General features: G+C 48.7%; 3 protein-coding genes across 6 annotated transcripts; 1 reads left to right on the top strand and 2 right to left on the bottom strand.

The window, feature by feature from the left end:
* Positions 1-90304: 90304 nt before the first annotated feature.
* SNRNP40 (small nuclear ribonucleoprotein U5 subunit 40) lies at positions 90305-144378 on the bottom strand. The gene is made up of 10 exons (XM_075333951.1): positions 144181-144378; positions 141402-141531; positions 137185-137278; positions 120568-120733; positions 119868-119990; positions 111276-111396; positions 100510-100592; positions 100368-100429; positions 100163-100266; positions 90305-92827 (listed from the first exon to the last, which is right to left on the bottom strand). Exons 1-10 carry the CDS (start codon positions 144259-144261, stop codon positions 92778-92780), a joined length of 1014 nt encoding a protein of 337 aa, XP_075190066.1. The 5' UTR covers positions 144262-144378; the 3' UTR covers positions 90305-92777.
* Positions 144379-144472: 94 nt separating this feature from the next.
* On the top strand, positions 144473-192986 carry ZCCHC17 (zinc finger CCHC-type containing 17). 4 transcript variants are annotated; one of them, XM_075333948.1, is made up of 8 exons: positions 144473-144551; positions 156905-156997; positions 160783-160840; positions 160938-161038; positions 162498-162589; positions 162662-162762; positions 191588-191712; positions 192618-192986. In XM_075333948.1, exons 2-8 carry the CDS (start codon positions 156956-156958, stop codon positions 192801-192803), a joined length of 705 nt encoding a protein of 234 aa, XP_075190063.1. In that variant the 5' UTR covers positions 144473-144551; positions 156905-156955; the 3' UTR covers positions 192804-192986. The 4 variants fall into 4 exon arrangements, with proteins under 4 accessions (XP_075190063.1, XP_075190061.1, XP_075190062.1 ...); XM_075333946.1 differs by having other exon boundaries at positions 192598-192986; XM_075333947.1 differs by lacking the exon at positions 144473-144551 and adding an exon at positions 144882-145000 and having other exon boundaries at positions 192598-192986.
* Positions 192987-214416: 21430 nt separating this feature from the next.
* FABP3 (fatty acid binding protein 3) lies at positions 214417-228311 on the bottom strand. Its single transcript, XM_075335955.1, has 4 exons — positions 228164-228311; positions 223325-223497; positions 220647-220748; positions 214417-215615 (listed from the first exon to the last, which is right to left on the bottom strand). The coding sequence occupies exons 1-4, from the start codon at positions 228234-228236 to the stop codon at positions 215565-215567; spliced, it is 399 nt and encodes a 132-aa protein (XP_075192070.1). The 5' UTR covers positions 228237-228311; the 3' UTR covers positions 214417-215564.
* Between the last annotated feature and the right edge of the window lie 60047 nt (positions 228312-288358).

Raw genomic sequence — 288358 nt, 5'->3', positions numbered from 1 at the left:
GCTTGGTGCAGAGAGTGTGGTCCCTCTGCACTGAGAAGACGGGACGAAACAAGTCAGAAGGCCCCGTTACAGCCGATTGTCACCCACCAGCCGTTGGAGCTGGTCGCCTTGGACCATGTCAAGCTCACGCCTAGCCGGAGCAGCTACACGTACGCCCTGACCATCGTAGACCATTATTCCAAGTTCATGGTGGTGGTTCCTGTCAAAGATTTAACAGCCCACACTGCAGCAAGGGTCTTCCAGGCATACTTCTGCCGGCCGAATGGTTACCCGGAGAAGGTGCTTACAGATCGGGGCCCGGCCTTCGAAGCAGAGATTTTCGAAGAGTTCTGCAACTTGTATAGGTGCAAGAAGATCCGGACCACGCCCTATCATGCTCAGACTAACGGAATGTGCGAGAAAATGAATCACTTGGTCCTTAATCTCCTCAAAACTTTACCCCTGGAAGAAAGAAACTTGTGGCCCGAGAAGCTGCCCGACCTGGTGGACATGTACAATAATATCCCCTGTAACTCCACTAAGTGCATGCCTGCATACCTGATGAGGGCCCGGCCCGGAAAGTTGCCGGTGGAACTAGAATTGGACGTTGAAGTACCTGAAACCATTCCCCCCACTGCCAATTGGGAAACCAAGCGCCAGAAGCAGTACCAGAAGATCCAGGAATATGTAGAGAGGAACCTGCGCCAGAGCAGAGAGAAGCAGGAGCAGCGTTTTAACAGACGAGTCCGGGCTACCCCCTTTGGACCCGGAGATGTGGTACTGAAGAGAAAAAGAAGGACGCACAAGCTAGATGACCAGTGGGAGAGAACCCCTTATGTTATCCAACCCACTGGATGGGAAGACCAGAAAACATACCTTGTCAGTCATGATCAGGGAAAGACTACGGCCACTGTTTCCAGGGACTGCCTGAAGAATGCCCAGAGCCCCTGAAGATGGGGGAGGAGGTTACCATTCCTACGCCAAGCGTGGAAAAGAAGAAAGAGGTGATCCACACTGTAATGGGTGATCTTCCGGCTGATTGGCTTATGTAGAATGGAGCGGTGATTGTTCCCGTTATCATGTTCCCACAACCCGTGGAAGAGAGTGAGCCAGAAGGGTCTATCAGCAGTGCACCAACACAAGTGCCCAGGGACGCACCTACCCTACACCCCCGTAGGTCTCTGCCAGCCATACCTGATGTTAGGGAAGAGGGACCTGCCCTTCTCTCTCCCCCACCGGTCCCATGCAAACCTAGAGGGCCCAGAAGGTCCACACGCCCTAACTTAGGTCAGCCACCGCTTAGGTACAGGGAGACCGCAATCTAATGAGTAGAGTTGAGCGCGGTTCGTGGTTCGTGGTTCTCCAGCTCTAGGCTCGAGTGATTTTGGGGCATGTTCTAGATCGAACTAGAACTCGAGCTTTTTGCAAAAGCTCGATAGTTCTAGAAACGTTCGAGAACGGTTCTAGCAGCCAAAAAACAGCTAAATCATAGCTTGGTTTCTGCTGTAATAGTGTAAGTCACTCTGTGAATCAAACTATTATCACATTTCAGTGTATAGTGTGCGTGAACAGCGCCTTCAGATCACTGCTGTTTCTATAATGGCGATCGCCATTTTTTTTTTTTTTTTCTTGTCTTCCTTCCCTAAGCGCGCGCGTCTTGTGGGGCGGGCCAGCATGTCAGCCAATCACAGACACACACACAGCTAAGTGGACTTTGAGCCAGAGAAGCAACGGCATGTGTGATAGGATCTGCATGTCACATGTCCCTGCATTATAAAACCGGACATTTTCTTCACGAACGCCATTATCTGCCTTCTGCGTCTTTGGTGTCAGACATCAGTGTCGCAGCTCCGTCCTCCTGAGTCCTATAGCCGATACAGCTGTATGCGCTGCATACACAGCGTTAGACAGCTTAGGGAGAGCACTTTCTAGCAGTCCTTTTAAGGGCTCAAAGCGGCAGGGTCAGAGAGCCATAGGTGACAGGTCCTGCAAACAGCAACAGCGTCTGTGTAGCCCAGGTCAGGGATTTCCTCCCTGCATTTCACCATTAGGAGGGAATAGAAAGGCAGGCTTCCATTCCTCTACCCAGAGCACCACAATCCTGCCACTGTACCCTCTTGTCCTCTGCACACTCCAACTCATTCTAACTAAGCCATTATACTAGCAAACACTCAGTGTACCTAGTGGCATCCTATCTGTGGCTATTGGACTTTGCTATAGTCCCACTAGTGCAAAGACATTTGCAGAGCACGTCTGCCTGCATTGCACACTACAACTTTTTTAAACTAAGCAATTTTACTAGCAAACACTCAGTGTACCTAGTGGCATCCTATACGTGGCTATTGGACTTTGCTATAGTCCCACTAGTGCAAAGACATTTGCAGAGCACGTCTGCCTGCATTGCACACTACAACTCATTGTTACTAAGCCATTATACTAGCAAACACTCAGTGTACCTAGTGGCATCCTATACGTGGCTATTGGACTTTGCTATAGTCCCACTAGTGCAAAGACATTTGCAGAGCACATCTGCCTGCATTGCACACTCCAACTTTTTTAAACTAAGCAATTTTACTAGCAAACACTCAGTGTACCTAGTGGCATCCTAAAAGTGGCTATTGGACTTTGCTATAGTCCCACTAGTGCAAAGACATTAGCAGAGCACATCTGCCTGCATTGCACACTCCAACTTTTTTAAACTAAGCAATTTTACTAGCAAACACTCAGTGTACCTAGTGGCATCCTATACGTGGCTATTGGACTTTGCTATAGTCCCACTAGTGCAAAGACATTTGCAGAGCACGTCTGCCTGCATTGCACACTACAACTCATTGTTACTAAGCCATTATACTAGCAAACACTCAGTGTACCTAGTGGCATCCTAAACGTGGCTATTGGACTTTGCTATAGTCCCACTAGTGCAAAGACATTTGCAGAGCACGTCTGCCTGCATTGCACACTACAACTCATTGTTACTAAGCCATTATACTAGCAAACACTCAGTGTACCTAGTTGTATCCTAAACGTGGCTATTGGACTTTTGTCAATTCACAGTATTGGAACGTTATTTGCAGCACGTCTGCCTGCATTGCACACTCTAACTTTTTTAAACTCAGCCATTATACTAGCAAACACTCACTGTACCTAGTTGTATCCTAAACGTGGCTATTGGACTTTTGTCAATTCACAGTATTGGAACGTTATTTGCAGCACGTCTGCCTGCATTGCACACTCTAACTTTTTTAAACTCAGCCATTATACTAGCAAACACTCACTGTACCAAGTTGTATCCTAAACGTGGCTATTGTACTTTTGTCAATTCACACTATTGGAACGTTATTTGCAGCACGTCTGCCTGCATTGCACACTCTAACTTTTTTAAACTCAGCCATTATACTAGCAAACACTCACTGTACCTAGTTGTATCCTAAACGTGGCTATTGTACTTTTGTCTATTCACACTACTGCAAATCTATGTGCAGCACCTCTGCATGACAACCTCGTGCTCTGTTTTTAATAAGCTATAATGATAGCACAAAATACTGCCATTTTGTGGCATCATAGAACTGGCTGTTGTATTCCATTAGTGCCCCACTGGTGACAAGCTATTTCTAGCACCTCTACATCACACCCTCATGCACATTTTGCTACGCTAATGTTATAGCAAACTCATGGAATTCATTGCTGCATTTCATAATTCGGAGGGATAGAAAGTCAGGCTTCCTTTAGCTTTTCCTTCTGTTCATAGACAGCATCTCCAAGACAAATTTCCCCTCCACGTCTAAGTGTGGAGAGGCAGCAAGTGTGCATGCGTGTGCCGATGTACCCCAGCTGCAGCATAATTACAGTGTTTCGCCTAGTGAGTATGCTCAGCCTGACTGTGCCATTCCTGACGCTAAGTCTTCATTTCGGGATACAGCGCATGCTCCCACACTAAGTGTGAAAAGCCTCTTTGCACAGGTGCTTGCATTCCGTGCCGGGTCTAAGTCCTGTTTTGTGCCTAGACACCATGCTAAAGCTGATAGTCTTTTTTCAGAGACTGTATTTCATGCTACTGAGCATGCTCAGGCACTTCCTGCATCAGAGACTAGGTCCGGTAATGAACTCTTTGGCCCTGGCCCTGATGTGGGGGTCCCATATAGACCACAGGGCATCAGGTGTCCTCCCAAATGGCTTGCAGAGGCCCACACCTATGACTTGTCATCGCATTATTGATGGTCAGACGATGACTGGTGAGGTGTTTGGGTCATGGCAGCCATGAGGTCATCATTGAAGTTGCGTTTCCAAATAGGACGCTAGTTATGCCACTCATGACGTGTCACTCTACTTTTGTCTATAGGAGGTGCATTGTGGTTCACCATGGTTTGGGGCGGACCCAGGTTATCAAAGGGGCTGGAGCCAACAAGGAGGTGCACAGTCTTCTATTATGCTCCGAAAGAGCACACCTCCATGTGTTGAACCCATTGCGGCTTTAGGCCAGAGGTAGGCAGGGATAGGGTGGTGGATGCAGGCCACCACCACAGTTGGTAACGCAGAACGGTTAAGACCAGCTCCTGTCCTAACAGTCCTGCTTGTGCAGCCCAGTGGCATTAACAGGCCTGCTGCTGCTGATGCGCCTGCTGTCCACAGGTGTGGCCCCTACGCACACGGTCAGCGTACTCAATGGCCCCTGTGTTGTTAACAGGGAGTTCCTGGGCTGGGTGGGCATGTGGACCCTGTGACGCTAACAGGGCTCACAGTCTCCAGATCCGAATGGCGTCTAACTCGGTTCAGGCTACTATTAGTTTCATAGCCACACAGCTCTGTATCCTCCACCAAACCTTCCAGTTGCCAACCTCTCCTTTTCCAACTGGGAGCACGGTGGACACTGACTGCTGATGGGGATATATACCTTTCTCTTTCTTTTCTTATTAATTTTCGTTATATAGCGGTCACAGATTATATACCACTTTATCCAAATCTGCCAGTCCCACTGTAACAGATGTTGTTTCTTCAGCAAATGTTACAGTTGCTTAACCACCAAATCCACGGACCAAAATTTTTTTCCCCTTTCCAACACACCTGTTCCCCTTTCCAACAGCATCTGTCCTTTTCCAACTCATTTTGGGATATGACCAAAAGTGCAACTGTGCAGGGACACCGTACTCAACGCCATCTCAGCACAGCAGCCATCCCTCGGTCCCTCCAATGTGGACAAGTAAAAGACCATTTCCTCCTATCCATGACAAAGCGTTGAGATTCACTCTGTGCAGCACTGGTGTTTAGTGGAAAAGTAGATCTAAGATTGCGTACCACATTCTGCAGATACTCCTGTATACGTGCGTCTATTTCTATGGCAGGAATTAGTTCGGCAAATTTTGTCTTGTACCGGGGATCTAACAGTGTGGCAACCCAGTATTCTGGATTACTTTGAATTCGTACAATCCGAGGGTCATGTTGTAGGTAGTGCAGCAAGAATCCGCTCATGTGTCTTGTGCATCCAGGAGGACCAAGTCCTTGGTGTGTTGGTGGCAGAGAGGTGAGAATCGTGCATACTTCCTCTGTCCTCTACCCACAACCTCGCACAACCGAAATGTGAGCAAGCTCTCACTCATCTGCTGAGTCTTCCATGCTGATCGCCAGTTCGTCCTCCATTTCTTCATGGGCTCCTGCACTTTCATCAACACTTTTTGCTGATACTATGCGCCCTTGTTAATCCCTCTCCCTCACCATGACTGCCGCATAGGTGCCGCTGACCATCTGGACCTCGTAGATCTTGTTATCCCTTCCGCATATGACTCCTCCTGTACTTCCTCCCCTTCCTCTTGTCCCAACACCTGACTCTGAATAATAATTACAGTGTGCTCCATCATGTAGATGACCAGAATTGTCACCCTGATAATGACATTGCCAGTGCTAAACATCTTCGTCGACATTTCAAAACTGTGTAGCAGGGTGCATAGGTCCTTGATCTGACACCACTCCAGCAGCGTGATCTGCACCACCTCTGGATCAAGTTATCCCAGGCTATATGTCTTACCGTATTTCAGCAGGGCTCTGCGGTGCTGCCACACACGCTGCAACATGTGCAGATTCCAATTCCTGCGTGTCGGAACATCGCATTTCCGGCGTTTAACTGCCAGACCCTAAGACTTCCGGAGTGATGAAAGTTGTTGAGCTGCTGTGTGCGCACGATGGAAGTGAGCACATAGTGAGCGTGCCCGCTGCACAAGTCCATGTAGGCCGTGATGGTGTTTTAAAAATTGCTGGAGAATTCGGTTCAACACGTGAGCCATACAAGGCACGTGTGTCACATTGCCCTGACGATGGCCCACAGCCAGGTTTGCATCATTGCCGCACACGGCTGTTAAGTCACCAACGTAGTCCGCTCCGTCAATTTGTACTCCGGTTGCCAGGTGACAACGTGTTCCTTTCATGAATAGTGCTGATGATGGGAGAGTAGTCGATGCCAGCGGCGCAGGTGGACGCAGGTTATGCTCACCCACTGGGCTGCATTACCTTGACAGATGCAGAATCTCTGGCTGAATGTAGCTGGTGGGTATCTCACAGATGAAATACCATCATTCAGCTACAACCAATGGGAAGACACCACACCCTTTTTTATGCCCATCCTGTCTGCAGACCACTGCCAGACATAGCTATGAACCTCTGGTTAATTTTACCCCCAGTTCAGTTTTATGATTTTGTGTGCTTGTTACCTGACTACTTTTCCTGCTTGCTGTTTATGTACCTTGTTGGCCGATACGCATTTCACCTCTGCTTGTTTTCTGATTAAGTCCTGGCCGTCCCATTCTGTTCCTGTTCCTCAATTAATGTTTTGACCCTGCCTGACTACTATTCTCTGGAATAGCGGTGTGACTCACATTTCCCATACATTTCAAAGTAAAACTTTGACTGCCTGATGGCATTGAGCTCTGCTGCCAGCATAGTAAGGAGGTGTGTGGTAGTCCTTGTGCGCAGTTGCAAGGAAGGGTGGCCTGACCACACAGGGTTTGCGCCAAGGTAGAGGACCCACACGAGGTTGAAGAGGCAGAAGCAGTGTATTAACTTCTACATACAGAACAAGGATTGAAACAACTCGTGGGGACGGCAAGACTTGTACAGCAGACCCTTCTCCATCTCTCACCATAGTTTGCCAGTGCCCAGTCAGTGACATGTAATGACCCTGTCTATGCTTACTGGTCCAAGTATCTGTGTTGAAATGCACCCTGTCGCACACAGATTTTCTCAAGGAAGTGGTGATGATGTTGTGTGCGACATGCTGGTGTAGCGCGGGCATGCTTTTCTTGGAGAAGCAGTGGTGATTGGGCATCTGGTACTGGGGCACAGCGACAGACATAAGGTCTGTAAAATCCTGTGTGTCCACTACGCGTAAAGGCAGCATTTCGGTAGCCAACAGCTTACAGAGGGATAGAGTCAACCACTTAGCTTTGTCATGGGTCGCAGTAAGTGGCCTTTTATTTGACCACATCTGAGGGACAGAGATCTGGCTGCTGTCTGTAGACGGTGTTGAGTAGGGTGTCCCTGGAAAAATGCAGGTTTGTGAGAAAAGTGCAGGCGGAGACATGATGTTGCCTTCATCTTGCCTTCAGATCTGTTCATCTTGTATCATTTTTAAAAAACACAGCAAGCAAGGGTTACTCCAAGCGGAGTCTACCTTTTTTCCCAAAATTGGGCACACAGACACCCCATCAGTGGCAGCACTTGTGCCCTAGTTGCAAACAGGATGTTTTGATTTGCATCAAGCACATTCCAAATCCACAAGCATTTACTCTCCCCAGGATGACACAGGGGTAGTAAATTCCTTCTGGATCCATGACTTGTTCATTTTGATGAACGTCAGTCTGTCCACATTGTCACTGGACAGACGCGTGCGCTTATCTGTCAGCACACACCCAGCAGCACTGAAGACACGTTCAGAGACAACGCTGGCAGCTGGACACGACAAAATCTCCAAGGCGTAACTGGAGAGCTCTGTCAATTTTTCTAGATTTGAAGCCCAAAAGGAGCAAGGCTCCATTTGCAAAGTCATTGCATCGATGTTCATTTGGAGATACTCCTGTATCATCCTCTCCATCCGTTGACTATGTGTCAGACTTGTTGTCTCTGGTGGCCTTGCAAAGGAGGGTCTAAAAAAATTATGAAAAGATTCCATAAAATTGCTGTTACCAGCACCAGATACGGTCCTACTGGTACGGGTAGACTGTTGAAGATGACGAGGCCGTCCCATGTTTGTCAAGTTACAACTGGGAGAATCACTCCCTTCACCTGCACGGTTGTTTGGTGGAAAAGCCGAGCTAAGATCGAGTAACAGCTTATGCTGATACTCCTGCATACGTGCGTCCCTTTCTATGGGTGGAATTATGTCACAAAATTTGGACTTGTCCCGGGGATCTAATAGTGTGGCAAGCCAGTAGTCATCATCACTTCTAATTTTGACAATACGAGGGTCATGTTGGAGGTAGTGCAACAAGAAGGCACTCATGTGTCTTGCGCAGCCATGCGGACCAAGTCCACGCTGTGTTTGTGGCATAGAGGTGCTAACCGTTCTTTCTTCCTCTGTCATCTCCCCCCAACCTCTTTCAACTGAAATTTGACCAAGGTCCCCCTCATCTGCTGAGTCTTCCATGTCCATGGACAGTTCGTCCTCCATATCTTCATGTCCTCCTGCACCTTCCTCAACATGTCGCCTGCTACCATGCGCCCTTGTTGATCCCTGTCCCCCATGGTCCCATGCCTGCCGCGTTGGTGATGATGAACGTCTGGACCTTGGTGATGTTGTTGTGTCTTGCGCATATGAATCCTCCTGTAGTTCCTCCCCTTCCTGTTGTCCCACCCCCTGACTACGAATAGTGTTTAGCGTGTGCTCCAGCATGTAAATGACTGTAATCGTCATGCTGATAATGGCATTGTCAGCGCTAAACATATTCGTCGCCATGTCGAAACTGTGCAGAAGGGTGCATAGGTCCTTGATCTGAGATCACTCCATCAGGGTGATCTGCCCCACTTCTGCATCTCGTTGGCCCAGGCTATACATCATGACGTATTGCACCAGGGCTCGCCGGTGCTGCCACAGTCGCTGTAACATGTGGAGAGTTGAATTCCAGCGTGTCGCCACATCGCATTTCAGGCGATGAACCGGCAGGCCGAAAGACTTCTGGAGCGATGCAAGTCGCTCTGCTGCGGCGCTTGAACGGCGGAAGTGAGCTGACAGTTTTCGTGCCCTGTTCAGAAGGCCATCTAGGCCGGGATAGTGTGTTAAAAATTGCTGGACGACAAGGTTCAACACGTGAGCCATACAAGGTACGTGTGTCACCTTGCCCAGGCGAAGGGCCACACCCAGGTTTGCAGCATTGTCGCACACGGCCTTACCAGGCTGCAGGTTGAGTGGAGACAACCATTTATTAAACTCGGACCGCAGAGCTGACCACAACTCCTCAGCTGTGTGACTCTTATTCCCAAGACATGTCAAGCTAAAGACCGCCTGATGCCGTTGCGCTCTGCTGCCAGCATAGTAATGAGGGGTGCGTGATTCCTTCTGCGCAGTGAGAACGCTGGTGGCCTGAACAGGCAGGCTTGGGGCGGAGGTGGAGGACACAGATGAGGTGGAGGATGCAGAAGCTGTGGCGGAACTTGGACAGACATAGAATTGACACACAAGTCGTGGGGACGGCAAGACTTGTGCAGCAGACCCTTCACCATCTATCACCATAGTTACCCAGTGCCCAGTCAGCGACATGTAACGTCCCTGTCCATGCTTACTGGTCCAAGTATCGGTGGTGAAATGCACCCGTTCACACACAGAGTTTCTCAAGGAAGCGGTGATGTTGTGTGCGACATGCTGGTGTAGCGCGGGCACACCTTTCTTAGAGAAGTAGTGGCGACTAGGCATCTGGTACTGGGGCACAGTGACAGATATAAGGTCTCTAAAATCCTGTGTGTCCACTAGGCGGAAAGGCAGCATTTCTGTAGCCAACAGCTTACAGAGGGATAGAGTCAACCTCTTCGCTTTGTCATGGGTCGCAGGAAGTGGCCTTTTATTTGACCACATCTGAGGGACAGAGATCTGGCTGCTGTGTGTAGACGGTGTTGAGTAGGGTGTCCCTGGAAAAATGCAGCTTTGTGAGGAAAGTGCAGGCGGAGACATGATGTTGCCTTCATCCAAAGTTGGTGCTATCGATGTCTGAGAGAGCTGTACACACTCACTTGTTTCCCCTTCCAAACCAACTGACGACCTACCAAGCAAACTGCCTGTTGCGGTTACAGTGGTGGAAGTTGTGGGTGGAAAAACAGGTGTGACAGCTGTCCCCACAGTCCTAGAAGATGACGAGCGCGCGGATGCCCTGGAAGGGGCAGGCGGTGGATGGTTGGCTCCACTAGGCCGCATTGCAGCACGGTGAGCTTCCCACCAGGCCATATGATATTTATTCATGTGACGATTCATGGAAGAAGTTGTCAAACTGCTGAGGTTTTGACCTCTACTAAGATAACCATGCCAAATGTTACAGATCACATAATTTGGCCGATCTTTTTTTATGTCAAAAAAGGACCAGGCTAGGCAAGGCTTAGAGGCCATGCGACCTGTTGATCCACCCCGAATAATGCTCAGAGGCAGAGTGGTGGCTGAGGATGCAGTTGTAGACGTGCTACCAGTGCTCCGACTGTGTCCAGGAAGGCGCCAGGTTACTTCGACGTCGGTTGCATCCTCCTCCACCGCCTCTATTGACCTCCTCGAGTGTCTGACTGTGGGTTGACAGTAGGTGGGATCTAGAACTTCATCATCAATTGTTGTGTTTGCACTCCCCTCCCCCTCAGACCGAGTTTCTTCTTGCCCTGACCGAATATTTAAGTTGTCATCCCAATCGGGTATCTGCGTCTCATCTTCATCAGTATGTTCCTCATTGCCTATAACCACAGTTGTTGTAAAGGCAGCATTTTGGTAGCCAACAGTTTGCATATGATGAAAGTCAACCTCCAAGCCATGTCATGCCCTTCTAAAAGCATGTAAAACACAGCGAGGGGACTCCAACCACAGTCTCCCTCGTTGCCACTAACTGGGCCACACACACCCCACTTGACTGGCATCGGTTGAGCCCCCTTTTGAAAAAGAAAAAGATGCTTTGCATGAAGCACTCTCAAAAATACGCGTGCCTTTCCCGTCCCCTGGCTGACCCAGGGGAAGAAAAGTCCTCTGAGAGCCATGACTTGTTCATCTTGGTTCTTTTAGAAACACAGCGAGGGGACTCCAACCACAGTCTCCCTCGTTGCCACTAACTGGGCCACACACACCCCACTTGACTGGCATCGGTTGAGCCCCCTTTTGAAAAAGAAAAAGATGCTTTGCATGAAGCACTCTCAAAAATACGCGTGCCTTTCCCGTCCCCTGGCTGACCCAGGGGAAGAAAAGTCCTCTGAGAGCCATGACTTGTTCATCTTGGTTCTTTTAGAAACACAGCGAGGGGACTCCAACCACAGTCTCCCTCGTTGCCACTAACTGGGCCACACACACCCCACTTGACTGGCATCGGTTGAGCCCCCTTTTGAAAAAGAAAAAGATGCTTTGCATGAAGCACTCTCAAAAATACGCGTGCCTTTCCCGTCCCCTGGCTGACCCAGGGGAAGAAAAGTCCTCTGAGAGCCATGACTTGTTCATCTTGGTTCTTTTAGAAACACAGCGAGGGGACTCCAACCACAGTCTCCCTCGTTGCCACTAACTGGGCCACACACACCCCACTTGACTGGCATCGGTTGAGCCCCCTTTTGAAAAAGAAAAAGATGCTTTGCATGAAGCACTCTCAAAAATACGCGTGCCTTTCCCGTCCCCTGGCTGACCCAGGGGAAGAAAAGTCCTCTGAGAGCCATGACTTGTTCATCTTGGTTCTTTTAGAAACACAGCGAGGGGACTCCAACCACAGTCTCCCTCGTTGCCACTAACTGGGCCACACACACCCCACTTGACTGGCATCGGTTGAGCCCCCTTTTGAAAAAGAAAAAGATGCTTTGCATGAAGCACTCTCAAAAATACGCGTGCCTTTCCCGTCCCCTGGCTGACCCAGGGGAAGAAAAGTCCTCTGAGAGCCATGACTTGTTCATCTTGGTTCTTTTAGAAACACAGCGAGGGGACTCCAACCACAGTCTCCCTCGTTGCCACTAACTGGGCCACACACACCCCACTTGACTGGCATCGGTTGAGCCCCCTTTTGAAAAAGAAAAAGATGCTTTGCATGAAGCACTCTCAAAAATACGCGTGCCTTTCCCGTCCCCTGGCTGACCCAGGGGAAGAAAAGTCCTCTGAGAGCCATGACTTGTTCATCTTGGTTCTTTTAGAAACACAGCGAGGGGACTCCAACCACAGTCTCCCTCGTTGCCACTAACTGGGCCACACACACCCCACTTGACTGGCATCGGTTGAGCCCCCTTTTGAAAAAGAAAAAGATGCTTTGCATGAAGCACTCTCAAAAATACGCGTGTCTTTCCCGTCCCCTGGCTGACCCAGGGGAAGAAAAGTCCTCTGAGAGCCATGACTTGTTCATCTTGGTTCTTTTAGAAACACAGCGAGGGGACTCCAACCACAGTCTCCCTCGTTGCCACTAACTGGGCCACACACACCCCACTTGACTGGCATCGGTTGAGCCCCCTTTTGAAAAAGAAAAAGATGCTTTGCATGAAGCACTCTCAAAAATACGCGTGCCTTTCCCGTCCCCTGGCTGACCCAGGGGAAGAAAAGTCCTCTGAGAGCCATGACTTGTTCATCTTGGTTCTTTTAGAAACACAGCGAGGGGACTCCAACCACAGTCTCCCTCGTTGCCACTAACTGGGCCACACACACCCCACTTGACTGGCATCGGTTGAGCCCCCTTTTGAAAAAGAAAAAGATGCTTTGCATGAAGCACTCTCAAAAATACGCGTGCCTTTCCCGTCCCCTGGCTGACCCAGGGGAAGAAAAGTCCTCTGAGAGCCATGACTTGTTCATCTTGGTTCTTTTAGAAACACAGCGAGGGGACTCCAACCACAGTCTCCCTCGTTGCCACTAACTGGGCCACACACACCCCACTTGACTGGCATCGGTTGAGCCCCCTTTTGAAAAAGAAAAAGATGCTTTGCATGAAGCACTCTCAAAAATACGCGTGCCTTTCCCGTCCCCTGGCTGACCCAGGGGAAGAAAAGTCCTCTGAGAGCCATGACTTGTTCATCTTGGTTCTTTTAGAAACACAGCGAGGGGACTCCAACCACAGTCTCCCTCGTTGCCACTAACTGGGCCACACACACCCCACTTGACTGGCATCGGTTGAGCCCCCTTTTGAAAAAGAAAAAGATGCTTTGCATGAAGCACTCTCAAAAATACGCGTGCCTTTCCCGTCCCCTGGCTGACCCAGGGGAAGAAAAGTCCTCTGAGAGCCATGACTTGTTCATCTTGGTTCTTTTAGAAACACAGCGAGGGGACTCCAACCACAGTCTCCCTCGTTGCCACTAACTGGGCCACACACACCCCACTTGACTGGCATCGGTTGAGCCCCCTTTTGAAAAAGAAAAAGATGCTTTGCATGAAGCACTCTCAAAAATACGCGTGCCTTTCCCGTCCCCTGGCTGACCCAGGGGAAGAAAAGTCTTCTGAGAGCCATGACTTGTTCATCTTGGTTCTTTTAGAAACACAGCGAGGGGACTCCAACCACAGTCTCCCTCGTTGCCACTAACTGGGCCACACACACCCCACTTGACTGGCATCGGTTGAGCCCCCTTTTGAAAAAGAAAAAGATGCTTTGCATGAAGCACTCTCAAAAATACGCGTGCCTTTCCCGTCCCCTGGCTGACCCAGGGGAAGAAAAGTCCTCTGAGAGCCATGACTTGTTCATCTTGGTTCTTTTAGAAACACAGCGAGGGGACTCCAACCACAGTCTCCCTCGTTGCCACTAACTGGGCCACACACACCCCACTTGACTGGCATCGGTTGAGCCCCCTTTTGAAAAAGAAAAAGATGCTTTGCATGAAGCACTCTCAAAAATACGCGTGCCTTTCCCGTCCCCTGGCTGACCCAGGGGAAGAAAAGTCCTCTGAGAGCCATGTCCACATTGTCAGTGGACAGACACGTGTGCTTATCTGCCAGCAGACCCACAGCAGCACTGAAGACAGGTTCCGAGAGAACGCTGGCTGCAGGACACGACAAGATCCCCAAGACGTACGTGGCGAGCTCAGGCAATTTATCAACATTGGAAGCCTAAAATGAGCAGGGCTCAAGTTGCACAATAATGGAATCGATGTTTCCTTGCATATACTCATATATCTGTGTGTCCTACTCTTTTTCCTTGTCCAGCTCTTTTGTTTTCGCATGAGTATATGTCCTTGTCACTTTCCCATGTGTTGTGAGTTGTTTGTGACCTTTTGGACACCTTTGAGGGTGTTTTCTAGGTGTTTTTCTGTGTTTGTGATTGCCTGCCATTGTTTCCTATGCAGTTCGAGTTCGGTTCGTCGAACGTTCGACGAACCGAACTCGAACGGGAGGTCCGTTCGGCGAACCAACCTCGAGCCGAACCGCGACCGGTTCGCTCATCTCTACTAATGAGTGATGCCTGTTCATGGTGTAAATATATGTATGAATGAATACCAATTAACAGAGATCTTCACCAGATTAAAATGTTTAGGTAGCGGTTCCCAGTCTACCCAAGTTCTGCGGTCCCCATTGGGACCGTCTGCTGTTTAGAGTTCCCGTTTTACAGTTAAAATGTCCCGTCACAGTTCATGGACCATGGCTTTGGACTGGATAGCCAACCCAAAAACTATTGGGTCTTGTAAATAGCCCCTGACCAACCTTCTCACCGCGCAACAGTCTCTGGAGAGGCTGATTGGAGGAAGGGCCTGCGGTAGAGTCAGCCGAGGCCCAGTCACCATCAAAACAGGTGACTACCCTCCGGGTCAGGAGTCCCCTAGACGTGGGGCCCTTGAAAAAGGACTACCGGGTAAGGAACTTTTTACCCGGCCCGTACGGGCAACACCCGAACCTAACCTGAACTTGGGCAAGGGGTGCCAACCTGTGTTTTAGAGGTGGCATCAGGGCTAGGTTTTTTTGAGTGGGTTACGTGATAAGGAGCCGGTCCGTCCCGTCCCGGTTTTAAATGTGCAACGTTTAAGAAAAGTGCCTCCTGTAAGGGAAAAATAGTATGTAAATATGTTAGTATACTTGTAACCTGTTTTACCATTTTTCATTTTTAACAGTTCCTGTTCAATAAATGTTGGTGGTCGGACAGCCCGCGGATGGTCTGTATTAAACCAAGGGGGAATGTGACGCCCTGGAAAAACCAACTAGTCACAGATAGGCCCCCGCATAACACCATCCCTCACTTAGGTGACACACAGCCGACCTGAAACCCTAGTCATCCCCCCTTAGGGAAAGATAGGCATACCAGTGGGCGGGACCAGGTGGTTGGACACGCCCACCCCGGGGTCTAGACAACCCGGTGTGGGAAAACAAGCAGATAGTTTCTGTAGTTCAAGTTGAGAGGAGTGTGGGCTGGAGCTAGGTGTAGCTCCAGCAGAGGAAGTTCAAGTTGAACGGTGCCAGGGTCAGAGCCCTGGTGCCTTTGGCTAAGTGGCAGACGGTGGTCTCCGTCAACAGGAGACGGGAAGATGGCTCTGCAGATCCGAGGTGGAACGGGGCAGGGTTGTAGCCCGCCGGTACTGACACGGAGAACTGACCCGCAAACCGTAGCACAGAGGGGGTACTAGGACCCTGAAGCCAGGACCAAAACCAGCGGCCTAGCTAATTAACCGATTGAGGACAGGATTATAGGTCCTGTCCCACCCAAAGTCCCTAAGAGAAGACAACAGCCCACCGATAGGTATAAGGCCACCACCAGGGCCCATAGATCCCACGGGCCAGCGTCTGCGGGCAATGCTCCTTAGGCCACAGCCAGCCGGGAGCGGACTCCTGAGTTCCAGACAAGGCAGTCCACCATACACAAAAGAAGTGCAGAGGAAAAGGACAGTGACCACCAGCCTGGGTGGGGGACCTGAATTGCAACCGGCCGTGGCGGCCGGCCACCAGCACCTTGGTTTACCAAAAGACTCGTGGTATTCCTTTACTGTGAGTAACCAAACGTCCCCCTGCTTGCTCGGGCGCGCCTGCCCTTGCCGTCGCTATACCCTGCACAAAGACACTGGGTCCCGGGGCAACCATCCCTACCCACGGAGGGGTTAACATCCAGCTACCACTACATCTCCCCCGGGTGCCCCACAACAGCAGCGATGGTGTCCCACCTCACCACACACCGTGGGTGGCGTCACGAAACGAACTTAATACGGCCTAGCCCGTACAGAAACGTCCCCCCCTTTTTATTCGGCATGTCCGCGAGACCCCCCGGGTCTGGAGGATCCCTCGAGCCACAGACACACACAGTGGGTCCGGACCCGAGCAGCGCCGGCTGCTGGCACTCGGGCGGCACACTCAACTTGGGGTGCAGTTGTCTTTCTCTTCTGTATTCCATCCTCAGTTGAATGGGTAGAGAGAGGCCAGTACCTTCCTATCAGCCACCTAGTGTAATTTTGGGGGCTTCATATCTTACAGAACCTACATAGTGGCTTGCTGCAGCTAACACACAGTCTCAGTGTTACCCAATTTTTATTAATACTTGGTGTCAGGGGCACAACTTGTGCCTCAAGGCCAGTACCTTCCTAGCGACAACCTAGTGTAATTTTGGGGGCTTCATATTTTACAGAATCTACCTAGTGGCTTGCTCTTACTAGAACACAGTCTGAGTGCCAAAAACCAATACTAACATAAAAGTGTTGTCAAACCCTGTTTTCTTTTGGGGCTGAAAGACATTCACAACATCTTTGTCAACTCCTCCAAGTGGTAATTAGTCCAATAAAGTACCTTTTGGTTTTTAGGGGTACTTTGCACACTACGACATCGATGCTTGCGATGCCGAGCGCCATAGTCCCCGCCCCCGTCGCAGCTGCGATATCTTGTGATCGCTGCAATAGCGAACATTATCGCTACGGCAGCTTCACATGCACTTACCTGCCCTGTGACGTCGCTCTGGCCGGCGACCCGCCTCCTTCCTAAGGGGGCGGGTCGTGCGGCATCACAGCGATGTCACACGGCAGGTGGCCAATAGAAGCGGAGGGACGAAGATGAGCGGGACGTAAACATCCCGCCCACCTCCGTCCTTACACATAGCCGGCGTGAGCCGCTGTGACGCAGGTAAGCTTATGTTCCTCGCTCCTGCGGCTTCTCATACAGCGATGTGTGCTGCCGCAGGGGAACGAGGAACAACATCGTACCGTCGCTGCAGCGCAATTATGAAAATGTCGGACACTACACCGATGATACGATTACGACGCTTTTGCGCTCGTTAATCGTATCATAAACGATTTACACACTACGATATCGACTGCGACGCCGCATGTGTGTCACTTTCGATTTGACCCCACCGACATCGCAGCTGCGATGTCGTAGTGTGCAAAGTACCCCTTAGACTTACAGAAACAGCTATTATCTTGATAAACAAGTTTAACAATCCGGCATAAGTGTTGTTCCATTGCCCTAATCAGAATAGCTGGACCAATTTACGGAGCTAAAGAGAAAAACTCATAAACATAAAACATAACTTTTAATTCATCAGAAGAATAAAAGTGAATTGACCATTCACAGGTGAGAATATAAAACCAAGGTTGCCAATGGTCCAGTGATTCAGACCATATCAGGCTGGGGGTACACAAGGCCCCTAAGTACAAGTTATCTCAGCTCGGTTCAAAGGAAGGTGAGTTGAAAAACTCCTTCTAGCCCACCAACCCGCTGAGGCAACAGTCACACTGGTATACACACAGTTAATAACTACAATAAAGATCCCCTATAGATGCATGGGGAATTTCATCAGTGTGTCACAGGTAGTAAAATACTGGTACCTAAATAGGCCATATAAAGTCCCAAACCATATGGGAACGGTCTTACCAGGTCCAGGAAATTATCAGGCATATAATCAGGGTACCGGCTCCAGTGGGGGGCTGCCAATCAGCGCATCAAAATCCCAAACGTGCCAGGAAACCCATATCAGGCATTAAAGATGGACGTTCCCACTCCCAACGTTTCACCAATAGATCATCAGGGGAGTCCAAGTGGGATATCAAAAAGGGCTGTTGCTAAGTGCCATCATATCGCAACAGTCCAAGGATGCCCAGGTCACTAAAGGACAAAAGAAAGCAAGGGATAAGCCCTGGAAACTACCTGCCAGGCCACCGTCATGCCCCTTGATTCAGAAACTCACCGCTCTGTGGCGTATATCCAGACCTATTTCAAATTGCCGCGCTCGGCACCCAGACGGACGCTCCATATATAGCCCGGCGCATGCGCAATAAGGTCCGAGAGTTATGACGCGCACTCCCAGAATGCCGCTGGACCGGAAGCGCCGCGTCACACTCAGCCGCGTCACCAGAAGAGACACGGCAACCACTGCCTGGTGTCGTCATATCCAGGTGGGTGGAACGCAAGCTACCGTCCCACAGTAATGCATATGGCGTAACCATAGCAATGTGGGCGTCATTAGTGATAGCCGCAAAACATAGTAAATAACGGGCATGGAGGTACAAGACCTCAAACATGCCTGGTATCAATCAGTATAGTCATTGGTCAGGCGTTTATATCAAAAAGGTCATAGGCAAATGTAGCCACCAGGAAGTTTATCAGGACACAAAAAATGTATGCTGCTCATATCAAAATTGCTGGGGACACGATTATTAAAAAGGGGGACCACCCCAAAAAAATACCTACACAGCCCCATTGATGCTAGACCAAGCCAGCATCACAATACACTGAGGCATCATCCCAGGAGGTGATCAAAAAGGAGGGCGAAACCAGGGGGGGCCAGAAAACGTCGGCGGGAAAAAAGGTGGGGAATGGGGGGTTATGTTAACTAAGGTGCATTCTATAGACTGTCCCTACCAAAAGCAGTATGTCCCTACCTAACATGTGGGGGTCGGCACCCTAAAAGTCCTGCGCTTGTGGTGCCCCCACTCGGGCGTCGACTAGCCCTCCTAGTATGTGACCTACTTCTAAGGTGCTCCTAAAAAAGGGGTAAAAGAAAGGGATTCATTTAATCCCGCCGGAGCCACGGTATCCAGGCTAAAGATCCAGAAGCATTCCTTCTGGAGGATGGCCTTATCCCAGTTACCACCACGTAGGGGAGGAGGAATTAGATCAATGCCCATTATTTTAAGGCTTCCCAAGTCACCATTATGAAAGTTATTAAAATGTCTCGCCACCGGTGTGTCGTTTTTCTTAATGATGTCATTCTTGTGTTCCCCCACTCTGCGTCTCAATTCCCTAATGGTCTTACCCACGTACAATTTACCGCACCCACAGCTGACCCTGTAGACCACCCCTTTTGACTTACATGTTATGAGTGATCTCACGGAGAATGTTTTATTGCCCTTGGAGTTAGTGAATTCTTTCCCTTCCTCCACAAACCTGCAGTTTATACAGTCGTGGCATTTGAAACAACCCTTTGCACCACTCTTAGTCATTATTGGCCTATTTTCCTGAAAATGACTATGTACCAGTCTATCGCCTATAGACTTAGCCTTTCGATAAGTGATGGAAGGGTGGCTAGAAAGATGTTTGTCAACTGTGGGGTCCATGTGTAAAATAGGCCAATACTTGGACAGTATTCTCCGCAGGTCCATTGCACCATTGTTAAATGTTGTGATGAATCTAGAAACATCAGTGGTGGTCACATTACTAAGATTGGGATTTAATAGACTACCTCGGTCCAAATTGCGTGTTGATTTGTACGCCTCTTTAATCACCTCCTCCGGATATCCTCTCTCTCTCAGGCGTCCCTTCAGGTCCGCCGCTTGTGTCAAAAAAGTGGCATCATCAGAACAATTCCTCCGCATCCTTACAAATTGTCCCTTAGGGATCCCCCTCTTTAAAGGAACAGGATGAGCGCTCTCCCATTTTAGCAAGGAGTTAGATGAAGTAGCCTTCCTGTAGGTGGTTGTTTTTAGACGACCCTCCGGTCCCTTCTCCACCAAGACGTCAAGGAAGGCCAGTCTATCTCCACCCACTTCACTGGTGAAGTGCAGACCAATATTGTTGTTATTCAGTTTGGTCATAAAGGCGTGAAAGTCCATCTCCGATCCCTTCCAGATCACGAAGACGTCGTCAATGTATCTAACCCACAGGACGACGTCTTCGGTATCGATGGACCCGCCAAAGACCACCTTCTCCTCCCACCAGCCCAGGAGGAGGTTAGCATACGATGGGGCACAACAAGTCCCCATCGCAGTCCCCCTGAGCTGATGGAAGAACCTCCCACCAAAGGTAAACACATTCTTAGTGAGGCAGAAGGTAAGGGCCTTAATGACGAATTCGTTGTGTTGGGTATACTGGCTCCCTCTAGTACCGAGGAAGGATTTCACCGCCTCCACTCCAGCCTCATGGGGTATCGAGGAATACAAGGCCTCCACGTCAATGCTGCACAGCAGCATACCATCCTCCAAAAAGATGTCGTCGATTCTGCGTAGGAAATCAGTTGTATCCCTTAGATATGAGTTAAGGGAAAGCACGAAGGGTCTCAAGATCCTGTCCACGTAAATACTCAGTTTCTCTGTTATACTGCCTATACCAGACACGATCGGGCGGCCTCTTAAGGGGTTACAACCCTTGTGTATTTTAGGTAAAATGTAGAACGTCGCCATTACTGGAAAAGCAGGTAACAAGTAATCAAATTCATTTTTATCCAAGATGTTTAAATCCAAGGCTTCGGATAACATGTATTTTAGTTCATTCTTGAAGCCTACAATCGGACTAGAGTCTAATTTAGCATAACATGCCTCATCATTAAGAATGTCGAGGCAGATGTTCTTATAATCATTGGAGTCCAGTATCACCACGTTGCCCCCTTTGTCGGAGGGCTTTATGGTGATACTGGGATCCTTTTCCAGACTCTGTAAACTGAGCATTTCAGATCGTGACAGATTATATTGACCCCTTCGTGTTCCTGTGTGATTTTTAATATCCTCTGTAACCAGATTAACAAAGACATCTATGGCGTCAATCTCCGCCACTGTTGGAGGCATTTTCGTACTTTTGTTTTTAAGAGTGGTGAACGGTCCTACCCCTAGGTCATTAGGGTTCGTATCACTCAAATGGTACAGTAGTCTAACGTCCTGTATTAGATCTTCCGGGATCCCTAGTTCTGCTGATGTTCTCTCAGTTTGTCTCACAAAAAACTTTTTCCATTTAAGACCTCTGGCAAAGAGGTTCAAATCCTTAATTGCTGTGAATTTGTCAAAATCAGTGGTAGGAACGAATGATAAACCTTTATTCAAGACAAGTAGCTCCGTATTATTAAGGGGTCTAGAAGACAGATTTATCACCTGAGGTGCTCCAGCCTTCATAGAGGGTTTAGTTGACCCTTGCTCCTCAGGTGATACTGGTTGTCTAAAAAACCTCCTCGGCCAAAATTATGACCAGCTCCCCTAAAATTAGATCTGCCTCTCCCTCTCTGTCTCTTGTACTGTTGTTGGGGTCTAAATAAATTGCCCCTAGTGTCAGTATCAGAAAGTTCAGCGTCAGTTGATGAAAGGTCTGTCTCACTCTGTCTAATCGTTCGATTACCGGATGGAAGATAAACCCTATTGTCCTTAAAGTCCTGAAGATCCCTGATATAGAACTTATGTTTCCTTTCTTTTAATTTATACTGAAATTTTTCTATCACACCTTGCAAGACTAGTTCTTTATTTGTAAACTCGACCTCGCTAGAAAATTTGCGTGTTATATCAATATGTTCCTTCAGGGAATCTTCAAGGATGGACAAATTCTTCCTCTCTTCCTCTAACAGTAATCTCATGAGCCTAAGGGAACTCTCAGTGGCCTCTTTCTCCCACTTTGTGACAAATTCAGTGTTTTTGTGACGGTAACCAGGCTGTAAGGTTATCCTTAAATGTCTAGGGACAATTTTGTCCTTAAGATAGCATTCTAATGATTGGACTTCCCACCAGGATACCACCCGTTCCTTGTATACCCTGGTCAGGTCTTTAAAAGCACCACTCAGGGTAGGTGTATATCGTTTAAGTGTCAGATTTTTTTCGGAAAAAACATCCTTGGCCTCAGAGGCCCATTGCCTAGTATCAATCTCAGATGACAGAAAACCTGCCATAGACAACTGTAGTTAAGTAGTAATACAGCAAATACCAAAAAGCAGTCCACAGTAGTCACAATCAGAATAGCTGGACCAATTTACGGAGCTAAAGAGAAAAACTCATAAACATAAAACATAACTTTTAATTCATCAGAAGAATAAAAGTGAATTGACCATTCACAGGTGAGAATATAAAACCAAGGTTGCCAATGGTCCAGTGATTCAGACCATATCAGGCTGGGGGTACACAAGGCCCCTAAGTACAAGTTATCTCAGCTCGGTTCAAAGGAAGGTGAGTTGAAAAACTCCTTCTAGCCCACCAACCCGCTGAGGCAACAGTCACACTGGTATACACACAGTTAATAACTACAATAAAGATCCCCTATAGATGCATGGGGAATTTCATCAGTGTGTCACAGGTAGTAAAATACTGGTACCTAAATAGGCCATATAAAGTCCCAAACCATATGGGAACGGTCTTACCAGGTCCAGGAAATTATCAGGCATATAATCAGGGTACCGGCTCCAGTGGGGGGCTGCCAATCAGCGCATCAAAATCCCAAACGTGCCAGGAAACCCATATCAGGCATTAAAGATGGACGTTCCCACTCCCAACGTTTCACCAATAGATCATCAGGGGAGTCCAAGTGGGATATCAAAAAGGGCTGTTGCTAAGTGCCATCATATCGCAACAGTCCAAGGATGCCCAGGTCACTAAAGGACAAAAGAAAGCAAGGGATAAGCCCTGGAAACTACCTGCCAGGCCACCGTCATGCCCCTTGATTCAGAAACTCACCGCTCTGTGGCGTATATCCAGACCTATTTCAAATTGCCGCGCTCGGCACCCAGACGGACGCTCCATATATAGCCCGGCGCATGCGCAATAAGGTCCGAGAGTTATGACGCGCACTCCCAGAATGCCGCTGGACCGGAAGCGCCGCGTCACACTCAGCCGCGTCACCAGAAGAGACACGGCAACCACTGCCTGGTGTCGTCATATCCAGGTGGGTGGAACGCAAGCTACCGTCCCACAGTAATGCATATGGCGTAACCATAGCAATGTGGGCGTCATTAGTGATAGCCGCAAAACATAGTAAATAACGGGCATGGAGGTACAAGACCTCAAACATGCCTGGTATCAATCAGTATAGTCATTGGTCAGGCGTTTATATCAAAAAGGTCATAGGCAAATGTAGCCACCAGGAAGTTTATCAGGACACAAAAAATGTATGCTGCTCATATCAAAATTGCTGGGGACACGATTATTAAAAAGGGGGACCACCCCAAAAAAATACCTACACAGCCCCATTGATGCTAGACCAAGCCAGCATCACAATACACTGAGGCATCATCCCAGGAGGTGATCAAAAAGGAGGGCGAAACCAGGGGGGGCCAGAAAACGTCGGCGGGAAAAAAGGTGGGGAATGGGGGGTTATGTTAACTAAGGTGCATTCTATAGACTGTCCCTACCAAAAGCAGTATGTCCCTACCTAACATGTGGGGGTCGGCACCCTAAAAGTCCTGCGCTTGTGGTGCCCCCACTCGGGCGTCGACTAGCCCTCCTAGTATGTGACCTACTTCTAAGGTGCTCCTAAAAAAGGGGTAAAAGAAAGGGATTCATTTAATCCCGCCGGAGCCACGGTATCCAGGCCACCTTTTTTCCCGCCGACGTTTTCTGGCCCCCCCTGGTTTCGCCCTCCTTTTTGATCACCTCCTGGGATGATGCCTCAGTGTATTGTGATGCTGGCTTGGTCTAGCATCAATGGGGCTGTGTAGGTATTTTTTTGGGGTGGTCCCCCTTTTTAATAATCGTGTCCCCAGCAATTTTGATATGAGCAGCATACATTTTTTGTGTCCTGATAAACTTCCTGGTGGCTACATTTGCCTATGACCTTTTTGATATAAACGCCTGACCAATGACTATACTGATTGATACCAGGCATGTTTGAGGTCTTGTACCTCCATGCCCGTTATTTACTATGTTTTGCGGCTATCACTAATGACGCCCACATTGCTATGGTTACGCCATATGCATTACTGTGGGACGGTAGCTTGCGTTCCACCCACCTGGATATGACGACACCAGGCAGTGGTTGCCGTGTCTCTTCTGGTGACGCGGCTGAGTGTGACGCGGCGCTTCCGGTCCAGCGGCATTCTGGGAGTGCGCGTCATAACTCTCGGACCTTATTGCGCATGCGCCGGGCTATATATGGAGCGTCCGTCTGGGTGCCGAGCGCGGCAATTTGAAATAGGTCTGGATATACGCCACAGAGCGGTGAGTTTCTGAATCAAGGGGCATGACGGTGGCCTGGCAGGTAGTTTCCAGGGCTTATCCCTTGCTTTCTTTTGTCCTTTAGTGACCTGGGCATCCTTGGACTGTTGCGATATGATGGCACTTAGCAACAGCCCTTTTTGATATCCCACTTGGACTCCCCTGATGATCTATTGGTGAAACGTTGGGAGTGGGAACGTCCATCTTTAATGCCTGATATGGGTTTCCTGGCACGTTTGGGATTTTGATGCGCTGATTGGCAGCCCCCCACTGGAGCCGGTACCCTGATTATATGCCTGATAATTTCCTGGACCTGGTAAGACCGTTCCCATATGGTTTGGGACTTTATATGGCCTATTTAGGTACCAGTATTTTACTACCTGTGACACACTGATGAAATTCCCCATGCATCTATAGGGGATCTTTATTGTAGTTATTAACTGTGTGTATACCAGTGTGACTGTTGCCTCAGCGGGTTGGTGGGCTAGAAGGAGTTTTTCAACTCACCTTCCTTTGAACCGAGCTGAGATAACTTGTACTTAGGGGCCTTGTGTACCCCCAGCCTGATATGGTCTGAATCACTGGACCATTGGCAACCTTGGTTTTATATTCTCACCTGTGAATGGTCAATTCACTTTTATTCTTCTGATGAATTAAAAGTTATGTTTTATGTTTATGAGTTTTTCTCTTTAGCTCCGTAAATTGGTCCAGCTATTCTGATTGTGACTACTGTGGACTGCTTTTTGGTATTTGCTGTATTACTACTTAACTACAGTTGTCTATGGCAGGTTTTCTGTCATCTGAGATTGATACTAGGCAATGGGCCTCTGAGGCCAAGGATGTTTTTTCCGAAAAAAATCTGACACTTAAACGATATACACCTACCCTGAGTGGTGCTTTTAAAGACCTGACCAGGGTATACAAGGAACGGGTGGTATCCTGGTGGGAAGTCCAATCATTAGAATGCTATCTTAAGGACAAAATTGTCCCTAGACATTTAAGGATAACCTTACAGCCTGGTTACCGTCACAAAAACACTGAATTTGTCACAAAGTGGGAGAAAGAGGCCACTGAGAGTTCCCTTAGGCTCATGAGATTACTGTTAGAGGAAGAGAGGAAGAATTTGTCCATCCTTGAAGATTCCCTGAAGGAACATATTGATATAACACGCAAATTTTCTAGCGAGGTCGAGTTTACAAATAAAGAACTAGTCTTGCAAGGTGTGATAGAAAAATTTCAGTATAAATTAAAAGAAAGGAAACATAAGTTCTATATCAGGGATCTTCAGGACTTTAAGGACAATAGGGTTTATCTTCCATCCGGTAATCGAACGATTAGACAGAGTGAGACAGACCTTTCATCAACTGACGCTGAACTTTCTGATACTGACACTAGGGGCAATTTATTTAGACCCCAACAACAGTACAAGAGACAGAGAGGGAGAGGCAGATCTAATTTTAGGGGAGCTGGTCATAATTTTGGCCGAGGAGGTTTTTTAGACAACCAGTATCACCTGAGGAGCAAGGGTCAACTAAACCCTCTATGAAGGCTGGAGCACCTCAGGTGATAAATCTGTCTTCTAGACCCCTTAATAATACGGAGCTACTTGTCTTGAATAAAGGTTTATCATTCGTTCCTACCACTGATTTTGACAAATTCACAGCAATTAAGGATTTGAACCTCTTTGCCAGAGGTCTTAAATGGAAAAAGTTTTTTGTGAGACAAACTGAGAGAACATCAGCAGAACTAGGGATCCCGGAAGATCTAATACAGGACGTTAGACTACTGTACCATTTGAGTGATATGAACCCTAATGACCTAGGGGTAGGACCGTTCACCACTCTTAAAAACAAAAGTACGAAAATGCCTCCAACAGTGGCGGAGATTGACGCCATAGATGTCTTTGTTAATCTGGTTACAGAGGATATTAAAAATCACACAGGAACACGAAGGGGTCAATATAATCTGTCACGATCTGAAATGCTCAGTTTACAGAGTCTGGAAAAGGATCCCAGTATCACCATAAAGCCCTCCGACAAAGGGGGCAACGTGGTGATACTGGACTCCAATGATTATAAGAACATCTGCCTCGACATTCTTAATGATGAGGCATGTTATGCTAAATTAGACTCTAGTCCGATTGTAGGCTTCAAGAATGAACTAAAATACATGTTATCCGAAGCCTTGGATTTAAACATCTTGGATAAAAATGAATTTGATTACTTGTTACCTGCTTTTCCAGTAATGGCGACGTTCTACATTTTGCCTAAAATACACAAGGGTTGTAACCCCTTAAGAGGCCGCCCGATCGTGTCTGGTATAGGCAGTATAACAGAGAAACTGAGTATTTACGTGGACAGGATCTTGAGACCCTTCGTGCTTTCCCTTAACTCATATCTAAGGGATACAACTGATTTCCTACGCAGAATCGACGACATCTTTTTGGAGGATGGTATGCTGCTGTGCAGCATTGACGTGGAGGCCTTGTATTCCTCGATACCCCATGAGGCTGGAGTGGAGGCGGTGAAATCCTTCCTCGGTACTAGAGGGAGCCAGTATACCCAACACAACGAATTCGTCATTAAGGCCCTTACCTTCTGCCTCACTAAGAATGTGTTTACCTTTGGTGGGAGGTTCTTCCATCAGCTCAGGGGGACTGCGATGGGGACTTGTTGTGCCCCATCGTATGCTAACCTCCTCCTGGGCTGGTGGGAGGAGAAGGTGGTCTTTGGCGGGTCCATCGATACCGAAGACGTCGTCCTGTGGGTTAGATACATTGACGACGTCTTCGTGATCTGGAAGGGATCGGAGATGGACTTTCACGCCTTTATGACCAAACTGAATAACAACAATATTGGTCTGCACTTCACCAGTGAAGTGGGTGGAGATAGACTGGCCTTCCTTGACGTCTTGGTGGAGAAGGGACCGGAGGGTCGTCTAAAAACAACCACCTACAGGAAGGCTACTTCATCTAACTCCTTGCTAAAATGGGAGAGCGCTCATCCTGTTCCTTTAAAGAGGGGGATCCCTAAGGGACAATTTGTAAGGATGCGGAGGAATTGTTCTGATGATGCCACTTTTTTGACACAAGCGGCGGACCTGAAGGGACGCCTGAGAGAGAGAGGATATCCGGAGGAGGTGATTAAAGAGGCGTACAAATCAACACGCAATTTGGACCGAGGTAGTCTATTAAATCCCAATCTTAGTAATGTGACCACCACTGATGTTTCTAGATTCATCACAACATTTAACAATGGTGCAATGGACCTGCGGAGAATACTGTCCAAGTATTGGCCTATTTTACACATGGACCCCACAGTTGACAAACATCTTTCTAGCCACCCTTCCATCACTTATCGAAAGGCTAAGTCTATAGGCGATAGACTGGTACATAGTCATTTTCAGGAAAATAGGCCAATAATGACTAAGAGTGGTGCAAAGGGTTGTTTCAAATGCCACGACTGTATAAACTGCAGGTTTGTGGAGGAAGGGAAAGAATTCACTAACTCCAAGGGCAATAAAACATTCTCCGTGAGATCACTCATAACATGTAAGTCAAAAGGGGTGGTCTACAGGGTCAGCTGTGGGTGCGGTAAATTGTACGTGGGTAAGACCATTAGGGAATTGAGACGCAGAGTGGGGGAACACAAGAATGACATCATTAAGAAAAACGACACACCGGTGGCGAGACATTTTAATAACTTTCATAATGGTGACTTGGGAAGCCTTAAAATAATGGGCATTGATCTAATTCCTCCTCCCCTACGTGGTGGTAACTGGGATAAGGCCATCCTCCAGAAGGAATGCTTCTGGATCTTTAGCCTGGATACCGTGGCTCCGGCGGGATTAAATGAATCCCTTTCTTTTACCCCTTTTTTAGGAGCACCTTAGAAGTAGGTCACATACTAGGAGGGCTAGTCGACGCCCGAGTGGGGGCACCACAAGCGCAGGACTTTTAGGGTGCCGACCCCCACATGTTAGGTAGGGACATACTGCTTTTGGTAGGGACAGTCTATAGAATGCACCTTAGTTAACATAACCCCCCATTCCCCACCTTTTTTCCCGCCGACGTTTTCTGGCCCCCCCTGGTTTCGCCCTCCTTTTTGATCACCTCCTGGGATGATGCCTCAGTGTATTGTGATGCTGGCTTGGTCTAGCATCAATGGGGCTGTGTAGGTATTTTTTTGGGGTGGTCCCCCTTTTTAATAATCGTGTCCCCAGCAATTTTGATATGAGCAGCATACATTTTTTGTGTCCTGATAAACTTCCTGGTGGCTACATTTGCCTATGACCTTTTTGATATAAACGCCTGACCAATGACTATACTGATTGATACCAGGCATGTTTGAGGTCTTGTACCTCCATGCCCGTTATTTACTATGTTTTGCGGCTATCACTAATGACGCCCACATTGCTATGGTTACGCCATATGCATTACTGTGGGACGGTAGCTTGCGTTCCACCCACCTGGATATGACGACACCAGGCAGTGGTTGCCGTGTCTCTTCTGGTGACGCGGCTGAGTGTGACGCGGCGCTTCCGGTCCAGCGGCATTCTGGGAGTGCGCGTCATAACTCTCGGACCTTATTGCGCATGCGCCGGGCTATATATGGAGCGTCCGTCTGGGTGCCGAGCGCGGCAATTTGAAATAGGTCTGGATATACGCCACAGAGCGGTGAGTTTCTGAATCAAGGGGCATGACGGTGGCCTGGCAGGTAGTTTCCAGGGCTTATCCCTTGCTTTCTTTTGTCCTTTAGTGACCTGGGCATCCTTGGACTGTTGCGATATGATGGCACTTAGCAACAGCCCTTTTTGATATCCCACTTGGACTCCCCTGATGATCTATTGGTGAAACGTTGGGAGTGGGAACGTCCATCTTTAATGCCTGATATGGGTTTCCTGGCACGTTTGGGATTTTGATGCGCTGATTGGCAGCCCCCCACTGGAGCCGGTACCCTGATTATATGCCTGATAATTTCCTGGACCTGGTAAGACCGTTCCCATATGGTTTGGGACTTTATATGGCCTATTTAGGTACCAGTATTTTACTACCTGTGACACACTGATGAAATTCCCCATGCATCTATAGGGGATCTTTATTGTAGTTATTAACTGTGTGTATACCAGTGTGACTGTTGCCTCAGCGGGTTGGTGGGCTAGAAGGAGTTTTTCAACTCACCTTCCTTTGAACCGAGCTGAGATAACTTGTACTTAGGGGCCTTGTGTACCCCCAGCCTGATATGGTCTGAATCACTGGACCATTGGCAACCTTGGTTTTATATTCTCACCTGTGAATGGTCAATTCACTTTTATTCTTCTGATGAATTAAAAGTTATGTTTTATGTTTATGAGTTTTTCTCTTTAGCTCCGTAAATTGGTCCAGCTATTCTGATTGTGACTACTGTGGACTGCTTTTTGGTATTTGCTGTATTACTACTTGTTCCATTGCCCGTAGAAAAGGTCACATTAAAGTATTCACCTTCAATAATCAAACCAAAAAAATGGGAAAAAGAGGGGGTAAGGGCCATGGATGAGGTGGTAGTGACAGTGGTGGTCGCCCAAGCAGTGTGATCGAGCCAAAGAAAAAGGTTCCTGCTTTATCTACCTTTGCCTTCCTATCCCAATTTTCCTGTCCACATGGGAAAGCACTCTTGCGCTCTGAAAAATGCGAACAGGTAACGAGTTGGCTAGCAGAAAATGCCTCCAGTTACTTGTCGAATAGCAAATCCTAAGGGTCCACACAGACAGACTTGAGTAGCCCAGAGGCCAGCCCATCGAATCCTCAGCCTGGTCATCCTTCCTCACAACATCAGTATTCTAAGGAAACATATGACACCAAAGCAGGTTACTCTGATGAACTGTTTACAGGACCCTTTGACCTTTCTTGCCTCCCACCGCACAACACCACCAACACAGGTGAGGCCATGGTATGCAGTGATGCACAGATTTTTGAGCACCCAAGGCCAGAAGAAAGCCATGTTGTTGGCCGTGACTTGCTGGGCAATCAGGTGGAAGTGTTGGAGGATGATGAAACACAGTTGCCCTCAGGTCAGCCTGAAACCTCCATTCCCGAAGATATTGACCTTCAGGAATTTGAAGACGACCTGGTCGATGATGAGGTGACTGATCCAACATGGACGGGTGGCATGGATTGCGAGAGCAGTAGTGCAGAGGAGCATGTACCCATAGTTTGCAAAAAGGCTGTAAGATATAAGGTTTCGACCGCTGCCAGAGGTCAATCAACTGTGCACATGACACCACCACCTGTGCCATCTAAAAGTCCAAGGGTCCATGCACCACCTGTGCCATGTCAGAGTCCAAGGGTCCGTGCACCATCTCAGCTATCTCAGAGTCCAAGGGTCCGTGCACCACATCAGCCATCTCAGAGTCTAAGGGGTACTTTGCACACTACGACATCGCAGGTGCGATGTCGGTGGGGTCATGTCGAAAGTGACACACTTCCTGCGTCGCTCTCGACATCATAATGTGTAAATCCTAGGTGATACGATTAACGAGCGCAAAATCGTTGCAATCATATCATCGGTGTAGCGTCGGCGAATTCCATAATTACGCTGACGCGACGGTCCGGTCCGATGTTGATGTTGTTCCTCGCTCCTGCGGCAGCACACATCGCTGTGTGTGAAGTCGCAGGCGCGAGGAACATCTCCTTACCTGCGTCCCGGCTGCAATGCGGAAGGAAGGAGGTGGGCGGGATGTTTACATCCCGCTCATCTCCGCCCCTCCGCTCCTATTGGCCGCCTGCCGTGTGACGTCGGAGTGACGCCGCACGACCCGCCCCCTTAATAAGGAGGCGGTTTGCCGGGCAGAGCGACGTCGCACTACAGGTGAGTGCGTGTGAAGCAGCCGTAGCGATAATATTTGCTACGGCAGCTATCATAATGATATCGCAGCTGCAATGGGGGCGGGGACTATTGTGCTCGGCATCGCAGCATCGGCTTGCGATGTCGTAGTGTGCAAAGTACCCCTAAGGGTCCGTGGTGTGATTGTGTGGGAGGTTTTTTTCTAAGAGTCCTTCGGACCAAACGGTTGCCATTTGTCAAATCTATCAGACCAAGCTTAGCAGAGGCAAAAACACTTCCATCTTGGGCACCTCCAGCATGAGAAACCATATGTTAGCCAAGAACACCACTAGGTGGTTGACAGCTCTAGGTGAAAAACATCATTTCCAGACTCAAACTCTGCCACTTCCCCTGGGCTGCCTGCTTCCCAAACTGTTGTGCAAGAAGGTGGTGCTGATGATTCCTTCTCCCAACCTGATGTTGGCCAAACTCAATCATCAACGACATCAGCTTCGATGTCCCAGCGTTTCGTTCAGTTGTCCTTACCACAGATCTTCGAAAAGAAGAGAAAATACCCCGTTACGCACCCAAGGGCAGAAACCATAACTGCACACATTGTACGATTGATAGCCCTTGAGATGTTGCCGTATCGGCTTGTGGAAACAGAAGCTTTCCGCAACCTTTTGTCGGTGTTAGAACATCAGTACTCTGCCTAGCCGCCACTATTTTTCTCATTCTGCCGTCCCCGCGCTCCACAATTACGTGTCTGTAAACATTAAATGGGCTCTCACCAATGCCATAACAGGAAAGGTCTACTTAACCACAGACACATGGACAAGTGGAAGTGGACAGGGACGCTACATCTCACTGACTGCACACTGGGTGAACCTGGTGGCGGCTGGTACAGAGTCTGGACCGGCAACATCCCATATAGTTCCCACACCCAGAATAGCAGGGCCCACTTCAATCACAGTTTCAGTAGCCTCATACACAGCAACAACTCCCTCCTCCTCCTCCTACGCTTCATCTGGCTCCTGTGCATCCTCCTCAACATCCGCCGGTGTCTAACCGTCGACATCATTCCCCAGCTGGGATATCTTGAAATAGCAAATATTCAACACCAGTAGGTATCAGAATGGAACTCTTACATGTATGATTAATGTGAATGTAGCAACATGTGACATTTAAAACTTAACTTTTAATTGGGTTTTAAAAAATAATAATTAATAAATAAGTGCAAACAGTGATCCACACACCAATTTAAAAACCTGAAAATGATGAGGCCAAGCAAGGATTATAGCGCCATCACTTTCAATAAGACGGGAGAATATTCGCCCATACGATATAACATAGGTAGAAAAGAGGGTGGAGTGCCCTATACAGTTAAGTCCAGAAATATTTGGACAGTGACACAATTTTCGCGAGTTGGGCTCTGCATGCCACCACATTGGATTTGAAATGAAACCTCTACAACAGAATTCAAGTGCAGATTGTAACGTTTAATTTGAAGGTTTGAACAAAAATATCTGATAGAAATTGTAGGAATTGTACACATTTCTTTACAAACACTCCACATTTTAGGAGGTCAAAAGTAATTGGACAAATAAACCAAACCCAAACAAAATATTTTTATTTTCAATATTTTGTTGCGAATCCTTTGGAGGCAATCACTGCCTTAAGTCTGGAACCCATGGACATCACCAAACGCTGGGTTTCCTCCTTCTTAATGCTTTGCCAGGCCTTTACAGCCGCAGCCTTCAGGTCTTGCTTGTTTGTGGGTCTTTCCGTCTTAAGTCTGGATTTGAGCAAGTGAAATGCATGCTCAATTGGGTTAAGATCTGGTGATTGACTTGGCCATTGCAGAATGTTCCACTTTTTTGCACTCATGAACTCCTGGGTAGCTTTGGCTGTATGCTTGGGGTCATTGTCCATCTGTACTATGAAGCGCCGTCCGATCAACTTTGCGGCATTTGGCTGAATCTGGGCTGAAAGTATATCCCGGTACACTTCAGAATTCATCCGGCTACTCTTGTCTGCTGTTATGTCATCAATAAACACAAGTGACCCAGTGCCATTGAAAGCCATGCATGCCCATGCCATCACGTTGCCTCCACCATGTTTTACAGAGGATGTGGTGTGCCTTGGATCATGTGCCGTTCCCTTTCTTCTCCAAACTTTTTTCTTCCCATCATTCTGGTACAGGTTGATCTTTGTCTCATCTGTCCATAGAATACTTTTCCAGAACTGAGCTGGCTTCATGAGGTGTTTTTCAGCAAATTTAACTCTGCCCTGTCTATTTTTGGAATTGATGAATGGTTTGCATCTAGATGTGAACCCTTTGTATTTACTTTCATGGAGTCTTCTCTTTACTGTTGACTTAGAGACAGATACAGCTACTTCACTGAGAGTGTTCTGGACTTCAGTTGATGTTGTGAACGGGTTCTTCTTCACCAAAGAAAGTATGCGGCGATCATCCACCACTGTTGTCATCCGTGGACGCCCAGGCCTTTTTGAGTTCCCAAGCTCACCAGTCAATTCCTTTTTTCTCAGAATGTACCCGACTGTTGATTTTGCTACTCCAAGCATGTCTGCTATCTCTCTGATGGATTTTTTCTTTTTTTTCAGCCTCAGGATGTTCTGCTTCACCTCAATTGAGAGTTCCTTAGACCGCATGTTGTCTGGTCACAGCAACAGCTTCCAAATGCAAAACCACACACCTGTAATCAACCCCAGACCTTTTAACTACTTCATTGATTACAGGTTAACGAAGGAGACACCTTCAGAGTTAATTGCAGCCCTTAGAGTCCCTTGTCCAATTACTTTTGGTCCCTTGAAAAAGAGGAGGCTATGCATTACAGAGCTATGATTCCTAAACCCTTTCTCCGATTTGGATGTGAAAACTCTCATATTGCAGCTGGGAGTGTGCACTTTCAGCCCATATTATATATATAATTGTATTTCTGAACATGTTTTTGTAAACAGCTAAAATAACAAAACTTGTGTCACTGTCCAAATATTTCTGGCCCTGACTGTATATAAATATCCCATCCAATACCATTAGCTGTGGGAATACTGGGTATATGTAACCTACAATATTATGAAAGGTTTACGACAAACGCCCCAGAATTATTATTTAAACAGCAAAAATGATATTAAGCATAAATGAATAGATAGCTGCCTAGCTATAGAATCATAAAGTGTAAATTAACAGACCGAGGGACACCTCGATAGGCATATACAATGTAAAATAAAGTATCCAAAAGATGGTGGCTCTGGATAGATGTAGTATATTCAAAAAGACCTCTGTCTATCAATAGGCAATAGGCAATAAATATTATCCAGTGTTAAGGACACAAAAAAATGTAATGATCTCACCCAATTCCTATGTCCCGTTCAGGGGTCGAAATTCTCCTGTGTTGCTGAAAACCATAAGTCAGGGTAACAGGAGTAGTGATACCAGGCCACACAGGGTTGAGCTCTGCATTGAGCCATTACCGCCATTTTCAAGTGCCATATACCTCCCCTGATGAGCATATGATTTGAAACGCGTCGGAAGGCACTTGGTCTGGACATTAGGGCTAGCCACAACAGGGCCAGCTGTGGACTGCCCTTGTCAGGGCGGGAGGTTACTGTGGAAAAAGGGTCAGCTTTATCCCTGACAGGGTCAGTGACCAAACCACTACTCCAGTCACCCTGACTTATGGATTTCAGCAACACAGGAGAATTTTGACCCTTGAACGGGACATAGGAATTGGGTGAGATCATTCCATTTTTTTGTGTCCTTAACACTGGATAATATTTATTGCCTATTGCCTATTGATAGACAGAGGTCTTTTTGAATATACTACATCTATCCAGAGCCACCATCTTTTAGATACTTTATTTTACATTGTATATGCCTATCGAGGTGTCCCTCTGTCTGTTAATTTACACTTTATGATTCTATAGCTAGGCAGCTATCTATTCATTTATGCTTAATATCATTTTTGCTGTTTAAATAGTAATTCTGTGGCGTTTGTCATAAACCTTTCATAATATTGTAGGTTACATATACCGAGTATTCCCACAGATAATGGTATTGGATGGGATATTTATATATAGGGCACTCCACCCTCTTTTCTACCTATGTTATATCGTATGGGCGAATATTCTCCCGTCTGATTGAAAGTGATGGCGTTGATTGGCCTCATCATTTTCAGGTTTTTAAATTGGTGTGTGGATCACTGTTTGCACTTATTTATTAATTATTATTTTTTAAAACCCAATTAAAAGTTAAGTTTTAAATACCAGCTGGGATATCTGCAGCACTGCCTCGGCTAAGCGGCAACACACTCTCCTGAAGCTCATCTGTATCGGTGACAAATCTCACACGGCACCGGAGGTTTTGAAAGCAATAACTGAGCAGACAGATGAGTGGCTTGAGCCTTTGGACCTCCGTCCAGGGATGGTAGTGTGCGATAATGGTGGCTTTAAAGCTTGGAAAGCTTGCACACGTTCCTTGTATGGCCCACATTATAAATTTAGTAGTTCAGCACTTTCTGAAGAAATACCCTGGGATACCAGACCTACTTACCAAGGTACGACGTATTAGCACACTTTTCCGCAAGTCATCTCCCTCTTTTGCTGGCCTGGCAGTGCTGCAGCAGCGCTTACACTTGCCTCGTCACAGACTAATATGTGACCTCCCTATGAGATGAAATTCAACCTATCATATGTTGCTCAGGATCCATGAGCAGCAGAGGGCAGTATCCCAATTCCAGCTGGAACATGCCCATCAGATATGTCTTGCTAAATTCTCCTAAAAAGGGGGGGAAAGCCTGTACTTAGGAAGCGCTCACTGATATCCTAATCAGGCACGAATACTAAGATTCTGTCAGGTTTCCAGGTTTTCCAGTTCTCTTTTGAATGAGCTTGCCCTCGGTTAACATGGAGTTTACTGTTCTGTTGCCCTACTTCCTGTCCAGCTGCTTAAAAGGCCGACTCTAAGCCTAGTCCAGTGCCTGAGTATACTGCTTGCTGTGTGCTCCTGCTTTGCTGCTGCTAATCCTGTTTGCCTTTGGATCCTCCTAAAAGACTACCGACCGACCGACTCTGGACCTTACCCGGTTTCTCAAGCTGTGCCCGGATTCCGTCTGCCATCTTCGGTCAGCACTCTGCCCGGTTCTCTCTGGTTCGTAACCACTCTGGACATTCATCCCGTACGGACACTCCTGGACTTTTACCGCTTGCCCCTTGTGTCCCGGCTGCTGCGCATTTAGGCCTTCCGGGGTGGATTGCCGGACAGTCCCTGTATAGGGGTTCGCTCTGGTGGTCTCCCTGGGGGAGTCCGGTGCGTGGCCCCGGGAATTCCCTTCGCTCCGTTTCGGGAAGGTATTGTGTGTATTTGTACCGCTGTGTTTTCCGTTGTGTATCTACCGTGGTTACATATTATAAAATATCTTGTACCAAGAACTCGTCTCTGATTGTCATTGCCCTACGCTATCGAAATCCTCAGAACATATATAAGTATTACAGATTCTTTATAGCAAGATATTATTTATTTTAATAGCACATGAATAATCAATGGTACATAGGTATTAGCACTACTTTATAGTCATAGAATCTTATACAATAACAGAAATATGCATCAACATTACTGTATGTTGTAGCATTCCTTCCTCATCGGAGGGACTCGATTAGGGAGAAGGAAAACAACCCGGCCTCTGCATCACAGGCGCAGTGCGTCCACTTTGAGTGTCTTGGAAATGTCCCTGTCTCACTAAGCGAGCCCTGTATTTTTATACCAAACTTTGTACATTGTGGTGTTGTGTGCACAGAGTATTGCAATTGGTGACCAGCATATGATTGCTGAGTCATGGTCATGTAACCTGACCACATACTGCTGTGGGCACCAGTAGCTTCCTGCACATGTTGCTGGCTTGACCGCTGGTTTCCTGCATATGTTGCAAACTAACCACTGTTTTCCTGCATATGTTGAACTTTAAGTGTTCTTTCCTCATAATAGTGGTTTGTTCAAGACCTACTTAACACATACTCTTCATCATGGTGAAATTGGGTCAACCAGAGGACACCTCTCTGATACTGAGTTTGGATGGATCAAATAAGACCTGTGATCACTATCTTTTGATTAAGATTCCTATCTAATCACACTCATTCTTCAGTCATATCACATTGGTATCACAGATGCAGCTGCCAGACATAAGTACTGCCAAGTGGGTGTGGATTGCAGACATTTGTCAGGGCTTGGAGAATTTTGATTACTGTACCAACATTGTGAGCAGTGATGCTGTTATCAGCATTACCATTTCACTGATTTGTTTATTGAAACGCTCTCTGGATGGTCTGACTGACCAAAGTGTTCTTGCACCCGAGTTGTCTGTGGATCCAGACTTCCCAATAGTAGCTAGTAATCCCCACAACCTCGGCCAACAAGCTCAGGCCACCTTTGCTCAGCATCATGAGGATGAGGAGGATGATGAAGAACAGGAATGCTTTGAAGTTGGTAACCAAGGGATTGACAACCCAAGCTTCAGAGCTGTCCAGCATGGATCGCCTGAGGAGGAGCAGGAGAAGGAGAGAGAGACTGAGGAGGATAGGAGGTTTAGGGAGACAGAATGTATTCTTAGCAGTGACACACAAAGGTTTCCAGTTCAGAGTCTGGGACACATGGCACAGTTCATGTCACACTGCCTTTCTCATGACTGTCGGCTAGTCCACATTTTGGCAGACAACAAATACTGGTTATGTACCTTCCTTGACCCACACTACAAAGACAAATTTGCTTCGCTACTTGTGGAGGCAAATAAGGATTGTACTATGGAAACATTCAAGAGGGCTGTAGTGGAGCAGTTGATGAAACGATTACACTTAGATCATGCTGGTGTCAGAGGTAACGTGTCATCTCACGCAACAGGATTACAAGAGAGGGCTACGCATAGTAGGAGCAACATAGGTGGGGGACTAATGTGCCAAAACTGGTCCATATTCCACAAACCGTCAACTGCGAATCAGATACCGGTTGGGGGAACGATGACAAGGAGGGAACGGTTAAGTAAGATGGTGAGGGACTATGTAGGTGACCATATCATTGTGCTTTCAGAGTCTACTGTTCACTTTAACTATTGGGTTTCCAAGGTCAACACTTGGCCAGACCTCACGTTATACGCTTTGGAAGTGCTAGCTTTCCCTGCTGTGAGTGTGTTGTCTGAGCATGTTTTCAGCTCAGTGGGGTCAATAATAACAGATAGTCACACACGACTATCCACGGAAAGTGCAGACAGTTTGACGATGATCAAAATGAACCATAGATGGATTGCCCCAGAGTATCTCAGGCAGCCTGTTAACAATACCCAATAATAAGTGTAGCCCAAAAATTTGTATTTGTTAAGTTCAAATAAGTTCTATTGTTTCTCATTCAAGACTATTTTGTCTTCTATGACCTAATGACACCGCATGACTAATGTAACTTGTTATGCTGCTGCCATGTAATTGTTTGGCCCAATCACCCAGGGCAATATTTTTCAAGCCTTTGTACATTATGCACTGGCACAAGCACTGTCGAGGTTACACTGTCTAGAACAATTGGTCAGGCAGTCACTATTTCTGTTCTTTATTGATGCTGTGTTCCACAGTGTGTTACACATGGCCCCATGCAAAACCAGAATTGTTTTTAGCTTCTTGGCATGTTATGCCCTGTTGCATATCCTACCAATTTTTTTAAAAAAGCTGTTGGGAGCTGTTGGGAGTAGCTTGTGATGCTGTGCTACATGGTGTCTGAATCATCACACCCTAGGGAGCTGAATTTATTAAACTCCTTGGCATGTTATGCTGTGTTGCTTCTCCTACCAATTTTTTTTAAAAAAACGCTGTTGGGAGTAACTACTGATGCAGTGCTCCATGGTGTCTGAACCATTATCCCCTGGGGAAACTGAATGTATTAAACTCCTTGGCATGTTATGGTCTGATGCAAATCCTCCCAATTTTTTTTTAAAAAAAGCTGTTGGGAGTACCTACTGATGCAGTGCTCCATAGTGTCTGAACTATTATCCCCTGGGGAAACTGAATGTATTAAACTCCTTGGCATGTTATGCCCTGTTGCTTATCCTACCATTTTTTAAAAAAAAAAAAAAAAAAGCTGTTGGGAGTACCTACTGATGCTGTGCTCCATAGCTAGTGGAATAAAGTCTGAGTTCTAGGGTGAAACAACTGCCACTTCCCCTGGGCTGCCTGCTTTCCAAACTGTTGCAAGAAGGTGGCGCTGATGGCTCCTTCTCCCAACCTGATGTTGGCCAAACTCAATCATCAACGACCACATCCGCTTCAGTGTCCCAGCATTCCGTTCAGTTGTCCATACCACAGACCTTCAAAAAGAAGCGAAAATACCCGGTTACCCACCCAAGGGCAGAAACTATAACTGGACACATTGCACGATTGATAGCCCTTGAGATTTTGCCGTATCGGCTTGTGGGAACAGAGGCTTTCTGCGACCTTTTGGCGGTGTGAGAAAATGAATGTATTAAACTCCTTGGCATGTTATGCTCTGTTGCAAATCCTATCATTTTTTTTAAAAAAAAGCTGTTGGGAGCTGTTGGGAGTACCTACTGATGCAGTGCTCCATGGTATCTGAACCATTATCCCCTGGGGAAACTGAATGTATTAAGCTCCTTGGCATATTATGCCCTGTTGCTTATCTTACCATTTTTTTTTAAATAAGGTGTTGGGAGCTGTTGGTAGTACCTTGTGTTGCTCTGCTACATGGTGTCTGAACCACTACACCCTAAGGGAACTGAATGTATTAAACTTGTTGGCATGTTATGCCCTGTTGCTTATCCTACCAATTTTTTTTTTAAAATAAGCTGTTGGGAGCTGTTGGGAGTACCTTGTGATGCTTTGCTACATGGTGTCTGAACCACTACACCCTAGAGAAACAGAATGTATTGAACTCCTTGGCATGTTATGCCCTGTTGCTTATCCTACCATTTGTTAAAAAAAAAAAAAAAAAAGCTGTTGGGAGTACCTACTTATGCAGTGCTCCATGGTGTCTGAACCATTATCCCCTGGAAAAACTGAATTTTTTTTAAATCCTCGGTGTTAGCTAGTGGAATAAAGCCTGAGTTCAAGAGTGAAACAACTGCCACTTCCCCTGGGCTGCCTGCTTCCCAAACTGGTGTGCAAGAAGGTGGCGCTGATGCCTCCTTCTCCCAACCTGATGTTAGCCAAACTCAATCATCAACGACCACATCCGCATCTGTGTCCCAGCGTTCCGTTCAGTTGTCCATACCACAGACCATCAAAAAGAAGCGAAAATACCCCAGTATGCATGCAAGGGTAGAAACTATAACTGCACACATTGCATGATTGATAGCCCTTTAGATTTTGCCGTATTGGATTGTGGGAACAGAGCCTTTTTGTGACCTTTTGGCGGTGTGAGAAAATGAATGTATTAAACTCCTTGGCATGTTATGCACTGTTGAAAATCCTACCAAATTTTTTTAAAAAAGCTGTTGGGAGCAACTTCTGATCCTGTGCTACATGGTCTTTGAACCATTCCCTTGTGAGGAAACTGAATTTTTTTAAATCCTTGGTGTTAGCTGGTGGAATAAAGCCTGAGTTCCAGAGTGAAACAACTTCTACTTCCACGGTGCTGCATGCTTAACAAACTGCGGTCTAGGAAGCAAGTGATGATGCCTCCTGCTCCCAACCTGCTTTTGGTCAGATGCAATCATCATCAACGACATCAGCTTCGATGCCCCAGTGTGGCGCTCGTTTGTCCATAAAACATACATTTCTAAATCATTTGAATAGAATTTGAATAAAGGGCCGGTGGTGTTGGTGGAGGAGAAGGGCAAGGCCAACACTCAAATGGCCACATTGGCAATAACACTGTTAAGTGTTATGGAGTACGTGTTCCAGCTTTCACACTAATGATATAGTGGACGCAGAAAACTACAAATGACTGCCATCCCTCCCCAATGTATGTTACAGGGCCCACCTCACAGCTCTAAAGGCCGCTTTACACGCAACAATATCGCTAGCGATCTCGTTAGCGATGTGACACACCCAGATCATTGCTACGATTTGCCGAGATCGCTCATAGGTTGCTTTGTAGTGGTCACACGTACCCATCTCACAAACGACGCTACATCATTCAGCGATATATTGTCTGACCAAGGCGGTCGTGTGGAACAGCTTCCTCCCAACGATTCCGGCAACGACAGAGGCATATAATTGTCCATAGCATACACCCTGGCGTGACACCAATCAGAGCGGAGGAGGCGTGGAGCATTGCTCATAACGACACGCCCACGTCGCTAATGACGGACGCACTAACGATGTTGTTCATCGTTGGCAGGGTGTCAAACATGGCAATATGTCTGCTGCGTTCAAAACGACGAACAATATTTTGAAAATGAACGACGTGTCAACGATCAACGATTTTCGCTAGCTTTACGATCGTTCGGAGTCGCTTGTAGGTGTCACACACAACGACGTCGCTAACGACGACGGAAGTGCGTTACGAAAACCGTGACCGTGACGACATATCGTCAGATAAATCGTAGCATGTAATGGGGCCTTAAGAAGTCTGAGATTTGAGGACAGCCAGTGGCCCTTCCTACATTTGATTAGAGGGCCACTGGAGCTGGTGGTGCTGGTGGAGGAGGAGGAGGGCAAGGTCAATATCCCAACGGGCTCATTGTAGCTGACCTTTTAGTGTGCTGTCAAATATGTCCCAAAAAAGGAGGTGTGAGACAGACACCAATATAATGTATGTTACAGCCCTTTCTAATCGAAAAAGAAGGAAAAATGTAAAAAACGAAACGTGTGAACATGTGCTAAAGTGTTTTTTTGGAGGTTGGGGCTTGATTTGACGTTTTATTACAGTGATTAGGCACTAGAAACTGTTTCTTAGCAATTTCCCCTCTTTTACTTTGGTTTGAGAGCTGTTCTGGCGACTACGTAAACGCCGCGTGCTGCTCTGACCATGTTATTCAAAGACACCAGAAATGCAGTAAGACACCTTCTATAGGCTAAGTGCATACTGTTTCAGCCTTTTCCCATCCATTTCAACCTTTTCCTCAGTCACCACCGGTCACCGACAGGTCCGACGTAAAATTATTCTGGTTTCCCATAGACTTACATTGGGGGTCGAATATTCGGGAATACTCAAATAGCGGCGAGGTATTCGTCGGATATCTGTCGACGTGAATAATAGGGTATTAGATCATCCCTAATTATTAACCCTTTGGATGCTTCACAGAAACTAAAGCAATGAAGGAAAAAGTGGAAATTTTACTTACTTTTATTAATTTTAATTACTATTGCCATACAATTTTGCATTTTCACAAGGGTAACAAAAGGAAATGTACCATTCAATTTGTTGTGCAATTTCTCCTGAGTATACTGATACCTCAAATGTGGTGGAAATCTACAGTTTGGGTGCATGGCAGGGATCAGAAGGGAAGGAGCACTATTTGAATTTTTGAACACAAAATTAGCTGGAATCAGTAGCAGATGCCATGTCTCATTTGGAGAGCTCCTGAGGTGCCTAAAAAGTACAGCTTCCCCACAAGTGATCCCATTTTGGAAATTAGAGCCCTTATGGAATTTACCTAGATGTTTGGCGAGCACCTTGAACCCCCGGGGGCTTCACAGAATTTTATGACATTGATGTTACCCCACTCACACAGTGGAGTGAGATACTAGTCACTATGGGGTGTAGTATAGAGTTTACAACTAGATGGCACAGTAAGCATGAGTGTGCTGCGAGAGCAGAGGGGAAATCAGACAGACCAAGGTCAGTACCGAGAAGACGCAACAAAACACTGGGAGTAGACAGGAATGAGGTCAGGATTCAGGCCGGGGGTCAGGTAACCAGGAGAGTACGTATGGGACACAAGGGGCAGGCAAAGACATAGTCAAGAGGAGGTCGGAGGTCAGAAAGCCGGACGGCAACGACAAGGTTAGGAGGGCAGGCAGAGCAAAGTCAAAAGACAGTCCAGGGTCGAGTAGCCAAGATCAACTCACAAGACAAACCAAGAGTCAGGCACTGACTGCAACAAACCAGGAAATATGGCGGGTGCTGCTCTGGCCAAGAACGCTCCCTGATAAAGAAGAGTAATTATGGGGAGCATTTGGGCAAGCCCCTCCCATCACCGGCAAAAGACCCGGTACAGGGAAATAGCCTGTCACAGGAATACAGAACGGCACCGAGACACCAGCAGGATGTTCTGCATGGCACACAGGCAGATACTGGCTCCACAGGAAGGCGCAACAGAAGTCACAGTACAGAAGATGCACCGCATGTCAGGACCATGACAGTTGAGCTGTGAAGATTAAAAAAATACATTTTTACTAGTGATGAGCGAGCATGCTTGTAACTACTCGGTACTCGCACGAGTATCGCTGTACTCGGGCTGCTCGGCGGGGACCGAGTAATCTCGCGATACTCGTGCTGTACTCGTGGTCTTCATTTCTGCATGTTGGCGCTCTTTTGAGAGCCAGCCCTCATGCAGGGATTGGCTGGCAGACCACTGCAATGCCACAGCCCTGTTAGTTGTGGAATTGCAGTGATTGGCCGGCCTGCACAGCGTGACCGAGCCTTTATACCGGCCGGCGCGCTGTGCTCTGCTCACAGCTATCCAGACAGTCAGTGCAGGGAGAGTGTCGCTGATTCAGGGAAAGCTTTGCGGCCCTTTATAGCTTTTTCAGTTGCAGGGCTGCAAACAGTGTGACCAAAAGTCCTTCTCAGGACTATTCTAGTTGTATACAGGCAGGCAGGGTATAGCCAGGTCGGAGTACAGTAGCAGAGTCCTTCTCAGGACTATTGTTGCTATATACAGGCAGGGTATAGCCAGGTCGGAATACAGGCTAGTGACCAGAAGAGTCCTTGTCAGGACTATTGTAGCAGTATACAGGCAGGCAGGCAGGCAGGCAGGGTATATAGTCATTCCTAGTGGTGACCGTATACCAGCCTTCATCATATCTGGGGCTGGTGTACACAGTCTAAAACAGTCCAGATAGTGTCAGACTTCTCAGTAATTGTCGCTCCTAAAAACCAGTTAGGTTCTTATTGCGTCCGTGCTTGCATTTAAAAACAGCACGTGTGTGGCAGTCGGTGGCAGGGTACAGGTGCGCGTTTTGCACAAACTATTATATAACGCACAAGTCTAGTGTATAATACACGTCAGTCAGCAGTGTCTGATAGTGTCAGACTTCTCAGTAATTGTCGCTCCTAAAAACCAGTTAGGTTCTTATTGCGTCCGTGCTTGCATTTAAAAACAGCACGTGTGTGGCAGTCGGTGGCAGGGTACAGGTGCGCGTTTTGCACAAACTATTATATAACGCACAAGTCTAGTGTATAATACATGTCAGTCAGCAGTGTCTGATAGTGTCAGACTTTTCAGTAATTGTCGCTCCTAAAAACCAGTTAGGTTCTTATTGCGTCCGTGCTTGCATTTAAAAACAGCACGTGTGTGTCTGTCGGTGGCAGCGTACAGGTGCGCGTTTTGCACAAACTATTATATAACGCACAAGTCTAGTGTATAATACACGTCAGTCAGCAGTGTCTGATAGTGTCAGACTTTTCAGTAATTGTCGCTCCTAAAAAACAGTTAGGTTCTTATTGCGTCCGTGCTTGCATTTAAAAACAGCATGTGTGTGGCAGTCGGTGGCAGCGTCAGGCTCCATATTGTCCCTGGATAGAGACGTGCATGATGGCCTGTAAACATGAAGTGCCCATTGTAAGGAAGTGGGTCTATTGTAGTATAGCCCTTAGGCAGGGCAGCCAAAAATTTGGAGGCTCCACATTGTCCCTGGATAGAGATGTGCATGAGGGCCTCAAAACATTGTTCCCATTGCAAAGGAGCGGGTCTCCTGTCGTTGTAATGCCCATTCAGAAAGAATGGGCGAAAAAATTTACCACTGGGGGTATACCTGAAACAACGGCTTAACTATTGTAACGGTCACCATGATGGCGCATGAGGAGAAGGAGGAGCAGTTCAGCGATTAGCCAAAGTCCAGAAGTGTGTTACCATGGGTGAGTGGAGGTACATGGCAAATTCCCATTACAAACTTTAAATTCCGCTGTAATTTGCTGTTGGTGTGTGTGGTGAAGTCTGGCCAAATCCAACCCTTGTTCATCTTGATCAGAGTCAGCCTGTCAGCATTTTCAGTTGACAGGCGGGTGCGTTTATCTGTAATGATTCCACCTGCGGCACTAAAAACACGCTCTGACAAAACGCTAGCGGCAGGGCAGGCCAGGACTTCCAAGGCGTAGAGAGCCAATTCATGCCACGTGTCCAGCTTGGATACACATTAATTGTAAGGCACAGAGGAATGTCGGAGTACAGTTGTTTGATCTGCAAGGTACTCCTTGAGCATCTGGCCAAACTTAGGATTTCTTGTGGCACTACCCCTCACCTCAGGGGCTGTGGTATGTGAGGGGCTGAGAAAACTGTCCCACATCTTAAAGACTGTTCCCCTACCTCTGGCGGATTGGACTTGTGCCCCTCTCGGCTGTACGCCTTGGTTGTCCACTGATTCCTGACCTATGCCGCTAGCGTTTTGTGAGGGGAATGCTTTGCCTACTTCCGTGACTATGGCCTTCTGGAACTGCTGCATTTTGCCTGACCTCTCCGCCTCGGGAATAAGAGACATAAAGTTCTCCTTTTAGCGTGGGTCTAACAGTGTTACCAACCAGTAATGATTGTCGGCCAAGATGTTCTTAACGCGAGGGTCACGAGACAGGCAGCTTACCATAAAGTCAGCCATGTGTGCCAGACTCTTAACAGCCATCACTTCAGTATCCTGACCAACACGATGACTGAACATGCTGTCCTCCTCCTCCTCCTCCTCATCATCTACCCTGTCCTCTGGCCAGCCACGCTGAACCGAGGATATGACTGCATGTCATATCCTCAATTTGGCCAGAGAGTTGCTCCATGTCTTCATCCTCCTCCTCGTCATAGTCCTCCACTGCACGTTGTGATGAGACGAGGCTGGGCTGTGTGTTATCATCACCCACACCCACTACTGTTTCTTGCTCAAACTCATCGCGCTCCGCCTGCAATGCATCATGGTTGTTTTTTGAGCAGAGACCATTTTAGAAGGCAGAGAAGCGGTATGGTGACGCTAATAATGTCGTCATCGCCGCTCACCATCTTGGTGGAGTCCTCAAAGTTTTGGCGGATGGTGCATAGGTCGGACATCCATCTCCACTCCTCAGGTGTTATGTGTGGAGTTTGACCCATTTCCCGACGGCTTAGGTGATGCAGGTACTCAACAACTGCCCTCTTCTGCTCACATATCCTGACCAACTTTTGCAGAGTTGAATTCCAACGCGTGGGGACATCACACACCAGTCTGTGTGCCGGAAGATGCAAACGGCGTCTTAAGCCGGCAAGGCCGGCTGAAGCAGTAGGTGACTTTCGAAAATGTGCAGACAGGCGGCGAACTTTTCCCAGCAGATCAGACAGCTCTGAGTATGACTTTAGAAACCGCTGAACCACGAGGTTGAGCACATGGGCCACGCATGGAACATGTGTCAGCTGGTCTCGCCTCAAAGCCGCCACCAGGTTCCGGCCATTGTCACACACGACCTTTCCTGGCTTTAGGTTCAGAGTTGTGAGCCAGTGATCTGCCTGCTGTTTCAGAGCTGTCCACACCTCTTCTGCATTGTGGGGTTTGTCACCTATGCAGATTAGCTTCAGCACTGCCTGTTGCCGCTTCGCCGAGGCAGTGCTGCAGTGCTTCTGTGTCGCCCTGGACAAGCCAGGGGCCACAGAGCACAACACTTAAACACCCCACACTCCCTTCAGGCATATCATAGTCAAAACACAAAATCCTTGTTGCCTTCCCCAGGGGCTGTTGTCCACACCAGGGTGTGGAGCCAGGCGGTTGGTCTCCACCCACCGAGGAGGAGGGAAAACACAGGCAGTGAGAGTTAAGCTAAGGAAGTGGAAGGAGGAAAGTAGTAGAGAGGAGAAAAGTGACAGCAAAGAGCCTGAAGTTGGTCCGGGTGTGTGGCCCGGACAGGACAGCAAGGTTGGCAGGATGTGGTGACCGTCTGCAGTGGAGGCCGATTGGAGTCTGCCGTAAGGACCGTGGACGGGTGGTGACCCGGCCGTACCGGACCGGTATACAAAGAGAAGCCAGCACCATTGGCAGAGGACTTTCGGATCCCGGCAAGGCTTGGTGTCGCCGTGAATTTGCCAAATCCGTTAATGAAGGGAACCTCAGGGTTTCCAAACAGCCAAGTCCAGATAGAAGGCAACCGTACAACCGTGAAGGGGAGACACCGCCACCGCCAAGGGCAACCGTCTCCCAGGGCCAGCGCCTGTGGGCAAAAGGGGCTCCTCCGGCCCATATCCAGGTCGGGGAGCGGGTTACCGTTGGGAAACCATCACTACCAACACTTAACTTAGGTGCAGGGAGAGACAGTCATCACTAACCTGCAGGGAGGAACAACCGCAGCCGTCCGAGTGACCCGTCCATCCAGCCACTTGTTTTACCGTGAACTGTGTCATCATCATTGGGCTGAGTGAGTACCTCCGTGCCGTGCGGCACAGCGCTGGCCCTGCGACCCTGCACCTCATCAGGCCCCGCAACCCGCCTGTCATCCATCTCTACCCCATCACCAGGCCCCGGGACAACCAACCCCCCTACCCACGGAGGGGAGAAATAACAACAAAGCTGCTCCCTGTCACAGGCTCCCGGGATCCCCGTCCAGAGCAGCGGTGGTGTCCACACAATCACCACAACCGTGGGTGGCGTCACGGACAATATCCCCAAAACCCAAACCACCCCTTTTCACTCACGGGCGAGTAGCGCCACTCGAGTCCCCGGGATCCGGCCATCGCTCGAGCCAACGAGCAGCAGCAGCCGTAGAGCAGCGTCAGCCGGACCCGAGCAGTGGGAGAGCGCACCGTCCCCTCCTCCGCCCGCGACACTTCCAGCTTGGGACTGGTGTGGAGGGTAAAGTGGATCAGGATGCGCAGGAGGAGGAGGAGGCTGAGGAGCATGACATTCCAGAGCTGTAGAGTGTGTGTGAAACCCTGACTGAGGTAGGGCCTGCAAAACTTGGTGTGTGAAGGACGTGTTCCGTCCCTCGCTCAGACTGGGTCCCAGCTTGCACAATATTAACCCAGTGTGACGTCAACGAGATGTAGCGGCCTTGCCCACATGCACTTGTCCACGTGTCTGTGGTTAGGTGGACTTTGGCTGAAACAGCGTTGTTCAGGGCACGTGTGATGTTTTGTGACACGTGGTTATGCAATGCGGGGACGGCACACCGGGAGAAATAGTGGCGGCTGTGGACCGAGTAACGTGGGACAGCTGCCACCATCAGGTCGCGGAATGCTTCTGTCTCAACCAGCCTAAAAGGCAACATTTCCAGCGCAAGCAGTCGCGAAATGTTAGCATTTAGAACTGTGGCATGTGGGGTGTTGGCAGTGTATTTGCGCCTGCGTTCAAAGGTTTGCTGAATGGATAACTGAACGCTGCGCTGGGACAAGGACGTGCTTGATGATGGTGTTCTTTCTGCGTAGGCAACTGCAGGTGCAGGAGTGGAGGAGGCTTGTTCGCAGGCAGCATGGACAGGGGATTGGCTCGCATGCACAACCAGCGAAGACGTAGCAGTGACATCAGCAAGCACTGCTCCTCGACTCTGTTGTACTTCCCACAAAGTCGGATGCTTGGCTGACATGTGCCTGATCATGCTGGTGGTGGTCAGGCTGCTAGTTTTGGTACCCCTGCTGATGCTGGCATGGCAGGTGTTGCAAATGGCCTTTTTAGAATCATCTGGAGCCAACTTAAAAAACTGCCAGTGTCAGAGTTCCGGGTTTTCCAGTTTTCTTTTGAAAGAGCTTGCCCTTTGTTAACATGGAGTTTTCTGTTCTGTTGCCCTACTTCCTGTCCATCTGTTTAAAAGCCGCCCCTAAAGCTTAGTCCAGTGCCTGAGTATACTGCTTCCTGTGTGCTCCTGCCCTGCTGCTTTTGGTTCCTGATTGTTATTCGGATCCTCTTGGAAAACAACCGACACCGACTCTGGACTTCATCTGGTATCATCTAGCTGTGCCCGGACTCCGTTTGCCGTCTTTGGTCGGCACTTCTGCCCGGTTCCTTCCGTTTAATACCACTCTGGACTCACATCACGTACGGACATTTTTGGACTTACCTATTGCCCTTTTGTGTCCCGGCTGCTGCGCATTTAGGGCTTCTGGGGTGATTGCCAGACAGTCCCTGTATAGGGGTTCGCTCTTGGTGGTCTCCCTGGGGGAGTCCGGTGCGCGGTCCCGGGAATTCCCTTTCGCTCCGTCCCTGGAAGGAATTTCCTGTATTTATGTTCTACTGTGTTTTTGTTCCGTTTATGTACATATTTGCTGGTTGCATATTATAAACGTCTTGCACCAAGAACTCGTCTCTGGTTGTCATTGCCCTAACGCAATCGAAATCCTCAATACATACAATAGTATTACAGCCAGACTCGGGAAGACCTAACATTTGTACAGGCACCTTGTGTCGTGTTGTTCCGGGGAACAGTTGCCTGACGTCTGCCTGGGGCCACCACTCTGCTTCTTACTGCCTGTTGGGATGCTACGCCTCCCTCCCCCTGTGCACTGCTGTCCTCGCTCTGCATATCCTCCTGCCAGGTTGGGTCAGTTACTGGATCATCCACCACGTCGTCTTCCTCTTCCGCACCCTGCTCCTCCTCCTGACTTCCTGACAATTGTGTCTCATCATCGTCCACCCCTTGTTGAGACACGTTGCCAACTTCGTGAGAACGTGGCTGCTCAAATATTTGGGCATCTGTACATACAATCTTGTCATGGCCCACTTCAACAGGAGCTGGCGAGAGGCCAGAATTTGTGAATGGAAACGTGAACGAACAGCTCTTCCGAGTGTCCAAGTGTGGGATCAGTAATGTCCGTGGACGTGTACTCGGCCTGGTGGTAGGAAGGAGGATCAGGTTCTGAAATGTGCGGTGCAGTATCACGGCTACTGACACTTGACCGTGTGGAAGACAGAGTGTTTGTGGTGGTGCCAATCTGACTGGAAGCATTATCCGCTATCCAACTAACAACCTGTTGACACTGGTCTTGGTTCAAGAGCGGTGTACTGCTGCGGTCCCCAAGAATTTGGGACAGGACGTGCGAGCGACTAGATGTGGCCCTTTGTTGTGGCGAAATTAGAGCTTGCACACAACCTCGGTCTCTGCCTGCACCACCATCACGTCCACTTCCTTGTTCGTTGACAACGCCCTTGCGCATTTTGCAATGCTGTGCTGATGTGTATTCACTAGACTTGTGCGTTATATCCAAGTTTTTGCAAAACTCACACAAATGCAGCGGAAAGCTGCCACTAACAGGCACACACGTGCGGTTTTTAAATGCAAGCACGGAGGCACTAAGAACCTAACAGGTCTCTATCCAGGGACAACGTGGAGCCTCCCAATTTTTGGCTGCCCTGCCTAAGGGCTATACTACAATAGACCCACTTCCTTCCAATGGACACTTCAGGTTTAAAGGCCCTCATGCACGTCTCTATCCAGGGACAACGTGGAGCCTCCCAATTTTTGGCTGCCCTGCCTAAGGGCTATACTACAATAGACCCACTTCCTTACAATGGGCACTTCAGGTTTACAGGCCATCATGCACGTCTCTATCCAGGGACAATGTGGAGCCTCCCAATTTTTGGCTGCCCTGCCTAAGGGCTATACTATAATACACCCACTTCCTGACAATGGGCACTTCAGGTTTACAGGCCCTCATGCACGTCTCTATCCAGGGACAACGTGGAGCCTCCCAATTTTTGGCTGCCCTGCCTAAGGGCTATACTACAATAGACCCACTTCCTTCCAATGGGCACTTCAGGTTTACAGGCCCTCATGCACGTCTCTATCCAGGGACAACGTGGAGCCTCCCAATTTTTGGCTGCCCTGCCTAAGGGCTATACTACAATAGACCCACTTCCTTCCAATGGGCACTTCAGGTTTACAGGCCATCATGCACGTCTCTATCCAGGGACAATGTGGAGCCTCCCAATTTTTGGCTGCCCTGCCTAAGGGCTATACTATAATACACCCACTTCCTGACAATGGGCACTTCAGGTTTACAGGCCATCATGCACGTCTCTATCCAGGGACAATGTGGAGCCTCCCAATTTTTGGCTGCCCTGCCTAAGGGCTATACTACAATAGACCCACTTCCTTACAATGGGCACTTCAGGTTTACAGGCCCTCATGCACGTCTGTATGCAGGGGCATTGGTGAACCTCACAATTTTGGACTGCCCTGGCATAGGAAAATACTACAAAGACTCACTTCCTCAAAATGGGCACATTAGACTCAAGAGGCCTTCATGTACGTCTCTTCTCAGGGACATCGGAGTGCCACACAATGTTTTCACGTAAAATCTTTCATGTATTAATCTCAAAAAGTAACATACACCAGCTCTATCTCACTATTGGGTATGTGCCCTTAACATTTCTGCCATGAAAAATCATTTTGGGGTCATTTTGGAAGGTTTTCTGGTGAGTCCGTAAAAATGGCGTGAAACGCGGACAAAATTGTTCACAGCTGTGACTTTTGAGTGATAAATGCTTCAAGGGGTCTTCCCCATGCTGTTGCCATGTCATTTGAGCACTCTTCTGAGACTTTTGTGACATTTTTAGGGTTTCTACATGCTGCCGGGGGGTCATTTCACAAAAATACTCGGGTCTCCCATAGGATAACATTGGGCTCGTTGCTTGGGCCGAGTACACGAGTATCTTGGGAGGCTCGGCCCGAGCTTCGAGCACCCGAGCTTTTTAGTACTCGCTCATCCCTAATTTTTACCACATAATTGTTACTTCAACCAGATAGCTTTTTTTTTTTACAAGGGAAACAGGAAAAAAATGCACCATACAATTTGTTGTGCAATTTCTCCTGAGTACGCTGATACCTCATATGTGGTGAAAATCTACTGTTTGGACGCATGGCAGGACTCTAAAAGGGAGGAGCGCCATTTCATTTTTTTTAATACTAAAATAGTTGCAATCTTTAGGAGAGACCATGTCGCGTTTGGAGAGCCCTTAAGGTGTCTAAACAATGGAGCTCTCCCACAAGTGACCCCATTTTGGAAAAGAAACACCTCAAAGAATTTATCCAGATGTTTGTTGAGCATCTTGAATCCCTGGAGGCTTCACAGAAGTTTATAATGTTGAGCCGTGAAAATATATATTTTTTTTACCACAAAATTGTTACTTCAACTAGGTAGCTTTTTTTCCACAAGGGTATCAGGAAAAATGAACCATACAATTGATTGTGCAATTTCTCCTGAGTATTCTCATACCTCTTAAGCCCGCTTTACACGCTGCAATGTATCTTACAATGTGTCGGCGGGGTCACGTCGTAAGTGACGCACATCCGGCATCGTATGGTACATTGCAGTGTGTAACAGCTACGTGCAATTGCGATTGAACGGTAAAACATTCATCGCACGCACGTCGTTCATTCCTTATGAATTGAACGTCAGGTTGTTCATCGTACCCAGGGTAGCACACATCGCAGTGTGTGACACACCGGGAACGATGAACAGATCTTACCTGCGTCCTGCAGCTCCCGGCCAGTAATGCGGAAGGAAGGAGGTGGGCGGGATGTTTACGTCCCGCTCAGCTCCGCCCCTCCGCTTCTATTGGCCGGCTGCCGCGTGACGTCGCTGTGAGGCTGAACGTCCCTCCCACTCCAGGAAGTGGACGTTCGCCGCCCACATCGAGGTCGTATGGACGGGTAAGTACGTGTGACGGGGGGTTACTCGTGCCGCACATACGATGGGGGCGGTTACGATCGCATACGATATCGTATGCGAAATCGTAACATGTAAAGCAGGCTTTATGTGGTGGAAATCAACTGTTTGGGTGCAAGGCAGGGTTTGGAAGGGAATGAGCGCCATTTGACTGAAACATTTAATGGAATCATTAGCGGACTCCATGTCGCGCTTGGAGAGCTACTGATGTGTCTAAACAGTAGAGCTCCCCCACAAGTGACCCCAGTTTGGAAACTAGACCCCTCAACAAATTTATCTAGATCATTGGGGAGCACCTGGAACCCCCAGGTGCTTCATAGAATTTTATAACGTTGAGCCGCAAAAATAAAAATATGTAGTTGAAAAGTACTTTTGAGGCACAGTACAAAGTGAGGAAGGGAAGTGTCATGGGGTCCTTCTCCGATATCACACAATTAACAGAGCGAGAGATAGGTGAACAATCCAAAAAATATTTATTCCAAGCAAAACAGAATGTCCATAAAATAATCCACCACAGGGAGGGTAAAAATAGTTCAGATATGGCATAAATGTCCCGGAGTTCAGTCACAATCCTCCAGCAGTCCTTCTCCAGGGAAATCGGGGTTTCTCACAGTCACTCTGGGGTGCTGGCCGCAGCCTCAGCATCTCCCTCAGAGGTTCAATCTTGCTTCTTCTCTCTTGTCTAATCACTAATCCCCCAGGTAAACAAAGAGTTTAGGTGGATCCCAGGCCCCCTCCCCCAGACCTAGGGACAGAAGCACTTCAAGAGGATATAAGCTGACTTAACAGGACAAACAATATATCGAATCGAATAGACTGACCACCAAACCCAAAACATGAACCCACACAAAATGGTACACAACCCACAATATCACACCATCATAGGAAGGAGCGCCATATTGGAGTGCAGATTTAGTTGGAATGTTTTTTGGGTGCCATGTCACATTGGCACAGCACCAGAGGTGCTAGAACAGTAGAAAGACCCAAGAAGTGTCCCCATTTTACAAAATTCACACCTCCATGAATTCACCCAGGGGTGCATTGAGCATATTGACACTACAGGTGTGTCACAAACTTTTATACTATTGAGCGGTGAACAGAAAAAAATTACATTTTTATCACTAAAATGTTGTTTTAACCCCAGATTTCCAATTTTCACAAGAGGAATAGGTAAAAGAAAGGGGCCCCATAATGTGTTACACAATTTCTCCTGATCATGGCAATATCCCATATGTGACTGTACAGTACTGTTTGGCTGCACCACATTGCTTGGGAGGGAAGGAGCGCCATTTGATTTTTGGAGCACAGATTTTCCTAGAATAGTTTGCGGACTCCATTTGCAGAGCCCCCAAGTCCCCCTCAAGTGACCAAATTTTGGATATTACACCCCTCTGGGAATTCATCTATAGCTGTGATGACAATTTAGTCTCTGGAAAACACCCATGGTCTCAAATGAGTGAATGTTGCAGAATTAAAAATTGCAGATAAATCCTTGTTGTACCCAGTACATTGTAGTGCACATACACTGGGCCCAGCTTGTGCTTCTGGAAACCTGAGCCCCGGACATTTAAGCGGGCTCTCCTCACTACAACAATGCCAAACATGTGGATGCTAATTGTGGTTTAGGCACATTGTGGGGCTCAGAAAAGATAGGGCATTTGGATTTGGGAGCGCAGATTTTGATGGATTTCTTTTTTGAGGGGAGGGAGCCATAGTGTTTTTCAAGAGCCTTTGTGTTACCATTAATGTGGAAGCCTCCTATATTTCAGTTAATAGAAGAATACAAGGCACTCCCAAGATTGGCTGCAACATGTGATTTATTTAATGTGCATAACAACAACAAAACGTTTTCGTGGACACCGCGCTTATCACCCACGCTGAACTCCTCTTCACGAATGTGCTTACTGAGGAAAGTCTACGGACCGAAAACGTTTTGTTGTTGTTATGCACATTAAATAAATCACACGTTGCAGCCAATCTTGGGAGTGCGTTGTATTCTTCTATTGACAAAAGGCCATGGAACCTGAAGCGCACCCCTACATCTATTATCATCAGCACAGAGGAAGTGCCATTTACTTCTTGTTGTTCCTATATTTCAGTTAACCGATGGCGGACCTGAGTGGGGACTTGTGCTTCTGTGGATTGAATTGAATGCTATTTGGTGGTGATTTTGGTACAGAACATTTTGGATCAGTTAATATTTATCTCTTGCTCTATGCTGAGCACTTATAACTGGGTTTCCATCTACATCTCCGAAATACGTGATTCAGGTGAAACTCGCAACGGATCCATTCATTAATGACGCAGCAGAGTTACCAGGGGAGCTAGAGGATAAAGCATCTGTCTTCATGTTTTTAACCCCTATACGGTAAGTGACAGTGAAATTAAACCTGGTATAAAAAAGACCATCTAGCATGCGTAGGATTAAGATGTTTGGCATCCTCGAGATATGCCAGGGTTTTGTGATCTGTGATTATGGTAATGGAATGGACTGCCCCCTCCAACCAATGACGCCATTCCTCGAAAGCTAACTTAATCGCCAAGAGTTCTCTATTGCTAACATCATAGTTTCTCTCGACCAAAGACAATTTCTTTGAAAAGAAAGCGCTTGGATGCCATTTACCAGGAAACGGACCTTGTGACAACACAGTCCTAACGTCCACCTTAAACGCATCAACCTTAGGATAAAAGGCTGTGAAACATCAGGTTGAATTAGTATAGGTGCTGTGAAAAAAAAATCTCTTTATCAAGAAAAAAAGCCAGCTGGGCAGAGTCCGACCATTTAGAGAAATCAACCCCTTTTTTTTCATGTCAATGAGTGGTTTCACAATTACGGAATAATTCTGAGTACATTTCTGGTATTAATTAGTAAACCATAGAAAGTGTTGTAATGCTTTCAGGTTTTCTGGTTTATGCCAATCAAGTACAGCACGGACCTTCTCTAGATCCATCTGAAAACCCGAAGGAGACATCAGGTACTCCAAAAATTGTACCTCTTGGACAGTGAAAACACACTTCTTCTGTTTGGTATACCATTTCTTATTTCTTAAAATCTGTAATAAATGTTTAACAGGTACCTGATGTGTTTCCATATTGGTTAAGTATATCAAGATATCATCCAAATAAACCACCACAAATCTGTCCACCAAATGGTGAAAAATATAATTCATAAAATGCTGGAAAACGGCAGGGGCATTAGTGAGACCAAATGGCATGACCAGACTTTCTAAATACTCCTCAGGTGTATTGAAAGCCATTTTCCATTCACCCCCTTCTCTGATTTTAACCAGATTGTAAGCTAAATAGTAAGTCCAAATTGGAGAACCATTTAGCTCCCACAATCTGATTAACTACATCTGGAATCAGAGGAAGAGTATATGGGTCTCGAATGGTAATCTGATTAAATCCCTGAAAATCTGGACAATGGCGGAGATCTCCATCTTTCTTCTTAATGAAGAAGAACCTTGGCACCACGGGCAAAGAGGAGGGTCTGATATGTCCCTTCTCCAGACTTTCAGCAATGCAATCTTTCTTTGCTTGTCTCTCTGGACTAGAAAGATTATACAGTCTGGATTTGGGTAGTTATGCTCCAGAAAACAGGTTAATGGGGCAGTTTTAAAATTCAGGTAAGCTCTTGCAGAGAGGGAAGTGTTTCAGCAGTTATTAAGACAGTAATTTCCCCACTCCACAATTTTCCAGTATTGCCAATCTACTACAGGATTATGTTTAACCAACAAGGGAGACCCAGTACAACAGAAGCGGGCGGGAAGGCCCTCCAGGGCATAGCAGGAAAATAATTCATATTGCAGGGGTTCTACCATCAGTCTTATATCATGTATAATCTGTATCAGGTATCACTAAGCAAGAGACGCTACGTCGATGGCATAAATGGAGATGGGTTTAGTTAACATACTGCAGGTAAGCCCATGAGTTCTTTCAAACAGAGCATCCACCATGCTGACTCCTGCTCCTCAGTCTACAAACACAAACATTGCCTTAGTCCTGGTCTCTAGCACCACCCCTGCTGTCAGGACAAACCAAGAATTACATGTGGAAGACAAACACACACCCCGATTGTCCACCCCCACACCAACAATGCTCAGCTAAGTCCCAGATATTCCTTTTTGCTTAGGAACCAAGGGGCAGACTCCAATGAAATTACCTTTTTTACCACAAAAAAACACACTTTTTTTGCGGATCTCAGTGGAAACTTGTGAAGTAGTGTCTCCCCATAGCTGCATGGCCTCCTCCAAACCCATGAGCATCCATGAGTGATGGTTCACTCTCAGATCGGACCTTTTGCAATACGGTGCCTCCCCGAGAAAGGTCTAACTATTCTCTCTAAGGTATCTAGCTACATGTAGAGCCAAGGACATGGTAACCTCAAAGTAGTCAGGGGTTTCATAAATCAGCAAGGCAGTCTTCAACCTTTCTGAAAGTCCCTGACAAAATTGGCTTCTAACAGCTGGGTCATTCCACTTGGTGTTGGTTGCCCACCTATGAAATTCTGAACAATATGTTTCCGCGGACTGATTCCCAGACTCATAGACTGTAAGCTTACCAGCAGGGCCCTCACTCCTCTAGGTATCTTGATTTTGTTATTTTGTAATGTCTCATGTTGTCTGTACATGTCCACTCTGAATTGTAAAGTGCGGCGGAATTTGTTGGCGCTATAGAAATAAAAAATATTATTATTATTATTATTCCCCTGCTGGAGGCAATACAGCCTGGATTCATCTCTCTTTAAACCATAAATCAAGAACCTTGAACTTCCCTAGCCCTCCCCCCAACCCAAGCAGCCAGCTTCTTTTCTGACTTTATAGAGGTGGTCCACTGCACCACGGAAATACCAACTCCCATTCTTTATGTCTAACAGCATAGGTTCTTCTTCCTTCTAATTATCTATGGGTACTTTCAACTTTCCCAACGAGCCATTTATGTCCTCCAGTAAATACCATGTCATTGATCTAAATGGTGTCATGTAGTTAATTATTTCTGTTTCAGTGTGATAGCGCAGCAAAAATGCCCTCCATTTTGTTATAAATGTTTTAATCCCTTGCTCCTTACTTCGTTCTGCCTCCCGCCAGTCTAGATTGAGTAAAGGCTACTTTACACACTGCGATATCGGTCCCGATATCGCTAGTGTGGGTACCCGCCCCCATCTGTTGCGCGACACGGGCAAATCGCTGCCCGTGTCGCACAACAGCCGTCACACATACTTACCTGTCCGGCGACGTCGCTGTGACGGGCGAACCGCCTCCTTTCTAAGGGGGCGGTCCGTGCGGCGTCACAGCGACGTCACTGAAGCGTCACTGAACCGCCGCCCAATAGCAGCGGAGGGGCGGAGATGAGCAGGACGTAACATCCCGCCCACCTCCTTCCTACCGCATAGCGGCCGGGAGGCAGGTAAGGGGAGCTTCCTCGTTCCTGCGGCGTCACACGCAGCGATGTGTGCTGCCGCAGGAACGAGGAACAACTTCGTTACTGCTGCAGTAACGATTTTTGAGAATGGACCCCCGTGTCGCCGATTAGCGATTTTGCACGTTTTTGCAACGATGCAAAATCGCTTATTGGTGTCACACGCAACGGCATCGCTAATGCGGCCGGATGTGCGTCACCAATTCCGTGACCCCAACGACTCCGCATTAGCGATGTCGCAGCGTGTAAAGCCCTTTAGGCCCTAAAGGCTTTAAGCTGCCCGATAATCTCGCCAAATTCAGGTAGCCGGTCATCTAGCCAGTGCTTTAGGATTAATCGTTTAACCATTAGGCATATAGAGTGAAACAAAATCGGACTAGCCCCCCCTCCCTCCATAGATTTCTCACCCTCGCCTGACTCACAGTGGAATAGGTATCTCAGTGGACTCAGAGGTATGTTTTTCTTCCACAACCTCTCCGCCATATTTCTTATGTTTTCCCATAAAGCTCTTACTGTTGGGCAGTCCCAAAGACCATGGAAAAGATCTGCATCTCTGAGCTTACATTTTGGGCAGTGTATTTTGCGATCCCTCATTGCAGTTGACGCCGGGATGTTGAATGCTATGATTGCCCTGTGCATAATTCGGAACTGCGTATCCCTCCACACCTCGCTCAGTACACTTTTCCTCAAGATTCTCCATCCATCTAAAATTTGTTGTCCTATCTCCATACCTGTCCCTCCCAACTGCTGCACCCAACTTTTAAAAATTTGATCTGGCTCTTTCTGGATAAAAATCCCTTTGAACCGTCTATATAATGCTGCTATGGTTGATTTTTCTTCCATGGGAAGAAGAAAGTCGTCCATGACATTATTACGTGTTTCTTCCTCGACCCGCACCAGTAGGGACATTACCAAACCCTTTATTTGCCCATATTGTAGCGCCTGGTGTGCCCTCAGCCCAAATTTATCTACTATCTCCTGTTGCCTCATCCATCTGTTTTCTCCCTTATGAAGCAAATGTGCCACCTTTTGTATCCCTTTTTCCCTCCACTCCTGTAACAAGCTGTTTTCCCTCAAAGCCGTGAAGGTGGGGGTCCACCATAATGGCAAATACTTGGAAATTCGCCATGATAGTTTTAACTTCCTCCTTATTTCTTTCTACGCTGCAATTGTATCTCGGAAGATCACTGTTTGCTTGATTTTAGTGGGAAGGAGGCCCTGTAGTGTATGTAAGAGTGCTGCTATGTTTCACGGGTGAGCATATGCTTTTTCCAATTCCACATCCGAATGCCAAGTAGTATCTTTCAACCAATCCACTATATGTCTAGCCATACAAACTAGATTGTACCCCCGTATATTTGGTAAATTTGTGCCTCCTTCCTCCTTGGCCATCATAAGGAATTGCAGTTTTATTCGGGGGCGATGACCTTTCCATATGAATTTTCTAATTGCTTCTTCTATTTTCCATATGTCGTTATGCTTTAGCAACATTGGGATGGTTTGTAAGGGATATAGTAGTTTTGAGATGCTCAACATCTTCAATAGGTGTATCCTCCCCAGGAGACTAAGAGGTAGGTTCTGCCATCTCTCCAGCTCTGTGATTATTTTAGTTACCGTATTTTTCGGACTATAAGACGCACCGGACCATAAGACGCACCCTGCTTTTAGAGAAGCAAAATAAGAAAAAAAAATTTAAGCAAAAAATGTGGTCATGACACTGTTATGGAGCGAGGATCTGCTGCTGACACTATTATGGGGGTAATGTCCCCAAATTCTCTGCTAAGGTATCCCATCCTTGTATATGCCCTCATCCTGCTATATACCCCCATCCTGCTATATACTGCCATCCTGGTATATACCCCCATCCTGCTATATACCCTCATCCTGGAATATGCCCTCATCCTGCTATATACCCCCATCCTGCTATATACTGCCATCCTGCTATATGGCCCCATGCTGCAATATACCCTCATCCTGCTATATTACCCCATGCTCCTATATTACCCCATGCTCCTATATGGCCCCGTGCTGCTATATTACCCCATGCTCCTATATGGCCCCATGCTCCTATATGGCCCCATGCTCCTATATGGCCCCATGCTCCTATATGGCCCCGTGCTCCTATATGGCCCCATGCTCCTATATGGCCCCATGCTCCTATATGGCCCCGTGCTCCTGTATGGCCCCGTGCTCCTATATGGCCCCGTGCTCCTATATTACCCCTTGCTCCTATATGGCCCCGTGCTGCCATATTACCCCATGCTCCTATATGGCATGTATCCTGTATCACACAAAAAAACAATAAACGTTTATACTCACCTTTCCTCGCTCCATGCAGCATCGCTCCTCCCCCTGTCTGTGGCGGCAGCAGCACCGCTTACCTGTGTGAAGCCATCACCGGTCACTTCCGTCCAGCATCACTCGTCCTTAAGTCTGTGGCGGCAGCAGCACTGCTTACCAGCGTGGAGCCATCACCGGTCACTTCCGCGCAGCACGCAATCTCCTCCAGTCTGCCGGTCAGCTGACCTGCGTGACTAGTGGCACACAGTGATGACGTCATCGCCGTGCTCACTGCTTTCTACACAGAGCAGCTGACCGGCAGACGGGAGGAGATCGCGGTGCTGCACGGAAGTGTCCGGTGAGTATGCCGTACTTATTCACTGCTCCCCGCGCTGATGATGATGCGCGGGGGGCAGTGAATACAGCCGCACATGATCACTCCAGGCTGTAGTTGCCAGGGATGATCACGGCCGGCTGTTAATTATGCGTGCACCCCCCGCCCATCACCCCGCCCTTCACCCCGCCCTTCACCCCGCCCACCTGTCAGTGACGGCTTCAACGCTGAGAGATGGGCGGGAGGATGGGCGTGCATATGAAATGAGCGGGCCCACGTGGTCACAGCAGGCTGCTACAGCCTGCTCGGTGCCCCCGATGGCCCGCTCCACCACAGAACCCTCATTCCCGGCCGCAGCCCTATAGTCAGACCATAAGACGCACCCCCAACTTTCCCCCAACATTTGGGGGGAAAAAAGCGCGTCTTATGGTCCGAAAAATACGGTATTACCGGGGAAAAATTCAAATTATACACCCAATCTATTTTCCGCCCCATTTTTATACCCAAGTATTTTATGCTTTTTTTGGCTAAGGGGATATCGCACACTTTTTCACCTCTGGTTTTCTGTTCATCTCTTTCCCTAAGATAAAGTACCTCGCACTTCGCTTTATTTAACACAAACCCAGAAAAAGTACCAAACTCATCCAACAAGTCTAGTACCCTCGGCAAGTCTCTCTCCACTTCAGCCATATAAAGTATAATGTCATCTGCAAAGTATGCAGCTTTTAGAGTTTTGCTCCCTATCTTAATTCCTTTGTATGGTCCATGTTGTTCTAGTAACCGTGCCAATGGCTCCAACGCCAGGTCAAAGAGTAGAGGAGATAATGGGCACCCTTGGCGTGTCCCCTTTTGCAACGAGAAAACGCTCGACAAGTGGCCCGGTATTTGCACTCTCGCCAGCGGGTTGGTGTAAATCGCTCTTATATAGGCTCTGAACTGACCTTCCAAGCCCACCTTATCCAATACTTTTTCCAACCAACCCCACTGCAGATTGTCGAACGCCTTCTCCACATCCAGAGTCACCAGCGCCGGCTTCCCTCTCTCCTCCACATCCTTGCCTACGGCGTCGATCGCCAACAGCGTCCGCCTGATATTTGTAACTGCGCTTCTCCCTTTAATGAAACCAACCTGCGCCGGAGCTACTATTGCTGGCAGGACTTCTGCTAGTCTATTCACCATAATTGTGGAAATTAATTTTATATCTTGGTTGATGAGGGAAATTGGCCTATATGATGCTGGGTTTTCCGGATTTTTCCTATCTTTCAGTATGAGGTTAATATGTGCTAGATTTGACCCCTCTATTAGATTACCACCCTGTAATAAATCATTATACCATTTTGTTAGTATTGGGGTTATCTGCTGGGCCATGGCTTTATAAAAGTCCCCTGTATACCGTCCGGACCCGGAGATTTCCCCAACGGCAAAGACTTAATGGTCACCTGGACCTCTCCTTCTGTGACAAGTCTATTTAAATCACTCAGTTGGTCCGCTGTTGGTCTAGGAAGATTTATTCTCTCAAGAAAGGCATTACCGTCTCGCTCCCCAGCCTCCTCTTGGGTGTAAAGTTTTGAATAAAAGCTTTGTAATTCACTAACTATCTCTACTGGGTCAGTAACAATATTCCCATCTTTCCTTTTTAGCTTTAGGATAGTGCTCCTAGTTTGCCGCCCCTTAGCTAAATTAGCTAAAAGTTTACCTGCCTTATCCCCAAAGCGCCGCAAATCTATGTCTAGTTGTGTTTAACTCATGAGTTCTCGTTTTTCTGCCCATATATCAAAGTTCTTTTTGGCTTGTTTCCATTTTTCTCTATTTTTTATTGAAGCATCACTCAAGAATTCTGTATACGCAGCACGTAATTGGGCACTTGTGGTATTAAACTTTGCATTCACTTGCTTTTTAAGCCCAAACACTCATGCCATCAAGTGCCCTCTCATTACCACATTTCCAGCCTCCCAATATAGCTGCGGGTTCATCTCCTCTGACGCATTGTGGTATTCAAAGTCACTCCACCACCCCTGCATTACTGTTACAAACTGCTGATCCCTAAGCAAAAAGGATGGGAACCTCCAAATAAAGTCAGTACCCCTAGGATAATGGTCAGCTAAGTCTAATGATATCGGCGCGTGGTCGAATATTACCATGTCTTCTATCTTAGCCCCCCTGCATCTATCCATCAAATCACTACTCATCAACAGATAGTCAATTCTAGACCATGTTTGATGTGGGTTCGAATAGAAAGAATACTCTCTTTCGCTCGGGAACTCTTTTCTCCATACGTCTAACAGACTTAGATCTGCCACCAGCTCCGACAGGGGTGTTGGTCTGTTCCTACGCTCTGTATGGCTATCTTTTGTTTCTTTTCTATCCTCTACCAGCGAAGACACTGAATTAAAGTCTCCTCCCACAACTGTCTTTTGTCCTTCTCCCTGGAGCAATCTTACCCTCAATTTAGCATAGAAGGGCCTCTGTTCAGTGTTTGGTGCATATACATTATGAATTGTCAGTGTGCCCTCCACCCCTTCTAATGTAAGCGCCATCCACCTGCCCTCCAAGTCCCGCTTCACTCCTTTAACCTTGTATGCTAAATTTTTGTGCATCAGTATGAGTACCCCTGCTTTTCTCCCTTCTGATGGTGACCCCACTACCTCTCCTACCCACATTTTCTTCATCCTGAAAAAGTCCTCTTTCCTCAAGTGCATTTCCTGTAGTAGCGCTATGTCTGCCTTTAACTTTTTGAGATGTCTTAATACCATCATACACTTTCCTGGCGCTTTCAACCCTTTAACATTCCATGAGATGACCTTCATATTATGTGATTGGTATTTCTGGGCTACTTATGCATCTGGTATTCCCTTTGGTGGGTGAACGTCCCCTGCGGTTTCTTATTTGTCTATATTCGTGCTGCTGTGTGATTCCCCCTTTTAACCCCTCCCATTGACAATATACCCCAAATGCTACTACAACTATCAATAATATCACAAACTTTAACATTGCAAACAAATACCAATGTGTCTTAGTACTCCCTTTTTTCAGGCTTTGCATCCCACCTCTCTACGCTCCCCTCCCTGACCTTGTGTAACGTGGTTAGGCAAGGCGAAGGAGAGACAAAAAAAAGGGGGAGGGAAATCCCTCCACCCATCTTCTCTCCTCCTCCCTCCCATCAAAAAGTCCAAAAATGTGAACCCCCTCTCACGTGTCCTTGCCTTTTTCTTCTCCACCGCTTCTATCCACTGAGTCAATGTTAGCCGATCTCATCTCGTTGGTTTGGACTTCTCCACCTGCTTGCTCTCTTTTTGGCTGGTGTCACCCTTATGGAATGTCTTAGGAGGTCTTTGCCTTTGCGTCTTTGGCGATAAACTGTTGAGGCTTGGTCGGTCTCCATCATCTGAAGCTTGTTCTTTTCCTCTGGGTTGGTCTGGCGATGATCTTTTTGCCTGCCGTTCCTCACTTTCCTTCTCTAAGAGAGAACACCATATAATTAATTACCAACAACCTACTACACATGATAGATAGTATACTGCTGCCCAGTACATAGATAGTACATAGGATTAGTGAATATGTGAAAAAACTACCACTGTGCAGATATGGACTATTAAGGGCTAGTCGCAATATTTAACAGAAAACCAAAAGGAGGACAAACGACCAAACGCCCAGATAATTTTTATATAAAGAGTTTATTTTAGAAAAGTGCACATGTAAAGGGTGAAACAGGAATGATACAGGACTTTAAAGCCCCAAACAAGGTCACAGAACCCACATATATATATAGCTGTTAGACATGCTAAATGATAAGGCACCTTTACTATGGAAATATCAGGAGCGTCCACTAGATGTCACTAGAGCACCCCGTGCCATAGCCCTGCGTGTACATATAACATAACTGGGAAGATTCCCACCATAATCAAAACAAACAGTATATATACTCACTGTGGAGCCACACGAAGGGACGCTGGGTGCCAAATAGGAAGGAGGGGGGGACCGTGACCCACCCGATGGCCGTTTCCGCAACTCGAGGTTGCCTTCACGGCTGCCAGCCAGGTCTTTCTTGTCAGTGTTTCCCGCAGCCTGGAGAGATCAGACATGTTTTCGGTCTCTTCAGGCTTGGATGTAGTAGAGCCAGGACCATCGTAGAACCTCGTGTGGATTACGTGGGACCTGGGTGTTTCGGGGTTAATAAAGAGGTGAAAGAGGGTGGTTTTACATTTTATTTTAAATAAAAGATTTTTCTCGGTGTATGTGTATTTCTTTTTACTTACAGGATTAATGATGGAAGGTCTCATGGAAGACCCCTGGGCTTCCATAGCACCTCAGCAATGCCACATGCTGATTGCCTCCATGTCACACTGCATTGGTGCAGTAATTCATGTAAAAGGAGTCCCAACCAAGAATTGAGTGCATTTACTGTACAGACTTTTCAGTAGGCCAACATTTCTGAGATTAAAATAATTTTTTCAGTTAGTATCCATCTAAAATTTGTTGTCCTATCTCCATACCTGTCCCTCCCAACTGCTGCACCCAACTTTTAAAAATTTGATCTGGCTCTTTCTGGATAAAAATCCCTTTGAACCGTCTATATAATGCTGCTATGGTTGATTTTTCTTCCATGGGAAGAAGAAAGTCGTCCATGACATTATTACGTGTTTCTTCCTCGACCCGCACCAGTAGGGACATTACCAAACCCTTTATTTGCCCATATTGTAGCGCCTGGTGTGCCCTCAGCCCAAATTTATCTACTATCTCCTGTTGCCTCATCCATCTGTTTTCTCCCTTATGAAGCAAATGTGCCACCTTTTGTATCCCTTTTTCCCTCCACTCCTGTAACAAGCTGTTTTCCCTCAAAGCCGTGAAGGTGGGGGTCCACCATAATGGCAAATACTTGGAAATTCGCCATGATAGTTTTAACTTCCTCCTTATTTCTTTCCACGCTGCAATTGTATCTCGGAAGATCACTGTTTGCTTGATTTTAGTGGGAAGGAGGCCCTGTAGTGTATGTAAGAGTGCTGCTATGTTTCACGGGTGAGCATATGCTTTTTCCAATTCCACATCCGAATGCCAAGTAGTATCTTTCAACCAATGCACTATATGTCTAGCCATACAAACTAGATTGTACCCCCGTATATTTGGTAAATTTGTGCCTCCTTCTTCCTTGGCCATCATAAGGGTTTGCAGTTTTATTCGGGGGCGATGACCTTTCCATATGAATTTTCTAATTGCTTCTTCTATTTTCCATATGTCGTTATGCTTTAGCAACATTGGGATGGTTTGTAAGGGATATAGTAGTTTTGAGATGCTCAACATCTTCAATAGGTGTATCCTCCCCAGGAGACTAAGAGGTAGGTTCTGCCATCTCTCCAGCTCTGTGATTATTTTAGTTACCGTATTTTTCGGACTATAAGACGCACCGGACCATAAGACGCACCCTGCTTTTAGAGAAGCAAAATAAGAAAAAAAAATTTAAGCAAAAAATGTGGTCATGACACTGTTATGGAGCGAGGATCTGCTGCTGACACTATTATGGGGGTAATGTCCTCAAATTCTCTGCTAAGGTATCCCATCCTTGTATATACCCCCATCCTGCTATATACTGCCATCCTGGTATATACCCCCATCCTGCTATATACCCTCATCCTGGAATATGCCCTCATCCTGCTATATACCCCCATCCTGCTATATACTGCCATCCTGCTATATGGCCCCATGCTGCAATATACCCTCATCCTGCTATATTACCCCATGCTCCTATATTACCCCATGCTCCTATATGGCCCCGTGCTGCTATATTACCCCATGCTCCTATATGGCCCCATGCTCCTATATGGCCCCATGCTCCTATATGGCCCCATGCTCCTATATGGCCCCGTGCTCCTATATGGCCCCGTGCTCCTATATGGCCCCGTGCTCCTATATGGCCCCATGCTCCTATATGGCCCCATGCTCCTATATGGCCCCATGCTCCTATATGGCCCCGTGCTCCTATATGGCCCCGTGCTCCTATATGGCCCCGTGCTCCTGTATGGCCCCGTGCTCCTATATGGCCCCGTGCTCCTATATTACCCCTTGCTCCTATATGGCCCCGTGCTGCCATATTACCCCATGCTCCTATATGGCATGTATCCTGTATCACACAAAAAAACAATAAACGTTTATACTCACCTTTCCTCGCTCCATGCAGCATCGCTCCTCCCCCTCTCTGTGGCGGCAGCAGCACCGCTTACCTGTGTGAAGCCATCACCGGTCACTTCCGTCCAGCATCACTCGTCCTTAAGTCTGTGGCGGCAGCAGCACTGCTTACCAGCGTGGAGCCATCACCGGTCACTTCCGCGCAGCACGCAATCTCCTCCAGTCTGCTGGTCAGCTGACCTGCGTGACTAGTGGCACACAGTGATGACGTCATCGCCGTGCTCACTGCTTTCTACACAGAGCAGCTGACCGGCAGACGGGAGGAGATCGCGGTGCTGCACGGAAGTGTCCGGTGAGTATGCCGTACTTATTCACTGCTCCCCGCGCTGATGATGATGCGCGGGGGGCAGTGAATACAGCCGCACATGATCACTCCAGGCTGTAGTTGCCAGGGATGATCACGGCCGGCTGTTAATTATGCGTGCACCCCCCGCCCATCACCCCGCCCATCACCCCGCCCATCACCCCGCCCACCTGTCAGTGACGGCTTCAACGCTGAGAGATGGGCGGGAGGATGGGCGTGCATATGAAATGAGCGGGCCCACGTGGTCACAGCAGGCTGCTACAGCCTGCTCGGTGCCCCCGATGGCCCGCTCCACCACAGAACCCTCATTCCCGGCCGCAGCCCTATAGTCAGACCATAAGACGCACCCCCAACTTTCCCCCAACATTTGGGGGGAAAAAAGCGCGTCTTATGGTCCGAAAAATACGGTATTACCGGGGAAAAATTCAAATTATACACCCAATCTATTTTCCGCCCCATTTTTATACCCAAGTATTTTATGCTTTTTTTGGCTAAGGGGATATCGCACACTTTTTCACCTCTGGTTTTCTGTTCATCTCTTTCCCTAAGATAAAGTACCTCGCACTTCGCTTTATTTAACACAAACCCAGAAAAAGTACCAAACTCATCCAACAAGTCTAGTACCCTCGGCAAGTCTCTCTCCACTTCAGCCATATAAAGTATAATGTCATCTGCAAAGTATGCAGCTTTTAGAGTTTTGCTCCCTATCTTAATTCCTTTGTATGGTCCATGTTGTTCTAGTAACCGTGCCAATGGCTCCAACGCCAGGTCAAAGAGTAGAGGAGATAATGGGCACCCTTGGCGTGTCCCCTTTTGCAACGAGAAAACGCTCGACAAGTGGCCCGGTATTTGCACTCTCGCCAGCGGGTTGGTGTAAATCGCTCTTATATAGGCTCTGAACTGACCTTCCAAGCCCACCTTATCCAATACTTTTTCCAACCAACCCCACTGCAGATTGTCGAACGCCTTCTCCACATCCAGAGTCACCAGCGCCGGCTTCCCTCTCTCCTCCACATCCTTGCCTACGGCGTCGATCGCCAACAGCGTCCGCCTGATATTTGTAACTGCGCTTCTCCCTTTAATGAAACCAACCTGAGCCGGAGCTACTATTGCTGGCAGGACTTCTGCTAGTCTATTCACCATAATTGTGGAAATTAATTTTATATCTTGGTTGATGAGGGAAATTGGCCTATATGATGCTGGGTTTTCCGGATTTTTCCTATCTTTCAGTATGAGGTTAATATGTGCTAGATTTGACCCCTCTATTAGATTACCACCCTGTAATAAATCATTATACCATTTTGTTAGTATTGGGGTTATCTGCTGGGCCATGGCTTTATAAAAGTCCCCTGTATACCGTCCGGACCCGGAGATTTCCCCAACGGCAAAGACTTAATGGTCACCTGGACCTCTCCTTCTGTGACAAGTCTATTTAAATCACTCAGTTGGTCCGCTGTTAGTCTAGGAAGATTTATTCTCTCAAGAAAGGCATTACCGTCTCGCTCCCCAGCCTCCTCTTTGGTGTAAAGTTTTGAATAAAAGCTTTGTAATTCACTAACTATCTCTACTGGGTCAGTAACAATATTCCCATCTTTCCTTTTTAGCTTTAGGATAGTGCTCCTAGTTTGCCGCCCCTTAGCTAAATTAGCTAAAAGTTTACCTGCCTTATCCCCAAAGCGCCGCAAATCTATGTCTAGTTGTGTTTAACTCATGAGTTCTCGTTTTTCTGCCCATATATCAAAGTTCTTTTTGGCTTGTTTCCATTTTTCTCTATTTTTTATTGAAGCATCACTCAAGAATTCTGTATACGCAGCACGTAATTGGGCACTTGTGGTATTAAACTTTGCATTCACTTGCTTTTTAAGCCCAAACACTCATGCCATCAAGTGCCCTCTCATTACCACATTTCCAGCCTCCCAATATAGCTGCGGGTTCATCTCCTCTGACGCATTGTGGTATTCAAAGTCACTCCACCACCCCTGCATTACTGTTACAAACTGCTGATCCCTAAGCAAAAAGGATGGGAACCTCCAAATAAAGTCAGTACCCCTAGGATAATGGTCAGCTAAGTCTAATGATATCGGCGCGTGGTCGAATATTACCATGTCTTCTATCTTAGCCCCCCTGCATCTATCCATCAAATCACTACTCATCAACAGATAGTCAATTCTAGACCATGTTTGATGTGGGTTCGAATAGAAAGAATACTCTCTTTCGCTCGGGAACTCTTTTCTCCATACGTCTAACAGACTTAGATCTGCCACCAGCTCCGACAGGGGTGTTGGTCTGTTCCTACGCTCTGTATGGCTATCTTTTGTTTCTTTTCTATCCTCTACCAGCGAAGACACTGAATTAAAGTCTCCTCCCACAACTGTCTTTTGTCCTTCTCCCTGGAGCAATCTTACCCTCAATTTAGCATAGAAGGGCCTCTGTTCAGTGTTTGGTGCATATACATTATGAATTGTCAGTGTGCCCTCCACCCCTTCTAATGTAAGCGCCATCCACCTGCCCTCCAAGTCCCGCTTCACTCCTTTAACCTTGTATGCTAAATTTTTGTGCATCAGTATGAGTACCCCTGCTTTTCTCCCTTCTGATGGTGACCCCACTACCTCTCCTACCCACATTTTCTTCATCCTGAAAAAGTCCTCTTTCCTCAAGTGCATTTCCTGTAGTAGCGCTATGTCTGCCTTTAACTTTTTGAGATGTCTTAATACCATCATACACTTTCCTGGCGCTTTCAACCCTTTAACATTCCATGAGATGACCTTCATATTATGTGATTGGTATTTCTGGGCTACTTATGCATCTGGTATTCCCTTTGGTGGGTGAACGTCCCCTGCGGTTTCTTATTTGTCTATATTTGTGCTGCTGTGTGATTCCCCCTTTTAACCCCTCCCATTGACAATATACCTCAAATGCTACTACAACTATCAATAATATCACAAACTTTAACATTGCAAACAAATACCAATGTGTCTTAGTACTCCCTTTTTTCAGGCTTTGCATCCCACCTCTCTACGCTCCCCTCCCTGACCTTGTGTAACGTGGTTAGGCAAGGCGAAGGAGAGACAAAAAAAAGGGGGAGGGAAATCCCTCCACCCATCTTCTCTCCTCCTCCCTCCCATCAAAAAGTCCAAAAATGTGAACCCCCTCTCACGTGTCCTTGCCTTTTTCTTCTCCACCGCTTCTATCCACTGAGTCAATGTTAGCCGATCTCATCTCGTTGGTTTGGACTTCTCCACCTGCTTGCTCTCTTTTTGGCTGGTGTCACCCTTATGGAATGTCTTAGGAGGTCTTTGCCTTTGCGTCTTTGGCGATAAACTGTTGAGGCTTGGTCGGTCTCCATCATCTGAAGCTTGTTCTTTTCCTCTGGGTTGGTCTGGCGATGATCTTTTTGCCTGCCGTTCCTCACTTTCCTTCTCTAAGAGAGAACACCATATAATTAATTACCAACAACCTACTACACATGATAGATAGTATACTGCTGCCCAGTACATAGATAGTACATAGGATTAGTGAATATGTGAAAAAACTACCACTGTGCAGATATGGACTATTAAGGGCTAGTCGCAATATTTAACAGAAAACCAAAAGGAGGACAAACGACCAAACGCCCAGATAATTTTTATATAAAGAGTTTATTTTAGAAAAGTGCACATGTAAAGGGTGAAACAGGAATGATACAGGACTTTAAAGCCCCAAACAAGGTCACAGAACCCACATATATATATAGCTGTTAGACATGCTAAATGATAAGGCACCTTTACTATGGAAATATCAGGAGCGTCCACTAGATGTCACTAGAGCACCCCGTGCCATAGCCCTGCGTGTACATATAACATAACTGGGAAGATTCCCACCATAATCAAAACAAACAGTATATATACTCACTGTGGAGCCACACGAAGGGACGCTGGGTGCCAAATAGGAAGGGGGGGGGACCGTGACCCACCCGATGGCCGTTTCCGCAACTCGAGGTTGCCTTCACGGCTGCCAGCCAGGTCTTTCTTGTCAGTGTTTCCCGCAGCCTGGAGAGATCAGACATGTTTTCGGTCTCTTCAGGCTTGGATGTAGTAGAGCCAGGACCATCGTAGAACCTCGTGTGGATTACGTGGGACCTGGGTGTTTCGGGGTTAATAAAGAGGTGAAAGAGGGTGGTTTTGCATTTTATTTTAAATAAAAGATTTTTCTCGGTGTATGTGTATTTCTTTTTACTTACAGGATTAATGATGGAAGGTCTCATGGAAGACCCCTGGGCTTCCATAGCACCTCAGCAATGCCACATGCTGATTGCCTCCATGTCACACTGCATTGGTGCAGTAATTCATGTAAAAGGAGTCCCAACCAAGAATTGAGTGCATTTACTGTACAGACTTTTCAGTAGGCCAACATTTCTGAGATTAAAATAATTTTTTCAGTTAGTATTATATAATATTCTAATTTTCTGAGATAATGATTTTTGTGTTTTCATTGGCTGTAAGCCATCATCATCAACATTAACAGAAATAAACACTTGAAATAGATCACTCTGTGTGTAATGACTCTATATAATATATGCATTTCCCTTTTTGTATTGAATTACTGAAATAATTTAACTTTTTGAGGATATTCTAATTTATTGAGATGTACTTGTAAAAAGACACTTAACAAAAGGGACACTGCTGGATCATAGATCATATCGTTAATGATTTATCGACTGAGTCATGTTGTTTGTGACGCACATCCGGAGATCGCAGTGTGTGACACTTATGTGCAACCTAAAACGATCGCAAAAGCAGCCAAAATCATTTGCCTCGGAGAGCTCGTCCTAAAACAAAAAATCGTTCTCTTCTAATTAGCGATGTTGTTCCTCGTTCCTGCGGAGGGGTTAACATCAATAGCTGCCATTCCATCGCTCCCGGGTGCTTCCCTAAACGCAGCAGCGGTGGTATCCCAATTCTTACCACGAACCGTGGGTGGCGTCATGAACATTATCCAATCCACCCTTTCTACCCCCCTTTTATTTTCGAGAGGCCACACAACCCCACCTCGGGTCTGGAGACCACTCGAGCCACTGCGGATCCGGATTCGAGCAGCCCTTTGGCTGTCGCGGGGGCGGTACACTATGAATTTTTGTTGCAATTTTTCATTAAAAATGTGAGAAAGAAAAAAAAAATGCACATCACATTAACAAGGAAAAAAGTGAAGGCCTAGGATACAAAAGTGGCACCAATCAGCAGAAAAAGACAACAAATATCACAACAATGGTTTGCTGTGATTGTTTCTGTGTTTTTTTTAAACAAAAAAAAATCCAAGCATTGTAAGAAGGCAAGTTTAAGGGCTCATTCAGACCTCCAATAGTCTCATGAGAGAAATTAAACAACTTTCCGTGTCAGACTTTGATCAGAGTGTGGTCCAAGTGTCATCAGTGTTTCTTATATATGGAGAAAAAAAAAAATGTCTCCCCCTTCTCCATTCTGTTAGTCTGTGAAAGTCGCACAACACTCAGATGTCCTCCGAGTGCCATCCATTTTTTCAGTGAGCCATAGTCTTGCATTGCTGATTTTGATACGACACTCGGATGTCTCTGCGATTTTCTGTGGACAGCACGATCCATGAAAAATCACGGACATGTTAATAGACTTATATATACACAAGGGCTATGTGTGAAAACCACAGAAAGCAGTCGTACAAGATATTAGGACATCTTAATAAGCACTAAGGGTGCAATCTGCAGCCCACCTGCAATTCTATTGAACTGATCATTATATGGTTCTATCCAAGTTCAGTTCATTGGAAGTGTCAGGGGTCTGTGCATTGCGGCCATAACACAGAATGTGCCTGCATTATGGCACTTAAAATATGCCATTAGAAAGGGTCATCGAGCTACAGTATTAGCAGTACTGAATAGTGATGGGCACACATAGATACCTGAGATCAGCGGGTCTAAAGAAAAACAAAACCCAGTTGCAACCCAGAATTGATCCCAGCTAGCTGCTCGGACGCCGCTCCCCATATAAGTCTTTGGGGACCAGAATCCGACGCTTTTAAATGTTGGTAGAAGGGATAGGCAGGTTAGAGCAAGCGCCTTATACCTACCAGTCTCTGAGCGGCTGTAACACTAATTCCGGGGCCACTCATTATCCGTCCTACATTCACTGCTTCCCCCGTCCATCGGCAGTTCCAGCATCCCTAGTTGCAGTCAGATGCGTCCCCACCCTGTATGAAAGCATGTCTAACTGCTTACAATCACACATGCTGTCTGCGTATGTATATTGGTGTAAAAATAAATATAAAAATTGGCGTATGCTTCCCCTATAGTAGAATACCCAGCCCAGATAAAGTCCATGGTCACAGGCTGCAGCCCCCAGCTGTGTGCTTATCTTGGCTGTGTATCAAAATAAGAGGGACCCCATGCGGCTTTTTTTTTTTTCATTTAAATAATAAAAAAAAACAAACAAAAAAGAGCTTGTGGTTCCTCCCTGTCTCCAATTTTGAGACCCAGTCCAGCTAAAGCTGCCAGCTAGGGGCTGGTATTCTCAGGCTGGGGAGACCCATGGTTATTGGGCCCTCCCCCCAGCCTAAACATAGCAACCTGCAGCCACCCAGGAATGTCACATCCATTAGATGCAACAATCCCAGGACTTTACCCCGTCCTCATCCCAGTGCCCTGGTGCAGTGACAATTGGGCTAATAAAGGGTTAATGACTGCTCACAGATGCCACTAAGCCCTAGATTAGTAATGGGAGGTGTCTATGAGACTCTCCCCCTCCCATTACTAATCTGTAAGTGAAAATAAACACAAACAGAAAAAAAATCCTTTATTTGAAATAAAATACAAAAAACAACAAACACTCTCTTTCTCCCCTTTATTAACCCCTCCAAAAAACCAATTCCATAGAAACAAATTAGAGACGCCGAGACGGACGGTGAGTGGGGAAAGCAGTGCATATGTATGAAGAATAATGAGCGACCCCAGAAGTAGTGTAAGGCCCTGTGCGCCCTAGAAAATGGAATTTTCTTAAGAAAATTCCGCAACCTCTAAAAGATTACCGCACTTGAGGTAAAAAAACACAGGAAACCGCACCCGAAAACTGCATGCGGTTTGCCGCGGTTTTTCCATGGGTTGGTACCTGTGATTTTATGCCTTCAATGCAATAAAGCACGTTGAAAAAAAAAATATATATGCGTTGGCATTTCCTTCTTCTTCTTCTTAGATAGATAGATAGAGGGATAGATAGATAATGGATAGATATATAAATAGATAGAGGGATAGATAATGGATAGATGGATGTATGGATACATGGATAGATAGATAAATAGATAGAGGGATACATAGATAGATATTACAACTTTTATTTCTGATGTATGTGTTCACCCCCTACAGCATTTCTCATACAGCAGTGACCGTGCGGGATCTTGGATCTGAGTTATCGCAGGGTCACTGCCGGTCAGTGATGTCACTCTATTACCGCTTGTGAGGTCCTGAAGTTCTCGCGAGCGGTAACATCACCAACTGAGAAATGTCCTGGAGTTACCCCTGCAGCATCGATCATGGAATGAGGCTGCATTGAGTACTAGCTCTCAGATGCCGCTGGAGCAGTATGCAGGTGTCGTGGGACCTCCTGTGGATTACGCCGGACCTGGAGGGGTATTTAGGGATTTTAATAAAGGGGTGAAAGAGAGGGCTTTTTTTAGTTTTATTTCAAATGAAGGATTTTTTTCGGTGTGTTTATTTACTGTCACTTACAGATTAGTGATGGCGTGTCATAGATGCTGCCATTACTGATCTTGGACTTAGTGGCAGCTATGGGCTGCCATTAACTCCTTAATACCCCGATTGCCACTGCATCACGGCAATCGGGATGAGCCGGGGAGAGTCCCAGGACTGTCGCAGCTAATGGATGCGGCAATTTCGGGCGGCGGCTGCTGGCTGATATTTTCAGGCTGTGGGCTTCTGGTCCCCATAGACTTTATATGGGGAGCAGTATCTGGCCAAATACCAGCCCTCCGAATGTATGTTGCTTGATTTTTATGTGTCTATGCATTATATATGTATGTGTCTGTGTGTGAGTGTGATATGTGTGTATTTTCTCTCTGCTCTATTTCCTCTTCCTCTCCTAGTGACATCCCTTCCTTGCAAAACGCAGGGTAGTGATGATCACTATGTCCCGAAAAACACGAAATACCGCGGGAATAACGCAATGAAACGCACCTATTTTGCTACCTGCGTTATTCCCTGCGGTATTTCATGATTACATTACAGTCAATGGTGTAAAATACCGCAGGTATCTGCGGAAAAGGAGTGACATGCACATTAATTCCGCAGCGGAAATTTCGCAGCAAAACCTGTTCGTGAAAAAAAGCGCACAGCATTTTTTTTTTTCACCGTAGGTTTTGCTGTGGAAGGACTGCAGCAAGGTTATGAACATTTTCTGCAGCAAAACCGCAGTAAAAACTGCAGTGTGCGCACAGGACCTTAGAATGCATTTGGTGAATAAGAGCGTAAATCTCAGGATTAAAAATTGGCAGAACGAAACTTTTTGTGGAATTACACTCAATTTATCAAATCTAACCTAATCCAAAGAGGACAAGTTTGTATCTCTGATAGAAACATAATTTTCTCCGAAACTATCAGTTTTGCGCAAATTGGCTTAACAAATACCTACAGCCGCACGGGAGACTGGTATGTATAACGTGCCTGCTTTTCCCTTTTTTTTTCTTTATTTTATTTTTTTTTACTTACCAGAGTTCCCGTATCAAGATTGGTACATAGAGGTGCATGGGTACTTCCCGTATCCGGATTGGTACATATCGGTGCATGGGTGCTTTTACAGTCCGGATCTGCCCATCACTAGTATTGAATGTATTGCTGGCAGAACATCCTAGTGCCTAGTATAATAGAAAACCCTAGCAGATATTTACTTTTGTTCCCGTTATACCAACAAAACATTTCTGCTTGCGAGTGCAGAACGAACTTTTAAAATGTATCAGGAAAATAATCAATTAAGCGAACCAACAAAGCATGAAATAGTTTTAAGAGAGACTGCACACTTGATGCAATATTTTTCTATAGTGAAAAATGTTACAAAAGGCAATTTAGCCCTGACAAAATTATATAAATGACGGAAAAAGAAGTGTAACTATAAATCATTCACACATAAACCTCGTTCCCAGAATGAGTGTTAGGTGAGATATGAAGATTGTCTACAGCAGGGGTCTCAAACTCGGCTGGGTGTATGGGCCGCACAGAGGAAAAACATAATTTGGGGGGCCGCATTCTTTGCGGGACAGTGACATTTTTATTGGTACCATATATATTTTTTTACACACCTTTGGATCACTGATTTTCAACATTTTTCACTTGTTTATTATAACAAATGTGCACATTCTTTGGTTAAATATAAAAAAAAAAAAATTTGATGGTAAAGAAAAAGTCATGACTTATTTTTTTTTTTTTTTACATTTTATCCCTTTCTTGCCCACTTTGTCCCCATCCTATAGACTTGTGCCCACCTTGTCCCTATCCTATAGTCATGTGCCCACCTTGTCCCCATCCTATAGACATGTGCCCACCTTGTCCCCATCCTATAGTAATGTGCCCACCTTGTCCCCATCCTATAGTAATGTGCCCACCTTGTCCCTATTCTATAGTAATGTGCCCACCTTGTCCCCATCCTATAGACATGTGCCCACCTTGTCCCTATCCTATAGAAATGTGCCCACCTTGTCCCTATTCTATAGTCATGTGCCCACTTTGTCCCCATCCTATAGACATGTGCCCACCTTGTCCCCATCCTATAGACATGTGCCCACCTTGTCCCTATTCTATAGACATGTGCCCACCTTGTCCCTATTCTATAGTCATGTGCCCACTTTGTCCCCATCCTATAGACATGTGCCCACCTTGTCCCTATCCTATAGAAATCTGCCCACCTTGTCCCTATTCTATAGTCATGTGCCCACTTTGTCCCCATCCTATAGACATGTGCCCACCTTGTCCCTATCCTATAGAAATGTGCCCACCTTGTCCATATTCTATAGTCATGTGCCCACTTTGTCCCCATCCTATAGACATGTGCCCACCTTGTCCCCATCCTATAGAAATGTGCCCACCTTGTCCCTATTCTATAGTCATGTGCCCACTTTGTCCCCATCCTATAGACATGTGCCCACCTTGTCCCCATCCTATAGACATGTGCCCACCTTGTCCCTATTCTATAGACATGTGCCCACCTTGTCCCCATCCTATAGACATGTGCCCACCTTGTCCCTATTCTATAGTAAGGTGCCCACCTTGTCCCTATTCTATAGTAAGGTGCCCACCTTGTCCCTATTCTATAGCCATGTGCCCACCTTGTCCCTATTCTATAGCCATGTGCCCACCTTGTCCCTATTCTATAGTCATGTGCCCACCTTGTCCCTATTCTATAGACATGTGCCCACCTTGTCCCTATTCTATAGACATGTGCCCACCTTGTCCCCATCCTATAGACATGTGCCCACCTTGTCCCTATTATATAGACATGTGCCCACCTTGTCCCTATTCTATAGACATGTGCCCACCTTGTCCCTATTCTATAGTCATGTGCCCACCTTGTCCCTATTCTATAGTAAGGTGCCCACCTTGTCCCCATCCTATAGACATGTGCCCACCTTGTCCCTATTCTATAGTAAGGTACCCACCTTGTCCCTATTCTATAGTCATGTGCCCACCTTGTCCCTATTCTATAGTAATGTCCCCATCCTGTAGTAATGGGTGGTGGGGGCAGTGGCGGCGGGTGAAAGGGGGCGCTATAATTTACCGATCGCTCTCGGCTTTCTTCCACCCACAGATGCCGGAGTGAAGCTGAGGGAGGCGGTCTCCGGCCCCAGATCCACAGTGATTGGACAGATCGGTCACAAGGCCGGTCTCTCCAATCAGAGCTGGGGGCGGGTGAAACAGAGGTCACCCAGCTCCAGCCAATGATCGGTGCTACAGCTGCACTGATCAGGGCTGGATTTCAATGTTACAGCCATTTTCAATGGCTGTAACATTACAGTGGCTGTAATTGGCTGACGAACGCCGCACAGCCAATCACAGCCTCCGTAGGTCCGGGGAGGAGACACCAACCCTACTGAGGTTCCCTCCTCCCCGAATCTAAGGTATTTGCTATTGGCAATGCAAACGGCGATCTCAGCCACTGGGGCTGCGATTTCACCATGACGTACTGGGTATGTCATGGGTCCTTAAGTACCAGGGAGCCATAACATACTCAGTACGTCATAGGTCGCTAAGGGGTTAATGTGCCGTCCTTCACATACACAAAAAATAAACACCATTCTTCTCACCTGTCCCGCGTTCCCTCGGCTCTTAACCTCTGCTTCGTGCGGCCCCCAGGCTCGTGCCCCGGTGACTATCGCGGCAGCTGCAGGGACCGCAGCCACTGGCAGCGATTTATGTCAGATGAATGTTTTGCCGGCGCTGCGCGCGCACAGTCCTTGCTTCTGAGAGCGCAGCGCCGGCAAAACACTCATCTAACAAAGTGCAGACAGTGGCTGCGGCCCCTGCACCGGCCGCGATAGTGAATGGGGGCACAGGCCTGGGGGCCGCACGAAGCAGCCTGACGGGCCGCATGCGGCCCGCGTGTTTGAGACCCCTGGTCTACAGCATTATTGCACCTATTAGGTAAATTAGGTAATTTGCGTTCTTGACGCTGCAGTTTTTGTCTAGTTTTGGTATGTCATGTTTTAGATAAAACGGTTTTGCTTTTGATACTTCTTGGTATTTGGCAAAACTTTATTAACACAATCATGTGTGGATGATATGTTTGTAGTAAGTTTCCACAGAGAATAAGGAAAAAAAAAACACATGCAGTTTTTACCTGCGGGTTTTCTGTGTCTAATGCAATTTTATGAGATATTAAACATGATGACACAAAGTAGAATGCTGTAGTAGAGAGAAAATCCAGCGTCAAAATCTTATTGTAAAATTGTGGGTTTTTTTTTTTAGAAGTAATACTAATAAAATAAAAAATTCACTGCTTCCATCACCAAAAATTGCCAAACGCGTTTCAGACAGTCTTTATTACATAATGTAATTCTATGGGGAAAATCCGCACATAGAACTCAGCACACACACAAGACAAAGTGACGTCATGGATTTCAAAAACACACCGCAGGTCATTTTGTGCTATTTAAAAATAAAATTTAAAAAAAGCAGTCACAATGGGCCTGAGAATTCTATACATTCCACCCTCTCCTGCCTTGGTTTCGATCCACTGACCTCTTGCTGCGTGGATGGTTTCCTTTCCTGCTGAGCCACAGCCTGTTCATTCTCTGTCCAACTGCTGATGGTTCTCTTATATTTTCTTCACTTTCTTTGCTGCTGGTGAGGTTTTTCCTCACTTTCCTAATTTGTCTATTTCATCACAGGTGGGGATATTTATACTGACTTTGCACCAGTCTTCTTTGCTGGCTAAATAAACTGAGGGTAAGGCTAGGGCCCCACTTTGCTTTTTACCTGCTTTTTCAACTACAGCGTTTAATGCCAAAATGGATGTGTTCTGCTTTTCAAGCAAAGTCTATGGGAATTTGGGTTCCTAAACCCCACTATGCAGTTCAAACTGCAGCCTTTTTGTGGCAGAAATTTGGGCAAAAACTCAGATTTGCAGTGCAAAACCCAAATGGCAAAAACAATTGGCATTAAACGATGCAGTTGAAAAAGCAGGTAAAAAGCAAAGTGGGGTCTTAGCCTAAGGCTTTGTGGGCACTAGCCGGATTTTCCGCATGTTTCGTTGCAGAAAATGTTCTTAACCTTTCTGCAGTGATTCACCAGCAAATCCAATGGGGGAAAAAAATGCTGTGCGCACTAGGCGGATTTTGATAGCTGCAGATTTTGCTGCGGGATTCCCGCAGCAAAAACAATTGCATGTCACTTCTTTTCCGCAGGCAGCTGCGGGATTTCACTAATGTAATTGTGAAATCCTGCAGGGAAGAACCTGCGAAAAACTGTACCAAAACGCAACAAACCGCATGCGGATTTGGTGCAGTTTTTCCGCAGGTGCGAAAAGCTTTGAGAGACTGCAGAATTTTCTTAAGAAAATTCCATTTTTTAGTGCGCACAAGGTCTAAAGGTGCTGGACTGGTCAAGCATGTCTCCAGACCTAAACCTTATAGAGCATCTGTGGGGCATCCTCAAAGGAAGGTGGAGAAATGCAAGGTCTCTCACACCAGCTCCATTATGTCATCATGGCGGATGGAAGAAGATTCTAGAGGCTCCTGTGAAGCTTTAGTAAACGCCATGCCAAAGAAGAGGCAGTGCTTGAAAATAATGGTGGTCACATAAAATATTGACAATTTGGGCACAATTTGCCCATTTTCACTTTTATTGCCAGCGCTTTACACATTAATGGCTCTTTGTGGAGTTAGAAGGAACACCAAATTTACACTGTTATACGAGCTGTACACTGATTACTTTGCATGGTATCAAAGTGTCATATCTTCAGATTTATCCCATGATGAGAAAATATTTGCAAAAATGTAGGTATACTCACTTTCTCTGACGCCTCATTGGGGGACACAGGATCATGGGTGTTATGCTGCCTATCCATAGGAGGACACTAAGTAGATGCAAAAGCATAGCTCCTCCTCTGCAGTATACACCCCCTGGCCGGGCCAGGCAAGCTCAGTTTTAGCTTAGTGTCTATAGGAGGCACATCTCTGCAGACTACTGCAGCAAGAATTTTTTGTTTTTAGAGGGCGACGGTTGCTTCGGGGACCGATCTCCCAAAACCATCAACAGGCGGGAACGCGGAGTGTTGCCTCCCCGTACCACCTCCTGCGACGCTGGATCCTGGGCTGTTACTCACTGGACGACAGGTCTCATGGCACTGATTTTCCAGAGCCCAGAGCAGATGAAAACTTCCTCAGCCCCTCTTGCAGGCTGAGTTGATATTCGCTCCGCACCAGCGTGACCAGACTGCCATCTCCACAGGAGTTGAGGTGAAATCATTCCGATTTTTCCAGAGCAGATGAAAAACTTCCTCAGTCCTCTTGCAGGCTCGGAGTTGATATTCGCTCCGCACCAGCGTGACCAGACTGCCATCTCCACAGGAGCTGAGAAGAGATAATTCCGATTTTTCCAAAGCCCTAGAGCATTCCTCAGTCCCTCTGGCAGGCTCTGAGTTGATACACGTTCTGTGACCGGGCACAGCAGGCGTCAGAATCTGCACACTGGCTCCCTGACAGGAAACTGGAGCAAAGGTCACACTGACTGGATGCACATGGGCTGTGATTTGGCTCCCTGACAGGAAACTGGAGCAAAGGTCACACTGACTGGATGCACATGGGCTGTGATTGCAGACACCTGCAGAGCATTCCACCTGTGGCGGGGGGAGGGGACAACTCCCTGGACTAAGTGCACCCGCAGCTGCGGTACACTTAGAGGTTTTTCTGTCCACCATTGTTGTACAGGGCTGGAGGGGGGAATTTTGGCGTTTGGAATTTTTTTTGCCACTACGCAGTTTACTGATCAGATTCATTGATTTTATATTTTGATAGATCGGTCATTTCTGAACGCGGCGATACCAAATATGTGTGTATTATTTATTTTTTTAACCCTTTAATTTTCAATGGGGTGAAAGGAAGTGATTTGAACTTTTAGGCTTTTTTTATTTTATTATTTTTTATTTTACTAGTCCCCCTAAGGGGGCTATAGCGATCAGCAATCCGATCGCTCTGCACTATCTGCAGATCTCAGCTACAGAGCTGAGAACTGCAGATTTGCTGCTTTACCTTCAATGCCGGCTGTATTCTGGCATTGAGAGGAAGTGAGTTATGTTAGCTACAGGCGTCATCACTTGACCCTGTCCTACCATGGCAACCACCGAAAGTCACATGATCATGTCACGTGACTTCCGGTGGGGGCGGGGTAAGTGACTTATGGCGGTGCCCATATACATATCGCTGTCAGATTTTGGCAGCGAAATGTAAGGGGTTAATGGCCGAGGGTGGAAGCGATTCCACCCGCGGCTAGCAGGCACACATGTCAGCTCTTGATAACAGCTGATATGGGATCGCCGCCAGCCGGCGGCAGGGGGCGTGGCTTGCCGGCACACGATCATGACGTACCCAGTACGTCATGGGTCGTTAAGGAGTTAAAAGGGTGAAGAAACTTAAAAAAAAATAAATAAATAAAAAAAAATAAATAATAAACTTTGACGCCGCTTTGGTATCCGTAAACTCATGGAGTCCCGGTACCCCTTTGGCTTAGCTGTCTCTAAGGGCTGGGCCGATCCGGCCTCGGTGGACCCTCACCCGGCTTCTGCCTGCCTGAAGGACCCTCCTGTCTTTTACTTGATAGATCCTCCTTCAAGGACCCGACAGACAAGTGGAGCAGCTCGATCGCTCTGCCTCGAGGCCGCGGGTCCCTCTCCCCTTCCGTGTGGGTCGCACAGGCACCAGGACTACCAGTTTTCCTCAGACCCTCACAGATGTAACTGTTCACATTGCTGCGGCGGCGGAGTACCTCATGCAGGCCTCCCTCGGCGCTGCCACCTGCGCAGTTATTGCCGCCCCAAATACCATAGCCATCCGTAAGGCCCTCAGGTTCCGATAATGGAGAGTGGTCTCGGTCTCTAAGAAGCCTCTCACTGTACTCCTTTCCAGACCGATGGTTTGCCGATCGTCTGGACAGGCTCTTTTTTTTTTTTGTCTGACGCCACGGGAGGAAAAGAGTACCTCTCTCCCCCAACTCTAGCCCAGGATGTTTTTTTACTAGACACGCAGGGCCCGACCTTCTCAGCTCTCCCCGAGTCCACCTCGTCCTGGCAGTCTAGACAAAGACCGAGAAGTCTCGTCCTTCTCCATCTTGCCTGCCGCCTCAGATCACAAATGGGTGTGATACCTTGTGTCTTCCGGTTACCAAAACACCACGAGGCCTTCTCCTCAGCAATCCACTCCCTCCAAACGGCGGGGGTGATGGTACCTGTTCCGGACGGCAAGAGGTTCAAGGCTATACCTATCGTGGTCGCCAAAGAAAGACGTGTCAGTTGGTCCCATCCTGGACCTCTAACACCTGAGCAAACATGTGCACGTAAGGAGATTCAGAATGGACTTCCTAGGGTCCATTATTACCTTTATGGTCGAAGGAGAATTCCTTGCTTCCCTAGCTATCAGGGACGTGTACCTGCACATACCCATCGCTCCAGCTCACCAAAGTTTCTCAGCTTCGCGGTTCAGGACTTCTTATTTTCATTTGTGGCCCTACCCTCGGCTCTGCCACAGCACCAAGTGTCTTAACTAAGGTCATGGCGGCCGCCATGAGTGCCCTTCACACCAGGAGAGAGGCTGTTCTGCCTTGCTTGGATGACCTCATCAAGGGCTCAACCAGCGTGCAGATCTCTGTGGGCACCCTATCCCGCTTAGGGCGGCTTCTGACTCCAGGCAAATCATCTCCGGTCGCGTCAAAATCCGTCACCTCCCTGGGCATGTCCCTGGACACTCTTCGGGGCTTGATATTTCTCCCTCAAGTCAAGGTGACCGCTCTACAACAAGCGGTACACTGCCCTCTACGTACTCCTGTCACTTCATACGATTCAGTATGAGAGTGCTAGGTACGATAGCGGCGGCTATAGAGGCAGTGCTGCTCGTTTAGCCACACCACCGCCCACTGCAGCTTGCGCTTCTAGCTGCCTGGGACAAGAGCCCCTTTTCCTTGGACAAACTTTTCACCTGACACCTTCAGTCAGGTATGCGCTTTACTGGTGGCTTCAGTCCTCTTCCATATCGAGGAGTTTTTCTCCCCCAAGTGGACTGGCTACTCCTGACCACGGACGCCAGCCTCTTAGTCTGGGGAGCAGCGTACTGGCTCCACACTGCTTCGGGACGTTGGACACCCCAGGAGTCTTCCCATCCCAGAAATCATCCTGAAAATCAGCGCGATCTTCTCGCGCTCAGGTCATTCCCCTTTTCTGCTAGCAGGTCGTTTGATTCGGGTCCAATTGGACAATGCAACAGCTGTGGCCTATGTCAATCAGCAGGGAGGTACCAGCAGCAAGACAGCTTATCTCGAGGTCCTCAGGATCCTCACCTGGACCGCATCGACGGGGGTCTGTGTTTTCAACGTTACACATACCGGGAGTAGAAAACTGGGTGGCAGACCTTCTAAGTCGCCAAGGCCTGGCCGCCGGAGAGTGGTTTCTCCACCCAGAAGTGTTCCCACATATCTGCACTCACTGGAGTACACCAGACGTGGAATTAATAGTGCTCTACAAATAAATAATAATAAATAATAATAATCTAATGGCCTCAAGGTTGAACGCAAAGGTACCCACGTTCTTAGCCAAGTCACGTGACCCACAGTCCATTGGCGCGGATGCTCTAGTCTCCTGAAGTCGTTTCCGACCAACTTACATGTTTTTCGCCTCTGCCCCTGCTGCCACGAGTAATCAGGAAGATCAAGGCAGAAGGAGTCCCGGTGATACTAATAGCACCGGACTAGCCCAGGTGCGCCTGGTATGCTGAATTAGTACAATTGCTCATGGCACCTCGTAAGCATCCCAGACTTGCTGACCCAAGGGCCCATTTCCCATCAGAACTCCAGAGCCCTGAAGCTGACGGCCTGGCCATTCAGACCTGGACTTTAAAAAGAGGGAGATTCTCTCCTGCGGTCATCTCCACCTTGTACAGTGCCCGAAAGCCGGCCTTCATCCCATATTTACCACCGTACGTGGAAAACTTTCCTTTTCCAGTGCAGGGAATCTAATGTCCAACCTATGCCTCTGGCGATCCCTAGAATTCTTGATTTTTTTTTTTGCAGTCAGGTTGCAAAGCTCCCTTAAGGGGCAGGTTTCATCTCTCTCAATATTCTATCAATACCGCCTAGCTTGCAATCTGCAAGTCAAGACTTTCCTCAAGAGTGTTTCCCATCTAGTTTCCCTGTATAAATGGTCGCTGGACCCATGGGACCTCAATCTCGTTTTGGACAGTATCCAGAGGTCCCCTTTTGAACCTCTTAAGGAATCTTCTCTTGCTCTTCGCTCCTGGAAGGTAACATTCTTAGTGGCGATTACGTCCATCAGACAAGTTTCGGAACTGGCATCACTCTCTTGCTGCGAACCCTTTCTGATCTTTCATCAGGACAAGGTGGTTCTACGCCCCCTTCCAGATTTTCTTCCGATGGTTATTTCCCAGTTTCATATGAACGAGAACATTGTTCTGACTTCCTTTTTGTCCACACCCAGTCCATAGGGTGGAAAGGTTTCTACATTCGCTAGATCTTGTGAGGGCTCCCAGATATTATGTACCCAGGACAGCCCCTTTAGGAACATAGACTCCTTGTTCGTCATTCCTGAAAGGCCTAAGAAAGGACAGGCAGCTTCATAGGCAACGCTGGCTCGCTGGATTCGCTCTGCGATCCAGGAACTCTACCGCTTGCAACTTAAGCCCATTCCTAGTGGGCTGCGGACTTATTCCACGCAAGCAGTTGACGCCCCTTGGGCCATTAGGCATCAGCCTTCAGTAGAACAGAGGTGTAAGGCTGAGACCTGGTCTTGCCTACATACTGTTTCAAAGCATTACTGAATCCATACCCAGGCTTCGGCTGAGGCAAACCTAGGTAGGAAAATTCTGCAAACGATAGTGGAGTACCTATCTCAGTAGGCGCTCCTGGCTATCTGGGACTAGTTCCTAATCCTTGGGTTGCGTTTATTGTTTACCCACCCATGAACTGCTTTAAGACGTCCCATAGTCCTGTGTCCCCCAATGAGGAGTCAGAGAAAAACAGATTTTTGTGTACTCACCGTACAATCGTTTTCTCTTAGCCATCATTGGGAGACACAGCACCCACCCTGTTGCCCTGTTGGGCCTTGGCTCTCTCAGTACCTTATTTGGTTATGGCTCTTTTTTTCTCATGTTCCTCTGTTAAGAAGTTTTTACTGGTGTTTTTTTTCTCCTACTTCTTGTGTACTAAAACTGAGGTTGCCTGGCCCGGCCAGGGGGTGTATACTGCAGAGGAGGAGCTATGCTTTTGCATCTACTTAGTGTCCTCCTATGGATAGTCAGCATAACACCCATGGTCCTGTGTCCCCCAATGATGGCTAAGAGAAAACGATTTTACGGTGAGTACACAAAAATCCATTTTTGTTATATACTGGGTATTTTTTTTATTTCTTAATTTTTAATGTGGTAGAAAGAGGTGGTTTGAACTTAAGATTTTTAAACTTGTATCTTGTACTGTACATACTAGTCCCTTTAGGGGACTTGAACCTGCAATAGCCTGATCACTTGTTCCATACACAGGAAGGCCACAGCATTGCTGTATAGTGCACAAATCACAGTCTCCGATGAAAGCAAGTCAGATTAACAGCAGCATTTAAGAGGTTCACAGCAGAGGGCAGACAGCCGCTTCACCCATGGCTATTAACATGCACATCAAAGACAGGTATGTGATCCGTGACAGAAATATTACATCATAATTCGTTAAGCATATTTGTTTTCAACGCCACAAAATTAGTTAAGATCAACTGTTTTCATATTTGAAACACTTTGGCAATAGAACAGTGTAAGAGATGAAGATAGCGGTGTGGAGTATAAGACTAGAGGTGGGGTACTTCAATTTAGGGTATGCTCACATGAGCGTATAAATTGGACGAGTGCAATGAGAGGAAAAACTGGCATTGCACTCAGCCCCATGTAACACAATGCTGCAACTCAGATCAGCGAATTTTTTTTTCAAAAAAACCGCAACATGCTGCGATTTTCTGCGAGAGCCGTATCACTCACACCTATTCAAGTGAATGGGTGCGAGAGACATCGGACTGCACTTGGATGTTATCCCAGTGTAATGCGATATACGCATAGGATGACAATGGAGGAGATGGGGCGGGGGTTGGGGTTTTGAGGGGGATTTACCCCTCCCTCTCCTCGGCGGCACCCGCCCTCAGCTTTGCAGCGGTGAATTGATTGCAGGACCGGGTCACAGTCGCATGACACTCAGCTCATGCTCGCAGCAGAGCCTGAGCCGGGGGTCAATAGCATATTGCATCCGTTACTCTCACATCTGATGCCATAACGCTAATGTATCTGCAGCCTTAAAGGGAACCTGTCACCAGGTTCTTCCCATATAAACTGCAACCACCACCAGTAAGCTCTTATATACAGCATTCCTGAAAGCTGTTTGAGTCCCCAAACCCATCTGAATAACATTAACCCCTTCACAACCAGGGACTGATGAATCCATCATGGAGCGTGTCCCGTTAAGCCCCGCCCCCTGCCGCGAGCAGGCGGCGGTCGGCACACATATCAGCCGTTTTCAACAGCTAACATGTGTGCCTGCTAGCCGCGGGTGGAATCGCTTCCACCCGCGGCCATTAACCCCTTAAATCTCGCTGCCAAAGTCTGGCAGCAAGATCTATATGCGCGCGGCCATGTTTTTTACTTACCGCCGCCCCCACCGGAAGTCACGTGCGTGATCACATGACTTTCGGTGGTTGCCATCGTAGCACAGGGTCATGTGATGACGCCTGCAGCAATGAAGTTTCACTTTCGTTTTCCCTCGGCCGTGAGCAGAGAGAAACAGAAAGTGACTGAATCTGCTGTTTACAGCTGTATAGCTATGATCAGCAGATAGCTCTTATCTATCGGATTGCTGATCGCTAAAGCCCCCTAAAGGGACTAGTAAAAAAAAAAGTTTTAAAAATAAAAATAAAACCAAAACCTAAAAGTTCAAATCACCTACCTTTCCCCCCATTGAAAATTAAAGGGTTAAAAATAAATAAATAAATAAATAAATACACACATATTTTAGTATCGCCGCGTTCAGAAATGCCCAATCAAAATATAAAATCAATTAATCTGATTGGTAAATGGCGTAGTGGCAAAAAAAATCCAAACGCCAAAATTACGTTTTTTGGTCTTCGCAAGTTTTACACAAAATGCAATAACAGGCGATCAAAACGTAGCATCTGCGCAAAAATGATGCCATTAAAAACAACAGCTCGAGATGCAAAAAATAAGCAGTCACTGAGCCATAGATCCCAAAAAATGAGAACGCTAAGTGTTTCGGAAAATGGCGCAAAACGTGCGCCACTTTTATTGGACAAACTTGTGATTTTTTTTTTAACCCCTTAGATACAAGTAAACCTCTACATGTTTGGTGTCTACAAACTCGCACCGACCTCAGGCATCATACCCACACATCAGTTTTACCATATAGTATAACACCGTGAATAAAACATCCCAAAAACTATTGTGCCATCACACTTTTTTTGCAGTTTTTCCACACTTTGAATTTTTTTGCTGTTTTCTAGTACACCATATGGTAAAACTTATGGTTTCCTTTAAAAGTACAACTTGTCCCGCAAAAAACAAGCCCTCATATGGCAAGATTGACGGAAAAATAAAAAAAGTTACGGCTCTCGGAAGAAGGGGAGCAAAAAACAAACGCAAAAAACGGAAAGTGCCCCGGGGCTGAAGGGGTTAAGAAAAAAAAAAACAAAAACAAAAAAAAAAAAAACACCTTTTATTAGGGTTCTTCTCCACTTTCGATTTCCATGTGCGACTGCGATCCGATAAACAAAATCGGATCGCACTTGCACCAATGTTAAGCTATGAGGCATTGTCCACTAGCTTAATTTTATACGATATGACTCGTGCCCTCGGTGAAATCGCAGCATGCTGCGATTTGCACCCAGTCTCAGCTCTCGCACCCCCATGCAAGCCTATGGGAGCGAGAAGAAAAAAAAGAAAAAAAAAAAAATCAGAATATGGGTGGCATATGCATGTCATACAAATGGCATACGCATGTCACACGGATCCTTCACACTTGCATATATCGTCGGACTGGCTACTGGAGGAATCTCCAGTAATACCAGTCCTGTCCGCGGTTACATGCACTGAACCCCGGAGCTGTCACCTGAGCTCCAGAGTGCAGCCTGGACTGAACAGCGAGCACCGAGTGATTGATTCCCCGTCGATTGCTGCTCAGTTCAGCACAGCTGCAAACAGACTGGGCTGAACTCTGGAGCTCAGGTGACAGCTCCGGAGTTCAGTGCAGATAACCACGGCCAGGCCTGGTATTACTGGAGATTCCTCCGGTAACCAGTCTGACCCTGCTTGCATAAACACTCACATAGCACTCGCATTTCATACAGATGCTATGTGAGGGGGGAAAAAAAAAACAAACAAAAAAAAACACACCGTACGCAGACCACACGCAGGACACTCGACTCACATTTGTAGCAGAGTATCGCTGTGATTTTTTAAACGCTAGTGGAGAAGAGCCCTTATACTCACTTGCAGGACGGTCAGGACCGATGGGCGGCACTGATCTTTATCCAGCTCCTCCACTCAAATGGAGATTGTTATCCTCCCTCCTAGTGTGAGTGACGTGTCCTATGTCAGCCACACACGTGTCCTCCATTGCGCTCTTCACTGCTGATAACAGAGCAAAGAATTGTAATGCACCAGTGCTGGGAAAGATCCCAGAACACCTGTGCATGCGCACGACAATACTTAGGGACATTTGTCTGGATGAGATAAGACAGTAATCCACCAAAGCAAGGAAGGAGGATGGCGATCATAAGAAGAGAGGAGGTGCTGGAACAAGATGAGCAACAATCGAGTATAATAAAAAGGTCTTTTTGTTATACAGTTCAGCTTGCGCACATATATACAGTATTCTAGCAGCAGTTTACATGTGAAAAACCTGTTGACAGGTTCCCTTTAAAGCACCACTCCAGCTGTAAAATAACGAGAAAAAAAATGCTGAGTTTTGTTTGTAAGTGGCATTATTTTGAGGTATTTGTAGCAAAGGTATCACATTTATATGAATGAAGATGAACAAAGCACTATGTTGTCAATTTTTTTTTTTTTTAATGTTACGCCATTTGTCATGCTGCCCAAATACAATGTTAACATTATACTACTAATAGAACAGAAAATTGTTTCATTGGTTTATCATTTTGCACAATAGATACACAATTGGGGTGGGGCCATCAATTGTTTTTGGGTCACCATATCCTGAGCACAAGAAGAGTTTGACAAATTTTACGCCAGGGAGTCTATACGAGGGCTTATTTGTTTGCAGGACAAGCTTTAGATTTCATTGGTGCCAGTGTTTTACATACTTCTTGCTAATTTTTTGAGGGGAGGCAAAAGGAACAAAATAAACAAAAACAATTCTATATATTTTTTTTTTTTAAAACACGATTTCCCATTATTCTGTGTGTTGATAAGTTACAAAATTTCAATAGTTTTTTTTTGTGCGCTTTTTTTTTTTATATAAAAAGGAAACTGCCACCAGGTTTTTCCCTTATGAGCTGCGGCCACTACCACGGAGCACTTATATACAGCATTCTAGAATACTGTATATAAGAGCCCAAGCCGCTCTGTATAACATAAGACACGTTTATAATACACATCTACAGGGTGGTCCGGTTAGATAGGTGTCACTGCTCTCGGTCCGGCACCTCCTCCATCTGGTGCAGCCAGCATCCTTCTATCCAGCCCCGTTTGTATGACACATTTGGCATCATCCATACAGAAGTCGTCGTTACACTCCTGCGCATGTGCGCGTTGATCTGCCCGGCTTAAGGCAGAGCAAATTACTGTAATGCACAGACGGTCTTTTACCTTTCCTCGCGCCTGCGCACTACAGTACTTTGCTCTGCCCTCAGCTGGGCAGATCAAAGTGTGCATGCGCAGAAATGTAATGATGGCCTGTGTGTGAATGACGCCAGACCAAAAGCAGTGACATCCATCTGACCATACCGCCCACTAGATTATTAAGATTTTTTTTTTACATTCTATACAGTAGCCTGAGCTTTTATATACAGTATTCTGGAATGCGGTATATAAGGGTTCAATGGTGGTGGCCGCAGCTCCTAAGGGAAAAACTTGGTGACAGGTTCCCTTTAAGCACTTAAAAACTTTTTTTTCTTTTTACAGTACTTACTAGTCCTAAACAGGAACCCGGACATACAATCTTCTAATCACAGTGATAATACAGAGTAGTACTTATGCACTACCTGTGTTTGGATTGACGATAAACTAACAGGCCCAGTCCCAGTGGGATCTGATTGGCTGATGGATATGGCAGACATGAAGGCAACTATCCGGCCTAAAATTGCCATAGTTATCGTTGGCACCTTTGCGACTGACTGTCTGCTTTCTTCAAATTTCTCACATGCGTTCATCACTAATGACAGCATCTGAGGGGTTAGATTGCTGGGATCAGAACTATTTCCAGTCTCAGTATATGCAGCAGGAGCCTTCTTGTGTATAGCAGCTGGCTCAACTCCTGAACCTGTGCCATCCAGATGCAACGGTAGACCTGATTGCAGGAAATCACCTGGAAATTGGACGCACAGTTACATCCATTTCCAAAAAGATGGTTTAATAGGGTTTGTATAGAAATCATGCAAAGAAGAGGTGCAAGCCCAGAGAAAATGTTTTAAAATTCAGATAATGAAACCTTAAGAGTTGCTGTAACCATGGGACTTAAAATAAGAGAATCCACACAAATGTAGTAAAACAGTTTATAATACAAAATAAGAGAGTCCTTGTATCAGTCAATAATGAACATTTTCTATCGGCCGAACATACTTTCACAACATACACCACTCATTATCATTGATGTTAGTACATAGGCACCATAAGCCTGGTAAACCATGTAATAGAGAGTGGCATCCCTACTGCGGAGTAAGGCTACGTTCCCACGATCAGTGATTGAGTTTTTCATGCTTCAGACTTTCTTCACCTTCGTTTACTTGTGTTTTTTCTCTAGGATTGGTCTGTCATGCTTTAAATAAAGCTTTGTGTTTGACACTTCCTGGTATTGACATTGTTAGGTGTGGATTATGAGTTTTTGATGCGTTTCCAAAGTGGAAATGCACTAAAAAACATGAGTTTTTTACCTGTGGAATTTTTGCATCTAATTCAAGTCTATGGGGAAATTTTACACAGAAAACTCAGAGTACCCACAAGAGAAATTAAAATGCTGCAGAAAGGAAAAACACACCACAGGTGAGTACGTAGAGTAAGAAAGGACTACAGTGGACATGAGATTTCTGCTAATCCCATCCACTTTGCTTGTACTGGAAAAATCTGCGTTTTGACGAACCGAAAATATACAGCGTCAAAAAAGCCAAGAAAACTCATCGTGGGCACGTACCCTTAGGGTGTCTTACTACATGGCAGATTTGTTGCAAAAAACATTCTAGAAATAAAAATGTATTCCCCCATCAGAATCTGCCCATGCACCATGCAAGGGTTCCTATTCGGATGTATGAAACAGGCACAGAACCGCAGAGTCTGAACAATCACCAAAAGGCTTCTCATTGTATTTCCCCCATGTAAAGTCTTTTATCACTGGAAGCAGAGAGAACTGTCAAGAAAACAAAACAAAGAATTAAGGGTTAATTGCATTATATACGATCGCATTACCATGATCTAATGGTTAAGTAACTGAACTGGCTACATGCACTTATTGACTGCAACTATAAAGACTGAAATGTGCATTATGCCCAATGGACGCCCAAATACACCTTTGGCATTTCCAACATGGCCAAGAGTCGTTTTCTTTTAAAAATGTAAAGTTCCAATATCTTGGAGCCACATGGAGAAATGACTCCTCCTTCATATAAATATTAATTTACAGATCAGCCCATCACCAAGTGAGAAGTGACAGACCAATGACTTCTATCCAGTGAAAACTGAGGCCACACTGGTAAGAGGTACATTATTTCCCTTCATACACACTTCGCCCACTGCAGAACCTCCTTTAACCCCTTCACCCCCAGGCACTTTTCCATTTTTGAAGGGGGGGGGGAGGGGTGTTCGCTCCCCTTCTTCCGAGAGCCGTAACGTTTTTTTTTTATTTTTCTGTCAGTCTTGCCATATAAGGGTTTATTATTTGCGGGACGAGTTGTACTTTTAAATGAAACCATAAGTTTTACCATATAGTGTACTGGAAAATGACAAAAAAATTCCAAGTACAAAAAAAAAAAAAAAAAAAATTGCAAAAAAATAGTGAGATTGTATGATTGAATAAAATATCCCAAAAACACAGTGTTCACTATATGGTAATACTAACGTGTCATTGTGATGCCTCAGGTCTGTGCCAGTTTGTAGATATCAAACATGTATAGGTTTACTTTTATCTAAGGGGTTAAAACAAATTCAGAAATTTGTCCCAAAAAAAAAAAAAGGGAACTTTTTGTGCCATTTTCCGTGATCCGTAGCTTTCTCATTTTTTAGGCTCTGGGGCTCAGTGACTGCTTATTTTTTGCGTGTCGAGCTGATGTTTTTAATGATACCATTTTTATGCAGAAGCTCTGCTTTGATGACTTATCGCATTTTGCGCAACATTCGCAGCAACCAAAAAAAAGTAATTTTGGCATTTGGAATTTTTTTGCCGCTGTGCTGTTTACCAATTGGATTAATTGATTTTATATTTTGATAGATCGGGCGTTTCTGAATGCGGCGATACCAAATGTCTGTATATTTTTAACCCTTTAATTTTCAATGAGGCGATTTGAATTTTTTTTTATGTTACTAGTCCCCCTAAGGATCAGCAGTCTGACCACTCTTCCATTTCTCCAGATCACAGCTGAGATCTGCAGAAAAGCAGCTCTCCTATTACAAACGGCAGTCTGCCGGGTGTAAGAGAAACTGACTCATGTTAGCTACATCACATAACCCTGTGCTACCATGACAACCATCGGATCCACGTGATCACATCACGTGACGTCTGATGGAGCCAGGTAAGTGAATGCTTACCGGGGCCCGCTATTACATTGCGCTGTGACATTTTCACAGATAGCTGTACATGTCAGCTGTCCAAATCACCCGATATGCGCAGTGATCGCTGCCAGCGGCAGCAGGCAGGCATTAACCTGACATGATCCATGACGTACCCAGTATGTCATGTGTCATGAAGAGGTTAAAAGCAAATTAGTTTTCTACTGCGACTGATCCTTTAAATGCTTTGTCTTCCACAACCATATTTCCATTCTCTGTAGCGGTTTTTGCATACTACTAATACATGCTGCAGCTGCTAAAGAACTTCTTGTGAAAGAAAGCAGGAATGCAACAGGGTAAATCACTAGCTACTTTACCTGGAATAATTGCTGTAACTTAAAGGATGATTGACCATACTGAATTTTGGGCTGCACATACTGTTCATGAGAAAGGAGAGTGCAATGAGATAGCGATGAGAAACATCCTCGCGCCAAGTAGTCTCGCTGCCTTGTCGCCCCGCCAGTCATCTACACTACGACATAGCATTGCTGCTCGCTTTTTTGCTAGTCGGCTGATTGACAGCCAGCTCCCCCAATTAGGCACTGGGCTGCCAATCAGCATGAGGTCAGCTGTCCCGCCCCGTCAACAGATCAAAGCGGATGAGAAGCTACCACTCTGTTAAAGACCATTGTATCATCAGGAGGAGCTGTCTGTGGCAACCCGGTGGCAGCAAAGAATGGCGCCGGGCACAAACAGGCAGGGGGCAACTACCTGCCTGTAAATGCTTACCGTACTTTTCGGACTATAAGACACACCGGACCATAAGACGCACCGGACCATAAGACGCACCCTGGTTTTAGAGGAAAATAGGAAAATAAAACTTTACCCCCATAACTGTGTCATGACCACATTTTTTTGCTTAATGTCCCCAAATTCTCTACTAAGGTACCCCATCCTGGTAATGATCCTCCTGCCTTGTATATGATCCTGCTCATATACCAGCATCCTGTTCATATACCCCCCCATCCATCCTGCTCATATACTCCCATCCTGCTATATGCCCCCATCGTGCTCATATACCATCCTGATATATGGCCTGTATCCTATAGCACAAAGAAAAAAAAAAATTAAACGTTTATACTCACCTTTTCCTCACTCCCTGCAGCACCGATCATCTTCCTCTCTGCGCCACTGACCTGTGTGTGTGGAGCCGTTCCCCTGCAGCATCGCGATGTCTTCCTGTCTGTGCCGATCAGCACAGATCCGCTGACTGGCACAGACTGGAAGACATTGCGTGCTGCAGGGGGATGGCTCCACACACGGGGACAGGTGAGTACACTGATTCACTGCACCCCGTGCTGATGATGACGTGCGGGGGGCAGTGAATACAGCCGCACATGAGCACTCCAGGCTGTAATTGCTAGGGGTGATCATGCGGACCGGCTCTTTACTATGCGCGCGTCCCCGCTTGTGCTCCCGCCCACCTATCAGTGCCGGCTTCTGCGCTGAGAGATGGGCGGGAGGATGGGCGTGCATATGTAATGAGCGGGCGCACGTGGTCACGGCAGGCGCTGCTGCCTGCTCGTGCCCCCGATGACCCGCTAGAAGAAAGAAGAAAGAAGAAAGAAGAAAGAAGAAAGAAGAAAGAAGAAAGAAGAAAGAAGAAAGAAGAAAGAAGAAAGAAGAAAGAAGAAAGAAGAAAGAAGAAAGAAGAAAGAAGAAAGAAGAAAGAAGAAGAAAGAAGAAAGAAGAAGAAAGAAGAAAGAAGAAGAAAGAAGAAAGAAGAAAGAAGAAGAAAGAAGAAGAAGAAAGAAGAAGAAGAAGAAGAAAGAAGAAGAAGAAAGAAGAAGAAGAAGAAAGAAGAAGAAGAAGAAGAAAGAAGAAGAAGAAGAAAGAAGAAGAAGAAGAAGAACAAGAACAAGAAGAAGAAGAAGAAGAAGAAGAAGAAGAAGAAGAACAAGAACAAGAAGAAGAAGAAGAAGAACAAGAAGAAGAAGAAGAAGAAGAACAAGAAGAAGAAGAAGAAGAACAAGAAGAAGAAGAAGAAGAACAAGAAGAAGAAGAAGAACAAGAAGAAGAAGAAGAACAAGAAGAAGAAGAAGAAGAAGAACAAGAAGAAGAAGAAGAAGAAGAACAAGAAGAAGAAGAAGAAGAACAAGAAGAAGAAGAAGAAGAAGAAGAAGAAGAACAAGAACAAGAAGAAGAAGAAGAAGAAGAAGAAGAAGAACAAGAACAAGAACAAGAAGAAGAAGAAGAAGAAGAACAAGAAGAAGAAGAAGAACAAGAAGAAGAAGAAGAAGAACAAGAAGAAGAAGAAGAAGAAGAACAAGAAGAAGAAGAAGAAGAAGAAGAAGAAGAACAAGAACAAGAAGAAGAAGAAGAAGAAGAAGAAGAAGAAGAACAAGAAGAAGAAGAAGAACAAGAAGAAGAAGAAGAAGAACAAGAAGAAGAAGAAGAAGAACAAGAAGAAGAAGAAGAAGAACAAGAAGAAGAAGAAGAAGAAGAAGAAGAAGAAGAAGAAGAACAAGAACAAGAAGAAGAAGAAGAAGAAGAAGAAGAAGAAGAAGAAGAACAAGAAGAAGAAGAAGAACAAGAAGAAGAAGAAGAAGAACAAGAAGAAGAAGAAGAAGAACAAGAAGAAGAAGAAGAAGAACAAGAAGAAGAAGAAGAACAAGAAGAAGAAGAAGAACAAGAAGAAGAAGAAGAACAAGAAGAAGAACAAGAAGAAGAAGAAGAACAAGAAGAAGAAGAAGAACAAGAAGAAGAAGAAGAACAAGAAGAAGAAGAAGAACAAGAAGAAGAAGAAGAACAAGAAGAAGAAGAAGAACAAGAAGAAGAAGAAGAACAAGAAGAAGAAGAAGAACAAGAAGAAGAAGAAGAACAAGAAGAAGAAGAAGAACAAGAAGAAGAAGAACAAGAAGAAGAAGAACAAGAAGAAGAAGAACAAGAAGAAGAACAAGAAGAAGAACAAGAAGAACAAGAAGAACAAGTCCAAACTGTACTCAATCAATCATGGATAACCTTGAACGTACAGGAAGATTATTAGATAGACATGATGGACGTCATCCAAAATTGTCGGCAGAAACAATTCAAAATGTGAAACAGCGACTGCTGGCACCTCCACAAAAATCGTTGCACAGGGACAGACATCTCTTATTTCACATGTCAATGTTTGGCCAAAAACATAAACAGGCACTGAGAGAGCATACTGTACAGTGAGACATTCAAGCGATGACCATAGACGGTTCTGCGGAATACAGTCAGCAATATGGAACGCTGAGTGCAGGCACGCTTGCCCGCAAGTGGTGGACATTTTCAACACCTACGTTAAAAGATCAGTTTCTCATGAACTAAAGTATGTACAGTCTACATTTCAATACGATAGATTGTCTCTTTTAGAAGTTACAACTTTTTTTCTGGGTAAAGTAGAAAGTGAATCACGCTTTATACGTTAGTCACAGCGTGGTTCGCACGTCCACTTTTGGCGCCTCTCCTCATTTAAAGACCATTTGTAGATTCTTGAGTTGATCTGAAGTCTGGACTCTTAACTTCTATAGTTTCTATGAGCTTCTCAATGGATTATGTGCCAAATTCTTACACACGTTTTATAGTTTTTCCTGTATTTGCTTGTGGCTAAAAATATCAGTTGTCAGACATACAGATTTGAAGGTGTTCTGCTCAATAAGTTAGTGTGAGTGCAAGTATGCCATGTCATCTGTCCTTAAAGGATTATCTGGTTTAAATCCACAAGTCTGCAGTCACTCAATGTGACTGCAGACCTGCGAATTCTCACATTGCACGCACAACACACCAAAAGGATTCGCTGGTGTCAAGAGTCACGTGGCCAAGAGAATGCAATATACTAGATGGACGAGGCCTCGACTGCAGACTTTTAGATTAAAGCGGGCTTTACACGCTACGACATCGCTCAAGTGATCTCGTTGGGGTCACGGATTTTGTGACGCACATCCGGTCGCTTTAGCGATGCCGTTGCGTGTGACACCTATGAGCGATTTTGCATCGTCGCAAAAACGTGCAAAATCGCTCATCGGTGACATGGGGTTCCATTCTCAAATATCGTTACTGCAGCAGTAACGAAGTTGTTCCTCGTTCCTGCGGCAGCACACATCGCTCCGTGTGACACCGCAGGAACGAGGAAGCTCTCCTTACCTCCCTCCCGGCCACAATGCGGAAGGAAGGAGGTGGGCGGGATGTTCGTCCCGCTTATCTCTGCCCCTCCGCTTCTATTGGGCGGCAGTTCAGCGACGCTACTGTGACGCTGAACGAACCGCCCCCTTAGAAAGGAGGCGGTTCGCCGGTCACAGCGACGTCGCAGGGAAGGTAAGTCCGTGTGACGGGTCCGGAGCGATGTTATGCGACTCGGGCAGAGATTTGCCCGTGTCGCACAACCAATGGGGGCTGGTACGCACGCTGCCAATATCGGTACCGGTATTGCAGTGTGTAAAGCGGCCTTTAGACTAGAAAACCCCTTTTTAAAAGGGAACCTGTCACCTGAATTTTCGTTATGAAACTAAAAGAATCCCCTTCTGCAGCTCATGGGCTGCATTCTAGAAAGGTTCATCTTCCTACTGGCCCCCCTTTAAGATCTAAATAAACACTTTATAAAATATTACCTTTTGGGATGCTAATGAGCTTTGCTGGCCACGGGGGCGGGCTATATTTCTTCCGTTATTCCCCCTCCTGCCGCTGTTCGCCGTCCCCCTGTGTTGATTTACATTGATAAGGCCGCCGCCCTCATGTTACTCAAGGCTCCTGAAGTCTCGCACATGCCCAGTGGCACTATCGCGGGACTGAGCGCTGTTCAAATCGCGAGCGCTGGTGATTTAATTGCGCAGGCGTGAGATTATGGGCAGTGCTGTGAATGTCATCACCAGCATCATCCAAGTACCCGCCCATAATTTCGTGCCCACGGTAATTGGTAACGTCGATGATATGGCCAGCACTAGCGCATAACGGTGGAGGCAGAGGGAAAAACGCGGGCACGAGATTATGAGCGGGTACTTGGATGACGCTGGCGATGACATTCACAGCGCCGCCCATAATCTCGTGCCTGCGCAATTACATCACCGGCGCTCGCGATTTGAACAGCGCTCAGTCCCGTGATAGTGCCACTGGGCATGCGCGAGACTTCAGGAGCCTTGTGTAACATTAGGGTGGCGGCCTCATTGATGTAAATCAACACAGGGGGACGGCGAACAGCGGCAGGAGGGGGAATAACGGAAGAAATACAGCCCGCCCCTGTGGCCAGCAAACCTCATTAGCATACCAAAAGGCAAGATTTTATAAAGTGTTTATTTAGGTCTGAAGGGGGGGGGTACAGTAGGAAGATGAACCTTTATAGAATGCAGCCCAGGAGCTACAGAAAGGGATTCTTTTAGTTTCATAGCGAAAATTCTGGTGACAGGTTCCCTTTAAGTATGGATGATTTCTGCATTTCTACTTCCAATCGGGACACGCTATTTTTGTGCCAACTTAATATGCCCATTTCCATGTATTTGGCACATATTACTTTTTGGTACCTTTGGTACCTTCAATTGTTATTAGTGACCTCATTAAAAATCTCTAATCTTAGTATTTCATAATCTCGCTCATTTGTGTGTGAATTAAATATACCTAACAAATTAGCAATTACTCACTATAATCTGGATAACTAATTTGTCCATGCTGAAAACTGGCAGAATCTAAAGAAACACAGCTGGAAGGAAAATATGTTCCTAGTGAATGCCACGGCAGCCCTATGGTAAAGTATACAGCACTATTTACAGCTTACAGTCTACAGTTTCTTTATTAGATCCAAGGAAACCACAAGGTCAGCCATGGAGGAAGCTGCAAGTAAGAGCAATATTACTACTGATAGCAAAGAAACAGTGTGACTCTTCGATATGTTACTGTGTGCACCCAAACTAGAAATAAACATTCTTCTGTTCCATAGGCAAGAAATATATGCTTGCAAACTTACCGATTGACTCTTCGGGGTGGAAAGCTACCTCATTGACAGAGCCAGCATGGCCTGGAAGTTTATACAAAATCCTTCGGGATGTAGTGTCCCAAACATAGACAAATCTGTAAAGAAATAAAAAATGTGAAATTTTGGATTTATGTTTAAATATGTCAGCTAGGCAAAAGCAGAAAATAAGAGGACATGATACATAGATGACACTTACCGGTCTGCTGACCCTGCTGCTATCTTGCTTCCATCAGATGACCATGAACAGCGCAGCAAATTCTGGAATATAAAGGCAGCCAATTAATGATCCAAAATCTATGTCATCCTGGAAGAGGACAGATGTGATTATAGTTACTAACCTTTTCAAAATTGTGCACATTCCCTTGGAAGATTTTCACACACCTCTCCTTCGGGGCAAAAGGGCGAATATCCCATACACGAACTGGCAAACAAGATATAAAAGAAGGGAATTTTGTTTACTTACCGTAAATTCCTTTTCTTCTAGCTCCTATTGGGAGACCCAGACAATTGGGTGTATAGCTTCTGCCTCCGGAGGCCACACAAAGTATTACACTTTAAAAAGTGTAAACCCCTCCCCTCTGCCTATACACCCTCCCGTGGATCACGGGCTCCTCAGTTTTGGTGCAAAAGCAAGAAGGAGGAAACTTATAAATTGGTCTAGGGTAATTCAATCCGAAGGATGTTCGGAGAACTGAAAACCATGAACCAAAAGAACAATCCAACATGAACAACATGTGTACACAAAAGAACAACCAGCCCGAAGGGAACAGGGGCGGGTGCTGGGTCTCCCAATAGGAGCTAGAAGAAAAGGAATTTACGGTAAGTAAACAAAATTCCCTTCTTTAATCGCTCCATTGGGAGACCCAGACAATTGGGACGTCCAAAAGCAGTCCCTGGGTGGATAAAAGAATACCTCAATAAAAAGAGCCGAAACGGCCCCCTCTTACAGGTGGGCAACCACCGCCTGAAGGACTCGCCTACCTAGACTGGCGTCTGCCGAAGCATAGGTATGCACTTGATAGTGTTTCGTGAAAGTGTGCAGACTAGACCACGTAGCTGCCTGACACACCTGCTGAGCCGTAGCCCGGTGCCGCAATGCCCAGGACGCACCCACGGCTCTGGTAGAATGGGCTTTCAGCCCTGAAGGAAGCGGAAGCCCAGAAGAACGGTAGGCTTCTAGAATCGGTTCCTTGATCCACCGAGCCAAGGTTGACTTGGAAGCCTGCGAACCCTTACGCTGGCCAGCGACAAGGACAAAGAGCGCATCTGAACGGCGCAGGGGCGCCGTGCGAGACACGTAGAGCCGGAGTGCTCTCACCAGATCTAACGAGTGCAAATCCTTTTCACATTGGTGAATTGGATTAGGGCAAAATGAAGGCAAGGAGATATCCTGATTGAGATGAAAAGGAGATACCACCTTAGGGAGAAATTCCGAGACCGGACGCAGAACCACTTTATCCTGGTGAAACACCAGGAAGGGGGCTTTGCATGACAGCGCTGCAAGCTCAGACACTCTCCGGAGTGATGTAACTGTCACTAGAAAGGCCACCTTCTGCGAAAGACGTGATAAAGAGACATCCCGCAGCGGCTCGAAATGTGGTTTCTGAAGAGCCGTTGGCACCCTGTAAAGATCCCAGGGTTCCAGCGGACGCTTGTAAGGTGGGACTATGTGGCAAACTCCCTGCAGGAACGTGCGGACCTGCGGAAGCCTGGCTAGGCGCTTTTGAAAAAAATACGGAGAGCGCCGATACTTGGCCCTTGAGAGAGCCAAGTGACAAACCCTTGTCCATTCCGGATTGAAGGAATGAAAGAAAAGTGGGTAAGGCAAACGGCCATGAAGGAAAACCGTTATCAGAACACCAGGATAAGAAGATTTGCCAAGACCTGTAATAGATCTTGGCGGACGTTGGCTTCCTGGCCTGTCTCATGGTGGCAATGACATCCTGAGATAACCCTGAAGACGCTAGGAGCCAGGACTCAATGGCCACACAGTCAGGTTGAGGGCCACAGAATTCCGATGGAAAAATGGGCCTTGTGACAGCAAGTCTGGGCGGTCTGGAAGCGCCCACAGTTGATCCACCGTGAGATGCCACAGATCCGGGTACCACGACCGCCTCGGCCAGTCTGGAGCGACGAGAATGGCGCGACGGCAGTCGGACCTGATCTTGCGTAACACTCTGGGCAGCATCGCCAGAGGAGGAAACACATAAGGCAGTTGAAACTGCGACCAATACTGAACTAACGCGTCCGCCGCCAGAGCTCTGTGATCCTGAGACCGTGCCATGAATGCCGGGACTTTGTTGTTGTGCCGTGACGCCATGAGATCGACGTCCGGCGTTCCCCAGCGGCGACAGATCTCTCGAAACACTTCTGGGTGCAGAGACCATTCCCCGACGACTGAGAAAATCTGCTTCCCAGTTTTCTACGCCCGGGATGTGAACTGCGGAGATGGTGGAGGCTGTGGCTTCCACCCACTGCAGAATCCGTCGGACTTCCTGGAAGGCTTGACGACTGCGAGTGCCGCCTTGGTGGTATGTATGTGACGGCAGTGACGTTGTCCGACTGGATACGGATCTGCCTGCCCTCCAGCCACCGATGGAAAGCCAATAGGGCTAGATACACTGCCCTTATCTCCAGAACATTGATCTGAAGGGAAGACTCTTGGAGTCCAGGTCCCCTGAGCCCTGTGGTGGAGAAAAACCGCTCCCCACCCTGACAGGCTCGCGTCCGTGGTGACCACAGCCAAGGTTGGGGGTAGGAAGGATTTTCCCTGCGATAGAGAATCGGGAAGGAGCCACCACTGAAGTGACGTCTTGGTTGCAAGGGAAAGAGAGACGTTCCTGTCGAGGGAAGCCGACCTCCTGTCCCATTTGCGGAGAATGTCCCATTGGAGTGGCCGTAGATGGAATTGCGCGAACGGCACTGCCTCCATCGCTGCCACCATCTTCCCCAGGAAGTGCATGAGGCGCCTTAAGGGGTGTGACTGACTCCGAAGAAGTGATTGCACCCCTGCCTGCAGAGAAAGCTGTTTGTCCTGCGGTAGCTTGACTACCGCTGACTGTGTATGAAACTCCATCCCGAGATAAGTCAGTGATTGGGTCGGTGTCAACTTGGATTTCGGGAAGTTGATGATCCACCCGAACTGCTGGAGAGTCGCCAGAGCGACGGTAAGGCTGTGTTGACACGCCACCCGAGAAGGGGCCCTGACTAGGAGATCGTCTAAGTAGGGAATCACCGAGTGGCCCTGAGCGTGTAGGACCGCCACGACGGATGCCATGACTTTGGTGAAAACCCGTGGGGCTGTCGCCAGGCCGAAAGGCAATGCCACGAACTGAAGGTGTTCATCCCCGATGGCGAAACGCAAGAAGCGATGTTCGGGTGCGATCGGCACGTGGAGATAAGCATCCTTGATGTCGATCGATGCTAGGAAGTCTCCTTGTGACATCGAGGCGATGACAGAGCGGAGAGATTCCATCCGAAACCGTCTGGTTCTCACATGTCTGTTGAGCAGCTTGAGGTCCAGAACAGGACGGAATGATCCGTCCTTTTTTGGCACCACGAACAAGTTGGAGTAAAAGCCGCGACCACGTTCCTGAGGGGGAACGGGGGTCACAACTCCTTCTGTCTTCAGAGCGTCCACTGCCTGAAAAAGTGCGTCGGCCTGAGCGGGGGGCGGAGAGGTTCTGAAGAAACGAGCCGCAGGACGAGAGCTGAACTCTATCCTGTAACCGTGAGACAGAATGTCTCTCACCCATCGGTCTTGAACATGTGGCCACCAGGCGTCGCAAAAGCGGGAGAGCCTGCCACCGACCGAGGATGCGGTTCGGGGATGCCGAGAGTCATGAGGAGGCCGCCTTGGAGGCAGTGCCTCCTGCGGCCTTTTGGGGGCGTGACTTGGACCGCCACGCATAGGAGTTCCTCTGGCCTTTCTCCGGCCTGCTGGACGAAGAGGATTGGGGCTTGGCGGAGGGACGAAAGGACCGAAACCTCGATTGTATTTTCCGTTGCTGAGGTCTCTTAGGTTTGGACTGGGGTAAGGAGGAGTCCTTTCCCTTGGATTCCTTAATAATCTCATCCAATCGTTCGCCAAACAAGCGTTCGTCAGAAAACGGCAAACCGGTTAAGAACCTCTTGGAGGCCGAGTCTGCCTTCCATTCGCGCAGCCACATGGCCCTGCGGACTGCCACAGAGTTAGCGGATGCCACAGCTGTACGGCTAGCAGAGTCTAGGACTGCGTTCATGGCGTAGGAAGAAAAAGCTGACGCTTGAGAAGTCAAAGACGCAACTTGCGGAGCAGAATTGCGTGTGACAGCATTAATCTCAGCCAGACAAGCTGAGATAGCTTGGAGTGCCCACACGGCTGCAAAGGCCGGGGCAAAAGACACGCCCGTGGCCTCATAGATGGACTTCACCAGGAGCTCTATCTGCCTGTCAGTGGCATCCTTTAGCGATGAGCCATCTGCAACCGATACCACAGATCTAGCCGCCAATCTAGAGACTGGAGGATCCACCTTGGGACATTGAGCCCAACCCTTAACGACTTCAGAGGGGAAGGGGTAACGCGTGTCAGTGAGGCGCTTAGTAAAGCGCTTGTCCGGAACCGCTCTGGGCTTCTGGACAGCGTCTCTGAAGTTAGAGTGATCGAAAAACGCACTACGTGTACGTTTGGGGAACCGAAACTGGTGTTTCTCCTGCTGAGACGCAGACTCCTCTACAGGAGGAGGCGGGGGTGAGAGATCCAACACCTGGTTGATGGACAAGATAAGATCATTCACTAAGGCGTCCCCTTCAGGTGTATCAAGGTTAAGGGCGACGTCAGGGTCAGAGCCCTGAGCTGCGACGTCCGCCTCGTCCTCCAGAGAGTCCTCAAGCTGGGAACCCGAGCAGCGTGAAGAAGTCGGGGAAGATTCCCAGCGAGCCCGCTTAGCCGGTCTAGGACTGTGGTCCGGGCAGGAGCCCTCCACGTGGGACCTAGGGCCCAACCTGGGAGCGCGCTGCGGCGCGGACCGAGAGGGGCCTGGAGGCGACGATCCAACAGGGGCCAGGGCCTGTGTAAGGACCGGTCTGGACTGCAAAGCTTCTAGCAGCTTGGCAGACCATTTATCCATAGACTGAGCCATGGATTGTGAAAGCGACTCAGAGTTTCTCAGCAAAAGAGGCGAACTCTGTCCCTGCCGCCTGGACAGGGGGAGCAGGGGGGTCTACATGAGCCGAGGGGCCCACTAGTGACCGAGGCTCCGGCTGAGCAAGCGAAACAGGGGTTGAGCATTGCTCACAGTGAGGGTAGGTGGAACCCGCAATTAACATAGCCCCACAAGAGGTACAGGCCGCAAAAAAAACCCTGTGCCTTAACAGCTTTGCTCCTTGTGGACGACATACTGTTGTCTCCTAGGAGAATGATCACTGAGGGTATATGGGCAAAAAAGGGGTATACAGCCCGACCGAACAGAAATATTATTATATATTATATATATATACATATTCCGGCACCCTACGGGGGACCAGCACTGGGTGACCGGTGTGGCTTACCGACCGCTAACAAGCGGCGTGTGTGTCCTCCAGATTCCCTGCCTTAGGTCCCCCGGAGCTGCAGAGCTGTTCCTGATAATCCTCCACCGGCAGAATGCCCAAAAAATGGCTGCCGGAGCTCTCAGGGGAGGAGTGGAGCCGTGGGCGGCGCCAGGAAAGTGCGGGAATCTGGGGTCCCCACAGTGATCAGTGAGGGGGGAGGAAACATGCAGGATGCTCCAGCCCTCACATCCGACGTCAGGTCGGCAGTCCCGCCCTTACCCCTGACAGGCAGGCCCGGGGGCGGGATTTTTGCGACTAGGCCGCGATGAAGCCGGGGACTAAATTTGAGACCGCACCCGACAAGCAGGCACGGTCGGCGCGGAAGTCCGCCGGCCTTCTCAATTCAGCAACTGCCGCAGCGTCCGGGAAGAAAGGTGCGCTCCCTGCACAGTCCCCAATGGGGACACAGAGTACCTTAGAGTTGCAGGGCCCGGTCCCTGAGGTTGAATAGACTCCGGTCCGGCAGATTCCCACAGGGGCTGCGGAGGGAGCACGGTCCCAGTAAATGGATGACCGCTCAGGATCCCACTTCTCCCAGAGCCGCTAAGGGATGGTGAAGGAGACGGCATGAGGCTCCGGCCTTTGTACCCGCAATGGGTACCTCAACCTTAACAACAACGCCGACGTAGTGGGGTGAGAAGGGAACATGCCGGGGGCCCCGTGGGGGCCCTCTTTTCTTCCAACAGACATAACTAATATGAGAATGCATGAGTGGATGTGTGCCTCCTTCCACACAAAGCATAAAACTGAGGAGCCCGTGATCCACGGGAGGGTGTATAGGCAGAGGGGAGGGGTTACACTTTTTAAAGTGTAATACTTTGTGTGGCCTCCGGAAGCAGAAGCTATACACCCAATTGTCTGGGTCTCCCAATGGAGCGACAAAGAAATTAGCCATTTATTTTAAATTTGGCATTGCCACAATACTTGAAGTACATTTGCAAGCCAGTTTATGACATTCTAGAGTAATACTACAGTGCACAATAGTTAGCCACAACGACCAGCATGGTCAAATCCCATCTCACCGCTTCTGTACTTGACCCGCTCTCATCCCAGCTCTAACCCAACCTGCCTCTCTCAGGTATAACCTATAGTTGAAATCAGAAGTTTACATACATCTAAAAAGACACATGTGCATGTTTTTCCCACTATAGGACATGAAATCAGAATAAACCCATTTTAGGTCAATTAGGAACCAAAATTATTTATATTTGCCAAATGCCAGAATAATGAGAGAGAGAATGTTTTAAGTAATTTTTATTACTTTCTGCAAAGTCAAAAGTCTCCATACACTAAGAGTACTATGTCTGTAAATAATGAGACAACCCATATGATGAATTCATGTCTTTGGAAGCTTCTGAAACACACTACTTCTTTGTGCAGCATCATGGGAAAATCAAAAGAAATCAGATAAGATCTCAGGAAGAGAATTGTAGACTTGCACAAGACTGGTTCATCTTTGGGTGCAATTTCCAGTTACCTAATAGTGCCTTGTTCATTTATACGAACAATTATACGCAAGTACAAACAAAATGGGGAACGTCCAGCCACTCCAGAAGGAGACAGGTTCTGTGTACCAGAGATGAACGTGCTATGGTCGGACATGGGCATAGCAACCCTTAACCCAAGAACAAAAGAAAAAAAGACCTTGTGAAGATGCTGGCGGAGGCTGGTAAGATATTGTCATCATCCACAGAGCAATGAGTACCATATCAACATGGGCTGAAAGGCCACTCTGCCAGGAAGAGGCCAAAACTCCAAAAGAAATATAAAAAAGCCACAATAACATGTGCAAATGCACACAGGAAGAAATACTTTAATATCTGGAGACATGTCCTGTGGTTTGACAAAACTGAAATTGAACTGTTTGCCCATAAGGACCATCATTACATTTGGAGGAAAAAGGGAGAAGTATTGAAGCTGAAGAAGACCATGCCAACTGTGAAACACGGGGGTGGCAGCCTCATGTTGTGGGGTTGTGTTGTTGAAGGAGGGATGGGTGCAGTTCACAAAATAAAGAGCATCATGAGGAAAGAAGATTATGTGGCAATACTGAAAAAACATCTCAAGACATCAGCCAGGAATTTAAAGCTTGTTTTTTAAAATGGACAATAACCTGAAGTATACTGCCAAACTGGTTACAAAGTGGCTTAAGGATAACAAAGTCAATGTTTTGGAGTGGCCAACACAATGCCCTGATTTCAATACTATTGAAAATTTCTGGGCAAAGCTGAAAAGGCAGATGCGCGAAAGATTACCTACAAACATGGCTCAGTTACTCCAGTTCTGTCAGGAGGAATGGGCACAAATTCCTAACAACTATTGTGAGAAACTTGTGGAAGGAGATCCAAAATGTCTGACCCAAGTCATACAGTTTAAGGGTAATGATACCAAATACTAATGAAATATATTGTAAACTTTTGACTTTGCAGAAAGTAACAAAATGCTTTAAAATATTCTCATTATTCTTGCTTTTGGCAAATATAAATAATTTTGGTTCCCAATTGACCTAAAATGGGAAAGGTTTATTATGATTTCATGTCAGATAGTGGGAAAAACCTGCAAATGTTTCTTTAAAGATAGTGTATGTAAACTTCTGGTTTCAACTGTATGTCTTCAACTTATTAAGTAATTGGTCCATTAACTTTTTTTTCTCTAAACCTGAATATGTGTATATGTACTGACGTGTGTGTGTAAGACAGAAGGCTCTTTTACAATGTAAGCCTATTCAGCATCAGAACAATTCTTCATAGGCTTGCATTGCTCACACATAGCACAGTGACCCAGAGAGTCTGAAGAGGGGTAATGTCACTCAGACGCTAAATACTGGGGAAGAGAGTGATATGAGAGTATACCGCATAAAAAAAAAAAAATAAAAAGTTCATAGGAGTGCCATTTACACTTCTGGTGTATTACCTTGCACTTTCAAGCATGCAATCACGCCTAACCTGAAGTAGCCATCACATGACCATTACATGCAGCAATAATCTCATATCACTACTTCCTTTGGCTTCAAACTTCCTCAAAACATATCGTCCATATTGACCTTTCCTCGCAGCTCTCATCCAATCGACTGACAACCTACAATCCAACTTCTGTCCCCACCGAATCTGCCCTAACCAAAATTGCTAACAACTTACTAACCACGAAAGGTAACAAATACGGTAATTTGCTATACTCCTCCTTGTAGACCTGTCCACTCCCATCAAAACTGTTTACTACTCCCTCCTACTATAAATCCTCTTCTCTCAGTATCACAGGCCTTGCCCTCTCCTGTATCTCATTACACCTCACTAATCACACATTTAGCAGCTCCCATTCCCATACTACCTCCTCATCACAACCTCTGTCAGTTTCCCAAAAGGCTGTCTCCGAGAACCCCACTCTTCTCACTTAATTTCCATACCACTCCCCATCTATCACTATAAGGCTGGGGCCACACTGGCACTACTGCGATCCACTTGCATGAGACTCGGCTCGTGCTGGCAGTACAGCAGAGCCGAGTGTCATGCCTGTGTCCTTGCAACTGAGGTCCGTTCGTGCGAGCAGACCTCAGCTGCGGGGGGCGGGCCGGCTCTCAGGAGGGGAGGGAGGGATTTCTCCCCCTCTCTCCTGCGTAGCCGGCTATAGCCATTCTCGCACTGCACTAGCAGTACACCGGTGTACCGCGAGTGCAGTGCGATTTTTCTCTCGCCCCATTCACTTGAATGGGTGCGAGAGAAAAGAGTCTCGCATTACAATCGCAGCATGCTGGAATTGTTTTCTCGGTCCGATTAGGGCTGAGAAAATAATCGCTCATGTGCGCTGACACACAGGCTAGAATTGGTCCGAGGGGAATGCGATGTTTTATCGCACTCCACTCGCACCGATTTTCTCGCCGTGTGGCTTAGGCCTAAATATCACGCTTTCTCCTTTTCCTTTATCACAAGTCCACTGCCATGTAATCACCTTGACTCTTTGCGGTCCTTCAAACCACATAGCAAAGTTTTTATCACCTCCAACTCAAAAATATTTCCAGAATGTGTCCCCATCTCAAACCTCAATCTACTAAAGTGTTTCATCATCTCCTGTCTTGACTACTGCAATCTCTTCCTCTTTGGCCTCGCAATTAACACCTGACTAATCCGCCTCTCCTCTCGCTACGCCTCCGCTTTTCCCCTCCTTTCACTGGCTTCCAATTCACAAATCAAATCTAGATTAAAATACTAACAATGACTATGAGGACGTCCATAATTTGTCTCCTCCGTATATCTAAAAAAAAAAAAATAAAAAAAAAAAAAATGTCCAGATATCTGTCACCATATAATCTCCGGTCCTCGTATGACCTTTTCTCCTCTGCTCTTCCAAATTTTTCCTGAGCATTCACCATTCTCTGGAATTCAGTGCCTTAACTTGTCTCGTTGTCCGTTACAATGGGAACCTTCAAATGCACCCTGAAATCCCATCTTGTCAGGAAGCCTTAAGACCTGTAAAAACCCCACTGACCTCACTACCACCGCACCCGCTGCAAACCCCTAATCTACTGTCTCCATCCCCAGTATACTGTAGATCGTACACCCATGACGGCAGGGTACCAGTCTGTCACTACTACATTGTAATATATACAAGTATTTTGTATGTAAACCCCTTTTCAACAATGCGTTAACCCCTTCCCAACGTGACCAATTTAAAAATCGGATGAGGGCTTGTGTTTTGCAGGTCAGGTTGTACTCTTGAATGGCACCATTAATTTTACCACATAGTGTACTGGAAACCCGTATAAGTATGGTGCAATTGTGGGGGAAAAAAAGCTATTGCCTTTTTTTGGAGGGGTGGAGGAATTGTTTTTACAGTCTACATTGTTGTAAAAGTGACTTCACATTATAATTTTCCTTGTCAGTATGATTATGTTGGTATCAAACTTGTCCAATTTTTTTGTTATTTTAATTAGGGAAAAAACAAAATTTGATTGTGTTGCACTTTTAAAAAACCCACGACATTTTTATTCATACCATTTTGGGATAAATATAACATGATCGCTTTCTACAGCATTTTTTGTGGCAGTTCAGTGACCAAATAAAAGGAATTTGCCACATGTGTATTTTGTTTTAATTATCTTTAATGGAGGAAAAGGGAAGATTTGATTTAAAACTTTTCACTGTATTTATTAGTCCCTTTAGGGACTGATCGCTTGTACTATACACAGCAATAGCACACTATGTAGTAAAAAGCAGTCTACTGTGAACATTTGCCACAAGCAGGGTTACAAGGGAGCTCCGTAATGACGAGCACAGAGATCTTCAACGATCCCCGGCAGGTCCTGGCTGTTACACAACCATTACCTGCCATGTAGGAGGAAAGCTCACCCTGATGGTGACATGCATACATGTAACATGTACAGTAGATGTCGGTAAGGGGTTAAAAATGTAACAAACAATAATACAGATGTTAAATAAACGTGAATTGTGATGCTTGAACACTTGTGGTTGGATATTCTTCCACCCCTAGACACACAACCATTTCCATATGTTTCCAGATAATCTTTTATGTGCTATACCTGTATTATCCATAGCATTTGATAGCAAGTAAGAACCTTCAGCACTGAGGCTCAGGCCTGTCACAGAGTCTCCATGTCCTCGCATGGTATACATCAACTTATTCTGCCGCAAGTCCCAAACCTAACAGAAAGGAGAAAATAGACTTAACAAAAAAAGGTAGTGTCAGCTCTCCAGTCTGGAGATGGGAGGAGAGCCTTCACACGGATCAGGCTGGAGCGGCAGCAGCCTGCATGAGGAACAGTGAAACACGCCATCTCAAGGGAAGAGGAATACAACGCAGCTTTTATAATTGTACAAGTGAAAACCCAGAGCACGTATCTGGCAAAAAGCCACAGTCTGACAAGTAGGTAAAAAAAAAGGTATGCAATGTCTAGAATGTGTTTGGGCTGTAAAGCCTTATTCATGGTCTGCAGACAAACAGCCACCCTTTTTAAGTATGGACATGGTCTACAAGCAGGGCATTGCTTATCACTAATTTACTATGCAAGAGTGAGCCAATTACCATGCAGGCTGTTACCTTAAAGAAGAAGGGAATTTTGTTTACTTACCGTAAATTCCTTTTCTTCTAGCTCCAATTGGGAGACCCAGACAATTGGGTGTATAGGCTATGCCTCCGGAGGCCGCACAAAGTATTACACTAAAAGTGTAAAGCCCCTCCCCTTCTGCCTATACACCCCCCGTGCTCCCACGGGCTCCTCAGTTTTGGTGCAAAAGCAAGAAGGAGGAAAAAGAATTATAAACTGGTTTAAAGTAAATTCAATCCGAAGGAATATCGGAGAACTGAAACCATTCAACATGAACAACATGTGTACACAAAAAAAACAGGGGCGGGTGCTGGGTCTCCCAATTGGAGCTAGAAGAAAAGGAATTTACGGTAAGTAAACAAAATTCCCTTCTTCTTTGTCGCTCCATTGGGAGACCCAGACAATTGGGACGTCCAAAAGCAGTCCCTGGGTGGGTAAATAATACCTCATAATAGAGCCGTAACGGCTCCGTCCTACAGGTGGGCAACCACCGCCTGAAGGACTCGCCTACCTAGGCTGGCATCCGCCGAAGCATAGGTATGCACCTGATAGTGTTTCGTGAAAGTGTGCAGGCTCGACCAGGTAGCCGCCTGACACACCTGCTGAGCCGTAGCCTGGTGCCTCAAAGCCCAGGACGCACCCACGGCTCTGGTAGAATGGGCCTTCAGCCCTGAGGGAACCGGAATCCCAGCAGAACGGTAAGCTTCGAGAATTGGTTCCTTGATCCACCGAGCCAAGGTTGATTTGGAAGCCTGTGACCCTTTACGCTGGCCAGCGACAAGGACAAAGAGTGCATCCGAGCGGCGCCGTACGAGAAATGTAGAGTCTGAGTGCTCTCACCAGATCTAACAAGTGCAAATCCTTTTCACATTGGTGAATTGGATGAGGGCAAAAAGAGGGTAAGGAGATATCCTGATTGAGATGAAAAGGGGATACCACCTTAGGTAGAAATTCCGGAACCGGACGCAGAACCACCTTGTCCTGGTGAAACACCAGGAAAGGGGCTTTGCATGACAATGCTGCTAGCTCAGACACTCTCCGAAGTGAAGTGACTGCTACTAGGAAAACCACTTTCTGCGAAAGGCGTGCGAGAGAAATATCCCTCATTGGCTCGAACGGTGGTTTCTGAAGAACCATCAGCACCCTGTTCAGATCCCAGGGTTCCAACGGACGTTTGTAAGGAGGGACGATGTGACAAACCCCCTGCAGGAACGTGCGTACCTGTGGAAGTCTGGCCAAGCGCTTCTGAAAAAACACAGAGCGCAGAGACTTGTCCCTTAAGGGAGCCAAGCGACAAACCCTTTTCCAATCCGGACTGAAGAAAGGACAGAAAAGTGGGCAAGGCAAATGGCCAGGGAGAAAAACCCTGATCAGAGCACCATGACAGGCATATTTTCCACGTCCTGTGGTAGATCTTGGCGGACGTTGGTTTCCTAGCCTCATAGTGGCAATGACCTCTTGAGATAATCCTGAAGACGCTAAGATCCAGGACTCAATGGCCACACAGTCAGGTTGAGGGCCGCAGAATTCAGATGGAAAAACTGCCCTTGAGACAGCAAGTCTGGTCGGTCTGGTAGTGCCCACGGTTGGCCGACCGTGAGATGCCACAGATCCGGGTACCACGACCTCCTCGGCCAGTCTGGAGCGACGAGGATGGCGCGGCGGCAGTCGGCCCTGATCTTGCGTAACACTCTGGGCAACAGTGCCAGCGGAGGAAACACATAAGGGAGTTGAAACTGCGACCAATCCTGAACTAAGGCGTCTGCCGCCAGAGCTCTGTGATCGTGAGAACGTGCCATGAATGCCGTGACCTTGTTGTTGTGCCGGGACGCCATTAGGTCGACGTCCGGCATCCCCCAGCGGCAACAGATCTCCTGAAACACGTCCGGGTGAAGGGACCATTCCCCTGCGTCCATGCCCTGGCGACTGAGAAAATCTGCTTCCCAGTTTTCCACTCCCGGGATGTGAACTGCGGAGATGGTGGAGGCCGTGGCTTCCACCCACATCAAAATCCGCCGGACTTCCTGGAAGGCTTGCCGACTGCGTGTTCCTCCTTGGTGGTTGATGTAAGCCACCGCTGTGGAGTTGTCCGACTGAATTCGGATCTGCTTGCCTTCCAGCCACTGCTGGAACGCTTTTAGGGCTAGATACACTGCCCTGATCTCCAGAACATTGATCTGAAGTGAGGACTCCTGCCGAGTCCACGTACCCTGAGCCCTGTGGTGGAGAAAAACTGCTCCCCACCCTGACAGACTCGCGTCCGTCGTGACCACCGCCCAGGATGGGGGTAGGAAGGATTTCCCCTTCGATAATGAAGTGGGATGAAGCCGCCACCGAAGGGAAGCTTTGGTTGCCTGAGAGAGGGAGACGTTCCTGTCGAGGGACGTCGGCTTCCTGTCCCATTTGCGTAGGATGTCCCATTGAAGAGGACGCAGGTGAAACTGCGCGAAAGGGACTGCCTCCATTGCTGCCACCATCTTCCCCAGGAAGTGCATGAGGCGCCTCAAGGGGTGTGACTGACCTTGAAGGAGAGATTGCACCCCCGTCTGTAGTGAACGCTGCTTGTTCAGCGGAAGCTTCACTATCGCTGAGAGGGTATGAAACTCCATGCCAAGATATGTCAGCGATTGGGCCGGTGTCAGATTTGACTTTGGAAAATTGATGATCCACCCGAAACTCTGGAGAGTCTCCAGAGTAGCGGTGAGGCTGTGCTGGCATGCCTCTTGAGAGGGAGCCTTGACCAGCAGATCGTCTAAGTAAGGGATCACCGAGTGACCCTGAGAGTGGAGGACCGCAACTACTGCAGCCATGACCTTGGTGAAAACCCGTGGGGCTGTCGCCAGGCCGAACGGCAGTGCCACAAACTGAAGGTGTTAGTCTCCTATGGCGAAGCGCAGGAAGCGCTGATGCTCTGGAGCAATCGGTACGTGGAGATAAGCATCTTTGATATCGATCGATGCAAGGAAATCTCCTTGGGACATTGAGGCGATGACGGAGCGGAGGGATTCCATCCGGAACCGCCTGGCCTTTACGTGTTTGTTGAGCAGTTTTAGGTCCAGGACAGGACGGAAAGACCCGTCCTTCTTTGGAACCACAAACAGGTTGGAGTAAAAACCGTGACCCTGTTGCTGAAGAGGAACAGGGACCACCACTCCTTCTGTCTTCAGAGTGCCCAGCGCCTGCAGAAGAGCATCGGCTCGCTCGGGAGGCGGAGATGTTCTGAAAAATCGAGTCGGAGGACGAGAGCTGAACTCTATCCTGTAACCGTGAGACAGAATGTCTCTCACCCAACGGTCTTTTACCTGTGGCAGCCAAATGTCGGAAAAGCGGGAGAGCCTGCCACCGACCGAGGATGCGGTGTGAGGAGGCCGTAAGTCATGAGGAAGCCGCCTTGGTAGCGGCACCTCCGGCGGTCTTTTTAGGGCGTGACTTAGACCGCCATGGATCGGAGTTCCTCTGATCCTTCTGAGGCCTTTTGTACGAGGAGAATTGGGACCTGCCCGCACCCCGAAAGGACCGAAACCTCGACTGTCCCCTCCTCTGTTGGGGTAATTTTGGTTTGGCCTGGGGTAAGGATGTTTCCTTTCCCTTGGATTGTTTGATGATTTCATCCAGCCTCTCACCAAACAAACGGTCGCCAGAAAATGGCAAACCGGTTAAGCACTTTTTGGAAGCCGAATCTGCCTTCCATTCCCGTAGCCACAAGGCCCTGCGTATTGCCACCGAATTGTCGGCTGCAACCGCCGTACGGCTCGCAGAGTTCAGGACAGCATTAATAGCGTAGGACGCAAATGCCGACGTTTGAGAAGTTATGGACGCCACTTGCGGCGCAGACGTACGTGTGAGTGCGTCAATTTGCGCTTGACCCGCTGCGATAGCTTGGAGTGCCCATACGGCTGCGAATGCTGGAGCAAAAGACGCGCCGATAGCTTCATAGATGGATTTCAACCAGAGCTCCATCTGTCTGTCAGTGGCATCCTTGAGCGAAGCCCCATCTTCAACTGCAACTATGGATCTAGCCACCAGTCTGGAGATTGGAGGATCCACCTTGGGACACTGAGTCCAGCACTTGACCACGTCAGGGGGGAAGGGATAACGTGTATCCTTAAGGCGCTTGGAAAAACGCTTATCTGGACAAACTCGGTGTTTCTGGACTGCCTCTCTGAAGTCGGAGTGATCCAGAAACATACTCGTTGTACGCTTGGGGAACCTGAAACGGAATTTCTCCTGCTGAGAGGCCGACTCCTCCACTGGAGGAGCCGAGGGAGAAATATCCAACATTTGATGTATGGACGCGATAAGATCATTCACTATGGCGTCACCATCAGGAGTATCAAGGTTGAGAGCGGCCTCAGGATCAGAATCCTGATCAGCTACCTCCGCTTCATCATACAGAGAGTCCTCCCTCTGAGACCCTGAACAATGTGATGAGGTCGAGGGGATTTCCCAGCGAGCTCGCTTAGGCGGTCTGGGGCTGCGGTCCGTGTCAGAGACCTCACCCTGGGATCTATGAGACACCCCGGGGGAACATTGTTGTTCCAACTGAGGGGAACCAGGGGGCAATGATTCCACAGTGCCCATGGTCTGAGATACCGGTCTGGACTGCAAAGCTTCTAGTATCTTAGCCATAGTCTCAGAAAGTCTGTCAGTAAAAACTGCAAACTCCGTCCCTGTCACCTGGACAGTGTTAGCTGGTGGTTCCCCCTGGGCCCCCCTTAGCAGAGGCACCGGCTGAGCAAGTGCCACAGGGGCCGAGCAGTGCACACAATGAGGGTCAGTGGAACCTGCCGGTAGCGAGGTCGTACATGCGGCGCAGGCAGCATAGTAAGCCTGTGTTTTGGCACCCCTGCCTCTTGTGGGCGCCATGCTGTCGTCTCCCCTGAGCAACACAATAGGGTATATAGCCAGAAATCAACCGTGCACCATACAGTGTAAAGTATAGCCTATAAACATATAATCTATAATTACACTTCTGCACAAGTGGGGCCAGCACCTCAGGTGCTGCTTACCGCCCGCTTAAAGCGGTTGTGTGGCCACCAGAATCCCTGCCTGGGTCCCCCAGAGCTTGTCTCCCCTCTGCAGCGTCAGAGGAGCTGACAGGAATGGCTGCCGGCGTCCTGAGGAGAGGAGGGAGCCGTGGGCGTGACCCAGAAAGTGCGGGAACTGGTGCCCCACTGTGCACAGTGAGGGGGGTGGAGTATGCAAAGCATGCTCCAGCCCTCAGTGCTGCCGTCCTGTACAGCGTCCCGCCCTTCCCCTGACTGGCAGGGCTGGGGGCGGGAAGAAAAAGAGACTAGGCCGCAAAAGCCGGGGACTCGAGTTATAAGCGCGGCCGCCGTATAAGCGCGGTCGGCGCGGAAGTCCCCGGCGCACTAACAGTCCCAGCCGCGCCGCAGTGATAACAATGGCAGCGGCGGTCAGCGCGGCAGTCCCCATACACTAACACACTCAGCGACGCTGCAGTGTGCAATGGCACAAACGCGGTCAGCGCCGCGGTCCCCGGTGCACTAGCACACCCAGCAATGCTGGAGTGTTGCTGTGCGCGGTCCCCACGGGGACACAGAGTACCTCAAAGTAGCAGGGCCATGTCCCTGAACGATACTCGGCTCCTATCCAGCAGAGTCCTCAGGAGCTGTGGATGGAGCACGGTCTCAGTGCCTGAAGACCGATTAGGATCCCACTTCACCCAGAGCCCTAAGGGGGATGGGGAAGGAAAACAGCATGTGGGCTCCAGCCTCCGTACCCGCAATGGATACCTCAACCTTAACAACACCGCCGACAAGAGTGGGGTGAGAAGGGAGCATGCTGGGGGCCCTGTTAAGGGCCCTCTTTTCTTCCATCCGACATAGTCAGCAGCTGCTGCTGACTAAGCTGTGGAGCTTGCGTGCATGTCTGCCTCCTTCGCGCAAAGCAAAAAACTGAGGAGCCCGTGGGAGCACGGGGGGTGTATAGGCAGAAGGGGAGGGGCTTTACACTTTTAGTGTAATACTTTGTGCGGCCTCCGGAGGCATAGCCTATACACCCAATTGTCTGGGTCTCCCAATGGAGCGACAAAGAAAATACAATTACAGCCAACTCAATGCAGTCACGCATAATGAACAGAGGGAAAAAGTCATAAAAGAAATGTAACACCGTAAACCGCAATATAAATATAATCAATATTGCAAAATGAGGTCTGTCTAGTATTAAGTCCATTGGGGACAAGAGTTTCCAAGGTGAAAATCCATTTTGACTCCCTCTTCAGTAACTTACACCTATGATCTGCCACTCCCAAAGGTCTATATACTTTCCCAATAGCCGTACACTCACAAATACTAATATCACCTTTGTGGGCCTGGGCAAAGTGTTTGGAGAATGCTGAAGATAAAACGGCCAAAGAGTTGATTGCACCAGAGAGATGCCTACGTATTTGTGTTTTAAGGGGTCCTGTCCTGCATCCCACATATTGGACTTTGCATGATATGCATTCCACAAGATACATAACGTGTGTACTATTAGTTAATGTAATCACAGATTGCAACATTTTATTTTAATTTAAAAGAAAAAGATTTGCTTTTTGTGCATATCCACTAGCTTTATATTTCATTATTCCACACTTAAAAACCTTCAAAGGCAATTACCAGTCTTGCAGCACTCCTGCTACCAATGGTGCAACATATTGGATGATTTTTGATCATATGACTAGACCAATATACAAATAAGTAGAAAGATATTTTATTTGTATATTAAAATATGGTTAATTATACAACGCGTTTCAGCTCGGATGTTTTATCCTTCAGCCTTCTTCAGGTTTAATTGAGAGAAAAAAAAAAAGATGTATACACATCATCCAATATGTTCCACCATTGGTAGCAGGAGTGCCGCAAGACTGGTAATTGCCTTTGGAACTTCTTTCACTAAGTGGAGCTGCTGGAGGGCTCCACTATAGTATCCAGTGTGATTGCTGCATACTGCACCATAATCCTATTGGAAAGTGGATCAACTCCTCTTGGATTATTCCAGGCTTTCTAACCTCTGACCCAGGTGAAAGTTCCACTATTTCAACACCTTTATATATAAAAAAACTCACTATGCTCAGATTGGCGCCGCGTTTGTCTCAATCTTTCCCTGTCCCCGAGGTATTTTATTATACACTTAAAAACCTGTTAAAAGAAGCCATGTTTTTTATTTGGAACTATCACTATAAATCAGGCTAGGTGAAAGCATTGAAGCCCAATGTTGGAGCTAGACATGGATTGGGTGCTCGTTACTCTAGCCGAACACGCCAGACGCTCTGGAAGGGCTCTACTAGAGTAACGTATAATGGAAGTGAATGATTGGGCAGTTCGGCTCTCTACTCACAGTCAGTCTTAAAGACAGCATCCCCACCCCCCCTTTTCAACTACTACATCCAAAAATGTTGTTTTAACCCCAGTGAGAGCCACTCAGACGGCTATTGGCTCTCCCTGGGAAGTGTGCACACATCATGCAGTAAAGCAAGCCTATGCTTTGTGGTCATTTCACGGACGACACATCTGAGCACCAGCGAAAAAAAGACAAACAAAAATACACAATTCAGTTTAAATATTAAGTGCAGAATTCCAGCGTCTCTGCACTTAAAATGCTTAAGAAAAAAAAACAAAAACACAACAACACACACTCGCTCATCTCTAGTTGTAGCCTCTCTTTAGCCCCACTTTTAGATAACGTCAGTATTTAAAAAAGGTGTCTATAACTGTGCAGACCATGACTAAGACTTTACAGCCGAAACACGTAGGGCACATTGGCACGCAAGTAAAAAAGGTATGCAGACTGCGGACTTTGCCAGACACAGGCTCTGGGATTTTTACATTTTATTGCACAAAATAAAAGCTACGTTTTCTTAATGTTCCCTTGGGATGGCGTATTCCATGCCTGATTGTTCCAGTTTGTTCCTCATTCAAGAAACTATATTAACATAAATCTTTATACACAAGTAGGATTTAGAATTAGGCTTCAGACTGTTCTAAAAGATACTGTTTGACTAATTGAATAGAAAAAACAAGGAGATTGAAAATACAAGTAAAAAGAAAATTAACCAATGCTTACCTTTATGTCGTTATCAATTCCCCCGGAGATGATCTGGTCACTGGTATCATTGAATGTGACAGACAGAACCTGGTACGTATTTTGGAATGTCTGCACTGCAGCTTTTTTCCTAAAGTCCCAGAGCTAAAGCAAAAAGAAAAGGTTTGCAAATCTAATAGAAGATCAATATTTGCAGTTGATCTTTTTAATAAACATAACCAAAACTTAATCTGCAAGCAAACATCAGGCACTGGCGGGCCTCTACCAAAGAAACTGAAACCATCTCAATCCTCAAAATAAAACAGAGGTAAAAAAGTGTCCTAGCTTAGAGAGTCGATGTCTCCATCTACACAGGTAGGAGCTAGTGAGACTGTTTAGCATAGTCACTTAGATCTGCAGAAATCACTTGATTCAAAACGTTGTGGCATTTGGTTTTAGCATCCCAAGTTTTCAAGCAACTGCTAAAATTAACAAAAAAATAAAATAAAAATAATAATGATATAATAGATGTGTGTAAGCCCAGTGATTGGCCAAAGATTATGGGTTACGACTTCTGAACCCTAGGTCCTCTGCAATGTATTAATATATGGTCGTTCATATAAAATGTGGACACGTCAGGTCCAACAGTGCGGGACAGCAAATATGAGTCCCCACCCCCTGACACCCTAATCTGTTATTTATGGGGGCATCTCCAGGAACAATACAAAATCCATTTACCCACCTTCACAGTCCCATCATCACTACCAGTACAGATTAGTTGGGGCCCCCTTCTGGCAGGGTAGCAGGAATTCACAAATGATGTGTGCCCCTTGAGTCGCTTCACTCTCTCTCCTGTTTCACAGTCCCAAATTGCAACAGTCTTATCAGTTGAAGCAGAAAATAGTAAGCTGCAACATAAAGAAGAGAATTCAAAGTTATTGCAAACAATCAGTCACATAAAAACAGGCAGTACGAGAAAATCAAAGTAAGTTAGTGACAAAAAAAAGAATACGGGTGCTTTACAGTAGCTGAACAGCGGCAATAAGAAGTTACGATTGTTCATTTCCCAATAACTGACCTGTCTGACAAACTAGCAAAACACTCACTTGTATGGTAAAATGACTTAGAAGATTGCTTAAAAGTCATCCTTGGCAGCACATCATCCTGTGTAAACAGGACACGTGCTGCCAAGAGCAATAGTCTATACAAAAAAATAAATATCAAACGACCATTCTGTGCACCTGGCCTATCTAAAAAGCTACTGAACAACCTCCGATCTTGTGGGTAGCCTATTAGATCTCATTTAAAGGGAATCTATCAGCAGGTTTTTGCAATGTAATTCATTCATTTATTAAGCTCTGTGCTGTTTACCTACAATGAAGCTTTTATCACTAAGATATTATCACTGCTGGACTACAGGGCTCTGAGTAGTTATCCGACCACGCCCTCTCCTCTGATAATCAGCTCACTGTAAACAGACAATGTACACACAAAGCTGTGGTGTGGGCGGAGGCAGCTGTCTAAAAACTGACACATCTGCTTCACCCAGTAATCTGATACATCAGAAGGAATTACAGCACATCCACTCAGGCAATTATAGTGAAAAAGAAGGGAATTTTGTTTACTTACCGTAAATTCCTTTTCTTCTAGCTCCTATTGGGAGACCCAGACAATTGGGTGTATAACTTCTGCCTCCGGAGGCCACACAAAGTATTACACTTTAAAAAGTGTAACCCCTCCCCTCTGCCTATACACCCTTCCGTGCATCACGGGCTCCTCAGTTTTGGTGCCAAAGCAGGAAGGAGGAAACTTATAAATTGGTCTAGGGTAAATTCAATCCGAAGGATGTTCGGAGAACTGAAAACCATGAACCAAAAGAACAATTCAACATGAACAACATGTGTACACAAAAGAACAACAGCCCGAAGGGAACAGGGGCGGGTGCTGGGTCTCCCAATAGGAGAAGAAAAGGAATTTACAGTAAGTAAACAAAATTCCCTTCTTCGTCGCTCCATTGGGAGACCCAGACAATTGGGACGTCCAAAAGCAGTCCCTGGGTGGGTAAAAGAATACCTCGATAAAAAGTCGAAAACGACCCCCTCTTACAGGTGGGCAACCGCCGCCTGAAGGACTCGCCTACCTAGACTGGCGTCTGCCGAAGCATAGGTATGCACCTGATAGTGTTTCGCGAAAGTGTGCAGACTAGACCAGGTAGCTGCCTGACACACCTGCTGAGCCGTAGCCCGGTGCCGCAATGCCCAGGACGCACCCACGGCTCTGGTAGAGTGGGCTTTCAGCCCCAAAGGAAGCGGAAGCCCAGAAGAACGGTAGGCTTCAAGAATCGGTTCCTTGATCCACCGAGCCAAGGTTGACTTGGAAGCCTGCAAACCCTTACGCTGGCCAGCAACAAGGACAAAGAGCGCATCTGAACGGCGCAGGGGCGCCGTGCGAGACACGTAGAGCCGGAGTGCTCTCACCAGATCTAACGAGTGCAAATCCTTTTCACATTGGTGAACTGGATGAGGGCAAAATGAAGGTAAGGAGATATCCTGATTGAGATGAAAAGGGGATACCACCTTAGGTAGAAATTCCGGGACCGGACGCAGAACCACCTTATCCTGGTGAAAAACCAGGAAAGGGGCTTTGCATGACAGCGCTGCTAGCTCCGACACTCTACGGAGCGATGTAACTGCCACTAGAAATGCCACCTTCTGCGAAAGACGTGATAAAGAGACATCCCGCAGCGGCTCGAAAGGTGGTTTCTGAAGAGCCGTTAGCACCCTGTTAAGATCCCAGGGTTCCAGTGGACGCTTGTAAGGTGGGACTATGTGGCAAACTCCTTGCAGGAACGTGCGGACCTGCGGAAGCCTGGCTAGACGCTTTTGAAAAAAATACGGATAGCGCTGATACTTGTCCCTTGAGAGAGCCGAGAGACAAACCCTTGTCCATTCCAGATTGAAGGAATGAAAGAAAAGTGGGTAAGGCAAACGGCCAGGGGGTAAAACCCTTATCAGAGCACCAGGATAAGAAGATCCTCCAAGACCTGTGATAGATCTTGGCGGACGTGGGTTTCCTGGCCTGTCTCATAGTGGCAATGACATCTTGAGATAACCCTGAGGACGCTAGGAGCCAGGACTCAATGGCCACACAGTCAGGTTGAGGGCCGCAGAATTCAGATGGAAAAACGGCCCTTGAGACAGCAAGTCTGGGCGGTCTGGGAGCGCCCACGGTTGACCCACCGTGAGGTGCCACAGATCCGGGTACCACGACCGCCTCGGCCAATCTGGAGCGACGAGAATGGCGCGACGACAGTCGGACCTGATTTTTCGCAGCACTCTGGGCAGCATCGCCAGAGGGGGAAATACATAAGGCAGTCGAAATTGCGACCAATCCTGAACTAACGCGTCCGCCGCCAGAGCTCTGTGATCTTGAGACCGTGCCATGAATGCCGGGACTTTGTTGTTGTGCCGTGACGCCATGAGATCGACGTCCGGCGTTCCCCAGCGGCGACAGATCTCTCGAAACACGTCTGGGTGAAGAGACCATTCCCCCGCGTCCATGCCCTGGCGACTGAGAAAGTCTGCTTCCCAGTTTTCTACGCCCGGGATGTGAACTGCGGAGATGGTGGAGGCTGTGGCCTCCGCCCACAGCAGAATCCGCCGGACCTCCTGGGAGGCTTGACGGCTGCGCGTGCCGCCCTGGTGGTTGATGTACGCGACTGCCGTGGCGTTGTCCGACTGTATGCGGATCTGCCTTCCCTCCAGCCACCGATGGAACGCCTTTAGGGCTAGATACACTGCCCTTATCTCCAGAACATTGATCTGAAGGGAGGACTCTGTCGGAGTCCAGGTTCCCTGAGCCCTGTGGTGGAGAAAAACCGCTCCCCACCCTGACAGACTCACGTCCGTCGTGACCACAGCCCAGGATGGGGGCAGGAAGGATTTTCCCTGCGACAGAGAAGAGGGAAGAAGCCACCACTGAAGAGAGGTTTTGGCTGCCAGGGAAAGAGAGACGTTCCTGTCTAGGGACGTCGACCTCCTGTCCCATTTGCGGAGAATGTCCCATTGGAGTGGGCGCAGATGGAACTGCGCAAAGGGGACTGCCTCCATTGCTGCCACCATCTTCCCCAGGAAGTGCATGAGGCGCCTCAAGGGGTGAGACTGGCCCCGAAGAAGAGAGTGCACCCCTGTCTGCAGCGAACGCTGTTTGTCCAGCGGTAGCTTGACTATCGCTGAGAGAGTATGAAACTCCATCCCGAGGTAAGTCAGTGATTGGGTCGGTGTCAACTTGGACTTTGGGAAATTGATGATCCACCCGAACCGCTGGAGAGTCTCCAGAGCGACGGTCAGGCTGTGTTGACACGCCACCCGGGAGGGTGCCTTGACTAGGAGATCGTCTAAGTAAGGGATCACCGAGTGGCCCTGAGAGTGTAGGACCGCTACAACGGATGCCATGACCTTGGTGAAGACCCGTGGGGCTGTCGCCAGACCGAAAGGCAGTGCCACAAACTGAAGGTGTTCGTCCCCGATGGCGAAACGCAGGAAGCGTTGATGCTCGGGTGCGATCGGCACATGGAGATAAGCATCCCTGATGTCGATTGATGCTAGGAAGTCTCCTTGTGACATCGAAGCGATGACCGAGCGGAGAGATTCCATCCGAAACAGTCTGGTTCTCACGTGTCTGTTGAGCAGTTTGAGGTCCAGAACGGGACGGAATGATCCGTCCTTTTTTGGCACCACGAACAAATTGGAGTAAAAACCGCGACCACGTTCCTGAAGGGGAACGGGGATCACAACTCCTTCTGTCTTCAGGGTGTTCACCGCCTGAAAAAAGTGCATCGGCTCGCTCGGGGGGCGGAGATGTTCTGAAGAAACGAGTCGGGGGACGAGAGCTGAACTCTATCCTGTAACCGTGAGACAGAATGTCTCTCACCCATCGGTCTTGGACATGTGGCCACCAGGCGTCGCAAAAGCGGGAGAGCCTGCCACCGACCGAGGATGCGGTTTGGGGAGGCCGAAAGTCATGAGGAGGCCGCCTTGGAGGCAGTGCCTCCGGCGGTTTTTTGGGGACGTGACTTAGACCGCACGCATAAGAGTTCCTCTGGCCCTTCCCTGGCCTGTTGGACGAGGAAGATTGGGACTTGGCTGAGGGCCGAAAGGACCGAAACCTCGATTGTATCTTCCGTTGCTGAGGTCTTTTCGGTTTGGACTGTGGTAAGGACGAGTCCTTTCCCTTGGATTCCTTAATAATTTCATCCAATCGCTCGCCAAACAATCGGTCGCCAGAAAACGGCAAACCGGTTAAGAACCTCTTGGAAGCAGAGTCTGCCTTCTATTCGCGTAGCCACATAGCCCTGCGGACTGCCACCGAATTAGCGGATGCTACCGCTGTACAGCTAGCCGAGTCCAGGACGGCGTTCATGGCGTAGGACGAAAAAACCGACGCCTGAGAAGTCAAAGACGCAACTTGCGGAGCAGAGGTACGTGTGACCGCATTAATCTCAGACAGACAAGCTGAGATAGCTTGGAGTGCCCACACGGCTGCCAAGGCCGGGGCAAAAGACGTGCCTATGGCTTCATAGATGGATTTAATCAGGAGCTCTATCTGCCTGTCAGTGGCATCCTTGAGCGATGAGCCATCTGCAACTGATAGTACAGATCTAGCCGCCAGTCTAGAGACTGGAGGATCCACCTTGGGACATTGAGCCCAACCCTTAACTACGTCAGAGGGGAAGGGGTAACGTGCGTCATTAAGGCGCTTAGTAAAGCGCTTGTCCGGAAATGCTCTGTGCTTCTGGACAGCATCTCTGAAGTTAGAGTGATCGAAAAACGCACTCCGTGTACGTTTGGGAAACCTAAACTGGTGTTTCTCCTGCTGCGAAGCCGACTCCTCTATAGGTGGAGTTGGGGGAGAAAGATCTAGCACCTGGTTGATGGACGCTATAAGGTCATTTACTATGGCGTCCCCTTCAGGTGTATCAAGATTGAGAGCAACGTCAGGGTCAGAGCCCTGAGCTGCGACATCCGCCTCATCCTCCAGAGAGTCCTCAAGCTGAGACCCCGAGCAGCGTGAGGAAGTCGGGGAAGATTCCCAGCGAGCCCGCTTAGCCGGTCTGGGACTGTGGTCCGTGCCGGAGTCCTCCACGTGAGACCTAGGGCCCACCCCGGGAGCACGCTGCGGCGCAGACCGAGAGGGGCCTGGAGGCGATGATCCAACAGTGCCCGGGGCCTGTGTAAGGACCGATCTGGACTGCAATGCTTCTAGTATCTTAGCAGACCATTTGTCCATAGACTGAGCCATGGATTGTGAAAGCGACTCAAGAGTTTCTCAGCAAAAACTGCCAACTCTGTCCCTGGCACCTGGACAGGGGAAGCAGGCGGTTCTGCCTGAGCCGAGGGTCCCACAAGTGCCCGAGGCTCCGGCTGAGCGAGTGCAACAGGGGCCGAGCATTGCTCACAGTGAGGGTAGGTGGAACCTGCAGGTAACATAGCCGCACAAGAGGTACAGGTTGCAAAATAACCCTGTGTCTTGGCACCCTTGCTCCTTGTGGACGACATGCTGTTGTCTCCTAGGAGAGTGATCACTGAGGGTATATAGCCAAAAGCAAAACAACTCGGCCGACAGAGAAAATATATACAAATTATATATATATATATATATATATATATATATATACACATACATACATACATACTTCGGCACCCTAGGGGGACCAGCACCGGATGACCGGTGTGGCTTACCGACCGCCCAAAGCGGTGTGTGTCCACCAGATTCCCTGCCTTGGGCCTCCCAGAGCTGCAGAGCTCGTTCCTGAAATCCTCCACCGGCAGACTGTTGTAAAAATGGCTGCCGGAGCTCTCTGGGGAGGAGGGGGCCGTGGGCGGCGACTAGAAAAGTGCGGGAATCTGGTGCCCCACAGTGATCAGTGAGGGGGGAGGAGGACACCTAAAGTATGCTCCAGCCCTCACTGCCGACGTCCAGTCGACCGTCCCGCCCTTACCCCTGACTGGCAGGCCCGGGGGCGGGAGTTATGGTACTAGGCCGCATGAAGCCGGGGACTAAATTTAATACCGCGGCCGACAAACAGGCGCGGTCGGCGCGGAAGTCCCGGTCGTCACAAAACCAGCAGCAGCTGCAGCGTCTGTGAAACAAGCGCTCCATGCACCGTCCCCATGGGGACACAGAGTACCTTTAGATGCAGGGCCCTGTCCCTGATGATACAAAGTCTCCTGTCCGGCAGATACCCACAGGGGCTGCGGAGGGAGCCTGGTCCCAGTGACTGGATGACCGGTTAGGATCCCACTTCTCCCAGAGCCTCTAAGGGATGGTGAAGGAAAACGGCATGTGGCTCCAGCCTCTGTACCCGCAATGGGTACCTCAACCTTAACAGCACCGCCGACTTAGTGGGGTGAGAAGGGAGCATGCCGGGGGCCCTGTGGGGGCCCTCTTTTCTTCCAACCGATAAAATCAGCAGCTGCTGCTGACTAAAATGGGAGCATGAATGGATGTGTGCCTCCTTCAACACAAAGCATAAAACTGAGGAGCCCGTGATGCACGGGAGGGTGTATAGGCAGAGGGGAGGGGTTACACTTTTTAAAGTGTAATACTTTGTGTGGCCTCCGGAGGCAGAAGCTATACACCCAATTGTCTGGGTCTCCCAATGGAGCGACAAAGAAAAATGTTTTTTCTTTATTTAGGCATCATTATAAAACATGAAAAGAATCCAATCCATGGAAAAAGTTAATAAAACAGCATAATTTATGTTGGTATTTTTTTTCTTCTACAGTTTCTGCTGTGTTGCACCAGCTGGATGAGCACCCGCCAGGCCTGGACCCCACATTATGGACTAAAGCATGGGTGAGCGAATCCTTCTCTTTCTGTAACAAATACACCATGGGATTCGACATCTCGTTGCTCTCAGAAGACGTAGCAAAGAAGGGAATTTTGTTACTTACCGTAAATTCCTTTTCTTCTAGCTCTTATTGGGAGACCCAGACGATTGGGGTATAGCTACTGCCCTCCGGAGGCCACACAAAGCACTACACTAAAAAGTGCAAGGCCCCTCCCCCTCTGGCTATACCCCCCCGTGGTATCACGGGTTCTCCAGTTTTAGTGCCAAAGCAAGAAGGAGGAAGCCAATAACTGGTTTAAACAAATTAACTCCGAATAACGTCGGAGAACTGAAAAACCGTTCAACATGAACAACATGTGTACCCGCAAACAACCAAGAAATCCCGAAGGACAACAGGGCGGGTGCTGGGTCTCCCAATAAGAGCTAGAAGAAAAGGAATTTACGGTAAGTAACAAAATTCCCTTCTTCTTCAGCGCTCTATTGGGAGACCCAGACGATTGGGACGTCCAAAAGCTGTCCCTGGGTGGGTAAAGAGATACCTCATGTTAGAGCTGCAAAACAGCCCTCCCCTACGGGGATGTCACTGCCGCCTGCAGGACTCTTCTACCTAAGCTGGCATCCGCCGAAGCATAGGTATGCACCTGATAATGTTTGGTGAAAGTGTGCAGACTCGACCAGGTAGCTGCCTGGCACACCTGTTGAGCCGAAGCCTGGTGTCGTAGCGCCCAGGACGCACTCACGGCTCTGGTTGAATGGGCTTTCAGCCCTGAAAGAACCGGAAGCCCTGCAAAACGGTAGGCTTCCAGAATTGGTTCTTTGATCCATCGAGCCAGGGTGGCTTTAGAAGCCTGCAACCTCTTGCGCGTACCAGCGACAAGGGCATCGGAACGGCGTACGGGCGCCGTGCGGGAAATGTAGATTCTGAGTGCTCTCACCAGATCTAGCAAACGTAAATCATTCTCATACCGGTGAACCGGATGAGTGCAAAAGGACGGTAAGGAGATATCCTGATTAAGATGAAACGAGGATACTACCTTAGGGAGAAACTCCGGAATGATGCGCAGCACTACCTTGTCCTGGTGAAACACCAGGAAGGGAGCCTTGGATGACAGAGCTGCCAGCTCAGACACTCGCCGAAGCGATGTGATCGCAACGAGAAACGCCACCTTCAGTGACAGGCGAGAAAAGGAAACTTCCTTCAGAGGCTCGAAAGGCGGCTTCTGGAGAGCAACTAGAACCCTGTTCAGATCCCATGGATCCAACGGCCGCTTGTACGGGGGTACGATATGACAAACCCCCTGCGGGAACGTGCGCACCTTAGAAAGACGTGCTAGACGCTTCTGAAAAAACACGGATAGTGCTGAGACTTGCCCTTTGAGGGAGTCTAGCGACAAGCCCTTTTCTAACTCCTATTGTAGGAAGGAAAGAAAGATGGGCAATGCAAATGGCCAGGGAGACACTCCCTGAGTAGAGCACCAGATTAAGAAAACCTTCCACGTTCTGTGGTAGATCTTAGCAGACGTGGGCTTCCTAGCCTGTCTCATGGTGGCAACGACCCCTTGGGATAATCCTGAAGACGCTAGGATCCAGGACACACAAGCCACACAGTCAGGTTCAGGGCCGCAGAATTCCGATGGAGAAAACGGCCCTTGAGACAGTAAGTCTGGTCGGTCTGGTAGTGACCCCGGTCGGCCGACCGTGAGATGCCACAGATCCGGGTACCACGATCTCCTCGGCCAGTCTGGTGCGACGAGTATGACGCGGCTGCAATCGGATCTGATTTTTGCGCAGTACTCTGGGCAAGAGTGCCAGAGGTGGAAACACATATGTGAGCCGGAACTGCGACCAATCTTGCACTAAGGCGTCTGCCGCCAGAGCTCTGTGATCGCGCGATCGTGCCATAAATGCCGGGACCTTGTTGGTGTGCCGAGACGCCATTAGGTCGACGTCCGGCCCCCCCCAGCGGCAACAGATTTCCTGAAACACGTCCGGGTGAAGGGACCATTCCCCCGCGTCCATGCCCTGGCGACTGAGGAAGTCTGCTTCCCAGTTTTCTACGCCCGGGATGTGAACTGCGGATATGGTGGATGCTGTGTCCTCCACCCACATGAGGATTCGCCGGACTTCCTGGAAGGCTACTGACTGCGTGTCCCTCCTTGGTGGTTGATGTATGCCACCGCTGTGGAGATGTCCGACTGGATTCGGATCTGCTCCCTTCTAGCCACTTTTGGAAAGCTAATAGGGTAAGATACCCTGCCCCGATTTCCAGCACATCGAACTGAAGGGTGGACTCCTGCTGAGTCCACGTCCCCTGAGCCATGTGGCGGAGACAAACTGCTCCCCACCCTGACAGACTCGTATCTGTCGTGACCACTGCCCAGGATGGGGGCTATGGCAATGAGGTGGGAATAAGCCACTATTGCAGAGAGTCCTCGGCCGTCAGGGAAAGGGAGACTTCCCGTCCAGGGAGGTTGACTGCCCATCCCATTGGCGGAGAATGTCCCATTGCCGTTGGCGCAGATGAAACTGCGCAAAGAGAACTGCCCCGATGGCTGCCACCATCTTCCTTAGGAAGTGCATGAGGCGCCTTAAGGGGTGCGACTGGCCTTGAAGGAGAGACTGCACCTCTGTCCGCAGTGAACGCTGCTGGTTCAGCGGAAGCTTCACTATGGCTGATAGAGTATGAAACTCCATGCCGAGATACGTTAGTGATTGAGTCGGAGACAGATTTGACCTTGCCAAATTGATGATCCACCCGAAAGTCTGGAGAGTCTCCAGCGTAACATTCAGGCTGCGTTGGCATGCCTCGAGGGAGGTTGCCTTGACGAGTAGATCGTCCAAGTACGGAATCACCGGGTGTCCGTGAGAGTGCAAGACTGCTACCACTGCTGCCATGACCTTGGTGCCCACCCGTGGGGCTGTCGCCAGACTGAATGGCAGAGCTACGAACAGAAGATGTTCGTCTCCTATCACAAAACGTAGAAAACGTTGGTGCTCCGTAGCAATTGGCACGTGGAGATAGGCATCTTTGATGTCTGTTGAGGCAAGGAAGTCTCCTCGAGACATTGAGGCAATGACGGATCGGAGGGATCCCATCCGGAACCGCCTGGCGTTCGCATGCTCGTTGAGCAGTTTCAGAACCAGAACAGGACGGAAGGAACCGTCCATTTTTGGAGCCACAAAGAGATTGGAGTACAAACCCTCGCCCTCGTTCCTGAGGGGGGACAGGGATCACCACTCCTTCTGCTCTTAGAGCGTCCACCGCCTGCAGCAGGGCACCTGCTCGGTGGAGAGGTGGGGCCGTTCTGAAGAATGGAGTCGGAGGACGAGAACAGAACACTGTCCTGTGCACGTGAGCACAATGTCCGTCACCCACCGGTCTGTGTCCTGTGGCAGCTAAATGTCGCCAAAGGCGGGGGAGTCTGCCATCAACCGCGGATGCGGAGAGAGAGAGAGAGAGCTGAGAGTCCTGAGGAGACCGCCTTGGTAGCGGTTCCTCCGACTGCCTTCCTTGGGCGAGATTGAGCCCGGCCGGAATCTGAGCCCGTCTGAGGTTTTGTAGCCCTTTTGCACGAGGACAATTTGGGACCTGCCGGAGCTTGGGAAGGACCGAAACCTCGACTGTACTTTTAGGACAGCATTAACAGGGTAAGTCGCAGTGCAGACATTGCGGGGTTACGGACGCCTCTGCGGTACAGATGTCCCTGCTCAAGGTCAGCTGCGCAAGAACAGCAGAAAAGGTTAGGTTGCCAATACGGCTGTGGATGCCGGAGCAACCGACACGCCGATAGCCTCCTAGACAGATTTCAACCAGAGTCCATCTGTCTGTGAATGGCATCTTGAAGTGAAGCCCCATCTCCAGTGCAACTATGGCTCTATATGCAAGCCTGGAGATTGGAGAATCCACCTTTGGACCCTGGGTCCAGCGCTGACCACGTCAGGGAAAAAAAGGGATAACGTGTATCCTAAAAACGTTTGGAGAAGACGCTTATCTGGTAAGCGTGGTGTTCCTGGACTGCTTCTCTGAAGTCAGCGTGGCCAGAAAAATACTCAATATCTGCGTGAGACACTGAAAAGGAACTTCTCCTGTTCGTCTCCTATCTCCACTGGGGGAGCTGAGGGAGAAAGATCCAACCTTCCATTGATGGACGGTATAGGATCATTCCGTATGGCGTTACCACCCGGTGTATCCGGATTGAGAGCGATGTCAGTATCAAAGCCCTGAAGAGCTGCCTTTTGTTCAAGTAGATTGCCCATGGGTGCAAGTCTCTATATTATGACTACTCCGTCCCTGTCCATGGACAGGGTTGACAGGAGGTTTCTTTGGCCACAACTAGTAGAGCCCCGGCAGACGAAGTGCTAGAGACCCCGGCAGACGACGTGCTACAGGGGAGCATGCACACAATGGGACGGTGTCATGAACAGCATCCCATGTAGTAAAAACAGCACTGAAATCTGTGTTGCTTTTTTGCCGCTGCCGACTAGCTATCTAGAAGTATATAGCCAAGATTGGTGACCGTACATTGCAATGTATAGCATACAGGCATAAAGTACAAATGACCACTGCAGCACAAGCAATACAAGCAGCATAGAAGCCTGTGCCCTGGCACCCCTGCTCTTCTGCTGCTGTATACTAGTCATCTAGGGGAATATAGCCCAGAAGAGTGACCCTACAGTGCAATGTATAGCATACAAGCACAAGTACAAATGAACACTGCAGCACATGCAATCCAAGCAGCATAGAAGCCTGTGCCCTGGCACCTCTGCTCTTCTGCTGCTGTAGACTGGTCATCTAGGGGAATATAGCCCAGAAGAGTGACCATACAGTGCAATGTATAGCATACAAGCACAAGTACAAATGCACACTGCAGCCCATGCAATACAAGCAGCATAGAAAAAAACCTGTGCCCCAGCACCCTTGGTTTTCTGCTGCTGTAGTCTAGCCATTCCAGAAGAATATAGCTAAGACTAGCGACTGTACAGTGCAATGTATAGCACATAAGCATAAACACAAATGAACACCTCAGTCGTGCAAAACAAGCAGCCTAGAAAGCCTGTGCTTTAGCACACCTGCTTTCCTGCTGCTGATGTGTCGCTCCCCAAGCGGGCATATAGCGACCTATGTAGTTAAAAACAACACATGTATACACTGCAGTTATATCGTGGTCAGCACTATGTGTGCCTCTTACCGCCCGCCTATAAGCGGGTGTATGATCGCCACTGTCCTGCCTTGGTGCCCCGAGCTCTGCAGTAATGGCTGCCGGCTTCTTCCCCAGCTCGTGTGAGTAGGGGCGGGCCGTGGGCGTGCCCCCAAGGCAGAGCGGGAATCCGGCGTCCGACAGAGTGCAGTGAGAGGGCTGGAGCATGTAAAAAGGCTCCAGCCCTCGGCGCTGCTGATTGCTCAGCGCCTGTCCCCTTCCCTGAGTGACAGGGAGGGGGCGGGAACGAAGCGGCACTAGGCCGCAGAAGCCGGGGACTGGAGTTATAAGCGCCGCCGCCGTAAAAGCGCGGTCGGCGCCCAGTCCCCGGCGAACTACAAGTCCCAGCCGCGCCGCCGCTCCCGGAGCGTCCGGCGCGGTAGTTCCCAAAACACAAAGTCACTCAGCAAAGCTGCAGTGACTGTAACCCTTTACTGTCCCCGGCGCACTAGCACACCCAGCAAGTCTGGAGTGTGCTGTGCCTGTGTGTACGGGGACACAGAGTACCTGTAATGGTGCAGGGCCATGTCCCTGAACGGTACTCCAGCTCCGTATCCAGCAGGTTCAAATGGGTCTGTGGATGGAGCCCGGCGTCAGAGCTTTGAGGCCGGCAGGATCCCACTTCCTCAGAGCCCCTCAGGGGGATGTGGAAGGAAAGCAGCATGTGGGCTCCAGCCTCCGTACCAGCAATAGGTACCTCAACCTTACAACACCATCCAGGGGTGAGAAGGGAGCATGCTGGGGGCCCTATATGGGCCCTCTTTTCTTCCATCCGAAATAGTCAGCAGCTACTGCTGACTAAAATCTGTGGAGCTATGCGTGGATGTCTGACCTCCTTCGCACACAAAGCTAAAACTGGAGAACCCGTGATACCACGGGGGGGTATAGCCAGAGGGGGAGGGGCCTTGCACTTTTTAGTGTAGTGCTTTGTGTGGCCTCCGGAGGGCAGTAGCTATACCCCAATCGTCTGGGTCTCCCAATAGAGCGCTGAAGAAAACCTGCTGACAGATTCCCTTTAGCAACCACCATAAACACACCTGAGTAATATGGATTTTCTGGAAATTTATCCCCTTCAACCCCCAGGCACTTTCCATTTTTGCGTTTTTGTTTTTTTGCTCCAATTCTTCCGAGAGCCGTAACTTTTTTATTTTTCCATCAATCTTGCCATGTAAGGGCTTGTTTTTTGCGGGACAAGTTGTACTTTTAAATGAAACCATAAGTTTTACCATATAGTGTAGTGGAAAACGGCAAAAAATTCCAAGTGCGGAAAAATTGCAAAAAAAGTGTGATCGTACAATAGTTTTTGGGATATTTTATTCACTGTGTTCACTAGATGGTAAAACTGATGTATCTATGTGATTCCTCAGGTCAGTGCGAGTTTGTAGACACCAAACATGTATAGGTTTACTTGTGTCTAAAGGGTTAAAAAAAAAATCACAAGCTTGTCAAAAAAAGTGGCGCACGTTTTGCGCCATTTTCCAAAACCCGTAGTGTTCTCATTTTTCGGGATCTGAGGCTGTGACGGCTTATTTTTTGCGTCTTGACCTGACATTTTTAACGGTACCATTTTTGCGCAGATGCTACGTTTTGATCGCCTGTTATTGCATTTTGCGCAAAATCTGCGGCGACCAAAAAAACGTAATTTTGGCATTTGGATTTTTTTTGCTGCTACGCCATTTACTGATCAGATTAATTGATTTTATATTTTGATAGAGCGGGCATTTCTGAACGCGGCGATACCAAATGTGTATATTTTTTATTTTTTTACCCCTTTAATTTTAATGGGGGGAAAGGGGGGGTGATTTGAACTTTTAGGTTTTTATTTTTTAAAACTTTTTTTTTTTACTTTTTTATTTTACTAGTCTCCCTAGGGGGCTATAGCGATCAGCAATCCGATCGCTTTGCACTATCTGCAGATCTCAGCTACAGAGCTGAGAACTGCAGATTTGGTGCTTTACTTTCAATGCCGGCTGTATTCCGGCATTGAGAGGAAGTGAGTCATATTAGCTACAGGCGTCATCACATGACCCTGTGCTACCATGACAACCACCGAAAGTCACGTGATCATGTCACGTGACTTCCAGTGGGGCGGGGTAAGTGACTGTCATGGCAGCGTGCATATACATATCGCTGCCAGATTTTGGCAGCGATATGTAAGGGGTTAATGGCCGCGGGTGGAAGCGATTCCACCCGAGGCTAACAGGCACAAATGTCAGCTGTTGAAAACAACTGATATGCCCGCGGCAGGGCTTAACGGCACGCGATCCATGACGTACCCAGTACGTCATGGGTTGTTAAGGGGTTAAAGGGATTTTCCCATCTCCAAGATTCTCGCTCATTATGTAGTAAGTGTAAATATTAGCAAATCCCTTTAATTAGAAATGTAGTCTAGTTTTCCTGATGAGGCCGGTTTCACACATCCGGCTTTTCGCCGGTTTGCCGCTTCCAGCGCAGACCAGTACAGTGTATACAATACAGTGGAAACGCGACAAGCTCCGGTCACATGCTGTCATGTGACCGGAGCATGTGACCCGAAGTTACAGCGCTGCGACTGTATTGTATACACTGTACTGGCGAGCGCCGGAACCGGCAAAACGGCGAAAAGCTGGATGTGTGAAACCGGCCTAAGCAATGCCGCTTACCTCAGGTGCAGGCATGGCAGTAGCTTAGGTATCCATGGTTACGACGACCACTAGCAACTAGCTGTCCCTATATGCGTGGTCGTAACCTTGGATACCTAAGCTACTGTAATGCCCTGCACATGAGTTAAAGGTGGCTTTACACACTGCAACATCGCAAACGACATCGCTGTAACGTCACCGGTTTTGTGACGTAATAGCGACCTCCCCAGCAACATTGCAGTGTGTGAAACACATCAGCGACCTGGCCCCTGCTGTGAAGTTGCTGATCGCTACAAATCGTTCAGGAATATTCCTAGGTCCTTTGTTTCCCGCTGTGCAGCATGATCGCTAGAAAGTCTCAGTGTGTAAAGGGGACTTAAATGTGCAGGCAGCAGGAGCCGGCTTCTGCGGACACTGGTAACCATCGGGTAACCAAGAAGCCCTGTCCTTGGTTACCCGATATTTACCTTCGTTACCAGCCTCTGCCGCTCTCACTGTCAGTGCCGGCTCCTGCTCCTTGCACGTGTAGCAGAGTACACATCGGGTAATTAACCCGATGTGTACTGTAGCTAGGAGAGCAGGGAGCCAGCGCTAAGCAGTGTGCGCTGCTCCCTGCTCTCTGCACGTGTAGCTGCGTGCGCTGGTAACCAAGGTAAATATCGGGTTGGTTACCCGATATTTACCTTAGTTACCAAGCGCAGCATCGCTTCAGTGCGTCGCTGCTGGCTGGGGGCTGGTCACTGGTTGTTGGTGGGATCGCTGGAGCGTCTGACTGTGTGACCTCTCACCAGCAACCTCCTAGCAACTTACCAGCGATCCCTATCAGGTTGTATCGTTGTTGGGATCGCTGGTAAGTTGTTTAGTGTCTGCTTTTCAGAAGAAATATACTACATAGGAAATATTTGCTAATATTCTTATTACACCTATTACATATTGGGATAAGATTTTGGAGATGGGAATACCCCTTTAACATTGATGAACAATCTTTGATAAGGAAAAATTATAAAATGTTCAATTACTCAGTTATGTATAAAACAACTGGCTGAACCCATATACGTAAACCAGCCTAAGACCTTGGTTCCACTAGTGTATCACTTCCGACGTGAGAGCATCGAATGCAATATGCTAATGACCCTCGGCTCCTGGGAGTGTTATCCACGTGCCATTCACTGTGATCCGATCTTGTGATTGGATCACAGATGTGGAGAAGAGGGAGTAATCTCATCTCCTCCCCGGCCTGTCTCTGCGTATATCAGACTGCACTTGGATGGCAGTGCAGTGTGATGTTACACACACACACACACACACACACACACTTGTATGGGTGTGTGTGACCCGAGACACTTTGCCAAACGCAGCATGCTGACATTCTTTTCTCAAGCCTATCCGACATAGGAAGCAGAAAATAGCACGTAGACACTGCCTCATTGTTTAACACAGTGCAATCCAATGTTTTATGGGATTGCACTCATCCATGTAAAATGCAAATAGAACTGAGGCCTCAGATAACTGATTCAATGCCTGTCAGGTCACACCTCAGGAAATGGACATCCTACCAAAAACCATGAAAGCGGTATGGTGGAGAGGCAGCTGTAGCGGACTGTTATTTTTTGTACATTTAAAAAATAAATAAAGATTGTTAATACTGCTTATCATACACAACTGAAACTGGAAACAGCCTGCAATACCTGCCGTCTGTATTATAATGGAGCTCCATCACGGCCCCACTGTGACCCTTTAATGTTGCGTAGTTATCACAGTCTCCATAAACGTTCCACAGAACTGCAAAACAAGGACATGGCATATTCAGACAATGTATCAGTACCGCAGACAACAGATACCGAAGCCAAACTACTTACAGAAAGTATCATCCGGAAACTTATAGAACCGCTCCCCTTGTAGTGTAAGGGTGATTGACAGTATGGGGCCATCATTACCAATAAAACGTGTCGCAGTAATCCCGTGTCTGATATAAATAAGAGCACCAGACTCCTACTTTAGAGCGCGTGCATGTACGAGACTTCTAGAATCTCAGAGCTTTTGCTGGTATTGAAAAAGCAGCCTTTAATTTGTATGAAATGAATGAACAAAGCAGCAAAAGCAACGTGTGAACATTGCTAATTTCATCCAGTAGCATGAGGATTTTTAGAAAAAGTATTTCTAAGGCTATGTGCGCACTTACCGGATTTTGCCGCGGATTTTCCGCAGATTTGCTGCATGTTTCGCTGCAGAAAATGTTCATAACATCTCTGCAGTGAATCACCAGCAAATCCTATGGAGAAAAAAAATCCTGTGCGCACTGGGCGGAATTTGACAGCTGCATGTTTTGCTGCGGGAATCCCGCAGCAAAAACAAGTGCATGTCACTTCTTTTCCGCACATCGCTGCGGGATTTCACTCCATTGACTCCAATGTTAATCATGAAATCCCGCAGGGAATAACGCAGGCAGCAAATTCTGTGCGGTTGACTGCGTTTTCCTGCGTTATTCCCTGCGGTATTTCGCGGTTTACCTCCGGTAATGTGCATCGCTTGTCAGCGGTTTTGCAGGGAAGTGATGTCATTACAGGAAGAGGAAGCCGTGCAGAGAGTAAACACACAGATCACACACACAGACACATAGAACACACATAGAAAGAAAACGGAAATATAGAAAAGAAAAAAAAAAAAAAAAAAAAAAAAAAAAAAAAAAAAGAACGTGGGCTCCGCTGCATATTCACCTTCCAGCCGATGTAAACACACAGCGGCGGCCCGGTATTCTCAGGCTGGGGAGGGAGAGGGGCAGGGTTAATGTCCCCCGCCTCACTCCCCCTCCGGCAGCCGAGAATATCAGCCGCAGCTGCCCCGGCACTGTCGCATGCATTATGCGGCAGAACCGGCGTGTCCCCGGCTCTTCTTGCCACCGTGTAGCAGTGGTGGCAAGGTAATACAAGGGGTTAATGATGGTGGGGGACCACCGCCATTAACTCCAGGCTTGATCATGGCAGCGTCTATGTGACAGCTGACATGATCAACCCGTAAGTAAAGTGAATAAAACACACAGAAAAATCCTTTATTTTAAATAAAACAAACAAGCCTCGTTCACCATTTTATTAACCCCTCCCAAACAAAGCTCCGGCGTAATCCACCGCTCCGGCGTCCTGCGCTGCTTCCATCCAGCCGCGACTGACACAGACACAGGCTGAATGCAGCAGACAGCAGAGGTAATTACCGGTCATTTCCCACGGCCGGTAATGTGAACTCACTGCCGACCGTGGGAAATGCAGCGATCTGTCCTCTATCTATCCCTCTATCTATCTCTCTATCTATCCCTCTGTCTGTCTATCTATCCTTCTATCTACTATCTCAGAATTAAATGACTTTTTTTTTTTTTTCAATGTGCTTTATTGCATTGAATGCAATAAAGCACATCCCAACCCGCACGCGGCAAAACCGCGGCAATACCGCGAATAATACCGCGGTAAAACCGCATGCGGTTTTCGGGTGCGGTTTCCCGCGTTTTTTTACCGCGGGTGCGGTAATCTTTGAGAGCATGCGGAATTTACGCAAGGAAATTTAATTTCCCAGTGCGCACATAGCCTTAAGATCCTTTATGATATGCTAATGAGCACAGGGACTAGTCACAAGGGGGTTATTTCCCCCGACTAGTCCACTCTCTTAGCACGGCCACAGAGGCATGCTATTCAATGCCAAGCATCATCGGTGGTGACACGTGTACCGGTGTCCATTGTCACCACCTCAGTTGCCAGATTTAGGCTCAGTGCATATGATCAGAAGTCCCCGCAATTCCAGTTATGCACAATAGACCTGTCCTGAAGCCGGGACGTGTACACTTGGCTTCATACTGCGCATGACTGGAAGCGCCAGAACTCCTGATCATGTGTACTGAGCCTAAGCCCAGCGTCTGAGGTGTTGACAATGGACAAAGGTACACGTGTCACCGCCAATGATGCTGGGCATTGCACAGCATCCCCTGAGGGCGTGCTAACATGCTAAGAGAGCGGACTAGTCGGAGAAATAATGCCTTTGCAACTAGTCCCTGCGCTCATTAGCATATCATAAAGGCAATACTTTTTCTAAAGATCCCTTTATCTATACTATTGGATGCAGGGACAGTTAGGCAGGGACTAGAACTGCTTGTGGTCCTGGGTGCATATTAGACCTGACAGGTTCCCTTTACAGTTTGCTTCGGCTGCTGACTTCTATTCCCTGACAAGCAGAATATGCATGGGTACTGGTTTGTTTTTGCTTTTAAAGTAGAAGAAAGCAAATAGCTCCATAGTAGATATTTGCCCTGAACACCGCAATATTTTTGCTGCTGGATTCTGTACATTAACATTTTATTCCACAGTGAAATATTTTAGAAACTTGGAGACATCACTAATCAGGAGAAAACTATACTACATTTCTAATTGGAGGCATTTGCTAATATTCTTGTTACTGCTACTGGGATAGGATCATGGAGATGGGAATAACCCTTTAGCCTCAGCAAATTTATGCTTATGTTCATAGTATCATAGTATCATAGTTTTTAAGGTTGAAGGGAGACTCTAAGTCCATCTAGTTCAACCCGTAGCCTAACATGTTGATCCAGAGGAAGGCAAAAAAAACCCCAATGTGGCAAACAAGTTCCAATGGGGAGAAAATTTCCTTCCTGACTCCACATCCGGCAATCAGACTATTTCCCTGGATCAATACCATGTCATAAAATCTAATATACATAACTGGTAATATTACATTTTTCAAGAAAGGCGTCCAGGCTCTGCTTAAATGTTAGTAGTGAATCACTCATTACAACATCATGCGGCAGAGAGTTCCACAGTCTCACTGCTCGTACAGTAAAGAATCCTCGTCTGTGATTATGATTAAACCTTCTTTCCTCAAGACGTAGCGGATGCCCCCGTGTTCCAGTCGCAGGCCTAGGTGTAGAGAGATCTTTGGAAAGGTCTCTGTACTGTCCCCTCATATATTTATACATTGTGATTAGATCCCCCCTAAGCCTTCGTTTTTCCAAACGAAATAACCCCAAGTTTAATAACCTGTCTTGGTATTGCAGCCCCCCCATTCCTCTAATAATCTTGGTCGCTCTTCTCTGCACCCTCTCCAGTTCAGCTATGTCCTTCTTATATATCGGTGACCAGAATTGTACACAGTATTCTAAGTGCGGTCGCACTAGTGACTTGTACAGAGGTAGAACTATATTTTTTTCATGAACACTTATACCTCTTTTAATACATCCCATTATTTTATTAGCCCTGTCAGCAGTTGCCTGACACTGTCCACTAAAGTGAAGTTTACCATCCACCCATACACCCAAGTCTTTTTCTGTGTCTGTTTTACCCAGTGTTCTACAATTAAGTACATAATCATACATTTTATTTCCTCTACCCAAGTGCATGACCTTACATTTATCTACATTAAACTTCAATTGCCACTTCTCAGCCCAATCCTCCAATTTACATAAATCTCCCTGTAATATAAAATTATCCTCCTCTGTATTGATTACCCTGCAGAGTTTAGTATCATCTGCAAATATTGAAATTCTACTCCGCATGCCCCCAACAAGGTCATTTATAAATATGTTGAAAAGAAGCGGGCCCAATACTGACCCCTGTGGTACCCCACTATGAACTGAGACCCAGTCCAAGTACGTACCATTAATAACCACCCTTTGTTTCCTATCACTGAGCCAGTTTTTAACCCAGTTACACATATTTTCCCCTATCCCCATTATTCTCATTTTATGTACCAACCTTTTGTGTGGCACCGTATCAAAAGCTTTTGAAAAGTCCATATACACAACAAATGTATATAAAATGTTCATTTTATAAATCCAGTCTGGAAAATCTAGAATAATAAAATGTTGAGGTTTATATTTCCCATAGAACACCAGCTAAAAAATACTCACGAATTAGCCTGTCAAATCCTGCCGATGCCAGAGTCAGTCCATTGGGATGAAATTTGCAGCAGTAAACTTCTCCTTCATGTCCGGATAACAGCATGATAGGGGCCTGGAGACTGGACGATCTTGGTGGGCCCTACAAGACCACAAAAGTAGTAAACTACATGGCCCACCAGCCTTTGTACCAGAACGACCAAAGAAAATGTGCAGCCATGAACACGTGTCAGGCCACTGAAGCTCTACATTACAGCCGCCATCTACGGCAATGCTCCTGCCTTACCACATAGGCTACAAAATTATCAGGTATCATGTATTTAATAATCAACGTAATGTTTACTCATTTTATGAAGAAAATGTCTGCAGTAACATCTCAGATTTCCTCCTGTTGTCAAACACTCCGCGTTATATACATGGCAGAGAGCCTGAATAGCTGCCCCATAAGGACTGGCACTCGGCCGTGTTTCCAATGGGGAGAGGAGCAGAGACTGAAGGCACCAGGAGGCCACTGTGAGCTGCACTCACTCACTACAGCATAGGACAAAGGCCCATATTTCATCCACCGTATGGCGGACTCACGTAAACTGAGGAGAGCAGCAGGAATAGGAGGAAAGCTGACAAAAGGGGGATGATCCTAGCAGAGGAAATAGGAGGAAAGCTGGTGAAGAGGGGGTGACCCTGGCAGAGGGAATACGAGGAAAGCTGGTGAAGGGGGGTGATCCTGGCAGAGGGAATACGAGGAAAGCTGGTGAAGGGGGGTGATCCTGGCAGAGGGAATACGAGGAAAGCTGGTGAAGGGGGGTGACCCTGGCAGAGGGAATACGAGGAAAGCTGGTGAAGGGGGGTGACCCTGGCAGAGGGAATACGAGGAAAGCTGGTGAAGGGGGGTGACCCTGGCAGAGGGAATACGAGGAAAGCTGGTGAAGGGGGGTGATCCTGGCAGAGGGAATACGAGGAAAGCTGGTGAAGGGGGGTGATCCTGGCAGAGGGAATACGAGGAAAGCTGGTGAAGAGGGAGATCCTGGCAGAGGGAAGAGGAGGAAAGCTGGTGAAGGGGGGTGATCCTGGCAGAGGGAATACGAGGAAAGCTGGTGAAGGGGGGTGATCCTGGCAGAGGGAATACGAGGAAAGCTGGTGAAGAGGGGGTGACCCTGGCAGAGGGAATACGAGGAAAGCTGGTGAAGGGGGGTGACCCTGGCAGAGGGAATACGAGGAAAGCTGGTGAAGGGGGGTGATCCTGGCAGAGGGAATACGAGGAAAGCTGGTGAAGGGGGGTGATCCTGGCAGAGGGAATACGAGGAAAGCTGGTGAAGAGGGAGATCCTGGCAGAGGGAAGAGGAGGAAAGCTGGTGAAGGGGGGTGATCCTGGCAGAGGGAATACGAGGAAAGCTGGTGAAGGGGGGTGATCCTGGCAGAGGGAATAGGAGGAAAGCTGGTGAAGAGGGGAGATCCTGGCAGAGGGAAGAGGAGGAAAGCTGGTGAAGGTGGGGGGGGGGGTGATCCTGGCAGAGGGAATAGGAGGAAAGCTGGTGAAGGTGGGGGGGTGATCCTGGCAGAGGGAATAGGAGGAAAGCTGGTGAAGGTGGGGGGGGGTGATCGTGGCAGAGGGAATAGGAGGAAAGCTGGTGAAGGTGGGGGGGGGTGATCCTGGCAGAGGGAATAGGAGGAAAGCTGGTGAAGGTGGGGGGGGGGTGATCCTGGCAGAGGGAATAGGAGGAAAGCTGGTGAAGGTGGGGGGGGGGTGATCCTGGCAGAGGGAATAGGAGGAAAGCTGGTGAAGGTGGGGGGGGGATCCTGGCAGAGGGAATAGGAGGAAAGCTGGTGAAGGTGGGGGGGGTGATCCTGGCAGAGGGAATAGGAGGAAAGCTGGTGAAGGTGGGGGGGGGGATCCTGGCAGAGGGAATAGGAGGAAAGCTGGTGAAGGTGGGGGGGTGATCCTGGCAGAGGGAATAGGAGGAAAGCTGGTGAAGGGGGGGGGGGGATCCTGGCAGAGGGAATAGGAGGAAAGCTGGTGAAGGTGGGGGGGTGATCCTGGCAGAGGGAATAGGAGGAAAGCTGGTGAAGGTGGGGGGGTGATCCTGGCAGAGGGAATAGGAGGAAAGCTGGTGAAGGTGGGGGGGGGTGATCCTGGCAGAGGGAATAGGAGGAAAGCTGGTGAAGGTGGGGGGGGGGATCCTGGCAGAGGGAATAGGAGGAAAGCTGGTGAAGGTGGGGGGGGTGATCCTGGCAGAGGGAATAGGAGGAAAGCTGGTGAAGGTGGGGGGGTGATCCTGGCAGAGGGAATAGGAGGAAAGCTGGTGAAGGTGGGGGGGTGATCCTGGCAGAGGGAATAGGAGGAAAGCTGGTGAAGGTGGGGGGGGGTGATCCTGGCAGAGGGAATAGGAGGAAAGCTGGTGAAGGTGGGGGGGGGTGATCCTGGCAGAGGGAATAGGAGGAAAGCTGGTGAAGGTGGGGGGGGGGATCCTGGCAGAGGGAATAGGAGGAAAGCTGGTGAAGGTGGGGGGGTGATCCTGGCAGAGGGAATAGGAGGAAAACTGGTGAAGGTGGGGGGGGGGATCCTGGCAGAGGGAATAGGAGGAAAGCTGGTGAAGGTGGGGGGGTGATCCTGGCAGAGGGAATAGGAGGAAAGCTGGTGAAGGTGATCTTCTCCATGGAGCCTGCTGTACCACCAAGAGGAGCGCTGCTCCGGAGCACATTTCACTGTCGCGCATAAGAAGCCGCACTCAGTGTACGGCTCCCTCTCACCACAGCACTCGGCGCACACCTTCCATGCCGCTCACATACTCACCGTCGCCACCACCTCATTTCGCGGCTTTTTCGCCGGCACCGGGACCAGCTCCAGACCTTTCCGCTTGTTCTGCTCTATCATGTTTGACTTCTTTTCCTAAATGTATGGAGCAAACACATGAGGAAACCTCCGGTCCCAAACATGCAACAGGGCCGCACCGTTCCGGCACTGAAAGATGAGGTCATTCACCGGCGTCCAGCTCAGCTGTAGGACTGCACCTTGATAGGCTACTGCTAATCACGTGACAGGAGGGGACCTGAAACAGACAGATGACTGGCGGAGTTTTCGGGGGGAGGGGCTTCCTGTAATAGATTTCCTATTGGCCATTGAGCTGTGGGTGGGAGGAGACGTAACATGGCGGCGTACACAAGGTAAATACTGGTGGTGATGCGCGGTCTGCCGCACGTTTCCTTATTCGGGCTGGAGCAGTAATCCAGCTGTGACCGCAGCACTGCAGTGTAGAGCGCCGCACTACTCCACACTCTGCATATAGTGTAACCGTGCTGTGCTGCTCCACCATGGGCCTAACTACTACCAGGCTGGTAGTTGCCTGACTGCCTGCTGTGCCCAGCACCATTCTCCGTGCACACAGCGGCGGCTTCCGCTGTGCTCTGTAGACGGGGCGGGGCTGGTGACGTCACGCTGACTGACAGCCGGCTCCGCTGCCTCACACTCCTGTGGGCTGTATACAGAGTATACGGCCATTGTGAGTCCCGCATTACAGCAGGCTCTTAGTAGACTAGGCACAATGTAAGGTGTATGGCCAGCTCTACGGTCACTGAATGTGTGCAGGATGGATACGTGTCAGGTCCTCTGTTCTGTAGGTAACTGCTTATATCTCGAGTCGTCCCTATACTTAGAGCGCCACTGCAGTGTTGTCACCGCTGGAGTGCTGCTCTGAGTGTTAGTCCCCGTCTTATACTCTTCTTCCACCGTCCTCCTCTTCTATTGCCGCTGCTCCGGCCGGTCTCCGGTGATTTGTGACCTGCTGGCCTCTCCAGTGTTTCATGGAGCTCGCCGGAGGTTACAACACAATCCATCTGTACGAGAGCCTCGTTCTGGCTCATAGAGATGCATTCAGCACTTGTCATATAACTTCGGACTGTCACAAGTTGTGGGATCAGAGCGATCCTGAAAATGCCAGAGGGTAAGCATAAGGCTATGTGCGCACGTTGCGTTTTTTTCAGCGGAAACTCTGCGTTTTGAACTGCAGCGTTTTCAGTGGCAAATTGCATGCGTTCAGCTTCCCAGCAAAGTCTATGAGAAAGCCGAAAAATCAATGCACACGCTGCGTTTATAAACTCTGCGTTTGGATGCCCAAAAGCGCTGCCGAATAAAAAGCAGCATGTCACTTCTTTTGTGCGTTGTAGCTGCGTTCTTCACCCATTGAAATCAATGATGTGGGTCAAAACGCAACCAAAATGCACTTGGACCGCATTTTGTTGCGTTTCGCATGCTTTTTTGACAAACAAAACGCAGGTCTTCAATGTCGGTTAATCTCTGTCTGTGGATGTCAGTGAATCTCCCTCTGTCGGACGGTCTCTTTCTCTGTCAGTTGGTCGCTCTGTCTGTCCCTCTCTCTGTCTGTCAGTCTGTCCCCCTCTCTCATACTCACCGATGCGCGGCGCTGCACGGCTGTCACACTGCTCCAGTGGCTTTTCCTCTTTTGAAAATGCCGGCCGCTCATTATTCAATCTGGTATTCCCTGCTTTTCCCGCCCACCATCGCCTATGATTGGTTACAGTCAGACACGCCCCCACGCTGAGTGACAGCTGTCTCACTGCAACCAATCACAGCCGCAGGTGGGCGGGTCTATATCGTGCAGTAAAATAAATAATTTAAAAAAAACGATGTGTGGTTCCCCCCCCCAATTTTGCTACCAGCCAAGATAAAGCCACACGGCTGAAGGCTGGTATTCTTAGGATGGGGAGCCCCACGTTATGGGGAGCCCCCCAGGCTAACAATATCAGCCAGCAGCCGCCCGGAATTGCCGCATTTTTTAGATGCCACAGTCCTGGGACTCTACCCGGCTCATCCCGAATTGCCCCGGTGCGGTTGCAATCGAGGTAATAAGGAGTTAATGGCAGCAGCCCATAGCTGCCACTAAGTCCTAGGTTAATCATGGTAGGCGTCTCCCCGAGATACCTTCCATGATTAACCTGTAAGTTAAAGAAAATAAACACACACATCCAAAAAATCATTTATTTGGAATAAAAGACAAAAAAACACCCTCTTTCACCACTTTATTAAAATCCTCAAATACCCCTCCAGGTCCGACGTAATCCACACGAGGTCCCGCGACGCATCCAGCTCTGCTATATGAAGCTGAGTAGTTATTGGCAAAATACTAGGGGTAGTCCACAGTAGTCACAACAAATTAGCTGGACCAGTAAAGGAGCTTAGAAAAATTCATATACATAAAACATAACTTTTAATTCATGCAAGGAATAAAAGTGAACAATAATTCACTAGTGAGAATTAAAACCAGAGGTGCCAATAGTCCGACCATTCGGACCATAGCAGGCTGAGGGCACAGTTGAGGCCCAGAAGTACGGTCTGTCTCAGCTTACTCCAGGTCAAGTGAATTAGAACACTCAAACCCTCTACAGACCAGTCAGCTGAGATAGAAAAAAGTGCACACAAAAATAATTATTTCAATCAAGGCCCCATTTGAGGGGGAGTAATCAACAGTGTGTCACAGGCAGTTATACTGGTACCTATATGAAACCATAAATAAATCCCACGTCATATGGGAACGGTCTTACTAGGTCCAGAAAATACTATCAGGCATACAGACAGGATAACGGCTCCTGAGGGGGGCTGTGAATCAGCACATCAAATCCCATACAAGCCAGGAAACCTGTATCAGGCATATGGATGAATCTTCCCACTCCCAACGTTTCACAAACAGATCATCAGGGGAGTCCAAGTGGGATATCAGAACGGGCTGCTGCTAAGTGTCACCATAACGCAACAGTCACTAAGAAAAATAGAAATAAGTAAAAGGTAAGCCCTGGAAACTACCTGCCAGGCCGTATTCATCAAGTCCCATGGTTCAAAAGACTCACCGCACTTTGGCGTATATCCAGACCCATTTCAAAGTTGCCGCGCTCGGCGTCCAGACGGACGCTCCATATATAGCCCAGCGCATGCGCAGAACGGTCAGAATTGTGATGACGCGTACTCCCAGAGGACCGCTGGACCGGAAGTGCCGCGTCATCCAAAGCCGCGTTGCACAGCAAACACTGCCTGATGTCGTCACATCCAGGTGAGTGGAACGCAAGCTATCCCTCCCATAGAGATGCATATGGCGTCACCATAGCGATATGGACGCCACATATAATAGCCGCAAAGTACATTACAGATATCGGGCATGGAGGTACAAGACCTCAAAACATGCCGGTATTGATCAGCATTATCATCGGTCAGGCACATTTATCAGAAGGGGCCTAGGCATATGTGGCCACAAGGATATTCAACAGAAAACACATGTATTGTTTATATTATTATTGTTTATCTATTCAGGAGGGGATTCAAAAATTTTCGCTATGGTGACGCCATATGCATCTCTATGGGAGGGATAGCTTGCGTTCCACTCAAATGGGGCCTTGATTGAAATAATTATTTTTGTGTGCACTTTTTTCTATCTCAGCTGACTGGTCTGTAGAGGGTTTGAGTGTTCTAATTCACTTGACCTGGAGTAAGCTGAGACAGACCGTACTTCTGGGCCTCAACTGTGCCCTCAGCCTGCTATGGTCCGAATGGTCGGACTATTGGCACCTCTGGTTTTAATTCTCACTAGTGAATTATTGTTCACTTTTATTCCTTGCATGAATTAAAAGTTATGTTTTATGTATATGAATTTCTGAATGAATTTTTCTAAGCTCCTTTACTGGTCCAGCTAATTTGTATATGAAGCTGACAAGAGCGGTCACAGACCAGACCGCTCTCTGTGAGCTTCACGCAGCAACTGAAGTGAGCCGCGCGATCAGCGATGAAGTCACAGGTGAGTTGCGGTCATGGGGTGGAGGACTCCAGCTAGCCGCGGGTAACCTGAGTGACGACAGCGCTAATCGCGCTGCTCACTTCAGTCATTCAGGGGATTAGCTCTCACCGGTGAGTCCTTCACGAGTGACCGCTAAGCAGGACGCCACACACACAGAGCCGCGGTATGACAGTGAAGTCGGGGTGAAGTTCACCCGAGTTCATTCTCATTGCGCGGCTCTGTCTGTGTGTGATGTCAGCCGGCATGTAGCAGAGCTGAATTGCCGGGGGAACGCACTGTCAAAAATGTATCCAAAACGCATGCAAAATGCATAGAAAAAGCATCCAAAATGCATGCATTGTGGATGTATTTTTTTTTTTTTTTACAAATGCAGTGTCCAGTCTGCAAGAGGGTGCGTTCTTTTCTGCACTGCAGAGAATGCAACGTGCGCACATACCCTAACTATGTGCCCACGTTGCGTTCTGTCCCTGCAGAAATTTCTGCAGCAATTTGAACAGCACACGTGCGCTTCAAATCGCTGCAGAAATAGTCCATAATGAAAAGCCGATTTCATGCGCTCTGGATGCAGCCTCTCCCATAGACAGAGCGGGGGCTGCATCCAAAGTGCATGAAAGAAGTGGCATGTTGCTTTTTAGAACGCAGCGTTTCGTCAGCAGCCGAAGCGCTGCATTCTAATACGCAATGTAGGCATGGATTAGGCACAATCTTCATAGATTGTGCTGGGGACGCAGGACGCATGCAGTTATGCTGTGGTGCAGAACGCAGCGAAACTGTATGAAAATATGCTACGTGGGCACATAGCCTAAAAGGCTATGTGCGCACATATGCGTTCTGCCGTGACAAATATTCAGCAGTGTTTTGACACCGCATGTGCTTTCCAAAACGCAGCTGCATTTTGGATTGCAGAATGAATGCAGAATTCTTGCGTTCTGGATGCTTGCTCTCCCATAGACAGAGTGGGAAAAGCTTCCAAAACGCACAAAAGAAATGACGTTGCTTTTTAGAACGCAGCGTTTTGGCAAAAAATTTCAGCATCCAAAACACTGCATTCTAAAACGCAATGTGCGCATAGATTTTGCAAAATTCTCATAGCCTTTGCTGGGGACACAGAACGCATGCGTTTATGTAGCAGTTTAAAATGCTGTGAAAACGCATGAAAAATGCACATGTGCGCACAAAGTCTTAGAGCTTACCACCTGGGGCAGGGTGGCGGGATTTAAAGCGCCACTCCAACTCTACCCCCGCTCCTCAAAATACTGGAGTGGCGTTTTCTTTGTCGCTCCATTGGGAGACCCAGACAATTGGGTGTATAGCTACTGCCTCCGGAGGCCACACAAAGTATTACACTTAAAAGTGTAAACCCCTCCCCTCTGCTATACACCCTCCCGTGCATCACGGGCTCCTCAGTTTTTATGCTTTGTGCGAAGGAGGCACACATACACGCAAGCTCCACAATTTGGTCAGCAGCAGCTGCTGACTATATCGGATGGAAGAAAAGAGGGCCCATAACAGGGCCCCCAGCATGCTCCCTTCTCACCCCACTGTGTCGGCGGTGCTGTTAAGGTTGAGGTACCCATTGCGGGTACACAGGCAGGAGCCACATGCTGTTTTCCTTCCCCATCCCTTATGGGCTCTGGGTGAAGTGGGATCCTATCCGGTCATCCAGGCACTGGGACCGGCCTCCCTCCGCAGCCCCTGTGGGATTCTGCCGGACAGGAGAAGGAGTATCATCAGGGACAGGGCCCTGCATCTACAGGTACTCTGTGTCCCCTTGGGGACGGTGCATAGAGCACCTTGGCCTCAGACGCTGCAGCGCCTGAGGTGATTCGTATGACGCCGGGACTACCGCGCCGACCGCGCCTGCCTGCCGGCCGCGGTTTTTAACTTTAGTCCCCGGCTTTTGCGGCCTAGTGCCTTTTCACTCCCGCCCCCGGCCCTGCCAGTCAGGGGGAAGGGCGGGACGGTCGGTCTAACGCCGACAGTGAGAGCTGGAGCACACTTGCTGTCCTCCGTCCCCCTCACTAAGCACTCTACGGCACAGAGGTACTCAGTGTCCCCTTGGGGACGGTGCATGGAGCACCTTGGCAGATTTGGCAGCGACTGCGGGGTTGGTACGGTACTACCGCGCCGACCGCGCCTGCCGGCCTGCCGCGCTGTTTAACTTTAGCACCCGGCTTTCGCGGCCTAGTGCCTTAAACTCCCGCCCCCGGACCTGCCAGTCAGGGGGAAGGGCGGGACAGTCGGGCTGACGCCGACAGTGAGGGCCGGAGCACACTTCGCTGTCCTCCGCCCCCCCCTCACTAATCACGCTACGGAGCTGATCCCCGCAAGGTACTCAGTGTCCCCTTGGGGACGGTGCAGAGAGCACCTTGGACTCAGACTTGGCGACTACCGCGCCTGCTTGCCGGCTGCGGTTTGTAACTTTAGCCCCCGGCTTTGCGGCCTAGCGCCTTAAACTCCCGCCCCGGCCTGCCAGTCAGGGGGAAGGGCGGGACGGTCAGTCGGAGGCTGACAGTGAGGGCTGGAGCACACTCGGCTGTCCTCCGCCCCCCTCATATTTCACTCGGGGCACCAGATTCCCGCACTTTCGGGGTTACGCCCACGGCTCCCCCCTCCACTGTATACGCCGACAGCCATGTTTTTAAGCAGCACATACTGCTTCAGGGTCGGTACGCCAGGGGGCTTTCTCGGTGCTGGGCCCCCTAGAGTGCTGAACTGTATATATGGATATATAATGTTTGTATGCAGTTTCATCCATGGCTCAGGCTATGGACAAATGGTCTGCTAAGAGACTAGGAGTTTACAGTCCAGACCGGCCCCTTACACAGGTCCCGGGCACTGCGGGATCACCCCAGGCCTCTATCGGTCTGCGACGAAGCGTGCTCCTGGGGTGGCCTCTAGTTATTACAGGTGGACTCCAGCACGAACCGCAGTCCCAGTCCGGCTAAGCAGCCTTGCTTAGAATCTTCCCCCGACTTCATCAAGGGTCTCAGCTTGAGGACTCTCTAGAGGATGGGGCGGAGGTCGCAACCCAGGACTCTGTCCGGAAGTGGCTCTCAAGGCTTCACAGATGCTGTCCAGAAGCACACCTTCCCGGACAAGCGTTTTACTGAACGCCTTATAACACACGTTGTCCCTTCCCCTCTGACGTTGTTAAGGGTTGGCCTCAGTGTCACAAGGTGCCCTCCAGTCCCTTGACTGGCGGCTAGATCAGTAGTAGCAGTGGCTGACGGTTCCACGCTCAAGAATGCCACGGACAGACACATAGAACTCCTAATGAGATCCATCTATGAAGCCATAGGCGCGTCCGTTGCCCCAGCCTTTGCAGGGGTGGGCACTCCAGGCTATCTCAGCTGATCTGTCTGAGATTAATGCGGTCATACTCTGCTCCGCAATTAGTGTCTTTGACGTCTCAGGCGGTGGTATTTTCATCCTCCGCCGTGCATGCTGTCCTGGATTCGGCCAGCCGCACAGCGGTAGCATCCGCCTCTCTGGTGGCAGTCCGCAAGGACTCGTGCCTACCCAGCCCAAACCAAAGGGACCTCAGCACCCTCAGCTAGGTCCAATTCCTCATCGTCCAACGGGCCACAGAAGAGCCAGAGAACCTCTTCTGCATGGCGGTCCAGGTCAGGGGAGTGGTCCCCACATGTCCAAGACCGATGAAGGAGACATTCTGTCTTACGGTCACAGGATAGAGCTCAGTTCTCGTCCTCCGACTCGTTTCTTCAGAGCATCTCCGTACCCCGAGGCAGGAGGAGTTGCGATCCTCGTTCCCCTTCAAGAACGTAGTCGCGGCTTTTTACTCCAGCTTGTTCGTGGTACCAGATAGGACGGATCACTCCGCCCCGTTCTGGACTTCACTCTGCTCAACGGACAGAGAACCTGACGGTTCCGGAAGGAATCTCTCCGCTTTGCCATCGCCTTGATGGCCCAAGGAGACTTCCTAGCATCAATCGACATCAGGGATGCCTATCTCCACGTGCCGATTGCACCAGAGCATCAGCGCTTCCTGCGATTCGCCATAGGGGACGTACACCTTCAATTCGTGGCACTAACTTTCGGCCTGGCGACAGCCCCACGGGTCTTCACCAAGGTCATGCCAATGGTGGTAGCAGTCCTACACTCTCAGGGACACTCGGTGATCCCTTACTTAGACAATCTGCTGGTCAAGGCCCCCTCTCGGGTGGCATGCCAACACAGCCTGAACATTGCTCTGGAGACTCTCCAGAGATTCGGGTGGATCCTCAATTTCCCAAAGTCAAAATTGACACCGGCCCAATCACTGACATATCTCGGATGGAGTTTCCTACTCTCTCAGCGATAGTGAAGCTTCCGCTGGACAAACAGCGTTCACTACAGACAGGGGTGCAATCGCTCCTTCGAGCCCAGTCACACCCTTTGAGGCGCCTCATGCACTTCCTAGGGAAGTTGGTGGCAGCAATGGAGGCAGTTCCGTTTGCGCAGTTTCATCTGCGTCCACTTCAATGGGACATTCTCCGCAAATGGGACAGGAAGTCGACGTCCCTCGACAGGAACGTTTCCCTTTCTCGGGCAGCCAAGGCCTCCCTTCAGTGGTTGCTTCTTCCCACTTCTTGTCGAAGGGAAAATCCTTTCTGCCCCCATCCTGGGCTGTGGTCACGGCGGACGCGAGTCTGTCAGGGAGTCTTCCTCCGTCACAGGGCTCAGGGTACATGGACTCAGCCAGAGTCCCCCCTCCAGATCAAGGTTCTGGAGGTAAGGGCAGTGTATCTAGCCCTAAAGGCGTTCCAGCCATGGCTGGAAGGCGGGCAGATCCGAATTCAGTCGGACAACGCCACGGCGGTGGCATACATCAACCACCAAGGCGGCACACGCAGTCGGCAAGCCTTCCAGGAAGTCCAGCGGATTCTGCTGTGGGTGGAAGCCACAGCCTCCACCATCTCCGCAGTTCACATCCCGGGCGTAGAAAACTGGGAAGCAGTCTTTCTCAGTCGCCAGGGCATGGACGCAGGGGAATGGTCTCTTCACCCGGACGTATTTCAAGAGATTTGTTGCCGCTGGGGGAAGCCGGACGTCGACCTAATGGCGTCCCGGCACAACAACAAGGTCCCGGCATTCATGGCACGTCCTCAAGATCACAGAGCTCTGGCGGCAGACGCATTAGTTCAGGATTGGTCGCAGTTTCAACTGCCTTATGTATTTCCTCCTCTGGCGATGCTGCCCAGAGTGTTACGCAAGATCAGATCCGACTGCCGCAGCGCCATCCTCGTCGCTCCAGACTGGCCGAGGAGGTCATGGTACCCGGATCTGTGGCATCTCACGGTAGGCCAACCGTGGACACCACCAGACCGGCCAGACTTGCTGTCTCAAGGGCCTTTTTTCCATCTGAATTCTGCGGCCCTCAACCTGACTGTGTGGCCATTGAGTCCTGGATCCTAGCGTCTTCAGGGTTATCTCAAGAGGTCATTGCCACTATGAGACAGGCCAGGAAACCAACGTCCGCCAAGATCTACCACAGGACGTGGAAGATCTTCTTATCCTGGTGCTCTGATCAGGGTTTTACTCTCTGGCCATTCGCCTTGCCCACTTTTCTGTCCTTCCTTCAATCCGGAATGGAAAAGGGGTTGTCTCTCGGTTCCCTTAAGGGACAAGTTTCGGCGCTTTGTGTTTTTTCAAAAGCGTCTAGCCAGGCTTCCTCAGGTACGCACGTTCCTGCAGGGGGTTTGCCACATAGTCCCTCCTTACAAGCGTCAGCTAGAACCCTGGGATCTGAACAGGGTGATACCGGCTCTTCAGAAACCACCCTTCGAGCCAATGAGGGATATTTCTCTTTCACGCCTTTCGCAGAAGGTGGTCTTCCTAGTGGCAGTCACGTCACTCCGCAGAGTGTCTGACATAGCAGCGCTGTCATGCAAAGCCCCCCTTCCTGGTGTTTCACCAGGACAAGGTGGTTCTGCGTCCGGTTCCGGAATTTCTCCCGAAGGTGGTATCCTCTTTTCATCTCAATCAGGATATCTTCTTACCTTCTTTTTGTCCTCATCCGGTTCACCAACGTGAAAAGGATTTGCACTTGTTAGATCTGGTGAGAGCACTCAGACTCTACATTTCTCGTACGGCGCCCCTGCGCCGCTCGGATGCGCTCTTTGGCCTTGTCGCTGGCCAGCGTAAAGGGTCGCAGGCTTCCAAGTCAACCTTGGCTCGGTGGATCAAGGAACCAATTCTTGAAGCCTACCGTTCTGCTGGGCTTCCGGTTCCTTCAGGGCTGAAGGCCCATTCTGCCAGAGCCGTGGGTGCGTCCTGGGCGTTGCTGCACCAGGCTACGGCTCAGCAGGTGTGTCAGGCGGCGACCTGGTCGAGTCTGCACACTTTCACGAAGCACTATCAAGTGCATACCTACGCTTCGGCAGATGCCAGCTTAGGTAGGCGAGTCCTTCAGGCGGCGGTTGCCCACCTGTAAGGAAGGAGCCGTTTTACGGCTCTTTTACCGAGGTATTCTTTTACCCACCCAGGGACTGCTTTTGGACGTCCCAATTGTCTGGGTCTCCCAATGGAGCGACAAAGAAGAAGGGAATTTTGTTTACTTACCGTAAATTCCTTTTCTTCTAGCTCCAATTGGGAGACCCAGCACCCGCCCCTGTTCCCTTCGGGCTGTTGTTTTTTTGTGTACACATGTGGTTCATGTTGAATTGTTCTTGGTTATGGTTTTCAGTTCTCCGAACATCCTTCGGATTGAATTTACCTTAGACCAATTTATAAGTTTCCTCCTTCCTGCTTTTGCACCAAAACTGAGGAGCCCGTGATGCACGGGAGGGTGTATAGCAGAGGGGAGGGGTTTACACTTTTAAGTGTAATACTTTGTGTGGCCTCCGGAGGCAGTAGCTATACACCCAATTGTCTGGGTCTCCCAATTGGAGCTAGAAGAAAAGGAATTTACGGTAAGTAAACAAAATTCCCTTCTTTGTCACATACATGGTTTGAAGCAGGTAGAAAGAGGTTTTTTGCCCAGCTCACCTGTGTGATGGAAGCCAGTAATCCTGGGCTGTGCACGGAGAAGAGGTTTGGAGAGCCAGTCCATGTGCATTGAAATTGGTTAAAGGATTTCACCAGCACAAAACTCCAGCACTGGAGTTTTGTGCTGGTGAAATCCTTTAACCAATTTCAATGGTTTGAAGCAGGTATTCAGTTAGCGGACAACCACTTCAAAGGATTTTCCACCTCGGGGCAATTTTTCGTCAATCAGTGCAGGTTGCTATGTACTAATACACTAAAGGGGGCTTTACATGCTACGATATTGTTAATGGTTTGTCGTCGGGGTCAAGTTGTTAGTGACGCACATCCGGCGTCATTAACGATATCGCAGCGTGTGACACTGACCAGCGACCTTAAGCGACCTCAAAAATGGTGAAAATCGTTCACCATGGAGAGGTCGTCCCAAACTCAAAAATCAGTAAGGGTTGTTTATCCAGGTGGTTCATCGCTCATGCGGCAGCACACATCGCTATGTGTGACACCGCAGGAGCGAGAAACGTCTCCTTACCTGCCGCCGGCCACAATGCGGAAGGAAGGAGGTGGGCGGGATGTTACGTCCTGCTCATCTCCGCCCCTCCACTTTGATTGGCCGGCCGCTTAGTGACGTTGCGGTGACGTCGCTGTGATGCCGAACGTCCCTCCCCCTTGAAGGAGGGATTGTTCGGCAGTCACAGCGATGACGCCGACCAGGTAAGTATGTGTGACGCTGCCGTAGCGATAACGTTCGCTACGGCAGCGATCACAAACAATCGCATGTGCGACAGGGGTGGGTACTTACACGCTCGCTATCGCTACAAATTGCTAGCGATATCGCTACCGTGTAAAGCCCCCTTTACACATTGGTATTACACACTTAAGGGTACTTTACACGCTGCGACATCGCTAACAATTAATCGTCGGGGTCACCGTGTTTGTGACGCACATCGCAGCGTGTGACACGTACGAGCGACCTTCAACGATTGGAAAAGTGGTACAAATCGTTGGTTTTGGAGAGGTCGTTCAAACACCAAATATCGTATGTGCAGTGCGGCAGCACACATCGCTATGTGTGACACCGCAGGAACGAGGAACATCTCCGTACCTGCGGCCACCGTCAATGAGGAAGGAAGGAGGTGGGCGGGATGTTACGTCCCGCTCATCTCCGCCCCTTCGCTTCTATTGGGCGGCTGCTTAGTGACGTCGCTATGGCGCCGAACAAACTGCCCCCCTTAGAAAGGAGGCGGTTTGCCGGTCACAGCGACGTCGGTAGGCAGGTAAGTATGTGTGACTGTTCCTAGCGATGTTGTGCGCCACAGGCAGCGATGTGCACGTGACGCATAATCGACGGGTATGCTCGCTAGCGATATCGGTATCGATATCACAGCGTGTAAAGTACCCTTTAGTATTTGGCAAGCTGTACGGATTGTGGAAAGTTTGCCCTGCGGTATAAAATCTCCTTGAAGCCTGTCCTGTGAATATATTTTTTAATAAATTTGTTTATAAGTGCATGTAATGTAGTGTGTTTGTGTTGCGAAGAGCGGAGCTGGATACTGGAGAAGTGTATAGTAATACACTCGCACCACACACATTAATGGAGACGAGCTACTACTTGCAGGGCTTCTTTAATTTGTATGGCGATCTTATCAGAGCCTGAATAATGGGGCGTAAAGGAGACATCAAGAATCCCACTTTTTTTACACCATGAAATTAACATTTGTATTTTTCTTGTAGATTGATAAATCATTCTAAGTATTACCAATCCAAAATAACTATTGTACAGCAATGGATGACGTGCCAGAATTGTACGATGTCTTCCAAGGAGAGGTAAACTGAATAGACTGTCTCGTGTCGGTTTCCAGTAATTATTATTTATTATTATAGCGCCATGTATTCCATGGTGCTTTACATGTGAAAGAGGTATACATAGTAGGGACAAGTACAATAATCATAAGGCACAAACTGGTACAGGAGGAGAGAGGTCCCTGCCCGCGAGGGCTCACAGTCTACAGGGAATGGGTGAGGATACAGTAGGTGATGGTAAAGATGATCGAGCGATGCTATATCAGACTGAGGGTTACGGCAGGTTGTAGGCTTGTCAGAAGAGGTGGGTCTTCAGGTTCCTTTTGAAGCTTGTCAAGGTAGGCGAGAGTCTGATATGTTGTGGCAGAGCATTCCAGAGTATGGAGGATGCATGTGAGAAATCTTGGATGCTAGGCAGGAAGAGGAGATGAGAGGGGAGTAGAGAAGGAGATCTTGTGAGGATTGAAGGTTATGCGTGGGTAGGTACCGGGAGACTAGGTCACAGATGTAGGGAGGAGACAGGTTGTGGATGCTTTTGTAGGTCATGGTTAGGGTTTTGACCTTAGGTCATTGGGCAGTGGGAAGCCAGTGAAGGGATTGGCAGAGAGGAGAGGTTGGGGAGTAGCGGGGGGACAGGTGGATTAGCCGGGCAGCATAGTTTATAATAGATTGTAGCGGTGCAAGACTGTTAAAAGGGAGGCCACAGAGCAGGAGGTTGCAATAGTCCGGGCAGGAGATAATAAGGGCATGCCCTAGGGTTTCTGAAGCTTCTTGGGAAAGGAATGTATGAATCCAGGAAATATTTTTGAGTTGGAGGCAGCAGGAGGTAAAGAGGACTTGGATGTGTGGCTTAAAAGAGAGATCAGAGTCTAGAGTTACTCCCAGGTAGCGAGTACATGGGACTGGGGAGAGTGAGCAGCCATTGACTTTGATGGATATGTCAGGTGAATGGGTTGAGTGAGGAGGAGGAAAGATAATGAAGTCTGTTTTGTCTTTTTTCAGTTTTAGAAATCAAGGAGAGAAAAAGGATGAAATAGCAGACAGACATTGTGGGATTTTGGTTAATAGGGAGGTGATGTCAGATCCAGAGAGGTAGATCTGCGTATCATCAGCGTAGAGGTGATACTGAAAGCCATGGGACTCTATGAGCTGTCCCAGGCCGAAGGTGTAGATGGAGAATAGCAGGGGTCCTAAAACTGAACCTTGGGGGACACCGACACATAGGGTGCGAGATGATTAAGTGGTGTGAGAGTGGTAGACGCTGAAAGTTTCGTCGGTTAGGTATGAGGAAACCCCAGATAGGGCCAAGTCTGTGATGCCCAGAGACGAGAGAATATGCAGTAGACTGGAATGGTCTACTGTTTCGAAGGCAGAGGACAGGTCTAGCAGGAGGAGGACCGAGTAATGTCGCTTAGCTTTGGCGGTTTTAGTGGAATGATGCGGTCGGAAGCCAGATTGTAACCAGTCAAAGAGGGAGCAGGAAGAGAGGTAGGAGGACAGTTCAAGATGAACATGCTGTTCTAGTAGTTTTGAGGCATAGGGGAGAAGTGATATGGGGCGATAGTTTGACACAGAGGATAGGTCAAGGGAGGGCTTTTTGAGCATGGGTCTGATGGAGGCATGCTTAAAGCATGAAGAGAATACACCAGTTGTTAGTGATAGGTTGAAGAGATGGGTTAGGGCTGGGATGAAGACTGTGGTGAGATTGGGGATGAGGTGGGATGGGAGTGGGTCAAGCAGACAGGTGGTGACATGTGATCTTGAGAGTAGAGGGAAAAGATGATCTTCTGTCATGGTGGAAAAGCTAGATCTGGAGGAAGAAGGCTGAGCAGTTGTGAGGAGGGGCTGTGGTGATTGCGGGACAAAGCTTGCTCTGATGTTGTCCATCTTCTGCTTGAAGAAAGAGGCAAAGTCTTCAGCGGAGAGGAGAGGAGAGGGAGGTGGTGCCGGGGGACGGAGGAGAGAGTTGAAAATGTTGAATAGTTGTTTAGGGTTGGGAGATAGTGAGGATATGAGGGATGAATATTAAGTTTGTTTTGCAGCAGTGAGTGTGGACTTGAAATTGGTGAGGGATTGTTTCTATGTGACAAAGGGCTAAATGGAATGAGGCCTCTTCCATCAGCGATCTTGGAAACCCGTTTCAATTCTTCAGTCTGACTTGTGTGCCAGGGTTGTCTGTTGATTGTGTGGGTTTTGGTATGTGTGTGAGGGGGGCGTCCAATTCGAGAGCTGCAGAGATTGTGGTGTTATATAAAGTGGGAGCAACATCTGCATCGTGTAAAGACGCAATGTCTACAAGAGGGAGAAGGGACTGAGAAGTGATTGTAAATCAAGGTGTTTGATATTTCTGCGAGGTTGTGGAAGTTGTGGAGGGAGGATTGCGTACTTGGAAAAGAGAGGGAAGAAAATGTGGGTAGCTTGTGGTCAGAAAGTGGGAGTGATGAGTTTGAGAGGTAGGATAGGAAACAGAGGTGAGTGAATATGAGGTAAAGTGTATGACCATCTTTGTGATTAGCTGCAGAGGACCATTGGGTGAGGCCGAAGGAGGAAGTGGGTGTTAGACGTTTAGAGACAGATGAGTTGGAAGTGTTGATGGGGATGTTAATGTCACCCATGATGATGGTGGGAATGTCGGTGGAAAGAAAATGAAGTAGCCAGGTGGTGAAGTGGTCGAAAAAACTGGTGGCCGGACCAAGGGGCGGTAAATGACAGCTAACTGGAGGTTGGAGGGTGAGTAGATGCGGATGGCGTTCACTTCAAAAGAGGGGAAAGTAACGGAGGGTGGGAGTAGGGTGAAGCAGCATTTTTATGACCGGAGAAAACCAACTCCTCCACCATGTTTGTTACTGGGGCAGGCGGTGTGAGACAGTATAATTATTTGTACAGATGAATGAGGCACCTTCAGGTATCTGTAAATTGCAGCCAAGGATGAACCAGACTTGTGTAAGTTCACAATTCTCTTCCTGATATCTTGGCTGATTTATTTTGACTTTCCCATGATGCTACACAAAGAAGCAGTGTTTCAGGTGGGCATTAAAAGACATCCACAGGTGTGTCTCTAGTTAACTCAGATGTTGCCAATAAACCTATCAAAAGCTTCCAAAGACATGACATCATCATTTGGGCTGTCCCATATTGTTTTAAGGCAGCATATGAAAACTTTTGACATTGCAAAAAGTAATAAAAATGTGTCCTGATGTAGACGAGTGTCAGGAAATCGGAGGCTTGTCATTCTGTGAAGTCACTAGCCTCTACTCTCCTGACATTCTTCCACATCATGACCCGCTTTCTCATAATTTACCTTCAAAAGTCCACATCATCTCACCACATCATTAAAGACGTGACATCTATTGGTATAATGAAAGGTCTTTTTTTGAGCTAGGCACAGGGGATTGGGGGCATACATACAGCTTAATAGGATTCTTTAAAAATTACCATAAAGGTTGTACTTGATATTGGGAAAACTAAATGACAGGTTCTCTTTAAGTAATTACTGTAAAAAAAGGATTATCCAGCCATTCTGGCAGGGAATGTAACCTCATTGAGATACTAGTCTATTAATTAATGCAGATGGTATTGGGTATCTGGTGACACTCGATAAAATACTGCATTAGAGAATGTACACTGCTGTCGTTCAGGGCGTCACTTTAAATTGTACTAAGGTATACAGTATACCCCACTCAACTGATGAAAACGATAAAGGTGCTGTATGTATTAGGTAGTGTATGTACGATCATTTGACCATCTTGCCTTTTGTTACATATGGTGGTTTCATCACATTCTGTATGCTAACTTCTGATTATCCACAGGTTGCAAATGTGACTGACTATGGAGCCTTTATTAAAATACCAGGCAGCAGAAAGCAAGGTATGCTAGATGGACTGTCCAGCTCTTACCCTTTTACTAACCTGTTGTAAAATTAAAAACCATGGATGTTAATCGCATCATATATTTAATTTGCCAGGTCTTGTTCACAGAACACATATGTCATCTGCTCCTGTTGAGCGTCCTTCTGAAGTAGTAGATGTTGGAGAGAAAGTTTGGGTGAAAGTCATTGGCCGTGAGGTACGACACTAGATTTGTGTTACACTGTACAACTTCTGCCAAATTGCCAGCTACTGACTCTATGGATAGTGCACGTTTTGCTTCCTGCAGCTGCCTCTACGGACAAGATGCATTTATTGATGTCTGATCTCAAAGTTTATTCTCTTCCTCAGTTACAGAAATCATCTAGTATTTCTGGGACTAAGCTTTAAACAATGAGCACTAAATATAAGTAAGACCTGGTGCCACAATCTATCATATATCCATAGACATATCAGAAGCACAGAGTGGTAGAGATGAACTCAGACTTCTGATGACTCCAAAACACATGCATTACGTTCCATACTACCAAATCCATGCTCATGAAGGTATGGTGTAATGTCGATATCCAAGACATGGCTCAAGATAATCTTAAAGAGTAACTAAATCTTTGATAAAATCTGGTCCTTAACCTCCCTCCAATTGCTCAAAAACCTCCAACAAAGTGAACAGTTCAGGGGATCGGAGCGCATAGCTCCTGCTTGAGCGCAACACAGAGTGGAGCACGAATACGCATAGAAAGCGTATAAGTACACAAGAGAGAACGGATATACTAACATGTGTAGCACCCAAGCCGTAGCTGTGCACTCTTCTCTTGAGATGTGTACTTTGTGATTTTGGGGGGTCTTTTGAACAATTTAGTACAATTCTTTGTAAAATCCTCTGAGTGCACTCCGGTCTTCTGAGCTATGCACTTTACATACAGGAACCCAGACATCCACAGATCCACTTGGAATTAAGAGGACAAAAAAAATAAAAGAAGAAATTGTAAAAAAAGCTATCGGGCATTGCCGGTAGAGATGAGCCACTGGGGCAATATTAAACAATTAGGCGGGCACAGCCCTTGCCAAGTTAGATAGGATGATAGAGATTTTCTTGACAGAGATATTGCTCATCTTTGTGTTTGCAAAAATATAAAACTTCAAGATATATGAAGGATCACAGTACATGTGGGATAAAGGAGTTGTCTTTAATCACTACAGTACAAAATACTTGTAAAAACAAACAACTTTACAATATACTTGTTATTAAAAAGCATCTCCGTTCTTAAGAACAAAGTGATTTTGATTTTTATTGTTTACTGCTCATTGTTGAGGTGCCCGGACAAGTCTGCAGTGGTGAACGTACACACAGTCCTTCCAAGCTGTTTCCAGTAGAAGTTAGCTCCCAATCTGGCCAGCTTCAGGGCATCCACGCTCCTCCGGCCTTGCAGAGGCAGAGCTGCCTGTCCTCGCATCAGTGGAGGGTGCAGAGTCTGCGAATCCAGTGGAATTATGCCGCTAGTCCGAAGTGTGGCTTCAGCAGGAGTGCTCTATTCCCCAACAAGTAGTATCTGGGAGGGAGGGGAGTGGTACAAAGCAGTGAGTGAAACAGTCCCTTTTAGTAGATGATTGGATTTGTAGCTTTTCCGAGTGACTAAATCTTTGTATTCTTGTTTCAGGTAAAAGATGGGAAGCAAAAAATCTCCTTATCCATGAAAGTGGTGCACCAAGGAACTGGGAAAGATTTAGACGCCAATAATGTGGTCCTGGAGTAAGTGATGTCAGAGTCTGAAATCTTTGTGTTTTTTGCATCTGCTATATTAATGCTATTTGTCCTCTTCAGGCAGGATGAGAGAAAACGACGAGAGTTTAGAGACTACAGCAAACAGAAAATTACACTGGAGGCCGTGCTGAACACTGTGTGTAAGAAGTGCGGCTGTAAAGGTAGGACGTGCACATTTACACTACCACTGAGGCTCATTTTATCATCTATTTCTATGGTCAGCGGGAATAGTGAATATAAGTGTTTAGATTTTCGGTAATACAGCACTCTTATAGCCCAGCTGTTACATTTCGACAAACAAGGTTGTTTTTTTACTTTAGCTTCCATTGTAGTTGTGAGATTTCCATTGAATGGCTTCTGGCACTAGGCAATATGAATTGTTACTGATGATACAAGTCTGTAGCCATCAGCAAAGTTCCAGCAGAGGAAAATTGCTATTGAGTTTTCAGCAGTTACTTAGTGTACATATGCAAAGTATTAACTATACAGAGACCCATCAGAGTCCTCCTCTGAGGAGTGTGAGTACATTACTCATCTGCAGCTAGACCAGTGTATAGGATGTTTTCACACCAAATAACCCAATTTGTGAACTCTCTGCCCTGTTATGCCACAGTCTGATGAATCAACATGGTGTCCTCTATTATAAAGGTTGTCCAAGATTAGATAATGGCTTCCTTACAAAAACAGTGACATCCCTGTCAGCAGGTTGTGTGACACCTCACTTCCCAACCTGTAGAAAGCCGCGGTGCTGGAGGAATGCTGCCATGTGCTTCTAATACAGACAAGCCCTTTAAGTCCTAACACACAAATACAAGCAGCACTAGGGGTATTGACCATGACAGTCCTGGGCAATTGTCTACAACATTGGCTATAACCAGTTTACAGACACAACTTGTTTTCCACACCAAGGAAAAAACTGGTCTGAAGTGTGAAATGCAGCAGTCTTCTATGCACTATGCAGCACTGTCCTCTTTTATGTGCACAACTGATCTTCTGGATACAGTCACAAATTATCACTCCTCCTCTATGTAGGCATATGTTGGGAATTGGAAAAGGTTTTTCATTGTATTTTTCTTTGTCGCTCCATTGGGAGACCCAGACAATTGGGGTGTATAGCTTCTGCCTCCGGAGGCCACACAAAGTATTACACTTCAAAAAGTGTAACCCCTCCCCTCTGCCTATACACCCTCCCGTGCATCACGGGCTCCTCAGTTTTATGCTTTGTGTGGAAGGAGGCACACATCCACTCATGAATCTCAGATTAGTTATATCGGTTGGAAGAAAAGTGGGCCCCCACGGGGCCCCCGGCATGTTCCCTTCTCACCCCACTATGTCGGCGGTGCTGTTAAGGTTGAGGTACCCATTGCGGGTACAAAGGCCGGAGCCTCATGCCGTCTCCTTCACCATCCCTTAGCGGCTCTGGGAGAAGTGGGATCCTGAGCGGTCATCCATCCACTGGGACCGTGCTCCCTCCGCAGCCCCTGAGGGAATCTGTCGGACAGGAGTTTATTTATCCTCAGGGACCGGGCCCTGCATCACTAAGGTACTCTGTATCCCCATGGGGGATGTGCATGGAGCGCCTTTATCCCGGACGCTGCAGCAGCTGCTTATTTGTGACGGCCGGCGGACTTCCGCGCCGACCGCGCCTGTTTGTCGGCCGCGGTCTTAAATTTAGTCCCCGGCTTCAATTGCGGCCTAGTAGCAAAACTCCCGCCCCCGGGCCTGTCTATCAGGGGTAAGGGCGGGACGGCCGGCCTGACGTCGGCTGTGAGGGCCGGAGCATCCTGTATGTTTCCTCCCCCCTCACTGATCACTGTGGGGACTCCAGATTCCCGCACTTTTTATAACGCCGCCCACGGCTCCACTCCTCCCCTGAGAGCTCCGGCAGCCATTTCTTTGGCATTCTGCCTGTGAAGGATTTCCTGGAAAAAGCTCTGCAACGCTGGGAGACCTAAGGCAGGGAATCTGGAGGACACACACTCCGCTTCTTAGCGGTCGGTAAGCCACACCGGTCACCCGGTGCTGGTCCCCTTAGGGTGCCGGATTAGATACTATATATATATTTATATATTTCTGTTCGGTCGGGCTGTATACCCTTCCCATATACCCTCAGTGATCACTCTCCTAGGAGACAACAGCATGTCGTCCACAAGGAGCAAGGGTGGCAAGGCACAGGGTTATTTTGCGACCTGTACCTCTTGTGCGGCTAAGTTACCTGCGGGTTCCACCTACCCTCACTGTGAGCAATGCTCAACCCCTGTTTTGCTTCCTCATCCTGAGCCTCGGTCACTAGTGGGCCCCTCGGCTCAGGTAGAACCCCTTGCTCCCCCTGTTCCAGGCGGCAGGGACAGAGTTTGCAGTTTTTTGCTGAAAAACTCTCTGAGTCACTCTCACAATCCATGGCTCAGTCTATGGACAAATGGTCTGCCAAGCTGCTTGAAGCTTTACAGTCCAGACCGGTCCTTACACAAGCCCCGGGCCCTGTTGGATCTTCACCTCCAGGCCCCTCTCTGTCCGCGCCGCAGCACGTTCCCAGGGGGGGCCCTAGGTCTCACGTGGAGGACCCGGCCCGGACCACAGTTCCAGACCGGCTAAGCGGGCCCGCTGTGAATTTTCCCCGACTTCTTCACGCTACTCGGGTTCCCAGCGTGAGGACTCTCTGGAGGACGAGGCGGACGTCGCAGCTCAGGGCTCTGACACTGACGTTGCTCTCAATCTTGATACACCTGAAGGGGACGCCATAGTAAATGACCTTATCTCGTCCATCAACCAGGTGTTAGATATCTCTCCCCCGCCGCCACCGGTAGAAGAGTCGACTTCTCAGCAGGAGAATCACCAGTTTCGGTTCCCTAAACGTACACGGAGTGCGCTTTTCGATCACTCTAACTTCAGAGATGCTGTCCAGAAGCCCAGAGCGGTTCCGGACAAGCGCTTTACTAAGCGCCTTACTGACACACGTTACCCCTTCCCCTCTGACGTGGTTAAGGGTTGGGCTCAATGTCCCAAGGTGGATCCCCCAGTCTCTAGATTGGCGGCTAGATCTGTGGTATCGGTTGCAGATAGTGGCATCCTTTAGCGATGATCCGACAGGCAGATAGAGCTCATGGTAAAGTCCATCTATGAAGCCACGGGCGCGTCTTTTGCCCTGGCCTGTGCAGCCGTGTGGGCACTACAAGCTATCTCAGCTTGTCTGACTGAGATTAATGCGGTCACACGTAATTCTGCTCCGCAGGTTGCGTCTTTGACTTCTCAGGCGTCAGCTTTTTCTTCCTACGCCATGAACGCAGTTTTAGACTCTGCTAGCCGTACAGCGGTGGCATCCGCTAACTCTGTGGCAGTCCGCAGGGCCATGTGGCTGCGCGAATGGAAGGCAGACTCGGCTTCCAAGAGGTTCTTTAGCGAGCCGATGCACTTTTTCAGGCGGTGAACGCTCTGAAGACAGAAGGAGTTGTGATCCCTGTTCCCCTCCAGGAACATGGTCGCGGCTTTTACTCCAACTTGTTTGTGGTGCCAAAGAAGAATGGCTCGTTCCGTCCCGTTCTGGACCTCAAACTGCTCAACAGACATGTGAGCACCAGACGGTTTCGGATGGAGTCTCTCCACTCTGTCATCGCTTCGATGTCACAAGGAGACTTCCTAGCATCAATCGACATTAAGGATGCTTATCTCCATGTGCCGATCGCACCCGAACATCAACGCTTTTTGCGTTTCGCCATCGGGGACGAACACCTTCAGTTCGTGGCATTGCCTTTCGGCCTGGCGACAGCCCCACGGGTGTTCACCAAGGTCATGGCATCTGTTGTGGCGGTCCTACACTCTCAGGGCCACTCGGTGATTCCCTACTTAGACGATCTTCTGGTCAGGGCACCCTCTCAGATGGCGTGTCAAAACAGCCTTTCCGTCGCTCTGGCGACTCTCCAGCAGTTCGGGTGGATCATCAACTTCCCAAAATCCAAGTTGATACCGACCCAATCACTGACGTACCTTGGGATGGAGTTTCATACTCAGTCAGCAGTAGTCATGCTACCGCTGGACAAGCAGCTTTCGCTGCAGGCAGGGGTGCAATCTCTTCTTCGGGGTCAGTCACACCCCTTGAGGCGCCTCATGCACTTCCTGGGGAAGATGGTGGCAGCGATGGAGGCAGTGCCCTTCGCGCAATTCCATCTGCGGCCACTCCAGTGGGAATATTCTCCGCAAATGGGACAGGAGGTCGACTTCACTCGACAGGAACGTCTCTCTTTCCCTTGCAACCAAGACGTCACTTCAGTGGTGGCTCCTTCCCAACTCTCTATTGCAGGGAAAATCCTTCCTACCCCCCACCTGGTCTGTGGTCAGGCCCGGTCTCAAGATCACAGAGCTCTGGCGGCGGACGCATTAGTTCAGGATTGGTCGCAGTTTCGACTGCCCTATGTATTTCCTCCTCTGGCGATGCTGCCCAGAGTGCTGCGCAAGATCAGGTCCGACTGTCGTCGCGCCATTCTCGTCGCCCCAGATTGGCCGAGGTGGTCGTGGTACACGGATCTGTGGCATCTCACGATGGGTCAACCGTGGGCGCTCCCAGACCGCCCAGACTTGCTGTCTCAAGGGCCGTTTTTCCATCTGAATTCTGCGGCCCTCAACCTGACTGTGTGGCCATTGAGTCCTGGCTCCTAGCGTCCTCAGGGTTATCTCAAGATGTCATTGCCACTATGAGACAGGCCAGGAAATAAGAATTATTCTTACCGATAATTCGGTTTCTAGGACCTTCCACGACAGCATAGGAGGTTGTCTCTCCACGCCCTAATTGGGACAGGAAGTTCAAGAGGTTTAAAAGGACCCTCCCACCTCCCACAGCCAGTGTCTTACAAAGAATCCATAGCATATGAGAAGTACTACACATTCAGGAATAAATGAATACATAGGGGAGGGAATTACCTGCTGTCGTGGAAGGTCCTAGAAACCGAATTATCGGTAAGAATAATTCTTATTTCTCTAGTCCCTTCCACGACAGCATAGGAGGAATACCAAAGAATTGATACATAGGGGGGGACCACAGCCTGCAGGACCCTCCTGCCAAAGGCCAAATCCCTGTTGGAATCCAGATCCAACCGATAATGCTTCGTGAAAGTATGGAGCGAAGACCACGTAGCCGCCTTGCAGATCTGCTCAGGGGAGGCCCCTGCCCGTTCGGCCCAGGAGGCAGAGGTAGCCCTGGTGGAGTGCGCCGTGAATCTAGTAGGTGGAGAGAGATGCTGACCGAGGTAGGCATCTCTAATTGCCCGCACAATCCAGTTGGCGACGGTACTCTTAGCCACCTTCTTGCCCTTATTGCGGCCAAAGGGCTGGATGAACAGGTTAGAATCAAGGCGCCAAGAAGCAGTAACCTCTAGGTAGTGCAACACTATCCGACGGACATCCAAAGAATGAAACACTTCCTCACCCGGAGTCCGAGGATTCTGACAGAAGGAAGGCAGGACGATGGACTGCGAACGGTGAAAATCCGAAACCACCTTGGGAAGGAAGGAAGGGTCCAGCTGAAAAACAATGCTGTCATCCCTGATGGTCAGGTAAGGTTCCCTAACAGACAAAGCCTGAAGTTCGCCGACTCTGCGAGCTGATGTAATAGCCACAAGAAAGGCAGTCTTGTGAGAAAGGGAACGAATGTTACAAGAGCACAGAGGTTCAAACGGAGACTGAGATAGACCTGTAAGGACCGTATTGAGATCCCAGCGAGGCGTCAGGACCCTCTGACGTGGACAGAGTCTACTAGCGGACACAAAGAACCGACGGATCCAACGATGATCTGCCAGAGCCGTGTCAAAGACTGCACTGAGTGCTGACACCTGAACTTTCAGGGTGCTAGGCCTAAGACCTAAGTCTAACCCACTCTGGAGAAAGTCCAGAATCTGCGCAATATTTGGTCGAAGAGGGTCAGGAGGCCGAGAACCACACCAGGAGGAAAATCTCTTCCAGATTTTGTTGTATATACTATTAGTCACAGGTTTACGGTTCTTCTGTAGTGTAGCCACAACTTTGTCAGAAAGCCCTTGGGCCTTCAGTGCCCGGGCCTCAGAAGCCAGGCAGCCAAGTTGAGTTTCTGGGGAGCCGGATGGAAAATCGGACCCTGTGACAGTAAGCTGGGGTCCGAACCTAAGACGACTGGGCCGTCGATTCCTAGCGTCATGACCAGGCTGTACCAACTCCTCCGGGGCCACAGAGGGGCTACCAGTATGGTTGGGACCCCCTCGTCTCTGATCTTCCTCAGGGCCCGTGCGAGAAGAGGAAGAGGGGGGAATGCGTAAACGAGGCGAAAGGACCATCTGTGGCAGAAAGCGTCTACCCCTAACGCCCCGTCCCTTGGGTTCAGGGAGAAATATGTTGCGACCTTGCGATTCCCTGCCGAGGCAAAGAGGTCTACCTCTGGTGCACCCCACCTTGCCACTAGAGAGCAGAACACCGCCTGATCCAGGCTCCATTCCCCTGGATGAACATCCCGACGACTCAGGAAATCCGCCTGAAGATTGAGGGAGCCCTTCAGATGGACCGCAGAAAGGGAGAGCAGAGATTGTTCTGCCCATTGAAAGATTCGGGAGGATACCGACTTCAGGGCGCCTGAGCGTGTACTGCCCTGATGGCGGAGATGTGCCACTGTTGTGACATTGTCTGAATATACCAGGACGTGAGAGTCCCGGACGAGGTCCTGAGCCGCAAGGAGGGCTTCCCTGACTGCCCTGAGCTCCCGGTAGTTGGATGATTGGGAGCTGACGTAAGGACTCCAGACCCCTCGAAATGGGGAATTTGCCACCATTGCCCCCCATCCTCGTAGGCTGGCATCTGTGGTCAGTGTAACCAGGGGTTTCTGAGTCCAGGCAACCCCCACCTGCAGGTTGGCGGGACTCAGCCACCAGAGAAGGGATGAGGAGACGGACTCCGAGAGGCGAAACCGTCTGTTTAGGGATGACGGGAGTCTGTCCCAATGTGCCAGGATATGATCCTGGAGACACCGAGAATGGGCCTGAGCCCACCTGACTGAAGGAATGCAGGATGTCATGGAACCCAGAGCTGACATAGCCGCTCGAAGCGTCGGGCGAGCCTGCCTGCGGAGCTTTGATATTTTGGCTAACAGAGCTATCCTGTGGCCCTCTGGGAGAAAAGATGCCTGTCTGTCGGAGTCCAGCAGCACTCCGAGAAACTGCCGAGTGGAGAAGGGGGTTAACTGTGATTTTTTGAGATTGGGAATCCATCCCAGAGACCGAAGGATTCCCAAAGACCTTTCCACATGGCTCCGGAGGGTTGGAGCAGATGGAGCCATGAGAAGAAAGTCGTCCAAATATGGAACCAGACAGATACCCTGCAATCTCATGAAGGCGACCACCTCTGCCATGATCTTGGAAAAGATCCTTGGAGCTGAGGAGATCCCGAAGGGAAGTACATTGAATTGGAAATGAAGTACTTCCTCCCCGTGAAGCACCGCAAACCTGAGGTATTGCCTGTGTCCCGGATGGACGGGTACATGGAAGTAGGCGTCTTTCAGATCTATAGAGGCCATCTGATGGTGTAGACCTATCAGGGGAATAGCTGATTTCACTGACTCCATCTTGAACCGCCGGTACCTGACCTGACGGTTTAGACGTTTTAAATTGATAATTATACGGACGTCGCCGGATGGCTTCTTGACCAGGAAGAGACGGGAGTAGTGTCCTACCCCTTCTTCCTGACTCGGGACTGGGGAAACTACCCCCGAGTGCACTAGCTCTATAATCTTTGTGTACAACAGAGCCTGTGAACCCGGTGACGCCAGCGCAGTGACTCGGAGACCCGGAAGAGGGGGGGAAAGGAATTCTATGAGAAGACCGTCCGAGATGATCTTCAGAACCCATTGGCAGGTGGTTATGGACTGCCACTGGGGAAGAAACGCTGAGAGTCTTCCCCCCACCCGGGACGAGTCACTGTTTGTCCTGCTGAGGACGTTGCTGATGGGGAGGGATGAGGATGTTTCTCCCTCTACCTTTGGGACAGCTCCACCTGCCAGCCTTCCCTTTCCCTCTGGGCTGGGAGGCCTGAGGCATCGAGGGACGAAAGGACCGCTTCCTGTTAGGTCTAGGATCGGGCAAGGCCTTACGATCGGTCGCCTTGTCCAGGATATCATCCAGGGCAGGCCCAAACACTAAATCCCCTTTAAACGGAAGTGAACAAAGCCTCATTTTGGAGGTGGAGTCTCCGCTCCAGGCCTTAAGCCAGAGGGCACGTCGGGCAGAGTTAGAAAGCACCGAGGTCCTGGCTGCCAGGCTGACAGATTCCACCGAGGTATCTGCCAGAAAACAGGTAGCCTTCCTAAGCAAGGGAAGGGATTCCAGTAATTCCTCCCTAGGGGTCCCTTGGGAAATATGAGCCTCCAACTGGTCTAACCACCTAATTAGGGACCTGGATACGCAGGTGGAGGCAATGTTGGCTTGAATAGAGGAAGACGATGCCTCCCAGGACCGCTTCATCAGGCCCTCTACCTTCCTATCCATCTGATCCTTCAGTTGGGAAGTATCCTCAAAGGGAAGAGCCGTTTGCTTAGCTACCCTAGCCACCTGAACGTCTACTCTTGGGACCTCCCAATGTAGTCCCGAAGGTTCCAGAGGAAACCGGCGTCTAAGGTCACTCCGTACCCGCCTCTCAGGAAATTCCCATTCCTGAGAGACAATATCCAAAACATTGGCATGAACTGGGAATCCCAACTGTTTGACTGACTTCAGGCCAGCAAACATTTCGTCCTGGATAGAAGGAAGAGACTGCACTTCCTCTAAACCCATAGTGCTCCGAACTGCCCCAATAAGATCCCCCAACTCTTCTGAGTGAAATAGCAAGGACTGGTCAGACCCCCCTGATGGAAATCCTTCATCAGGACCCTCAGAGGTGGAATCAGCGTCCTCCTGATCAGATGGGGTCGACTGGAGTCTCCTCTTTTTTGGAGGAGAGGGTCCAGGAGCAGGGCCAGGAGCAGGGTTAGGAGCAGGGCCAGGAACAGGAAGGGAGGCCAGAGAGGCCCTAATCTCCTGTTTCATCATGGACCGCAACTCATCTATCAGAGATGGTTGTTCGGCCCTAATAATCTGGTCCGTACATTGCTGGCAAAGCTTTTTATCCCATACTGCAGGGAGCTTTTTTATACAAATAGGACATTTTTTAATTTTTTCCACTCTGTCAGGTCTATCAGGCTTATCGGACTTGTCAGCTTTCTCTGACTTCTCAGGCTTCTCTGACTTTTCATTTCTGTCAGTTTTCTTGGTGGCCTTGTCCTCCTAGAAAACACAGACCATAGAGCCATAAATCACCTGATGAGACCTATGTCCGAGGGACCATTCCCCTCCATACTCACAGTAGCAGGGGGCACACTGGGTTCTGCAGAGGCTGCTGCAGCGAAAGACATGACAGGGAGCACGGTTGCTTACCATGATCTGATGTCTTCGTGGCAGCCCTTATGCAAAAGGGCCTGCCCCCCCAGTGACGGTGCATGTTCCCCGCCTCCCGCATCCGGTCCTGGGCAGGCCGTGTCACCGTCGGCGTGCCTCCACGCTGCCTCCGCAAAACCGGAAGTCCCGCCCCCGGGAGCACTTCCGGATCGCTCCGGCAGCGTGCATGCGGGAAGCGGCCGGCGGCTCAGGGAGGACGCCGGCCGGGGAGCTCAACAGCCTGCATCACCCCTCAGGAGGATCCGGAAGACTGGAGCAGCGGTCCCCCACAGCGTGAGGGAACAGCAAGGGAGGAGCGGTGAGGCCCGACCGATGCTGTCCGGCTTAAGGTACAGGGGAAGAAGAAAACAAAAAAAAAAAATAAAATAAAAAAAAATATACTGTAGTTCGCCGGCCACCACAGCATAGGAGAAAAACAAAAACCTCTCCATGCCCCATGGGGACAGGAAAGACACTGGCTGTGGGAGGTGGGAGGGTCCTTTTAAACCTCTTGAACTTCCTGTCCCAATTAGGGCGTGGAGAGACAACCTCCTATGCTGTCGTGGAAGGGACTAGAGAAACCAATGTCCGCCAAGATCTATCACAGGTCTTGGAGGATCTTCTTATCCTGGTGCTCTGATAAGGGTTTTTTCTCCCTGGCCCTTTGCCTTACCCACTTTTCTTTCATTCCTTCAATCCGGAATGGACAAGGGTTTGTCTCTCGGCTCTCTCAAGGGACAAGTATCGGCGCTATCCGTATTTTTTCAAAAGCGTCTAGCCAGGCTTCCGCAGGTCCGCACGTTCCTGCAGGGAGTTTGCCACATAGTCCCACCTTACAAGCGTCCGCTGGAACCCTGGGATCTTAACAGGGTGCTAACGGCTCTTCAGAAACCACCTTTCGAGCCGCTGCGGGATGTCTCTTTATCACGTCTTTCGCAGAAGGTGGCATTTCTAGTGGCAGTTACATCGCTCCGTAGAGTGTCGGAGCTGGCAGCGCTGTCATGCAAAGCCCCCTTCCTGTTTTTTCACCAGGATAAGGTGGTTCTGCGTCCGGTCCCGGAATTTCTCCCTAAGGTGGTATCCCCTTTTCATCTCAATCAGGATATCTCCTTACCTTCATTTCTTCGTCGCTCCATTGGGAGACCCAGACGATTGGGTGTATAGCTACTGCCTCCGGAGGCCACACAAAGCATTACACTAAAAAGTGTAAGGCCCCTCCCCTTCTGGCTATACACCCCCAGTGGGATCACTGGCTCACCAGTTTTCTGCTTTGTGCGAAGGAGGTCAGACATCCACGCATAGCTCCACTGTTTAGTCAGCAGTAGCTGCTGACTATATCGGATGGAAGAAAAGAGGGCCCATATAGGGCCCCCAGCATGCTCCCTTCTCACCCCGCTGGTGGTTTGTAAGGTTGAGGTACCTATTGCTGGTACGGCGGCTGGAGCCCACATGCTGTTTTCCTTCCCCATCCCCCTGAGGGGCTCTGAGGAAGTGGGATCTTACCGGCCCCAAAGCCCTGAGGCCGGGCTCCATCCACAGACCCATTGAACCTGCTGGATACGGAGCGGGGGTACCGTTCAGGGACATGGCCCTGCACCATTCAGGTACTCTGTGTCCCCGTACACACAGGCACAGCACACTCCAGACTTGCTGGGTGTGCTAGTGCGCCGGGGACAGTAAAGGGTTACAGTCACTGCAGCCTAGCTGAGTGACTTTATGTATGGGGAACTACCGCGCCGGACGCTCCGGGAGCGGCGGCGCGGCTGGGACTTGTAGTGCGCCGGGGACTTAGCGCCGACCGCGCTTTTACGGCGGCGGCGCTTATAAATCCAGTCCCCGGCTTATTGCGGCCTAGCTCCGCTTCGTTCCCGCCCCCACCCTGTCAATCAGGGTAGGGGAGAGACGCTGTACAATCAGCAGCGCCGAGGGCTGGAGCCTTATTTACATGCTCCAGCCCTCTCACTGGACACTGTGGGACGCCGGTTTCCCGCTCTGACTTGGGGGCACGCCCACGGCCCGCCCCTACTCACACGAGCTGGAGAAGGACGCCGGCAGCCATTCCTGCAGTCCGAGCTGAGAGATCGGACTCTGGGTAACCAGGCACAGGACTAGGGCGACCACACACCCGCTTATAGGCGGGCGGTAAGCGGCACCTGAAGTGCTGACCCCACTAAATACCGCAGTTGTCCATTTGTATTTTATGCTTACACTGCACAGGTCGCTATTTTTGGCTATATGCCCTCTTAGATGGCGACACATCAGCAGCAGGAAAGCAGGGGTGCTAAGGCACAGGCTTTCTATGCTGCTTGTATTGCATGTACTGAAGTGTTCATGTGTATTTATGCTTGTATGCTATACACTGCACTGTACGGTCGCTAGTCTGGGCTATTTTCGCCTAGAATGACTAGACTACAGCAGCAGAAAAGCAGGGGTGCTGAGGCACAGGTTTTTTCTATGCTGCTTGTATTGCAGGGGTTGCAGTGTTCATTTGTACTTATGCTTGTATGCTATACATTGCACTGTATGGTCGATATTCTGGGCTATATTCCCCTAGATGGCTAGTCTACAGCAGCAGAAAAGCAGGGGTGCCAATGCACAGGCTTTCTATGCTGCTTGTATTGCATGTGCTGCAGTGTTCATTGTACTTTATGCTTGTATGCTATACATTGCATTGTACGGTCGCCATTCTTGGCTCTATGTCCTAGATGGCTAGTCGGCAGCAGCATATAAGCAACACAGGCTTTCGATGCTGTTTTTACTGCATGTGATACTGTTCCACGGCACTGAACCCCATTGTGTGCAATGCTCCCCTGGAGCACTTGGTCATAGACGTGGCCAAAGGAACCACCTGTCAACCCTGTCCAAGGACAGGGATGGAGTTGCAATGGGATAGAGACTTGCAGTCCGGACAGGCCATGGGCAATCTGGATCATTGCTCCCTGGCCACCCTCATTGGGAATAAAATCGGTGCTCCGGGGGGGGTCCCAGGAGGCTCTCTGTATGATGAGGCAGACGTAGCTCATCAGGACTTTGATCCTGACAACGCTCTCAATCCGGATACACCGGATGGTGACGCCATAAGGAATGATCCTATAGCGTCCATCAATGGAATGTTGGATATTTCTCCCTCAGCTCCCCCAGTGGAGGAGTCAGCTTCACAGCAGGAGAAGTCCCATTTCAGTAGCTCAAACGTATATTGAGTATTTTTCTGGCCACGCTGACTTCAGAGAAGCAGTCCAGGAACACCACGCTTACCAGATAAGCGTTTTCTCTAAACGTATTAAGGATACACGTTATCCTTTTCCCCCTGACGTGGTCAAGCGCGGGACCCAGGGTCCAAAGGTGGATTCTCCAATCTCCAGGCTTGCGGCTAGAGCTATAGTTGCAGTGGAGATGGGACTTCACTTAAAGATGCCAGACAGATGGACTCTGGTTGAAATCTGTCTATGAGGCTATCGGCGTGTCGGTTGCTCCGGCATTTACAGCCGTATGGGCACCCTAAGCTTTTCAGCTGTTCTTGCACAGCTGGTCTTGAGCATATGTACATTTGTGCCGCAGGGGCGTCCGTAACCTCGCAATGTCTGCATTGCGACTTACCCTATTAATGCTGTCCTGGAAGGACAGTCGAGGTTTCGGTCCTTCCCAAGCTCGGGCAGGTCCCAATTGTCCTCGTCCAAAAGAGCTGAAAAGCCTCAGAGGGGCTCAGTTTCCGGGGGCTCAATCACGCCCAAGGAAGGCAGCCGGAGGAACCGCTACCAAGGCGGTCTCCTCATGACTCTCAGCTCTCTCATCTCTCCGCATCCGCGGTTGATGGCAGACTCGCTCGCCTTTGGCGACATTTAGCTGCCACAGGTCACAGACCGGTGGGTGAGGGACATTGTGCCCACGTGCACGGGACAGAGTTCTGTTCTCGTCCTCCGACTCGATTCTTCAGAACGTCCCCACCTCCCCACCGAGCCGATGCTCTTCTGCAGGCAGAAGGAGTGGTAATCCCTGTTCCTCTTCAGGAACAAGACACTGTTTTCCTCCAATCTGGTTGTGGTGCCAAAAAAGGATGGCTCTTTCCGTTCCGTTCTGGACCTAAAACTGCTCAAAACCCCACGGGTGTTCACCAAGGTCATGGCGGCAGTGGTAGCAGTCTTGCACTCACAGGGACACTCTGTGATCCCTTACTTGGACGATCTACTTGTCAAGGCACCCTCTCAAGAGGCATGCCAACTCAGCCTGAATGTTGCGCTGGAGACTCTCCAGACGTTCGGGTGGATCATCGACTTCTCAAAGTCAAACCTGTCACCGACCCAATCACTAACGTATCTTGGCATGGAGTTTCATACCCTCTCAGCGCTAGTGAAGCTTCCGCTGGACAAGCAGCGGTCACTACAGACTGGGGTGCAGACTCTCCGTCAAGGTCAGTCGCACTCCTTAAGACGCCTCATGCACTTCCTCGGGAAGATGGTGGCGGCAATGGAGGCGGTTCCGTTTGCGCAGTTTCATCTGCGTCCTCTTATTGGGACATTCTCCGCCAATGGGACGGGAAGTCAACATCCCTGAACAGGAAAGTATCCTTTTCACAGAAGGACTCTCTGCAATGGTGGCTTCCTTCCACCTCATTATCACAGGGAAGATCCTTCCTACCACCGTCTTGGGCGGTAGTCACGACAGACGCGAGTCTGTCAGGGTGGGGAGCAGTTTTTCTCCACCACAGGGCTCAGGGTACGTGGACTCAGCAGGAGTCCACCCTTCAGATCCATGTTCTGGAAATCAGAGCAGTGTATCTTGCCCTACTAGCCTTCCAGCAGTGGCTGGAAGGAAAGCAGATCCGAATTCAGTCGGACAACTCCACAGCGGTGGCATACATCAATCACCAAGGAGGGACACGCAGTCGGCAACCCTTCCAGGAAGTCCGGCGGATTCTGACGTGGGTGAAAGCCACGGCCTACACCGTATCCGCAGTTCACATCCCCGGCGTAGAAAACTGGGAAGCAGACTTCCTCAGCCGCCAGGGCATGGACGCAGGGGAATGGTCCCTTCACCCGGACGTGTTTCAGGAAATCTGTAGCCGCTGGGGAAGGCCGGACGTCGACCTAATGGCGTCCAGGCACAACAACAAGGTCCCAACCTTCATAGCACGGTCTCGCGATCACAGAACTCTGGCGGCAGACGCCTTAGTGCAAGATTGGTCGCAGTTCCGGCTCCCTTATGTGTTTCCACCTCTGGCACTCTTGCCCAGAGTGCTACGCAAGATCAGATCCGACTGCAGCCGCGTCATACTCGTCGCCCCAGACTGGCCAAGGAGGGCGTGGTATCCGGATCTGTGGCATCTCACGGTCGGCCAACCGTCGGCACTACCAGACCGACCAGACTTACTGTCCTAAGGGCCGTTTTTCCATCGGAATTCTGCGGCCCTGAACCTGACTGTGTGGCCATTGAGTCCTGGATCCTAGGGTCTTCAGGATTATCCCAAGGGGTCGTTGCCACCATGAGACAGGCTAGGAAGCCCACGTCCGCTAAGATCTACCACAGAACGTGGAGGATATTCTTATCCTGGTGCTCTGCTCAGGGAGTGTCTCCCTGGCCTTTTGCATTGCCTACCTTTCTTTCTTTCCTGCAATCTGGGTTAGAAAAAGGTTTGTCGCTCGGCTCCCTTAAAGGGCAAGTCTCGGCGCTATCCGTCTTTTTTCAAAAGCGTCTAGCACGACTTCCTAAGGTGCGCACGTTCCTGCAGGGGGTTTGTCATATTGTACCCCCGTACAAGCGGCCGTTAGATCCATGGGATCTGAACAGGGTACTAGTTGCCCTCCAGAAGCCGCCCTTCGAGCCTCTGAGGGAGGTTTCACTTTCTAGACTATCACAGAAAGTGGCTTTTCTGGTAGCGATCACATCTCTTCGGAGAGTGTCTGAGCTAGCAGCGCTGTCATCCAAGGTTCCTTTCCTGGTCTTCCACCAGGACAAGGTAGTGCTGCGCCCCATTCAGGAGTTTCTCCCGAAGGTGGTATCCTCTTTTCATCTTAATCAGGATATCTCTTTGCCTTCTTTTTGTCCTCATGCAGTTCATCGGTATGAGAAGGATTTACATTTGTTAGATCTGGTGAGAGCACTCAGAATCTACATTTCCCGCACGGCGCCCTTGCGCCGTTCGGATGCACTCTTTGTCCTTGTCGCTGGTAAGCGCAAAGGGTCGCAGGCTTCTAAGGCCACCCTGGCTCGATGGATCAAAGAACCAATTCTTGAAGCCTACCGTTCTGCTGGGCTTCCGGTTCCATCAGGGCTGAAGGCCCATTCTACCAGAGCCGTGGGTGCGTCCTGGGCATTGCGACACCAGGCTACGGCTCAACAGGTGTGCCAGGCGGCTACCTGGTCGAGTCTGCACACTTTCACCAAACATTATCAGGTGCATACCTATGCTTCGGCGGACGCCAGCCTAGGTAGAAGAGTCCTGCAGGCGGCAGTTGCCTCCCCGTAGGGGAGGGCTGTCTTCGCAGCTCTAACATAAGGTATTTCTTTACCCACCCAGGGACAGCTTTTGGACGTCCCAATCGTCTGGGTCTCCCAATGGAGCGACGAAGAAGAAGGGAATTTTGTTACTTACCGTAAATTCCTTTTCTTCTAGCTCCTATTGGGAGACCCAGCACACGCCCTGTTGTCCTTCGGGATTTTTGGGTTTTTTTCGGGTACACATGTTGTTCATGTTGAACGGTTTTTCAGTTCTCCGATGTTACTCGGAGTGAATTTGTTTAACCAAGTTATTGGCTTTCCTCCTTCTTGCTTTTGCACTAAAACTGGTGAGCCAGTGATCCCACTGGGGGTGTATAGCCAGAAGGGGAGGGGCCTTACACTTTTTAGTGTAATGCTTTGTGTGGCCTCCGGAGGCAGTAGCTATACACCCAATCGTCTGGGTCTCCCAATAGGAGCTAGAAGAAAAGGAATTTACGGTAAGTAACAAAATTCCCTTCTTTGCCCTCATCCAGTTCACCAATGTGAAAAGGATTTGCACTCGTTAGATCTGGTGAGAGCTCTCCGGCTCTACGTGTCTCGCACGGCGCCCCTGCGCCGTTCAGATGCGCTCTTTGTCCTTGTCGCTGGCCAGCGTAAGGGTTCGCAGGCTTCCAAGTCAACCTTAGCTCGGTGGATCAAGGAACCGATTCTTGAAGCCTACCGTTCTTCTGGGCTTCCGCTTCCTTTGGGGCTGAAAGCCCATTCTACCAGAGCCGTGGGTGCGTCCTGGGCATTGCGGCACCGGGCTACGGCTCAGCAGGTGTGTCAGGCAGCTACCTGGTCTAGTCTGCACACTTTCACGAAACACTATCAGGTGCATACCTATGCTTCGGCAGACGCCAGTCTAGGTAGGCGAGTCCTTCAGGCGGCGGTTGCCCACCTGTAAGAGGGGGTCGTTTTCGGCTCTTTTTATCAAGGTATTCTTTTACCCACCCAGGGACTGCTTTTGGACGTCCCAATTGTCTGGGTCTCCCAATGGAGCGACAAAGAAGAAGGGAATTTTGTTTACTTACCGTAAATTCCTTTTCTTCTAGCTCCTATTGGGAGACCCAGCACCCGCCCCTGTTCCCTTCGGGCTGTTTGTTCTTTTGTGTACACATGTTGTTCATGTTGAATTGTTCTTTTGGTTCATGGTTCAGTTCTCCGAACATCCTTCGGATTGAATTTACCTTAGACCAATTTATAAGTTTCCTCCTTCCTGCTTTTGCACCAAAACTGAGGAGCCCGTGATGCACGGGAGGGTGTATAGGCAGAGGGGAGGGGTTACACTTTTTAAAGTGTAATACTTTGTGTGGCCTCCGGAGGCAGAAGCTATACACCCCAATTGTCTGGGTCTCCCAATAGGAGCTAGAAGAAAAGGAATTTACGGTAAGTAAACAAAATTCCCTTCTTTTCTGTGGTGGGTGACTGTCCATTCGATCATTGCTTCCAGTGACTAGGATAGTAGTCACACATTAATATCTCTCATTGCACCTAGTGAGAGGAATAACCTGATGTGCAGGTTATTATAGTAACAAGGCTAATGCGGAAGCAGTTGCTTTTGCACGCAGTAATGCAGTTTTAAGGTTGGGTGCTAAGTTTAAGAAGGACTTATAGCTTCTTGTACTGGGGTTCTTTTTTCGGACAAAAAGACGCAGCCTCTGTTTAGACATCAGAAAATAGGAAAAACATTTTACATATTAATGAAATTTTCCCTGATGTTGTATAGAGGAGGGGTCATTAGTACAAATTTTAATACGGACTAGGGAAGAAAAAATGTATTGTTAGTGTTTCTGTGAAGTGTGTATTATACTGCATGTATTTACACCTGCACACACTATACATTACTACATTTGCAGTTCTATGCCACCTCTGAAGGGTAAAAGGTAAGAGCCTTGTGCTCAGATGGGACAAGATTTGGCCCATTTCACCATTTTGTCTTCCCTCTAGTTCTTAGAATACGATGCGAAAATTGATTCACCTATTTTCTAATACATTTTCCAAAATCACAAAAATACTGAATTATTTCAGTAGTGCATCTCCAAGGACAGTTAAACAGGAAAATGCAAATAAAGTGACATTAGGAACCTGACCTCACACAGAATGTTATTTATCAGTCATGTAATCAGACAGCCTTATATATTATGCAGCCTAGATAAAGGAGGGAGATCCAGTGGCTTCTAGGGGCTCATCTGTTAGAGGAAATGCTTGGAAACTGTATAACTCTTTAAAAATGGCAATATCCTACTAGAGATTTCTCAGTCTTTCATTACATCTATATATATAATTGCCTTATTCTGTCTGTCTGTCTGTCTCCAAAATTGTGTCCTTACGGTGACACAAAGCTGATTGGCCGCTGGGCTCGCCATGGCCCCGCCCCCCCGCACGGATTGGCCGCTCGCCTCGGCTCATCTCCCCCCCCCCCCCCCCCACGGATTGGTCGCTCGCCTCGGCCTGGCCCCGCCCTCCGCATGGATTGGTCACTCGCCCCGGCCCTCCGCACGCATCGCCAGACATAACCTTGAGCTGCTGGGATCGTGACAGAGCCGGTGAACGCTGGTAACCATTATACACATCGGGTAACTAAGGTCCCTTAGTTACCCGATGTGTTTCATAGTTACCAGTGTACACCGGCTCCGTCAGGATCCCAGCAGCGTCAGACATAACCTTGCGATGCTTGGATCTTGACGGAGCCGGTGAACGCTGGTAACCATTATACACATCGGGTAACTAAGGTCCCTTGGTTACCCGATGTGTATCATAGTTACCAGCGTACACCGGCTCCCGGTATACATGTGCAGGGAGCCGGCATTATACTCCTCTCCCCCCAGGACTACTCCTCCTATTATAGTCCTCCTATTATACTCCTCTCTGAGTATAATAGGAGAACTATTCTAGCATGGGGGATGGAGCACGATGGGGTGCGCAGCATGGGGGATGTAGCACGATGGGGGGTGCGCAGCATGGAGGATGGAGCACGATGGGGAGTGCGCAGCATGGGGGATGGAGCACGATAGGGAGTGCGCAGCATGGGGGATGGAGCACGATGGGGGGTGCGCAGCATGGGGGATGGAGCACGATGGGGGGTGCGCAGCATGGGGGATGGAGCACGATGGGGGGTGCGCAGCATCGGGGATGGAGCACGATGGGGAATGCGCAGCATAGGGGATGGAGCACGATGGGGGGTGGGCAGCATGGGGGATGGAGCACGATGGGGGGTGCACACCTCCCCCCAACACACACACACCACACACACACTGGGAACCACAAACACCGCCATACACAGACACCCACACACACAGACAACGCCGCACACACACAATACCCAACACACAAACACCGCGGCATACATAAATATACGCACATACCGCACAACACACACATTGCACAAAACATACCTCCCCCCCCCAAAACACACCACACCCACCCAAACCGCGCAACACACACCGCGCAACACACACACACACACAACGCTACAGACACACAGCGCTCCACAAACAACGCAACACATAAACAACACCGCTCTCACCCCCATCACACCCAGACAACACCCAGAACATGTACAGCGCCCTACACAAACACTTGGTAACTACACACAACAACATTATATATATATATATATATAAACAAAAATCATACATGAACTACACAATACGTTAATTCTAGAATTCCCGATGCGTAGAATCGGGCCACCTTCTAGTAACACATATAAACAGACAGTTAGAGCACACACTGATGAGATAGACGACTGTGACAGGATTTACCTGTACAGTACCAGATTCTAGTTTCCTCCTTCCCTATTGCACCATAAAACCCAGGAATGCATCTTGTATCGTTTCTTACATAACTACAGCCAGAATGAAGTAATCAGCAGCACAGATCTCCCGTGTGTTTCCATGCTGCGCTCTCCCATTCTCCCTGGTATCTCACATCTTGGAAGCAGGAAGTCTCATACAGCAATCAAAGTAGGATATTTTTCTATCTAACTACTGTATTTTTCTTACTATAAAACGCACTTTTTTCCCCCCAAATGTTGGGGGAAAGTGGGGGGTGCGTCTTATAGTCTGAATCTAGGGTTGCTGGGAATGAGGGTGCTGCGGTGGAACGGGTCATCGGGGGCACGAGCAGGCTGCAGCAGCGCCTGCCGTGACCACGTGGGCCCGCTCATTACATATGCACGCCCAGGTGGGCGGGGGATGCGCGCTTACTAAACAGCCGGTCGCATGATCATCGCCGGCAACTACAGCCTGGAGTGATCATGTGCGGCTGTATTCACTGCCCCCCGCACATCATCATCAGCGCAGGGTCCAGTGAATCAGTACACTCACCGTTCCCCTGCAGCACTGCGATGTCCTCCTGTCTGTTCCGGCCCGGCTGCGTGTGGAGACTAGCGGTGCTCACAGTGATGACATCATCGCTGTGCGCACGTGTCCACACACAGCCGCGCTGGCACAGACAGGAGGACATCACGGCGCTGCAAGGATCGTCGCCGGCTCCACACAGCGCTGCCGGCACAGAGGGGAGGAGGAGCGATGCTGCGTGGAGCGAGGAAAGGTGAGTATAAACGTTTTTTTTGTTTTTTGGGGTTTTTTTGTGCCACAGGATGCGGGACATATAGCAGGATGGGGGTATATTATGAGCAGGATGATGGCATATACAAGGATGGGGTATATAGCAGGATGGAGGTATATAGCAGGATGGGAGCATATACCAGGATGGGGGTATATATAGCAGGATGCGGCCATATGCCAGGATAGGGTATATAGCAGGACAGGATGCGGCCGTATAGCAGGACAGGATGCGGCCATATGCCAGGATTGGGTATATAGCATGATGCGACCATATACCAGGATGAGGTATATAGCAGGATGGGAGCACATAGCAGGATGTGGGCTATACCAGGATGATGGATATATACTGTACTAGAAGGTGGCCCGATTCTACGCATCGGGTATTCTAGAATTTACGTATTGTGTAGTTCATGTATGATTTTTGTTATATATATATATATATATATATATATATAGATGTTGTTGTGTGTAGTTACCAAGTGTTTGTGTAGGGCGCTTTACATGTTCTGGGTGTTGTCTGGGTGTGATGGGGGGTGAGAGCGGTGTTGTTTGTGTGTTGCGTTGTTTGTGGAGCGCTGTGTGTCTGTAGCGTTGTGTGTGTGTTGCGCGGTTTGTGTGTGTGTGGTGTGTTTTGGGGGGAGGTATGTTTTGTGCAATGTGTGTGTTGTGCGGTATGTGCGTATATTTGTGTGTGCAGCGTTGTCTGTGTGTGGGTGTCTGTGTAGGGCAGTTGTTTGTGGTTCCCAGTGTGTGTGTGTGGTGTGTTGTGCAGTGCGCGCGCGTGTGTGTGTGTGTGTTGGGGGGAGGTGTGCACTTCCCATCGTGCTCCATCCCCCATGCAGCGCACTCCCCATCGTGCTCCATCCCCCATGCAGCGCACTCCCCATCGTGCTCCATCCCCTATGCTGCGCACCCCCCATCGTGCTCCATCTCCCATCCTGCGCACTCCCAAACGTGCTCCATCCGCCATGCAGCGCACTCCCCATCGTGCTCCATCCCCCATGCTGCGCACTCCCATGCTGCGCACTCCCAAACGTGCTCCATCCGCCATGCTGCGCACTCCCAAACGTGCTCCATCCGCCATGCTGCGCACTCCCAAACGTGCTCCATCCGCCATACTCCGCACTCCCCATCGTGCTCCATCCCCCATGCAGCGCACTCCCCATCGTGCTCCATCCCCCATGCTGCGCACTCCCCATCGTGCTCCATCTCCCATGCTGCGCACTCCCAAACGTGCTCCATCCGCCATGCTGCGCACTCCCAAACGTGGTCCATCTGCCATGCTGCGCACTCCCAAACGTGCTCCATCCGCCATACTCCGCACTCCCCATCGTGGTGCATCCCCCATGCTGCGCACTCCCAAACGTGCTCCATCCGCCATGCTGCGCACTCCCAAACGTGCTCCATCCGCCATGCTGCGCCAGCATCAGCCTCTCTGCCCGCAGCATCAGCCTCTCTCCTCCCAGCATCAGCCTCTCTGTCCCCAGCATCAGCCTCTCTGTCCCCAGCATCAGCCTCTCTGTCCCCAGCATCAGCCTCTCTGTCCCCAGCATCAGCCTCTCTGTCCCCAGCATCAGCCTCTCTGTCCCCAGCATCAGCCTCTCTGTCCCCAGCATCAGCCTCTCTGTCCCCAGCATCAGCCTCTCTGTCCCCAGCATCAGCCTCTCTGTCCCCAGCATCAGCCTCTCTGTCCCCAGCATCAGCCTCTCTCATCCCAGCATCAGCCTCTCTGTCCCCAGCATCAGCCTCTCTGTCCCCAGCATCAGCCTCTCTGTCCCCAGTATCAGCCTCTCTGTCCCCAGCATCAGCCTCTCTCATCCCAGCATCGGCCTCTCTGTCCCCAGCATCGGCCTCTCTGTCCCCAGCATCGGCCTCTCTGTCCCCAGCATCGGCCTCTCTGTCCCCAGCATCGGCCTCTCTGTCCCCAGCATCGGCCTCTCTGTCCCCAGCATCGGCCTCTCTGTCCCCAGCATCGGCCTCTCTCCCCCCAGCATCGGCCTCTCTCCCCCCAGCATCGGCCTCTCTCCCCCCAGCATCGGCCTCTCTCCCCCCAGCATCGGCCTCTCTCCCCCCAGCATCGGCCTCTCTCCCCCCAGCATCGGCCTCTCTCCCCCCAGCATCGGCCTCTCTCCCCCCAGCATCGGCCTCTCTCCCCCCAGCATCGGCCTCTCTCCCCCCAGCATCGGCCTCTCTCCCCCCAGCATCGGCCTCTCTCCCCCCAGCATCGGCCTCTCTGTCCCCAGCATCGGCCTCTCTGTCCCCAGCATCGGCCTCTCTGTCCCCAGCATCGGCCTCTCTGTCCCCAGCATCGGCCTCTCTCATCCCAGCATCGGCCTCTCTCATCCCAGCATCGGCCTCTCTCATCCCAGCATCGGCCTCTCTCATCCCAGCATCGGCCTCTCTCATCCCAGCATCGGCCTCTCTCATCCCAGCATCGGCCTCTCTCATCCCAGCATCGGCCTCTCTCATCCCAGCATCGGCCTCTCTCATCCCAGCATCGGCCTCTCTCATCCCAGCATCGGCCTCTCTCATCCCAGCATCGGCCTCTCTCATCCCAGCATCGGCCTCTCTCATCCCAGCATCGGCCTCTCTCATCCCAGCATCGGCCTCTCTCATCCCAGCATCGGCCTCTCTCATCCCAGCATCGGCCTCTCTCATCCCAGCATCGGCCTCTCTCATCCCAGCATCGGCCTCTCTCATCCCAGCATCGGCCTCTCTCATCCCAGCATCGGCCTCTCTCATCCCAGCATCGGCCTCTCTCATCCCAGCATCGGCCTCTCTCATCCCAGCCTTCCCCAGGCTCAGCCTCTCTCCTCCCAGCCTCCTCCAGCACGCCATGCTCCTCTGCCGACACTCACAGATCCGATCGCATACAGGCCGTGAACGCTGGTAACCATTATACACATCGGGTAACTAAGGTCCCTTGGTTACCCGATGTGTATCATAGTTACCAGTGTACACCGGCTCACACTCACTCTCACACACACCTGACACATACATCACATCGCATCCACACACTCACAGCATCCGGCGATATCGCTTGCTTCTCGGCCTCGATACTGTGCTGTTGTGACCTTCCAGGACCTGCCGGAGGATCACATGGCCAGAAGCATGTGGTATCTCCGGATGTTGTGAGTATGAGCGCGTATGTGCAATATCGTCAATGTGTGTGTGCGTGAGTGTATGCGATCGGGTGTGTGTGAGTGTATGCGATCGGGTGTGTGTGGGTGTGTGTGAGTGTATGCGATCGGATCTGTGAGTGTCGGCAGAGGAGCATGGCGTGCTGGAGGAGGCTGGGAGGAGAGAGGCTGATCCTGGGGAAGGCTGGGATGGAGAGGCTGATGCTGGGGACAGAGAGGCTGATGCTGGGATGAGAGAGGCTGATGCTGGGATGAGAGAGGCTGATGCTGGGATGAGAGAGGCTGATGCTGGGATGAGAGAGGCTGATGCTGGGATGAGAGAGGCTGATGCTGGGATGAGAGAGGCTGATGCTGGGATGAGAGAGGCTGATGCTGGGATGAGAGAGGCTGATGCTGGGATGAGAGAGGCTGATGCTGGGGACAGAGAGGCTGATGCTGGGATGAGAGAGGCTGATGCTGGGATGAGAGAGGCTGATGCTGGGATGAGAGAGGCTGATGCTGGGATGAGAGAGGCTGATGCTGGGATGAGAGAGGCTGATGCTGGGATGAGAGAGGCTGATGCTGGGATGAGAGAGGCTGATGCTGGGGACAGAGAGGCTGATGCTGGGGACAGAGAGGCTGATGCTGGGGACAGAGAGGCTGATGCTGGGGACAGAGAGGCTGATGCTGGGGACAGAGAGGCTGATGCTGGGGACAGAGAGGCTGATGCTGGGGACAGAGAGGCTGATGCTGGGGACAGAGAGGCTGATGCTGGGGACAGAGAGGCTGATGCTGGGGACAGAGAGGCTGATGCTGGGATGAGAGAGGCTGATGCTGGGGACAGAGAGGCTGATGCTGCGGGCAGAGAGGCTGATGCTGCGGGTAGAGAGGCTGATGCTGCGGGTAGAGAGGCTGATGCTGGCGCAGCATGGCGGATGGAGCACGTTTGGGAGTGCGCAGCGTGGCGGATGGAGCACGTTTGGGAGTGCGCAGCGTGGCGGATGGAGCACTTTTGGGAGTGCGCAGCGTGGCGGATGGAGCACGTTTGGGAGTGCGCAGCATGGCGGATGGAGCACGTTTGGGAGTGCGCAGCATGGCGGATGGAGCACGTTTGGGAGTGCGCAGCATGGCGGATGGAGCACGTTTGGGAGTGCGCAGCATGGCGGATGGAGCACGTTTGGGAGTGCGCAGCATGGCGGATGGAGCACGTTTGGGAGTGCGCAGCATGGCGGATGGACCACGTTTGGGAGTGCGCAGCATGGCGGATGGACCACGTTTGAGAGTGCGCAGCATGGGAGATGGAGCACGATGGGGGGTGCGCAGCATAGGGGATGGAGCACGATGGGGAGTGCGCTGCATGGGGGATGGAGCACGATGGGGAGTGCGGAGCATGGCGGATGGAGCACGTTTGGGAGTGCGGAGCATGGCGGATGGAGCACGTTTGGGAGTGCGCAGCATGGCGGATGGAGCACGTTTGGGAGTGCGCAGCATGGGAGATGGAGCACGATGGGGAGTGCGCAGCATGGCGGATGGAGCACGTTTGGGAGTGCGCAGCATAGGGGATGGAGCACGATGGGGAGTGCGCAGCATAGGGGATGGAGCACGATGGGGAGTGCGCAGCATGGGAGATGGAGCACGATGGGGGGTGCGCAGCATGGGGGATGGAGCACGATGGGGAGTGCGCTGCATGGGGGATGGAGCACGATGGGGAGTGCGCTGCATGGGGGATGGAGCACGATGGGGAGTGCGGAGTATGGCGGATGGAGCACGTTTGGGAGTGCGCAGCATGGCGGATGGAGCACGTTTGGGAGTGCGCAGCATGGCGGATGGAGCACGTTTGGGAGTGCGCAGCATGGCGGATGGAGCACGTTTGGGAGTGCGCAGCATGGCGGATGGAGCACGTTTGGGAGTGCGCAGCATGGGAGATGGAGCACGATGGGGAGTGCGCAGCATGGCGGATGGAGCACGTTTGGGAGTGCGCAGCATGGGGGATGGAGCACGATGGGGAGTGCGGTGCATGGCGGATGGAGCACGTTTGGGAGTGCGCAGGATGGGAGATGGAGCACGATGGGGGGTGCGCAGCATAGGGGATGGAGCACGATGGGGAGTGCGCTGCATGGGGGATGGAGCACGATGGGGAGTGCGCTGCATGGGGGATGGAGCACGATGGGAAGTGCACACCTCCCCCCAACACACACACACACGCGCGCGCACTGCACAACACACCACACACACACACACACAGGGAACCACAAACAACTGCCCTACACAGACACCCACACACAGACAACGCTGCACACACAAAAATACGCACATACCGCACAACACACACATTGCACAAAACATACCTCCCCCCAAAACACACCACACACACACAAACCGCGCAACACACACACAACGCTACAGACACACAGCGCTCCACAAACAACGCAACACACAAACAACACCGCTCTCACCCCCCATCACACCCAGACAACACCCAGAACATGTACAGCGCCCTACACAAACACTTGGTAACTACACACAACAACATTATTATATATATATATATATATATATATATATATAAACAAAAATCATACATGAACTACACAATACGTAAATTCTAGAATACCCGATGCGTAGAATCGGGCCACCTTCTAGTATATATATATATATATAGATACATTTATCTAGTACACTGTCAGGATTTAAAAATTGCAACTGCCATATACAGTGCCTTGCGAAAGTATTCAGCTCCCTTGAATTTTTTTTAACCATTTTCCACATTTCAGGCTTCAAACATAAAAATAAAAATTTTAACCTTATGGTGAAGAATCAACAACAAGTGGGACACAATTGTGAATTTGAACAACATTTATTGCTTATTTTAAACTTTTTTAAAAAATAACTGAAAATTGGGGCGTGCAATATTATTCGGCCCCTTTAAGTTAATACTTTGTAGCGCCACCTTTTGCTGCGATTACAGCTGCAAGTCACTTGGGGTATGTGTATCAGTTTTGCACATCAAAAGACTGAAATTCTTGCCCATTCCTCCTTTGCAAACAGCTAGAGCTCAGTGAGGTTGGATGGAGAGCGTTTGTGAACAGCAGTTTTCAGTTCTTTCCACAGATTCTCGATTGGATTCAGGTCTGGACTTTGACTTGGCCATTCTAACACCTAGATAAGTTTATTTGTGAGCCATTCCATTGTTGATTTTGCTTTTATGTTTGGGATCATTGTCTTGTTGGAAGACAAATCTCCATCCCAGTCTCAGGTCTTTTGCAGACTCCAACATGTTTTCTTCAAGAACGGCATGTATTTGGCTCCATCCATCTTCTCATCAATTTTAACCATCTTCCTTGTCCCTGCTGAAGAAAAACTGGCCCAAACCATGATGTTGCCACCACCATGTTTGACAGTGGGAATGGTGTGTTCAGGGTGAGTTTCTTTTACGTCAAACATATCGTTTGGCATTGTGCCCAAATAGTTCGATTTTGGTTTCATCTGACCAGCGCACCTTCTTCCACATGTTTGGTGTCTCCCAGGTGGCTTGTGGCAGACTTTAAACAACACTTTTTATGGATATCTTTGAGAAATAGCTTTCTCCTTGCCACTCTTCCATAAAGGCCAGATTTGTGCAGTGTACGACTGATTGTTGTCCTATGGACAGACTCTCCCACCTCAGCTGTAGATCTCTGCAGTTCATCCAGAGTGATCATGGGCTCTTGGCTGCATCTCTGATCAGTCTTCTCCTTGTTTGAGATGAAAGTTTGGATGGACGGCCAGGTCTTGGTAGATTTGCAATGGTATGATACGCCTTCCATTTCAATATGATTGCTTGCACAGTGCTTCTTGGGATATTTAAAGTTTTAGAAATCTTTTTGTAACCAAATCCAGCTTTAAACTTCTCCACAACAGTATCACGGACCTGTCTGTTGTGTTCCTTGGTGTTCATGATTGCTATATGCGCTCTAAACAGAACACTGAGACTATCACAGAGCAGGTGCATTTATACGGAGACTTGATTACACACATGTGGCTTATATTTATCATCATCAGTCATTTAGGGCAACATTGGATCATTCAGAGATCCTCAATGAGCTTCTGGAGTGAGTGTGCTGCACTGAAAGTAAAGGAGACGAATAATATTGCACGCCCCACTTTTCTGTTATTTTTTTTTAAAGTTTAAAATAAGCAATAAATTTCGTTCATCTTCACAATTGTGTCCCACTTGTTGCTGATTCTTCACCATAACATTAACATTTTTATCTTTATGTTTGAAGCCTGAAATGTGGGAAAAGGTTGAAAAATTCAAGGGGGCTGAATACTTTTGTAAGGCACTGTATGTAAGTTTGTAACTCGTCCTAAATTTCATAGGTTCTTCACCCAGCCCGTACTGCATAGCAGCTCACATCTAGGACGGGTGAAACACTGATATAAATGACAGTTGCCATCTTTAAAATCCTGATAGAGTGCACAAGGTGAACCATACTTTTTTGATGAATTATGGTATTTAAAAAATAATTTTAATGTTTAAATCTGTATTTAATGAGTTTATTTTATTACATTACTCAGAGAGCCCTTATTAAAGGGAACCAACTAGCAGGTTATGCCCATGTAAATTACAGGCAGTGCCATACTGGCGTTAGGATGGTGGTTTAAATCGTACCTTCACTTTAGACATTGGATGTTTGATTGCAGAAAATTCCTTTATCAAAGCTTTAGAAATGACATTGCTGCAGTGGCTTGAGCATCGGGACAGGACTATTGGGGTCAGGTCTTGTGTAAATATTTCCTGTGTGCTTGGCTGGCCATTATGTAAATTTCTCCCCTCCGTCGCTGCCACTATAGATATGACTGACACATGCGTAGAAGAATCTTGAAAAAACTCTTCAATAAAACGGCATCTGAATCAGCGCTTGCACATACCGCTATTTCCAGTGCCGTTTTATTTTAGACACTGTCCTCTTGCTTTTGACTTGTCGAATGCCCGTGCCATGGGTGGCGAATGTGCGATCACATCCTCTGTTTTCGCCAACACCGCGGGAGCGCGCACAGTCACAGTTGCCCACAGCATGAGCATTCAACACTTTTTAGCTTGAAAAACCATAAAAACTATCCCATCGCGTCAAGGTGTAGCCAACCAGGATGGTCCCTAACTTTAGTATTACACCTCACTATGTTCCAAAATAGATGGGGGCAGGAAGGACATAGATTGGACTGTTTCTTACCACGCCATGTAAATGAGAGGCCTACTTAGGTAGTAATAATGTTTTCTTTTCTGTGCTGGCCATATACTGTTAATGAGAAACATGGGGGGGAAATAGGGTACCGTTTGTAATAATATATATTCTTTTTTTTTTATAGCAAAGAACTGTACAGCTGCCTAATATTTGTTAATTACTGCATTGATTCCTGTAGGTCACTTTGCCAAAGATTGTTTCATGCAGCCTGGGGGAACAAAATACAGTTTAGTGCCAGAAGAGGAGGAAGATGATAAGGATGCTGATAAGAAAACAGAAAAGCATGTTAAGAAAAGAAAGAAGGTAATTGTGGCTGAATAACCACAAGCGTACATCAATCTAGTGCTGTCATTTTTAGCACCAGAAATATTCTCCCATCACATTTAGGACCTGAACCTTTTGACTTGTTTTAAGCCAAAGCTTATTTAGGCTCCGACATCTGGAGCTTTGGTTCCAGTTCCTACATTTCTTATTTTATCCTCACTGAGCACAGTTTAGTACCATTGAAGGTTTATTTTGAGACTTAAGACTACTCTGTACAATTTGCTTTTTAGGAGTGTAAAGATCTAAAAACAAAACTGCCTGAGCAAAGGATGTCACCGTTTTATTATGTTATGCTCTTGGTCCCTGATGTTATTTGATGCTTATTTCCGTTCTGGCTTTACACTGTGGGTAAGGCTGGGGCCACACGGGGATTACTGCGATCCACTTGTATGACACTCGGCTTGTGCTGGCAGTACAGCAGAGCCGAGTGTCATGCGTGTGTCCTTGCAACTGAGGTCCATTCGTGCGAGCAGACCTCAGCTGCGGGGGGCGGGCCGGCACTCAGGAGGGGTGGGAGGGATTTCTCTCCCTCTCTCCTGCGTAGCCGGCTATTGCCATTCTCGCACTGCACTGGCAGTACACCGGTGTACCGCGAGTGCAGTGCGATTTTTTTTTTTTTTTTTTTTTTTTTTTTTTTTTTCTTCTCTCGCCCCATTCACTTGAATGAGTGCGAGAGAAAGCGTTTCGCATTACAATCGCAGCATGCTGCGATTGTTTTCTCGGTCCGATGAGGGCTGAGAAAATAATCGCTCATGTGTGCTGACACACAGGCTAGAATTGGTCCGAGGGGAATGCGATGTTTTATCGCACTCCACTCGCATTGTGGCTTAGGCCTAAATGGAGAATTGGTTAGTGTATCACCAGATCTACATTATCATCACCAGGAAAAGAAAAGAAAAATGCATCGAAAAGAAAAGGAGGAATCTTCAGGAACAGAGAGTTCATCAAGCAGCATTTCTGAAAGTTCCGACTCAGAGCCTTCCAGGAAGAAGAGACGTCATGCAGAAAAGAGTAAAAAGACCTCAAAGAAAAAGAAGAAAAAGCACAAGAAACACAAACAAAGGGACTGAGTAGAAGGGTCACTGTTTACACTGGTGTAGTCCTGTTGTGCGGGGACTGTTTGTTTCCTACTGCCTCAATTTCCCATACAGATGTTCTACAGAGGTTTGTGTGAAATGTAAGCTATCCTGTTCCCATAGTGTAATCCCAGGGGTACATAAAGGATGCTTCAAAATAAAGAAATAGTTAAAGGATCTCTGTCTAATTATTTGTTAGTCATAACAAACGACAGTCATATACGTCACCCACTAATAATAGAACATGGAAAATCTTGCTTGGTAAAACAAAATTACACAAATTTGAAAAAAAACACATTTTTATACTTCATTATGTAAGCCATATATTTTACTAGAAGAATTACCTGGCTTTGCACCGGTCTATTTGGTTTAACTGTTTCTTGTTGGCATGTGGTGTTAAAAATTTTGCTTCTCATATGAATCCGGCATTTTGGAGTTATTTACAGAAATGTTGCGTCTCTTTTGTGCCAAAGTAAATTCAATTAATATTTGATTTTGTAATCCAATTTCTTTTTACAGATTTGTTGAGGACAATAGGTCCTAGAGAGCTGAAAGCTGATCTAAAACCTACTGAGGTGCCTGATTTACGTATATGGCAGTTGTGGGGCACTTTGTTCCAGTTGTTTGCCTTTTAGATTAACCTTTTTCTTTTTTTATATTCCGTTTTATTTTTGTGACTATAGAGAACAGATAGTAGTAGAGAGCTGAAGTGGCGTTGTGTGTGTGTTTTTTTTTTTTTTTTTGCTAATGTCAAGAATGGCAGGTCCTAGAAGCCAAGACCTAAACCTAAGGCTTGCTAAAGTGTTTGATTAATTTATGTGCCAAAGTTGGTGCAGATCAGTCCAGTCGTTTAACTGTAAATTAATATTTGCTTTTGAATTCTGTTTTTTGCCAAATATGTCCTAGGGAGCTGAAGCCCGATCTATAACCTTCAGAAGAACACTTTTGAAGAAGATTGGTTCATTCGTTTGGCCATGCATAAAGAATAATGATGAGCAAGCGTGGTCAGCACTGCTTGTTACTCGATTGAGCATTACCGTACTCGGGTACTCGCGGATCTCAGCCGAGTATCGCAGGTGCTTTGATATTTAGTCTGTGAAACAACGACACAACGCAAAGGCTCACTTCACTCATGATGTATGTAGGCACTCGAAGGAGAGTCATATGTAGTCTCTGAATGGCTCTCCTGGGGGATAAAACAAAGTTCTCTGATGTTGTGTGACCAAAAAAACAAAACACAAAACCTTGCCCTTCTTCCTACTGAAGATGCTCAATTTATGGCTAGCCTGTATGGAGTCCCGAACAGGCCAATCACTAAATTTCCATAATGCTCTTTACTCGTGTGGAGCTTGTCCGAGCGCCTGACCAGCTCAAATTGAGTAATGAGCATTCGAGCATTTTAGTGCTCCCCCGTCACGAATAATGAACAGGAAACAAACATATGATTTAGTGCCTTTCTCAATGGTTTTGTGTAGATAAGCATACCTCCCAACCGTCCCGGATTCTGCGGGACTGCCCCAATTTTAGAGGTCTGCCCCGCAGTCCCGCGGCTCACAGCTGATGTCCCGGGTCCTCCCCTCCAGTGCAGTGAATAAATTAAATTCTCATTGGCTCTGGATTATCAGGGCGGCCCTAAGGGTGAGAACGCACTTTGCGTTTCCACCTGCGTTTTAGGTGCTTTTTAGGTCCGTTTTGAGAAGCACCTTTTTCATGCCAAAAGGCATGCGTTTTGATTTCCCAGCAAAGTCTATGGAAAATGGAGATTTCTAGACCCCACTTTGCGTTTTAAAACGCTGCGTTTAATTTGCATATTTTGTGGCAAAAACCATGCGTTCAAAGAAGCAACATGTCAATTGTTTTTGCCATTTTGGGTGCGTTATGCTAACATTGAAGTCTATGGGAAATGGCAAAAACCAAGATTCCAGCAAATTCCTGCGTTTTACCTGCTTTTCCAGTGCAGAAGACATGCGTTTTGGACTTCAAAAACGCATGCTTTTTGGATATCAAAATAATGATTTCATATGTCCCTTTACACACACACACACATAGTCCGACAAATAAAAATAAGAATTTTAATAAATATTGCTATTTTTGCATTAAATATCATATTACCGCTATAATTTCATTAAATTAATCTATTTTCATTATTTTTCACAAAAATATAGATTTGTTTCTTTTTTCAAATTTTTTCATTGAGTTTGATTATTTAAACTTTATTTAGCAGTGTCTTGATGTTCAAAACGCATCTATCAAAACGCAGGTGGAAAAGCAGGTAAAAAGCGCTGAAAACGCACCTAAAACGCAGTAAATACGCATGCGTCTTCAGCGCTAAAGTTCTGAAAAAGGCAACTTTGGTCAAATCAATTAAGCCCAAAATGTGCGTTTAGAACTGCAAGTAGGAGAACGCAAAGTGCGTCCTCACCCCAACACACAAGTTTTCAGTCCAAAAACTGTTTTATTCACACCCATAACAAACACAGTCTAAGGCTGTATGCGCACATTGTGTCGTGTCCCTGCAGAATATTCTGCAGCGATTTGGCAGCACATGTGCGCGTCAAATTGCTGCAGAAACACTGCATAATGAATGCAGTGTTTCTGCAGAAAAAAAGCCGTTTTCATGCACTCTGGATGCTGCCTCTCCCATAGACAGAGCAGGAGCTGCATCCAAAGCGCATGAAAGAAGTGACATGTTGCTTTTCAGAACGCGACGATTTGGAACAAACTTTCTTCGGCGCTCCATTGGGAGACCCAGACGATTGGGTGTATAGCACTGCCTCCGGAGGCCACACAAAGCATTACACTAAAAAGTGTAAGGCCCCTCCCCTTCTGGCTATACACCCCCAGTGGGATCACTGGCTCACCAGTTTTCTGCTTTGTGCGAAGGAGGTCAGACATCCACGCATAGCTCCACTGTTTAGTCAGCAGTAGCTGCTGACTATGTCGGATGGAAGAAAAGAGGGCCCATATACGGCCCCCAGCATGCTCCCTTCTTACCCCACTTGTGGTTTGTAAGGTTGAGGTACCCATTGCGGGTACGGAGGCTGGAGCCCACATGCTGCTTTCCTTCCCCATCCCCCTGAGGGGCTCTGTGGAAGTGGGATCTTACCGGCCCCCAAGCCCTGAGGCCGGGCTCCATCCACAGACCCAGTGAACCTGATGGATACGGAGCTGTGTACCGTTCAGGGACAAGGCCCTGCAACTTTCAGGTACTCTGTGTCCCCGTACAGGCGGGCACGCACACACCAGACTTGCTGGGTGTGTTAGTGCGCCGGGGACAGTAGCGCTGTACGCTGGGGTTTGAGTCACAGCAGCTTAGCTGTGTGACTTCATGTGCTGGGAACTACCGCGCCGGCCACTCTCGGAGCGGCGGCACGGCTGGGACTTGTAGTGCGCCGGGGACTTAGCGCCGACCGCGCTTTTACGGCGGCGGCGCTTATAAATTTAGTCCCCGGCTTTTGCGGCCTAGCTCCGCTTCGTTCCCGCTCCCTCCCTGTCAATCAGGGAAGGGGAGAGACGCTGTACGATTACTCAGCGCCGAGGGCTGGAGCCTTATTTACATGCTCCAGCCCTCTCACTTGGCACAGTGGGACGCAGGTTTCCCCGCTTTTGGTCTGGCACGCCCAGGGCCCGCCCCCCCCTCCACAGGACGCCGGCAGCCATTCCTGCATGCAGTCTGGCTGGAGGACGGACACAGGCTCTGGGAGACCCAAGACTAGGGATTTCTGGCGACCACACACCCGCGTTTAGCGGGCGGTAAGCAGCACTTTAGTGCTGGCCCCACTAGTGCCACAGTGTGTATTGGTGTACTTTTTCCTGTACCAGATATATATATATATATACTGCACTGTACGGTCGCTTCTTGGCTGTATACCCTATATTGCTCTGGGAAGACAACAACATGTCATCCACAAAACGCAAGGGTGCCAAGGCACGGGCTGTATACACTGCTTGTACAGCATGTGGGGCTAATCTACCAGCAGGCTCCAACGACTCTCATTGTGTGCAATGTTCAGTCCCAGTGGCACTTCGTCAGCCAGAGCCTATGGTGGTGGTAGCTCAGGCAGAGACGCCTGTGAACCCTGCCCCGGTGACGGGGACAGAATTTGCAGTCTTTGCTGATAAAATGTCTGTGACTATGACAAAAATCCTGGAGACCTTGCAGTCCAGGCCAGTTGCTCAGACCATGGACACTGCTGTGCCTATGTTCCCCGGTCCCCCTCAGTTGGAACTAATCCGTACTTCAAGGGGGTCCCAGGCATCACAGGCTGAGGGCTCTGACTCCGATGACAGTCCCAGGCCGCCTAAGCGAGCTCGCTGGGAGAGACCCTCCACGTCATCACGCGGGTCAGGGTCTCAGCGAGAAGGGTCTCTATATGATGAGACAGAGGTGGGTGATCAGGAGTCTAGTCCTGACACCGCACTCAATTTGGATACGCCAGATGGTGACGCCATGGTAAATGACCTTATAGCGGCCATCAATAGGCTGTTGGATATTTCTCCCCCAGCCCCTTCAGCAGAGGAGGCAGCTGCCCAGCAGGAGAAATTCCATTTCCTGTATCCCAAGCGTAAATTGAGCACTTTTCTGGACCACTCTGACTTCAGAGCATCAATCCAGAAACACCATGCTTATCCGGACAAGCGTTTTTCCAAACGTCTTAAGGATACACGTTATCCCTTTCCCCCTGACGTGATCAAACGCTGGACCCAGTGTCCAAAAGTGGACCCTCCAATATCCAGGCTTGCAGCTAGATCCATAGTTGCAGTGGAGGATGGGGCTTCACTTAAAGATGCCAATGACAGACAGATGGACCTTTGGTTGAAATCTGTCTATGAAGCTATTGGCGCGTCGTTTGCTCCAGCATTCGCGGCCGTGTGGGCGCTCCAAGCTATTTCAGCTGGTTTGGCACAGGTGGACTCTTTCATACGTCCAGCAGTGCCGCAAGTGGCGTCCTTAACTACGCAAATGACTGCGTTTGCGACCTACGCTATTAATGCGGTACTGGACTCTACGAGCCGTACCGCAATGGCATCCGCCAACTCTGTAGTTTTGCGCAGAGCCTTGTGGTTAAAAGAATGGAAAGCAGATTCTGCTTCTAAAAAATGTTTAACCAGCTTGCCATTATCTGGAGACAGACTGTTTGGTGAGCAATTGGCGGAAATCATTAAACAGTCCAAAGGTAAGGACTCTTCCTTACCCCAGCCCAGATCAAGCAAACCTCAACAGAGGAAGTGGCAGTCAAAGTTTCGGTCCTTTCGAGGCTCGGGCAAGCCCCAATTCTCCTCGTCCAAAGGGTCTCAGAAAGAGCAAAGGAGCTCTGATTCCTGGCGGGCTCACTCACGCCCCAAGAAAGCAACCGGAGGTACCGCTTCCAAGGCGGCTGCCTCATGACTTTCGGCCGCCTCCCTCCGCATCCTCGGTCGGTGGCAGGCTCTCCCGCTTTTGCGACATTTGGCTGCCACAGGTCAAAGACCGGTGGGTAACAGACATTTTGTCTCACGGGTACAGGATAGAGTTCAGTTCTCGTCCTCCGCCTCGGTTCTTCAGAACTTCCCCACATCCCGACCGAGCAGATGCCCTTCTGCAGGCGGTGAATTCTCTAAGAGCAGAAGGAGTGGTGGTCCCTGTTCCTCTTCAGGAACAAGGACAAGGTTTTTACTCCAATCTCTTTGTGGTGCCAAAAAAGGACGGCTCATTCCGTCCTGTTCTGGACCTAAAACTGCTCAACAAGCATGTGAACGCCAGGCGGTTCCGGATGGAATCCCTCCGCTCAGTCATTGCCTCAATGTCTCAAGGAGATTTCCTAGCATCAATAGACATCAAAGATGCTTATCTCCACGTGCCGATTGCTACAGAGCACCAACGCTTTCTACGCTTCGTGATAGGAGACGACCATCTTCAGTTCGTAGCTCTGCCATTTGGTCTGGCGACAGCCCCACGGGTGTTCACCAAGGTCATGGCGGCAGTGGTAGCAGTCTTGCACTCTCAGGGACACTCTGTGATCCCTTACTTGGACGATCTACTTGTCAAGGCACCCTCTCAGGAGGCATGCCAACTCAGCCTGAATGTTGCACTGGAGACTCTCCAGACGTTCGGGTGGATCATCAACTTCTCAAAGTCAAATCTGTCACCGACCCAATCGCTAACGTATCTTGGCATGGAGTTTCATACTCTCTCAGGATCAGATCCGACTGCAGCCGCGTCATACTCGTCGCCCCAGACTGGCCAAGGAGGGCGTGGTATCCGGATCTGTGGCGTCTCACGGTCGGCCAACCGTGGGCACTACCAGACCGACCAGACTTACTGTCCCAAGGGCCGTTTTTCCATCGGAATTCCGCGGCCCTGAACCTGACTGTGTGGCCATTGAGTCCTGGATCCTAGCGTCTTCAGGATTATCCCAAGGGGTCGTTGCCACCATGAGACAGGCTAGGAAGCCCACGTCCGCTAAGATCTACCACAGAACGTGGAGGATATTCTTATCCTGGTGCTCTGCTCAGGGAGTGTCTCCCTGGCCATTTGCATTGCCTACCTTTCTTTCTTTCCTGCAATCTGGGTTAGAAAAAGGTTTGTCGCTCGGCTCCCTTAAGGGGCAAGTCTCGGCGCTATCCGTCTTTTTTCAGAAGCGTCTAGCACGACTCTCTAAGGTGCGCACGTTCCTGCAGGGGGTTTGTCATATCGTACCCCCGTACAAGCGACCGTTAGATCCATGGGACCTGAACAGGGTGCTAGTTGCCCTCCAGAAGCCGCCCTTCGAGCCTCTGAGGGAGGTTTCACTTTCTAGACTGTCACAGAAAGTGGCTTTTCTGGTAGCGATCACATCTCTTCGGAGAGTGTCTGAGCTAGCAGCGCTGTCATCCAAGGCTCCCTTCCTGGTCTTCCACCAGGACAAGGTAGTGCTGCGCCCCATTCAGGAGTTTCTCCCGAAGGTGGTATCCTCTTTTCATCTTAATCAGGATATCTCTTTGCCTTCTTTTTGTCCTCATGCAGTTCATCGGTATGAGAAGGATTTACATTTGTTAGATCTGGTGCGAGCACTCAGAATCTACATTTCCCGCACGGCGCCCCTGCGCCGTTCGGATGCACTCTTTGTCCTTGTCGCTGGTAAGCGCAAGGGGTCGCAGGCTTCTAAGGCCACCCTGGCTCGATGGATCAAAGAACCAATTCTTGAGGCCTACCGTTCTGCTGGGCTTCCGGTTCCATCAGGGCTGAAGGCCCATTCTACCAGAGCCGTGGGTGCGTCCTGGGCATTGCGTCACCAGGCTACGGCTCAACAGGTGTGCCAGGCAGCTACCTGGTCGAGTCTGCACACTTTCACCAAACATTATCAGGTGCATACCTATGCTTCGGCGGACGCCAGCCTAGGTAGAAGAGTCCTGCAGGCGGCAGTTGCCTCCCCGTAGGGGAGGGCTGTCTTTGCAGCTCTAACATGAGGTATTTCTTTACCCACCCAGGGACAGCTTTTGGACGTCCCAATCGTCTGGGTCTCCCAATGGAGCGCCGAAGAAGAAGGGAATTTTGTTACTTACCGTAAATTCCTTTTCTTCTAGCTCCTATTGGGAGACCCAGCACCCGCCCTGTTGTCCTTCGGGATTTTTGGTTGTTTTTCGGGTACACATGTTGTTCATGTTGAATGGTTTTCAGTTCTCCGATGTTACTTCGGAGTGAATTTGTTTAAACCAGTTCTTGGCTTTCCTCCTTCTTGCTTTTGCACTAAAACTGGTGAGCCAGTGATCCCACTGGGGGTGTATAGCCAGAAGGGGAGGGGCCTTACACTTTTTAGTGTAATGCTTTGTGTGGCCTCCGGAGGCAGTGCTATACACCCAATCGTCTGGGTCTCCCAATAGGAGCTAGAAGAAAAGGAATTTACGGTAAGTAACAAAATTCCCTTCTTTGGCATCCAAATCGCTGCGCTCTCAAACGCAATGTGCACGTGGATTATGCACATTCATAGATTGTGCAGGGGACGCAGGTCGCATGCATTTACGCTGCAGTGCAATACGCAGCGTAAATGCATGAAATTCGGCAATGTGCGCATGAGCCCTTACTTCAGACAGGAATGCTAAGGAAAGGTCCAGCTTGTCACATAGCATAGGTCCTGGATGTTCCAGTTCATTCAGGTATATCATTCCCACAGAACCTGCTTCAGCTTTCAAGCCCAATCACTCACACTATAGGAGGATAAGGCTGCACATCAAACATAGATAATGGTATAATGCCTCAAGCATATGGAAAAATATTGGAATATACAATGAAAAATGCTACTTACTAATTTGAACATGTGAATAATGAAATGCATACCTGCCATGAATATTAGGAAAAAGGAGATATTTAGCTATCGCATTGATCAATGTAACTGAGCCCCAAGACCTCGTCAAGGTATATCTCTATATTGGGGTCCCTAGCTCTGTGACCCTAACTGTGTGTCATCTCATTGCAATTAAAAACTGCTATGGGTGGAGAGGGGTAACCAAGGACTGTCTTATATAGGAGATGGAAAAAACATGGCCGAAAGGGGCGGAGCTGTGTTCACATTCAGGAAAAAAAAAAACTACATATAACTGAATAGGCCAAGAAAGAAAAAGAATATACCCACAGAGGGATCACCAAAAAAACAATTGTAAAAATAGAAAATCTTTATTACAAATAGGAAGACATATGGAACTCCATACTGGGAGTGAACACACAATGAACAATTAAAAACATTTAAAACATACACAGATCCCCTAAGCCAAAGCACATATGGGATAAATACTAGATAGATAAATATTGTACCACACCCTTAACAACCAACAATCTTATGGCTTGCTATATCATATACATAATGATGTTAGTCATGAAAAAAATGATATACCTTATATCAGCAACACAATAATCAAGGTTGACAGCACTTATAGGCACAAAAAAAAAAAACTTCATAGACATGTGAAGGAATTGTATAGCATCTATAATACAAAGGCAATTCCTATGGATCTTTCAGACCATAGGAACATATAGACAGGAACCCTGAATAAGGCTTGGCTGTATTCGATAAGATGTGTAAGCGAGGTTCAGCATACCACTCCTGCACCGAAAATGATAGTAATAGAGCAAATATGATATATTTGACCAGTACAAAATGCTAAAATAGGACAGAACCCCGCTTAAACAATCATTCCTAAAGGCTAATGCATCTAGTTGGAGCATACACACAGCACATAAGGCATAAGGTAACTAGCACATGCAGAAAATGCACAATGAATACATGCTGTTTGCTGTGTGAGCCGATCACAAAAAAAAAAATTTGCCAAACAGCCTCTTCAGCCGCCCAGGTATAATAAGGTCCCAACTCACTGTCCTAGTTTACCACAGAGCAAAAGCCAGGTTGCAAGGAAGGGTGGGATGCTTTGGCAAAGTTACCCAATTAAAAACTGCTGTGGGTGGAGAGGGGTAACTAAGGACTTTCTTATATAGGAGATGGAAAAAACATGGCCGAAAGGGGCGGAGCTGTGTTCACATTCAGAAAAAAACTACATATAACTGAATAGGATAACTGAAGTGAGCACTGCTCCGCCCCTTTCAGCCATGTTTTTTCCATCTCCTATATAAGAAAGTCCTTAGTTACCCCTCTCCACCCACAGCAGTTTTTAATTGCAATGAGATGACACACAGTTAGGGTCACAGAGCTAGGGACCCCAATATAGAGATATACCTTGACGAGGTTTTGGGGCTCAGTTACATTGATCAATGCGATTGCTAAATATCTCCTTTTTCCTAATATTCATGGCAGGTATGCAAGTCATTATTCACATGTTCAAGTTAGCAAGTAGCATTTTTCATTGTATATTCCAATATTTTTCCATATGCTTGAGGCATTATACCATTATCTAAGTTTGATGTGCAGCCTTATCCTCCTATAGTATGTAAGTTTTGGCTTGCACATATATATATATATATATATATATATATATATATATATATATATATATATATATTAGTGCTCACTTCAGTTATCCTATTCAATCACTCACACTGAGACATTCTGGCTGCCTATTACCGAAAACTCAGGTCCAGCTCAGGTCTGACCTCCTTCCCTGCTGCTCACCAGTGCAAAAAAGGCATATTCTAGGAGGAATACCGTATTTTTTCAAATTACAAGACGGACTTTTCCTCCCAAAAATTTGGGAGGAAAATTAGGGGTGCGTCTTAAAATCCGAATGTAGTTTACTGGGGAGTGGTGAAGAGTGGGTCAAAGGAGGCAGGTGATTGCTATGCGGTGTGCTGCCAACGCTGGTCTGTGCGGTGCTGTTCTGTGCATGGGGTGGCGCAGCTCTGCTCTTTGCGGGGCTGGTGACGCCGCTCTGCTCTTTGCGGGGCTGGTGATGGGGCTCTGCTCTTTGCGGGGCTGGTGACAGGGCTCTGCTCTGTGCGGGGCTGCTCTATTCTGCTCTGCGCGGAGCTGCTCTGTGCGGCGGGAGGTCATTCTGAAGATGTCAGCGATTGGCAGTCAGGGCTTCAAATAATTATGCCTAGAGTCAGCACGTGCGCAGATTGAGCTCTCATCTGCGCACGCACCGACCCGGGACACCATTATTTGAAGCTTTCACCGCCAACATCTTCAAAATGGCCTGTGACTCACCGCCTCCCGCGTATAGCAGAGCTGCGTCACCAGCCCCGCAGAGAGCAGAGCCTCATCACCAGCCCCGCACAGTGCAGAGCCACATCACCAGCGTCGCACAGAGCAGCACCCGCAGTGACTATCTGGACCCCCTCTGTACCACTGGCAACATTCATTGCAGTACTCCACTACCTCCCCTGCCTCTTGTGACTCCCACTCCTCTGCTGCCCCCTATCCCTGATAAAATACCACCGGATCATAAAACAGACCCAATATTTTTTTTTCTGCCTTGTTTTTTCTCAAAATTGGGGTGCGTTTTATAAAACGAAAAATACAGTGTCTCCCATTTACCACCATACCCTTCTCTGCATCACAATATATATATGTTTGTTGTGCTACTATCACAATCTAAAACTGCTGTCTTACAGCTGTAACTATTTTATGTTTTGTTGAACAGAGCTGCATGAGGGCTTATTTGTTAGTACAATGGATTGAATATTTTTTTTGTTGCCATTTTGTGGTACAATTACATTTTTTGATCGCTTTTTGTTCACATTTTTCAGATGCAATGAACAAAAACCAGCTATTCAGTAATTGTTTTTATTTTTTTGCACGGTTCACCATGTGGTAAAAGTGATGTCTGATTGAGGGATTGTGCGCACATTGCGTCCTGTCCATTGCAGAAATAAATGCATCCTCTAGCAGTTTCTGATTTTGACATTTTGGTTTTTGCTAAAAAAAAAACCCCGCAATAAATACGCATGCGTTTTGAGCGCGTTTTCCGTGCATTTTAACCGCTTTTTCCATACATTTTCCATGTTTAAATTTTGATACGTTTACAAAACCTTGTCAATGGAAAATAAAGTTTCTTCAATCAAATACCATGAGAGAAAAAAATAATCTATTACAATTCCTGCTTCTACTCATGCACTATAATGTGAATATTCTTCTGAAAAATTATATTAAATATTTATTAAAATTATTAATAAATATATTATGACTCTGATTTTATTGAGGGCTGGATGTGAGTTCAACAGTAAACCTCTTGACCTCACTTCCAGGCACAAAAAAGCATGCGGATTGCAACAAAAATGCATGTAAAACGCAATATTTGTGATTTTGGAAGCGTTTAAAAAAACTCAGACTTTAATGATAGCTAAACACTGCCAAAACCGCAGCGTGTAAAGTCACTGCATGTGCATCTCAGAACGCAGCTGAGAAAGCTGCGTTCTGAGACTCATTCAGCAGAACACAAAGTGCGCATATTCCTGCAGAATTCATGCGTTCTGGATGCTTGCTCTGCCATAGACAGTGGGAAAAGCATCTAGAACGCACAGTTTTGACAGTGCGGTCCCAGTCGGCTCTGCAGCATTCCCATAGACTTGCAGCAGAGCCAAGTGGAACAGCACTGTCAAAAAGAGCATGGCTGGCTGCAAGACAGAGCCGCGCGATCATAATGAACTCGGATGAACTTCACCCGACTTCATTGTGATCACGCGGCTCTGTCCGTGTGCCGCGGCTTGATTTGCGGTCACACGTGAAGGACTCACCTGTGATCACAAATCCCTTGAGTGACTGTAGTGAGCCGCGCTATCAACTGTGCTTTCACTCAGGTTACTCGCGGCCACAGCTGCAGTCCTGCACCTGAGAGCGGTGGCCGCGAGTAACCTCAGTGACAGCACAGCTGATCGCGCGACTCACTTCAGTTGCTACATGGAGCTCACAGGATCGGCGGTGTTCTACTGCCGCTCCTGTCAGCTTCCGATGTAGCAGAGCTGAAAGCGTCGTGGGACCTTGCATGGATTACGTCGGACCTGGAGGTGTTTTTTAGGGGTTAATAAAGTGGTGAAAAAGGGTGTTTTTTTTTCCTTCATTACAAATAAAGGATTTTTTGGCCGTGTGTGTTTATTTTCTATAACTTACTGGTTAATCATGAAAGTTATCTTGGGGAGTCGCCTGCCATTATTAACCTAGAACTTAGTGGCAGCTATGGGCTGCTGTCATTAACTCCTTATTACCCCGTTTGCCACCGCACCAGTGCAATTCGGGATGATGCGGCAACTCCGGGTAGCTGCTGGCTGATATTGTTAGGCTGGGGGGCTCCCCGTAACATGGAGCTCCCCATCCTGAGAATACCAGCCTTCAGCCATGTGGCTTTACTCTGGCTGGTATCAAAATTGGGGGGGGGTCCGCACGTCGTTTTTTTTTCCAATTATTTATTTATTTTACTGCTCGATATAGACACGCCCACTGGCGGCTGTGATTGGTTGCAGTGAGACAGCTGTCACTCAGCGTGGGGGCGTGTCTGACTGCAACCAATCATAGGCGGCGGGGGAAGCAGGGAATACGAGATGGATTAATGAGTGGCCGGCATTTTCAAAAGAGGAGAAGCCGACACAGTGTGAACGCCGTGCAGCGCCGCGCCGGTGATTGTGGATCGGTGAGTATGAGAGAGGGGGTGGGAGGGAGAGACCGACCTGGACAGTGATAGAGAGAGAGACCGATCGACAGACCGAGAGAGACCGAAAGACCTGCCTTTGTTATGTCAAAAAAACATGCGGATCGCAACAAAAATGCAGTGCAAACGCACTGCTTAACATTTTGGCAGTGTTTTTCTACAACTCATTGATTTCAATGGGTGTAGAACGCTGCCAAAACGGACAAAAAAATTGACATGCTGCTTTTCTAAACGCAGAGATTTTTGACAATTAAAACGCTGCGTTTCAAAAAGCATCGTGTACACAGATTTTGCATGATTCTCATAGACTTTGCTGGGGAAGCACAACGCATGCTTTTTGTCAATGATACAGTGCAGTTGTAAACTCAGCCAAAACGCAGAAAAAAACACAACGTGTGCACATGGCCTTTAAACGCAGAGATTCTCAAATTTTTGACAATCAAAACGCTGCATTTAAAAAAGCATCGTGCGCACGGATTTTGTATTATTCCCATAGACTTTACTTGGAAAGCAAAACTCATGCATTTTGACAATGAGACGCTGTTGCATAAAACGCTGCGTAAACGCTAGGAAAAACGCAACGTGCGCACAATCCCTTATTCTTCAGGTCAGTGGGATTATATCAATACCAGGTTTACAGCTTTTTTTTTTTCTTCTGATTTACGAACTATGAGAATTCAGAAGTGCTGTGCCCACGTTGAGTATTTCTCCCTTGCGTATTTGGTGCAGATTTCTTTTTTTCTGCACCAAACACGCAAAGGAAAAATAAGCAACGTGGGCACAGCACACCTTTGTATTCTCATAGACTTTGCTGGCTTCACAATGGACATGCAGATTTGGCTGCAGATTTCTGAAAATACGGATCAAAAGTACACAGCATGGGCACTGGGCCTTTGCTGTACGGATGAATAGTGACAGTTTTACAGATCGGGTTGTTTTGGATGCAGTGATACCAATTATGTCTATTGTTTTTTTATTTTTACACAAAGGCTGCATTTTTAGTGACTAAACAGGTTTTTGTGATTTATGTGCATTTTTTTTTATATATATACTTTTCATTTACTTTTTTACTTAGTGCCATTGTGGGACATGAATATTTCTCACTTTGATTGTTGGTCTCATGTAGTGCAGCACTCATACTGAAGTGCTTGAGACCTGTTGCTTACTGACGCTGCATGTTAGACCCTCATTATTGCTGGGTTTAGCAGGCCACCTACCCTGGAATAACCAGATGACCTTGGGGTGCCATGGCAACTATCGGCACCCACGATTACGATTGCGGGAGCCGATGGTGTTAAACGGGATGTGTACCCACTTAGATGCCATGGTCATGATTGACAGCGGCATTTAAGCAGATAATCAGACCTGATCAATTCCAAAACTGATCGAAGTTGATGCCACAGGGTGTCTGCTGTCATATATAGCTTTCACCTGCGAGATTTTTGATGCTATTTAGGTATTTCTCATCACCGTTTTAAAATGGCGGTGAGGAATAAGAACCCTTAATGATGTCCATTATAATGTGTATTGCCAGTCGTTAAGGGGTTAACAATGTCTGTATGCAGCCAAACTGTAAATATTTTATATAACTTGTGCTGCTATCTAACTTTATGATTGTTTTCTTAGTGCAGACCGAAGTCCAAGCCTGCCATTTTTGTAGCAATATAGGAGCTTAGGTGAAGGATTAATAGAAATATACACCCCTGCACTCGCCATACTTTGAATGGTGTCCTAAACGCGGAGTAGACCATGTCTCACATATGGGAGTGCCCAATTCCCTTGTCGGCTGTGGGGACTGCAATAAAGAAAACCGAAGACGTTCTAGCAAATCCAAGATAACCAGTTGACACATGAGAGGTCACTACACTTGTCTCATACTGTCAATCTTAGTCATATTATGAGCGGAAAAATAAATGGGGGATCGTATGTTCTGTATGTCTCCGCAGAAGGCTGCAGAATATTGAGTCATTCCATAGACGTAGTATAGCAGTACAAAAATATTGTGCGGTATTTTACAGAAAGTCCTACAAATTTTGTACACCATACAGTAGTAAAGGTAAGATAATATATAATATTAAGGGCACATACACACATAAAGTGAGCTGCAATATATATGTATGTGTGTATATATATATATATATATATATATATATATATATATATACATATATATATATATATAAGCAGTATTAAAAAGTGCAAAAGTGAGGAGCGTAAAAACTCCAAAAACATTACACAGGTCAGTAAGCAAAGCGAAGTACAAACCATGAGATGGAACATAACCCAAAGTGTCACAAATAAGTAGTGAATATGGGATTAGGATACCAACATAGGTTATTCTAAGGCTGCGACCGCACTTTGCGTTTCCACCTGCATTTTGGGTGCGTTTTGAGAAGCACCTTTTTCATGCCAAAAGGCATGCGTTTTGATTTCACTGCAAAGTCTATGGAAAATTGGGATTTCTAGACCCCACTTTGCGTTTCTAAACGCTGCGTTTAATTTGCATATTTTGTGGCAAAAACCATGCGTTCAAAGAAGCAGCATGTCAATTGTTTTTGCCATTTTGGGTGCGTTTTGCTAACAATGAAGTCAATGAGAAATGGCAAAAACCAAGATTCCAGCAAATTCCTGCGTTTTACCTGCTTTTCCAGTGCAGAAAACATGCGTTTTGAACTTACAAAACGCATGCTTTTTGCACATTAAATTAATGATTTCATATGTCCCTTTACACACACACATAGTCCGACAATTAAATTAAAGAAATTGTTAAATTTAGTGCTATTTTTCGAATAAAAACTATATTAACGCTATAATTTCATTATATATTTCTATTTTCTTTTTAATTTCTGCACTTATGTATTTAATCCTTTTTTTATCTTTTTTCAATATTTTTGAATGTTTAACCTTTATTTAGCAGTGTCTTGATTTACAAAACGCATTTGTCAAAACGCAGGTGGAAAAGCAGGTAAAAAACGCTGAAAACGCATCAAAAACGCGGTAAATACGCATGCGTTTTAAGCGCTAAATTTCTGAAAAAGGCAACTTTAGTCAAATCAATTAAGCACAAAATGTGCGTTTAAAACTGCAAGTAGGTGAACGCAAAGTGCGGTCGCAGCCTAAAGGCTTTCAGGCTTTATTGCAAACTTACTAATTAAAATCCAATTAGCAAACAGTGTCTAGGCAAATTGTGCAAAGCCCCAATGGGGAAATAAAGGAAAAATAAAAATAAATAGACGTCAATTCAAGTATTTATTTTTGTGCAACGCCAAAAATACACACTAAATAGCCAGCGAGCATAAAAAGCAATACACCTATGTTTTACCTATTGTATATCTGATACTCCAGACCACGAGTAAGCTATGGGTGAGAAAGATAAATTGGTGGCACAGAGTTCAGTAGTTGGAGGTACTGGTGACGTGGGATGGACAGGAGCTCACTGCACACTGCTTTTCATATGCCAGTAATTTACTGGTATTTCACATACAGAAATTTAGACATATGCAAGAAATAAAAAGGTACAGGAATATGTGAGATAGGCTAATATTCTAACATTTCAACTGTGCCCGGGACTTGTTCAAAATGTCGCTGTGAAAAAGGGAGAAATATACATATATACACACATTTATACAATATATACACTGTAAAGCTGCTTTCACACATCCGGTTTTAGCAGAGTCGGCCAATGCGGCTCTAAAACCTATGTAATGGATGCGGCGACAGTACCGCATCCTTTGCATAAGTTTTTGACATGCGGCCCGTCCGTTTTTTGCCGCTTGCGGCAGGCTACTGAGCATGCGCAGTGGAAAAAACGCAAGCGGGGGGCGGATGCGGTGTTTGCCGCAGGACGCCGCATGCAGCGTCCATAGGCATGCATTGCAAATCGCGCCGCATTGGCCGGATGCGGCGCGATGCGTTTTTTTTTTTTTTGCCGGACAAAAAAAACGTGCCAAGCAACGTTCCATCCGGCCGCCGCATCGGCTAAATTTGCCGCATTCGGCAAACACCGGACTGAACGCAAGCCCATGCGGCACAATCCGGGACTAATGAAAGTCTATGCAAAAAAAACGCAACTGGCAGCAAAAAAAAAAATGGTTGCGGTTCTTCTGCAAAGCGCTGGATTGTGCCGCACAGGAAAAACCGGAGGTGTGAAAGCAGCCTAAGACATGTAAGCATTGATGGTGGGCAAAATAGAAAAGCTCATACGAGCTAAGCCCAAAGCAGCACATAGGACATCCTTCCACGAGGAAAGTATACATGTCAGGGAGGAATGTCATGAATGTACAGCAGGGTTAGAGAAAGGCAAGTAATATGGGTGCAGGGTGTGTAGGACCAAGAGACCACCAGAACAACAATTGTAAGAAAGAAAGCAAGCAGACAAATGGCCATTTAGACAAGATGAAATCGCCATAATAATGTGTGATCCAAGCAGTTGCGTGTGGGTGAAAAGGGCATGTTACCTTAATGTAGAATATAAACAGGTGCTCCCACGCCTTTGTCTCATGCGTCTGGCAACGGTAATCCCTCCATAAGACCCCCAACTGCAGTTGTCCCTCAACCAATACACACAACAAATCCCCTTCTCAAGAACCCAGAGGGATACCTCTCCACAGACGTTTACACCAAACCCACAGGCTGCACTAGTCGCCTGCACTATTACAATTTTCACCCTAAATTTACCAAAGATAGTCTCCCCAAATCTCCCGGATAGTAACATCGCTGAGAATATATCAGGTACACACCCTGCACCAATATTACTTGCCTTTCTCTAACCCTGCTGTACATTCATGACATTCCTCCCTGACATGTATACTTTCCTCATGGACAGATGCCCTATGTGCCACTTTTGGCTTAGCTCATATAAACGATCCTATTTCCCCCAATCACTCATGCCTACATGTCTTACATTGCATATATTGTATAAATGTGTGTATACGTATTGTCATCGGGGCCTTCTCGAATATCACACAATCAACAGAGCAAGAGCTGATTGAGCAATCCAAAACCATTTATTCCAAGCAAGATCAGAAGGTCCATCAAATAATCCACCACACAGAGGGTAAAGTAGTCCAGTAATGGCATAAATGTCCAGGAGATCAGTCACAATCCTCCAGCAGTCCTTTTCCAGGGAAACAGTATATACGCACAGGCTGACAATGGAGGAGATTGGGAGATCACTCTCCTTCTCTGCATCTGCGATCTGATCAGAAGATCAGATCACAGTATAGTGACACTCGGCTTGCGCTCGTAGCAGAGCAGGAGCCGAGGATCATTAGCATATCGCATTCTCAATCATACACTAGTAGGACTCCCGCCTAAGTAGTAATACATAGTAGTGAGTATTGGATTAAGGCTGGCGTCACACAAGCATATGGCATCTGATGTGAGAGCATTGGATGCAATATGCTAATGACTCTCGGCTCCTGCTGTGCTGTGAGCATGAACAGAGGGTCATGCAACTGCGATTTGATCTTGCGATCGGATCACTGCTGCGGAGGAAGGGTGTGGGGTGGGAGCTGTGGCAGAGAGTGCCGTCTGATGTTTCACATGCACCCATAGACTTGTATGGGTGCAAGTAATGAGAGACTCGCAGACAATTCCAGCATGCTGCGATTTTTCCCCTCAGTCCGATTAGGGCTGAGGAAATACTCGCAGAAGTGAGCTGCAGCATTGTCTTACATGGGGCCGAGTGCAATGCGAGATTTTCTCGCATTGCACTTGTGCGAGTCATGTCAGTGTGACTCTACCCTTAGACACTTTATTTGTGTCTCACATTGGTTTTGTGCACTATTTACCTACTGGCTATTCAATGTATAATTTGTGCCTTTTTACACTCCGTTTCTTGCTGCGTTTTACATCATAATGCTCTTCTACAGTATACCCCTCTCAGTATAGATTAACCTTCTATCCACTGAATTACCACTTATCCGTGGAGCTTGCAGCTCATTTTTCTGTGCGGAAGTTTCCTCCATCTTATCCTTTTTATATATATATATATATATACCATAATAAAGAATGCGTTTTACTTGTAGGAGTTTGTCAGTGTAGTGTGTATTGCACACAGTGCTATTTCATATATTCAATTTGTATAATATGCAGGTATTGAAGATGCAGATATCTTTTTTCCCCTTTCCATACAGGGCGAGTAATTGTATTCTGGTTACTGGGAAACCATAGTAAGAGCTGACATGTTCTCTACAACCTGATTTTCTTACGTACACTGACTAGAGGACATAGTCAGAACGTGTTCATTTTTTTTTAATGGCGTTTGGAAGTTGATCTTGTGTACTGGACACTGATATACTAAGTGAATTACTATGCTTTTTTTTTTAATAGTTTTTCCAAATGTAAGTTTTGTTGAATTATTATAATATATATATATATATATATATATATATATATATATATATATATATATATATTATAAAAAAAAAAGATTCAGAGTGAATCAAAATAGAACCCAAAAATGCATTTACATGTATGAAATTTATAAGTGATATGTCATGACAACAATGTACATTCCAAACACAGATAATGATCTGAGTGTGCAAAGTACAATAGAGAAAAAAGAAAAAAAAAAAAAAGTGTAAGAAAATGATAAGAACAGAAACATGAGATAAGGAAGATAGCGAGCCATGCATGAAAATCACACAACTTGTGACGATGGACAGGAAGCTCTATATTGTAATATTCATACATTGAGAACTGTCAGGGAACCTATATTACAGGGAGATCTTAATAGATTTGTCTATGATGGAGATGATCGAACAGCATCCCAAGGAAACCATTTAGTGGAGTTCTTATTCACCGCCTCATGGATTTGAGCCATCAGCTCCTCCATACGTTGGACCAGCTGTTTTTTTTGTCCTTTTCTTTTTAGTGGTGTAGGACACCTTAGGTGCCCATTCAATGGCTGTCAGGTTAACACTCGCATGGCTGACTGACATTTTTCTTGACTATTAGGGCTCATGCGCACATAACTGCTGAATATTCTGCAGCAATTTGACAGCACATGTGCACGTCAAATCGCTGCATAAACACTGCGTAATGAATGCAGTTTCTGTACCAAAAAAAAGCCGATTTCATGCGCTCTGGCTGCTGCCCCCACCATAGACAGAGTGGGAGCTACATCCATAGCGCACAGAATAATTGACATGCTGCTTTTATGAACGCATGGATTTGGGTCAAAATTTTAGCACCCAAATCGCTGCGTTCATAAAAGCAACGTGCGCACATGTCATGCACAATCTTCATAGATTGTGCTGGGGACATAGGACGCATGCAGTTACGCTGCAGTGCAATACGCAACGTGAATGCATGCAATTCCACAACGTGCGCACAAGCCCTTATACATTTGCATTGGTCGCGAAGCATGTAGGTGTTATCACAAGGAAAAGGAAATAAGTTGCAGGCATGTCTGAATAGGCATGGTCATGGGAAAGTCAGGAAAGATATATTTCAGCTTACGGATTACTTTCATAACTGCTTCTAAAACTTTGGACCAGTTTCAGTTTTCTGCAACAAGCACTAAAGAAATAAATATGTTCAAGAAAAATAGGATATGTGTCTTTATCATTAGGGGAGGAGTTATGAAGCTCTTACATGCTAAGATGTTAAGCTGCATGTTTTACATAGTTTACTTATAATAAAAAGTTTTGTATTGTAAGCATGCATATGTCCATTTCAGCTAAACCTCAAAAAGAGGAATTCAATTTTCCCCAAAAAAAAAAAAAAAAAAAAAAATTACAGAAAAATTCACAGCAACAAAAGGGCAATAGTGTTTACCTGCCCAGGCCACAGAATCTAATGCACAACCAGGATGCAGCAAAACCCCTTAATAAAGATGGAGGCAACAGGTGCAAAACCGTGATGGAGCAATTACTCACACAGCAAATCCATGGAGGGGGTGATTGCTTGGTATTAAAATTGCACACAAATAGCTTGTATAGGGCGCTGTTCACAGATAGGTGCACAGTGTAAACTAGGGTTTCTGTTCCTGTGTGATGCACTTATATAGTGCTCGGCAGCCCGTCTAATCTGATATATGGGTGTCATCAATAGACTAAGCCAGATTTTTTTTTTGTCTGTCAGATTTGGACAAAAAAAAAAAAAAAAAAAAAAGCAGATCTGAGCTGCCTCATTGATTAACATTGGTCCGAGTGCAATGCGAGATTCTCACATTGCACTTGTGCGAGTTAATCGCAAGTGATTGCTTTCTGTCAGACACGCTCATACAGGCTGGGGGCATGTCTGACTGAAAGCAATCACACATGCCAGAATGGCCTTAACAGAACTAGCGTGGTGGATTTCACCAAAACACATCAACATGCTGCAGGGAGATATTCTACAGACTAAAGCAATCAGCACTGTGCATATAACATCTGTGCACTGTTAATCTATGGGGCGCATTGCACCATTTGCAGTGAAAAGGTGAAATTGGTGGTGTAACACATGTATAGTGCAGTTTTTTATGCAAATTCACTGCAATTTTCCTGGCTCGGATATGTCCCGTGTAGTCATTGACCGCTTTCCTTCTTTCTAATAAAGAAACTAGTCAAAATTATGTTTAAACAGAACATTTTTATTTTGCGTCAGTAGTGTATAAAAACACGTCACGAGTAATTTGGTTTATTGAATCAATATATAACTGGATATCAGGCCACATAGGCCTTTCAAAAACAATACCACAATTTATGTTCAGTGCTTGTTACCTCCTTCACAATGAGGTATAGGAATGGTTATCAGTCGTTAATCGTAGTAATAAACATCCATTGCTAGAAATTCAGCTTTTAATTCCAAATTTAGCGGCTGGACACAGCACACCAGTAACTTTCCATATTTAATACACAAATCTCTCAAACACTGACCCAGTACATGAATTACAGGACTGTGTCATGTAATTGTGCATCGAGATGACAGCGCATGGTCCACCTCAGGTAGGGGCAGTAGAAGGAGTCTGCACCCAGCAGCACTAATACAAATACTAGATGTGAAATGTCCGCAAATTCTTATTACAATCATACTGGCACTGATAATACACTACAAACCCGATTCCTGAGAAAATATGTATTATTTCAGCTGTTTAGACACAGTTGGAGGACTGTCTGGAGAAGACTCTTAAAAGGGATGCAACAAGCATTATGTGTGCTCAATCTTAATTATGGCTGAAGCAGGGGCAATTCTTTCTAGCCATATTAACCATCACATCTAATGTAATTACCTTCCAAGCATCACATGTTATAGCAGAAATATGTAAGGTTGTCCACGACCTGGTAAATTCTTAGGGACATTACACTTTAGAAGATAATGAGTTCTTAATGATGGGTACAAGGTGGTCCTGTCCCTTTGAATTCTTAGAACTCAAGTACTGGCTGTATCAGATATGCGCATGGACAAACTGCCTTACATTCAGCAGGATATCCTGCAGGTCAAGCGACTGGGAGAGGATGAGACAAGCCATAAATAACAGAAGTATGCATGCTGCTTGTTGTATCCGTTTAAGTTTTTCTACAAGAGTTTCCAAAACCCAGAAGCAGCAATGTTTGGCACTACAATAAAAATATCTTTGCAAGTCCATAGCAAATGCTGCATCGAGAACTCAAAGGCTTGTAATACTGCTGATGTAGCCCATTCAGTGCAAGGGGAAACAGGCAAGGGTTGAGGCTGTTATGAGACTGAACACAAGGGTGACACGCGGAGCGTCTGGTGTTAGGCTTTTTCATAATGACGTCTGCTGACAATCTCTCCCAGGGTAAGAGTCTGTAATGAGAGTAAAAACACTGCTATTAGTACTGATCTATGCAATGCTACATGACTGACTTGCAATAAAGTACAACATCCATCTGTATAAAGGCCACATTTTAGCACTGATGGTATTCCCCATCTCACCATTGACTCTTAAAAGGGAACCTGTCAGGTGCAATATGCACTCAGGACCATGAGCAGTCCTGGGTGCATATTGCTAATCCCTGCCTAACCGTCCCTGTATACACTAGCATAGATAAAGAGATCTTTAGAAAAAGGATTTCTGAAGATCTTATATCGTATGCTAATGAGGCCAGCGACTAGTCGCAAAAGTGTTAGTTCCCTTGGCGCTAGCATCCTCTGACTCTGCGCATTCATTAGCATCTTAGCACACCCACAGGGGGCGTGCTTACATTCTAAGGGGGCCGACTAGCCATGGGAACTAATGCCCATGCGACTAGTCACTGGCTACATTAGCATATCATCTTTAGAAATACTTTTTCTAAAGATTTCTTTATCTCTGCTAGTACATACAGGGACAGTTAGGCAGGGAATAGCAATATGCACCCAAAACTGTTCGTGGTTCTAAGTGCATATTGCACCTTGACAGGTTCCCTTTAACCTACTGTATAACATCATACTGAAAACATGTCTCAAACCAATATTTTCTAATATTTAACATGTTTATTAAAAGATGTATAAAAAGCTGACTATGTAGTGGAAGTCCCTAACCTATTAGAATATCCATGTATGAGTGAAGGTACTCATATTGTAGCAGATTCCCACCAAGTGCCCTATGACTATAATTTGCCAGATGTACCGTATTTTTCAGACTATAAGACGCACCGGACCATAAGATGCACCCTGGTTTTAGAGAAGGAAAATAAAATTTTAAAGCAAAAAATGTGGTCATGACACACTGTTATGGGGCGAGGATCTGCTGCCAACACTGTTATGGGGGTAATGTCCCCAAATTCTCTACTAGGTACCCCATCCTGGTAATTATTATTATAATATAATATAATATAATATATAATATAATATAAATATGTCCCTCATCCTGGTATAGCCCCATCTTGCTATATACTGCCATCCTGGTATGTAATCCCATCCTGCTATATACCCCATCCTGGTGCATGGCCGCATCATGCTATATACCCCATCCTGGCATATGGTCCCATCCTGCTATATATGCCATCATCCTGGTCTGGTGTGATCTCATAAATGGGATCTATTAAGTGGAGTGTCAGAAATCTACCAGAAATTTAATTCATAATTTATCCTCCTGAATGCAACCACCTCTTTTGACCTGACAATCCATCTGTTTCATCCACAGGTATGTCATATTCCTTCAACAACTGCCCTCTTCATTGAAGTCTATTCTGTCCTGTATCAATATTTCTGACTTCTCCCAAGCATCCCCACTCTTCTGGAACTCGCTCCCTCAACACGTCAGACTGCTACCCTTGCAAGCTTCAAATGGAACCTGAAAACCCATGTGTTCAGAAATGCCTATAATCTACAATGACCTCACTGCTTCACCACTGCGCGGAGCTGCCGCCCGACCACCGCGCAGAGCTGCCGCCCAGTCTCCTCCCCAAAATCCTATAGAATGTAAGCCCGCAAGTGTAGGGCCCTCTTCCCTCTGTACTAGTCTGTCTACTGTAACTTGTGTAAGTATTCTGTATGTAACCCCTTCTCATGTACAGCACCATGGAATTAATGGCGCTCTATAAATAATAATAATCATCCTGCTATACGTCCTGCATCCTGTGGCACACAAAAAAAAAAAAATAAATAAAATATTTATACTCACCTTTCCTCACTCCATGCAGCATCGCTCCTCCTCCAGTCTGTGGCGGCGCGGCTGTGTGGACACTTGCGCACAGAGATTACGTCATCGCTGTGAGCACCGCTAGTCTCCACACAGCGCGGCCGGCAGACAGGAGGACATCGCGGTGCTGCAGGGGGAACGGTGAGTGCACTGATTCACTGCACCCCACGCTGATGATGTGCAGGGAGCAGTGAATACAGCAGCCCTACATTCAAACTATAAGACACACCCCCCACTTTCCCCCAACATTTGGGGGGAAAAAAGTGCGTCTTATAGTCCGAAAAATACAGTACGTATTACTGTACCACTGGTGCTTAGGCCTCTTTCACACGTACGTGTCTCCGGTACGTGTTTGGTCCGTTTCGTCACGTACCGGAGACACGGGCACACGTAGACCCATTAAAATCAATGGGTCTACGCTCATGTGCGTGTTCTACCATGGACCGTGTGGAATCATGAATGGATAAGAAAGTCGGGTTTAACACTGCGCTAAAACCATGAAGCCAAACGATCATGCTGTTTTTTCCTTTGTCCTGATGAAGAAGGCGGACATGCCTTTGAAACATGTAGACTTGGCCTAAATAAAGAAAATATAGCAAAGAATTCATCACATCGTTTGGCTTCATGGTTTTAGCGCAGTGTTAAACCCGACTTTCTTATCCATTCATGATTCCCTGTTGCATCATCGGGGCTGCTGCTTGACCATTTACTGCATACATAGGAGTTGTGCCTGTCACAACTTCCATAGGTGAGCACCTGTTTTCATTTTCTAAGCCTGCATTGTTTGCCAGATAAGACCCTATGTGCGCTTTTATCTCCACAGCATTTTGATGGACCGTGTGGAGCATACGTGTGTCCGTGTGATCCACACAGACATGTCAGTTTTTCTCCGGCATCACGGAACGAAAACGGGTCACACGGAGGTGATCTGTGTGACACGCACTGGAGATAAACACGTGTCAGAAAAAAAAAAAACAAAAAAAACAAAACAAGTTTACTCACCTTCTCCAGCGCTGCTGTCACTTGCTTCCAACCGCCGCTCATTACAAATTCACTTCACTGGGGGCCGAAAACAGCAGCGGGGAGTCGGCAGGACCGGAGACCGAAGATCAGTACCACGGACAGCAATGCCAGGGACAGGTGAGCAGAAAGTTCCTGTTCTCCGTGTGTTATCACGGATAACACACGGAGAACACACGTGTGCCATAAACATGGCTCACGGAGGGCAATACGCACCTTTGACACGTCCGGGAAAAATGTGCGTGATTTTCACGGACGTGTGAAAGAGGCCTTATAAAGGAAGCAGCTCAGATTATAGACGTATATTAGGACACTTCTGTATTCATGGGTAAACCTACTTACCTTACAGATACTGGTATCATGATTTTGCCTACATTTAGAGAATATGTAAAAAAACCCCTCAATATACAAATAGAACAGCATAGGCAAGTTCAGCTGAGTTCCACCACAAAGTGTATCATTGACTATGTTGAACAATGGGACCCAAGGGCCATGTATGCCATTGGATGGGAAATCTTCCTGATTTATGTGCAAAAGACAGGCTCAGATGCAATGTGCACTTAGGATTGTTGTAAAGTCCTGTGTAATTTGAACCAATGGCATGCAATATTCCTGTAAACCTATAGAGTGCGCTCAGCTCCTCACAAGGCACACATAGGTATGCATTCTGTCTGCACATGGGTTCAGCATTAGAGTGGTTTGAACAAGATAGCTATGTAAACACGTGAGGAATTGTTTTAGATACATGGAATTGAAAGCAACCTTCATACAAGGTTAAGAACAGCGGTCATGTCCTGAAAGGTAAAGCTGCTGAAAACGGACACTGCATTCCAGAACATTAATGTTTCCACTATGTAGATCTAGCTTAATCCAGATGTTATCATTTAGTGTAAAAGGATCCTACTGAAGGAGATCTAAAGTATATCTAAAGTATATGACCCCACTGCATCAGGTGTAACACCTTCTGCAAATATTGTCACCAAATTCCATCAAAGTAAAGCGTTGTTGGTATATCCAGCTGAAGCACGGGACTGAAAGCCATGATTGTAATTACAATCCACTAAAGGTACCGTCACACTAAGCAACTTACCAGCGATCCCAACAACGATAGGGATCGCTGGTAAGTTGCTAGGAGGTTGCTGGTGAGCTGTCACACTGCGACGCTCCAGCGATCCCACCAGCAACCTGACCTGGCAGGGATCGCTGGAGCGTCACTACACGAGTTGCTGGTGAGCTCACCAGCAACCAGTGACCAGCCCCCAGCGCCGCGTGGAAGATGCTGCGCTTGGTAACTAAGGTAAATATCGGTAACCAACCCGATATTTACCTTGGTTACCACTGCACGGAGCTACACGTGCAGAGAGCAGGGAGCAGCGCACACTTAGCGCTGGCTCCTTGCTCTCCTAGCTACAGCACACATCGGGTTAATTACCCGATGTATGCTGCAGCTACATGTGCACAGAGCAGGGAGCAGTGCACACTGAGCGCTGACTCCTTGCTCTCCTAGTTACAGCACACATCAGGTTAATTAACCCGATGTGTTCTGCAGCTAGCTACATGTCATGTGCACAGAGCAGGAGCCGGCAGCACAGGCAGTGAGAGCGGGGGAGGCTGGTATCAAAGGTAAATATCGGGTAACCAAGGACAGGGCTTCTTGGTTACCCGATGTTTACATTGGTTACCAGCCTCCGCAGAAGCCGGCTCCTGCTGCCTGCACATTAGTTGTTGCTGTCTCGCTGTCACACACAGCGATCTGTGCTTCACAGCAGGACAGCAACAACTAAAAAATGGCCCAGGACATTCAGCAACAACCAACGACCTCACAGCAGGGGCCAGGTTGTTGCTGGATGTCACACACAGCAACATCGCTAGCAACGTCACAAAAGTTGTTCGTTAGCAGCGATGTTGCTAGCAATGTTGCTTAGTGTGACAGGGCCTTTAGGCCTAGAGAAGACTGGTCAACACTGGGCTCCTATGAGCACGCTCCGAGGTTCAGCCTACATGGTGCTGATGTACTGATACATGGACTGCCTTGGCTATAGAAGATGTAACCAAGTGTATTCTACATTGCCCTTCTGCTGATACCATAAGTATAGCATATGCACTTTAAGTAGTCAAATCTCATGCAGATAAGACAGCATTAACTAAATGTAAACCTTTTCAGCATATGTATGAACACTACATACACTTACCAAGTCAAGCTTGTCATCATGGACTTCTCTTAGGAGGGTGGTCTCCTTCCCATCCCACTTCTGCACATGCTTGAGCTTCCCATCTTCCAAAGTTACCAGGGACTGAAAAAAAACCCAATATATATTTATTATACAAGATAGTTGGTATTGACACTGCCTGACACTTTACTGGGCTAAAACGTCCCTAATGTCTGAATTTTGTATATGTGAATACGTATGGCATAGCCTTAAAGCAATGTCTTGGTAAACCAACTTTAGAGTCTTCACAAAACAATCTGTAGAGGTCAACAGTATTTAACATTCAGATATATCTCTCACAGCCAACGGGAAAATACTTCCCCCACCACGTAACAGTCGCCTGCAAAATAGTATCCATTCCAAACCTCAGTACAGCCATCTACTACTTCTTTCCAGAACCTCAAAAGTGTAAATAAAAAATATAATATATAATCACACACACAGTTTTCCTTACTGTACTCAAACTTAGTAACTATCTGCTTATATATTAAAGGGACCATATTTACAGCAATTTTCTTACATAAACCTATTAGGTGATTGCCATTTTGCAAACAGGAGCAATGGGGAATGCAGTTACAAGAGCTGAATATTAGAGTTGAGCGAGTACCTAACTAGTCACACTCTCTATACTCATAATGAGAACTGTAATACTCGTGTATTCATTCCGAATAGTGTGTGCAATGCAAGTCAATGGGGAAACTCGCAATGTAAGGCTATGTGCGCACGTTGCGTACAAGCCCTGCAGAAATTTCTGCAGCGATCTGAAGAGCACATGTGCGCTTTAGATCGCTGCAGAAATGTCCGTAGTGAGCGCCGATTCCATGCGCTCTGCCTGCAGCTCCTGCCATAGACCGTGCAGGAGCTGCCGGCAAAGCGCAGGAAAGAAGTGACATGTCACTTCTTTTTGCGCAGCGCTTCGGCAGTAGCCGAAGCGCTGCGCTCTTAGACGCCACGTGCGCACGGCCCCTGCACAATCTCCATAGACTGTGCAGGGAACGCAGGACGCATGCAGTTACGCTGCGCTACAAAGCGCAGCGTAACTGCATGTTTTTACGCGACGTGCGCACATAGCCTAACAAGTAACCTGAATGCCATACTATTTGCCACTCGCACGAATAGTACAGTATTCAGGTTACTCATTACATTGCGAGTATTCCCCATTGACTTGCATTGCATCTATTCGGAATGAATATGCAAGTATTAGAAAGTTCTCGTTTGAGTATAGCGAGTGAGAATAGTTAAGGCAAAGTTCACACACACTGCGTTTTTTTGACGCTGTGTTTTTGGCCGCTAAAAAACACACAAAAACGCACCTGCATCGAAAAAAAAACGCATGCGTTTTGCCGCGATTTGGTGCGTTTTTGATCTCTGCGTTTTTCCAATGCATTGCATGGGGGGAAACGCAGAAAAACGCAGGAAAGAATTGACATGTCCATTTTTTTTTTTTCAAGCTCAAAAACACAGCTTAAAAAAAAAAAAAAAAAAAAAAAAAAAGTTGTGTGCGGACAGCAAAAATGAAAACTCAGACTTTGCTGGAGAAGCAAAGTCATGCAGTTTTGAGGCCAAAAACGCACCCGAAAAACGCGCAAAAACGCTGCGAAAAACGCACTGTGCGCACATAGCCTAGGAACTCGCTCAACTCTACTGAATATCCTTCCAGCCGCTCTCCCCAGCACTGTCAACCAAATGCAGATACCACTGATTGAATCTAATAATGCCTATATTCTGCTTATAACACCAGCTGTGCAGAGTTCTTATGCACATACCTATTAACCAAATTGGCACTTAAAGATATTTTACACTATATTTTTATATTAAAATGAGCCATTGATGCATTAAAACAAAAAACAGCATACTCATCACTGCCACCCCCAATCTCTAGCTTCCTCTCCCAGTGGGAGAAGTGATGACATTTCACCAGTGAGGGGATCATGGATTGTCTGCAGCGTTCACAGTCCCTCTGAGCTGGAACAAACAATCTGAGTCCTGGCACAGATGAATGAGACGGCTGCAACCCATCAAGGAACCATGTTTTTTTCAAGGTAAAAGTGTACTGAACTACTGCTTTAATCTGAGTAACAAACCACTAGGTATAAACCTACATTAGATGCGGTCAGTTCCCATGTTATTAGGGAAGAATTATCTTCCTCATTATTCTATGTGTATAGAGGCAGGCTATGTTTCCATGAGGTATATGCAACAGATTTTCCACCCAAATGTGCTACAGCATGTCAATTTAGGCAGTGCTTATTCAACTGTACACCAAAACTGTTGTGGATACCATTCCTGGGGGACACAAAAAAAACCCCCAAACATGCTAAGAATGTAAAGTGGGGCTCAAAGAGCAGAGTTTACCAAAAAGTTAAAGCGGCCCCAATGGCTAGATGCCACTCTGTCTTTGGTGGGGTGCAGCCAAGGAGGTGGTCTTTATACAGGTAATCACATATTGATTACTGCAACAGTTCATAATTTATGAGCAGCAGCAATGAGTATGTGATTACCTGTATTAAGAATGCCTCCTTGGCTGCACCCCAAAGACTGAGTGGCATCTAGCCATTGGGGCCACCTTACCTTTAGGTATTGACCATCTACTGATGTGCTCAGCTGGTGCCATCCTCTTGCTGGCAAGGCCCAGATGCAAGGCAATGAATAGGTCTCACCTTAACCTTCCGATCATCTGCTGTTGTCTCATCAAACTCCACATTTAGCTTAAACTTGACCTCGGTGTTCTTGAAAGTGCTCTGTGTCTGCAGCACAATGAAGTCCCCGTCTAAGCTTATGATTGTTGTGGGTTTGGTAACATTTGCAATTTGTCGAGTGGCAAAGCCGACACCTTTTAAAATAAGGACACAAAATAAAAGGTGTTACGTACAACAGCCGAAGGTAAAGCAAAGATCATTTTATGTGTTGAAGATAACTATTATGATTCCCATTTTTACTAGAGCATGGTAAAAAGCACAATATGTAGACACAAGAAGGGAGGCAGAAAAGGAGAATCTCGCCCTGGGACTGTGGACATGACAGTTATACACCTGCCCTTTATGATCAATGCTTCAGACTTTCCACAACCTTCACGCCAAGGTCAGTGAAAGGAAGGTTGGCCATGTAGATAGGCATGCCAGAAGAATCACATGCACTATGGTGTACGTTCTTGGCAAGGAGCTAGGTCAAATGAGAGTCTTAAATACTAAATTATCACATATAGTCTTCACACTACTTACAATATAGATACGTAGTAGGTAAACTATATAGAGTTACAAGAGGAAATGTCTTTACAGCCACTGACTAATTTCTTTAGCCAACAGGCATAATCTTTGTTTGCGTAGTACTATAAAGTGTGGTGCCATGCAATCTTGTAGTGTGCCAGCTGTGCAGTGGGTGAGAAGCAAGTCATTCATTCTGTGTGCAGCCTCTGAATACAGTCCCTCTTATACCCACACAGCCTGTGTGCGGCAGTATGGCTCCCCCCTCCCTCCTCACACTTCTGGACAATGGAACAATTGTCAACTGACACTGAAGAAAACCCAAGACGTGGAATAATCCTCTCCACCAGAAGTTCCATATGTGACTGCTTAGTTATCCAATCATGCAAAAATGCAGAAGTATTGTGGACAAGGGCCTCCTTTATATAGCAGCTAGATGAATACTACTTTGTCACAGGCACATATGGGGTTAAAGGTTGGGCATTTTATATCTGTAGCAACAGTGGTTGGGCGAGGGGGGGGGGGGTTATAAAATCAAGACAGACTGGCTTATGATTTTCATATTTCAAGAATTCTGACATCAGACCCGCCACCTACACAGACCCTTGTCTATGGCAATACTTTGTGATGAAACAACTTTACACCATAAAGAAGCGAAGACGGCCTTTATTTTCTAAAATCCAGCTATGATAACATCTGCATTTACACATTTCAAGTGTATAACCATGAGCCATGATGACCAAGGGTGGTTATCCACCTCGAGTGCATACATAGCGGCAATCAGCGGTTTTTAGAAAATAAAGAACCAATTCACAGAGCAGGACGTTTTCACTTTTGCACGGTGTCTTCAGGCCATGGCCGAGCCCTTGTCAGAGCTCTGAACAGAAGGTGGGCATTTGGCATTTTTAGCTGGATTTTTCATATAACTTTACACCATGTAACGCATGAATGAAGCAAAACTATATTACCTAGAAGTCCAATGGACAGCCATCCAGCCTTCCTCCTTGGCATATCCCATGTCAACCAATAGACATGAGCCACACTGGCCTATGTCCCTTTTCTAAAGGCAGAAGAGCAATACTATAGTAGCCTTTGCCTAGCACTTGGAGACAGGGATGAGCCTGGCTTACCTACCCATAACATACACCTTTAACACTGGTCATGTTACCATTACTAGGTTTTTCTGCTACTATAAGCAAAAAACAGTACACCCCCCCCTCCCCCCTCACTTCCTGGAGCCAGTGGCTAGACAGCTAGAAGTATTTTACTCCCTTAGGAAGGCCATCTGGACACTCATTACTGAAGACCGGCCCCTTCCTACTACCCGTCAGGATGCTCCCCCAGGGTTAGTGCCCATTAGATCAAAGTCATTCAGCTTGCAGATGGAGAACACCATCAATCTGTAGCCTTCATAAGAAAACGCTTGACATCCTGTAACAATAGCCTCACCCAAACAGTTTAATGTTCATGATCTTCTTTTAGGTGGTAATACACAGTTCAACATTAATACATCGAGCAAGAAGAAAGCCAAGTGTGCAAGTGGAGGAGAACCAGCTTTTCCTCCACTAGCACTTGGCTTTGTACCACTCAGGAACGGTCTGATGTCTCCGAACGCTGCGCCCAAGTGGATTATCCCCACACTGATGAGCGGCTCAAATGTTCTCACAAGAAAGGAACCTGGTGCTAGGTTAAGACAAAAAGCAACAGAAAATGGGAAGACATCACCCACATGGACCAATGAAACAACCTCACTTCTCAAAGGTCCATTAGAAGATGAAAGACAACCTGATCGGACATAACAGAACTGTGAAAGTTATGTCCCTTATTAAAGATCTCAGGTGCTTTTATGATCATCGCTAAACCAACTACAAACAGCTGGTAGAAATCCGGGCAGCGCCCTCTTCTGGTCATGTTCTTGGCCTGCCATGTAATGCTCCTACAAACTAGTAGGAGGGCAATCTCAGCCCCTCTTCTATGAACTGTCTGATAAAGCAGCTTGGCACATGGGAATAGCAGGCAGTCCTAATAAACAAGATTAGGACTATTAGGGGGAGGGGAAGAAACAGGACAACTTTTATCTGGTCTGATACAGCCAGGAGTAATGTAGTCATGACATCTGATGGCCATATGTCTCTGCATCTCTAGATGTCGTCTACATTTGGCTTTATGGCCAGTAAGTGATCTTCTGATTGGGGAAGAATGGCTAGTGCACTGAATGCTAGAAAACTATCAGACCAAAACTTTGGTGCCATTTCTATGGACGTTTTTCTAAAAAAAAATCAAAAGAGCTCCTTGAGTGGAGTAACCGGTGTAAGATCCACCCTATGTCAATAATAATAATAATTATTATGTCCATATCCATGGAGGGTATTTACTGGTCATTATTTCCTTATAACTATCACCAAATGCCTCAAGGAGTCACCATATTTGCTATTGTAAAGCAAATAGATGTGGTACAGCGAGGGGAGAGGACATGTATATGTATATACACGGAAACTACTTGAATGTGACTTCACATGTAAGCCTAAGGTCACAGTAATGTAATGGCAGCTCGCTGAAGCATGAAAAGCAATCGGACTGCCAGGGGTCACTGCGTGTAACGATCGCACGTGGGGAATGGCAATGAGCCGACATGTGCTTTACTGAAATCACTGACCACACATTTCTCCAATAGACCCTTATTAATGGACGAATATAGATTGTATGTATTATATAAAGCTGTGCCCGCAAGTGGACCGCAAACGGGACCGCACACGCACAAGGGACCGCACACGCACAAGCCGTGCTCGCACAACGGACCAAACAAGCACAAGGGACCGCACACGCACAAGCCGTGCTCGCACAAGTGACCGCACACGCACAAGGGACCGCACACGCACAAGCCATGCTCGCACAAGGGACCGCACAGGCACAAGGGACCGCACACGCACAAGCCATGCTCGCACAAGGGACCGCACAGGCACAAGGGACCGCACACGCACAAGCCGTGCTCGCACAAGTGACCGCACACGCACAAGGGACCGCACACGCACAAGCCATGCTCGCACAAGGGACCGCACAGGCACAAGGGACCGCACACGCACAAGCCGTGCTCGCACAAGGGACCGCACAGGCACAAGGGACCGCACACGCACAAGCCGTGCTCGCACAAGGGACCAAACAAGCACAAGGGACCGCGCTCGCACAAGGGACCGCACAGGCACAAGCCGTGCTCGCACAAGGGACCGCACACGCACAAGGGACCGCACACGCACAAGGGACCGCACACGCACAAGGGACCGCACACGCACAAGCCGTGCTCGCACAAGGGACCAAACAAGCACAAGGGACCGCGCTCGCACAAGGGACCGCACAGGCACAAGCCATGCTCGCACAAGGGACCGCACAGGCACAAGGGACCGCACACGCACAAGCCGTGCTCGCACGAGGGACCGCACACGCACGAGGGACCGCACACGCACGAGCCGTGCTCGCACAAGGGACCGCACAAGCCGTGCTCACACAAGGGACCAAACAAGCACAAGGGACCGCACACGCACAAGCCGTGCTCGCACAAGGGACCAAACAAGCACAAGGGACCGCACACGCACAAGCCGTGCTCGCACGAGGGACCGCGCTCGCACAAGGGACCGCACAGGCACAAGCCATGCTCGCACAAGGGACCGCACACGCACAAGCCGTGCTCGCACAAGGGACCGCACACGCACGAGGGACCGCACAAGCCGTGCTCACACAAGGGACCGCACACGCACAAGCCGTGCTCGCACGAGGGACCGCACACGCACGAGGGACCGCACACGGCACCGCACACGCACAAGGCACCGCACACGGCACCGCACAAGCCGCAGATCTGTCCAAGAGGATATTAGATGAGAAGCTTCTCAGACACCAAACATCTGCACCATCATTAATCTTGTCCTGCGTCATGGATCTGAGTAATATTGGCTGCTGTAAGAGAATGACAGGCAGGACGGCGTGCTGAGGAGCCATATAACAATGGCTGCATGGGGAATAACCTGCCATCATAAAGCTGGAATATTCTATGCGCATCAATAGGGTAGATAACTGCAGAGAAATCCCAGCATACCGTGCCCACCCTGCCTCACCCCCTGGGCAGACAGTGCTGCCTCCCCTGCAGCGCACCTTCCCTGTGCCAGCTCCAGCCACCACCTGCACTGCCGCAGCCCCTCCGCCACGGTGCACTCATCCTCCCCTCAGTGCCAGTCACACATCCCTGCCTCAGTTATATACATATGATATATACAGATTCTCTCCATATTTGTTTCCATCACTCACCAAGCCGTATCATATACTCATCGAAATTCTTGCTTTCTATCAGCCGCCAGGTCCCTAGGAATTTGTCCACCATGGTGACTGCGCCGCAGAGATTATGACCGCACGGCTTCTGCGCGCTATATATAGCTCCGTGTGCGGTCACGTGTGCGCAGAGCCGCCTATAGCGTCAGGAGAGAGGTTACCGCCGGGCACCCTTCTATATAGCGGGGCTTCTCCCCGAGCCAGGATCATGCAGACGTGTCTGCCATAAGCCCCGTAATGATAGCGCGGCCGAGGCACCAGCCGTTAGACAGTGTACCCAGTACTGAGCCCCTGATGTCTACAGCTGATATGTGGAGTAATGAAGGGCAGTGTACCCAGTACTGAGCCCCTGATGTCTACAGCTGATATGTGGAGTAATGAAGGGCAGTGTACCCAGTACTGAGCCCCTGATGTCTACAGCTGATATGTGGTGTAATGAAGGGCAGTGTACCCAGTACTGAGCCCCTGATGTCTACAGATGATATGTGGAGTAATGAAGGGCAGTGTACCCAGTACTGAGCCCCTGATGTCTACAGCTGATATGTGGAGTAATGAAGGGCAGTGTACCCAGTACTGAGCCCCTGATGTCTACAGCTGATATGTGGAGTAATGAAGGGCAGTGTACCCAGTACTGAGCCACTGATGTCTACAGCTGATATGTGGAGTAATGAAGGGCAGTGTACCCAGTACTGAGCCCCTGATGTCTACAGCTGATATGTGGAGTAATGAAGGGCAGTATACCCAGTACTGAGCCCGATGTCTACAGCTGATATGTGGTGTAATGAAGGGCAGTGTACCCAGTACTGAGCCCCTGATGTCTACAGCTGATATGTGGAGTAATGAAGGGCAGTATACCCAGTACTGAGCCCCTGATGTCTACAGCTGATATGTGGAGTAATGAAGGGCAGTGTACCCAGTACTGAGCCCCTGATGTCTACAGCTGATATGTGGAGTAATGAAGGGCAGTGTACCCAGTACTGAGCCCCTGATGTCTACAGCTGATATGTGGAGTAATGAAGGGCAGTGTACCCAGTACTGAGCCCGATGTCTACAGCTGATATGTGGAGTAATGAAGGGCAGTGTACCCAGTACTGAGCCCCTGATGTCTACAGCTGATATGTGGAGTAATGAAGGGCAGTGTACCCAGTACTGAGCCCCTGATGTCTACAGCTGATATGTGGAGTAATGAAGGGCAGTGTACCCAGTACTGAGCCCCTGATGTGTACAGCTGATATGTGGAGTAATGAAGGGCAGTGTACCCAGTACTGAGCCCCTGATGTCTACAGCTGATATGTGGAGTAATGAAGGGCAGTGTACCCAGTACTGAGCCCCTGATGTGTACAGCTGATATGTGGAGTAATGAAGGACAGTGTACCCAGTACTGAGCCCCTGATGTCTACAGCTGATATGTGGTGTAATGAAGGGCAGTGTACCCAGTACTGAGCCCGATGTCTACAGCTGATATGTGGAGTAATGAAGGGCAGTGTACCCAGTACTGAGCCCCTGATGTCTACAGCTGATATGTGGAGTAATGAAGGGCAGTGTACCCAGTACTGAGCCCCTGATGTCTACAGCTGATATGTGGAGTAATGAAGGGCAGTGTACCCAGTACTGAGCCACTGATGTCTACAGCTGATATGTGGAGTAATGAAGGGCAGTGTACCCAGTACTGAGCCCCTGATGTCTACAGCTGATATGTGGAGTAATGAAGGGCAGTGTACCCAGTACTGAGCCCCTGATGTCTACAGCTGATATGTGGAGTAATGAAGGGCAGTGTACCCAGTACTGAGCCCCTGATGTCTACAGCTGATATGTGGAGTAATGAAGGGCAGTGTACCCAGTACTGAGCCCCTGATGTCTACAGCTGATATGTGGTGTAATGAAGGGCAGTGTACCCAGTACTGAGCCCCTGATGTGTACAGCTGATATGTGGAGTAATGAAGGGCAGTGTACCCAGTACTGAGCCCCTGATGTCTACAGCTGATATGTGGAGTAATGAAGGGCAGTGTACCCAGTACTGAGCCCCTGATGTGTACAGCTGATATGTGGAGTAATGAAGGACAGTGTACCCAGTACTGAGCCCCTGATGTCTACAGCTGATATGTGGTGTAATGAAGGGCAGTGTACCCAGTACTGAGCCCCTGATGTCTACAGCTGATATGTGGAGTAATGAAGGGCAGTGTACCCAGTACTGAGCCCCTGATGTGTACAGCTGATATGTGGAGTAATGAAGGGCAGTGTACCCAGTACTGAGCCCCTGATGTCTACAGCTGATATGTGGAGTAATGAAGGGCAGTGTACCCAGTACTGAGCCCCTGATGTCTACAGCTGATATGTGGAGTAATGAAGGGCAGTGTACCCAGTACTGAGCCCCTGATGTCTACAGCTGATATGTGGAGTAATGAAGGGCAGTGTACCCAGTACTGAGCCCCTGATGTCTACAGATGATATGTGGAGTAATGAAGGGCAGTGTACCCAGTACTGAGCCCCTGATGTCTACAGCTGATATGTGGTGTAATGAAGGGCAGTGTACCCAGTACTGAGCCCCTGATGTGTACAGCTGATATGTGGTGTAATGAAGGGCAGTGTACCCAGTACTGAGCCCCTGATGTCTACAGATGATATGTGGAGTAATGAAGGGCAGTGTACCCAGTACTGAGCCCGATGTCTACAGCTGATATGTGGAGTAATGAAGGGCAGTGTACCCAGTACTGAGCCCCTGATGTCTACAGCTGATATGTGGAGTAATGAAGGACAGTGTACCCAGTACTGAGCCCCTGATGTCTACAGCTGATATGTGGAGTAATGAAGGGCAGTATACCCAGTACTGAGCCCCTGATGTCTACAGCTGATATGTGGAGTAATGAAGGGCAGTGTACCCAGTACTGAGCCCCTGATGTCTACAGCTGATATGTGGAGTAATGAAGGACAGTGTACCCAGTACTGAGCCCCTGATGTGTACAGCTGATATGTGGAGTAATGAAGGGCAGTGTACCCAGTACTGAGCCCCTGATGTCTACAGCTGATATGTGGAGTAATGAAGGGCAGTGTACCCAGTACTGAGCCCCTGATGTGTACAGCTGATATGTGGAGTAATGAAGGGCAGTGTACCCAGTACTGAGCCCCTGATGTCTACAGCTGATATGTGGAGTAATGAAGGGCAGTGTACCCAGTACTGAGCCCGATGTCTACAGCTGATATGTGGTGTAATGAAGGACAGTGTACCCAGTACTGAGCCCCTGATGTCTACAGCTGATATGTGGTGTAATGAAGGGCAGTGTACCCAGTACTGAGCCCCTGATGTCTACAGCTGATATGTGGAGTAATGAAGGGCAGTGTACCCAGTACTGAGCCCCTGATGTGTACAGCTGATATGTGGTGTAATGAAGGGCAGTGTACCCAGTACTGAGCCCGATGTCTACAGCTGATATGTGGAGTAATGAAGGACAGTGTACCCAGTACTGAGCCCCTGATGTCTACAGCTGATATGTGGAGTAATGAAGGGCAGTGTACCCAGTACTGAGCCCCTGATGTCTACAGCTGATATGTGGAGTAATGAAGGGCAGTGTACCCAGTACTGAGCCCCTGATGTCTACAGCTGATATGTGGAGTAATGAAGGGCAGTGTACCCAGTACTGAGCCCCTGATGTCTACAGCTGATATGTGGTGTAATGAAGGGCAGTATACCCAGTACTGAGCCCCTGATGTCTACAGCTGATATGTGGAGTAATGAAGGGCAGTGTACCCAGTACTGAGCCCCTGATGTCTACAGCTGATATGTGGAGTAATGAAGGGCAGTGTACCCAGTACTGAGCCCGATGTCTACAGCTGATATGTGGAGTAATGAAGGGCAGTGTACCCAGTACTGAGCCCCTGATGTCTACAGCTGATATGTGGTGTAATGAAGGGCAGTGTACCCAGTACTGAGCCCCTGATGTCTACAGCTGATATGTGGTGTAATGAAGGGCAGTGTACCCAGTACTGAGCCCCTGATGTCTACAGCTGATATGTGGAGTAATGAAGGGCAGTGTACCCAGTACTGAGCCCCTGATGTCTACAGCTGATATGTGGAGTAATGAAGGGCAGTGTACCCAGTACTGAGCCCCTGATGTGTACAGCTGATATGTGGTGTAATGAAGGGCAGTGTACCCAGTACTGAGCCCGATGTCTACAGCTGATATGTGGTGTAATGAAGGGCAGTGTACCCAGTACTGAGCCCCTGATGTCTACAGATGATATGTGGAGTAATGAAGGGCAGTGTACCCAGTACTGAGCCTCTGATGTCTACAGATGATATGTGGAGTAATGAAGGGCAGTGTACCCAGTACTGAGCCTCTGATGTCTACAGCTGATATGTGGAGTAATGAAGGGCAGTGTACCCAGTACTGAGCCCCTGATGTCTACAGCTGATATGTGGAGTAATGAAGGGCAGTGTACCCAGTACTGAGCCCCTGATGTCTACAGCTGATATGTGGAGTAATGAAGGGCAGTGTACCCAGTACTGAGCCCCTGATGTCTACAGCTGATATGTGGAGTAATGAAGGGCAGTGTACCCAGTACTGAGCCACTGATGTGTACAGCTGATATGTGGAGTAATGAAGGGCAGTGTACCCAGTACTGAGCCCCTGATGTCTACAGCTGATATGTGGTGTAATGAAGGGCAGTGTACCCAGTACTGAGCCCCTGATGTCTACAGCTGATATGTGGTGTAATGAAGGGCAGTGTACCCAGTACTGAGCCCCTGATGTCTACAGCTGATATGTGGTGTAATGAAGGGCAGTGTACCCAGTACTGAGCCCCTGATGTCTACAGCTGATATGTGGTGTAATGAAGGGCAGTGTACCCAGTACTGAGCCCCTGATGTCTACAGCTGATATGTGGAGTAATGAAGGGCAGTGTACCCAGTACTGAGCCCGATGTCTACAGCTGATATGTGTAGTAATGAAGGGCAGTGTACCCAGTACTGAGCCCCTGATGTCTACAGCTGATATGTGGTGTAATGAAGGGCAGTGTACCCAGTACTGAGCCCCTGATGTCTACAGCTGATATGTGGTGTAATGAAGGGCAGTGTACCCAGTACTGAGCCCCTGATGTCTACAGCTGATATGTGGTGTAATGAAGGGCAGTGTACCCAGTACTGAGCCCCTGATGTCTACAGCTGATATGTGGAGTAATGAAGGGCAGTGTACCCAGTACTGAGCCCCTGATGTCTACAGCTGATATGTGGAGTAATGAAGGGCAGTGTACCCAGTACTGAGCCCCTGATGTGTACAGCTGATATGTGGTGTAATGAAGGGCAGTGTACCCAGTACTGAGCCCCTGATGTCTACAGCTGATATGTGGTGTAATGAAGGGCAGTGTACCCAGTACTGAGCCCCTGATGTCTACAGCTGATATGTGGTGTAATGAAGGGCAGTGTACCCAGTACTGAGCCCCTGATGTCTACAGCTGATATGTGGTGTAATGAAGGGCAGTGTACCCAGTACTGAGCCCCTGATGTGTACAGCTGATATGTGGTGTAATGAAGGGCAGTGTACCCAGTACTGAGCCCCTGATGTGTACAGCTGATATGTGGAGTAATGAAGGACAGTGTACCCAGTACTGAGCCCCTGATGTCTACAGCTGATATGTGGAGTAATGAAGGGCAGTGTACCCAGTACTGAGCCCCTGATGTCTACAGCTGATATGTGGTGTAATGAAGGGCAGTGTACCCAGTACTGAGCCCCTGATGTCTACAGCTGATATGTGGAGTAATGAAGGGCAGTGTACCCAGTACTGAGCCACTGATGTCTACAGCTGATATGTGGAGTAATGAAGGGCAGTGTACCCAGTACTGAGCCCCTGATGTCTACAGCTGATATGTGGTGTAATGAAGGGCAGTGTACCCAGTACTGAGCCCCTGATGTCTACAGCTGATATGTGGTGTAATGAAGGGCAGTGTACCCAGTACTGAGCCCCTGATGTCTACAGCTGATATGTGGTGTAATGAAGGGCAGTATACCCAGTACTGAGCCCCTGATGTGTACAGCTGATATGTGGAGTAATGAAGGGCAGTGTACCCAGTACTGAGCCCCTGATGTCTACAGCTGATATGTGGTGTAATGAAGGGCAGTGTACCCAGTACTGAGCCCCTGATGTGTACAGCTGATATGTGGAGTAATGAAGGGCAGTGTACCCAGTACTGAGCCCCTGATGTCTACAGCTGATATGTGGTGTAATGAAGGGCAGTGTACCCAGTACTGAGCCCCTGATGTCTACAGCTGATATGTGGTGTAATGAAGGGCAGTGTACCCAGTACTGAGCCACTGATGTCTACAGCTGATATGTGGTGTAATGAAGGGCAGTGTACCCAGTACTGAGCCCCTGATGTCTACAGCTGATATGTGGAGTAATGAAGGGCAGTGTACCCAGTACTGAGCCCCTGATGTCTACAGCTGATATGTGGTGTAATGAAGGGCAGTGTACCCAGTACTGAGCCACTGATGTCTACAGCTGATATGTGGAGTAATGAAGGGCAGTGTACCCAGTACTGAGCCCCTGATGTCTACAGCTGATATGTGGTGTAATGAAGGGCAGTGTACCCAGTACTGAGCCCCTGATGTCTACAGCTGATATGTGGAGTAATGAAGGGCAGTGTACCCAGTACTGAGCCCCTGATGTCTACAGCTGATATGTGGAGTAATGAAGGGCAGTGTACCCAGTACTGAGCCCCTGATGTCTACAGCTGATATGTGGAGTAATGAAGGGCAGTGTACCCAGTACTGAGCCCGATGTCTACAGCTGATATGTGGAGTAATGAAGGGCAGTGTACCCAGTACTGAGCCCCTGATGTCTACAGCTGATATGTGGTGTAATGAAGGGCAGTGTACCCAGTACTGAGCCCCTGATGTCTACAGCTGATATGTGGAGTAATGAAGGGCAGTGTACCCAGTACTGAGCCCCTGATGTCTACAGCTGATATGTGGAGTAATGAAGGGCAGTGTACCCAGTACTGAGCCCCTGATGTCTACAGCTGATATGTGGAGTAATGAAGGGCAGTGTACCCAGTACTGAGCCCCTGATGTCTACAGCTGATATGTGGAGTAATGAAGGGCAGTGTACCCAGTACTGAGCCCCTGATGTCTACAGCTGATATGTGGTGTAATGAAGGGCAGTGTACCCAGTACTGAGCCCCTGATGTCTACAGCTGATATGTGGTGTAATGAAGGGCAGTGTACCCAGTACTGAGCCCCTGATGTCTACAGCTGATATGTGGTGTAATGAAGGGCAGTGTACCCAGTACTGAGCCCCTGATGTCTACAGCTGATATGTGGAGTAATGAAGGGCAGTGTACCCAGTACTGAGCCCCTGATGTCTACAGCTGATATGTGGAGTAATGAAGGACAGTGTACCCAGTACTGAGCCCCTGATGTCTACAGCTGATATGTGGTGTAATAAAGGGCAGTGTACCCAGTACTGAGCCCCTGATGTCTACAGCTGATATGTGGAGTAATGAAGGGCAGTATACCCAGTACTGAGCCCCTGATGTCTACAGCTGATATGTTGTGTAATGAAGGGCAGTGTACCCAGTACTGAGCCCCTGATGTCTACAGCTGATATGTGGAGTAATGAAGGGCAGTATACCCAGTACTGAGCCTCTGATGTCTACAGCTGATATGTGGAGTAATGAAGGACAGTGTACCCAGTACTGAGCCCCTGATGTCTACAGCTGATATGTGGAGTAATGAAGGGCAGTGTACCCAGTACTGAGCCCCTGATGTCTACAGCTGATATGTGGAGTAATGAAGGGCAGTATACCCAGTACTGAGCCTCTGATGTCTACAGCTGATATGTGGAGTAATGAAGGACAGTGTACCCAGTACTGAGCCCCTGATGTCTACAGCTGATATGTGGAGTAATGAAGGGCAGTGTACCCAGTACTGAGCCCCTGATGTCTACAGCTGATATGTGGAGTAATGAAGGGCAGTGTACCCAGTACTGAGCCCCTGATGTCTACAGCTGATATGTGGTGTAATGAAGGGCAGTGTACCCAGTACTGAGCCCCTGATGTCTACAGCTGATATGTGGAGTAATGAAGGGCAGTGTACCCAGTACTGAGCCACTGATGTGTACAGCTGATATGTGGAGTAATGAAGGGCAGTGTACCCAGTACTGAGCCCCTGATGTCTACAGCTGATATGTGGAGTAATGAAGGGCAGTGTACCCAGTACTGAGCCACTGATGTCTACAGCTGATATGTGGTGTAATGAAGGGCAGTGTACCCAGTACTGAGCCCCTGATGTCTACAGATGATATGTGGAGTAATGAAGGACAGTGTACCCAGTACTGAGCCCCTGATGTCTACAGCTGATATGTGGAGTAATGAAGGGCAGTGTACCCAGTACTGAGCCCCTGATGTCTACAGCTGATATGTGGAGTAATGAAGGGCAGTGTACCCAGTACTGAGCCCCTGATGTCTACAGCTGATATGTGGAGTAATGAAGGGCAGTGTACCCAGTACTGAGCCCCTGATGTCTACAGCTGATATGTGGTGTAATGAAGGGCAGTGTACCCAGTACTGAGCCCCTGATGTCTACAGCTGATATGTGGAGTAATGAAGGGCAGTGTACCCAGTACTGAGCCCGATGTCTACAGCTGATATGTGTAGTAATGAAGGGCAGTGTACCCAGTACTGAGCCCCTGATGTCTACAGCTGATATGTGGAGTAATGAAGGGCAGTGTACCCAGTACTGAGCCCCTGATGTCTACAGCTGATATGTGGAGTAATGAAGGGCAGTGTACCCAGTACTGAGCCCCTGATGTCTACAGCTGATATGTGGTGTAATGAAGGGCAGTGTACCCAGTACTGAGCCCCTGATGTCTACAGCTGATATGTGGAGTAATGAAGGACAGTGTACCCAGTACTGAGCCCCTGATGTGTACAGCTGATATGTGGTGTAATGAAGGGCAGTGTACCCAGTACTGAGCCCGATGTCTACAGCTGATATGTGGAGTAATGAAGGGCAGTGTACCCAGTACTGAGCCACTGATGTGTACAGCTGATATGTGGAGTAATGAAGGGCAGTGTACCCAGTACTGAGCCCCTGATGTCTACAGCTATGTGGTGTAATGAAGGGCAGTGTACCCAGTACTGAGCCCCTGATGTCTACAGCTGATATGTGGTGTAATGAAGGGCAGTGTACCCAGTACTGAGCCACTGATGTCTACAGCTGATATGTGGAGTAATGAAGGGCAGTGTACCCAGTACTGAGCCCCTGATGTCTACAGCTGATATGTGGTGTAATGAAGGGCAGTGTACCCAGTACTGAGCCCCTGATGTCTACAGCTGATATGTGGTGTAATGAAGGGCAGTGTACCCAGTACTGAGCCCCTGATGTCTACAGCTGATATGTGGAGTAATGAAGGGCAGTGTACCCAGTACTGAGCCCCTGATGTGTACAGCTGATATGTGGAGTAATGAAGGGCAGTGTACCCAGTACTGAGCCCCTGATGTCTACAGCTGATATGTGGAGTAATGAAGGGCAGTGTACCCAGTACTGAGCCCCTGATGTCTACAGCTGATATGTGGAGTAATGAAGGGCAGTATACCCAGTACTGAGCCCCTGATGTCTACAGCTGATATGTGGAGTAATGAAGGGCAGTGTACCCAGTACTGAGCCCCTGATGTCTACAGCTGATATGTGGTGTAATGAAGGGCAGTGTACCCAGTACTGAGCCCCTCATGTCTACAGCTGATATGTGGTGTAATGAAGGGCAGTGTACCCAGTACTGAGCCACTGATGTCTACAGCTGATATGTGGAATAATGAAGGGCAGTGTACCCAGTACTGAGCCCCTGATGTCTACAGCTGATATGTGGAGTAATGAAGGGCAGTGTACCCAGTACTGAGCCCCTGATGTCTACAGCTGATATGTGGTGTAATGAAGGGCAGTGTACCCAGTACTGAGCCCCTGATGTCTACAGCTGATATGTGGTGTAATGAAGGACAGTGTACCCAGTACTGAGCCCTGATGTCTACAGCTGATATGTGGAGTAATGAAGGGCAGTGTACCCAGTACTGAGCCCCTGATGTCTACAGCTGATATGTGGAGTAATGAAGGGCAGTGTACCCAGTACTGAGCCCCTGATGTCTACAGCTGATATGTGGAGTAATGAAGGGCAGTATACCCAGTACTGAGCCCCTGATGTCTACAGCTGATATGTGGTGTAATGAAGGGCAGTGTACCCAGTACTGAGCCCCTGATGTCTACAGCTGATATGTGGTGTAATGAAGGGCAGTGTACCCAGTACTGAGCCCCTGATGTCTACAGCTGATATGTGGAGTAATGAAGGGCAGTGTACCCAGTACTGAGCCCCTGATGTCTACAGCTGATATGTGGAGTAATGAAGGGCAGTGTACCCAGTACTGAGCCCCTGATGTCTACAGCTGATATGTGGAGTAATGAAGGACAGTGTACCCAGTACTGAGCCCCTGATGTCTACAGCTGATATGTGGTGTAATGAAGGGCAGTGTACCCAGTACTGAGCCCCTGATGTCTACAGCTGATATGTGGAGTAATGAAGGGCAGTATACCCAGTACTGAGCCCCTGATGTCTACAGCTGATATGTGGTGTAATGAAGGGCAGTGTACCCAGTACTGAGCCCCTGATGTCTACAGCTGATATGTGGAGTAATGAAGGGCAGTATACCCAGTACTGAGCCTCTGATGTCTACAGCTGATATGTGGTGTAATGAAGGGCAGTGTACCCAGTACTGAGCCCCTGATGTCTACAGCTGATATGTGGTGTAATGAAGGGCAGTGTACCCAGTACTGAGCCCCTGATGTCTACAGCTGATATGTGGAGTAATGAAGGGCAGTGTACCCAGTACTGAGCCACTGATGTGTACAGCTGATATGTGGAGTAATGAAGGGCAGTGTACCCAGTACTGAGCCCCTGATGTCTACAGCTGATATGTGGAGTAATGAAAGGCAGTGTACCCAGTACTGAGCCACTGATGTCTACAGCTGATATGTGGAGTAATGAAGGGCAGTGTACCCAGTACTGAGCCCCTGATGTCTACAGCTGATATGTGGAGTAATGAAGGGCAGTGTACCCAGTACTGAGCCCCTGATGTCTACAGCTGATATGTGGAGTAATGAAGGGCAGTGTACCCAGTACTGAGCCCCTGATGTCTACAGCTGATATGTGGAGTAATGAAGGGCAGTGTACCCAGTACTGAGCCCCTGATGTCTACAGCTGATATGTGGAGTAATGAAGGACAGTGTACCCAGTACTGAGCCCCTGATGTCTACAGCTGATATGTGGTGTAATGAAGGGCAGTGTACCCAGTACTGAGCCCCTGATGTCTACAGCTGATATGTGGAGTAATGAAGGACAGTGTACCCAGTACTGAGCCCCTGATGTCTACAGCTGATATGTGGAGTAATGAAGGGCAGTGTACCCAGTACTGAGCCCCTGATGTCTACAGCTGATATGTGGAGTAATGAAGGACAGTGTACCCAGTACTGAGCCCCTGATGTCTACAGCTGATATGTGGAGTAATGAAGGGCAGTGTACCCAGTACTGAGCCCCTGATGTCTACAGCTGATATGTGGTGTAATGAAGGACAGTGTACCCAGTACTGAGCCACTGATGTGTACAGCTGATATGTGGAGTAATGAAGGGCAGTGTACCCAGTACTGAGCCCCTGATGTCTACAGCTGATATGTGGTGTAATGAAGGGCAGTGTACCCAGTACTGAGCCCCTGATGTCTACAGCTGATATGTGGAGTAATGAAGGGCAGTGTACCCAGTACTGAGCCCCTGATGTCTACAGCTGATATGTGGAGTAATGAAGGGCAGTGTACCCAGTACTGAGCCCGATGTGTACAGCTGATATGTGGAGTAATGAAGGGCAGTGTACCCAGTACTGAGCCCCTGATGTGTACAGCTGATATGTGGAGTAATGAAGGGCAGTGTACCCAGTACTGAGCCCCTGATGTCTACAGCTGATATGTGGAGTAATGAAGGGCAGTGTACCCAGTACTGAGCCCCTGATGTCTACAGCTGATATGTGGAGTAATGAAGGACAGTGTACCCAGTACTGAGCCCGATGTCTACAGCTGATATGTGGAGTAATGAAGGGCAGTGTACCCAGTACTGAGCCCCTGATGTCTACAGCTGATATGTGGAGTAATGAAGGGCAGTGTACCCAGTACTGAGCCCCTGATGTCTACAGCTGATATGTTGTGTAATGAAGGACAGTGTACCCAGTACTGAGCCCGATGTCTACAGCTGATATGTGGAGTAATGAAGGGCAGTGTACCCAGTACTGAGCCCGATGTCTACAGCTGATATGTGGAGTAATGAAGGACAGTGTACCCAGTACTGAGCCACTGATGTGTACAGCTGATATGTGGAGTAATGAAGGGCAGTGTACCCAGTACTGAGCCCCTGATGTCTACAGCTGATATGTGGAGTAATGAAGGGCAGTGTACCCAGTACTGAGCCCCTGATGTCTACAGCTGATATGTGGAGTAATGAAGGGCAGTGTACCCAGTACTGAGCCCCTGATGTCTACAGCTGATATGTGGAGTAATGAAGGACAGTGTACCCAGTACTGAGCCCCTGATGTCTACAGCTGATATGTGGAGTAATGAAGGGCAGTGTACCCAGTACTGAGCCCGATGTCTACAGCTGATATGTGAAGTAATGAAGGGCAGTGTACCCAGTACTGAGCCCGATGTCTACAGCTGATATGTGGAGTAATGAAGGGCAGTGTACCCAGTACTGAGCCCGATGTCTACAGCTGATATGTGGAGTAATGAAGGACAGTGTACCCAGTACTGAGCCCCTGATGTCTACAGCTGATATGTGGAGTAATGAAGGGCAGTATACCCAGTACTGAGCCCCTGATGTCTACAGCTGATATGTGGAGTAATGAAGGGCAGTATACCCAGTACTGAGCCCCTGATGTCTACAGCTGATATGTGGTGTAATGAAGGGCAGTGTACCCAGTACTGAGCCCCTGATGTCTACAGCTGATATGTGGAGTAATGAAGGGCAGTATACCCAGTACTGAGCCCCTGATGTCTACAGCTGATATGTGGAGTAATGAAGGGCAGTGTACCCAGTACTGAGCCACTGATGTGTACAGCTGATATGTGGAGTAATGAAGGGCAGTGTACCCAGTACTGAGCCCCTGATGTCTACAGCTGATATGTGGTGTAATGAAGGGCAGTGTACCCAGTACTGAGCCCCTGATGTCTACAGCTGATATGTGGTGTAATGAAGGGCAGTGTACCCAGTACTGAGCCCCTGATGTCTACAGCTGATATGTGGAGTAATGAAGGGCAGTGTACCCAGTACTGAGCCCCTGATGTCTACAGATGATATGTGGAGTAATGAAGGGCAGTGTACCCAGTACTGAGCCCCTGATGTCTACAGCTGATATGTGGAGTAATGAAGGGCAGTGTACCCAGTACTGAGCCCCTGATGTCTACAGCTGATATGTGGAGTAATGAAGGACAGTGTACCCAGTACTGAGCCCCTGATGTCTACAGCTGATATGTGGTGTAATGAAGGGCAGTGTACCCAGTACTGAGCCCCTGATGTCTACAGCTGATATGTGGTGTAATGAAGGGCAGTGTACCCAGTACTGAGCCCCTGATGTCTACAGCTGATATGTGGAGTAATGAAGGGCAGTGTACCCAGTACTGAGCCCCTGATGTCTACAGCTGATATGTGGAGTAATGAAGGGCAGTGTACCCAGTACTGAGCCCGATGTGTACAGCTGATATGTGGAGTAATGAAGGGCAGTGTACCCAGTACTGAGCCCCTGATGTCTACAGCTGATATGTGGAGTAATGAAGGGCAGTGTACCCAGTACTGAGCCCCTGATGTGTACAGCTGATATGTGGAGTAATGAAGGGCAGTGTACCCAGTACTGAGCCCCTGATGTCTACAGCTGATATGTGGAGTAATGAAGGGCAGTGTACCCAGTACTGAGCCCCTGATGTCTACAGCTGATATGTGGAGTAATGAAGGGCAGTGTACCCAGTACTGAGCCCCTGATGTCTACAGATGATATGTGGAGTAATGAAGGGCAGTGTACCCAGTACTGAGCCCCTGATGTCTACAGCTGATATGTGGAGTAATGAAGGGCAGTGTACCCAGTACTGAGCCCCTGATGTCTACAGCTGATATGTGGAGTAATGAAGGGCAGTGTACCCAGTACTGAGCCCCTGATGTCTACAGCTGATATGTGGAGTAATGAAGGGCAGTGTACCCAGTACTGAGCCCCTGATGTCTACAGCTGATATGTGGAGTAATGAAGGACAGTGTACCCAGTACTGAGCCCCTGATGTCTACAGCTGATATGTGGAGTAATGAAGGGCAGTGTACCCAGTACTGAGCCCCTGATGTCTACAGCTGATATGTGGAGTAATGAAGGGCAGTGTACCCAGTACTGAGCCCCTGATGTCTACAGCTGATATGTGGAGTAATGAAGGACAGTGTACCCAGTACTGAGCCCGATGTCTACAGCTGATATGTGGAGTAATGAAGGGCAGTGTACCCAGTACTGAGCCCCTGATGTCTACAGCTGATATGTGGAGTAATGAAGGGCAGTGTACCCAGTACTGAGCCCCTGATGTCTACAGCTGATATGTGGAGTAATGAAGGGCAGTGTACCCAGTACTGAGCCTCTGATGTCTACAGCTGATATGTGGAGTAATGAAGGGCAGTGTACCCAGTACTGAGCCCCTGATGTCTACAGCTGATATGTGGAGTAATGAAGGGCAGTGTACCCAGTACTGAGCCCCTGATGTCTACAGCTGATATGTTGTGTAATGAAGGACAGTGTACCCAGTACTGAGCCCGATGTCTACAGCTGATATGTGGAGTAATGAAGGGCAGTGTATCCAGTACTGAGCCCCTGATGTCTACAGCTGATATGTGGAGTAATGAAGGGCAGTGTACCCAGTACTGAGCCCCTGATGTCTACAGCTGATATGTGGAGTAATGAAGGGCAGTGTACCCAGTACTGAGCCCGATGTCTACAGCTGATATGTGGAGTAATGAAGGACAGTGTACCCAGTACTGAGCCCCTGATGTCTACAGCTGATATGTGGAGTAATGAAGGGCAGTGTACCCAGTACTGAGCCCGATGTCTACAGCTGATATGTGGAGTAATGAAGGGCAGTGTACCCAGTACTGAGCCCCTGATGTCTACAGCTGATATGTGGAGTAATGAAGGGCAGTGTACCCAGTACTGAGCCCCTGATGTCTACAGCTGATATGTGGAGTAATGAAGGACAGTGTACCCAGTACTGAGCCCCTGATGTCTACAGCTGATATGTGGAGTAATGAAGGGCAGTGTACCCAGTACTGAGCCCGATGTCTACAGCTGATATGTGGAGTAATGAAGGGCAGTGTACCCAGTACTGAGCCCGATGTCTACAGCTGATATGTGGAGTAATGAAGGGCAGTGTACCCAGTACTGAGCCCGATGTCTACAGCTGATATGTGGAGTAATGAAGGACAGTGTACCCAGTACTGAGCCCCTGATGTCTACAGCTGATATGTGGAGTAATGAAGGGCAGTGTACCCAGTACTGAGCCCCTGATGTCTACAGCTGATATGTGGAGTAATGAAGGGCAGTGTACCCAGTACTGAGCCCCTGATGTCTACAGCTGATATGTGGAGTAATGAAGGGCAGTGTACCCAGTACTGAGCCACTGATGTGTACAGCTGATATGTGGTGTAATGAAGGACAGTGTACCCAGTACTGAGCCCCTGATGTCTACAGCTGATATGTGGAGTAATGAAGGGCAGTATACCCAGTACTGAGCCCGATGTCTACAGCTGATATGTGGAGTAATGAAGGGCAGTATACCCAGTACTGAGCCCCTGATGTCTACAGCTGATATGTGGAGTAATGAAGGACAGTGTACCCAGTACTGAGCCCCTGATGTCTACAGCTGATATGTGGAGTAATGAAGGGCAGTGTACCCAGTACTGAGCCCGATGTCTACAGCTGATATGTGGAGTAATGAAGGGCAGTGTACCCAGTACTGAGCCCGATGTCTACAGCTGATATGTGGAGTAATGAAGGGCAGTGTACCCAGTACTGAGCCCGATGTCTACAGCTGATATGTGGAGTAATGAAGGACAGTGTACCCAGTACTGAGCCCCTGATGTCTACAGCTGATATGTGGAGTAATGAAGGGCAGTGTACCCAGTACTGAGCCCCTGATGTCTACAGCTGATATGTGGAGTAATGAAGGGCAGTGTACCCAGTACTGAGCCCCTGATGTCTACAGCTGATATGTGGAGTAATGAAGGGCAGTGTACCCAGTACTGAGCCACTGATGTGTACAGCTGATATGTGGTGTAATGAAGGACAGTGTACCCAGTACTGAGCCCCTGATGTCTACAGCTGATATGTGGAGTAATGAAGGGCAGTATACCCAGTACTGAGCCCGATGTCTACAGCTGATATGTGGAGTAATGAAGGGCAGTATACCCAGTACTGAGCCCCTGATGTCTACAGCTGATATGTGGAGTAATGAAGGGCAGTATACCCAGTACTGAGCCCCTGATGTCTACAGATGATATGTGGAGTAATGAAGGACAGTGTACCCAGTACTGAGCCCCTGATGTCTACAGCTGATATGTGGAGTAATGAAGGGCAGTGTACCCAGTACTGAGCCCCTGATGTCTACAGATGATATGTGGAGTAATGAAGGGCAGTGTACCCAGTACTGAGCCCCTGATGTCTACAGATGATATGTGGAGTAATGAAGGGCAGTGTACCCAGTACTGAGCCCCTGATGTCTACAGCTGATATGTGGTGTAATGAAGGGCAGTGTACCCAGTACTGAGCCACTGATGTGTACAGATGATATGTGGAGTAATGAAGGGCAGTGTACCCAGTACTGAGCCCCTGATGTCTACAGCTGATATGTGGAGTAATGAAGGGCAGTGTACCCAGTACTGAGCCCCTGATGTCTACAGCTGATATGTGGAGTAATGAAGGACAGTGTACCCAGTACTGAGCCCCTGATGTCTACAGCTGATATGTGGAGTAATGAAGGGCAGTGTACCCAGTACTGAGCCCCTGATGTCTACAGCTGATATGTGGTGTAATGAAGGACAGTGTACCCAGTACTGAGCCCCTGATGTCTACAGCTGATATGTGGAGTAATGAAGGGCAGTGTACCCAGTACTGAGCCACTGATGTCTACAGCTGATATGTGGAGTAATGAAGGGCAGTGTACCCAGTACTGAGCCACTGATGTCTACAGCTGATATGTGGAGTAATGAAGGGCAGTGTACCCAGTACTGAGCCCCTGATGTCTACAGCTGATATGTGGAGTAATGAAGGACAGTGTACCCAGTACTGAGCCCCTGATGTCTACAGCTGATATGTGGAGTAATGAAGGGCAGTGTACCCAGTACTGAGCCACTGATGTCTACAGCTGATATGTGGAGTAATGAAGGGCAGTGTACCCAGTACTGAGCCCCTGATGTCTACAGCTGATATGTGGAGTAATGAAGGACAGTGTACCCAGTACTGAGCCCCTGATGTCTACAGCTGATATGTGGTGTAATGAAGGGCAGTGTACCCAGTACTGAGCCCGATGTCTACAGCTGATATGTGGAGTAATGAAGGGCAGTGTACCCAGTACTGAGCCCCTGATGTCTACAGCTGATATGTGGTGTAATGAAGGGCAGTGTACCCAGTACTGAGCCCCTGATGTCTACAGCTGATATGTGGTGTAATGAAGGGCAGTGTACCCAGTACTGAGCCCCTGATGCTTAAGCCCACTTTACACGTTGCAATTAGTTGTACAATCGCATTTGCGATGTGACACGCCCAGGTTGCATACGGGATCTTATGAGATTGCACGTAGGTCGTTCATTTGCTGTCACACGTGCGTTAGTAGTCTATGTTAAATTGGTCAATTTTGTGTGCGATCCTTTAGATCATGTGTTCTGTGACGTATGCATTGAGCACCTTTTTTTTTTTTTATTTATTGACTTGCCAAGCGTGTGTAATGTGTAGGGATGCATTTTTACTATGTCATCTGCCGTTCAGCTCTGCTACATGGCCGCTGACAGCAGACACAGACAGCCATGTAGCAGCGGTGAATGGCAGATGACAGCAGACACAGACAGAGCCGCACTGTCAGAATGAACTCGGGTGAACTTCACCCGACTTCATTCTCATGCTGCGGCTCTGTCTGTGTCGCGCCCTGATTAGCGGTCACCAGTGAAGACTCACCGGTGACCGCTAATCTCCTGAGTAACTGAAGTTAGCAGCCCTCTCTCATATACTCACCGATCACCGATCCCCGGCGCTGCACGGCATTCACACTGCTCCGGCGGCTTTTACTGTTTTGAAAAAGCCGGCCGCCCATTAAACAATTTCGTATTCCCTGCTTTCCCCGCCCACCAGCACCTATGATTGGTTACAGTGAGACACGCCCCCACTCTGAGTGACAGGTGTCACACTGCACCCAATCACAGCAGCCGGTGGGCGTGTCTATACTGTGTAGTGAAATAAATAATTAAATAATTAAAAAAAACGGCGTGCGGTCCCCCCATTTTTAAAACCAGCCAGATAAAGCCATACGGCTGAAGGCTGGTATTCTCAGGATGGGGAGCTCCACGTTATGGGGAGCCCCCCACCCTAACAATATCAGCCAACAGCCGCCCAGAATTGCCGCATACATTAGATGCGACAGTTCTGGGACTGTACCCGGCTCTTCCCGATTTACCCTGGTGCGTTGGCAAATCGGGGTAATAAGGAGTTATTGGCAGCCCATAGCTGCCAATAAGTCCTAGATTAATCATGTCAGGCGTCTATGAGACACCCTCCATGATTAATCTGTAAATTACAGTAAATAAACACACACACCCGAAAAAATCCTTTATTAGAAATAAAAACACAAACATACACCCTGGTTCACCACTTTAATCAGCCCCAAAAAGCCCTCCTTGTCCGGCGTAATCCAGGATGGTCCAGCGTCGCTTCCAGTGCTGCTGCATGGAGGTGACCGGAGCTGCAGCAGACACAGCCGCTCCGGTCACCTCCACACAGCAAATGAACACAGCCGCGCGATCAGCTGCTGTCACTGAGGCTACCCACGGCCACCACTGGATCCAGTGACAGCGGGTAACCTCAGTGACAGCTCAGCTGATCGCGCGGCTGTCTTCATTTGCTGTGTGGAGGTGACCGGAGCGGCTGTGTCTGCTGCAGCTCCGGTCACCTCCATGCAGCAGAGCTGGAAGCGACGCTGGAGCATCCTGGATTACGCCGGACAAGGAGGGCTTTTTGGGGCTGATTAAAGTGGTGAACCAGGGTATATGTGTGTGTTTTTATTTCTAATAAAGGATTTTTTCGGGTGTGTGTGTTTATTTACTGTAACTTACAGATTAATCATGGAGGGTGTCTCATAGACGCCTGACATGATTAATCTAGGACTTATTGGCAGCTATGGGCTGCCAATAACTCCTTATTACCCCGATTTGCCAATGCACCAGGGTAAATCGGGAAGAGCCGGGTACAGTCCCAGAACTGTCGCATCTAATGTATGCGGCAATTCTGGGCGGCTGTTGGCTGATATTGTTAGGGTGGGGGGCTCCCCATAACGTGGAGCTCCCCATCCTGAGAATACCAGCCTTCAGCCGTATGGCTTTATCTGGCTGGTTTTAAAAATGGGGGGAACCGCACGCCGTTTTTTTAAATTATTTAATTATTTATTTCACTACACAGTATAGACACGCCCACCGGCTGCTGTGATTGGGTGCAGTGTGACACCTGTCACTCAGAGTGGGGGCGTGTCTCACTGTAACCAATCATAGGCGCTGGTGGGCGGGGAAAGCAGGGAATACGAAATTGTTTATTGGGCGCCCGGCTTTTTCAAAACAGTAAAAGCCGCCGGAGCAGTGTGAATGCCGTGCAGCGCCAGGGATCGGGGATCGGTGAGTATATGAGAGAGGGGGATAGACTGACATGGACTGAGAGTGAGGGACAGAGATAGTGACCGACTGACAGAGATTACTGAATGACAGACATTGTGAGGCGCTTCAGAACGCAGCTTTTCAGCTGCGCTCTGAAGCGGACCTTTTTTAAGCTGCGGTGCAGAGCGCACACCTGCGCACATAGCCTCAGACACCGAAATCGTATGAGGGATGTCACACGTTACAATTGACTAGGTTCGTGCAACAAAACGCTCAATTCTAGAGAATGATACGATGTGTTTGCGATCAACGGTTTTGCGTTCAATCCTGATCGCATGTAGCTGTCACACGCAGATACCTCACAAACGATGCCGGATGTGCGTCACTTACAACTTGACCCCAACGACGGATTGTGAGATATATTGAAGCGTGTGTAGCAGGCTTTACAGATGATATGTGGTGTAATGAAGGGCAGTGTACCCAGTACTAAGCCCCTGATGTCTACAGCTGATATGTGGAGTAATAAAGGGCAGTATACCTGTCGCGGACGGGGAGGAGGGTGTCAGCACACTACGCTCACCCCTTTCTGCTCGGGTCCGGCGGCTGCTGCTCAGTGGTGGCTCGAGCTGTGGGCCGGATCCCGGGGGTTCTCGAGCGGCACTCCTCGCCCGTGAGTGAAAGGGGGGTGTTGGGTGTGGGGATAGTTTATTGTCCGTGACGCCACCCACGGTTGTGGTGATTTCACCACCGCTGTTCAATACGGGGATCCCGGGGATGGTGATGCGGAGCAGCCAGGTGTTGCGTTGCCCCTCCGTGGGTAGGGGTTGGTGATCCCGGGGCCCGGTGATGAGATGGGAGGTGCAGGGCCTGGTGGGCGCAAGGACGCGGGGGCAGCGCTGTGCCTTGCGGCACTGTGGTACTCACTCAGCCTGAGACGTTGACACAGTTTTACGGTAAACCACACGGCTAGAAAGACGGTTCCCACGGACGGCTGCAACTTGCTCTCCCAGTAGGTGACGGTGATGTCTCTTTTCCTTGCACCTTTGTTTCTGTGTTGGTAGCGATGGGTTCCCACCGGTAACCCGCTCCCCGGTTTCAAGCTGGACCGGAGGAGCTCTACTCTTTGCCTGCAGGCGCTGGCCCTGAAAAACTGGTGCCCTGGCGGTGGCGGTGTTTCTGCTACAATGGTTGGGCTGTTGCCTTCTATCGGGACTTGGTTGTTGGGGGATCTGCGTCCCCTTCACTGACGGATTTGGCAAATTCTGGCGACTCCAAGCCTTGCTGGGGTCCGAGAGGCCCCTGCCCTGGTGCTGACTGTCCTTTGGTACACTGCTCCAGACCGCCGGGCCACTACCCGTTCGCGGTCCTTCCAGGAACTTCCAAACGGTCCCCCTCCAGACAGTCACCGTCGTTGCTGACCTTGCTGACCCGGTCCTGCACTCAGCTGGACTACTTCAGGCTTTTCTCACTCTTTCTTTTCTGTCGCCACTCTTACTGTCCTCCTTTACCACTTTACTTCCTTCACTTCACTTCCTTAACTGTTCTCCATGTTTACTCCTTCACCTCCTGAACTGAACTTCCTGGTTCTTCCCGCCTCCAGAGCTGTGAACTCCTCGGTGGGCGGAGCCAACCGCCTGGCCCACCTCCTGGTGTGAACATCAGCCCCTGGAGGAAGGCAACAAGGATTTTAGTTTAGCTTTGGTGTTCCTAACTGGGGTGTAAGGTGTGTTGGTGCATGACCTGTGACCCCTGGCTTGCCCAGGGCGTCACATACCCAGTACTGAGCCCCTGATGTCTACAGCTGATATGTGGAGTAATAATGGGCAGTGTACCCAGTACTGAGCCCCTGATGTCTACAGCTGATATGTGGTGTAATGAAGGGCAGTGTACCCAGTACTGAGCCCCTGATGCTTACGGATATGTGGTGTAATGAACGGCTGTGTACCCAGTACTGAGCCCCTGATGTCTACAGCTGATATGTGGAGTAATGAAGGGCAGTGTACCCAGTACTGAGCCCCTGATGTCTACAGCTGATATGTGGAGTAATGAAGGGCAGTGTACCCAGTACTGAGCCCCTGATGTCTACAGCTGATATGTGGAGTAATGAAGGGCAGTATACCCAGTACTGAGCCCCTGATGTCTACAGCTGATATGTGGAGTAATAAAGGGCAGTGTACCTGTGACGCTCCCGGACTATTGAGGTCGTCACAGGGTACTGCACGCTCTTTCTCTTCAGTGCGGTATTCAAATCCCTCTTGATTCTGGGTCCCCATCTTACAGTGCTGCCTCCAACAGCAAATCAAATCCTAGATTCACCCTGCACCACACCCACCAGACACACCAGTGAGCGGCTTAAGCGGAATAGGGTCGCCCACCTAGCGGTCAGGAAGAGGAGGTGAGGAGTGAAGAGTATAAATGTGGAGGAGTACAGTGGAGGAAGTTGGGAGTAGTGTCTCCCAGGAGAAGCAGACTAGGATGCAGATAGTGGTCTGGACCTAGAGGAATCGGACCCCCAGTCACAGGGGATTGAGGCTAGATGCCTGGACCTGTAAAAGAGGACGGTCAGCAGCCTGGTCCTATTACCGGTTCGGGACCGAAGGCACGGCGGGGTACACGGACCCTAGGTTGGGGAGAAGCTTGAGGCAACCTGGAAATTAACCTGTGGAGAACAGAGCCTTTTTGGACTGTTCCCACTAGCTCCAGAATCAGGGCACTAGCGCAACGAGAGGGATAGGGCTTTCCAAACAAGCGGCCCACTGAAATCCCAAGCGTGAACCCTGAGAGCAGGCTCCCACACTTAGCCACAGTGGGGAGTGGGGCCCAGCAAGTTCTAGACTACTGGGACACTATGGTGAATTTAAACTTTGCGCCAGGAGGCAGGTCACGGATCACCAGGCAGCACTGCAGGGGACGGGACCCGGACAAGCTCCTCTTTGAGAGGTAGCGGCACCCAAAGACTAGGTTTAGCCGGTTCTCAGTGTCTGCTTATTGGCTGAGTGCGTACCTGAGTGATTTCCCCTTCACAACACCCAGTAGCACCATCCAGAGTCCCGGGGCCTGCCCCTACCCATGGAGGGCAATGACACCATGCTGCCCCACTCCATCCCAACGGGTACTCTCAACGACAGCGTCGGTACTCCCAGTTACCGCACACCACTGGTGGCGTCACGAACTACAACTCCCCTGTAAATATCCCCCTTTTTAGAGTGTGGCCCCTAAGCCCCCGGGTCCGGAGACCCTCGAGCCACGAACTGACACTATCCCGAATCCGAGCGGTTCGACCCGCTGCTGGGGCAGCACACCCTCTTAAAAACTTGGCGTCACGAACAGGATTCGGACAGGACCAACTAACCTGGGTGACGTGCGCCTTAAAATCCAAAAACTGCGTGTCAAAAGTCCCGTTCCCGCCATTTCCCGTCATCTTTGGCGCCAAAACGCCGTCTTCTCGACCAAAATCGCGTGAAGCCGAAGCCTTTTATCCTGAGAGTTTGCCCGGAACCGGAAGTTCCCAGAGGGCCCCAACGCAGAAGTGAGTGGCTGGCGAAAACCAAGGGGGAATGTGAAGATGTCCGCACTGGACGATGGAAGCGTTGTGGCGCTACCCCCACCAGACCAGGGTAATGCGGGCGCAGCAGGCGCTGCTCCAGCCGCAGGAGCGGCGGCACCCAGGGTCGAGGTGGTCGCACCTATTATGCCGATCACCTTGCCCTACGTGCCTGCCGCTTCCTGGCTCCAACAGTATGATGGCCCACCTGATGCATTGCAGGGATTCAAGAGAAAGATCTGCACCGTTTGTGATATGTATGCCCTGACAGGCCGACAGCAAGCATCCGTGGTACTCAGTGAGCTGACAGGCACCGCTGAGTTAGAAGTGGAAACGTGGACTGATGAGGACCGGACCTCAGTCCCCGCCATCTTCAAATGACTAGCAGCTGCGTTTGAGACCCGCACTCAAGCGGAGCTGAGAATGAGGTTCTACAGCTGCAAACAGCTCCCCCAAGATAGCATCAGAGATTACGCACTGCGACTGCAAGCAGCGTTACAGACTCTGAAACTGATCAATGACATTGGTGAACAGGAGGGAAACAAGATGCTTGTGGAGCAGTTCCTGCAAGGCCTGGGCTCAGTGGAGGACCGTAAGCAGCTCCGGCTGTGGGCCCTGGAGCATCCCACGTTAGACTTTCCTATCTGGAAAGAATGGGCGATCAATGCCCTGCAGCCCCCGGAGGCTGATGACTCTCCCCTTCCATCTTGGCAGGCCGGCACTTCTCCATTACATGTGAAGCCCCCTGCCTTGGCATTGCTGTAACCAACATCTTCGGTAGTGCCTATAGGCGGAATCAACGATCTTTCTTCACAGGTGCAACAGCTGAGCAGCAACGTCGCAAGGATCTTGGAGGCAATGCAGCTCAAGACAAAGGCCAAGCCAGCAGGAAAGATTCAGCTAGCCGACTGCCCGGAGGATGTCCCCTGGATGAGAGGGAGGACCTCGATGTATAGAAGACGAAACAGCGACTGGTATGGACAGCTTGTTTGTTATAAGTGTAATAAGACTGGCCATCATGCTAGAGTCTGTCCTTTAAATGGGTAACCCCTGGGGCCAAGGGCCAATTCCCAGGAGTAAACTCCCAAGGCCCAGCAGACTGGCGAGAGCGGTGTGGGGGAACGGCCCATTGTTTCCATCACCCTGGATGGGATCCCGACCTCTGCGCTTCTTGATACCGGCTCGCAGGTAACGACCATTCCCTATGTACTGTATAAGAAGTTTTGGTTAGATGATGAACTCACCCCTCCAGATGACAGCATTACCATCTACTCCATCAACGGGTGACTAGTGACTCAAATTTGGTTCAAGGAGGTGACCATTAAGGTGGAAAGGTAGAGTTGGCGCGACAAGGACTCATAGTCGTGCAGAATGACCCTAGTGATCGGAACCCTAAGATCATTTTGGGAACAAATCTCATTGAGAACTGTATAGGAGAAGTGTTGTTTTTACTCCAACAGTTATCTGAGTCTGCAGGAGCAGGGCGACAGAGTCCTGCAACGTGAAATCCGAGCCCTCCTGCAGCAGCAACAGATAAATCTATCTGGAGGTGAAATTGGTGGTGTACGGGTAATGGATGTGTTGCGGGCGGAGGAGGGGACGCTGCGCTCTCCCACTGCTCGGGTCTGGCCGCCGCTGCTGCTCGGTGGTGGATCGAGCGGTGGGCCGGATCCCGGGGACTCGAGCGGCGCTCCTCGCCCGTGAGTGAAAAAGGGGGATTTTGATTGTGGGGATTTGAGTATTGTCCGTGACGCCACCCACAGTTGTGGTGATATTGGTGACACCACCGCTGCTCTAGACGGGGATCCCGGGAGCGGTGACAGGGAGCAGCTTTGTTGTTAGTTCTCCCCTCCGTGGGTAGGGGGTTGGTTGTCCCGGGGCCCGGTGATGGGGTAGGGGTGGTTGACAGGCGGGTTACAGGGCCTGGTGAGGTGCAGGGTCGCGGGGGCAGCGCTATGCCGCTCGGCACGTTGGTACTCACTCAGCCAATGATGAGGACACAGTTCTCGGTAAAACACACGGCTGGATGGACGGGTCCCACAGACGGCTGTGGTGTTGTTTCTCCCGGCAGGTTGATGGTGACTGCCTTTCCCTGCACCTGTGTACGGTAGATGGTTCCAATGGGTTCCCACCGGTAACCCGCTCCCCAGCTTGGATATGGGCTGGAGGAGCCCCTTTTGCCCGCAGGCTCTGGCCCTGGGAAACGGTTGCCTTGGCGGTGGCGGTGTCTCCCTCTCTTGGTTGGACTGTTGCCTTCTGTCGGGACTTGGCTGCTGGGAAACCTAGGAGGTTCCCTTCACTAACGAATTCGGCAAATTCACGGCGACTCCTAGCCTTGCCGGGGTCCGCAAGCCCCTGCCAGATGGTGCTGGCTTCTCCTTGCGTACCGGTCCGGTACCGCCGGGCCACGGCCCGTCCACGGTCGTTACGGCAAGCTCCGATAGGCCCCTCCTGCAGACGGTCACCACCGTCTGCCAACCTTGCTTTACCGCCCGGGCCACACACCCGGACCAACTTTAGTCTGCTCAGCTGCCACTTTCCTTCCTTCCACCTTCACCTCCCTAGCTGATCTCTAAACTCTGCACTCAAGCTCTGCCTGAGCTAAACTAACTACAGTTTCCTGCCTCCAGGACTGTGAACTCCTCGGTGGGCGGGGTCAACTGCCTGGCCCACCTCCTGGTGTGGTCATCAGCCCCTGGAGGAAGGCAACAAGGGTTTTGTGTCTGACTTCGGTGTGCCTGACCGGGAGTGTGGGGTGTGTAGGTGTTGTGCTCTGTGGCCCCTGGCTTGTCCAGGGCGCCACAGATGTAGCCCCCCTTGTAGTGCCCCCGCGGAGCGAGATGATGATATGGTGCAGGGCAGCTGTAGGCTCCTGTGGACAAGATTACCAGGCAGTGGTAGAGCCCCTGCCCTCAGAGCATTGGCCCACAGTCTTAACGGCCAGTAGTCGATGTCCGGAAGGGGAGGGTGCCCGTGCGAGTGTTGAATTGCGGGGAAGAGGAGGTTACATTGCCCAGGTATGCCACAATTGCCAAACTGTTTACAGTGAACACAGATTCCCACTATGCAGTGAATTCCCCAAACACATGAAATCAGTCCTCCAGCGACAGTTCCCAGGGACAGTTACAGAAGTGGTGCCAGGAATTACATGTGGGCACCGACTCTACACCTTCACATCACAAACAAAAGGTCTACAGGGTTATGCAAGAGTATGAGCAGGTCTTTAGCAAACATCCACTTGACTTTGGGCGGATAAAGGGGCTACAACACTACATACCCCCTGCGCTCATCCACCCATCAAAGAGAAGTATAGGCCGATACCACCTGCCCATTATCAGTGCGCCAAGGACATGTTCAGAAACATGAAGGAGGCTGGGGTCATCCGTGATAGCTGCAGCCCCTGGGCAGCCCCCCTGGTACTAATGAAAAAGAAAGCTGGCACTATGAGGATATGTGTGAATTACAGACAAATCAACAAGATCACACATAAGGATGCCTATCCTTTACCCCGAATTGAGGAATCATTAGCTGCCTTGAAGTCTGCCACTTACTTCTCTACTCTTGATCTTACTAGTGGATACTGGCAAGTGGCTGTTGCTGAAGAGGACCGTGAGAAGACCACCTTCGCTACCCCGATGGAACTATTTGAGTTCAATAGTATGCCGTTCGGACTGTGTAATGCACCAGGAATGTTCCAGAGACTCATGGAGTGCTGCTTGGGTCACTGCAACTTCAAAACTGCCCTGATCTACTTAGATGACGTCATCGTATACTCTAAGACATATGAAGCGCATCCCCAGCATAATCTATGAAGATTATGTAGGAGACGTGCGCACGTGGCGTATTAGAGCGCATCGCTTCTGCTTCTGCCCGAAGTGCGCGATCTAAGAAGTGACATGTCACTTCTTTCCTGCGCTCTGCATGCAGCGCCCGCTCTGTCTATGGCAGGGGCTTCACTCAGAGCGCATGGAATCGGCTTTTTTTTTTCATTACGGACTCTTTCTGCAGAGATATGAAGCACACGTGGGCTGTTCAAATCGCTGCAGAAATTTCTGCAGTGACAGTACGCAACGTGCGCACATAGCCTAAATGTCACCTACTGAAACCTAAGGTCCAGTACCTGGGGCATGTGGTCAGCGCCGAGCTCGTAGCACTGGATCCTAAGAAGATCACGGCCATCCAGAACTGTCCAAGGCCCAGTACTGTCAGAGAAGTGCGACAATTTCTGGGCCTGATGGGGTACTACTGTAGGTTCGTCAAAGGCTACAGCAAAATGGTGGCCCCCTTACAAGATCTCCTGGTGGGACAACCTACGCAATGGCAAGCCCTCTGGCCCTCCTTTCCAGTGGGGTAAGGAACAAAGATTCCTTTGAGCAAATGAAGTCATCTCTGACGGGGGATGAGATCCTTGCATATCCCGACTACTGTCTCCCGTTTATACTGTACACGGATGCCAGCAACATAGGCCTAGGAGCGGTCCTGTCCCAGGTGCAGAAAGGCAAAGAGAAAGTAGGCCTATGCCAGCAGGAAGCTGAGGTCTACAGAAAGAAACCCGGAGAACTACAGTTCTTTCAAGCTGGAGTTCTTGGCACTCGTGTGGGCCGTAACCGAGAGATTCAAGCACTACCTTGCTTCCACGAAATTTACCATGTACACTGATAATAATCCACTGACCCATCCGGATACGGTGAAGCTTGGGGCGCTAGAAAAGTGCTGGGTTGCAAGATTGGCGAATTATGATTTCACCATAAAATACAGGGCTGGCCGCAAGAAAACCAATGCGGATGCACTATCCAGAATTCCCCATTTGTCTGATGATGGGAAGGACGAGGATGACTTTGAAGAGATCGAAGTACCTGCCTTCCATCGGCCCTCTAGCGTAGAGCAGCCCTGGTCCCATAGTAATCAGCAGGAGGCAACCTTCAATCCGTTACCCCATCACGGTTGGCAAGAAGCCCAGGATGGTGATCCCGCAACCAGGCTGATTAAAGTGCTGTTAGCCCAAGCTGGCTCCCGTCTTGAAAAAATAGCACCATCCAGAGTCCCGGGGCCTACCCCTACCCATGGAGGACAACGACACCTTGCTGCCCCACTCCATCACCCCAGGTACTCCCAATGGCAGCGGCGGTACTCCCAGTTGCCGCACACCACGGGTGGCGTCACGAACTATAACTCCACTGTAAATATAACCCTTTTACTTTAGAGTGTGGCCCTTAAGCCCCGGGGTCTGGAGACCCTCGAGCCACGAACTGACACTATCTCGGATCCGAGTGGTTCGACACGCTGCTGGGGCGACACATACCCTGTACTGAGCCCCTGATGTCTACAGCTGATATGTGGAATAATGAAGGGCAGTGTACCCAGTGCTGAGCCCCTGATGTCTACAGCTGATATGTGGAGTAATGAAGGGCAGTGTACCCATTACTGAGCCTCTGATGTCTATAGCTGATATGTGGAATAATGGAGGGTAGTGTACCCAGTACTGAGCCCCTGATGTCTACAGCTGATATGTGTGTGCCGCCCCCCGTGCCAGCAGCCGGTGCTGCTCGGATCTGGGCCTTCAGGGGTGGTGGCTCGAGGGTCTCCAGACCTGGGGGTCTCACGGAAACGCCAAATAAATGGGGGGGACGTAGATGTACAGGCTAGGCTGTAGTAAGTTCGTGACGCCACCCACGGTGTGTGGTGAGGTGGGACACCACCGCTGCTGTTATGGGGCACCCGGGGGAGATGTTGTGCAGCAAGTTGTTAACCCCTCCGTGGGTAGGGATGGTGGCCCCGGGACCCGGTGGCTCGGTGCAGGGGATGAGGACCACAGGGGGTGCTGGTGTACTCACTGTTAGTAAAACACACAAGTCTCTGGTAAACCAAGGTGATGGTGGCCGGTGCCGCGGCCAGTTGCGTTCGGGTCCCCCACCTGGCTGGTGGTCTCTATCCTTTTCCTGCACTGCTTTGTGTAAGGTGGACTTTCCTAGTGTGAAACTCCGGAGTTCGCTCCCGGCTGGATGTGGTCTAGGGAGCCGTGCACGAAGACGCTGGCCCGTGGGATCTATGGGCCCTGGCGGTGACCTCTTATTCCTAATCAGTGGGCTGTTGTCTTCTATGAGGGACTTTGGGTGGGACAGGACCTCTAGTCCTGGCCTCAATCTGTTAATTAACCAGTTCCACTTGGTTCCGGTCCTGGCTTCATGGTCCGAGTACCCCCCTTTGTGCTCTGGTTTCCGAGTCGGTTCCCCGTGTCGGTGCCGGTGGGCTACAACCCTGTCCCGGTCCACCTCAGTTCCACCGAGCCGTCTTCTCCTGCAGGCAGAGGCCTCCGTCCCTGGTACCATTCAACTTGACTTCACTGCTGGAGCTACACTTAGCTCCAGCCCACACTCCTCTCCCAACTGAACTTCAGACTGATCTGCTGCTTTTCCCGCCCTGGGCTGTCTGGACCCCTGGGTGGGCGTGTCCCAACCGCCTGGTCACGCCCACCGGTATGTCTATCTTTCCCTAAGGGGGGGTGACTAGGGTTTTTGGTTGGCTGTATGTTTCCTAGTGAGAGAACGGCGGGGGCCTAACTGACTACCTGGTTTTGCCAGGGCGTCACATGTGGAGTAATGAAGGGCAGTGTACCCAGTACTGAGCCCCTGATGTCGACATCTGATATGTGGAGTAATGAAGGGCAGTGTAACCCAGTACTGAGCCCCTGATGTCTACATCTCATATGTGGAGTAATGAAGGTCAGTGTACCCAGTACTGAGCCCCTGATGTCTATGTGATGCCCTGGCCTATCAGGTCATCACAAGGGTGCCGTGCAATCTGCCCTTCTGCATGGTACCCGCTTCTCCTTGGTTATGGGTCCTATCAATTTGGTGTTGCTACCAACAGGTGTACTAAAATCCTGAGGAACACTCTGCACCACACCCACCAAACAGACATTGGGCAGCCTGAGGGGAATAGGGCCACCCAGATGGAGGGATGGAAGAGGGAGGGCATAGATGTCAGTTAGAGAGTAGAACTTGAGCAGTGAGCAGTGGTGACAGGACAGGTCACGCTGTGGAGATGGGCTCCTGTACCGTCCCAGGTGCCAGACGTTGGCCTGGCCAGAAGGAGCTGGAACCCCGGTCGCAGGGGGTAGTGACAGGGGGCACGGTGCTGCTACAGAGAGCAGGCCGGCTACCTTGTGCTACAACCGGGCAGGGACCAGGGCACGACGGGGTACGCGGACCCTAGGCTGGGAAGTAGCTTCACACAGCCCAGTAATTCACCCGACGGGAACGGAATCTTCAGGAACCGTTCCCGACCCACTCCAGAATCCGGGTACTAGTGCAACGAGGGGGATAGGACTTCCCACAACCGTTCCAGAAAATCCCAAGCGTGAACCCTGAGAGCAAGCTCACCCTGCTAGCCAAGCAGGTGAGCGGGACCCGAAATGCTTCAAGTGTAAGGGATCCACACGTAGGACACACAGTGCCAAGGGAAAAGGCTTCAGGTCAACTTGCAAAACCAAAAGGGCACGGACCCAGCGTGCTTGCCCAAGAAAAACAGGATACTCAAGAGTTTGGTTTACCTGGTGTCAGCGTCGGTGACTTTAGACTGTGTGAGTACACGTTATCCCTTTGCACCCGACGGGTTCTCCACTCCATCCATCACCGGACCCTGCGACACCACTCCCCTTGCCCACGGAGGGGTTAACAAATCGAGCTGCCACACACCAGCGTCCCCGTGCTCCCCCCAAACCGGCAGCGGTGGTCCCTCACATTACCAAACACCGTGGGTGGCGTCACGAACATTATCCCAAAACCACAAATTCCCCCTTTTATTTCCGAGGTAGCCACGCAACGCCGCCTCGTCGGCTGTCGCGGGGGCGGCACATCTATGTGATGCCCTGGCCAATCCAGGTAGTCACAGATAGGGCCCCGCATTACACCAGTCCCCTAACAAGGTGACAGCAGCCAAACACTTTAAACCCTAGTCACCCCCCTCAGTGCTTGATGGACACACCAGGGGGTGGAGCCAGGCGGTTGGACATGCCCACCGAGGAGTTCGGATGGCCTGAGGTGGAAAAAGACGAGAGATCAGTTTGACAGTTCAGTGGAGGAGGTCAGGCCTGTGTGACAGGCCTGTAGCAGACTGACAGGTGCCAGGGTAGGAGTCCGCGCACCTTTGGCTAGGAGGCAGACGGAGGCCTCGGCCTGCAGGAGCCAGGAAGACGGCTCGGTGGAACCGTGGTGGACCGGGACAGGGTAGTGGCCCGCCGATACTGACCCGGGGAACCGACTCGGAAACCGGAGCACAACGGTCGGTACTCAGACCCTGAAGATAGGTCCAGAAGCTACTGGGGGCTAGCTAATTAACTGATTGCGGCCAGGACCATAGGTCCTGTCCCACCCAAAGTCCCGACTGAAGGCAACAGCCCAACGAGGGGGATAGAAAGCCACTGCCACGGCAGAGAGATCCCACGGGCCAGCGTCTGCGGGCAAAGGGCTCCTCAGGCAACCACAAGCCAGGGAGCGGACTCCTGAAGTTGAAAGCGCAGGTAGTCCATCATCACAAAACAGGTGCAGGAGAAAGGCAGAGACCACCAACCGGGTGGGGGACCGACTGCAGCCGGCTGCGGGCACCGACCACCATCACCTTGGTTTACCAGAGACTCGTGTGTTTACTAATTGTGAGTACATCAGTGCCCTCTGGCCGCCCATCTCTCTGCACCGTCCATACCCCAACGGGTCCCGGGGCCAACATTCCTACCCATGGAGGGGTTAACAACTTGCTGCGCAACATCTCCCCCGGGTGCCCCGTAACTGCAGCGGTGGTGTCCACCTTCACCACATCCCGTGGGTGGTGTCATGAACTTAAACACGGCTCTGGCCGTACAACTACGTCCCCATATCGCCAACCCCTTTTACATCGGAGTGACCGTGGGACCCCCGGGTCCGGAGACCCTCGAGCCACCCACTGAAGGTTCAGACCCGAGCGGCTCGTCTGCCGCCGAGCACGGGGCTGCACATCTACATCTGATATGTGGAGTAATGAAAGGCAGTGTACCCAGTACTGAGCCCCTGATGTCCACAGCTGATATATGAAGTAATGAAGAGCAGTGTACCCAGTACTGAGCCCCTGATTAATAGATTTTTTGCTTTTGTATTACATTTTATCAGTGGAACAAGTAACTTGCAGGACCTGGCACGGACATCCTTCCACACAGGTGTGACATTACAGGGGTCTGCGTACAAATGACATGGTGATCTAAGCTTGGAATAGGTGGTCTGTATCAGATTAGTAGGGTCTGAAACCCCCATGACAAGTGGGGTACTGAGCAGTCCCATTTGGTCTGCAGCAGATGCTGACAGGTGGGGTGTCGGTTGGACACCCATCAAACTGATATTGATGATCGTTTTCATATGCCCGGAGATCCCCTTAAGGTCAGACTTTCACTGAATGATGTGTGGCGCCCCTGACCTGGTCAGGCACCACTGAGTACTGCACCCATGCTGGGAACAGTACAATACAGGTAATCCCGAAGGCTGACCGGGGTGTGGAACACAGGCGCATAGTGATCAGGTCTCACACATGTACCCATGAGAGGACCCCTGGGGATCCCAGGAGGGGGCAAGCCTTCACCTTCACTGGAATAGTGGAGGGGGTAGAGCCTCCATCTCCTCTCAAGGGGTGTGGTGGAGAGTCTGGTTGCTAGGTGGCGTAGGCAAGAACAGGAGAGGAGGAGCAGTGAGCCAGTTCAGTGTAGAGTCCAGGGAGCTCAAGTGAGGAGCAGATCCCTGGAGCTGTGCAATCTGACAGCGTCCGCGCAGTGGCTACAGACGGGGGAGAACGGTCAACTAGGAGTGCTACCTGAAAGCCAGCTTCAGCTAGAGAGAAAGCACGGAGTGGGAAGTAAGGAGACTGCTAGAGAGCACCAGGCCCAACCGGGCGGCAGATCCCGAAGCGAAGATAGATCCAGCTTTCTTCTGCTAAACCTGCCGGTGTGGGGCTCTCAAAGCCCACACCACAACACCACAAAAGCCGCAGCCACGTAACCGCAGTGAGGGCCCATAGGTCACAGGAGGCAAGCAGCTGGAGTGGCCTGGTCCGGGGAACAAGCAAACGGCAAACAAAAAGGGGGAGAGAGGCTGCAGCATCTTCCCTGGGTGACCCCCATAGGGACTCAAAGTCGGGGTCACCCCAAACCACCAAGGGCTAAGGAAGGCGAGTCAGTAGTCACCCTCATAAAGTCAGCCTGAAGGATACCTGGTTCCCACCTGGTTCATCTCAGCTACGCCCGGGCTACTCACCCTGCCATCAAATGTGAGTAAAGCCCTTGAAAGACAATTCTGCCTGTGTGGAGTTATTCTGCGCCTTGTGGTACTACAAACCTACACCGGGCCCTGGGGCTTGCCTCACTCTCAGGAGGCTATTCCAACTAACTGCACACACCATCAGCCCCAGGCGTCCCCTAACCTGCAGTGGCGGTCCCTACTGACCGCAATACTGAGAGTGGCGTCACGATCAAAACCGAAGATTCCCTACCTGTGACCAGCACCAGCTACGTGGAGTCCCTGAAGGTAATGCACCGACACAACACCTGTGGGGCTTCACAGATGCCTTGGGCCAGGTCTTGTTAGTGCCACCCTGCGCCATAGTGTGCAAACACTGGGCCAATTCCTTAGCATCGGCATAACCGCCAATCGTAATGAAGGGGTAGAGTAAGGGCGGCTTTGCACGTTGCAACATCGCACGTGCGATGTCGGCGGGGTCAAATCGAAAGTGACGCACATCCGGTGTCACTTTCGACATCGTAGTGTGTAAATCCTAGATGATACGATTAACGCAAAAGCGTCGTTATCGTATCATCTGTGTATTCTCCGACATTTCCATAATGCCGGTGCAGCGACAGGTACGTTGTTGTTCCTTGTTCCTGCAGCAGCACACATCGCTGTGTATGAAGCCGCAGGAGCGAGGAACATCACCTTACCTGCCGCCGGCGGCTATACGGAAGGAAGAAGGTGGGCGGGATGTTTACATCCTGCTCATCTCCGCCCCTCCGCTTTGATTGGCCGCCTGCTGTGTGACGTTACTCTGACGTTGTACAACCCGCCCCCTTAGGAAGGAGGCGGGACGCCGGCCAGAGCGACGTCGCAAGACAGGTGAGTGCATGTGAAGCTGGCGTTGCGATAATGTTCGCTACGCCAGGAATCACAAGATATCGCTGCTGCGACGGGGGCGGAGACTATCGCGTGCGACATCGCAGCATCGGCTTGCGATGTCGCAACGTGCAAAGCCCACCTAAGTGTGAAGCCCCACAGGTGTTGTGTCGGTGCATTACCTTCAGGGACTCCACGTGGAGGAACAGTCTGGTCACAGGTAGGGAACCTTCTCTTTAGGATATTCGTGACGTCACTCTCGGTATTGCGGTCAGGGTGACCGCCACTGCAGATTAAGGGGTGCATGGGGCTGATTGTGGGTGCAGTCAGTTGTAGTGGCCTCCCGAGAGTTAGGCAAGCCCCAGGGCCCTGTGTAAGTGTGTGGCACCACAAGGCGCAGAATGACTCAAACACAGTCCAGGCAGTCTTTCAGGTTTTTTACTCACAGTTGATGGTAGGGTGAGTAACCCGAGCGTAGCTGGGATGAACCAGGCTGGAACCAGGTATCCTTCCGGCTGGCTGATGAGGGTGACTACCAACTCGCCTTCCTTAGCCCTGTGTGTTTTGGGGTGACCCCTACTTGAAGCCCTGCTGGAGTCGCCCAGGGAAGTTGCTGCTGCCTGTTCTCCCCTTCTTTTGGCCCATTTGCTTATAGCCTGGACCAGGTCACTCCGGCTGCTTGCCTCCTGTGAACTATGGGCCCTCTCTTTGCTACGTGGCTGCGGACTCTGTGGTGGTATGGTGTGGGTCTGAAGTGCCCCCACCGGCAGGTTTGGCAGGAGAAAATTGAATAAATCTCTGCACTGGGACCTATTACCCTTGCGGGCCTGGTACCTCCCTGGCAGTCCCCTTACTCTGCCACTCCTTTGCTCTCTCTAGCCTTGGGTGGATTTCGGGTGGCACTACCAGGTGACCGATCTCCCCTGTCGCTAGTCACTGCACGTACATTGTTAGATTGTGACTGACTCCAGGGTCTGCTGCATGCGACTGCTCTCCCTGAGCTGCACTCACTAACTGGCTCACTACTTCCTCCTCTCCTGGTCTTGCCTACGCAACCTAGCAACCAGGCTCTCTACCACACCCCTTGAGTGGACATGGAGGCCACGCCCCCTCCTGGATTCCCCAGGGGTCCCCCAAAGGTAGATGTGTGAGACCTGATTACTATGCGCCTGTGTAGTCAAACCTCGGTCAGCCTTCTGGATTACCTGTATTGTACTGCCCCCAGCATGGGTGCAGTACTCAGTGGTGCCTGACCAGGGGGCGCCACATAAGAAGCTGCTAATTCCTTAAGATGTGCATGCCACCCAATAATATCACTGGTGTGCTCCTCTCTAGAGATGTGCGAGTGCATTTCTGGCATGAGTTACTCCATTAAAGTGGCCAAACCTTTCTTGAAAACCCATTTATTTATACAGATAAAATATATCTTTGTACCGTGTTACCATGGCTGTATTTGGCCTTCATGCTGCACTAGGCATTTTAAGTGGTCGCGCCCCTTACTGACAACTCACCCTATTATTTTGTGCACATGACATCTATTTAAGGCCGATCTACTCTGTAACACACTTGAAAAAGTACTAAAGCCTATATTGAAGATCTGCACTTGCTGCGCACACGTTCAGTTTTATTTAGCTTATTTTAACAGCTTCAGGTTTTCAAAGACACTAGAGGTTAAAACAGGTAATTGAACCATTTTTCATGCTGCTGCCACCAAGATGTTGCTGACTAGTACTTGATACAATTTCAATTTAAAAAAAGATGCCAGTGTTTCCTAACCTGTCCTCTGCCTGAGAAACTGAGTAGATTTGCAGATGTGTAAAAGCCATGGTGTGCACACACTCTAAGGCGGGCTTTGCATGTTGCGACATCGCAAGCCGATGCTGCGATGTTGCACGCGATAGTCCCCGCCCCTGTCGCAGCAGCGATATCTTGTGATAGCTGGCGTAGCGAAAATTATCGCTACGTCAGCTTCACATGCACTCACCTGCCCTGCGACCGTCGCTCTGGCCGGCGACCCGCCTCCTTCCTAAGGGGGCGGGTCGTGTAGCGTCATAGCGACGTCACACGGCAGGCGGCCAATAGCGGCGGAGGGGCGGAGATGAGCAGGATGTAAACATCCCGCCCACCTCCTTCCTTCCGTATAACCGCCGGCGGCAGGTAGGAGATGTTCCTCGCTCCTGCGGCTTCATACACAGCGATGTGTGCTGCCGCAGGAACGAGGAACAACATCGTACCTGTCGCGGCACCGGCATTATGGAAATGTCGGAGCCTGCACCGATGATACGATAACGACGATTTTGCGCTCGTTCATCGTATCTTCTAGGATTTAAACACTACGACATCGCAAGTGACGCCGGATGTGCGTCACTTTCGATTTGACCCCACCGACATCGCACCTTCAATGTCGTAGTGTGCAAAGCCGCCCTAAGGCCCCCTACATACGGCCCGCATACGGACCACACGGATGTAGTGTGGATGCGGTCCCGTGTGACATGCGCCGGAGAAAACTCACGTGTCAGAGAAAAAAATAACAAATCTTTACTCACCTTCTCCTGCCCTCCTGTCTCTGCCACTGCTGTCACCTGCTGCCGACCGCCGCTCATTATGCTCATTTAATATTCACTTCACTGCGGCCGAAAGCAGCAGCAGCGGGGAGTTGGCAGGGCTGGAGACTGAAGTTCAGCACCACGGACAGCGACGCCAGGGACAGGTGAGTAGAAAGTTCCCGTTCTCCGTGTGTTATCACGGATAACACACGTAGAACACACGTAGTGCCATAAACACGGCTCATGGAGGGGAAAATGCACCTTTGACACATCCGTAAAACATGTGCGTGATTTTCACTGATGTGTGAAGGGAGCCTAAGGCTAGTTTCACACATCCGTCTTTTTGCCGGTTTGCCGGATTCGGCGGACTCCAGTACAGTGTGATACAGTACAATGGCAGTGCGGCAACTTCTGGGTCACATGCTCCGGTCACATGACAGCATGTGACCGGAGCTTGTTACGCTGCCATTGTACTGTATACACTGTACTGGAGTGCGCTGAATCCGGCAAACTAGTGAAAAGCCGGATGTGTGAAACTAGCCTAACTGTTCACATTTCCTTTAGATAGTAGTTATGGTGCTTGTACACAGACTACAGTTGGCTGAACCCGGAGATAGACAGGCTCGGCCGACAGTCTGATTGTCAGAGAAGTGATGGCCCAGCAGGTCCAATTTCGGACTGTGGATCCTTTTTTCTCTAAGATTTGAGCCACCGCCAGAGATGTGTAGTAGTGTCTGTCTCAAAGAGAACACAAGAGCAGTCAAGAAAGTGAGCGCTCCTGTGTATGGGAGAGTCAGGGAGATAGCTGCCAGACGTATGATGGGACACCTGTCTATAGTGTATGGGAGAGTCACGAAGAGCTGCCAGCCGAATGATGGGACATCAATCTATAGTGTATGGGAGAGTCAGGGAGATAGCTGCCAGCCGAATGATGGGACACCTGTCTATAGTGTATGGGGGCTTTAATCAAATACTTGTTTTGCTGACGTATGGCCTCATTAAAGCCCGCTTTACACGCTACAATATATCTTACGATGTGTCGGCGGGGTCACGTCGTATGTGACGCACATCCAGCATCATAAGGTACATTGTAGTGTGTGACAGGTACGTGCGATTACGATTGAACGTTAAAACGTTCATCGCATACACGTCGTTGAATCCTGACGAATTGCACATCGGGTTGTTCAATGTTCCCGAGGCATTACACATCGCAGTGTATGACACCCCGGGAACATTTAACAGATCTTACCTGCCTCCCACGGCTCCAGCCGGCAATGTGGAAGGAAAGAGGTGGGCGGGATGTTTACGTCCCGCTCATCTCCGCCCCTCCGCTTCTATTGGCCGGCTGCCGCGTGACGTAGATGTGACGCCGAACATCCCTCCCACTCCAGGAAGTGGACGTTCGCCGCCCACATCGAGGTCGTATGGACATGTAAGTACGTATGACGGGGCTTAATTGTTTGTGTGGCACGTTTAACAAATTGAACGTGCCGCACATATGATGGGGGCGTTGCAAATCACATACAATATCGTATGCGAAATTGCAACGTGTAAAGCAGGCTTAAGACAGCTATATTGTTAGGGCGGCTTTGCACGTTGCGACATCGCACGTGCGATGTCGGTGGGGTCAAATCGAAAGTGACGCACATCCAGCGTCACTTTCGACATCGTACTGTGTAAATGCTAGATGATACGATGAACGAGCGTAAAAACGTCGTTATCGTATCATCGTTGCATTCACCGAAATTTCCATAATGCCGGTGCCGCGACAGGTACGATGTTGTTCCTCGTTCCTGCGGCAGCACACATCGCTGTGTGTAAAGCCACAGGAGCGAGGAACATCTCCTTACCCGCCGCCGGCGGCTATGCGGAAGGAAGGAGGTGGGCGGGATGTTTACATCCTGCTCATCTCCGCCCCTCCGCCGCTATTGGCTGCCTGCCGTGTGACGTCGCTATGACGCCGGCCAGAGCGACGGTCGCAGGGCAGGTGAGTGCATGGAAAGCTGGCGTAGCGATAATTTTCGCTACTCCAGCTATCACACGATATCGTACCTGCGACGGGGGCGGGGACTATCGCGTGCGACATCGCAGCATCGGCTTGCGATGTCGCAACGTGCAAAGCCTGCCTTAGTCTGGCACACTGACCATAATAATCTACTATCAAGTCTAATAAATTAAGTATTGCTACATCTACACGAATATATCACCAGAACCAACCTCAAATCACGATAACATTACCAGAACCAACCTCAAATCATGATAACATTACCAGAACCACCATTGGTACATGACAACATCTCCAGAATCAACCTCAAATCACTACTACATCACCAGAACTAAATCCAGCCCAACATATAATTGTCTGCCATGAAACTGCAGCGACTAGTATGTCTAAAGCGGGCTTTACACACTGCGATATCGCCCGAATTTTGTCGTTGGGGTCACGGTTTTGGTGACGCACTTCCGCAATCGTTAGCGATATAGCTTTGTGTAACAGCGTTCAGCGATGTAAAATCGTCGCAAAAGCGTGATTTATCGCTAATCGGCTACACGGGTCCTAATTCCCAAAAATCGTTACTTCAGCAGTAACGAGGTTGTTCCTCGTTCCTGCGGCATCACACATCGCTGCGTGTGACGCCGCAGGAGCGAGGAACGTCTCCCTACCTGCCTCCCGGCCGCTATGCGGAAGGAAGGAGGTGGGCGGGATGTTACGTCCCGCTCATCTCCGCCCCTCCGCTGCGATTGGGCGGCGGTTCAGTGACGTCGCTGTGACGCCGCACGGACCGCCCCCTTAGAAAGGAGGCGGTTCGCCGGTCACAGCGACGTCGCCGGACAGGTAAGTATGTGTGACGGCTCTGGGCGATGTTGTGCGGCACGGGCAGCGATATGCCCATGTCGCGCAACAGATGGGGGCGGGTACGCACACTAGCGATATCGGGACCGATATCGCAGTGTGTAAAGTAGCCTTAAGGCTATGTGCCCACGTGTGCGTATTACATGCAGTTACGCTGAGTATTGCACTGCAGCGTAACTGCATGTGTCCGGCGTCCCCTGCACAATCTATGAAGATTGTGCACAATCCATGCCCATGTTGCGTTTTAGAGCACAGCGATTTGCATGCTGCCAAATCGCTGCGTTCTAAAAAGCAACATGTCACTTCTTTCGGAGCGCTTTGCATGCTGTCTCCATTCTGTCTATAGGGAGAGGCAGCATCCAGAGCACACGAATTCTGCAATCAGCAAAGTTTCAGAATGGAGCTTTTCAGCTGCGCTCTGAAGCGGACATGCAGTGACAAAACGCTGCGGTGCAGAGCGCACACACGTGGGCACATAGCCTAACAATGGTAAGGAGATACCAGGAGTTGTTATCAGCCATCATCAGACTGCTGACCATACAGGAGCCACAGTAATCTACGCATAATAACATCTTGATTGTGTGGATTTGATATGTTATTCTGTTAACCTTATTTTAATAAAAATATATGAAAACAGGAACCACAGTACTGATGGTGCAGGTAGTAAGCACTATTAAACATTTAAAAAATACCTAAATTTTTGGGAGATATCTGTGCTTTAGGTCCATTAATTCTGAACACATTGATTCGGGTCTGGGTCTTGAGACCCCCAAAAATTGCTCAAAAGACTCCTTAGAAGTGCACGGCCCAGGAGACAGGACTATGACTTTCTACAGCATCTGCTCTGCGCTGCGCATGCTCTTCTAAAAGAGCTTTTCAGCTGTAGTTGGGGGTCTCGAGACCAGATTCCTCACCAAACTGCTCAGAATTATTGGGCATAAAGCAAAAAATTCTCCCAAAAGTTTAGTCACTCTTTGAGGTGCATTTACAAGGCTGCTAATAATCGGAAACCGATTGGTCTATCTAAACCGGCTGTCAGATCACCCAGCGCACAAGCAAAAGGTTCGTTTGCCGGGTAAAATGATTTTTCCATTTACATAAATTCACATTTATATAAGGGACGATTCCCCTACAAAAATCACAAACAGTTTAGCTTAAAAGGGGTTGTCCGGTCTAGAATGACACATCTGCAGTCACTCTATGTGTCCCTATGACTGCAGACTTGTGAATCCTCCCAGCGCACTCACAATGGTCAAGTATGGGATATGCAGACTCCCAGTCAGAACTCGTCTAGTGAGTACGGCCTCACTTAATGCACTTGTATTGACCGAGGTGGCGTCCCCTAGATGGGTTCTAGCTTGGACTCTGCATATCGCATACTTGACCGCCGCTCCCGGTGCAGAGACTGGAGAATCCTCGTAGCGCACAGTGAGTGCACTGGGAGCATTCACAAATCTGCAGTCACACAGAGTGACACACAGAGGGACTGCAGACTTGTCATTCTAGACTGGACAACCCCTTTAATATTTGCTTCAAAATCTATTTTTTAAAATGCAAATGAGGTGGCATCGGTGCACCCTTGGCGTGGACTATGCCTTGGTGCACTCTTATATTTGCATATGAAAGCCAGTCCCTTGTCTTGATTGACAGAGCTCACTTAGTAAGAGTGGTAAAAGTCAGACATACAAGCTAATATTAGACAGCACTCACTTTTACTATTCGAGCGCTGTCAATAAAAACAAAAGACTTTAAAATACAAAAATGAGAGTGTAACGCTGCACCAAAGCAAAGAGCACCCTAATGGTGCACCAAAGCACAGACCACACCAATGGTGCACCAAAGCACAGACCACATCAATGGTGCACCAAAGCATAGACCACACCAATGTTGTGCCAAGGCACAGACCACACCAATGGTGCACCAAATCACAGACCACACCAATGGTGCACCAAAGCGCAGACCACACCAATAGTGCACCAAAGCAAAGACCACACCAATGTTGCACCAAAGCAAAGACCACACCAACGGTGCACCAAAGCGCCCTCATTTGCATATTAAATAAAAGTATATTTTTCTGCAAATATTAAAAGGGAACCTGTCACCAGATTTGGCGACTAGAAAGCTGCGGCCACCACCAGTGGGGTTTCTATACAGCATTTTAACATGCTGTATATAAAAGCCCAGGCCGCTGTGTAAAACATAAATCCATTTATAATACACACCTAAGGGGCAGTACGGTGAAGACTGGTCGGATAGGTGTCTCCATTCTCCGGTACCGGTGCCTCCTCTTTCGGCCATCTTTGTCCTCCTTTTTCTGAGGTCTGGGTGCATGACGCGTCCTATGTCATTCCACTAGCCAGCATTGAGGTCCTTCGCAAGTGCACTTTGATCTGCCCTGAGCAGGGCAGATCAAAGTATTCTAGTGCACCTGTGCAGGACCTCAATTCCGGCTACTGCGGATTACGTAGGAATCGTCATGTACACAGGCTTCAGAAGAAGGAGGACAGAGATGGCCAAAAGAGGAGGTGCTGGTATTGGAGAACGGAGACACCCACCCGACCAGTGTGCATCTCACCGCCCCTTAGTTGAGTATTATAAAGTGTTTTTTATGTTCTACACAGCGGCCTGGGCTCTTATATACAGCGTTCTAACATACTGTATATAAGAGCCCACTGGTGGTGGCCGCAGCTTCTAGTCACCAAATCTGGTGACAGGTTCCTTTTAAAGAAGCACGACGGTCATTTTTTCCCCTAAACCTGTGTAAATGTTAGTGTAGTGTAAGGTCTGTGATAATTCACTCAAGGATTGCTGTTTTCTCATGTCCCCGACTCCATAATGACTTCACATCCACAGCTCGTCTCTGCAGACTTCCCTCTTCTCTGGTCTTCTGCAGAACATCTCAACATGGTGCCCTGAAAAATAACAATGTTATTATAATGTTCCCAAATAACAATAACCACAAATGCTGTGCCATAAATAAGCCCTATGCTGTGGACTGAAAAAAAACCCCCTGCTCCTCACTGCGCTCCCCGCAAAAGAATTTTGCTCCACACAATCCCTCTTAATGTACATGGCCTCCACCCTATCCTCTCCAATAAAATATTCCCACCACACCGTCCCCACTTATATACTATGACCGCCACACTGCCCCCTAATAAACTAAAACGCCACACTGTCCTCCCTTATAAACTATACCCACCACACCTTCCTTAATTATGAAATATGATCTGCACATTGTCCTCACATCATGCTGCATCCTCCTCACAATGTCCCATGCATGCTGCCCCTCTCCATACAGAGCCCTCATACTGCCCTTCTCCATTCTGAGCCTCCCATGCTGCCCCTTCTTAATGCGCTCCAAATGCTGCATGCCCCTTTTCCATAATGAGACATCCATGCTGCCCCACACCTAATGCTGAGCCCCCCCTCCCACTATCTCACGTTTCATATGGAGTCCCCTACATTGCTCCACTCCATACTGAGCCCACCCATGCTGCCCCCTTTGCATACTTAGCCCTCACAATGCCCTTGTTCATATTGAACCCCCATGCTACCCATTCTCCATAATGAGCTCCCAATGCTTCCCCCTCTCCATACTTAGTGAGTTGATACATGGTATTTCTAGGGTGGGGCACAAGTAGGGTCCAAAACCGCCTCAAGTAGATGTAGAAACTTGGCACTCAAGATCAATGTGAATAGTGGTTTTTATTGTTAAGAACTTGTAGGACCAACACAAGCACATCATTGCCGCATAGACAGCGGTGGACACCACGTCATACCCAGCTACGCCGCTCGCCACGCTACTATACTTTCTAAGGACCCTCTGCACGCACACTGATAAAGATCTTTTGACCGAAACATCTGTGCTTGTGCTGGTCCTACAAGTTCTTCACAATAAAAACCCCTGTTCACATTGATCTTGAGTGCCAAGTTTCTACATCTACCCCTCTCCATACTGAGACCACCAATATACTGAGTCCTTATACTTTTCCCCATCGATTTTGTCCCTTGAACTATCCTTCACTCTCTAAGCCCCCCTAAACCACCCTCCTACAGCAATAGGCCCCCTAAACCCCCCACCTACGGCAACAGGCTCTGTTAACCCCCCCCACCTACGGCAACAGGCTCTGTTAACCCCCCTCCTACAGCAACAGGCTCCATTAACCCCCCTCCTATGGCAACAGGCTCCGTTAACGCCCCTCCTACGGCAATAGGCTGCGTTACCCCCCTCCTACGGCAACAGGCTCCGTTAACCTCCCTCCTACGGCAACAGGCTTCGCTAACCCCCCTTCTACGGCAACAGGCTCTGTTAACCGCCCTCCTACGGCAACAGGCTCCGTTAACCCCCCTCCTAAGACAACAGGCTCCGTTAACCCCGCTCCTATGGCAACAGGCTCCGTTAGCCCCCCCTTCCTACAGCAATAGGTCCCCTAACTGTAAGGGTATGTGTGTACGTCTGCGTTCTGCCGTGACAAATATTCCGCAGCATTTTGTCACTGCATGTGCGTTTCAAAACGCAGCCGAAAAGCTGCGTTTTGGAAGTATTTTGAATGCGGAATAGATGCAGAATTCATGCATTCTGGATGCTCTGTAATAAACAGAGTGGGAAAAGCATCCAAAACGCACAAAAGAAGTGACATTATATTAATTTTTATAGAAATCGTTACAAGTACATGTAAAAAACATTTAAGAAGCATAGACCTGGGAAAAATCCATCAGATCCTCATGAATCACCTAACATATCAAAAATGAACATAATCAGGAAAGAGATTCCGGTATGCAGGTGATATGGCAGCTAAATGCGGCTATATATAGTGCGGGCTAGTCCACAAAGGATAGGGAGGCTATACAAAAATTGTATTATAGAGTATATCAGAGTAGTCACCTATTATTAGTATATGGATCTTACACCTACCCAAAGGGTAATAGATAAAGACATGGTCACATATGGAAATATATACAAAGAAGTGAAGTATAATAGAGAAAGTCAGCTCCATAGGGACCAAGGTAAATAGGGCCGACACAAAGGCTTACCAGTATATAGGTGGTTCAAGGGGACCAGACAGAGGGGACCTCCCGGCCGTTTCGCAGTCCTAAGACCGCTTCTTCCGGGAGGAGAGGTATAGTGTCTGTCTAGCAGACCGGCTCCTATATGTCTGAACACCCGATCACGTGATTCCTCACGTGACCGGAAGCCGGAAGGAGGCGGGGACGTCCGCGCACGCTGCACCGCATCTGACAAGGCAGGCAGTGCGCGTGCGCGATCCATGCTACAGGGAGCGCGGCGTCCCCGTTCCCCCGGCAATGGGAGGGACGTGCAGAGTGCCAGCGCTCCAGCACGCCATACCGCGACCATAGCAGATGCAGATCGCAGGTGACGGCCAGAGGCTGCACACCCCCGCCCCCCCGGTGACGGACAAAAGGAGCAGGCAGATAAGTAAAGAAAGGGGTAAAGTGATAGTAGTGCAAACATCCAGAATGGGGAAAGCACGTAGGTCACACGTCACTAAGCACATAGCAACCGGCTCAGGAGGGGGACGCGTCACCAGCCAAACGAGCCAGGTTGTACTTAAAGCGGAAAGGGACCCACGTAACAGACCCACAATTCAGTAAATCTGGATATATTAATTTACATGATCTGACACCTTACTCCTTAGATGGTCAGAAAGGTGTAAAGAAAGAGGATAGTTTATATATGTGTCAGAAATGGATAAATGGGGCCAAAGAGGAGGAGGACTGGACACTTAAGGAATGGGATATATGAATGAAAAAAAACCCCAAAACATTTGCTACCACATAAGTGACAGAACTAAAGTGCAAACATAGTGCATATCCAGTATATATATAATTATTTGATATATAAAGGACATAAAACATTTTATTATACAAGGCATGAGAAAATATCACATCAAATATCCATATCCATTCTTGCAGTCCTTCTTGCTGAGATGGCCTCAGTCCAAAGGACAGACACTGGGATCAATCGATAGGGATGACAGAATTAAGATCACTTAACAAAAGAAAAAAGGAAAAAATATAAGTTTCAAAATAATAAACTAAAGATTATATTAAAAACCACATCAAGGGAAAAGATTAACATAATACATCTTCACATCAAAGTCAATCAGTAGCAAAAAAGGGCAGACAAGATGGACTCATAAGAAGGGTGCAAAACTGATAGATTCATTTAAACCAGCAGGGGACAGTGTGCCAAGAACAGAGATCCAACGGGTCTCACACTGTGCTAATCGTTTCTTTAAATTGCCGCCCCTTATGCCACCATGAATGACGTAAATCCCCAGTACTCTCAGGGATCTCGGATTACAGTTGTGCACAGACTTGAAGTGTCTCGGTAAGGTCTTAAGAGTAGAGATGAGCGAACCGGTCCCGGTTCGGCTCGAGGTCGGTTCGCCGAACGGAGGTCCCGTTCGAGTTCGGCTCGTCGAACGTTCGACGAACCGAACTCGAACTGCATAGGAAACAATGGCAGGCAATCACAAACACAGAAAAACACCTAGAAAACACCCTCAAAGGTGTCCAAAAGGTGACAAACAACTCAAACACATGGGAAAGTGACAAGGACATATACTCATGCGAAAACAAAACAGCTGGACAAGGAAAAAGAGGAGGACACACAGATATAGGCATGGCACGCCCTTCTAAAATCATGTAAAACACCGCAAGGTGACTCCAAGCGTAGTCTCTCTTTTTTTCCAAAAATTGGGCCCCACACACACCCACCCATTCAGTGGCAGCAGTTGGGCCCCAGTTGTACAATTCACAGCTACATTTGCATCAAGCACATTCAAAAATACGCCATAATTAACCGTCCCCAGGATGACACCGGGGTAGGTAGCAAAGTCTTTCCTGATCCCAGCTCTGTTCATCTTGGCTTCTTTTAAAAACAATGTAAGCAAGGGTTACTCCAAGCGGAGTCTCCCTTTTTTCCAAAAATTGGGCCCCACACACACCCACCCCTTCAGTGGCAGCAGTTGTGCCCCAGTTGTACACTTCACAGCTACATTTGCATCAAGCACATTCAAAAATACGCCATTCTTATCCGTCCCCAGGATGACACCGGGGTAGGTAGCAAAGTCTTTCCTGATGCCAGCTCTGTTCATCTTGGCTTCTTTTAAAAACACAGCAAGCAAGGGTTACTCCAAGCGGAGTCTCCCTTTTTTCCAAAAATTGGGCCACACAGACACCCACCCCATCAGTGGCAGCACTTGGGCCCTAGTTGCAAACTGGATGTTTTGATTTGCATCAAGCACATTCAAAAATACGCCATAATTAACCGTCCCCAGGATGACACCGGGGTAGGTAGCAAAGTCTTTCCTGATGCCAGCTCTGTTCATCTTGGCTTCTTTTAAAAACACAGCAAGCAAGGGTTACTCCAAGCGGAGTCTCCCTTTTTTCCAAAAATTGGGCCACACAGACACCCACCCCATCAGTGGCAGCACTTGGGCCCTAGTTGCAAACTGGATGTTTTGATTTGCATCAAGCACATTCAAAAATACGCCATAATTAACCGTCCCCAGGATGACACCGGGGTAGGTAGCAAAGTCTTTCCTGATCCCAGCTCTGTTCATCTTGGCTTCTTTTAAAAACACAGCAAGCAAGGGTTACTCCAAGCGGAGTCTCCCTTTTTTCCAAAAATTGGGCCACACAGACACCCACCCCATCAGTGGCAGCACTTGGGCCCTAGTTGCAAACAGGATGTTTTGATTTGCATCAAGCACATTCAAAAATACGCCATAATTAACCGTCCCCAGCGTGACACCGGGGTAGGTAGATAAAGTCTTTGCTGACCCATGACTTGTTCATCTTGGCTTCTTTTAAAAACAATGTAAGCAAGGGTTACTCCAAGCGGAGTCTCCCTTTTTTCCAAAAATTGGGCCCCACACACACCCACCCCTTCAGTGGCAGCAGTTGTGCCCCAGTTGTACACTTCACAGCTACATTTGCATCAAGCACATTCAAAAATACGCCATTCTTATCCGTCCCCAGGATGACACCGGGGTAGGTAGCAAAGTCTTTCCTGATCCCAGCTCTGTTCATCTTGGCTTCTTTTAAAAACACAGCAAGCAAGGGTTACTCCAAGCGGAGTCTCCCTTTTTTCCAAAAATTGGGCCACACAGACACCCACCCCATCAGTGGCAGCACTTGGGCCCTAGTTGCAAACAGGATGTTTTGATTTGCATCAAGCAGATTCAAAAAATACGCCATAATTAACCGTCCCCAGGATGACACCGGGGTAGGTAGCAAAGTCTTTCCTGATCCCAGCTCTGTTCATCTTGGCTTCTTTTAAAAACACAGCAAGCAAGGGTTACTCCAAGCGGAGTCTCCCTTTTTTCCAAAAATTGGGCCACACAGACACCCACCCCATCAGTGGCAGCACTTGGGCCCTAGTTGCAAACAGGATGTTTTGATTTGCATCAAGCACATTCCAAATCAACAAGCATTTACTCTCCCCAGGATGACACAGGGGTAGTAAATTCCTTGTGGATCCATGACTTGTTCATTTTGATGAACGTCAGTCTGTCCACATTGTCACTGGACAGACGCGTGCGGTTATCTGTCAGCACACACCCAGCAGCACTGAAGACACATTCAGAGACAACGCTGGCAGCTGGACACGACAAAATCTCCAAGGCGTAAGTTGCGAGCTCTGGCCATTTTTCTAGGTTTGAAGCCCAAAAGGAGCAAGGCTCCAGTTGCACAGTCATGGCATCGATGTTCATTTGGAGATACTCCTGTATCATCCTCTCCAGCCGTTGACTATGTGTCAGACTTGTTGTCTCTGGTGGCCTTGCAAAAGAGGGTCTAAAAAAATTATGAAAAGATTCCATAAAATTGCTGTTACCAGCACCAGATACGATCCTACTGGTACGGGTAGACTGTTGAAGATGACGAGACCGTCCCATGTTTGTCAAGTCACAACTGGGAGATTCCCTCCCTGCACCTGCACGGTTGTTTGGTGGAAAAGCCGAGCTAAGATCGAGTAACAGCTTCTGCTGATACTCCTGCATACGTGCGTCCCTTTCTATGGCTGGAATTATGTCACAAAATTTGGACTTGTACCGGGGATCTAATAGTGTGGCAATCCAGTAGTCATCATCACTTCTAATTTTGACAATACGACTGTCATGTTGGAGGTAGTGCAACAAAAAGGCACTCATGTGTCTTGCGCAGCCATGCGGACAAAGTCCACGCTGTGTTTGTGGCATAGAGGTGCTACCCGTTCTTTCTTCCTCTGACATCTCCCCCCAACCTCTTTCAACTGAAATTTGACCAAGGTCTCCCTCATCCACTGAGTCTTCCATGTCCATGGACAGTTCGTCCTCCATTTCTTCATGTTCTCCTGCACCTTGCTCAACATTTCGCCTGCTACTATGCGCCCTTGTCGATCCCTGTCCCCCATGGTCCCATGCCTGCTGCGTTGGTGATGATGAATGTCTGGACCTTGGTGATGTTGTTGTCCCTTGCGCATATGAATCCTCCTGTAGTTCCTCCCCTTCATGTTGTCCCACCCCCTGACTCCGAATAGTGTTTAGCGTGTGCTCCAGCATGTAAATGACTGGAATCGTCATGCTGATAATGGCATTGTCAGCGCTAAACATATTCGTCGCCATGTCGAAACTGTGCAGAAGGGTGCATAGGTCCTTGATCTGAGACCACTCCATCAGGGTGATCTGCCCCACCTCTGCATCTCGTTGGCCCAGGCTATACGTCATGACGTATTGCACCAGGGCTCTGCGGTGCTGCCACAGTCGCTGTAACATGTGGAGAGTTGAATTCCAGCGTGTCGCCACATCGCATTTCAGGCGATGAACCGGCAGGCCGAAAGACTTCTGGAGCGATGCAAGTCGCTCTGCTGCGGCGCTTGAACGGCGGAAGTGAGCAGACAGTTTTCGTGCCCTGTTCAGAAGGCCATCTAGGCCGGGATAGTGTGTTAAAAATTGCTGGACGACAAGGTTCAACACGTGAGCCATACAAGGTACGTGTGTCACCTTGCCCAGGCGAAGGGCCGCACCCAGGTTTGCAGCATTGTCGCACACGGCCTTACCAGGCTGCAGGTTGAGTGGAGACAACCATTTATTAAACTCGGACCGCAGAGCTGACCACAACTCCTCAGCTGTGTGACTCTTATTCCCAAGACATGTCAAGCTAAAGACCGCCTGATGCCGTTGCGCTCTGCTGCCAGCATAGTAATGAGGCGTGCGTGATTCCTTCTGCGCAGTGAGAACGCTGGTGGCCTGACCAGGCAGGCTTGGGGCGGAGGTGGAGGACCCAGATGAGGTGGAGGATGCAGAAGCAGTGGCGGAACTTGGACAGACAGAGGATTGACACACAAGTCGTGGGGACGGCAAGACTTGTGCAGCAGACCCTTCACCATCTATCACCATAGTTACCCAGTGCCCAGTCAGCGACATGTAACGTCCCTGTCCATGCTTACTGGTCCAAGTATCGGTGGTGAAATGCACCCGTTCACACACAGAGTTTCTCAAGGAAGCGGTGATGTTGTGTACGACATGCTAGTGTAGCGCGGGCACACCTTTCTTAGAGAAGTAGTGGCGACTAGGCATCTGGTACTGGGGCACAGCGACAGACATAAGGTCTCTAAAATCCTGTGTGTCCACTAGGCGGAAAGGCAGCATTTCGGTAGCCAACAGCTTACAGAGGGATAGAGTCAACCTCTTAGCTTTGTCATGGGTCGGAGGCAGTGGCCTTTTATTTGACCACATCTGAGGGACAGAGATCTGGCTGCTGTGTGTAGACGGTGTTGAGTAGGGTGTCCCTGGAAAAATGCAGGTTTGTGAGGAAAGTGCAGGCGGAGACATGATGTTGCCTTCATCCAACGTTGGTGCTATCGATGTCTGAGAGAGCTGTACACACTCACTTGTTTCCCCTTCCAAACCAACTGACGACCTACCAAGCAAACTGCCTGTTGCGGTTACAGTGGTGGAAGTTTTGCGTGGAAAAACAGGTGTGACAGCTGTCCCCACAGTCCTAGAAGATGAAGAGCGCGCGGATGCACTGGAAGGGGCAGGCGGTGGATGGTTCGCTCTGCTAGGCCGCATTGCAGCACAGTGAGCTTCCCACCGGGACCTATGATATTTATTCATGTGACGATTCATGGAAGAAGTTGTCAAACTGCTGAGGTTTTGACCTCTACTAAGAGAATCATGACAAAGTTTACAGATCACATAATTTGGGCGATCTTTTGCTATGTCAAAAAAGGACCAGGCTAGGCAAGGCTTAGAGGCCATGCGACCTGTTGATCCACCCCGAATAATGCTCATAGGCAGAGTGGTGGCTGAGGATGCAGTTGTAGACGTGCTACCAGTGCTCCGACTCTGTCCAGGAAGGCGCAAGGTAACTTCGTCGTCGGTTGCATCCTCCTCCACCGCCTCTGTTGACCTCCTCGAGTGCCTGACTGGGGGTTGACAGTAGGTGGGATCTAGAACTTCATCATCAATTGTTGTGTTTGCACTCCCCTCCCCCTCAGAACGAGCCACTTCTTGCCCTGACCGAATATTTAAGTTGTCATCCCAATCGGGTATCTGCGTCTCATCTTCATCAGTATGTTCCTCATTGTCTATAACCACAGGTGTTACAGTTTGTGACAAAGGGTCAACATTATGCTCAGAAACTTGGTCCTCACGGCCTGAATCAGAGTCACAAAGGTTCTGGGCATCACTGCAGACCATTTCCTGTTCTGTACTCACTGTAGCTTGGGAGCAGACCTCTGATTCCCAGGCTATAGTGTGACTGAACAGCTCTGCAGACTCAGCCATCTCAGTTCCACCATACTGTGCAGGGCTGATGGAGACTTCAGAGCTGGGAGAAATCAAGTGTGATTGGGATGACAACTCAGAGGACTGGTGTTTTTTGGATGCGGTACTTGAAGTGGCTGAGAGGGCACTTGTTGGACCACTTGAGATCCATTCAAGCATTTTCCTTTTTTGCCCATCATCTACCTTTCTTCCTGTTGTTCGTGTCCGTAAAAAAGGGAGCACATCGGATTGTCCACGGTAAGTAGTAGACATCTTACTTTTGCTGGTAGATGGTCTATATTCAGCAGATGATAATGGAGCTTTGCCACCTTCCCCACAGACAAAACCTTTTTTGCCTTTTCCACCACGCCTCTTCCCCTTTCCACCAGCATCTGTCATTTTGCCACTCATGTTGATTGCGACAAGATTGTGGACTGAAAATGTGGTAGTAAAAATTGAGAGGTGGTGAAGATTGCAGTGGTGGTCTAGCTTTATTAACAGCAGAATAATAAAGAATAAATATCCCTGACAATGCAACTACGGCCCTTAAACTGGCAGCAAAAAATGCTAGTATAATGGCTTAGTTATAATGAGTTGGAGTGTGCAACGCAGGCAGATGCGCTCTGCAAATGTCTTTGCACTAGTGGGACTATAGCAAAGTCCAATAGCCACGTATAGGATGCCACTAGGTACACTGAGTGTTTGCTAGTATAATGGCTTAGTTATAATGAGTTGGAGTGTGCAACGCAGGCAGATGCGCTCTGCAAATGTCTTTGCACTAGTGGGACTATAGCAAAGTCCAATAGCCACGTATAGGATGCCACTAGGTACACTGAGTGTTTGCTAGTATAATGGCTTAGTTATAATGAGTTGGAGTGTGCAACGCAGGCAGATGCGCTCTGCAAATGTCTTTGCACTAGTGGGACTATAGCAAAGTCCAATAGCCACGTATAGGATGCCACTAGGTACACTGAGTGTTTGCTAGTATAATGGCTTAGTTATAATGAGTTGGAGTGTGCAACGCAGGCAGATGCGCTCTGCAAATGTCTTTGCACTAGTGGGACTATAGCAAAGTCCAATAGCCACGTATAGGATGCCACTAGGTACACTGAGTGTTTGCTAGTATAATGGCTTAGTTATAATGAGTTGGAGTGTGCAACGCAGGCAGATGCGCTCTGCAAATGTCTTTGCACTAGTGGGACTATAGCAAAGTCCAATAGCCACAGATAGGATGCCACTAGGTACACAGAGTGTTTGCTAGTATAATGGCTTAGTTATAATGAGTTGGAGTGTGCAACGCAGGCAGATGCGCTCTGCAAATGTCTTTGCACTAGTGGGACTATAGCAAAGTCCAATAGCCACGTATAGGATGCCACTAGGTACACTGAGTGTTTGCTAGTATAATGGCTTAGTTATAATGAGTTGGAGTGTGCAATGCAGGCAGATGCGCTCTGCAAATGTCTTTGCACTAGTGGGACTATAGCAAAGTCCAATAGCCACGTATAGGATGCCACTAGGTACACTGAGTGTTTGCTAGTATAATGGCTTAGTTATAATGAGTTGGAGTATGCAGAGGACACGAGGGTACAGTGCCAGGATTTTGGGGCTCTGGGTAGAGGAATGGAAGCCTGCCTTTCTATCCCTCCTAATAGGGAAATGCAGGGAGGAAATCCCTGACCTTGGCTACACAGACGCTGGCGCTGTTTTCAGGACCTGTCACCTTAACTCTGACCCTGCCGGTTTGAGCCCTTAAAAGGACTGCTATAAAGTGCTCTCCCTAAGCTGTCTAACGCTGTGTATGCAGCGCATACAGCTGTATCGGCGATAGGACTCAGGAGGACGGAGCTGCGACAGTGATGTCTGACACCAAAGACGCAGAAGGCAGATAATGGCGTCCTGGAAGAAAATGTCCGGTTTTATAATGCAGGGACATGTGACATGGACATCCTATCACACATGCCGTTGCTTCTCTGGCTCAAAGTCCACTTAGCTGTGTGTGTGTTTGGGATTGGCTGACATGCTGGCCCGCCCCACAAGACGCGCGCGCTTAGGGAAGGAAGACAAGAAAAAAAAAAAAAATGGCGATCGCCATTATAGAAACAGCAGTGATCTGAAGGCGCTGTTCACGCACACTATACACTGAAATGTCATAATAGTGTGATTCACAGAGTGACTTACACTATTACAGCAGAAACCAAGCTAGGATTTAGCTGTTTTTTTGCTGCTAGAACCGTTCTCGAACGTTTCTAGAACTATCGAGCTTTTGCAAAAAGCTCGAGTTCTAGTTCGATCTAGAACAGGCCCCAAAATCACTCGAGCCTAGAACTGGAGAACCACGAACCACGAAACGCGCTCAACTCTACTTAAGAGTTGAGATGTCCGTGATTGTTCTGGCTCCACAAATGTCTCTCACGTGTTCACGTGTACGTACCCTCAAGGGGCAGTCACAGGTGGCGTAATAGACCACGTGAGAGGTTTGACATGAGATGTAATGTTTGATTTGATACGTGCGAGACCCATCAGCAGAGGCAAAGGAATTGCCCCTGCCAATGTTCACACATGCCACACAGTGGCCACAGGAAAAACATCCTCTTCTCGGTGTACTGACAATTCCTTTGCCTCTGCTGATGGGTCTCGCATGTGACTGCCCCTTGATATACATTGGACTTACGAGTCGTGAATTGAGGGTACGTACACGTGAACACGTGAGAGACATTTGTGGAGCCAGAACCATCACGGACATCTCAACTCTTAAGACCTTACCGAGACACTTCAAGTCTGTGCACAACTGTAATCTGAAATCCCTACTTTATGGGTTTTTGTAACTCAACATAGTTATTTAAGGTTATATTGTATTGTTAGTTGTTGGGTTTTTTTTTAATATAGTTATCCTATGTCCCTCTTTTCTTTTTCTCTCCTTCCCCCTTCCACTTAACCCAACCAATAAAACTATTTGATCTCCAACTTCCTATTTCCTTTCACTCTCCTCCCTTCCTTATGATCTAGGTATAGATTATATTAAGTTTGTTGTTAATCTGTAATTTATGTGCATTATTTAAATAATTTCTATGATATTACTTTTCCCCCTTTAATTGTTAAACCCTTTAATAAAAATATTCTAACACTGAGATCCCTGAGAGTACTGGGGATTTACGTCATTCATGGTGGCATAAGGGGCGGCAATTTAAAGAAACGCTTAGCACAGTGTGAGACCCGTTGGATCTCTGTTCTTGGCACACTGTCCCCTGCTGGTTTAAATGAATCTATCAGTTTTGCACCCTTCTTATGAGTCCATCTTGTCTGCCCTTTTTTGCTACTGATTGACTTTGATGTGAAGATGTATTATGTTAATCTTTTCCCTTGATGTGGTTTTTAATATAATCTTTAGTTTATTATTTTGAAACTTATATTTTTTCCTTTTTTCTTTTGTTAAGTGATCTTAATTCTGTCATCCCTATCGATTGATCCCAGTGTCTGTCCTTTGGACTGAGGCCATCTGAATAAGAAGGACTGCAAAAATTGATATGGATATTTGATGTGATATTTTCTCATGCCTTGTATAATAAAATGTTTTATGTCCTTTAAATATCAAATAATTATATATATACTGGATATGCACTATGTTTGCACTTTAGTTCTGTCACTTATGTGGTAGCAAATGTTTTTGTTTTTTTTTTTTCTTCATATATCCCATTCCTTAAGTGTCCAGTCCTCCTCCTCTTTGGCCCCATTTATCCATTTCTGACACATATATAAACTATCCTCTTTCTTTACACCTTTCTGACCTTCTAAGGCCCCCTTCACACTTCCGTGAAAAACACGCATGTGTGTTACGGGCCGTTTTTCGGGTTCGTATCCCGTTTTTGTGTCTGTTTTTATGGTGTGTGTGGCATCTGTGTGAATTGCGTATGCTAGCCGTGTTTGTCTGTAGAACGTCCGTGTGTGCGTGTGGAATTAACGTGTATGTGTACGTGGAATGTCCGTGTGGAATGGCCGTGTGTGTGATGCACAATGTCGTTTATAAATGTCGGCTGACAGCCGACAGAGTTGCGCGATGAGAATGAACTCTGGTGAACTTCACCCGACTTCATCCTCATACCGCGGCTCTGTCTGTGTCGAGTACTGATTAGCGGTCACCTGTGAAGGATTCACCGGTGACCGCTAATCCCCCGAGTGACTGAAGTTTCCCCTCCCTCTCTTACTCACCGATCCCCGATCCCCGGCGCGGCGCTGCACGGCATTCACACTGCTGCGGCGGCTTGTACTATTTTGAAAAAGCCGGCCGCTCATTAAACAATCTCGTATTCCCTGCTTTCCCCGCCCACCGGCGCCTATGAAAGAGAGAGGGGGGAAACTGACCGACAGACTGTGAGAGAGGGACAGACAGACAGAGAGACTGACAGAGAGACCGACCGACAGACTCAGGGAGATTGCCGACATACACAGAAATAGAAAGTATGGCCGACATCACTAGAAATAAAAACACCAAACGGACACGGACTATAGGTAGATGCATACGTGTTTACTAACGTGTGTGCACATACCCATAGACTTTCATTGTGTCCACGTGTGCGTGCTCCGTGCAGATAACGGACATGCATCCGTGCAAAACGCAAACACATATGGATCACGGACACGCACACATGGACATAATGAAATAACGCACGTGTGACCACAATCATAGATTAACATTGGTGCATGTTTGTCCGTGTCTCCGGTATATACGGAAACGGAACAAACACGCACGTGTTTCACGGACGTGTGAAGAGGGCCTAAGGCAGTGTTTCTCAACTCCAGTCCTCAAGACCCACCAACAGATCATGTTTTCAGGTTTTCCTGAATCAGGTTTTCAGGCTTCCATTAGTGTTGCACAGGTGATGGAATTATTCCTTGTCGAATATTGAGGAAAACCTGAAAACATGATCTGTTGATGGGTCTTGAGGACTGGAGTTGAGAAACACTGATCTAAGGAGTAAGGTGTCAGATCATGTAAATTAATATATCCAGAATATATCCAGATTTACTGAATTGTGGGTCTTTACGTGGGTCCCTTTCCGCTTTAAGTACAACCTGGCTCGTTTGGCTGGTGACGCGTCCCCCTCCTGAGCCGGTTGCTATGTGCTTAGTGACGTGTGACCCACGTGCTTTCCCCATTCTGGATGTTTGTACTACTATCACTTTACCCCTTTCTTTACTTATCTGCCTGCTCCTTTTGTCCGTCACCGGGGGGGCGGGGGTGTGCAGCCTCTGGCCGTCACCTGCGATCTACATCTGCTATGGTCGCGGTATGGCGTGCTGGAGCGCTGTCACTCTGCACGTCCCGCCCGTTGCCGGGGGAACGGGGACGCCGCGCTCCCTGTAGCATGGATCGCGCACGTGTGACGCCCTGGGCAAGCCAGGGGTCACAGGTAATGACATCACCACACCCTACACCCCGGTTAGGTACACCTAAGCTAGACCTGAAACCCTTGTTGCCTTCCTCCAGGGGCTGATGTCCACACCAGGGGGTGGGCCAGGCGGTTGGCTCCGCCCACTGAGGAGTTCACAGTCCTGGAGGCGGGAAAACCAGGCAGATGAAGTTGGAGTTAGAGTGAAGCTAGGGAAGAGAGAGGAGAGACAGAGTTTGGAGGAGGAAGTGAAAGGAGGAACAGTGACAGTTTGAGAGCCTGAAGTGAGTCCGGGTGTGTGCCCCGGACAGAGACAGCAAGGTTAGCAGACGGCGGTGACCGTCTGCAGTGGAGACTGATCGGAGTTGCCGTAAGGACCGTGGATGGGTGGTGGCCCGGCGGTACCGGACCGGTACACAAGGAGAAGCCAGCACCATTGGCAGGGGCCTTTTGGATCCCGGCAAGGCTAGGAGTCGCCGTGAATTTGCCAAATCCGTCAGTGAAGGGGACCTCCGGGTCTCCAAACAACTAAGTCCCGATTGAAGGCAACAGTCCAACCGTATGAGAGAGACACCGCCACCGCCAAGGCACCAGTTTCTCAGGGCCAGCGCCTGCGGGCAAAGAGGGGCTCCTCTGGCCCATATCCAAGTCGGGGAGCGGGTTACCGGTGGGAATCCATCGCTACCAACATTGAACATAGGTGCAGGGAAAGAGACAGTCACCGTTAACTACCGGGGAAAAGCAACAGCAGCCGTCCGTGGGAACCGTCTTTCCAGCCGTGTGTTTTACCGAGAACTGTGTCATTGTCTCAGGCTGAGTGAGTACCACCGTGCCGTGAGGCACAGCGCTGCCCCCACGACCCTGCACCTCACCAGGCCCCGCACCCGGCCTGCCATCCACCCCTACCCCATCACCGGGCCCCTGTGAGATGAAGTCCAGCGCAGGAAAGAAGGCACTCTTCAATATAAATTTCCATATGGTTTATTCCATGTGCACACATATAGAGGTAGGTACAGACAGCCCCTGGGCAGGGGAAGAATGACAAGTGACGCGTTTCGACCGTATTACACGGTCTTAGTCATGTCACTCACAGGCGAGGAGCGCCACTCGAGTCCCCGGGATCCGGCCCATCGCTCGAGCCACTGAGCAGCAGAGGCCGCAGCAGCAGCGGCAGTCGGACCCGAGCAGTGGGAGAGCGCTGCGTCCCCTCCTCCGCCCGCGACAACTTGGCATCACGAACAGGATCTTACTGCTCTGCCGTTGGGTACCTCATGCCTTGTTACCGCCGGAGGTGTCCGGCCGGAAAATTTCAAAAGCCGCCATCTTTGGCGCGAAAAGTTCCCGCTCGAGCGTCCCCTCGAGTAGTGGAGGCGCGAAGGCCAAAATCCCACCCCGATAGAGGAGGAGCCGGAAAGAGGCTAAGGGGGACGAAATGGCGACTGGTCGCATGTAGCCGCGGCTATAAAAGCAGGGACGCCAGGACTCTGCAGCCATCTTGTTCCTGGGAGAGGCCGCCAGCGACATGTGGATGCCGTCCCGAAGCACCGTAGCCCCCGCGCCTGGAGCCGCGGCGTGGGTGGAGATCCGGACCGCGCACCTCTACCAGAGGCTGCAGGTCAAAATGCAGCTCCTCAGGGAGGAGTGGGAGACCGACATGGCGGAGGTCATGGCGGCCGTGCGGAGACGCGAGGAGGAAGCTGCGGAAGGGAGGGTGAGTGACCCACGCCCCGATGCCCTTGAAGGGCCGGTCATCGCGGCTGCGGGACCCGATCTAAACCCTCTCACCCTGCTGCCTCCCTCGCCACCCGTCCCGGAAGCCGTGACCCCGCCACTAGGCTCGCTACCACCGCCACCGGTAGCGATACCCAGCATGCCCGCCCCGGCGGGCCAACCTGTAGCCGGAGCCCGTAGCCAACCGGAGGTGCTGCCGTGGAAAGCCCCGAAGCCTGAACCGGAGGCGTCCCCCGAGAAGATCCCCGAGCCGGAGCCGATAGCCCGCTCCGTGCCGAAGGCCCAGCAGAGGAAAGCCCCTGTGCCCATTCCCCACACCTCGGCTGAGGTTGCGCCGGGTTGCCGCTGTAAGGCGGCGTCCAAGGCCAAGTCACCGCGGGACCTGCCGCCCAGATCACCAGTAGTGGCAGTGTTCAAAAGGTCTCGCGGGGCCCGACCCGTGCGCCTGAGCTCGCAGCAGCGCCGTACTGGGACAGGGAGCCGGTACCGTTGGGCCTGGAAATCGAGGAGAGGGAAAGAAGGAAGGCGGAGATGGTAGCCCGTACGATACGGGAGAAGGAGAGCCTGAGACAAGCGACCTTCCGTGTCCGGGGCCCGCTGTATGAGGGGCAGGTGAGGCGGTTTGATGTCCGCCGGGGCTATGGATTCATCTATGAACCAGGCCTGGAGGCCGAAGTGTTTATAGCCCGGCGGGATGTTAATGCTCACCTGCCAGAAGAGCACCCCGGTCGTAACCTGATGCCGGGCGACTTGGTTCAGTACACCCGGCACTGTGGGGAGAGGGGGTGGTTTGCGCTGGATGCAAAGTTAAGGGGCAGCCAGGAGGCCCGTGTGAGCGCCGCACCCCCTCCCTCAGGTGATGTCGAGGACTCTGAGTGATGGCAGCGGAGCACCGTTGTCACCGTCCCCGTTGGGACCACCTGTGTGTGTGTTCAAAGTTAAAAGTTTACAGAATGAAAATGATAAGTGATCAACCGATGAAGTCACCTGATTGAACCGTGATTTGGAACCGGCCGTTGCCGGCATTGTTGTCCCCGTGGGGACCGTCTACAGTTTTGCATAGAAACTTCTATGAACATGCCTGATAACTTGCAGGGCAACCACAAACTTGTGGGATGTAAATAAAAATGTTGTTGCAGCTTCCACCGTTGCCACCTCCGGAGAGGCAGATTGGAGGGAGGGCCCGCAGTAGAGCAGGCTGGGGCCCAGCCACCACCGGAACCGGTGGCTATCCTCTGGAGGGGAAGGACAGATCCCGCTCG

Source organism: Anomaloglossus baeobatrachus, chromosome 2 (genome assembly GCF_048569485.1).
Source record: "Anomaloglossus baeobatrachus isolate aAnoBae1 chromosome 2, aAnoBae1.hap1, whole genome shotgun sequence".
Classification (NCBI taxonomy): domain Eukaryota; kingdom Metazoa; phylum Chordata; class Amphibia; order Anura; family Aromobatidae; genus Anomaloglossus; species Anomaloglossus baeobatrachus.
Note: the sequence above shows the minus strand (reverse complement) of the source record. Positions and strands in the feature narration are given on the sequence as shown.

Coding starts and splice junctions, on each gene's coding strand:
- FABP3 (XM_075335955.1), bottom strand. CDS start 228,236: ATGGTGGACAAATTCCTAGGGACCTGGCGGCTGATAGAAAGCAAGAAT. Junction 223,498..228,163: donor TGAGTATATGATACGGCTTG/GTGAGTGATGGA, acceptor TTATTTTAAAAG/GTGTCGGCTTTGCCACTCGA. Junction 215,616..220,646: donor ATGATGACAAGCTTGACTTG/GTAAGTGTATGT, acceptor CTCTCATTACAG/ACTCTTACCCTGGGAGAGAT.
- SNRNP40 (XM_075333951.1), bottom strand. CDS start 144,261: ATGATAGAGCAGAACAAGCGGAAAGGTCTGGAGCTGGTCCCGGTGCCG. Junction 119,991..120,567: donor GTGATGATGGGACTGTGAAG/GTGGGTAAATGG, acceptor TTTTTGCTTTAG/CTCTGGGACTTTAGGAAAAA. Junction 100,430..100,509: donor ATGTGCACAATTTTGAAAAG/GTTAGTAACTAT, acceptor TTTATATTCCAG/AATTTGCTGCGCTGTTCATG.
- ZCCHC17 (XM_075333946.1), top strand. CDS start 156,956: ATGGATGACGTGCCAGAATTGTACGATGTCTTCCAAGGAGAG. Junction 161,039..162,497: donor TGAAAGTCATTGGCCGTGAG/GTACGACACTAG, acceptor TTCTTGTTTCAG/GTAAAAGATGGGAAGCAAAA. Junction 162,590..162,661: donor GCCAATAATGTGGTCCTGGA/GTAAGTGATGTC, acceptor TGTCCTCTTCAG/GCAGGATGAGAGAAAACGAC.